Raw genomic sequence first — 259,091 nt, forward strand, 5'->3', positions numbered from 1 at the left:
ATAGAGATACCAGCAAAGGAAATGAAATTGAAAAAAAAAAACTAAACAAATTGGGAAATTTTGTGACTTCAAGATAGTGGTCTGGGCAGAAATGAGGTGCAGTGCAAAGGACCAAAAGAGGCCAAAAGTAACCTCACAGCTGTTGCAAAAGCAGGGAAAAAACCAAGGATGCAGCCACTACTTGAATGGGAAGAAATGAGGGACATGGCATGGACACTTAAAAATAAAAAGAAAAAAATTAAAAAATCTTTGCCAGAGCAAAAGCCATCAAAAGGCATGGCATGCCATCCAGTGCAGGGACTTGCACCAAAGCTTGCCCAATTGGTCCCCATTGAAATCGCAAGATTCCGTTTGCCTTCCCGAAAGGAAATGAAATTTCCTTTCGGGAAGGCAAACGGAATCTTGCGAGCCCTTCAAAGGAAGGCTTGCAAACACTTGAGAAAGGAGATATCTTCAAAAGAAATGCAGCTGAAAAAAAGGCCAAAAAAATGGAAAATCGGGAGATATAGTGACTCCAAGAAAGTGGTCTGGGCGGAAATGAGGTGCAGTGCAAAGGACCAAAAGAGGCCAAAAGTAACCTCACAGCTGTTGCAAAAGCAGGGGAAAAATCAAAGAAGTAGGCACTACTTGAATGGGAAGAAATAAGGGACAAGAAATTGAGACTACAAAAAAAGAAAAAAAAAAAAAAATTCGTGGCCAAAGCAAAAGAGATCAAAAGGCATGGAATGTCATCCAGTGCAGGGACATGCAGCACATACACCAAGGCTTGCCTAAATTGATCCTCCGCGAAGCCAGAAATACAAAAGAAGGACTTAGAACCACGCTGGAATAGAGACACCAGCAAAGGAAATGAAATTGAAGAAAAAAAAAAAGAAATTGGGAAATTTAGTGACTACAAGAAAGTGGTCTGGGCGGAAATGAGGTGCAGTGCAAAGGACCAAAAGAGGCCAAAAGTAACCTCACAGCTGTTGCAAATGCAGGGGAAAAATCAAAGAAGTAGGCACTACTTGGAGGGGAAGAAATGAGGGACATGGCATGGATACCTTATTTAAAAAATTTAAAAAGTTAAATTTGTGGCCAAAGCAAAAGCCATCAAAAGGCATGGCATGTCATCCAGTGCAGGGACATGCAGCACATACACCAAGGCTTGCTTAAATTGATCTTCCTTAGAGCCAAAAATACAAAAGAAGGACTTTGAACCATTCTGGAATAGAGATACCAGCAAAGGAAATGAAATTGAAAAAAAAAACTAAACAAATTGGGAAATTTTGTGACTTCAAGATAGTGGTCTGGGCAGAAATGAGGTGCAGTGCAAAGGACCAAAAGAGGCCAAAAGTAACCTCACAGCTGTTGCAAAAGCAGGGGAAAAATCAAAGAAGTAGGCACTACTTGAATGGGAAGAAATAAGGGACAAGAAATTGAGACTACAAAAAAAGAAAAAAAAAAAAAAATCGTGGCCAAAGCAAAATAGATCAAAAGGCATGGCATGTCATCCAGTGCAGGGACATGCAGCACATACACCAAGGCTTGCCTAAATTGATCCTCCGCGAAGCCAGAAATACAAAAGAAGGACTTAGAACCACGCTGGAATAGAGACACCAGCAAAGGAAATGAAATTGAAGAAAAAAAAAAAGAAATTGGGAAATTTTGTGACTATAAGAATGTGGTCTGGGCAGAAATGAGGTGCAGTGCAAAGGACCAAAAGAGGCCAAAAGTAACCTCACAGCTGTTGCAAACGCAGGGGAAAAATCAAAGAAGTAGGCACTACTTGGAGGGGAAGAAATGAGGGACATGGCATGGATACCTTATTTAAAAAATTTAAAAAGTTAAATTTGTGGCCAAAGCAAAAGCCATCAAAAGGCATGGCATGTCATCCAGTGCAGGGACATGCAGCACATACACCAAGGCTTGCTTAAATTGATCTTCCTTAGAGCCAAAAATACAAAAGAAGGACTTTGAACCACTCTGGAATAGAGATACCAGCAAAGGAAATGAAATTGAAAAAAAAAAACTAAACAAATTGGGAAATTTTGTGACTTCAAGATAGTGGTCTGGGCAGAAATGAGGTGCAGTGCAAAGGACCAAAAGAGGCCAAAAGTAACCTCACAGCTGTTGCAAAAGCAGGGAAAAAACCAAGGATGCAGCCACTACTTGAATGGGAAGAAATGAGGGACATGGCATGGACACTTAAAAATAAAAAGAAAAAAATTAAAAAATCTTTGCCAGAGCAAAAGCCATCAAAAGGCATGGCATGCCATCCAGTGCAGGGACTTGCACCAAAGCTTGCCCAATTGGTCCCCATTGAAATCGCAAGATTCCGTTTGCCTTCCCGAAAGGAAATGAAATTTCCTTTCGGGAAGGCAAACGGAATCTTGCGAGCCCTTCAAAGGAAGGCTTGCAAACACTTGAGAAAGGAGATATCTTCAAAAGAAATGCAGCTGAAAAAAAGGCCAAAAAAATGGAAAATCGGGAGATATAGTGACTCCAAGAAAGTGGTCTGGGCGGAAATGAGGTGCAGTGCAAAGGACCAAAAGAGGCCAAAAGTAACCTCACAGCTGTTGCAAAAGCAGGGGAAAAATCAAAGAAGTAGGCACTACTTGAATGGGAAGAAATAAGGGACAAGAAATTGAGACTACAAAAAAAGAAAAAAAAAAAAAAATTCGTGGCCAAAGCAAAAGAGATCAAAAGGCATGGAATGTCATCCAGTGCAGGGACATGCAGCACATACACCAAGGCTTGCCTAAATTGATCCTCCGCGAAGCCAGAAATACAAAAGAAGGACTTAGAACCACGCTGGAATAGAGACACCAGCAAAGGAAATGAAATTGAAGAAAAAAAAAAAGAAATTGGGAAATTTAGTGACTACAAGAAAGTGGTCTGGGCGGAAATGAGGTGCAGTGCAAAGGACCAAAAGAGGCCAAAAGTAACCTCACAGCTGTTGCAAATGCAGGGGAAAAATCAAAGAAGTAGGCACTACTTGGAGGGGAAGAAATGAGGGACATGGCATGGATACCTTATTTAAAAAATTTAAAAAGTTAAATTTGTGGCCAAAGCAAAAGCCATCAAAAGGCATGGCATGTCATCCAGTGCAGGGACATGCAGCACATACACCAAGGCTTGCTTAAATTGATCTTCCTTAGAGCCAAAAATACAAAAGAAGGACTTTGAACCATTCTGGAATAGAGATACCAGCAAAGGAAATGAAATTGAAAAAAAAAACTAAACAAATTGGGAAATTTTGTGACTTCAAGATAGTGGTCTGGGCAGAAATGTGGTGCAGTGCAAAGGACCAAAAGAGGCCAAAAGTAACCTCACAGCCGTTGCAAAAGCAGGGAAAAAACCAAGGAAGCAGGCACTACTTGAATGGGAAGAAATGAGGGACATGGCATGGACACTTAAAAATAAAAAGAAAAAAATTTTAAAATCTTTGCCAGAGCAAAAGCCATCAAAAGGCATGGCATGCCATCCAGTGCAGGGACTTGCACCAAAGCTTGCCCAATTGGTCCCCATTGAAATCGCAAGATTCCGTTTGCCTTCCCGAAAGGAAATTTCATTTCCTTTCGGGAAGGCAAACGGAATATTGCGAGCCCTTCAAAGGAAGGCTTTCAAACACTTGCGAAAGGAGATATCATCAAAAGAAATGCAGTTAAAAAAATGGCCAAAAAAATGGAAAATCGGGAGATATAGTGACTACAAGAAAGTGGTCTGGGTGGAAATGAGGTGCAGTGCAAAGGACCAAAAGAGGCCAAAAGTAACCTCACAGCTGTTGCAAAAGCAGGGGAAAAATCAAAGAAGTAGGCACTACTTGGAGGGGAAGCAATAAGGGACAAGAAATTGAGACTACATAAAAAGAAAAAAAAAAAACAAATTCGTGGCCAAAGCAAAAGAGATCAAAAGGCATGGCATGTCATCCAGTGCAGGGACATGCAGCACATACACCAAGGCTTGCCTAAATTGATCCTCCGCGAAGCCAGAAATACAAAAGAAGGACCTACAAACATTCTGGAATAGAGATACCAGCAAAGGAAATGAAATTGAAAATAAAAAACAAAACAAATTGGGAAATTTTGTGACTTCAAGGAAGTGGTCTGGGCAGAAATGAGGTGCAGTGCAAAGGACCAAAAGACGCCAAAAGTAACCTCACAGCCGTTGCAAAAGCAGGGCAAAAACCAAGGAAGCAGGCACTACTTGAATGGGAAGAAATGAGGGACATGGCATGGACACTTAAAAATAAAAAGAAAAAAATTTTAAAATCTTTGCCAGAGCAAAAGCCATCAAAAGGCATGGCATGCCATCCAGTGCAGGGACTTGCACCAAAGCTTGCCCAATTGGTCCCCATTGAAATCGCAAGATTCCGTTTGCCTTCCCGAAAGGAAATGAAATTTCCTTTCGGGAAGGCAAACGGAATCTTGCGAGCCCTTCAAAGGAAGGCTTTCAAACACTTGAGAAAGGAGATATCATCAAAAGAAATGCAGTTAAAACAAAGGCCAAAAAAATGGAAAATCGGGAGATATAGTTACTACAAGAAAGTGGTCTGGGCGGAAATGAGGTGCAGTGCAAAGGACCAAAAGAGGCCAAAAGTAACCTCACAGCTGTTGCAAAAGCAGGGGAAAAATCAAAGAAGTAGGCACTACTTGGAGGGGAAGCAATAAGGGACAAGAAATTGAGACTACATAAAAAGAAAAAAAAAAAACAAATTTGTGGCCAAAGCAAAAGAGATCAAAAGGCATGGCATGTCATCCAGTGCAGGGACATGCAGCACATACACCAAGGCTTGCCTAAATTGATCCTCCGCGAAGCCAGAAATACAAAAAAAGGACTTAGAACCACGCTGGAATAGAGACACCAGCAAAGGAAATGAAATTGAAGAAAAAAAAAAAGAAATTGGGAAATTTTGTGACTACAAGAAAGTGCTCAGGGCGGAAATGAGGTGCAGTGCAAAGGACCAAAAGAGGCCAAAAGTAACCTCACAGCTGTTGCAAAAGCAGGGGAAAAATCAAAGAAGTAGGCACTACTTGGAGGGGAAGAAATGAGGGACATGGCATGGATACCTTATTTAAAATAATTAAAAAGGTAAATTCGTGGCCAAAGCAAAAGAGATCAAAAGGCATGGCATGTCATCCAGTGCAGGGACATGCAGCACATACACCAAGGCTCGCCTAAATTGATCCTCCGCGAAGCCAGAAATACAAAAGAAGGACCTACAAACATTCTGGAATAGAGATACCAGCAAAGGAAATGAAATTGAAAATAAAAAACAAAACAAATTGGGAAATTTTGTGACTTCAAGGAAGTGGTCTTGGCAGAAATGAGGTGCAGTGCAAAGGACCAAAAGAGGCCAAAAGTAACCTCACAGCCGTTGCAAAAGCAGGGCAAAAATCAAAGAAGTAGGCACTACTTGAATGGGAAGAAATGAGGGACATGGCATGGACACTTAAAAATAAAAAGAAAAAAATTAAAAAATCTTTGCCAGAGCAAAAGCCATCAAAAGGCATGGCATGCCATCCAGTGCAGGGACTTGCACCAAAGCTTGCCCAATTGGTCCCCATTGAAATCGCAAGATTCCGTTTGCCTTCCCGAAAGGAAATGAAATTTCCTTTCGGGAAGGCAAACGGAATCTTGCGAGCCCTTCAAAGGAAGGCTTGCAAACACTTGAGAAAGGAGATATCTTCAAAAGAAATGCAGCTGAAAAAAAGGCCAAAAAAATGGAAAATCGGGAGATATAGTTACAACAAGAAAGTGGTCTGGGCGGAAATGAGGTGCAGTGCAAAGGACCAAAAGAGGCCAAAAGTAACCTCACAGCTGTTGCAAAAGCAGGGGAAAAATCAAAGAAGTAGGCACTACTTGAATGGGAAGAAATAAGGGACAAGAAATTGAGACTACAAAAAAAGAAAAAAAAAAAAAATTCGTGGCCAAAGCAAAAGAGATCAAAAGGCATGGCATGTCATCCAGTGCAGGGACATGCAGCACATACACCAAGGCTTGCCTAAATTGATTCTCCGCGAAGCCAGAAATACAAAAGAAGGACTTAGAACCACGCTGGAATAGAGACACCAGCAAAGGAAATGAAATTGAAGAAAAAAAAAAAGAAATTGGGAAATTTTGTGACTATAAGAATGTGGTCTGGGCAGAAATGAGGTGCAGTGCAAAGGACCAAAAGAGGCCAAAAGTAACCTCACAGCTGTTGCAAACGCAGGGGAAAAATCAAAGAAGTAGGCACTACTTGGAGGGGAAGAAATGAGGGACATGGCATGGATACCTTATTTAAAAAATTTAAAAAGTTAAATTTGTGGCCAAAGCAAAAGCCATCAAAAGGCATGGCATGTCATCCAGTGCAGGGACATGCAGCACATACACCAAGGCTTGCTTAAATTGATCTTCCTTAGAGCCAAAAATACAAAAGAAGGACTTTGAACCACTCTGGAATAGAGATACCAGCAAAGGAAATGAAATTGAAAAAAAAAAACTAAACAAATTGGGAAATTTTGTGACTTCAAGATAGTGGTCTGGGCAGAAATGAGGTGCAGTGCAAAGGACCAAAAGAGGCCAAAAGTAACCTCACAGCTGTTGCAAAAGCAGGGAAAAAACCAAGGATGCAGCCACTACTTGAATGGGAAGAAATGAGGGACATGGCATGGACACTTAAAAATAAAAAGAAAAAAATTAAAAAATCTTTGCCAGAGCAAAAGCCATCAAAAGGCATGGCATGCCATCCAGTGCAGGGACTTGCACCAAAGCTTGCCCAATTGGTCCCCATTGAAATCGCAAGATTCCGTTTGCCTTCCCGAAAGGAAATGAAATTTCCTTTCGGGAAGGCAAACGGAATCTTGCGAGCCCTTCAAAGGAAGGCTTGCAAACACTTGAGAAAGGAGATATCTTCAAAAGAAATGCAGCTGAAAAAAAGGCCAAAAAAATGGAAAATCGGGAGATATAGTGACTCCAAGAAAGTGGTCTGGGCGGAAATGAGGTGCAGTGCAAAGGACCAAAAGAGGCCAAAAGTAACCTCACAGCTGTTGCAAAAGCAGGGGAAAAATCAAAGAAGTAGGCACTACTTGAATGGGAAGAAATAAGGGACAAGAAATTGAGACTACAAAAAAAGAAAAAAAAAAAAAAATTCGTGGCCAAAGCAAAAGAGATCAAAAGGCATGGAATGTCATCCAGTGCAGGGACATGCAGCACATACACCAAGGCTTGCCTAAATTGATCCTCCGCGAAGCCAGAAATACAAAAGAAGGACTTAGAACCACGCTGGAATAGAGACACCAGCAAAGGAAATGAAATTGAAGAAAAAAAAAAAGAAATTGGGAAATTTAGTGACTACAAGAAAGTGGTCTGGGCGGAAATGAGGTGCAGTGCAAAGGACCAAAAGAGGCCAAAAGTAACCTCACAGCTGTTGCAAATGCAGGGGAAAAATCAAAGAAGTAGGCACTACTTGGAGGGGAAGAAATGAGGGACATGGCATGGATACCTTATTTAAAAAATTTAAAAAGTTAAATTTGTGGCCAAAGCAAAAGCCATCAAAAGGCATGGCATGTCATCCAGTGCAGGGACATGCAGCACATACACCAAGGCTTGCTTAAATTGATCTTCCTTAGAGCCAAAAATACAAAAGAAGGACTTTGAACCACTCTGGAATAGAGATACCAGCAAAGGAAATGAAATTGAAAAAAAAAAACTAAACAAATTGGGAAATTTTGTGACTTCAAGATAGTGGTCTGGGCAGAAATGAGGTGCAGTGCAAAGGACCAAAAGAGGCCAAAAGTAACCTCACAGCTGTTGCAAAAGCAGGGAAAAAACCAAGGATGCAGCCACTACTTGAATGGGAAGAAATGAGGGACATGGCATGGACACTTAAAAATAAAAAGAAAAAAATTAAAAAATCTTTGCCAGAGCAAAAGCCATCAAAAGGCATGGCATGCCATCCAGTGCAGGGACTTGCACCAAAGCTTGCCCAATTGGTCCCCATTGAAATCGCAAGATTCCGTTTGCCTTCCCGAAAGGAAATGAAATTTCCTTTCGGGAAGGCAAACGGAATCTTGCGAGCCCTTCAAAGGAAGGCTTGCAAACACTTGAGAAAGGAGATATCTTCAAAAGAAATGCAGCTGAAAAAAAGGCCAAAAAAATGGAAAATCGGGAGATATAGTGACTCCAAGAAAGTGGTCTGGGCGGAAATGAGGTGCAGTGCAAAGGACCAAAAGAGGCCAAAAGTAACCTCACAGCTGTTGCAAAAGCAGGGGAAAAATCAAAGAAGTAGGCACTACTTGAATGGGAAGAAATAAGGGACAAGAAATTGAGACTACAAAAAAAGAAAAAAAAAAAAAAATTCGTGGCCAAAGCAAAAGAGATCAAAAGGCATGGCATGTCATCCAGTGCAGGGACATGCAGCACATACACCAAGGCTTGCCTAAATTGATCCTCCGCGAAGCCAGAAATACAAAAGAAGGACTTAGAACCACGCTGGAATAGAGACACCAGCAAAGGAAATGAAATTGAAGAAAAAAAAAAAAAATTGGGAAATTTAGTGACTACAAGAAAGTGGTCTGGGCGGAAATGAGGTGCAGTGCAAAGGACCAAAAGAGGCCAAAAGTAACCTCACAGCTGTTGCAAAAGCAGGGGAAAAATCAAAGAAGTAGGCACTACTTGGAGGGGAAGAAATGAGGGACATGGCATGGATACCTTATTTAAAATAATTAAAAAGGTAAATTCGTGGCCAAAGCAAAAGAGATCAAAAGGCATGGCATGTCATCCAGTGCAGGGACATGCAGCACATACACCAAGGCTTGCCTAAATTGATCCTCCGAGAAGCCAGAAATACAAAAGAAGGACCTACAAACATTCTGGAATAGAGATACCAGCAAAGGAAATGAAATTGAAAATAAAAAACAAAACAAATTGGGAAATTTTGTGACTTCAAGGAAGTGGTCTGGGCAGAAATGAGGTGCAGTGCAAAGGACCAAAAGAGGCCAAAAGTAACCTCACAGCCGTTGCAAAAGCAGGGGAAAAATCAAAGAAGTAGGCACTACTTGAATGGGAAGAAATGAGGGACATGGCATGGACACTTAAAAATAAAAAGAAAAAAATTAAAAAATCTTTGCCAGAGCAAAAGCCATCAAAAGGCATGGCATGCCATCCAGTGCAGGGACTTGCACCAAAGCTTGCCCAATTGGTCCCCATTGAAATCGCAAGATTCCGTTTGCCTTCCCGAAAGGAAATGAAATTTCCTTTCGGGAAGGCAAACATAATCTTGCGAGCCCTTCAAAGGAAGGCTTGCAAACACTTGAGAAAGGAGATATCTTCAAAAGAAATGCAGCTGAAAAAAAGGCCAAAAAAATGGAAAATCGGGAGATATAGTTACTACAAGAAAGTGGTCTGGGCGGAAATGAGGTGCAGTGCAAAGGACCAAAAGAGGCCAAAAGTAACCTCACAGCTGTTGCAAAAGCAGGGGAAAAATCAAAGAAGTAGGCACTACTTGAATGGGAAGAAATAAGGGACAAGAAATTGAGACTACAAAAAAAGAAAAAAAAAAAAAATCCGTGGCCAAAGCAAAAGAGATCAAAAGGCATGGCATGTCATCCAGCGCAGGGACATGCAGCACATACACCAAGGCTTGCCTAAATTGATCCTCCGCGAAGCCAGAAATACAAAAGAAGGACTTAGAACCACGCTGGAATAGAGACACCAGCAAAGGAAATGAAATTGAAGAAGAAAAAAAAGAAATTGGGAAATTTTGTGACTATAAGAATGTGGTCTGGGCAGAAATGAGGTGCAGTGCAAAGGACCAAAAGAGGCCAAAAGTAACCTCACAGCTGTTGCAAACGCAGGGGAAAAATCAAAGAAGTAGGCACTACTTGGAGGGGAAGAAATGAGGGACATGGCATGGATACCTTATTTAAAAAATTTAAAAAGTTAAATTTGTGGCCAAAGCAAAAGAGATCAAAAGGCATGGCATGTCATCCAGTGCAGGGACATGCAGCACATACACCAAGGCTTGCTTAAATTGATCTTCCTTAGAGCCAAAAATACAAAAGAAGGACTTTGAACCATTCTGGAATAGAGATACCAGCAAAGGAAATGAAATTGAAAAAAAAAAACTAAACAAATTGGGAAATTTTGTGACTTCAAGATAGTGTTCTGGGCAGAAATGAGGTGCAGTGCAAAGGACCAAAAGAGGCCAAAAGTAACCTCACAGCTGTTGCAAAAGCAGGGAAAAAACCAAGGATGCAGCCACTACTTGAATGGGAAGAAATGAGGGACATGGCATGGACACTTAAAAATAAAAAGAAAAAAATTAAAAAATCTTTGCCAGAGCAAAAGCCATCAAAAGGCATGGCATGCCATCCAGTGCAGGGACTTGCACCAAAGCTTGCCCAATTGGTCCCCATTGAAATCGCAAGATTCCGTTTGCCTTCCCGAAAGGAAATGAAATTTCCTTTCGGGACGGCAAACGGAATCTTGCGAGCCCTTCAAAGGAAGGCTTTCAAACACTTGCGAAAGGAGATATCATCAAAAGAAATGCAGTTGAAAAAATGGCCAAAAAAATGGAAAATCGGGAGATATAGTGACTACAAGAAAGTGGTCTGGGCGGAAATGAGGTGCAGTGCAAAGGACCAAAAGAGGCCAAAAGTAACCTCACAGCTGTTGCAAAAGCAGGGGAAAAATCAAAGAAGTAGGCACTACTTGGAGGGGAAGCAATAAGGGACAAGAAATTGAGACTACATAAAAAGAAAAAAAAAAAACAAATTCGTGGCCAAAGCAAAAGAGATCAAAAGGCATGGCATGTCATCCAGTGCAGGGACATGCAGCACATACACCAAGGCTTGCCTAAATTGATCCTCCTTGAAATCAGAAATACAAAAGAAGGACTTAGAACCACGCTGGAATAGAGACACCAGCAAAGGAAATGAAATTGAAAATAAAAAACAAAACAAATTGAGAAATTTTGTGACTTCAAGATAGTGGTCTGGGCAGAAATGAGGTGCAGTGCAAAGGACCAAAAGAGGCCAAAAGTAACCTCACAGCCGTTGCAAAAGCAGGGTAAAAACCAAGGAAGCAGGCACTACTTGAATGGGAAGAAATGACGGACATGGCATGGGCACTTAAAAATAAAAAGAAAAACATTAAAAAATCTTTGCCAGAGCAAAAGCCATCAAAAGGCATGGCATGCCATCCAGTGCAGGGACTTGCACCAAAGCTTGCCCAATTGGTCCCCATTGAAATCGCAAGATTCCGTTTGCCTTCCCGAAAGGAAATGAAATTTCCTTTCGGGAAGGCAAACGGAATCTTGCGAGCCCTTCAAAGGAAGGCTTGCAAACACTTGAGAAAGGAGATATCATCAAAAGAAATGCAGTTGAAAAAATGGCCAAAAAAATGGAAAATCGGGAGATATAGTTACAACAAGAAAGTGGTCTGGGTGGAAATGAGGTGCAGTGCAAAGGACCAAAAGAGGCCAAAAGTAACCTCACAGCTGTTGCAAAAGCAGGGGAAAAATCAAAGAAGTAGGCACTACTTGAATGGGAAGAAATAAGGGACAAGAAATTGAGACTACAAAAAAAGAAAAAAAAAAAAAATTCGTGGCCAAAGCAAAAGAGATCAAAAGGCATGGCATGTCATCCAGTGCAGGGACATGCAGCACATACACCAAGGCTTGCCTAAATTGATCCTCCGCGAAGCCAGAAATACAAAAGAAGGACTTAGAACCACGCTGGAATAGAGACACCAGCAAAGGAAATGAAATTGAAGAAAAAAAAAAAAAAATTGGGAAATTTAGTGACTACAAGAAAGTGGTCTGGGCGGAAATGAGGTGCAGTGCAAAGGACCAAAAGAGGCCAAAAGTAACCTCACAGCTGTTGCAAAAGCAGGGGAAAAATCAAAGAAGTAGGCACTACTTGGAGGGGAAGAAATGAGGGACATGGCATGGATACCTTATTTAAAATAATTAAAAAGGTAAATTCGTGGCCAAAGCAAAAGAGATCAAAAGGCATGGCATGTCATCCAGTGCAGGGACATGCAGCACATACACCAAGGCTTGCCTAAATTGATCCTCCGAGAAGCCAGAAATACAAAAGAAGGACCTACAAACATTCTGGAATAGAGATACCAGCAAAGGAAATGAAATTGAAAATAAAAAACAAAACAAATTGGGAAATTTTGTGACTTCAAGGAAGTGGTCTGGGCAGAAATGAGGTGCAGTGCAAAGGACCAAAAGAGGCCAAAAGTAACCTCACAGCCGTTGCAAAAGCAGGGTAAAAATCAAAGAAGTAGGCACTACTTGAATGGGAAGAAATGAGGGACATGGCATGGACACTTAAAAATAAAAAGAAAAAAATTAAAAAATCTTTGCCAGAGCAAAAGCCATCAAAAGGCATGGCATGCCATCCAGTGCAGGGACTTGCACCAAAGCTTGCCCAATTGGTCCCCATTGAAATCGCAAGATTCCGTTTGCCTTCCCGAAAGGAAATGAAATTTCCTTTCGGGAAGGCAAACATAATCTTGCGAGCCCTTCAAAGGAAGGCTTGCAAACACTTGAGAAAGGAGATATCTTCAAAAGAAATGCAGCTGAAAAAAAGGCCAAAAAAATGGAAAATCGGGAGATATAGTTACTACAAGAAAGTGGTCTGGGCGGAAATGAGGTGCAGTGCAAAGGACCAAAAGAGGCCAAAAGTAACCTCACAGCTGTTGCAAAAGCAGGGGAAAAATCAAAGAAGTAGGCACTACTTGAATGGGAAGAAATAAGGGACAAGAAATTGAGACTACAAAAAAAGAAAAAAAAAAAAAATCCGTGGCCAAAGCAAAAGAGATCAAAAGGCATGGCATGTCATCCAGCGCAGGGACATGCAGCACATACACCAAGGCTTGCCTAAATTGATCCTCCGCGAAGCCAGAAATACAAAAGAAGGACTTAGAACCACGCTGGAATAGAGACACCAGCAAAGGAAATGAAATTGAAGAAGAAAAAAAAGAAATTGGGAAATTTTGTGACTATAAGAATGTGGTCTGGGCAGAAATGAGGTGCAGTGCAAAGGACCAAAAGAGGCCAAAAGTAACCTCACAGCTGTTGCAAACGCAGGGGAAAAATCAAAGAAGTAGGCACTACTTGGAGGGGAAGAAATGAGGGACATGGCATGGATACCTTATTTTAAAAATTTAAAAAGTTAAATTTGTGGCCAAAGCAAAAGAGATCAAAAGGCATGGCATGTCATCCAGTGCAGGGACATGCAGCACATACACCAAGGCTTGCTTAAATTGATCTTCCTTAGAGCCAAATATACAAAAGAAGGACTTTGAACCATTCTGGAATAGAGATACCAGCAAAGGAAATGAAATTGAAAAAAAAAAACTAAACAAATTGGGAAATTTTGTGACTTCAAGATAGTGTTCTGGGCAGAAATGAGGTGCAGTGCAAAGGACCAAAAGAGGCCAAAAGTAACCTCACAGCTGTTGCAAAAGCAGGGAAAAAACCAAGGATGCAGCCACTACTTGAATGGGAAGAAATGAGGGACATGGCATGGACACTTAAAAATAAAAAGAAAAAAATTAAAAAATCTTTGCCAGAGCAAAAGCCATCAAAAGGCATGGCATGCCATCCAGTGCAGGGACTTGCACCAAAGCTTGCCCAATTGGTCCCCATTGAAATCGCAAGATTCCGTTTGCCTTCCCGAAAGGAAATGAAATTTCCTTTCGGGAAGGCAAACGGAATCTTGCGAGCCCTTCAAAGGAAGGCTTTCAAACACTTGCGAAAGGAGATATCATCAAAAGAAATGCAGTTGAAAAAAAGGCCAAAAAAATGGAAAATCGGGAGATATAGTGACTACAAGAAAGTGGTCTGGGTGGAAATGAGGTGCAGTGCAAAGGACCAAAAGAGGCCAAAAGTAACCTCACAGCTGTTGCAAAAGCAGGGGAAAAATCAAAGAAGTAGGCACTACTTGGAGGGGAAGCAATAAGGGACAAGAAATTGAGACTACATAAAAAGAAAAAAAAAAAACAAATTCGTGGCCAAAGCAAAAGAGATCAAAAGGCATGGCATGTCATCCAGTGCACGGACATGCAGCACATACACCAAGGCTTGCCTAAATTGATCCTCCTTGAAATCAGAAATACAAAAGAAGGACTTAGAACCACGCTGGAATAGAGACACCAGCAAAGGAAATGAAATTGAAAATAAAAAAAAAACAAATTGAGAAATTTTGTGACTTCAAGATAGTGGTCTGGGCAGAAATGAGGTGCAGTGCAAAGGACCAAAAGAGGCCAAAAGTAACCTCACAGCTGTTGCAAACGCAGGGGAAAAATCAAAGAAGTAGGCACTACTTGGAGGGGAAGAAATGAGGGACATGGCATGGATACCTTATTTAAAAAATTTAAAAAGTTAAATTTGTGGCCAAAGCAAAAGCCATCAAAAGGCATGGCATGTCATCCAGTGCAGGGACATGCAGCACATACACCAAGGCTTGCTTAAATTGATCTTCCTTAGAGCCAAAAATACAAAAGAAGGACTTTGAACCACTCTGGAATAGAGACACCAGCAAAGGAAATGAAATTGAAAATAAAAAACAAAACAAATTGGGAAATTTTGTGACTTCAAGATAGTGGTCTGGGCAGAAATGAGGTGCAGTGCAAAGGACCAAAAGAGGCCAAAAGTAACCTCACAGCCGTTGCAAAAGCAGGGGAAAAACCAAGGATGCAGCCACTACTTGAATGGGAAGAAATAAGGGACATGGCATGGACACTTAAAAATAAAAAGAAAAAAATTAAAAAATCTTTGCCAGAGCAAAAGCCATCAAAAGGCATGGCATGCCATCCAGTGCAGGGACTTGCACCAAAGCTTGCCCAATTGGTCCCCATTGAAATCGCAAGATTCCGTTTGCCTTCCCGAAAGGAAATTTCATTTCCTTTCGGGAAGGCAAACGGAATCTTGCGAGCCCTTCAAAGGAAGGCTTTCAAACACTTGCGAAAGGAGATATCATCAAAAGAAATGCAGTTGAAAAAATGGCCAAAAAAATGGAAAATCGGGAGATATAGTTACAACAAGAAAGTGGTCTGGGCGCAAATGAGGTGCAGTGCAAAGGACCAAAAGAGGCCAAAAGTAACCTCACAGCTGTTGCAAAAGCAGGGGAAAAATCAAAGAACTAGGCACTACTTGGAGGGGAAGAAATGAGGGACAAGAAATTGAGACTACATAAAAAGAAAAAAAAAAAAAATTCGTGGCCAAAGCAAAAGAGATCAAAAGGCATGGCATGTCATCCAGTGCAGGGACATGCAGCACATACACCAAGGCTTGCCTAAATTGATCCTCCTTGAAATCAGAAATACAAAAGAAGGACTTAGAACCACGCTGGAATAGAGACACCAGCAAAGGAAATGAAATTGAAGAAAAAAAAAAAGAAATTGGGAAATTTGGTGACTACAAGAAAGTGGTTTGGGTGGAAATGAGGTGCAGTGCAAAGGACCAAAAGAGGCCAAAAGTAACCTCACAGCCGTTGCAAAAGTAGGGGAAAAATCAAAGTAGGCACAACATGAATGGGAAGAAATAAGGGACAAGAAATTGAGACTACAAAAAAAGAAAAAAAAAACCAAATTCGTGGCCAAAGCAAAAGAGATCAAAAGGCATGGCATGTCATCCAGTGCAGGGACATGCAGCACATACACCAAGGCTTGCCTAAATTGATCCTCCTTGAAATCAGAAATACAAAAGAAGGACTTAGAACCACTCTGGAATAGAGACACCAGCAAAGGAAATGAAATTGAAGAAAAAAAAAAAAGAAATTGGGAAATTTTGTGACTTCAAGGAAGTGGTCTGGGCAGAAATGAGGTGCAGTGCAAAGGACCAAAAGAGGCCAAAAGTAACCTCACAGCTGTTGCAAAAGCAGGGCAAAAACCAAGGGAGCAGCCACTACTTGCATGGGAAGAAATGAGAGACATGGCATGGACCCTTAATATAAAAAGAAAAAAATTAAAAAATCTTTGCCAGAGCAAAAGCCATCAAAAGGCATGGCATGCCATCCAGTGCAGGGACTTGCACCAAAGCTTGCCCAATTGGTCCCCATTGAAATCGCAAGATTCCGTTTGCCTTCCCGAAAGGAAATGAAAACGGAATCTTGCGAGCCCTTCAAAGGAAGGCTTTCAAACACTTGAGAAAGGAGATATCATCAAAAGAAATGCAGTTGAAAAAATGGCCAAAAAAATGGAAAATCGGGAGATATAGTTACAACAAGAAAGTGGTCTGGGTGGAAATGAGGTGCAGTGCAAAGGACCAAAAGAGGCCAAAAGTAACCTCACAGCTGTTGCAAAAGCAGGGGAAAAATCAAAGAAGTAGGCACTACTTGAATGGGAAGAAATAAGGGACAAGAAATTGAGACTACAAAAAAAAAAAAAAAAAAACAAATTCGTGGCCAAAGCAAAAGAGATCAAAAGGCATGGCATGTCATCCAGTGCAGGGACATGCAGCACATACACCAAGGCTTGCCTAAATTGATCCTCCTTGAAGTCAGAAATACAAAAGAAGGACTTAGAACCACGCTGGAATAGAGACACCAGCAAAGGAAATGAAATTGAAAATAAAAAACAAAACAAATTGGGAAATTTTGTGACTTCAAGAAAGTGGTCTGGGCAGAAATGAGGTGCAGTGCAAAGGACCAAAAGACGCCAAAAGTAACCTCACAGCCGTTGCAAAAGCAGGGTAAAAACCAAGGAAGCAGGCACTACTTGAATGGGAAGAAATGAGGGACATGGCATGGACACTTAAAAATAAAAAGAAAAAAATTAAAAAATCTTTGCCAGAGCAAAAGCCATCAAAAGGCATGGCATGCCATCCAGTGCAGGGACTTGCACCAAAGCTTGCCCAATTGGTCCCCATTGAAATCGCAAGATTCCGTTTGCCTTCCCGAAAGGAAATTTCATTTCCTTTCGGGAAGGCAAACGGAATCTTGCGAGCCCTTCAAAGGAAGGCTTTCAAACACTTGAGAAAGGAGATATCATCAACAGAAATGCAGTTAAAAAAAAGGCCAAAAAAATGGAAAATCGGGAGATATAGTTACAACAAGAAAGTGGTCTGGGCGGAAATGAGGTGCAGTGCAAAGGACCAATAGAGGCCAAAAGTAACCTCACAGCTGTTGCAAGAGCAGGGGAAAAATCAAAGAAGTAGGCACTACTTGGAGGGGAAGAAATGAGGGACAAGAAATTGAGACTACATAAAAAGAAAAAAAAAAAAAATTCGTGGCCAAAGCAAAAGAGATCAAAAGGCATGGCATGTCATCCAGTGCAGGGACATGCAGCACATACACCAAGGCTTGCCTAAATTGATCCTCCTTGAAATCAGAAATACAAAAGAAGGACTTAGAACCACGCTGGAATAGAGACACCAGCAAAGGAAATGAAATTGAAGAAAAAAAAAAAGAAATTGGGAAATTTGGTGACTACAAGAAAGTGGTCTGGGCAGAAATGAGGTGCAGTGCAAAGGACCAAAAGAGGCCAAAAGTAACCTCACAGCCGTTGCAAACGCAGGGGAAAAATCAAAGAAGTAGGCACTACATGAATGGGAAGAAATAAGGGACAAGAAATTGAGACTACAAAATAAATAAAAAAAAACCAAATTCGTGGCCAAAGCAAAAGAGATCAAAAGGCATGGCATGTCATCCAGTGCAGGGACATGCAGCACATACACCAAGGCTTGCCTAAATTGATCCTCCTTGAAAACAGAAATACAAAAGAAGGACTTAGAACCACGCTGGAATAGAGACACCAGCAAAGGAAATGAAATTGAAGAAAAAAAAAAAGAAATTGGGAAATTTGGTGACTACAAGAAAGTGGTCTGGGCAGAAATGAGGTGCAGTGCAAAGGACCAAAAGAGGCCAAAAGTAACCTCACAGCCGTTGCAAAAGCAGGGGAAAAACCAAGGAAGCAGCCACTACTTGAATGGGAAGAAATAAGGGACATGGCATGGACACTTAAAAATAAAAAGAAAAAAATTAAAAAATCTTTGCCAGAGCAAAAGCCATCAAAAGGCATGGCATGTCATCCAGTGCAGGAACATGCAGCACATACACCAAGGCTTGCCTAAATTGATCCTCCGCGAAGCCAGAAATACAAAAGAAGGACTTAGAACCACGCTGGAATAGAGACACCAGCAAAGGAAATGAAATTGAAGAAAAAAAAAAAGAAATTGGGAAATTTTGTGACTACAAGAAAGTGGTCTGGGCAGAAATGAGGTGCAGTGCAAAGGACCAAAAGAGGCCAAAAGTAACCTCACAGCTGTTGCAAACGCAGGGGAAAAATCAAAGAAGTAGGCACTACTTGGAGGGGAAGAAATGAGGGACATGGCATGGATACCTTATTTAAAAAATTTAAAAAGTTAAATTTGTGGCCAAAGCAAAAGCCATCAAAAGGCATGGCATGTCATCCAGTGCAGGGACATGCAGCACATACACCAAGGCTTGCTTAAATTGATCTTCCTTAAAGCCAAAAATACAAAAGAAGGACTTTGAACCACTCTGGAATAGAGATACCAGCAAAGGAAATGAAATTGAAAAAAAAAAACTAAACAAATTGGGAAATTTTGTGACTTCAAGATAGTGGTCTGGGCAGAAATGAGGTGCAGTGCAAAGGACCAAAAGAGGCCAAAAGTAACCTCACAGCTGTTGCAAAAGCAGGGAAAAAACCAAGGATGCAGCCACTACTTGAATGGGAAGAAATGAGGGACATGGCATGGACACTTAAAAATAAAAAGAAAAAAATTAAAAAATCTTTGCCAGAGCAAAAGCCATCAAAAGGCATGGCATGCCATCCAGTGCAGGGACTTGCACCAAAGCTTGCCCAATTGGTCCCCATTGAAATCGCAAGATTCCGTTTGCCTTCCCGAAAGGAAATGAAATTTCCTTTCGGGAAGGCAAACGGAATCGTGCGAGCCCTTCAAAGGAAGGCTTTCAAACACTTGAGAAAGGAGATATCATCAAAAGAAATGAAGTTAAAAAAAAGGCCAAAAAAATGGAAAATCGGGAGATATAGTTACTACAAGAAAGTGGTCTGGGCGGAAATGAGGTGCAGTGCAAAGGACCAAAAGAGGCCAAAAGAAACCTCACAGCTGTTGCAAAAGCAGGGGAAAAATCAAAGAAGTAGGCACTACTTGGAGGGGAAGAAATGAGGCACAAGAAATTGAGACTACATAAAAAGAAAAAGAAAAACAAATTCGTGGCCAAAGCAAAAGAGATCAAAAGGCATGGCATGTCATCCAGTGCAGGGACATGCAGCACATACACCAAGGCTTGCCTAAATTGATCCTCCTTGAAATCAGAAATACTCAAGAAGGACTTAGAACCATGCTGGAATAGAGAAACCAGCAAAGGAAATGAAATTGAAGAAAAAAAAAAGAAATTGGGAAATTTGGTGACTACAAGAAAGTGGTTTGGGTGGAAATGAGGTGCAGTGCAAAGGACCAAAAGAGGCCAAAAGTAACCTCACAGCTGTTGAAAAAGCAGGGGAAAAATCAAAGAAGTAGGCACTACTTGGAGGGGAAGAAATGAGGGACAAGAAATTGAGACTACAAAAAAAGAAAAAAAAAAAAAAATTCGTGGCCAAAGCAAAAGAGATCAAAAGGCATGGCATGTCATCCAGTGCAGGGACATGCAGCACATACACCAAGGCTTGCTTAAATTGATCCTCCGCGAAGCCAGAAATACAAAAGAAGGACTTAGAACCACTCTGGAATAGAGACACCAGCAAAGGAAATGAAATTGAAAATAAAAAACAAAACAAATTGGGAAATTTTGTGACTTCAAGATAGTGGTCTGGGCAGAAATGAGGTGCAGTGCAAAGGACCAAAAGAGGCCAAAAGTAACCTCACAGCCGTTGCAAAAGCAGGGGAAAAACCAAGGAAGCAGCCACTACTTGAATGGGAAGAAATAAGGGACATGGCATGGACACTTAAAAATAAAAAGAAAAAAATTAAAAAATCTTTGCCAGAGCAAAAGCCATCAAAAGGCATGGCATGCCATCCAGTGCAGGGACTTGCACCAAAGCTTGCCCAATTGGTCCCCATTGAAATCGCAAGATTCCGTTTGCCTTCCCGAAAGGAAATGAAATTTCCTTTCGGGAAGGCAAACGGAATCTTGCGAGCCCTTCAAAGGAAGGCTTTCAAACACTTGCGAAAGGAGATATCATCAAAAGAAATGCAGTTGAAAAAATGGCCAAAAAAATGGAAAATCGGGAGATATAGTGACTACAAGAAAGTGGTCTGGGCGCAAATGAGGTGCAGTGCAAAGGACCAAAAGAGGCCAAAAGTAACCTCACAGCTGTTGCAAAAGCAGGGGAAAAATCAAAGAAGTAGGCACTACTTGGAGGGGAAGAAATGAGGGACAAGAAATTGAGACTACATAAAAAGAAAAAAAAAAAAAATTCGTGGCCAAAGCAAAAGAGATCAAAAGGCATGGCATGTCATCCAGTGCAGGGACATGCAGCACATACACCAAGGCTTGCCTAAATTGATCCTCCTTGAAATCAGAAATACAAAAGAAGGACTTAGAACCACGCTGGAATAGAGACACCAGCAAAGGAAATGAAATTGAAGAAAAAAAAAAAGAAATTGGGAAATTTGGTGACTACAAGAAAGTGGTCTGGGCAGAAATGAGGTGCAGTGCAAAGGACCAAAAGAGGCCAAAAGTAACCTCACAGCCGTTGCAAAAGTAGGGGAAAAATCAAAGTAGGCACTACATGAATGGGAAGAAATAAGGGACAAGAAATTGAGACTACAAAAAAAGAAAAAAAAAACCAAATTCGTGGCCAAAGCAAAAGAGATCAAAAGGCATGGCATGTCATCCAGTGCAGGGACATGCAGCACATACACCAAGGCTTGCCTAAATTGATCCTCCTTGAAATCAGAAATACAAAAGAAGGACTTAGAACCACGCTGGAATAGAGACACCAGCAAAGGAAATGAAATTGAAGAAAAAAAAAAAAGAAATTGGGAAATTTTGTGACTTCAAGAAAGTGGTCTGGGCAGAAATGAGGTGCAGTGCAAAGGACCAAAAGAGGCCAAAAGTAACCTCACAGCTGTTGCAAAAGCAGGGGAAAAACCAAGGGAGCAGCCACTACATGGAAGGGAAGAAATGAGGGACATGGCATGGACACTTAATATCAAAAGAAAAAAATTAAAAAATCTTTGCCAGAGCAAAAGCCATCAAAAGGCATGGCATGCCATCCAGTGCAGGGACTTGCACCAAAGCTTGCCCAATTGGTCCCCATTGAAATCGCAAGATTCCGTTTGCCTTCCCGAAAGGAAATGAAATTTCCTTTCGGGAAGGCAAACGGAATCTTGCGAGCCCTTCAAAGGAAGGCTTTCAAACACTTGAGAAAGGAGATATCATCAAAAGAAATGCAGTTGAAAAAAGGCCAAAAAAATGGAAAATCGGGAGATATAGTTACAACAAGAAAGTGGTCTGGGTGGAAATGAGGTGCAGTGCAAAGGACCAAAAGAGGCCAAAAGTAACCTCACAGCTGTTGCAAAAGCAGGGGAAAAATCAAAGAAGTAGGCACTACTTGGAGGGGAAGAAATGAGGCACAAGAAATTGAGACTACATAAAAAGAAAAAGAAAAACAAATTCGTGGCCAAAGCAAAAGAGATCAAAAGGCATGGCATGTCATCCAGTGCAGGGACACGCAGCACATACACCAAGGCTTGCCTAAATTGATCCTCCTTGAAATCAGAAATACTCAAGAAGGACTTAGAACCATGCTGGAATAGAGAAACCAGCAAAGGAAATGAAATTGAAGAAAAAAAAAAGAAATTGGGAAATTTGGTGACTACAAGAAAGTGGTTTGGGTGGAAATGAGGTGCAGTGCAAAGGACCAAAAGAGGCCAAAAGTAACCTCACAGCTGTTGAAAAAGCAGGGGAAAAATCAAAGAAGTAGGCACTACTTGGAGGGGAAGAAATGAGGGACAAGAAATTGAGACTACAAAAAAAGAAAAAAAAAAAAAAATTCGTGGCCAAAGCAAAAGAGATCAAAAGGCATGGCATGTCATCCAGTGCAGGGACATGCAGCACATACACCAAGGCTTGCTTAAATTGATCCTCCGCGAAGCCAGAAATACAAAAGAAGGACTTAGAACCACTCTGGAATAGAGACACCAGCAAAGGAAATGAAATTGAAAAAAAAAAACTAAACAAATTGGGAAATTTTGTGACTTCAAGATAGTGGTCTGGGCAGAAATGAGGTGCAGTGCAAAGGACCAAAAGAGGCCAAAAGTAACCTCACAGCCGTTGCAAAAGCAGGGGAAAAACCAAGGAAGCAGCCACTACTTGAATGGGAAGAAATAAGGGACATGGCATGGACACTTAAAAATAAAAAGAAAAAAATTAAAAAATCTTTGCCAGAGCAAAAGCCATCAAAAGGCATGGCATGCCATCCAGTGCAGGGACTTGCACCAAAGCTTGCCCAATTGGTCCCCATTGAAATCGCAAGATTCCGTTTGCCTTCCCGAAAGGAAATGAAATTTCCTTTCGGGAAGGCAAACGGAATCTTGCGAGCCCTTCAAAGGAAGGCTTTCAAACACTTGAGAAAGGAGATATCTTCAAAAGAAATGCAGCTGAAAAAAAGGCCAAAAAAATGGAAAATCGGGAGATATAGTTACAACAAGAAAGTGGTCTGGGCGGAAATGAGGTGCAGTGCAAAGGACCAAAAGAGGCCAAAAGTAACCTCACAGCTGTTGCAAAAGCAGGGGAAAAATCAAAGAAGTAGGCACTACTTGGAGGGGAAGCAATAAGGGACAAGAAATAGAGACTACAAAAAAAGAAAAAAAAAAAAAATTCGTGGCCAAAGCAAAAGAGATCAAAAGGCATGGCATGTCATCCAGTGCAGGGACATGCAGCACATACACCAAGGCTTGCCTAAATTGATCCTCCGAGAAGCCAGAAATACAAAAGAAGGACTTAGAACCACGCTGGAATAGAGACACCAGCAAAGGAAATGAAATTGAAGAAAAAAAAAAAGAAATTGGGAAATTTTGTGACTACAAGAAAGTGGTCTGGGCAGAAATGAGGTGCAGTGCAAAGGACCAAAAGAGGCCAAAAGTAACCTCACAGCTGTTGCAAAAGCAGGGGAAAAATCAAAGAAGTAGGCACTACTTGGAGGGGAAGAAATGAGGGACATGGCATGGATACCTTATTTAAAAAATTTAAAAAGTTAAATTTGTGGCCAAAGCAAAAGCCATCAAAAGGCATGGCATGTCATCCAGTGCAGGGACATGCAGCACATACACCAAGGCTTGCTTAAATTGATCTTCCTTAAAGCCAAAAATAAAAAAGAAGGACTTTGAACCACTCTGGAATAGAGATACCAGCAAAGGAAATGAAATTGAAAAAAAAAAAACTAAACAAATTGGGAAAATTTGTGACTTCAAGAAAGTGGTCTGGGCAGAAATGAGGTGCAGTGCAAAGGACCAAAAGAGGCCAAAAGTAACCTCACAGCTGTTGCAAAAGCAGGGGAAAAATCAAAGAAGTAGGCACTACTTGAATGGGAAGAAATGAGGGACATGGCATGGACACTTAAAAATAAAAAGAAAAAAATTAAAAAATCTTTGCCAGAGCAAAAGCCATCAAAAGGCATGGCATGCCACCCAGTGCAGGGACTTGCACCAAAGCTTGCCCAATTGGTCCCCATTGAAATCGCAAGATTCCGTTTGCCTTCCCGAAAGGAAATTTCATTTCCTTTCGGGAAGGCAAACGGAATCTTGCGAGCCCTTCAAAGGAAGGCTTTCAAACACTTGAGAAAGGAGATATCATCAACAGAAATGCAGTTGAAAAAATGGCCAAAAAAATGGAAAATCGGGAGATATAGTGACTACAAGAAAGTGGTCTGGGCGGAAATGAGGTGCAGTGCAAAGGACCAAAAGAGGCCAAAAGTAACCTCACAGCTGTTGCAAAAGCAGGGGAAAAATCAAAGAAGTAGGCACTACTTGAATGGGAAGAAATAAGGGACAAGAAATTGAGACTACAAAAAAAGAAAAAAAAAAAAAAATCCGTGGCCAAAGCAAAAGAGATCAAAAGGCATGGCATGTCATCCAGTGCAGGGACATGCAGCACATACACCAAGGCTTGCCTAAATTGATCCTCCTTGAAATCAGAAATACAAAAGAAGGACTTAGAACCACGCTGGAATAGAGACACCAGCAAAGGAAATGAAATTGAAAATAAAAAACAAAACAAATTGGGAAATTTTGTGACTTCAAGATAGTGGTCTGGGCAGAAATGAGGTGCAGTGCAAAGGACCAAAAGACGCCAAAAGTAACCTCACAGCTGTTGCAAATGCAGGGAAAAAACCAAGGATGCAGCCACTACTTGAATGGGAAGAAATGAGGGACATGGCATGGACACTTAAAAATAAAAAGAAAAAAATTTAAAAATCTTTGCCAGAGCAAAAGCCATCAAAAGGCATGGCATGTCATCCAGTGCAGGGACATGCAGCACATACACCAAGGCTTGCTTAAATTGATCTTCCTTAAAGCCAAAAATACAAAAGAAGGACTTTGAACCACTCTGGAATAGGGATACCAGCAAAGGAAATGAAATTGAAAAAAAAAAACTAAACAAATTGGGAAAATTTGTGACTTCAAGAAAGTGGTCTGGGCAGAAATGAGGTGCAGTGCAAAGGACCAAAAGAGGCCAAAAGTAACCTCACAGCTGTTGCAAAAGCAGGGGAAAAATCAAAGAAGTAGGCACTACTTGAATGGGAAGAAATAAGGGACAAGAAATTGAGACTACAAAAAAAGAAAAAAAAAAAAAAATCCGTGGCCAAAGCAAAAGAGATCAAAAGGCATGGCATGTCATCCAGTGCAGGGACATGCAGCACATACACCAAGGCTTGCCTAAATTGATCCTCCTTGAAATCAGAAATACAAAAGAAGGACTTAGAACCACGCTGGAATAGAGACACCAGCAAAGGAAATGAAATTGAAAATAAAAAACAAAACAAATTGGGAAATTTTGTGACTTCAAGATAGTGGTCTGGGCAGAAATGAGGTGCAGTGCAAAGGACCAAAAGACGCCAAAAGTAACCTCACAGCTGTTGCAAATGCAGGGAAAAAACCAAGGATGCAGCCACTACTTGAATGGGAAGAAATGAGGGACATGGCATGGACACTTAAAAATAAAAAGAAAAAAATTAAAAAATCTTTGCCAGAGCAAAAGCCATCAAAAGGCATGGCATGTCATCCAGTGCAGGGACATGCAGCACATACACCAAGGCTTGCTTAAATTGATCTTCCTTAAAGCCAAAAATAAAAAAGAAGGACTTTGAACCACTCTGGAATAGGGATACCAGCAAAGGAAATGAAATTGAAAAAAAAAAACTAAACAAATTGGGAAAATTTGTGACTTCAAGAAAGTGGTCTGGGCAGAAATGAGGTGCAGTGCAAAGGACCAAAAGAGGCCAAAAGTAACCTCACAGCTGTTGCAAAAGCAGGGGAAAAATCAAAGAAGTAGGCACTACTTGAATGGGAAGAAATAAGGGACAAGAAATTGAGACTACAAAAAAAGAAAAAAAAAAAAAAATTCGTGGCCAAAGCAAAAGAGATCAAAAGGCATGGCATGTCATCCAGTGCAGGGACATGCAGCACATACACCAAGGCTTGCCTAAATTGATCCTCCGCGAAGCCAGAAATACAAAAGAAGGACTTAGAACCACGCTGGAATAGAGACACCAGCAAAGGAAATGAAATTGAAGAAAGAAAAAAAGAAATTGGGAAATTTTGTGACTACAAGAAAGTGGTCTGGGCAGAAATGAGGTGCAGTGCAAAGGACCAAAAGAGGCCAAAAGTAACCTCACAGCTGTTGCAAACGCAGGGGAAAAATCAAAGAAGTAGGCACTACTTGGATGGGAAGAAATGAGGGACATGGCATGGATACCTTATTTAAAAAATTTAAAAAGTTAAATTTGTGGCCAAAGCAAAAGAGATCAAAAGGCATGGCATGTCATCCAGTGCAGGGACATGCAGCACATACACCAAGGCTTGCTTAAATTGATCTTCCTTAGAGCCAAAAATACAAAAGAAGGACTTTGAACCACTCTGGAATAGAGATACCAGCAAAGGAAATGAAATTGAAAATAAAAAACAAAACAAATTGGGAAATTTTGTGACTTCAAGATAGTGGTCTGGGCAGAAATGAGGTGCAGTGCAAAGGACCAAAAGAGGCCAAAAGTAACCTCACAGCTGTTGCAAAAGCAGGGAAAAAACCAAGGATGCAGCCACTACTTGAATGGGAAAAAATGAGGGACATGGCATGGACACTTAAAAATAAAAAGAAAAAAATTAAAAAATCTTTGCCAGAGCAAAAGCCATCAAAAGGCATGGCATGCCATCCAGTGCAGGGACTTGCACCAAAGCTTGCCCAATTGGTCCCCATTGAAATCGCAAGATTCCGTTTGCCTTCCCGAAAGGAAATGAAATTTCCTTTCGGGAAGGCAAACGGAATCTTGCGAGCCCTTCAAAGGAAGGCTTTCAAACACTTGAGAAAGGAGATATCATCAAAAGAAATGCAGTTGAAAAAATGGCCAAAAAAATGGAAAATCGGGAGATATAGTTACAACAAGAAAGTGGTCTGGGTGGAAATGAGGTGCAGTGCAAAGGACCAAAAGAGGCCAAAAGTAACCTCACAGCTGTTGCAAAAGCAGGGGAAAAATCAAAGAAGTAGGCACTACTTGGAGGGGAAGCAATAAGGGACAAGAAATTGAGACTACATAAAAAGAAAAAAAAAAAACAAATTCGTGGCAAAAGCAAAAGAGATCAAAAGGCATGGCATGTCATCCAGTGCAGGGACATGCAGCACATACACCAAGGCTTGCCTAAATTGATCCTCCTTGAAATCAGAAATACAAAAGAAGGACATAGAACCACGCTGGAATAGAGACACCAGCAAAGGAAATGAAATTGAAGAAAAAAAAAAAAAAAATTGGGAAATTTAGTGACTACAAGAAAGTGGTCTGGGCAGAAATGAGGTGCAGTGCAAAGGACCAAAAGAGGCCAAAAGTAACCTCACAGCTGTTGCAAACGCAGGGGAAAAATCAAAGAAGTAGGCACTACTTGGAGGGGAAGAAATGAGGGACATGGCATGGACACTTAAAAATAGAAAGAAAAAAATTAAAAAATCTTTGCCAGAGCAAAAGCCATCAAAAGGCATGGCATGCCATCCAGTGCAGGGACTTGCACCAAAGCTTGCCCAATTGGTCCCCATTGAAATCGCAAGATTCCGTTTGCCTTCCCAAAAGGAAATGAAATTTCCTTTCGGGAAGGCAAACGGAATCTTGCGAGCCCTTCAAAGGAAGGCTTTCAAACACTTGAGAAAGGAGATATCATCAAAAGAAATGCAGTTAAAAAAAAGGCCAAAAAAATGGAAAATCGGGAGATAGAGTGACTACAAGAAAGTGGTCTGGGCAGAAATGAGGTGCAGTGCAAAGGACCAAAAGAGGCCAAAAGTAACCTCACAGCTGTTGCAAAAGCAGGGGAAAAATCAAAGAAGTAGGCACTACTTGGAGGGGAAGAAATGAGGGACAAGAAATTGAGACTACATAAAAAGAAAAAAAAAACAAATTCGTGGCCAAAGCAAAAGAGATCAAAAGGCATGGCATGTCATCCAGTGCAGGGACATGCAGCACATACACCAAGGCTTGCCTAAATTGATCCTCCTTGAAATCAGAAATACAAAAGAAGGACTTAGAACCACGCTGGAATAGAGACACCAGCAAAGGAAATGAAATTGAAGAAAAAAAAAAAGAAATTGGGAAATTTTGTGGCTTCAAGATAGTGGTCTGGGCAGAAATGAGGTGCAGTGCAAAGGACCAAAAAAGGCCAAAAGTAACCTCACAGCCATTGCAAAAGCAGGGGAAAAACCAAGGGAGCAGCCACTACTTGAATGGGAAGAAATGAGGGACATGGCATGCACCCCTAATATAAAAAGAAAAACATTAAAAAATCTTTGCCAGAGCAAAAGCCATCAAAAGGCATGGCATGCCATCCAGTGCAGGGACTTGCACCAAAGCTTGCCCAATTGGTCCCCATTGAAATCGCAAGATTCCGTTTGCCTTCCCGAAAGGAAATTTCATTTCCTTTCGGGAAGGCAAACGGAATCTTGCGAGCCCTTCAAAGGAAGGCTTTCAAACACTTGAGAAAGGAGATATCATCAAAAGAAATGCAGTTGAAAAAATGGCCAAAAAAATGGAAAATCGGGAGATATAGTTACTACAAGAAAGTGGACTGGGCGGAAATGAGGTGCAGTGCAAAGGACCAAAAGAGGCCAAAAGTAACCTCACAGCTGTTGCAAAAGCAGGGGAAAAATCAAAGAAGTAGGCACTACTTGGAGGGGAAGAAATGAGGGACAAGAAATTGAGACTACATAAAAAGAAAAAAAAAAACAAATTCGAGGCCAAAGCAAAAGAGATCAAAAGGCATGGCATGTCATCCAGTGCAGGGACATGCAGCACATACACCAAGGCTTGCTTAATTTGATCCTCCTTGAAATCAGAAATACAAAAGAAGGACTTAGAACCACGCTGGAATAGAGACACCAGCAAAGGAAATGAAATTGAAGAAAAAAAAAAAAGAAATTGGGAAATTTGGTGACTACAAGAAAGTGGTCAGGGCAGAAATGAGGTGCAGTGCAAAGGACCAAAAGAGGCCAAAAGTAACCTCACAGCTGTTGCAAAAGCAGGGGAAAAATCAAAGAAGTAGGCACTACTTGAATGGGAAGAAATGAGGGACAAGAAATTGAGACTACATAAAAAGAAAAAAAAAAACAAATTCGTGGCCAAAGCAAAAGAGATCAAAAGGCATGGCATGTCATCCAGTGCAGGGACATGCAGCACATACACCAAGGCTTGCCCAAATTGATCCTCCTTGAAATCAGAAATACAGAAGAAGGACTTAGAACCACGCTGGACTAGAGACACCAGCAAAAGACATGAAATTGAAGAAAAAAAAAAAAGAAATTGCGAAATTTAGTGACTACACGAAAGTGGTCTGGGCAGAAATGAGGTGCAGTGCAAAGGACCAAAAGAGGCCAAAAGTAACCTCACAGCTGTTGCAAAGGCAGGGGAAAAATCAAAGAAGTAGGCACTACTTGGAGGGGAAGAATTGAGGGACAAGAAATTGAGACTACAAAAAAATAAAATAAAAAAAAAAATTCGTGGCCAAAGCAAAAGAGATCAAAAGGCATGGCATGTCATCCAGTGCAGGGACATGCAGCACATACACCAAGGCTTGCCTAAATTGATCCTCCTTGAAATCAGAAATACAAAAGAAGGACCTACAAACACTCTGGAATAGAGATACCAGCAAAGGAAATGAAATTGAAAATAAAAAACAAAACAAATTGGGAAATTTTGTGACTTCAAGAATGTGGTCTGGGCAGAAATGAGGTGCAGTGCAAAGGACCAAAAGAGGCCAAAAGTAACCTCACAGCCGTTGCAAAAGCAGGGCAAAAACCAAGGATGCAGGCACTACTTGAATGGGAAGAAATGAGGGACATGGCATGGACACTTAAAAATAAAAAGAAAAAAATTAAAAAATCTTTGCCAGAGCAAAAGCCATCAAAAGGCATGGCATGCCATCCAGTGCAGGGACTTGCACCAAAGCTTGCCCAATTGGTCCCCATTGAAATCGCAAGATTCCGTTTGCCTTCCCGAAAGGAAATGAAATTTCCTTTCGGGAAGGCAAACGGAATCTTGCGAGCCCTTCAAAGGAAGGCTTTCAAACACTTGAGAAAGGAGATATCATCAAAAGAAATGCAGTTAAAAAAATGGCCAAAAAAATGGAAAATCGGGAGATATAGTTACTACAAGAAAGTGGTCTGGGCGGAAATGAGGTGCAGTGCAAAGGACCAAAAGAGGCCAAAAGTAACATCACAGCTGTTGCAAAAGCAGGGGAAAAATCAAAGAAGTAGGCACTACTTGGAGGGGAAGAAATGAGGGACAAGAAATTGAGACTACATAAAAAGAAAAAAAAAAACAAATTCGTGGCAAAAGCAAAAGAGATCAAAAGGCATGGCATGTCATCCAGTGCAGGGACATGCAGCACATACACCAAGGCTTGCCTAAATTGATCTTCCTTAGAGCCAAATATACAAAAGAAGGACGTACAAACACTCTGGAATAGAGATACCAGCAAAGGAAATGAAATTGAAGGAAAAAAAAAGAAATTGGGAAATTTTATGACTTCAAGAAAGAGGTCTGGGCAGAAATGAGGTGCAGTGCAAAGGACCAAAAGAGGCCAAAAGTAACCTCACAGCCGTTGCAAAAGCAGGGGAAAAACCAAGGATGCAGGCACTACTTGAATGGGAAGAAATGAGGGACATGGCATGGACACTTAAAAATAAAAAGAAAAAAATTAAAAAATCTTTGCCAGAGCAAAAGCCATCAAAAGGCATGGCATGCCATCCAGTGCAGGGACTTGCACCAAAGCTTGCCCAATTGGTCCCCATTGAAATCGCAAGATTCCGTTTGCCTTCCCGAAAGGAAATGAAATTTCCTTTCGGGAAGGCAAACGGAATCTTGCGAGCCCTTCAAAGGAAGGCTTTCAAACACTTGAGAAAGGAGATATCATCAAAAGAAATGCAGTTGAAAAAATGGCCATAAAAATGGAAAATCGGGAGGTATAGTTACTACAAGAAAGTGGTCTGGGCGGAAATGAGGTGCAGTGCAAAGGACCAAAAGAGGCCAAAAGTAACCTCACAGCTGTTGCAAAAGCAGGGGAAAAATCAAAGAAGTAGGCACTACTTGGAGGGGAAGAAATGAGGGACAAGAAATTGAGACTACATAAAAAGAAAAAAAAAAACAAATTCGTGGCCAAAGCAAAAGAGATCAAAAGGCATGGCATGTCATCCAGTGCAGGGACATGCAGCACATACACCAAGGCTTGCCCAAATTGATCCTCCTTGAAATCAGAAATACAAAAGAAGGACTTAGAACCACGCTGGAATAGAGACACCAGCAAAAGACATGAAATTGAAGAAAAAAAAAAAAGAAATTGGGAAATTTAGTGACTACACAAAAGTGGTCTGGGCAGAAATGAGGTGCAGTGCAAAGGACCAAAAGAGGCCAAAAGTAACCTCACAGCTGTTGCAAAAGCAGGGGAAAAATCAAAGAAGTAGGCACTACTTGGAGGGGAAGAATTGAGGGACAAGAAATTGAGACTACAAAAAAATAAAATAAAAAAAAAAATTCGTGGCCAAAGCAAAAGAGATCAAAAGGCATGGCATGTCATCCAGTGCAGGGACATGCAGCACATACACCAAGGCTTGCCTAAATTGATCTTCCTTAGAGCCAAATATACAAAAGAAGGACGTACAAACACTCTGGAATAGAGATACCAGCAAAGGAAATGAAATTGAAGGAAAAAAAAAGAAATTGGGAAATTTTATGACTTCAAGAAAGAGGTCTGGGCAGAAATGAGGTGCAGTGCAAAGGACCAAAAGAGGCCAAAAGTAACCTCACAGCCGTTGCAAAAGCAGGGGAAAAACCAAGGATGCAGGCACTACTTGAATGGGAAGAAATGAGGGACATGGCATGGACACTTAAAAATAAAAAGAAAAAAATTAAAAAATCTTTGCCAGAGCAAAAGCCATCAAAAGGCATGGCATGCCATCCAGTGCAGGGACTTGCACCAAAGCTTGCCCAATTGGTCCCCATTGAAATCGCAAGATTCCGTTTGCCTTCCCGAAAGGAAATGAAATTTCCTTTCGGGAAGGCAAACGGAATCTTGCGAGCCCTTCAAAGGAAGGCTTTCAAACACTTGAGAAAGGAGATATCATCAAAAGAAATGCAGTTGAAAAAATGGCCATAAAAATGGAAAATCGGGAGGTATAGTTACTACAAGAAAGTGGTCTGGGCGGAAATGAGGTGCAGTGCAAAGGACCAAAAGAGGCCAAAAGTAACCTCACAGCTGTTGCAAAAGCAGGGGAAAAATCAAAGAAGTAGGCACTACTTGGAGGGGAAGAAATGAGGGACAAGAAATTGAGACTACATAAAAAGAAAAAAAAAAACAAATTCGTGGCCAAAGCAAAAGAGATCAAAAGGCATGGCATGTCATCCAGTGCAGGGACATGCAGCACATACACCAAGGCTTGCCCAAATTGATCCTCCTTGAAATCAGAAATACAAAAGAAGGACTTAGAACCACGCTGGAATAGAGACACCAGCAAAAGACATGAAATTGAAGAAAAAAAAAAAAGAAATTGGGAAATTTAGTGACTACACGAAAGTGGTCTGGGCAGAAATGAGGTGCAGTGCAAAGGACCAAAAGAGGCCAAAAGTAACCTCACAGCTGTTGCAAAAGCAGGGGAAAAATCAAAGAAGTAGGCACTACTTGGAGGGGAAGAATTGAGGGACAAGAAATTGAGACTACAAAAAAATAAAATAAAAAAAAAAATTCGTGGCCAAAGCAAAAGAGATCAAAAGGCATGGCATGTCATCCAGTGCAGGGACATGCAGCACATACACCAAGGCTTGCCTAAATTGATCCTCCTTGAAATCAGAAATACAAAAGAAGGACCTACAAACACTCTGGAATAGAGATACCAGCAAAGGAAATGAAATTGAAAATAAAAAACAAAACAAATTGGGAAATTTTGTGACTTCAAGAATGTGGTCTGGGCAGAAATGAGGTGCAGTGCAAAGGACCAAAAGAGGCCAAAAGTAACCTCACAGCCGTTGCAAAAGCAGGGCAAAAACCAAGGATGCAGGCACTACTTGAATGGGAAGAAATGAGGGACATGGCATGGACACTTAAAAATAAAAAGAAAAAAATTAAAAAATCTTTGCCAGAGCAAAAGCCATCAAAAGGCACGGCATGCCATCCAGTGCAGGGACTTGCACCAAAGCTTGCCCAATTGGTCCCCATTGAAATCGCAAGATTCCGTTTGCCTTCCCGAAAGGAAATGAAATTTCCTTTCGGGAAGGCAAACGGAATCTTGCGAGCCCTTCAAAGGAAGGCTTGCAAACACTTGAGAAAGGAGATATCATCAAAAGAAATGCAGTTAAAAAAATGGCCAAAAAAATGGAAAATCGGGAGATATAGTTACTACAAGAAAGTGGTCTGGGCGGAAATGAGGTGCAGTGCAAAGGACCAAAAGAGGCCAAAAGTAACCTCACAGCTGTTGCAAAAGCAGGGGAAAAATCAAAGAAGTAGGCACTACTTGGAGGGGAAGAAATGAGGGACAAGAAATTGAGACTACATAAAAAGAAAAAAAAAACAAATTCGTGGCAAAAGCAAAAGAGATCAAAAGGCATGGCATGTCATCCAGTGCAGGGACATGCAGCACATACACCAAGGCTTGCCTAAATTGATCCTCCGCGAAGCCAGAAATACAAAAGAAGGACGTACAAACACTCTGGAATAGAGATACCAGCAAAGGAAATGAAATTGAAGGAAAAAAAAAGAAATTGGGAAATTTTGTGACTTCAAGAAAGAGGTCTGGGCAGAAATGAGGTGCAGTGCAAAGGACCAAAAGAGGCCAAAAGTAACCTCACAGCCGTTGCAAAAGCAGGGGAAAAACCAAGGATGCAGGCACTACTTGAATGGGAAGAAATGAGGGACATGGCATGGACACTTAAAAAGAAAAAGAAAAAAATTAAAATATCTTTGCCAGAGCAAAAGCCATCAAAAGGCATGGCATGCCATCCAGTGCAGGGACTTGCACCAAAGCTTGCCCAATTGGTCCCCATTGAAATCGCAAGATTCCGTTTGCCTTCCCGAAAGGAAATGAAATTTCCTTTCGGGAAGGCAAACGGAATCTTGCGAGCCCTTCAAAGGAAGGCTTTCAAACACTTGAGAAAGGAGATATCATCAAAAGAAATGCAGTTGAAAAAATGGCCATAAAAATGGAAAATCGGGAGGTATAGTTACTACAAGAAAGTGGTCTGGGCGGAAATGAGGTGCAGTGCAAAGGACCAAAAGAGGCCAAAAGTAACCTCACAGCTGTTGCAAAAGCAGGGGAAAAATCAAAGAAGTAGGCACTACTTGGAGGGGAAGAAATGAGGGACAAGAAATTGAGACTACATAAAAAGAAAAAAAAAAACAAATTCGAGGCCAAAGCAAAAGAGATCAAAAGGCATGGCATGTCATCCAGTGCAGGGACATGCAGCACATACACCAAGGCTTGCTTAATTTGATCCTCCTTGAAATCAGAAATACAAAAGAAGGACTTAGAACCACGCTGGAATAGAGACACCAGCAAAGGAAATGAAATTGAAGAAAAAAAAAAAAGAAATTGGGAAATTTGGTGACTACAAGAAAGTGGTCAGGGCAGAAATGAGGTGCAGTGCAAAGGACCAAAAGAGGCCAAAAGTAACCTCACAGCTGTTGCAAAAGCAGGGGAAAAATCAAAGAAGTAGGCACTACTTGAATGGGAAGAAATGAGGGACAAGAAATTGAGACTACATAAAAAGAAAAAAAAAAACAAATTCGTGGCCAAAGCAAAAGAGATCAAAAGGCATGGCATGTCATCCAGTGCAGGGACATGCAGCACATACACCAAGGCTTGCCCAAATTGATCCTCCTTGAAATCAGAAATACAAAAGAAGGACTTAGAACCACGCTGGAATAGAGACACCAGCAAAAGACATGAAATTGAAGAAAAAAAAAAAAGAAATTGGGAAATTTAGTGACTACACGAAAGTGGTCTGGGCAGAAATGAGGTGCAGTGCAAAGGACCAAAAGAGGCCAAAAGTAACCTCACAGCTGTTGCAAAGGCAGGGGAAAAATCAAAGAAGTAGGCACTACTTGGAGGGGAAGAATTGAGGGACAAGAAATTGAGACTACAAAAAAATAAAATAAAAAAAAAAATTCGTGGCCAAAGCAAAAGAGATCAAAAGGCATGGCATGTCATCCAGTGCAGGGACATGCAGCACATACACCAAGGCTTGCCTAAATTGATCCTCCTTGAAATCAGAAATACAAAAGAAGGACCTACAAACACTCTGGAATAGGGATACCAGCAAAGGAAATGAAATTGAAAATAAAAAACAAAACAAATTGGGAAATTTTGTGACTTCAAGAATGTGGTCTGGGCAGAAATGAGGTGCAGTGCAAAGGACCAAAAGAGGCCAAAAGTAACCTCACAGCCGTTGCAAAAGCAGGGCAAAAACCAAGGATGCAGGCACTACTTGAATGGGAAGAAATGAGGGACATGGCATGGACACTTAAAAATAAAAAGAAAAAAATTTTAAAATCTTTGCCAGAGCAAAAGCCATCAAAAGGCACGGCATGCCATCCAGTGCAGGGACTTGCACCAAAGCTTGCCCAATTGGTCCCCATTGAAATCGCAAGATTCCGTTTGCCTTCCCGAAAGGAAATGAAATTTCCTTTCGGGAAGGCAAACGGAATCTTGCGAGCCCTTCAAAGGAAGGCTTTCAAACACTTGAGAAAGGAGATATCATCAAAAGAAATGCAGTTAAAAAAATGGCCAAAAAAATGGAAAATCGGGAGATATAGTTACTACAAGAAAGTGGTCTGGGCGGAAATGAGGTGCAGTGCAAAGGACCAAAAGAGGCCAAAAGTAACATCACAGCTGTTGCAAAAGCAGGGGAAAAATCAAAGAAGTAGGCACTACTTGGAGGGGAAGAAATGAGGGACAAGAAATTGAGACTACATAAAAAGAAAAAAAAAACAAATTCGTGGCAAAAGCAAAAGAGATCAAAAGGCATGGCATGTCATCCAGTGCAGGGACATGCAGCACATACACCAAGGCTTGCCTAAATTGATCCTCCGCGAAGCCAGAAATACAAAAGAAGGACGTACAAACACTCTGGAATAGAGATACCAGCAAAGGAAATGAAATTGAAGGAAAAAAAAAGAAATTGGGAAATTTTATGACTTCAAGAAAGAGGTCTGGGCAGAAATGAGGTGCAGTGCAAAGGACCAAAAGAGGCCAAAAGTAACCTCACAGCCGTTGCAAAAGCAGGGGAAAAACCAAGGATGCAGGCACTACTTGAATGGGAAGAAATGAGGGACATGGCATGGACACTTAAAAATAAAAAGAAAAAAATTAAAAAATCTTTGCCAGAGCAAAAGCCATCAAAAGGCATGGCATGCCATCCAGTGCAGGGACTTGCACCAAAGCTTGCCCAATTGGTCCCCATTGAAATCGCAAGATTCCGTTTGCCTTCCCGAAAGGAAATGAAATTTCCTTTCGGGAAGGCAAACGGAATCTTGCGAGCCCTTCAAAGGAAGGCTTGCAAACACTTGAGAAAGGAGATATCATCAAAAGAAATGCAGTTGAAAAAATGGCCATAAAAATGGAAAATCGGGAGGTATAGTTACTACAAGAAAGTGGTCTGGGCGGAAATGAGGTGCAGTGCAAAGGACCAAAAGAGGCCAAAAGTAACCTCACAGCTGTTGCAAAAGCAGGGGAAAAATCAAAGAAGTAGGCACTACTTGGAGGGGAAGAAATGAGGGACAAGAAATTGAGACTACATAAAAAGAAAAAAAAAAACAAATTCGTGGCCAAAGCAAAAGAGATCAAAAGGCATGGCATGTCATCCAGTGCAGGGACATGCAGCACATACACCAAGGCTTGCCCAAATTGATCCTCCTTGAAATCAGAAATACAAAAGAAGGACTTAGAACCACGCTGGAATAGAGACACCAGCAAAAGACATGAAATTGAAGAAAAAAAAAAAAGAAATTGGGAAATTTAGTGACTACACGAAAGTGGTCTGGGCAGAAATGAGGTGCAGTGCAAAGGACCAAAAGAGGCCAAAAGTAACCTCACAGCTGTTGCAAAAGCAGGGGAAAAATCAAAGAAGTAGGCACTACTTGGAGGGGAAGAATTGAGGGACAAGAAATTGAGACTACAAAAAAATAAAATAAAAAAAAAAATTCGTGGCCAAAGCAAAAGAGATCAAAAGGCATGGCATGTCATCCAGTGCAGGGACATGCAGCACATACACCAAGGCTTGCCTAAATTGATCCTCCTTGAAATCAGAAATACAAAAGAAGGACCTACAAACACTCTGGAATAGAGATACCAGCAAAGGAAATGAAATTGAAAATAAAAAACAAAACAAATTGGGAAATTTTGTGACTTCAAGAATGTGGTCTGGGCAGAAATGAGGTGTAGTGCAAAGGACCAAAAGAGGCCAAAAGTAACCTCACAGCCGTTGCAAAAGCAGGGCAAAAACCAAGGATGCAGGCACTACTTGAATGGGAAGAAATGAGGGACATGGCATGGACACTTAAAAATAAAAAGAAAAAAATTAAAAAATCTTTGCCAGAGCAAAAGCCATCAAAAGGCACGGCATGCCATCCAGTGCAGGGACTTGCACCAAAGCTTGCCCAATTGGTCCCCATTGAAATCGCAAGATTCCGTTTGCCTTCCCGAAAGGAAATGAAATTTCCTTTCGGGAAGGCAAACGGAATCTTGCGAGCCCTTCAAAGGAAGGCTTTCAAACACTTGAGAAAGGAGATATCATCAAAAGAAATGCAGTTAAAAAAATGGCCAAAAAAATGGAAAATCGGGAGATATAGTTACTACAAGAAAGTGGTCTGGGCGGAAATGAGGTGCAGTGCAAAGGACCAAAAGAGGCCAAAAGTAACCTCACAGCTGTTGCAAAAGCAGGGGAAAAATCAAAGAAGTAGGCACTACTTGGAGGGGAAGAAATGAGGGACAAGAAATTGAGACTACATAAAAAGAAAAAAAAAACAAATTCGTGGCAAAAGCAAAAGAGATCAAAAGGCATGGCATGTCATCCAGTGCAGGGACATGCAGCACATACACCAAGGCTTGCCTAAATTGATCCTCCGCGAAGCCAGAAATACAAAAGAAGGACCTACAAACACTCTGGAATAGAGATACCAGCAAAGGAAATGAAATTGAAGGAAAAAAAAAAGAAATTGGGAAATTTGGTGACTACAAGAAAGTGGTCTGGGCAGAAATGAGGTGCAGTGCAAAGGACCAAAAGAGGCCAAAAGTAACCTCACAGCCGTTGCAAAAGCAGGGGAAAAATCAAAGAAGTAGGCACTACTTGGAGGGGAAGAAATGAGGGACATGGCATGGATACCTTTTTTAAAATAATTAAAAAGCTAAATTCGTGGCCAAAGCAAAAGAGATCAAAAGGCATGGCATGTCATCCAGTGCAGGGACATGCAGCACATACACCAAGGCTTGCCTAAATTGATCCTCCGCGAAGCCGGAAATACAAAAGAAGGACCTACAAACACTCTGGAATAGAGATACCAGCAAAGGAAATGAAATTGAAGGGAAAAAAAAAGAAATTGGGAAATTTTGTGACTTCAAGAAAGAGGTCTGGGCAGAAATGAGGTGCAGTGCAAAGGACCAAAAGAGGCCAAAAGTAACCTCACAGCCGTTGCAAAAGCAGGGCAAAAACCAAGGATGCAGGCACTACTTGAATGGGAAGAAATGAGGGACATGGCATGGACACTTAAAAATAAAAAGAAAAAAATTAAAAAATCTTTGCCAGAGCAAAAGCCATCAAAAGGCATGGCATGCCATCCAGTGCAGGGACTTGCACCAAAGCTTGCCCAATTGGTCCCCATTGAAATCGCAAGATTCCGTTTGCCTTCCCGAAAGGAAATGAAATTTCCTTTCGGGAAGGCAAACGGAATCTTGCGAGCCCTTCAAAGGAAGGCTTGCAAACACTTGAGAAAGGAGATATCATCAAAAGAAATGCAGTTGAAAAAATGGCCAAAAAAATGGAAAATCGGGAGATATAGTTACTACAAGAAAGTGGTCTGGGCGGAAATGAGGTGCAGTGCCAAGGACCAAAAGAGGCCAAAAGTAACCTCACAGCTGTTGCAAAAGCAGGGGAAAAATCAAAGAAGTAGGCACTACTTGAATGGGAAGAAATAAGGGACATGGCATGGACACTTAAAAATAAAAAGAAAAAAATTAAAAAATCTTTGCCAGAGCAAAAGCCATCAAAAGGCATGGCATCCCATCCAGTGCAGGGACTTGCACCAAAGCTTGCCCAATTGGTCCCTATTGAAATCGCAAGATTCCGTTTGCCTTCCCGAAAGGAAATGAAATTTCCTTTCGGGAAGGCAAACGGAATCTTGCGAGCCCTTCAAAGGAAGGCTTTCAAACACTTGCGAAAGGAGATATCATCAAAAGAAATGCAGTTGAAAAAATGGCCAAAAAAATGGAAAATCGGGAGATATAGTTACTACAAGAAAGTGGTCTGGGCGGAAATGAGGTGCAGTGCCAAGGACCAAAAGAGGCCAAAAGTAACCTCACAGCTGTTGCAAAAGCAGGGGAAAAATCAAAGAAGTAGGCACTACTTGGAGGGGAAGAAATGAGGGACATGGCATGGATACCTTATTTAAAATAATAAAAAAGCTAAATTCGTGGCCAAAGCAAAAGAGATCAAAAGGCATGGCATGTCATCCAGTGCAGGGACATGCAGCACATACACCAAGGCTTGCCCAAATTGATCCTCCTTGAAGCCAGAAATACAAAAGAAGGACCTATAAACACTCTGGAATAGAGATACCAGCAAAGGAAATGAAATTGAAAATAAAAAACAAAACAAATTGGGAAATTTTGTGACTTCAAGGAAGTGGTCTGGGCAGAAATGAGGTGCAGTGCAAAGGACCAAAATAGGCCAAAAGTAACCTCACAGCCGTTGCAAAAGCAGGGGAAAAACCAAGGAAGCAGGCACTACTTGAATGGGAAGAAATGAGGGACATGGCATGGACACTTAAAAATAAAAAGAAAAAAATTAAAAAATCTTTGCCAGAGCAAAAGCCATCAAAAGGCATGGCATGCCATCCAGTGCAGGGACTTGCACCAAAGCTTGCCCAATTGGTCCCCATTGAAATCACAAGATTCCGTTTGCCTTCCCGAAAGGAAATGAAATTTCCTTTCGGGACGGGAAACCAAATCTTGCGATTTCAATGGGAACGAAGGGGGCAAGCTTTGGTGCATGTCCCTGCATTGGATGGCATGACATGTCTTTTGATGGCTTTGACTTTGGACGAGATTTTCTTGTTTTATTCATTTTCTTCAGTATCCACGCCACGTCCCTCCTATCTTCCCCTCCAAGTTGTGTCTGCCTCCTTGATTTTTCCCCTGCTTTTGCAACAGCTGTGAGCTTAGTTCTGGCCACTCCTGGACCTTTGCACTGCACCTCATTTCCACACAGACCACTTTCTCGTAGTCCCTAAATTTCCCAAATTTTAATTTTCTTTCCTTCAATTTCATTTCCTTTGATGGTATCTCCATTTCAGAGTGCTCCTTAGTCCTTCTTATTTGTTTTGACCTACCGCGTGGATCAATTTTTACAAGACCAGGGGTATGTCGTGCCTGTCCCTGCACTGGATGGCATGCCATGCCTTTTGATGGCTGTGACTTTGGACGAGATTTTTTTTTTTTTTTTCATTTTCTTAAGTATCCATGCCACGTCCCTCATATCTTCCCCTCCAAGTTGCGTCTGCCTCCTTGATTTTTCCCCTGCTTTTGCAACAGCTGTGAGCTTAGTTCTGGCCACTCCTGGACCTTTGCACTGCACCTCATTTACACACAGACCGCTTTCTCGTAGTCCCTAAATTTCCCAAATTTTAATTTCTTTCCTTCAATTTCATTTCCTTTGATGGTATCTCCATTTCAGAGTGCTCCTTAGTCCTTCTTATTTGTTTTGAGCTACCGTGTGGATCAATTTTAACAAGCCTAGGGGTATGTCGTGCGTGTCCCTGCACTAGATGGCATATCATGCTTTTTGATGGCTTTGATTTTGCCCGAGATTTTCTTTTTTTTTTTCATTTTTTTAGGTAACCATGCCACGTCCCTCATATCTTCCCCTCCAAGTTGCGTCTGACTCCTTGATTTTTCCCCTGCTTTTGCAACAGCTGTGAGCTTACTTCTGGCCTCTTTGGGACATTTGCACTGCAATCATATCCGCCCAGACCTCTTTCCTGTAGTCATTACATCTCCCCATTTTCTGGCTTTTTGGGGATTTTTTTCAATTGCATTTCTTTTGATCATATCTTCTTTCTGGAGTATTTGTGAGCCTTTCTTTTCAAGGTCGCAAGATTTGGTTTCCCGTCCCGAAAGGAAATGAAATTTCCTTTCGGGACGGGAAACCAAATCTTGCGATTTCAATGGGAACGAAGGGGGCAAGCTTTGGTGTATGTCCCTGCACTAGATGGCATGACATGTCTTTTGATGGCTTTGACTTTGGACGAGATTTTCTTGTTTTTTTCATTTTCTTCAGTATCCACGCTACGTCCCTCATATCTTCCCCTCCAAGTTGTGTCTGCCTCCTTGATTTTTCCCCTGCTTTTGCAACAGCTGTGAGCTTAGTTCTGGCCTCTCCTGGACCTTTGCACTGCACCTCATTTCCACACAGACCACTTCCTCGTAGTCCCTAAATTTCCCAAATTTTAATTTTCTTTCCTTCAATTTCATTTCCTTTGATGGTATCTCCATTTCAGAGTGCTCCTTAGTCCTTCTTATTTGTTTTGACCTACCGCGTGGATCAATTTTTACAAGACCAGGGGTATGTCGTGCCTGTCCCTGCACTGGATGGCATATCATGCCTTTTGATGGCTGTGACTTTGGCCGAGATTTTTTTTTCATTTTTTTCATTTTCTTAATTTTCCATGCCACGTCATTCATATCTTCCCCTCCAAGTTGTGTCTGCCTCCTTGATTTTTCCCCTGCTTTTGCAACAGCTGTGAGCTTAGTTCTGGCCTCTTCTGGACCTTTGCACTGCACCTCATTTCCGCACAGACCACTTTCTCGTAGTCCCTAAATTTCCCAAATTTTAATTTTCTTTCCTTCAATTTCATTTCCTTTGATGGTATCTCCATTTCAGAGTGCTCCTTAGTCCTTCTTATTTGTTTTGACCTACCGTGTGGATCAATTTTAACAAGCCTAGGGGTATGTCGTGCGTGTTCCTGCACTTGATGGCATATCATGCTTTTTGATGGCTTTGATTTTGCCCGAGATTTTCTTTTTTTTTTAATTTTTTTAGGTAACCATGCCACGTCCCTCATATCTTCCCCTCCAAGTTGCGTCTGCCTCCTTGATTTTTCCCCTGCTTTTGCAACAGCTGTGAGCTTACTTCTGGCCTCTTTGGGACATTTGCACTGCAATCATATCCGCCCAGACCACTTTCTTGTAGTCATTACATCTCCCCATTTTCTGGCTTTTTGGGGATTTTTTTCAATTGCATTTCTTTTGATCATATCTTCTTTCTGGAGTATTTGTGAGCCTTTCTTTTCAAGGTCGCAAGATTTGGTTTCCCGTCCCGAAAGGAAATGAAATTTCCTTTCGGGACGGGAAACCAAATCTTGCGATTTCAATGGGAACGAAGGGGGCAAGCTTTGGTGTATGTCCCTGCACTAGATGGCATGACATGTCTTTTGATGGCTTTGACTTTGGACGAGATTTTCTTGTTTTTTTCATTTTCTTCAGTATCCACGCTACGTCCCTCATATCTTCCCCTCCAAGTTGTGTCTGCCTCCTTGATTTTTCCCCTGCTTTTGCAACAGCTGTGAGCTTAGTTCTGGCCTCTCCTGGACCTTTGCACTGCACCTCATTTCCACACAGACCACTTCCTCGTAGTCCCTAAATTTCCCAAATTTTAATTTTCTTTCCTTCAATTTCATTTCCTTTGATGGTATCTCCATTTCAGAGTGCTCCTTAGTCCTTCTTATTTGTTTTGACCTACCGCGTGGATCAATTTTTACAAGACCAGGGGTATGTCGTGCCTGTCCCTGCACTGGATGGCATATCATGCCTTTTGATGGCTGTGACTTTGGCCGAGATTTTTTTTTCATTTTTTTCATTTTCTTAATTTTCCATGCCACGTCATTCATATCTTCCCCTCCAAGTTGTGTCTGCCTCCTTGATTTTTCCCCTGCTTTTGCAACAGCTGTGAGCTTAGTTCTGGCCTCTTCTGGACCTTTGCACTGCACCTCATTTCCGCACTGACCACTTTCTCGTAGTCCCTAAATTTCCCAAATTTTAATTTTCTTTCCTTCAATTTCATTTCCTTTGATGGTATCTCCATTTCAGAGTGCTCCTTAGTCCCTCTTATTTGTTTTGACCTACCGCGTGGATCAATTTTTACAAGCCTAGGGGTATGTCGTGCATGTCCCTGCACTAGATGCCATATCATGCTTTTTGATGGCTTTGATTTTGGACGAGATTTTCTTGTTTTTTTTTTCATTTTCTGAAGTTTCCATGCCACATCCGTCATACCTTCCTCTCCAAGTTGCGTCTGCCTCCTTGATTTTTCCCCTGCTTTTGCAACAGCTGTGAGCTTAGTTCTGGCCTCTCCTGGACCTTTGCACTGCACCTCATTTCCACACAGACCACTTTCTCGTAGTCCCTAAATTTCCCAAATTTTAATTTTCTTTCCTTCAATTTCATTTCCTTTGATGGTATCTCCATTTCAGAGTGCTCCTTAGTCCTTCTTATTTGTTTTGACCTACCGCGTGGATCAATTTTTACAAGACCAGGGGTATGTCGTGCCTGTCCCTGCACTGGATGGCATGCCATGCCTTTTGATGGCTGTGACTTTGCCCGAGATTTTCTTTTTTTTTTAATTTTTTTAGGTAACCATGCCACGTCCCTCATATCTTCCCCTCCAAGTTGCGTCTGACTCCTTGATTTTTCCCCTGCTTTTGCAACAGCTGTGAGCTTACTTCTGGCCTCTTTGGGACATTTGCACTGCAATCATATCCGCCCAGACCACTTTCTTGTAGTCATTACATCTCCCCATTTTCTGGCTTTTTGGGGATTTTTTTCAATTGCATTTCTTTTGATCATATCTTCTTTCTGGAGTATTTGTGAGCCTTTCTTTTCAAGGTCGCAAGATTTGGTTTCCCGTCCCGAAAGGAAATGAAATTTCCTTTCGGGACGGGAAACCAAATCTTGCGATTTCAATGGGAACGAAGGGGGCAAGCTTTGGTGCATGTCCCTGCATTGGATGGCATGACATGTCTTTTGATGGTTTTGACTTTGAACGAGATTTTCTTGGTTTTTTTCATTTTCTTCAGTATCCACGCTACGTCCCTCATATCTTCCCCTCCAAGTTGTGTCTGCCTCCTTGATTTTTCCCCTGCTTTTGCAACAGCTGTGAGCTTAGTTCTTGCCTCTTCTGGACCTTTTTACACTGCACCTCATTTCCACAGACCACTTTCTCGTAGTCCCTAAATTTCCCAAATTTCAATTTTCTTTCCTTCAATTTCTTTTCCTTTGATGGTATCTCCATTTCAGAGTGCTCCTTAGTCCTTCTTATTTATTTTGAGGTACCGTGTGGATCAATTTTAACAAGCCTAGGGGTATGTCATGCCTGTCCCTGCATTGGATGGCATGACATGTCTTTTGATGGCTTTGACTTTGGACGTGATTTTCTTGTTTTTTTTCATTTTCTTAAGTATCCACGCTACGTCCCTCATATCTTCCCCTCCAAGTTGTGTCTGCCTCCTTGATTTTTCTCCTGCTTTTGCAACAGCTTTGAGATTATTTCTGGCTTTTAATGGTCCTTTGCACTGCACATCATTTCCGTCCAGACCACTTTCTGGTAGTCAGTACATCTCCCCGTTTTCTTGGTTTTGTTGTTTTGGTTCAATTGCATTTCTTGTGATCATATCTTTTTTCTGCAGTGTTTGTGAGCCTTTCTGTTCAGGGTCGCACAATTTCATTTCCCGTCCCGAAAGGAAATGAAATTTCCTTTCGGGAGAGGAAACAGAATCTTGTGTCCCGTTAAAACAAGGACTTACAAATCCTCTCGAAAGGAGATTTCATCAAAATAAATGTGATTGGAAATCCTCAAAATTAAAGAAAATCAGGAGATATAGTGACTGCAACAAAGTGGTCTGGGCAGAAATGAGGAGCAGTGCAAAGGGGCAAAAGAGGCCAAAACTAACCTCACAGCTGTTGCAAAACAGGGGAAAAATCAATGAAGCAGACAGTACTTGGATTGGAAGACATGAGGGAGATGGCATGGATAGTTAAAAAAATAGGAAAAAGATCTTCTCCAAGGCAAAAGGCATCAAAAGGCATGGCATGGCATCCAGTTCAGGGACACGCACGACATACACCAAGGCTTTCAAAAACTGATTCCCACTGAAGGCTAAAACAGAAAAGAAGGACTAATGAAGTCTCTGGAATGGAAATACCATCAATGGAACTGAAATTGAAGGGGAAAAAAAAGAAAATTGAGAAATTTAGTGACTAGAAGAAAGTGGTCTGGGCAGATATGCAGTGCAGTGCTAAGGAACAATGAGGCCAGAACTATCCTGACAGCTGTTGCAAAAGCAGGGGAAAAATCAAGGTGGCAGACACGACTTGGAAGATATGAGGGACATGGCATGGATACTAAAAAATCAAAACAAAAAAAAAATCTTCACCAAAGCAAAAGCCATCAAAAGGCATGGCATGCCATCCAGTGCAGGGACTTGCACCAAAGCTTGCCCAATTGGTCCCCATTGAAATCGCAAGATTCCGTTTGCCTTCCCGAAAGGAAAGGAAATTTCCTTTCGGGAAGGGAAACGGAATCTTGTGACCCGTTAAAAATGGATTAACAAACCCTCTGGAAAGGAGGTATCATCAAAAGAAATGCGATTGGAAAAAACCCCAAAAATACAGAAAATCAGGCGATACAGTGACTACAAAAAAGTGGTCTTGGCGGAAATGAGGAGCAGTGCAAAGGACCAAAAGATGCCAGAACCGACCTCACAGCTGTTGCAAAAACAGGAGAAAAAGCAAGGAAGCAGACACTACTTGGAGGAGATGAAATGATGGACATGGCATGGATACTTCCAGAAAAGGAAAAAAACAAAATCTTCGCCAAAGCAAAAGCCATCAAAAAGTAAGGCATGCCATACAGTGTAGGGAGATGCACCAAAGTATGCTGGAAGTGATCCCACTTGAAGCCCAAAAGAGAAAAGAAGGACTTACGAGCACTCTGTACTGGAGATATCTTTAGAGGTAATGAGATTGGAGGGAAGAAAAAAAAATTGGGAAATTTTAGTCATGACAAGAAAATGGAGTGGGATTACTTGAGGTGCAGTACAAAGGACCAAATGAGGCCAAAACTAAACTTATAGATCTTGCAAAAGCAGGGGAAATAATTAGGAATACACAACTTAGAGGGTAAATATGAGGCATGTGGCATGGATTTCTAAAATAAAAAAATAAAATGAAAAAATCCTTCACCAATGTGAAAGACATCAAAAGGCACGGCATGCCATCAGCTGCAGGGTCACGCACCAAAGCTTGCCCAATTGATCCGCATTGAAGTTGCAGGATTTCTTTTCCCTTCCCGAAAGGGGTTTGGGTTTTTTTTCAATTGCATTTCATTTGCTGATATCTCTTTTGCAGAGTGTTCCGAAGTCTTTTTTTGCTGTTCCGCAAGATTTCATTTGTATTCCTGAAAGGAAATTACATTTTGGTCCTTTGCACTGCACATCAGTTTCTTCTAGAGTGTCTTTGTAGTGACTAAATATCCAGATTTTTGGTTTTTTCTTTTTTTTTTTTTTCAATTGCATTTCATTTGATCATATATTCTTTCCTGAATCTTTGTAATTCTTTGTTTTCTCTTTCACAAATTTTTGTATCATGTGCACAGGGTTGAGATTGAAGGTCATCAGAGCCAGGCAGGTATCTGAGCACTTTTGCCTTGTGAAGAAGCCAGAAAAGGGCTAGAGAATATGCTCTTGGCACAGAGTTACTAAACCAATTTTATTCTGTTCTTTTGGACCAAAATTGAGTATTTAAATAATACGTGTTTCTGGCTCACAGAAGGGTTACTTTTCTGATGATTCCAATGGGGGAGAATAGTGGAGAGATCGTCCTTCAGCACTTTTATGATGTGTATGTGTCCCTTTCAGCTGGAACAGGCAGTTTACTAGAAGGAGAAATATTACACAGAATTTGTCTTGACTGCACACTTTGCCTTTGTGAACTTATGCCAGCATTCAAAGATCAGAGACCATCAGAAAACAAACAGTGCTGTAAAAATGAAGACTAGTATTTCAGTTGTAAAATCATTTTTTTTATTGTTACAAATATACATATGAATAAAATCCCTTCAACCTGTAATGTAAGTGGTAGCCGTGAAATTTGCATCCCCTCCCTCAAAAGCTGACAAGTTTTTACAGATGTTGAACTATGTTTCTTATAGAATTACACATTGAAATGAAGCTAATATGTAGACAGAACTAAGGAATGCCTCCAGAAAACACCAACATTAATAAAATTTCAATTTCTCTCATTCCAGTCAACTATATACATTAATATATGAATGTGGAAGCATACCATGGTTATACATAATCCAAATCCTTCTCTGTTGTGCTTTCTGACAGTACACAAATGTAAGCATTGGAGCTTTATGTACAGTAGGAGAACAGGAAGAAAGAAGCTCCCTATGGGAGAATGTAAAAACCATACCCAAGCATTTAATATATATAATCTATACAAATTATTTTATTAGTGTGCTCTTTTAATATAATTACAATGTGCAATTGCATACCGCAAGAATATATTTATAGGTAAGTCACGTGCAGATCTGACACATTTACATTCAGCAGTACAACACATTACCTGCTGTACAGTGTATTAGTGTAAGACAGTGTCCAGTTAATTTGCTTTGCTTTCTAAATGCCCCAATTCAGGGCACTCCTTGTAGCTGCTTCAGAGAAATTCAAGTAGAATACATGAAAGAATAGCTGGCTTTAGGCAAAGGCATGGAAAGGAATGCCTTGCACTGTACGCACCAGAAATTAAGGACCGAATCAATGCCAGGCGTACTGTAAGTCATGATTGGAAGATCAGGTCCTCTGCATGGAAATGTACCTGTGGTGAAAGAGCAGCTGACTAAAAGGGCTGTTGATTGCTGAATCCTGATTGTTATGAAAAGCTCTTGCGCTACAGAGCACTTGTACTGATTGCTAAATAAAAATAAAATCTTTATCTGCTTCTTCTCCAGAGTCACTGGACTTGCTTCCCTGATGGCCGTCTTTACTTAAGGACCTCTGTTTCAGTTCCTGGAACTCATGAGACTGCTGCCCAGGGCTTCTTTTTGCAGCTGCATAAAACAGAAACAGGACTTACTAATGATTGCAGAAGAGAAAGAAAGAAAAAAAAAAAACAATTAAAAAAGTCATTAATGCACATTGGAGCTGCTCCTGATACCACTGAATTAATTTGCACTAGAAGAAGTAGCATAGGCCCATTAATTCTTCATGCCAGAAAAAGGTGAGAAGAGAGAGTTTGAGCAAGTTTTATTCCATTGGTTGGTTGGCTGGCAATCAGGCAAACTTGAAACATGACACTTAGCATTTCACTGTGACACGGATAAACATTACAGTTAGAAATGGTCTGGAAATTTTCTTCTCATCACACCACTTCCAAACCAAAACAGCTTTTTTTTTTCCAGCTGGGATGGATCTCAATCAGTGCACTCCTGACTGCTCAGCCTGATGGATGTGCCTGCCCTCAGACCCGGTGAAGCACATCTCGGGCAGACCTGTCTCCCTAGCAAGATACATCTGTGTTCTTTTTGACTCAGCAGCTTTGAACAGGACAGATGTTCACCTCAGCATCCAAGTTACCCAAACTTCTTCTCCCTGCTCCACTACACTTCCAGGTCCCAATGTTCTCCCTGTCCCTTGACAAGAAGGACACCCATGGCTCTGCACCTTGCTGTGCTTGGCAATGGGGAAAGCAGGAGGCCATATTGACTTCCCACGATCTAAATGCAAACAGCACTCTGAAATCTCCATAAAGCCAGGGCTTTCTCCAAACCTATAAGCTTCAAAATAAATTGGAAAAGAAGGTTATAAAACCTTATTGACATTCCTGACCTAATCAGAGGCCTACAACTGCTATGGTAACAAGATGGTTATAGACATCAACCAGGGTGACCTTACCCAAGGACTGATAGCATTACAAATCTCATACTTGCACTTGAAGTGAAACTTCAAACACACAGTGGCCCTTAAATGTGACCTCGCTGCAAGTCACCTCACTTCACTCCCCCAAAATTAAATGTTGACATTACAAGACCTTCTTTGCTCCACCAGTTCGGGTAGGGATGGTTGGCTTTGGTTCACACTGGTCTTTGTTCCTGACCACTTTTGTGAATACCTCTCTTGACAAGGCACCAGGAGCTGCTGTGGCCATGCAGCACCACCTCTCCTTCCCCATGTACCACTCACCTGTAGCCTCACCACTGCAGGGAACAGCCTAACCAGTCCCCAGCATGCAGCTTCAGGCACAGCAGCAGCCTGCCACCGACCATCTCTACAGCCACTTCTAGGTGTGGCAGGCTGTGTCATGCACTGCCAGGAATGTGGGAAGTACAGAGAGGGATCCCAAGGCAGCCAAATAGTTCTTCTGAATCCAAAATACCTGTTTTCTCATTTGTGCTAGCCAAAATATGTGAGGAAATAAGGGCCAGCAGCTACACACACACTGCATTGTTATCCTGGTATTACAAGCTGGGAAACAGGAAGGGATTTTGAGAAAAGTGTTTAAAGCCATTTCACAGAATTGGGGAGGATTATCCTGTAAAAAAATATTCAGGCATTTCTACCTTCCAAAACACCACTGCTTTTAAAAGAAATAGGCGCCTGGAAATTTTTTGAGTCATCCTTGATACCAGTACCTCCTAATAATTACCTGGCCTTTGTCTGGCCTTCACTGACTTCAAACAAAACCCAAAACACATCCCGCAGCAGCCATTTTAGTTTATGGCCTGATAAATATAGGCAAGTAGTTTGCCTCATAAATGACTGAAAGATGTATCAGGCATTTAAGTCCACATAAAGCAAGAAGGCTTCTGCCAGAAGAGCTTAGCCTTGCCTCGATGAGACTGTATAACACAGGTGACCTGCAGCAGTCTACGGCAGGATCCCAGCTTACAAAACTTACTCTGTCAGAGAGGTATCCCAGAATGAACTAAAATATAATAATTTGATTATGATAGGGAGGAGAGATTCCCAGTTTGGATGGACTAAGTTTGATTCTATAATACAAAAAGGATAAATTTTGGCCTGAGGAAAGGTTATGTGATGTCTTAGAAAAAGTGTGGGTAGATGGAATTGCATAAGACGTTCAAACACACAATTAAAATACCTTAGAAAAAAAAAGTAATTTTGAACAACTGTTCAAACCAACCATTTAAGAGGTAAAGAAACATATAAACATGTACCATTTGAGAACAGGAGCTTTTATATTTTAAAAGCACATAAAAGAAATGAACATTTTTATAGCCTACTGAATGAGCTCACTGTGAGTCAAAGCTGCTCCTTTGACTAACAGTGCTGGGCTTGGGTTCTTTAGGTAGTATTTTTCTTTGCTTTTGCAACTGAAAGTCAAAGTAAGTATAAATAATCCGATTTACCCAGTTCTCAAATAGTTTTGTGAGTGATGCACTGAAACTGGCACTAACAGTATTCAAGCTGAAATGTTTTTTGAAACACTAAAGTACATGATCTTAGAAATGACAGGTGTGCAAGCACAGCAAGCAGCAGCCAGCCTACCTGCAGCGTGCCAGTGCTGCTGCACTGAGCAGTCACAGATAGTAGTGAGTGCTCTTCTGCAGAGGGGCTGCATGTGCTAGATGGGACTGGTCACTGGAGTTGACACATAGGAAAAATGCACAAACATGTTTTATCTGGGAATTTTTTCATGCCATATAAATCCCATGAGGGCAGAAATACTATTAGAACCCCATGAGATTTTTACCTTTCTTATAATGACAGATGACAAACCCTTCTGTGGTTTCTTTGCTATTACCATTTCTTAACAATTGTTAGTGCCAGTTATCAAGCACCACCATGATGAAAAATGAAAACTTCTAACCAGAAGTTGCCTGTGCCATCCTCTGCCCAAGCACATTAGCTTCCTCTTCTGCACTGGTAGAATACTGCCCCGGAGTGGTTCTCACGCTGCCAGATGGCTTGGCACAGTCAAGAGCTGCATCTCTTTTTTGACAATCTCCTGTTTGCTCTAGCAAGGAAAAGGATTTGTTTATACTCCTAAGCTGTTCTGTAGGCCCACATACAGAAGGTAATATGAAAATTTTCCCTTATCCAACCTACTTAATCAATTATTCAGAGAGCAGTAATCAGTATGCCAGTTGCTTGTTTAAATGTAGTCCAGATATCTTGAAGTGTTGGTAACTGCAGCCCGATCTCACAGCTGCACAGTGCAAAGAGGCGTATTTTCAGATTGTCCCATGAAGAACAGTTAAAATCATAAACATAAAGCAAATTTACAATCAAGTATCATCTAATTTGTAGCTTTATTTCACAGGAGATTTGCAGTGATTTACCAGTTGCAGAAATAAATTGAACATGCTAGCCTGAAGAGAGGCAGAAAGCAAGGACAGAGGAATGGCTAAGTGAGGAAGTAGGACAGTAATGAATAAAAAAGAAAACATGAAAAGAAATGAAAATAAAATAACCAGAATTTACTCTTTCCCAAACAACTTCATGCAAAGCCCAGCAGCTCCTTAAGAACCTGGCAAGTCTAAACTGATAAAATATGTACAGTGCCATGTAGAGTTGAATAGAAAATTTGACTGGAGAGGCTTAAGGGAGCAAGGAATAAGAAAGTACAGTGCCTGACTTCTGTTGCTTTTGGATCTGGACTTCTGGATCATCTGAATGATGACAGTGGGCGCTGTAGGCAGCACAACTTCTCAGTTTTCACAACCCAGCATTATGTAGCCACCGCAACTAATTTTTCCCCATTTTATGCTGTGAAAATCTGCTGTCAGAGTGTGAAAGGGCACCCCTTTGTTTCACAGCTTAAGTGATGGGAATTACCTTAGATGTCTTTGTTGAGGAGAGACCCGGGAAGGAAGACATCTCACCCCCAGATTTCAAACATCCATCACTTGCGCCAGCCAACACCATGGTGAGCAACATTCCTGTGACTACTTCTCCACATACCCTATGCTATCACAGGAACCTTGAGCTCTTCTAAGAATCAGCTCAGGGCATGAAAATGCATCAGCAAAAGTAGAAATCCAGTGCACACATGAAAATCAGAAAAGAGAAGGGGGCAGCCTACTGTTGTGTATTAAAGATAGCAGGTACCAAGCCTTGCCCTGGCACACAGAGACTCATTGCCCAAAGATGGGGAGGCGAACTCAGTCATGTGCAGAGACCAACAGAAAGGAAAACAAAGAGAGCAGTGGGCTAGCTGCAAGGAACAAAGTTATGGCTGCTCCCCTGGAAACACGCTGAACTGAAGAGCTGCATTTCACACTACTGTGTGAAATTTCACATTATTGGTCTGAACATCTTCGTTCAGACCAAACCAACCATAAATGTACACATGAATCCCTTAATTGTTCAGTTATGTTATTAATACCCAAGGATTAATTGTTGATTTGATTTGATCAAAGATAGGTGGACAGATGCTGAATAGGTGACCAGATACATTTTCCTTGCTTTTGCCACCTTCAAATGCATAATCTTCTTCCCTTCCACGTGAAAACAAATCAGGAGACATTGACACATCAAATTTCACTAGAAGACACCAGGTTACACAAATACCTTCTTGAGAAAATGATCTGACCGAGGGGCTGCTCTGACCATCCTTTTCTTTATCAGAAGGAACTTTCTTCAGCACTGGTGGAAGCAGGGCAACCTTTGGGGAACTGGGGCCGGAGGGAGACTCTGGAGCATCCTCTGTGGAGTACCACAAACAAAAGGGTGAGAAGGAAAAATTTTATCTACTCTAAAGCTCACAGAAACAGTTGTTTATGATGGACCAAACCGTAACACAATACACAAACAAAAAACAGCCAGAACCTGTCAGAAAAAGAAGGATTCAGGAATTTACATTACAACAAGAGAACAAATTGTATGGACAGGTGAAAGACTTTTATCAGTCAAACAGAAGATCTCAATTTCAGCATTTTTCAGGTGTGCTGCTATTGTAGTGCAAATAGAAATCTGATGTGACCATGTGATTTACCTGCAAGATATAAGTAGCAATTTGTAAAGAACAGGTGAAAAAAAATTTGATGGATTTCTGGAAATATTTGCTCTAGTTATATTTTTGTTGTTCTGAAACATAATAAACTCATCAATTTAGATGTCCTGTTTCACAATGATAAGGTCTAAAAGTGAACCAGGGGAAAAAAAATGCATAAAAAGCATTACAGAACTCTGTACTTCCATGAATAACTTCCCAGAGCGTAACACAAGGGCATCCATAAAGAGTTGCCTAAAAGGAAAAAAAAAAACTTCCATCTTCTGGACTGTGAGAAAATCTGAAACTTAAATCTATAGTTTAAAAACATCTGGCTATCTTATTTCTCTAAAAGGCTGGATATGGATCATGTAAGGCAAGCTGACTACCATCTTTACAGGAAAACCTTTTCAGTCTTACACTCCACAGGCCTCATTTGGACAGTAGGGAAGTACAGCCACAGTGGACTGTTAAACTGATTTTAAGTTTGCTTTTTAAGACATAAACAGCAGCATGTGTACATAACAGAGGAACTAGGAAGATAGGTTAGCATTGACAGAAGAACAAAAGGAAGTCAGAGTATCATCTGTATTATGTATTTGTAAAGAGTTAATTCAGTTGCATATTAGAAATTAATCAAAATTTATCTTTGCTAAGGAGACACCACAAAGAGTCAATTATTTCACTTTCAGCACAGGAAAGTCATGAGCTTCCCAAATGCAATTTGGTATGAAACAGATGATACAATAATTCTTGGACCTTCTCCATGCATTTGATATGCCTGTGAGGCCACTTGCTTGGGAAAGCTCAATATCAACACGAGGAGGAGCACAGTGACTGGCAAACATAGCTCGATATAGACTTTCAGTCTTTAACAATTTGTGGACATCTGAGCTGTGCTCCTTTGCACCCCGATTACTTAGCAAAAAATTTGCTACTATTTGCGTGGCTGCAGTGCTGGAAACAACAGTGAGAGCAGGAACACAGAAAGGATGATTGCTTGGTTTTCTTCATCACACTGCCTGGGCATCCTTAGGCAGTGGGTTACTACAAGTACTAGGACAGAAGTTAGACTGCAACAGAGCTGTGCTGCTTTTGCTATCAACCAAAGAGCTGGCTTATTATAAGTAAGTATTAATTACTCCCTTGTGTTAAATCCACAGTATGCTCTCTCTGTAGGAAATAGGAGCCGTCAGAAACAGACAGTTCAGGTCTTCCTGACTGCCTATTTCACAGACTGAGCATCACTAAATAATCCATGCCCTCCCTGTTGCATTCACCTTCACGAGCATCATACTCGACATCCCTCTCTTTGATGACCATTTCTAAAATGGTTAATAAAATAAACGTAAATCCACCTAAAATCTGAAGGTGATTTAGATTGTGAACAACATTCTGCCCACTGGAGTGCAGAGACTAAGGAAGGCTCAGGTTTCACATCAAGGGCAGGGAGGAGGCCGTAACATCCCTTTGACTTCTCACCCTTATCAGAAATTACATCATTCTAAGGTCAACAGTGATTATGGGAAAAGTCAAGAGGGCTGCAAGCTCTTACAGATGGCCATGCTCATATTTTTCACTCCCTGGCAGTTAGCGAGCTGTATTTGCTGTAGATACTTGGGACGTCTCTAACTGGCTTTTAATTCTCCTCAATTGCAGAGGCTGTACTTTGGGAAGAGGAGGTTGTGACACTGGCCTATTAAACAGCAGACAGACAAATGCATGGGAGATGTGATGAAACATTTCTCACTATTGGAAACCTTAAGATAATATCTGGGCAAAAGGCAGTCTTGCAGGGTTATAAAAGCCCAGTTACAATTATTTTCAGTCAAAAGCAATAAGGAAATAAACAAAAGCTAAACAAGGAAAAAGTAGAGACAGCTGGTTTGTACAAGTTATTAAGAAACAGGCACTTGCTTGAGTGGCCAAGAGCAGCCTGCCACAAAACCCCAAGGACTTTACCAGGTTTTTAGAGAAAACACCTTTATTTTTGTCAGTGCTACTACAATATGCCTTTGATGCTGAAGTAGCTTTCCGTGCTCACCTCTTCTGTGATATAGCAGGCTAACTCAAAACCAGCTCTGCCACTGCCACTACTGCTTCTCATACTTTACTCTTGAGGATCACAGATTAAACAATTTTAATAAGTTTATTTGAATTAGGGCAAAAGGAGGTGGAAAAGAAGGATGTGAGTCAAGAGCAAGGCAATGAAAAACCTGTCCCTCTCCTTTTAACTTCTGTTCAGGATATGGCAATGGCTGTCTCCACCACAGCTCACACAAACAGCACCCAGTGCTGGGGATAACAACTGCCCAGAGGAGTTTCTCACCAGTGCGAGAGGCAGAGCGCGGTTTCTGTGGCACTGTGGGTCGTCCTGCCAGGCTGGGCTTTGTTAACTGCAGTGGGGGCTTTGGACTAGTTGGTGTATTGGAAGAACTTCTTGCCTTTGCACCAGCTTCTGCCTTTGGTTCAGCTTTTGAATTTTTTTCTGATGATGCTGAGATGGAGTCACCTTTATTGGATGCAAACCGAGTCTCTGGAAGGGTCTGCTGTTGTTTAGGCACTGAAATAAATAGACACATAAAATAAAGTCTGCTGCAGCACAGAAGGGTCCATGCACAGCTATAATTTGTGGAAAACACCACCAGAAGCTAAAACATGCACTGCTATGTGTTAGAGGATCCCCAATGTCTTATTCAAAATCACTGCAAGCAAAGCATCTAAACCTGCTAATTTTGACATGTGCTAAGATTTGTGATTCAATTACCCAAAACAGCAATTGCATGTCCCCCTTTTTAATATATTTGAGATGATGGCTAGCTGGACCTTATTCATACCTCATATTTCTTGGAGCAGATGGCACAGCCTACCTGCTGAGAAAACAGTGATGGATCAGTGGAAAAAGCTGCTCTTGACTGTTTTGTGTCTCTACAGACAAAAGGTTGGGTTTCCAAGATCAACAGAGAAATTCTGGCCCAGAAAATAAATCCCAAGCGTGTCACCAGCAGGCTACATCTTTTTATTTGTTGCTTTTACCAAGTTCTAGAAGAGATTTTGAAACTCAGCCCAGATCAAAGTATTCTTTATATAGTATTTTGATTTGTCTAATAACACTGCACATGGCTTACAGTTTCCACACCTTAGTAGGTTTACTAACATGTTGCTTATCCCAAACAAAGACCAGAGTATTTAGAGATCAATTTACAGTGACTTGCAAGCAGTAAGTCAGTCCCACCTAGCTGTGCAAGCTAGTAGAAAGTCTGCTGGACTCCAGGTTGCTAACAAGCAAAAAGCCTGCTCTACTTTCCTACTCTGCAGCTTTCAGGAGGTAGAAGGCTTATATCTAGCAGTTTCAATGATAATCTTGGAACTTGTTTCTTAGCCTGGGACTTTCAGCAGTTTTCACATCTTTAATCTCAGAAGAGAACTTCAGACTAACTGAAATGCAGACTGGTAGCCTTGGTACTTGGCGGAACCAAGTGTGTGCTCAGAGATGCTGACTTGACCTACCTACCTGCTATTCCCACTCAGAAAGCCTACTGAACATGGAAGTGCTGAGCACAGACATTTTAATGGCAGTGGGAGGAAGGGAGGGAGGGTGTTTATACAGTTTGTTGCAAGACAATCTCCAGTATGTTTTTCCAGCCTATGTAGCCTGGTGCATAGAGATGAGTGTGAGTGCGTGACAGGGAGAGTTTGTGTCTGCACATCTGAAATACTTTCTTGCTGCAAGTCAAACAGTGGGACACCATCTGCACCTGTGCGTGTGTGCACACAAAAGAAGCAGGCAACATCCACACACAAAGCAAGGAATAAAACCCCCAAAACTTATTCTCCTTCAGAACCACTAGCTTAGTTCTCCTGTAACAATATTCAGCAATTTTCCATTAACTTTCTTTCTTTTCTTCCTGACCTCAGGCCTTCTAACATTATTAGAGCACAGTAATTTAAAATAAATTAGCCAAAGACTAACTGTAGCTGCAACAATGAAAAGGAGCCTTGGGGAGCTCTCAAGCAAGACTGGTAAGGAAACAATTGACAGCTGGAGGCCAAAAGGAAGGGGCAAGCACAGTGCAGTGTGGTGGTGGGGAAACATGTCATATACAGAAAAAACAACCAGAGACAAGTTGAGGTCAGACACCCCCAGCTACTCCAATGCCTAAAGTGCAGACTATCCTTGCTCCTCTGACTTCACTATGCTGTCTTCAGGGGACACATGCAGTTCACAAGGTCCTCCTCAAAAGACAAGCAGGCTTTAAAAGCACTGATTTACAGATTATGGCATGCTTTGAATACTCTTTTTTAAAAAAGCTTTAGAAAGACATAAAACTTCAAAGCTGGTATTTGAAGTGCTCAATCAAGATGGCCACATTTGGATTTTGATTTCAGCCCGTTTTTCCAGCCTTTTTTCTGTATGTTTTTGCAGTCTTGTGTGCCAGGCTTGCAGGATACCACCGCTGCTGAGAAATCAGACCTGGATTTCCTAGTTCAGACCACTCCTTTCATGTAGTAAACACAAACCACCAGAGCTGAATCCCTTTTGAAACCTCCACTGGCCAGTCACCAAAGTATACATGCAAACCAGACTGTCAACCCTGTCCTCGGCTGGCTGCAGTGTGCTATGTCAGGGCCCAGGACTGAGGCTTGACAAGGGCATGGAAAGATGAGGTGCAGAGGGAACTGGTGCTGGCTGAACACCATTTTGTACATGATGGAGAGCTGCTTTGTGCACATGAACAGTGTCCAGGGGCCTCCACAGCTTTGCAGACAGCCCTGGCTTCAATCAGACTGGTTAAATCCTGGGAAGAGCCAGCTACCATTGACTGTGAGTCAGGACTGCTGACAGACCAACAGCATGACAGTCAGCTGAAAGTCAGCACTACTCAAGTTAGTATGAGCAGACCCAAAGCTTGAAAACTGGTCATATTTCCATCCTCAGATATATTGAGCACTTCCACTTTTTTGTGCACAGATATTTCTGCTGGCTCTTGGGTTGAGCTTCAGCTCTGCTGATCCCATTAAAAGCCAGCCTACTTTCAAAGGCACCCCAGCCACCTGCACAAAGTGCTTTCCCTCCTGTGCAACAAGAGTAAAAAAGTGAGCCATAAACTCAGCCCTAGAGCGGACTTCATGAGAAGTGCCATCCATAGCACAAAAAGTGAGCTTGTTTCTAATGCTCTTCACATAGTGTAAACTCCTACTTTGCTTAACCAATTGCAGACATTCAGTCTGAAGAGGGAAGTGAGATTTCGGACATCAGGCATTTTGCATTTTCTAGGAAGTTTATACCAGGAAACTTCTACTGTACCTGTGCCACTTCCATCCAGTCGTTCTGAGCTCATTGTTGTGTCAAAAGACTCTCTGGGAGTTGTGTCATTCCCAAGTTTCTGAAAGAGTGAGAAAAGCCCTCAGATTAGTAACATATCTGCAATTAATACAACTCAGTGATCCTGTTAAGAAAACCCCTCTAATTTGGAAGGCACAAGGCAGAGAAATCAGTGATAACAAGAAATGGTGCGCTTTCTCTCTTTGTTTCAGATTTTGGAGAGCTAAGTGGAAAGGAAACTACTCTGATTTGCACCTAACACTGCCACATGCCTATCAGAGCTGCAATGACACACTGCCTCCTATGTCACAGGTCTCCTACCATAGCTCTGCATCTAAAAACTTCTTGTTTGAATGAAAACCTTTTTCTGAAGATCTAGATTTTGAATATGACTGCTGAATTGATCTTATGCTTTTCTACACAGAAGAATAACTTCTTATTTTAGATAAAACTGCAACTACAGAAGCAGCAGTGCTCACATATTTACAGGATTCCCCTAAAAACCTACAGACCTTATTTACTGAAAAGTTTTTAAAGCTACTCATCATCACCACTGCTAGGTCCTCAGCACCTCAAAAGAAAAGGGACTTCTGGTTTATGTGCTGATATTTTGCCTCTCTTCTATTGTAAATAATAGGTTTCCTAACATCTTGACCTCAAAAAAACCCCCAAACTCTAGAGGCTTTTGTCATTTCATAGCTAAGTGAGGTTGAAACCCGTGTATTCATCAGGAGAAGTTTGGATATGCAGCACTTGTAAGAGAACCAGCCTCCTTTTACTGCCTTACCTGCTACCAAAGCTTAGGCAGAAGGACAAATGAGAGGATTCAAAAAAAGCACAAAGACATAGGTGCAGGATATACTAAGAGAGAAAGCCTTATAAAGATAAGACTAGGGATAGAAGTGAGATTTTTTTAAAACTGTAAAAGTAGGGATAGACTTCTGCAGCCAGGCAGCTTCAATCTTGATCTTTATTTGCTATTCCAAGACAGTCAGTGTGGCAAATGACTTAAAGCAAATGATTTGTTCTGGTGAACACTGCATTTGGTTATACCCACGCATAAGTAACACTGATATGTTCAGGTCACTGCTACTGCTTCAACACCAGCTCTGACTGTCCCTCCCATAGCATTTAGAAATCTCAACCACGTGCCACACAGTGTACAAACATGATCACTGCCTTTTGGGGGTTATGGCCTGGAAGACTGCTAAGTATAGCATATAGTTTAAAATGGGACAACAGGAAACACAGGAAGGAAGAAAATGGTTACAAGTAGCCCAAGTACATGCCTACTACAGAAAAGCAGAAGTATTTAGAGTGAAATCAGTATTTCAAATACAAGCATCAAGAAACAATCTCTAAACACCCATGCTGGCCATGTGCCTTTCCCATGCATTTCAAGAGAAGATGATTTTGGGGAGTGATGCAGAAGACAGTGTAGTTGGCCTTACAGATTTTCTCATACCTCCACTTTGCTCATGTGATTTCACATCTCCTAAAACAAAGCCTTTCTTCAATACAACAAAGAGAATGGAGATGCTGAGTGTTTACCATTCCTGTATAAGACTTGGCAGAGTGATGCTAACTCCCAACCTCTCCTCTAAGAACAGGTGAACACTTAGAATGGCACACTGCATTAAGGAGGTGCTACTATTAGAAGAATCATTAAGCTTCCTGTGCTGTAAAACTACCCTGATACGATGAAGTCTTCTGGACAGATGAACTCTGGAAATGCTGTGAGTTGTAGGGCCAGAATATTTAGCTACGGTGTCCATATGGACAAAACAAAGTCACTTCCAAAGATAGAAAGACTAGGACTTTGTGCCACTGGGCAGAAACTCAGTTTTTGTTCCCATTTCTTGACTGACACTGATATTTTGGTAAATTCTCACCTGTTCACCTCCTACAGTTACATGTTTTTCTGTAAGACTTTCTTGGCTATATGTTTTTTAAGGGAATACCACTCTCCTTCTGCTGGATTTTTCTTCTGTACCTTGGAAAAACTACCTTTTTTTTTGCAACAATCTCTTCATGGAATGTAAATTCTCTTGAACTTTCACAAAGAAACTAATTTTCTTATGCAAATACTGAAGAAAGATGTATAACACTTAACTACAGTAAATGACTTAGGAGAGCTGCATGACTGTATGAAACTAATTTCATTGTAGTTCCTTCCTCCCTCTCTAGTTATGGGACAGCTGGGGAAATATGACGATGTACCAAGACAAGCAGAAAAGCCAGTGCTGGCACCTATTAGTGTAGTACTTAAAAATGCAATTGGGATGTGAGCATGTTTGGCTACCTACTGCATACACATTACAAACAACTTATGGTCCCCAGGCAACACTAAACACTGGCAGCAAAAATTTACCCTGAGAAGTCAGATCAATGCAGGTGAATTCATCATGTAGATAAATAATGCCCAGGCTGTATTTTTAAAAGGAATTCGTGCAAGGCTGGGAAACACTGCAGAGCTGGGTGTCACTGAGAGGGAATAAACAGGCTATGAATGATGGCTTCCTTGTGGGCCTTGCTCAGGTATTTAAAAATCCAGTTACACTAGATGGAGCTAAAAGATCTATTTATGTGTGCCCTGAGGCAACTCTGATCTCCAAATCCTTGATTCTACCATTAGTGCCAATTTCCCCGTTGTATTCTAAGCACAAGAAAACAAAAATGCATTTACCATCTTTCTATCTACTCTGCACCTGCTCATCACTTTTAACTGTAACAAGACTGTGGTAGAGTATGAATGAAATAGTAAATTCCTTCTGGCTTTGTTTTCATGTAAAATAGCTTAGCATATAAGCAGCCATCTGTACCTTGCAGGAAAATACAATTTTCTATCATACTGAAATTCTGATAAATTTGAAGATGTTACAGGACTTGATATCATAACCATCCTAAACAATGTAGCAGTGGGATGCTGTCTTCTGCAGCTGAGGTGTCAGGATACTGTATGATTTCCACCTTCATGAGTATCATGAATAAAAGTGCAAACCTAAATTATTTGATATTGTGATGGATGAAGTATGTGAAAAATGCTTTTGAACAGCAGTTCAAATTTGTGTCCTCTGAGAAACATTAGGGATAGATAACTCAGTACTCTGCTGTGTACAGATTCCTATTTCAGTTCAGTTTTATTGTCACTCTTTTATATAAGTATACACATAAAGATATAATTTTGCATTCCATAAATATAAAATTGTACAAAAAATAAGGTTGATAACATTATTTTCTTGTAATTTAAACCTGAAATAGGAGGACTAACCTTTTCAGCCAGTAAATAAGTTAAGTGTGGCAAAAAAACCACCCCAAAACCTTGTAACAGGCATCAACAACTTTTACTTCTGAAGAATGAAATTTAAGTTTCCAATTAATGTTATGAAAGCTCACCAATTGAAGAGGACTTTTACTTTCCCCACTTATAAAAAAAAATTACACATGCTAATATTCTACCTTAGTCATGTCCTTCCAGATTTGACTCACTGTAGATAACAAATGTTAAGAATCTAAAGAGCACGAAGCATACACAATTATGCACTTGTAAAAATTCATATAATCTGGAACAGCTTGGTATTTTATAAATTACAGGCAGGGCATAATACTCTTATTTAAAATCATAAGGCATTTTATTTGAAACCTTGGTGCTTTAGAAGTCAATGAGACTATTCATGGGCATTACTTAATACCAATGAGAAAGGAAGGAATTGGTCATTCTTTAGAAAAATCATTTCTGTACCGAGGATCCCTTTAATGATCCATAGACAACTGAATTAATTTGAATCTGCTTGTGACGAGACTCTGATGTCTGCAGGAACAGCTCACACATCATGGCAAGCACTGTAAGGCTATGAAGAAAGGTAAAAATGGACTTTGGGCAACTTGCTTGGCCACAGCAAGATAACTCTGTGCGTGTCAAAGGAAGGAAAACACAACAAAGCACCAGATGAGCTTTGTTGTAAGGTAACACCTTGTAAACGACAGGGGACAGTGATGGCAAATGGCGAACATCTGAGTGCCCTGCACATGGAAGAGGAGAGAAGTGAAAAAAGGCTGATTCTTTGGTACTTGTGAAATATGCCAATGGCAGCTGGCAGGAAGCAGAGGATAATAACGGAGAAGACCAATGGCAAATGGGCATCAGGCAAAATGGGCCAGCACGGACTGTTTCGGAGAAACACAAGGATATTCCACACTGTACATCTGCAGTGAAGCAGAGTTCCTGCCCAGGATCAGCCCTTCACAGAAGAGAAAATTACAGAGAGCAAAGGGAATCTGGACAGACAATTGGAAAAAAAATTTTTAACAGGTTATTTTCTTTCATTGTTAGTATTTGAAATCCATAAATCAAAGACATAAAAATAATTAGGTGTGGTACAAAAGGACATAAAAATCAAAAAGTGCAAAAAGAAAAGCATATGTCAAATATTGCACAGAGTGACTGGTAGCCAGATTTACTTCTCTGCATGGATACATATAATGGAATATCTAATTTAAGATACAGCAGACCTCTCCATCTGTCTACAACATTTTCTGAAAGAGAAGAGTACAGCCAGCCACCACTCTAGTTAACTCTGCCACATACCTGAGGTATTTGTGTGCAAGAGGCACACAGCAGGAAGCCTGTCCTAGTTTTACCTTTTCTGAAGCAATTCCAGTAAGCATTGTGAACAAGCCACACATCATATAGAGCGGAGATACTGAGCTGGGCTTACTAGTTGGCCTCAAGTTATTCTGTGATATGTGCAAACAATTACATGTCTGTTCTGTCCTGTGTTTGTGATGGTCTGACACCAAGTGTAAGGGCAGGTGTCACTCCTCCCCAAGGGGAGTGATAGCACAGGCTTAAGGATGCAAATCCTGCAGCACATGTGCAGCCTGTGCCTTGGCCAGGCAGTTTGTGTTCAACCACCACAGCAGAGAGCAGTCCTCTTGCAGGAACACCACAATCTCTGTTGGAAAGCAGGACTGATGTGTCCAGCCCCAGCCACCAACCCTTGCAGTCCCAAACCACCTCTCCTGAAGACACACAGTTTGGCTCTTTCTTTTAAGAACTCAAAAGAAATCAAATTGCCTTCACCTTTTGAGCAGAGGCTGCTCTCTTCTCCTGCTTGGCTTTCATTTCTGCGAGAAGTCCACTGCCCATCACTTGCACACCGTACCTCCGGCCTCCCTGGGGGCTTCCCTTGCTGTCACCCCTCTCAGCTTTTGCCACATCATCTGTCTGCACCTCCTCCAGTGAGTCTGGAGTCTTTAATTCCTCGGATCGCTCTGCGCCCCCGTTCTGCTCTGCAGGCTTTGCCTCCTTCTTGCTTGTGTCTAAAGCCGGGCTTTTTGCAGCAACCTTGGGTGAGGAGGGCTCCTCAGCCACCGACACAGTCTGGGGGCGTTCAGATTTGGAGCCTCTTGATTTGATTAAGTTAAGGAAACCACTCTTCCTCGAGTCCCTTTTCTTCTTCTCATCACCTGCTTCACTGTGCTCGCTGCTGTCTGAACTTTTAGTTGATGGTCTCCTAAAAAAGACACAGACATTTCAAACTTTTCTCCACTCTCCTTCTCCCTTTTTAAAATAGTATCAAATGACTTCTTCCAGGCAAAGCTAATCTTTCATATGACCCACATATTGCCCTAGGCCAAATCATTACCTGGTGGCTCTATATTAAAAACAGGACAACTAGCATTGATCATATTTTGAGCTATGCTGCTTTGTGCAGTTGTTTCATCTGCACTGGGCATCCAGCTGTTTCTAACACCAGACAGCTCTAACCAAGCTGTCTATGCACATAGATATTGGGTTTGCATGGCCAGGTTTTGGTAGCAGGGCGTGTACAGGAGTGGCTTCTGTGCAAGGAGTCCTGCTGAAGAGGAAGGAGCAGCAGAGAATGTGTGATGAACTGATAGCAGCCACCATTCTCTGTCCCCTGTGCCACTGGGGAAGAGAGGGTAGAGAAAAACAGGAGTGAAGTTGAGCCATGGAAAGAGGGAGTGGTGGGGAGAGATATTTTTAAGATATGGTTTATTTCTCATTATCATACTCTGATTTGATTGGTAATATATTAAATTTATTTTCCCCTAGGTTGAGTTTGTTTTGCCCATGGATGGTAACTAGCAAGACATCCCTCCCTGCCCTCATCTCAACCCAAAAGCCTCTCATCATATTTTCTCTCCTCTGTCCAGCAGGAGGGGAGTGATAGAGCAGCGATGGTGGGCACAGGGCCAACCCACCACAACATACAATTTCACTCTGCTCTGTTTCCGGAATGCACTGCCCGTGGTTTGCACCTGCCTGTTAGTAAAAGGAGAAGAACTTATCTAGGCACATGTTTAACATGGCTTTTAGGAGATATTGTTCCTTACAGGCCCTGCTTGAAAGAGGAACTAGCTGGCACAGCCACTTTCTCTCAGTAAAAAATACAGAGGTCACTTTTATAGTGCACATGCTCATCTTAAAAAATATCCAAAAAACAAACAAAAAACCCCACCAGAAAACAAGAAACCACAAAATCCAAAAGTGCAAACAAGCAAACTCAATCCCTAAAGAGCCTGCCTGCTACTAAGGTTTTCTAGAGGCAGAATATCTACACTTAAGGGCGAAGCTGAGCACATACACATTCACATAAAAGCACCCAAACTGGAAAGAGAACCACTGGTGTCCCAAATAAAGATCCTCAGCAAAGAGCATGGCCAGAGATGGGCAAACAGGGATGGTGCAAGTTCACAGGGACATCTGAAATGAGCAGCTGGCAGGCACCCAAGGGAAGCACAGGAGAATGGAGAATGCAAGCCTGTGAGCACCCTGAGCTTAACCTGCTTAGGACATTTTTCAAAGCTACCATAACTGCATGCCTCCACATGGTATATCACACATGGCTTCACATGTCACTATAGATATCTATAACTCATAGTGACTTTAGAACATTTGCTTTTCCTGGCACAGCTATCTACCAGTCACACTTACTGTTTTCCTTAATGGAAAACACAGAAAGGGTCATTCCAAGCTGCCTGGAAATCACCTTTGCTTTCTCATTTAGTTATGGAAATACTCTGTGTGTGCACGTGCACAAACATGCATGAATTCAAGAGCCTCTACATGCATGGTTCTGTAAATATACAGCCAGCTCCAAAGCAACTGCATAAGCTCTATAGCCCTTATATAAAGAAGGAGACATCTTTCAAATTAATGTTTTGCTTAAACCTGGAATACTACAAATTGGTGAAACACATCTTTAACATATTTCAAAACCAGCATAAATCTACTGTCATCTATGAAAACGCTGTACCCAACAGCACTCCTCACTAGAGAGAAACACCATGTGTACAGTGAGCACTGGGTGTTCTCACTGACTCTCAACCAATACAAAGCGCTGCTTCACCTCTAATGGGCTTCAGTGAAGGGTAAAATGAAGTCAGCTGAAATATAAAAATACACACTAGTCATTAATCCCCTCAATGTGGTATAATAAAGCAATTTATTTCAAAGTAGCCACTTTTAAGGGCAGGTAATTGAATTCACAATGTCTTGACTACTAAGGTATTTTCTGACTTTGACAACAGCAACCCTGAATATCGGGAACAGGAGTACAACACAGCTTGAAAGCACTGCTTGGCCAGTTATCAAGATGGACTTTTTAAAAAAATAACTTCTAAAAATTTTTTTAAACTTACTTTGAATCCATTTTTGTCACTTTCTTAGTGAAAAATTCATCCACACCTTCATCCACTCTCCCCATGAGGCCATTCTGATCCCCTTCTGGTGGTACTCCAGCAGACACCTGACAGAAGAAAAAACTCTCTCTGTTATATAATAATCTAAGCATGTTTGTTCCAGTGATAATTAAGAGTTAAGACATTATAAAATTATGTGTGCCAACCAGAACTCAGTGCAGACAACAGAATGACCACTGGAATTCCCCCTCTAGTCAGGCTAGCTGATGCATTACATCAAATGCAAAATAACCCAAAACAACAACAGTGACAAACTGGATGCTGCAATGCATGAGGCCAAAAATCAAATGCCTTGGGCTTGAGAGAATAGAGGTCAGTCAGACAAGCAACAAAACACACAAAAAATAATTCCTGATCAGGTGGTGACCTGAAGGGAAAGTATTTTCAACAGCCAGTTGTTTCCCTGTTTGGAGAAAAAACTATATTCTGGATTTTGGACTTAGAAATTTAGAAACAGAGCTCCAGCAGGCTAAAAGAGCCTTTTATAATTCATTCAGTCTAGCACTTCTAAAAGCAGAGACTCTAAATACAGAATCAGGTGTTCCATTTTAGGAACTAAATACAGACTTTTGCTCAATGTCTGAAAACAACAAACTTGCTCCCTGTCTTTGATTTCAATGCCCACATTTTGAATATGGGTGATCACAGGCATATAAACCAGGCTGGCTTTGAAATACCTGCCTACCACAAAGGCCCTGTGAAGATTAGCTGGTGACTCTGCAGCCTCCTGAAGATGAAACAAGCAGTCTCCTGGGAGGATTTCTCATGTGGTCTAGCTCCTGTACCTGGCTTTGATGTGGAAAAGCTCTATTACCAGTAAAGAGACTTCCTTTAATTCAAATGCCCTATGGAAACCTTTCAGATGACTACAGAGGACACCCCAAGACCCAACCCATTTGTATTCTTGGTAGTGCTAGGGACCAGGACACAAAATAACAGAGTTACTGTAAATTGAAACAATTCAAATCAAGGAATCTCCTAACTGTCACTATAACCCAAGAGTAAGTCCAGCTTCTCTTCTGATGTGGAATACAAACTTTCTAAGCTTCAATACTCTTAAAAGCTGCTTTTAATATCAAACCCAGTCTCATCAAGTCAGGAAAATGGCCTTCATATGAACCATGCTTTGACAGAGCCATGAAACTTTTAACTTTCCATTCCTGAACCCTGTTATTTTTTGTTATCAAAGATAACAGTTAATATTTTATTGACACCTGCTGCAGCAACCTAATGCTGGCCTGAAAGGAGCCCACCTGGTAATGACTGCTTTGTTGCCAGTCAAACTGGCAACAGATTTTCATGAAGAACAGTTCTATTCTAAATTAGCACAATGATTTATCAGATTTCCAACTTTGGTATGCTCTGTAGTGAGCTTGCTTGGCTGGAACACCTCACAGTAGGCAGGAGTGCACATGCCTTCATCTGGGCTGGTCTCTGTGACAAACCCCTTATCACTGGCGTCTCAAAAAACCACAGAATAAAAGCAAATTACGCATTTTAGCAGAAATGAGAAACCACTGCTTATTAATACTGTAGTCCTCCAGGTAGTAGGGATAAATATGAAAGTATCAAAAGCAAGAGGATCTCCTGAAGGGGAACTAATTCCAGGATCCAATGATCTACAGCAAAGGAGAAGATCTACCTCATAAAGAGAAAATAATTTGCATCTGAAAAGCAGCAAGTTCCTTAATAATAACAAAAGATGTACAGAAATGTTGAAGGTCTAATAAGGTCCTCAAGGCACAGGATATTCTTATAGCTGTTTATTGTAACACCTTCTGGTACCAGCATGAACTGTAAGACTGAGCTCTGGTTTATTTTGTGTTTTACCCTCCTAACTCTTAAAAAAAAAAAAAGGGTTAAGTCTTCGTTTGTCCTTTTTTATCTCTTTTCTAAGCTTAAGTTTAAAAGCAAGCATGTTTCTTTGTTAAGGAAAAAAATGACTTTGAAGCAGAAATAAATAAGATGAATCACAATCTCTTTCATACATTAGAGATTCACCTCCTTTGCTGTACTAAATCTTCACACATGAAGGAAGAACTCACGAGGTTAAGATCTCACAAAAATCTAAACTATAAACAACTGTTTTATCATTTTGCTTCAAAGTTAAAGATACTTGAGACTGGATGGCTTTGCATTTTTCTTTTTTTTCCTCTTATTTTCCCCCCTCTCTAAACACTCATTCCAATAGAAGCTCTGACAAAACTATAAATCTTTCTTCTGCCTACCCACCCAACTCAAGTTAAAAGTTTGTTTCTCTTTTTTCTCCATTTTCTCCTTTCTTGTCTTACATTTTTCAGCTTCCAAAGAACAAATCTGTTTTGCAGCAAAACCAAAGAAGTACAGCTATGATCATCTGAGATCCCTTGAATTACTAAATACAAATAATGGGAACAGCAAACAATCCAACAGAGCTGCTTTAAGTGGCAGAAAAGGTCAAGATTTTGCCTCTCACATTTCAAGTGCTTTCCCTAAGCACTGCTTTCTGTATTCTTGAAGTGGCAAAACCCGCAGCAAATAAACTCTGCAACCAATGTCACAGTCCACTCATGACTCTGACCTCCAAAATCTGGCTGTTTCATTTTCAGAAGCATCAAAACAAACATCTTAAGTCTTTCAAAAATTTGTTTGCTCTCATTTTGGGTTCAGAACTAGTAAAGAGCTAAGTGGTTCATAAAAACAAGACAGGGACAAATTGGTTTAACAAAAAAAAAAGTTCCTTTCAATTTCTGCAACTAAATAAACTCCAAATTTCTTAATTAATTCAATATGGATGAGCATTCCACAAAACTGCACTATTATGGGAAGTAAGACTTCTCTACAAGGAGTGACCTTTTTGCTGCTGTTGAAGAAGACACTGCATGCGCTAGTTCCATGCCTGGTAGTGAAGCACTTGCCCCTCCCACACCCCCATTCCTTGCACCTCCCTGTGCTGATGGCAGAGGATGTGTTGAGCTTGGAAGCCACTGGGAAAACATGTGTGTTCTGCAGCAGTGGAACTGGGAGAGTAAACACAGATGTGTTTTCACTACATGGAGACAAATCCATTCTTCTGCAACCTCTAATCTTCCCAGCAAAGCACAAGGGAATGAAAAGCTGGCTTGAATATTCCCTTTGCTTGAATGTTTCTCCCTTTCCAAGTGGTACAAAAAGCACTTCACTGCCTGATACAATCTTTCCCAACATTAGGGAAATTTTCAAGAATCTTCTCAATTGGAAATCCTCAGGAAGCAGAAGAGGCCACAGTCATCTACTGTGAGGCAGCCTAACACTGAGAGGCAACACTGCCCCTTGATGGGGCTACTTATCATATCAGCTGTGCCCTGTTGCTGTGAGATAACTCTGTAACTCCTCCAGATCTGTCCTCACATACCCCGAGGACACACCATCACAGAAATAAATCTTTACTGATGCCATGTGCCAAGGAAATCGAGCTGTGGGAACTCCACGCACGTATATTGAGTTCACACCAATGCCTTTCGTGAACAGACAGTGCTCTTCTGTTTTGCCTTTCTAAGGCAGGCTCCAGCATGAAAAGCAGATCTGTGACTATGCAGATTTGCTGGCCCAAACACCAACTTCAGTTTAGGAGCTGTGGGAAGCTGGGTGTCACAGAGCAGCTCCTCTGAGAGCTGAGAGAAAGAAGAATTCATGCCAAGTTACCACATCTTAATGCAGGCAGAAAAAAGGATTAAGACTTAACAAACCCTTGCAATATAATTGAAAAGTCTCATGATATTTTGTGCATTTCCTGTGAAAGCTCCAAGCACCTCCAGAAACTGCCTCAGTGAAAAAAAAAAAAAAGAAAGCAAAATAAAAAAGGATAAAGCATATCCTGGATTTAGGCTGTGTCAAACAAGACAAAAAGCTTGTAATAGGGATAGCACACTGGAAGACATGAATACCAGAAGAAAAATTGAATATTGCTTATGGCTTTTGTATCTTCAACCATTGTCCTCATTACACTGCAAGACCTAACTCATGGCAAAAAGCAATCAACACGTGACATTTCCAGCAATATTTTAATGTAGACTCACTGCTGCTTGGCTGGGCTGCTGCTTTTTATTCCTTTTGGGCCTTAATTTTGTAAAGTGTTCCAGTTTCCTTCCTTCTTCTGATGGCAGCTCTGAAATGAATCCAGAAGTTCGTTTGTCTGGCCTGCTGGAAGGAAATGGTGGGTCTTCTATATGGATAGGTACTTCTTCCAGTGCTTTATCTAGATCAAATTCCATTTCTAAGAGAAATCAAAACTTTCTAATTAGATTGAACATGATATTTAAAACAAAAGACAATGCCATTCCTCTTTTTTGGTGGCAAATAATGATAAGCACATTAAGGGAACTTAGCCACAACATCTCTGAGAGCAGAGAGAGCACTGTGAGCAACTATTTACTATCAAACACATTAGCAGAGTCCCAAAACAAAGCAGCCAGTGTGGGTGACAAATACAATCCAGAGGGAGGGAGAATCACCCGTGCTATTCAATCAAGAATCATCTAGAAACACCTCAGTCAAGCAAAGAAACAAAATGGTTTAAGGAATTCTCACTTACCAAAAGCTCTGGACACTGGCCGGAGCATTCTACTGTGGATGCTTTTCCTTTTTGATTTAGGAGTCATCTATCAACACAAAACAAAATAACAATTACTTTAGGGGACAAAAGAAATTATAACAAAACAGTTTTTCAAGACTATGAACCATTTAAAGATCTGATTTGATTTAACACCAAGGGAAGGGAATGGGGTTTTTCCTCCCTCTCTCATACATTCAGAACTTTTTCTAAATTTATATTTTAACTGACTTTGAACAGAACCAGGGAGGTAGTTCATTTTTCCCACTAAAACTGCAGGCTGCACATAGGATGATTACTGAAATTGTCCAAGCATTAACTCTTTGATCTTCAACTGTAAAACAAGCGAACTATTAAATTCTCACCTCTGCAGAGATCACGAGGGACTCATTTAAGACTTAATTACTTTGTCCAACACTGCAGTTAATTACAATACCAGGAATAGTCTACCCCTTGTTCTGGCTTTTATTTTTGATACAAAATACACTTCCTCAGTACACTTGTTAGTGGTATGTGACTGGGAATCTGCGCTACTGGACATCACCACACAGCTCACCGAATTTCCCTAGGAAAATGAGCCTTGGAGAATACAGCCCTCCTTCAAAAAACAAAACCACCATGTCAGTGTTGGCAGTATCTGTAGCAAACACATGACTTCCCTGGACTTAAGACACATTGAGAAGAGGTGGAAAGTACAGCATATGTTCAACACAGTTACTGAATTACTGCAATCAGCCTTCTGATCTTCATGTTGCCAAAAAAAGGAATACAATGCCTTAAGAGCACAAATATCCAGACTTAAGACTCAAGTTTGTTCTTTTTGGAAGAAAGCTCTCTCTCTGTCTTGTCTTGATTGAAGCCTTCTGAAAGTTTGCATGGTGAGAAAGAAAGTTTTGCTACAGGAAATGGATGCATCACCAATTCCAAACCTCTTAACATAGCTCAGCATTGTCAGACTTTTTGTTTAAAAGTTGAATTGCAGGTTTTCTCAAGAGTTAATTTAAAATCACTCAGGTTCTATAAAGATGGGCTCCTTTTGTGGTATAGTTGTACATGTTGGCTTTAGTGATACCCATATACTTCCATTAACCTGCAAGTCTTGAAGCCTAGCGACTTCAAATCTAGTGGCTTCAAGTTCTGTTATGGCTTACCACTCATTAACAGAATTGTTAATGAAGGTTAGGAGTATCAACTTTATATCAGCCAGAAAAAACACAGCTGGCATTAACATTTCAGACAAATCATGAACTGTTTAAGACAAACATTTGCTATTTTTTTTTGTATGGAAGGTTCAGTGCACGGACTCGCATGTGCTGAATTCATATTCCCAAAGCAGTCCCGAGGATCATTATGCCACTACTCACATGCTCAGGGTTATGACAGATTTTTTTGTGGTGGGACAGCTATTACCCATGTTCTCAAGACCAGAAAAGGACTTGAAGACTACAAAGTGGGCAGTGATAGCACTGCCTGGGCAATAAATAAATAAATAAACAAACAAACAAACCAGAGCTCTGGTTTTGTTGACATGTACATTGTTGGGGGAAAAAAAGATACCTTCAGCTGTTGCAGGTTTCCACTTCCATATTTGACAACCATCAGTAAATGACACAATTGCTTCAAGATGAGCCAGGAAGTAGCTTGCCACCTGAGCAGACTCACTCTGACACTAATGAGCAGGCAGAGTGCAGCTGCATCAAAAGGCCAGACACTACTTTCAGAGTTACCAATAAATTAAATGCAATGGATTGGATGGCGAGGGGCTGGAGAGGTGCTGAATTTTTTCAGCCACAACTGCAGGGGACTGTGCAAGAGGTAGGCAGCTGGGCAGCCTCTGAACTGCACACCTCAAGAGCTGTCCATCCATCCCCCAAACCTGAAACAACCAAAGCATTCACACCTCACGTAAGAAAGAGTTGAAGCAGCTCAGCATTTGGGGGACAGCAATCACAAGTCACTATCAGTAGTCCTGGTTTCACTTCCAGACATAGCCCATTTCTCTTGTGAAGGTACATTCTTATGCATTTTGGTCTGTTTCCTGGTTTTTTTGAGTGGTGTGACTGGAAGTTACATTTAGTGGATACAGCAACTCCTGTGCTAAAGAAGACCAGAAGGGAGGACAGAAAACACGGCTGATGGAAGAGCTCTGGTCACTCAGCAGCTGCACAGCCACGGGCAGTGCTCTGAGTGCATGAGCACCAACAAGCTGAGAGCTGCCTCAGCCCAGGGCACCAACGCAAAACAGCACGGGGCAAGTTTTGAGGTTCCTGTGCAAGGACTGGAATGCTCCACATACTTCTCCAACAGCCAGAAACAGAATGATTTCATTTTCCTTCCCAGACAAGAAAGTGCCCCCAGATGACCCTGCAGAGCTTGTGCTGATGACCATAAGCCAGTCTCTGCTGTAACTTACTGTCAGCTTGGCATGATCCAGCAGCAGCTTGGTTGCTGGGGATAAAGGCAGAGGGATAGAGATGCTTCCCATTTGCTTTAACAGCATGAATAACAGCTCCACATACACTTTTATTTGAAAACCTTCTGTTTTCTAGCCTGTTTAGGAAGTGCACAGATGAAAGGCTTCTTGCCAAGTGAACTTTCTAGATCACACGCAGAGCAAAGTGGGTCAAAGCATTAATTTAAATAGGCCAGTGTGCTCTTTTACAAAATATTAGGCTTAATCTCTGCTTAACATCTCAGCCACCACACAGTCTGCTACAGCAGCAGCGCACATGTCATTGCTGGAGGAGATATTTGAACTCCCCAGCCTGACTCCCATTTCCTATATTTCATGGAAGCTGTTCAGCTTTGGCAGAAGCACATCTTCTGCCTTCTCACCACCTCTGGCCCCACAAGCACAATGTGGCTCTCTGGCCTTATGCTTCCCTTGTGGCCTTTACAGAGGAAGAGCTGTTAGAATCACCCCTCATACACAACTTCCACAGACTTTCCATTCTAGCACACCACCTCCTGAATCCTTCCTCATTTTGCCTACTTTTCCATAAGCACATTGTAGGCTGCTTGGCAGAACAGACAGAAATATTAACTGCATCACTGGAATTTGAGAGGATCTCAGGAGATAGCTCCATGAATGTATCCTTCTGCAGTAGATGTGGGCCAGCAGATCTCTACCACACTTCCAAATAAGGGCTTGTTAACACACTGTCATGTGTCCTTGCTAACTTTAGGCTCCCAGGATCTCTTCCCATGATCACTTTTCCAGATTCCTCCCTTCTGACTGCCTTCCTCACAAAACTGTCTGAACTCTCTGGAGTTTTCTGAAATTGTATTACCAGCTGTGGAAGAACACTTGTACCTTGGGAATTAAAAACAACAACAGAAATCGTTCTGTTTTGAATGCTAGAAAACAATGTACTTTCAGAAACAAGATCTCAGATATTCTCTTTGTTTATACAGATAATTGAAATTACTCTAAGTGCCGAGGGATATGCTTATTTCCATGTTTTTCTCCTCCTACTTCAAAGTAATTTATATTCAATCCTTTTAGATACAGAGATGCTCTCTGTGACCCTCCTGTCACTTCCCTTCAGAAGATTTCAAACAAACTAATGAACAACTTGCTGCTCCCTCTTGAAATTTATCTCCCCAACCAGACTCCCTTCAACAAATGGGTTTTCAGCTTTGAGAACATGTTAAGGACTATTCCTTCATTAAGCTGTATGATGCTTGAATATAAAACCAACTCAACAGATTTTCCTTCTGAGCAGTAATATTTGTGCTTATACCTCCAACACCAGCACTCTGCTTTGGTTTGGTCTTAAAACCAAGGGATCACTTAAATTCAGATGCTACATTAGCTGAACCCTTTTGCAAATCCAACTCATTCCTGAATCACTGCCTATTTCATTTGTAGGTGCAGATGGATGGCACTACAGTCTCCCAGGAGACTCTCAAGGCAGTACAGAGGCAAATGGAGCACAAAAACATAAACAAGTAGGCCAGAAACAGCAGAGCTAAAAAAATACTTACACTTGTACAGCAGAGAGTCTCCATGCAGCAAAAAAGAAAGAAAAAAGAATATGAATGGGGAAGACAAAGCAATAGCAGTTCTCAGGAAAGGAGGCAAAACCAGGAATCACCAAAATAAAGAAAACTAAAGCCAAAACACTTGGAAGTCTTAGCAGGAAAGGTGACATGCAAGAATGAGGTAAAAATCCCTTGTATTTGGAAGTGCTATACAAATTTGTATTTTCAGAGGATAACCAGAGAAATATGTGCTCTCTTGTTTGATCTACATTGGGACAAATTAAGGTTTTATGACATTTGTTTCCAATACATGGCACTCGCCAATGGTGCCAACCTGCCACCTGCTGTCCCAATTTTTCCATTTTGCTGGCACCAGTAGCAAGAAAAAAAAATGTAATTCTCCTGCTTCCTAGGCTGAAAGAAGATTCTGAATTAAAAATTGCCAGTTTGTTGTGGTGTGCAAGCAAGCAAGGAAAATAAAACAAAGCTTCTCTTGAAGGAATGAAAAAGGATGGAAGTCTGTTCTCCTGAGGTTTAAATAAATCTAAACTAAAGGCAACAGTATATCTCCTTCCCATAAGGAGGTTTAGAGGCACAGACTTTCAAGGACTTTTGGCACATGAGAAAGATGCTGTTTCATGACTGAAGCAAAACCTTTTCTCTTCCCATCAAAAATTATAAGCAAAAAAAAGGAAGCAGCACAGCCATCACAGGAAATGAAGCAATCCCAAATGCCATATCCCATCTCTTCTATGGCTCAAGACCAACCATGCTCCTCCTGAATTTAGGGTTAGAAAAAACAATTATTAGAAGTGTGCTTTTGTTTTCAAGTTGAATGGGAACTGCTATTACAACACTGCAGGTATTAGCAGAATGTGGCAGAAGTAGGTATGGTCTGGATTAAGCATCTTGTCAAGAAAATGCTACAAGTTCTTGCACCCAGCTCCTCTCCTTTGTTTTCCTGCTGTCCTGAGGGTCAGTTGTTGGTTGGGGTTTTGCCTTGGGGTTTTGGGATTTTTTTCTTGTCTTTATCTTCTTTTACCCTCAGCAACTTTGGCTTTATGCGAGAATTCTCAGCTAGGAGTGGATCCAGCAAACCATCTCATTACTCTTGGTTTTGTATGTTATCCATGCACACATACACTCTTATTCAATTTCTCTGTCAGAATCTATGTTCTCTCTTCTCTTGCCCATCTTCTACGCTACCAATCACTACAGCTGCTCTGAGATTGCTGGAGAGACTGCAGAACCAATTGACAAACATCTCAAAAACTGATACAATCTTTAAAAAAGTGCTCCTGCACACTTCAAGAAATAAACCTGCAACACTGATTCTCTTTCAGACAGCATTTGTGGCAGCAGTCCAATGTCTTCTGTGTATCTAATGCACAGGCAGGAAAGTTGTTTGTATTATATATGCAGCTGGAAATGTGATTAGGACCAAAGTGCAAAGTAACACACATAAATGGAAGCAATCTCAGGATTTAGGGAGTTTACAGTCTATGGTCCTGATCCAACAAGGGCTTATGAAAACTCCTACCTTCCACACTTCAGTGATTCCCCCGACTACTGAGGCACTTAAAAGGTGCTAAACACCTTGTGGATGGGGAGTCAGGAGGGAGAAAGAGGCACACAGCAGGCAACAGGCTAGGCGAGGAAGCGCCATTAAGCAAAGCAAAGACCAAGGGACTTGCCTGAAGCCACCAAGGAATCTGGCTGCTTGCAGGGAACCTAATGCCAGTGTCCAGACCCCTGAAGCACTACAGACCATGAGGCTTCCCAGCCTTTCCTCCCTTTGTTTGCTGTCAGCATAACTGCAATATGAAGTGGTCTGCCTTGCAGTGTACATGGACCAACCATGTACCAGATGAAATACCAACCCACAGCCAAAAACCCCAAGAAAATTAAACCCAAACAAAATCAGAAACTGCATTGGGGCATCCTAACAATGTGCCAGTGAAGTTTGAGATGTCATAAAAATATTTCAAAGGCATTTTACAGAACATATTTATCCAGGGCTATACCATTTCAGCTGTTTGCATTTTGTGGGGTATGCCTTTTTTAAGAAAGAGGTATAAGAAAACAACGCATTTTATCACAAGTCCTGTTGTTTTCTTTTGCTGTAAGGAATTCTGACCTGTAAAGCTGCCACGACACCAGTTTAGTCAGTCAATGTTTCCCATGCTTCCTTTCGTCTCCTAACTACCTCTGACAGTGTCATACATATGTTTTCTCATTTAAAAAAAAAAAAAAAAAAAAAAAGACAAAACATTTCTTAACAAAGCAGAGCAGTAAATTGAGCAGTTCTGGGTTTCGCACATGACATCTTTGGACATGCAGGTATCTCACCATCTGTACAGAAAACCTTAGGAACTAGGAAGTTGCTATTGCTTACTTCAACTACAAAAGACTTTATGATGTGATTTCCAGGGTGAAACCCCCCATGTGGCTTCTGAAAACCAGTGATGCACTTCCCACTAGCAGTGACAGTAACCTGAGCCACTGTCCTTAGAATCTGCCCCTTGAGCGCCATCGTCCTTGGAAAGTTAAATGCAATGCTAAAATCTGTGACACCTAATGGAGTATTTTTCAGTAGACAGGAGAGCAAAGCCCCTCACAGTCCTGAATGTAGGAGCCACGCTTTTTCATATCAGCATATCAGTCCTTACCTTTGTATTTCAGAGTTCTGTACTCTATATGGAAATTTTATAGACAGACAGAGTAAATAGTGTAAATAAATATGGCATACAAATAATCCATATGTGAGTTTCAGGAGTACGTATACTTGTCTTCCCTCCCTGAAGAGCTGAATTTCTAGGGAAGGAGCTATGGGTTCAGTATTAATTCAATTAATCTCACATAAACCACCCTGACCTTTAGAATTACTTGTACAGAAATATTTTCTGAAAGGAGTAGCACTGCAATAAGATAAGCTCAGTAGATTTGCCCTTGAGCTTGTTATATTTTACTAGCCAAGAAACCTTTGCTTTTCTGCTTGCTGAGATGTGGCACATGAACTCAGATATTTCATCAAACATTTCAGTATTTTCTTTTAATTAATAATTCTACACTTACATCTTTTGAGTCATGTAAAATTCCGGCTAATAAACATCCCTGCATAAAAACAACCAAAGCTTTCACGATGAAAAGTGAAGAATCAGACACACAAATTAAACTGAGCGGTTCCTAAAATTACCAAACCAAATGTTTAATTCCATGTTCCGAACTAGTATCCTGCAAGGAATTCATGCCTGCAACTACCACCTGCAAAAGAAAAAGCAATTCTCCATAGCATCAGTTTTGCTTTCTATTTGCTTATAAAGAGGTTAACATCTTCTACAGTACCTGGGCTTCAAGATGATCCAAGAGGATGGTTCCAACTACATTACTTTTGCTTTTAGAGTTATTTTAGTTAAAAACTAAGTGCAGGGCAGAGAGCTGCTGCGGGTCAGCTAGCACAAAATATATCTTCAAGTCACCACAACCTGCTTGCTTGTCATTGTTTATTGCCTTCAGCTGGCAAAAGCTGACCCAAAAATTACTTTGTTCATGACCTAATCTTCCATACAGTAAGAATAAAAAGCTCTTAAACTTGGCAAACATGCAGGGGTGGACAGCTATTCAAGATAGCCTTAGGCAGTCCTTTAACAGCTACCATATGTATCAAGTGCCCTGGGCAAGAACATCATTAAAGCAGCTCAGAGGCAATGTACCCCTGAATGGGTGTTCAGGCCAGGAAAAATAGGGCTTAGGGCAACTTCATCTCACAAAGGGTGCTCCTGCCCACGGCAGGAACTTGGAACTAGTGAATCTTTAAAGGTCTCTTCCAACCTAAACCATTTGATGATTTTTATGAAAAGCACTGTTGTACCTGCCCTAGAGCTTCCAGCACTGAGAACCAGCACAACTTCTGCATCTCTCCTTCCATCCAACAACCTGAAGCGAACAGCTACCAAAAGGATAAGCAGTCATCCAGACAAAAAACTACCAGTCATCTTTCCACTGTTGTCAGACCCTGTGTAGGCAGAAGATGCACTGCTTGTGGTGGCATTTGATGGGGAAAAGCTACAGGGACTAGCTTTATCACAGTGAGTTTTCCCTGGAGGGGCAAGTGGACTCCATTCTCAGAATTATGATGGGAAGTTTTACTCTTGAAAACCCAGGCACACTTGAGCTGTTGTTATTTTCTCACAGAAAATATTGCTTCAGACATCTCTCCAGTATGCACAATAAATCTTCGTATCCCTCAGACATCTCAAAATATACTTTATGAACTAAAACATTAAAAAAAACCTCTCAACTTTCTGAATTTTAAGTCCTGCCTATACTTTATCAAGTTATCTTCCTATTGAAAACAGGAACTATCTTGGCAGGCAACTAGCAAATATTCTAAGACCTGGCAGGAGAAACTGAAATACTTGAGTAGAATATTTGAGTTTCTTCTATAAAACAAACTGATAGAAAAAGTCAATCATTATTTACCCAAGAGAAGATGGCAAAACTCAAAAGCTGACCTATGCAGTGATGACACTAAAGCATGACACCTGATTTAAATAATGCTGGTTGGTCAGACAGTCATGGTGCAGCACGCGAGCCTAGGAGGGACAGAAACACAATGAAAGGATTGGAAGATACCGACCCTGCAAAGCAGGACTGCTCACCACAGCATGTAATTAAGTGCTGATTGCATAGACACAAGCTTCCCAGGAGTATCTAAATACTGTGGTTTTGGAAATTACTCATAGCTAAATTCTACCAGATAAAATGAGGTTCTGATCAGCTTTGAGTGAAATCAACCTGACTTTTCTATCACTCCCTTCTTCTCTCTTGTTTCTTTTAGATTTCTTTAATATCTGCATACTTGAACGTTCTTTCACCTGTTTAAGTGCTTTTGGTTTCAGATCAGTATTCCAGTCCTGCCACTACTGACCTCAAAAGCTCACACTAACTTGACCTAAAATGAGATACAATCTCACTGCAGATACATGGACCACTTTGTAATGAGGCTTTAGCTGACCTGAATAACATCCAAAGAAAGCATCCAAAGTTTTCCTCTAAGTTCTCCTTTAGTCAAACAGAAAGATGTTTTGAGAGGCAGCCTGATAGATTTATGAATAAAGATTTGTGATGCAGCTGATGGCAGTGATGAGACTTGATGATTCAGAAGCAGCCTTCTGACCTTTTGGCAGTATGTATGCTTGATTTCTTTTATTTATTTATTTTGAAGTTCCTATTCTGGTAAGCCAGCTCATCCTGACCTACTTTTCCTTGATAAAATATAGTAAAGCCTGTACTAATAGGCTAATGGTACTCTGTAACTGCCTGTCCTAACACAGACTTTATTTCCCCTCTTCCTTGTGAGGAACTATTGTTTATCCCTTCAGTATGAAGTATCAGTGTTGCAGAGCAAAATGTGGCAAGCCTCATGTTCTTCTGGGTGAAGCGAGAACCGTGAAGCACTCTTAGTGAGACAGACTCATGCTTGTGCTATTTTCAGTAGGCTCTCCAGATTTCAGAGTAAACAAGATTTCCCCAGACAACACAGATTAAGTACCTCATGCCAAGTTGTTCATCTGAGATGCTGGAAGAATCAAAAAAGCAGCAGAAAGGACCACACAACCTATACAGAAAACTCCTCAGCCATTTGAGAAGGTCAGCTTGCAAGATGCTAATTGAATTGTGACACATCATTGCTGCAGAGAGATGTGTGCTACAGAAATAGCATTATCACAGGTTATTCTCATGCTGCTTGCTGTTGTGCCTCTGACAAAGGCTCCAGAGCAGAGATTTTGGCAAGAACTACTCCAAAGGAGCTCCTGCTGATCTACCAGGGAAATAACAAGAAGATTCTTATAAACAGAGGCTGTAGGAAAATGATTCTGTATCTGTTTGTGCTGAACATCAACTGACTCCATGGTTCTGGCAAAAGGGGTCACATAAGTGCCCCCTGACTCAACCTGTGCAAAAGGGCTTTGCCCTCATATCCTGTTAACTCTACCTGAAGCAGGTAAGTGAGTTCTGGGGTGATTCAGCTGCTGGCTGAATGGGCAAGCAAACGCAGGTAGGGACAGTCACCTCCCCACCAAGTGGTGGCTAGGTATCAATCAGCAGGCTGTGACAGCCTATGACCAGCTGGTGCCTGCTGAGATGCCTGTGCTGGCAGCCTGGGCATTCAGATTCTTGCCTGCAGAGTGGCAAATGGTTGGACTGAGCAGCCAGGAATGGCACTACCCACAGACTGCACAGCTGCAGGTTCAATACCTTTCTGTCTACCACAGACAAACTTCTTAGTAGTAACTCCCTCCTAAAATCCCTGCAGGGAAGTTCAGCTCTCAAGACCAGTGTTTCAGTGAGTGATTTGTTACTGAACTCTCCTCTCCATGTGGCTTTTTCATGACACGTGAAGTAAACCAATGGATACTCAGCATCAGTAAGACAATTGCTGCCACAAAGGATGTAAGTGCCTTCTTGTTCCCAGCTTACAACAAGTTAATTTTCTTCCTAGCATCTGGTACAGTGCTGTATTTTGGATTTAGCATGAGAACAGTGTTGATAACATGATGGTGCTTTTAAATGTTGCTGAGCAGCGCTTACACTAAATCAAGGACTTTTCAGCTTCTTATGCAGCCCTGCCAGCAAGGAGAGTCAGGGTGCACAAGAAGTTGTGAGGAGGCAAAGCCAGGAGAGCTAACCCCAGCTGACCAAAGGGACATTTCAGACCATATGGCATCATGCTCAGCTGATAAAGCTGGGGGGAATTGGCCAGGGGGTGGTGGCTGCTCCTCAGGGTCTGGCTGGGCATCAGTGAGCAGGTGCTGAACAACTGCATCATGTCTCACTTGTTTTGTACATTTTTTCATCATTATTACTATACCCCCTTCCTTTTCTGTTCTACTTGTTTTTCTTCCCAAACCATGAGTTTTTTACTTTTTTTCTGTTTCTCTCACTCATCCCCCACTGCGGGGGAGGTGAGCGTGATGTTCAGCTGCCTGCCAGATGAAATCACAACAACTACACGCCCTCCTCTCCACCCCCAGCACAAATCTGGGTCTGCTAAGGCACCAGTATTGCAGGAAGACAAGTGCCTGGTACAGGTGTCACCACCCAAACAGAATACTCAGCAGCTGCATTCCACAGTTCTTCCTATAACCTAGGCAGAAAGCAGTCTCCAAATTTATACTACATTTTTTCTTAAACATGAATGCAGCACTGTTAAGCAATTCATCACACTCTTCATTTACTTCATATTGTGCCAATAATGAACCCTAGATTATGAGAAACAGCTTTGAACGCTAAGAAATCTCAGCTGGTTTAAGAAAACAAACCTATCTATAAATTATCCATCACCTCCTTCCATTTAGAGACTCAAGAAAAGACATTGAAAGCCAGGTTTCTTTTAGAGGGTTTCAGCTGGGAACATGTAACCCCTCATAAGCCTGTACTCTGCAGCCTATACATGTATCAAGTATTGAATAAACATGGGTAAGGGCAGCGAGGATGCTGCAAAATTATATACAGAGGAAATCAGGAAAAGACAGGTAATGAATAATCACTATTAAAATTAATGTATTCATAATTCTAATGAGGATAACACATAAATTGCAAATAAATAAGACATTCTGCAAAATGATCCCACTGATTCCCTTTGTATGGCACTTTCTCCGCCACTGCACTGCAGGTGTAAGGAAAGGCTTAAGGAGAACTCTGGCACTGTGCTTTGCTCCTCCTGGTGATATTTCCATAAACTGTCCTAATTCAGGGTGAGTCAGAAATATGACTGGACTCCCACTGCAGTAGATTTGCTCACATGCCTGTTGAGCCTTTTCAGAAGCCAAGAACACTCTCACATACCATAATGCCAGTTTCTAGCTTCCCACTGAGTGCTGCATTTACTGCACATCAAAGGCCCATTTCTGCTACTGCATACAAGAGAGAAACTCAAGTGTCACAATCAATTTAATCCAGCATTCATCCAGGCTGCTGCCTTTGCCCTCATCCCTGTCTGCTTGTTTCTGCCACTCAGGATTTGTTTTGTGGACTCAACCAGGGGACTAGTTGGTCTGTAAACTAACCTGGGAAAGAAATCCTCCATGAAAAGCTGAACTGTCAGTTGAATCGATTCCCACACCCAGTTTGTTGTGAGGGTGGGCAGGAAAGTGCGAGCTGTGTACGGGGGAAAGTGGAAATGCTCATTCCAGCAAAAAGATGACTTTTTCTGGATTAAATCAGTCACAGAGCTGGAGCTTTATTTATAGCACAGGAAAACATAGAAAACATACAGTCCAACAGGAAACTGGATTTATTTGCAGTAGGTGTTCAGTCTTTCATCCAAAAAGCTGAGTCTATGCTTGAGACAATTCTGTTGCAGGTAAATAGAGAGCAGCAAGAATCAGATGTGGTAATAAGTCAGGGTATACCAGAGAATCTGTGCTTTGGTTTTCCTTCCTACAGCATCAGTGCACATGTTCCTGAGCGTGCACCATGATCTCCTCCTTCTGCCACTGAAAGCAACTGAGGAGGTTTCTGTTGTTTTAATTCAAACTTGCTGCTGATGGCAAGGGGGGCAGGGGTTGGGGGTGGGGCAGGGGAGAAAAGCTTACAGGTGGTGCTTTATGAGTTTAGGGTGGTCTTTTTTTCTTAGTTTTGTTTTGGGTTTTTTGTTTATTTATTTCTTTGTTTTCAATAATTTAATTCTTGAAGAGTGCCATTTTTTTCCTTTTCTCTGAAAACACTGAGTTCCATACACTCCTTGTCATTCAGAACACACAAGGTCATAAATTTTCATGTGAATACAGGACTCATCTGCTAAATTTCTGACAACGGCTAGCCAGGAAAAACATACACCACCAATCTACAAGTGTTCTGCTATTTCTGCAAATTTTCTTCTCTACTCTACAGGTGAAATCTATTGTTCAATAAAGAACTTTAATATATTGCTAATGAGTTTGTTTTTTTTAAAACTTTCTTCCATTGAAATCACAGAGCAATTTCTGTGGTTAAAATTAGAAATAGATGAAAAATGGCTAGCACTCAATATTCACCACAGGCAGTCCTTTCCCATTAGCCACTAGCATTTTTTCAAACACAATTTACCATCCAAGTGTTTCAATCTTACACTGAAATGCTTTAAAGAAGAGTTATATGCAAACTTCTGTATTGCAACCTACAATTGCTTTACATGTTTCAAACAACTTCCTACCATACCTCTTCATAAAATAAATAACCTCTACTTTGCTCTAAAAACAATACTGATCCTAGCTGTATGCTTATTACTACCTATAGTAATAAAGTTATATTGCTGAAAGAGGTATTGTAAAAAGATGGGTACATGGATTGTTAGTAAAAGAAAAACTGTTTCTCTCAAAACATATTTAAAGAGCATCTCGACTCTATTGAGCTCTATTTGGTAATCTACAAGTCAAAATAACATTCAAATAACTAAAAAAAAAAAAAAGACTTAAGAAAATACCTGTTAAACACAATCTAACAAAGATGCTCCACTATCTTTTGGTGGGGAATAAGCATTATTTTGTATTTCTTACTTCTGCAAAGTACTAATGCACATGACAACTAGAAGCATTACGCAAATTAAAATCAGATAGTACCTACCTACATGATCACACATACCAAGACACAGAATATTCAGTCTCAGTAAAAAAAGGGTGCATTATTTAAAGGTAGTTTTAAAATGCATGCATGAGTTGAATTTGTGTCACATTCATCATATAGACACAGGACAATTTAGACAAACCATACTATTTTATGAACTTAATTCATGATTGAGTCTAAGCTCTGAAAAGCAGGCCAGGGATTTTTCTTTCATCTGAGAAGAGCAAGTCATTTTCTGCATAAAGATTTTTCTTTCCATCTTGGTTGCACACAACTTTTATCTAATGACTCATTACCGTCAATGCAGCTCTAATCAAATGTAGACAACTAAGACAGCTGTAGATTAGGGAAGCATCAATTTACTGCAGTGCAGCTCAGGGAGATCAGAAAATCTTGGATGTGTAATGTTCCAGCAATCTCATCCTACGCTGGACCACTCAATTTCTCCCAGTGTTCTTCACAACTCATTTAACAGACTGGCAAATACTGGCATGACTGACAAGTCTTTCATATTATGGGCTCTCAGGCTGCTCTTATCTTTCTGGATAAGAAACCTACCCTAAGCTGAAGGTAATAAGCGTTAACTGCGGAGTTTAGTATTTAGGAAATCCTAATTCCCACAAGAGAAAATACTAGAAATAACATGTAAGAGTCTATTTTTCAGTGATGCATTTTGTGAACCCATTTGTGATATTTCATTCTGTCTTATCTGTGTTGTTTATATATATATCTAAATTTCTTCTCTGTCAGGGAAATCCTCCCAGCCACAGCCACTTGGCACTCAGCTTGAGAATAGGTGGGCAGGCTCTGAAATAGTGCCTGCCTGTTCCCTCTATCACCAGCAATGGAGGTTTCAGATCCCTTTGGTGCCAGTCAAAGTGTTCCAAACTTTTCTGTATTTGGCTTTCAACCCACAGGTAAAAACAAATAGCTCATAAACATTTTATTACCAATACATCCACCTCCCTCCCAGTCATTCATACAACTTCAGTGATATACAATCTACCTACAACCATAGTCAAATGTGAATCCAGATCCAGTTTTCCCCCACATTGTTGAAATTCAGCTTCAAGGGAAGCTGGTAAATAACAACATGAGGCTGTACGGTTTACCCCAGCCAAAATACTGATCATAAATAGGCTTGAAGAAGAAAACAAGAACAAAGAATTGATGGATATAACGGGGGTTTGCAAAACAAATCCCGTTTTGCAAATGGGAAACAGCTTCCCCCAAAAGGTGGTCCAAGCTCAGTGCCTCTCCTTCATGACCAAAATCTCTTCCCAAAACATCTTGAAAGCCAGCTGGAGCAAGGCTGGGCTTAGAATAGGCAAGTTTTCTCTGGCATCCCAGCAACATAATCAGCCTTATCCTACTTTCCAAATACTTCTGGCTATAGGAGATTAGGTTCCCAAACAAGCACAATACCAAGCTGCAACTCAAGGTTTAAGGTTTGAGCTTTGCCTAACACACAGCCAGGTGCATCTAATCAGAAGGCTAAGAACTGCTTAAGGATTTCCAATGAGCAAGCAAGGCAGAGTCCTGGATTAATGCTGCTTTGGAAGTAATATCTCAGTATCTATTTCACATTTAAGATTTAAAATAATCAAAATAAATTATGTTCCCAATTATAGTTCATAAAACCATATGCTTCTCTTTCTAGTAAAATCTCTCAGCAACATATCTGTGTCCTGCACTGATCAGCTCATAAAGCATTCCTTGATGCCCCTTTCAGAGGGTTCCTTGTTTCCACACAAATACCTATGTGACACTTAAAAGCTGTCACAAATAAGGTTATGTTTATCAAGAGAATATCTGAACTCTGTAGGATTTTCCCATAGCTAAAATGAATCACTTTGAAAGTGCTCTCTTTGAAGTTACCAACTCCACACAGAAGATGCATTCTTAAAGTGTTTTTAGTTGCAAGAAACTCAGTGCAAACACTAGCTCAGTAAAAATCCCTGTATTGCTCAGCCTTTTGGAGCCGTGCCAGTGTGTCAATGTTAAAGCTCAACAAAGCCAAGAGCTAAGTCCTGCACGTGGACTGGGGCAATCCTAAGCACAAACACAGGCTGGACAGAGACTGGACTGAGAGCAGCCCGAGGGAGAAGGACTCGGGGGTGTTTGTGGATGGGAAGCTCAAAAAGACCTGACAACGTGCACTCACATCCCAGAAAGCCGATTGTATCCTGGGCTGTATCAAAAGCAGAGTGGACAGCAGAGTGAGGGAGGGGATTCAGCCCCTCTACTCTTATCTTGTGAGAACCCACCAGGAGTGCCATGTTCTAGCTCAGAGACCCACACTTTAAGGATATGGACCTGCTGGAATGAGTCCAGATGAGGCCATGAGGATGCTCAGAGGGCTGGAGCATCTCTCCTATGAAGACAGGCTGAAGGAGCTGAGGTTACTCAGCCTGGAGAAGAGAAGGCTCCAGGGAGACCTTACAACAGTACCTAAAGGAGACCTGCAAAAAGGCAGGACTTTTTACAAGGGCATGTAGTGATTAAAAAAAAGGAGAAATGCCTTCAACTGAAAGAGGATGGATTTTGATAAGAATATTAGGAAAAAATTCTTTACTGTGAGGGTGATGAGGCACTGGAACGGGTTGCCCAGAGAAGTTGTGGATGCCCTGTCCCTGAAAGTGTCCAAGGCCAAACTGGATTATGCTCTGAGCAACCAGGTCTAATAGACGATGTCCCTGTTCACAGAACATGATCTTTCATGTCCCTTCCGACCCAAACTATTCTATGAATTCATCTATTTATCTGTGTATTTTTACAGCAGCAAGCAACATCATTTGCAGTCAGGATGCAAAAAGCAGCTCCAAAATATGGATTACAGTTTTTAATAAATGGATTCTTTAGCACTGACTAAGATTACTGTCTCATGTTTATTTGATGCTTCATTCTCTTCAGAAATTAGATACTGATGAGAATCTGGGTCACAAAGGTATTTGAATCTCTGTGCAAGATGAGGGTGAATGAAGAGAATGAAGACATATAAACACTTCTGAAGATAAGTACAGTTAGCATCTAATGCATTTTTTAGAGAGTGTAAGCAGCATCACATTTCCATTATTTTAATATGGCCAAAGTGAAAGATAACAGTGGAGTGATATGATGCTTTCATATAACCATGGCGACATGAGACAAAGACAGGAGCTTTTTTTTACATTTCCAGTATTACCATCCTTAACAAGCCACAAGAATAAATTTAAAGGCAGAGTGTGGGGTGTCAAAACAAGCCTTTAGTTTAGTTTTCTATATACGAAGCCAGCATGCAAAAACTCATTTACAGGTACAGTGTTCAGATGCCACATATTTTACTGGGATGTCTCTCCCATAGGAGCTAGGGCTCGAAATGATTACTGAATGTTGGCCACAGAAAGTTTCTGGAATGTGATAGTACCAGTGATGAACTAGATGATGTAATCAACACCACAAACCTCACAGGGATTTGTGATGCTCAAATATTGTCTCAAACCAGCTCTCAGTGAAACAGGAGATTTGGAAGGGAGAGGGAACCTATTTTTAACCTGGTATTTGCAATGAAGCTGTGCTTTGTTTTTACAGATAAATTAAACCAACAGATAGCTGCTGGAGATAGCAGCAGCCCTGCTGCTCCTCCTGTGCTGTCTGACTCTGCAGTACAGAGTATAGAGCTCTGCTCTATTCACAGAGCTGAATCAACAAACCTTCTACAAAAAGCTGCAATCAGTTTTTCTGCCATCTTAGCTTCTGGTGAAAGCACATGGCCAAGGAATCAGGTAGGAAGGTAGAGCAGAGAGCTCATCCCTTGCAGGAGTGACCTATTAGACTGACTAATTTGTAATAGAGAAACACTTCCCTAAAGTTCCTGTCCACAGTAGAGCTCCCCAACAGACTGAGATGGGTGAAGGGAATTTGAGATTGAGAACAGTTATATTTGCAATCATGTGGGTTCACATCTTGTAAGGATGATGATATGGCAAACAGCCATCTTTATAATAAAGTCACACATAAATCAACTTCTGTTCATGGTCAGCAACATAACTTTCAGGCAGAAATATTTTTTGTCACAGGTGAAAGAAACCTATTTAGAAGAAAGACAAAGGGAGAAAGCAGCATGTTGTCAAAGGATAGCATAGTCCAATTTATTACCTCAGCTGAAGCTCTGTGAAAATGTGCCTCATGAAAGAAGTGTTTACTGTACTAGCAGTGTATGCAAGGGAAAGGCCCTTGAACAGGCACAAGGAAAGAAGTGAAGAAAAGGGAAAAGCTTTTCTTCTGCTGAAGATGCAGTTCAGGCAAAATCTTCCAAGCTAACATTTACTTCTGCTAGAAGTTAATTCCTAACTTCAGTTTCCTGATACCACAAATTTGCTAAATGATACTCTGAAAAGCATCTTCCCTTGTTACCTGTGTGCTTAACCACACAAGCTGTGGAATGTGTCTTACCATACAAGTGTCCAGATCCTCCAAACGTTCTATCTCAGTCAACTCCTCAACCGTGATCATGGAGCGTTTAGTGGGCTTTTCTTCAGCTAACTCAATCTCCAGTGATTCTTGCTGTGGAAGTGGTTTGCCACGTCTGGTCAAATGGTCAGCCTGGAGATAAAGACAGGAACACACCAGTCAAACTTAAAAAAGACAAAGAGAACCCAACCAGAAAGTTTACAGAATTTCAGTGATCAGAAATCCTGGAAGACCAAGCACAAAAGTTATGTTGTTAGCTCAGTTATGTTGGTTAGTCCTCACACTGGGTTGGTCTTATAAAGAAAATAAAAGTGTGGAAGGGAAGCTTTTTCTTGAATTTTTTTTTAATTAACAAAGACATGTACAATATCAGCCAATATAATTTTCATAATTATTCAATGGTCAAAATGTTATAATCTGCTGTTCACAAAAAACCCACAGTTTTAAATACCTCAGTTCTGTTACACTGAAGAAATAGATAGGGATAAGTTGTAATAACAGTAAAGTCTGGTTTTAGACCTGCATAGCAAAAACTGCTATTAGGACCACAAAGAATGTTAGAGAAACCACCCTGGGCTGTATTTGGAATGGAGTGGGCTCATGATGTCATGAAAATGATGAAATATTTTCTAGTTCTTTTGATAACTGAAGAGAATATTAAACAAACATCTGCTAAAAGCAAGTATTTGAAGATCAGCTCTCCCAAATCAGTTGGTCACAGAAATCTTCAAAGAGGCAGCTAGGAAGAATTGTAGTCCACTGCTTCACATCAGCACAATGCGGCACAACCAGTGGATTGCTGTTTTGTTAACAATCAAAAAAGGTCAAGAGATGACCTGAGTTAATTATAGCTCATTTAGTCTGGTGTCTACTTAGGAAAAGCAACTGGGGAGCTGCTATGAATTTATCTTCAAGCACACTAAAATAGCTGCAATAATAATTAATGCTAATCGTCGTCTCATTAGGCAAACTGAGGTCTTGTCGAACAAGGTTTATTTTTCAAAGTTGCCTCAAACACTACTATGCCAATGCAACAAACACAGACATCTGTGGGTGGCTGAATTAGTAGAACATGACACTCCAATTTAAGGAGCTGGCTGAGAACTGCATCAGTGCATTTAATCTTTGTTGTATGAAGAACTAGCTGCCAGCCCTCAGATTGCAGCTGTCAGTTGAAGATTAACCGTGTCAAATTAGACAGGAGTTTCTCTAGCAGCATTTTTGAGATCAGTACTCCTCAAGGTTTTCATCAGTGCTACACCATCTCAAAGAACCTAGAGCTAACAGAAACACAGCAGAGTTAAATGGTGAAAGGGACATGTTAGTCATGTGGGCCAAAATGGATCACAAAGCAAATCAACCCAACCCCAAATGTACAGTCATTCCTTAGAAAGCAAGAGCAGTAGAAGCAACAATTAGCCAATTTCACAATCCTGAAAAGCAACAAGTATCCAGAAGCCTTTAGTGGGAGGGAGGTCTAGCAAACTTTGTCTTAAAAATGAGCTGCCACTGAAACTCTGACAAAAGGAAGGAATTCTTGGCTATGTAAATACAAGGAATGAGGAATATCAGGAGAAAAACTATTTCATTCCTGGGGACTGTGTTGGTTAAAACACTTAAATAGTCTGTATGGTTCTGGAAACCACAATTTTAAAAGTGACTTCTTAAACAGCTGGAAAAATTGCAGAGGATTTTCAGTGAAGTGACTCAAAAGCTGGAGACAATGAGGTACTGTGCAGGAACCTGGGCATGTCCAGGTTGTGCAATACCACTGGACAGACACAGCCCAGTCACCGCTCAATCCATCTGAGCCTCCTCCAGGACAAACTGGAGCTCATGTGGTCTTTCCCACAGCAGGCTGCTGCTGCTGCATAGCTCCAGATACCAGAGGCTGTACCTTTATACAATGCTGTTCTGTATTACAAAGATGCATGCTCAAGTAACTCAGTCTTCCCTTAAAAAAAAAAGGGGGGGGGCAGAAAGAGTGATTTGTTTTATGCATGTGACGACTTTCACAGAGAGGAAATAAAGAGAATATATAGTTCCCTTATCTTGGTGAGAAAAGCATCTAAGAAAAAATCATGAAGCCAGAGAAATTTCAATTAGAACTGAAGAGCAACTTTAATCAGAACGACCACCCACTAAGTTCTTTAAAAAGAATACTGGATTGTCCTTACAAAGCCTCCTTGCATTAGAAGCAAAAAAGATTTTCTGCGGATACACAGTTGTTTATTTCCTCTACTCTTGATGAGGCAAGTACCTCTATAATAAATATTTGTGTCTCCCAAAAGCTCAGGACCTTCAAGCAAGAGTGCCTCCCCTTCTACCTTCTGACTCATTTCTCTTCAAACTTTATACCTCCATTTCTGAGATAACTTCAAAACGTACTTATTCAGGCAACAAGGTCTCAGTAGTATCTGAAGAATTCTAAAGAATGAAATATTACCTCTCATTTCATGAGCAACCAAGCCTTATACTCTCACCTTAATACTAGGACTGCTCTTAACTAACAACTCAATACTGCATTCTGATGGCATTTTTAGTTCTAGATCTGACAACAGCTCAAAAGATAATAGGACAAGTATATAACACATCTCTTCCAAGGTTGCATCTTTCTTACAGCAAGAGCCCCAAAATTATATTTCAAAAGGTGTCAGGATGTCAATGAAAATAAGACCAATTTCAAAATAGAGCTGTCAAAGGAGAAACTGAACAAGATATGAATATAAATGGCATTGTTGAGATCTGACATATTAGATATCAACCAAGAAAAAACTCACCAGTTTGTGGTGGCAATGGGAAAGTGCATCCAGGATTTCATCTACAACTCGGTCAGACAGGAAAGAAGCCACTGTCAGCTTTACTTCACTGTGTGAGGATTAAAAATGAGAGAACTTCTTAATTCACGCAGGAGATTTTCGTCTTTATTACACATTCAACAGTGTGACGATTATCCACTGTGCTGTCATTTTATTTGAAGTAAAACATTAGAGGGTGTCAGGATACATGACTGCAGGTTTCAGAAATAAACTCATGAATCACACAATAAACACAGGAGCCTCTGTACCATATTTAACCTGCTTCTCACAGTTTTCCATGAGATGAAATGAAAACATCTGGGTAAGAGAGCTGAATAAAAATAAGAAGTGAAACTCAGAGAAGAATAGTTCACCACTAAAATCAGACAAACACACATCCCAGAAGAATGGGATTAGGACAGGTTGCCTATAGAACACTACTCCACTGAACAACTACAATCCATTCATTTCCTCAGTTCTGGTAAGGACAAGTGTACAATGCTGTTTCTTCAGCCAATGCCATCACAACTTTGCTTCCTCTTTTGCTCTAGGTAACCATTTTCTGTCTCAAGAACTTCTCGTCAGCCCTTTTTCCACTGCACATATGGGGAACACCAGCTGCACACTGAGCTTAGGTTGCCCCAGTAACTCCCTCTCAAGGAAATATGTACCTTGAATTGCTCCCTTGGGGTCCCATCGTTGGTGACAGCACCAAATGCTCTGGCTGTGGAGCCAACAAGCACGACTGCCTGAGCTGCAGCCCAAAGTTCCACCTCTGCTGCCTCTGCTCTCAGCACCAACTCTTTGAACTGTTATTTCCCAGCAAGTGACACGATTTTGGTTTATGGTTTTTATATGTGGCCTGAGCTGTAGTGGATTAACAAAGCTATTTCTATCTGGGGCTAGCATTACTGCTGCAGAGAGCCTGGAGAAAAAGGTAAGGAATTCATTGGAAAGGCAATGCAGTTTATAGGGAGGTGGAATGGTGGCCAAACCATAGTGGGAAGAGAATGGGAGTGAAGGAATCTCCCTCAGCTACCAAAATTAATTTCAAACAATATGAGGCAGGAAAGATCACAGTGTGGCACCCTCACCTCACTGACAGTTCCAGGTTCTACAAGTAGAAGAGGCAGTATTATTGTCCAAGATTTATTTGATGGGACTGAAGTGAAGGAAACTTACTCCCTGAACCATTTTAAACACTTTGAAGGTATAGCTAAAGACTTCAACACCTTTTCCTGCCTATTTTGCTGTACTCTGCAAAACTGTTTCCTTCCTCCTCAAAGATTTTTAGCATCTCAATGCAAAATGTCATGCTTTTCAAGCACCAGGCAGAAAGGAACTGAAAAGGTTTAAGTACAGGTTAACCACATTATACTGTGTAAATATATTCTCTGGTATGCATTCAATATGGAAAAAAAAAAGCAGTGAAAGGTCAGGTAAAAGCCTCTTTTTTTTTTTTTTTTTTCCTTTTTACAGGACAAACTAAGAGTTATTTAGGGTAATGGTTTCTGCCCCAGGTTTGCGGTTTGAATATCCAAGTTTCCATTTTTTAAGTACTTTTTTTTCAGTACATTTTTTCAGTACATTTTTAAAGTCTGCTGTGCACAGCTCCCACACAAAGTCTTAAGGTGATTGCTACAGCTATAGGACAAGACCAAATGCTACAATAGACAAAGCACTGCTACCACTCAAAGCAAATAGTGTAATTTCCTTCTATTACATTAATCCAGTGTAATTTCCTTCTATTACATTAATCCAGTGTTACATGAGAAAATAAAGCTTTTTTAAAAAAGGATCAGTCATGAAAATGTTATTTGCATACCACAAACCAAATTTTTCACTAAATAAGACAGCACATGCATTCATGATCTTAGCTAATATCCCTAGAGATTCCAAATATATGAATCTAAGTTCCCAGACCTGTAGGACAATTTCCTGCTCTTTGAATGCCAATATAGTTTCTTGTGAGTCACAAAAGCATTCCAAAATTCTTCTACTACACAAACACACATACACACAACCCAAAATCCAAATTCCAATTTTGCTAGATTAGCCTCCTAAAGTACCTAATTTTATTGAGGATATCAATTCCAGATTGCTCCAAGAGGACATTTTTTACAAAAGTGCGTGGTATGGAAATCTTCTCAGTGCTGGCCTCAATGAGGTCCTCACGGATGCGAGCTTTCTTCATTACGTTTGGGCAAAGGTTTTCTGCTGCATCCACCATAGACTCAAGGAGTGTCTGCAGCACAGTAAGCAAAAAATAACATTAGATACTGGCATTCACTTTAGCTGGGGGGTGACAGCATTATTCTGTCAAATACAACACTTTTAGACTTGCAGTTTTTACAATTCTTCTTCCTGCTTGCCAATCTATTTTGCATCCAGCTGCAATATAAGACATTTTACAAAATATAGCTTTGAGAATCAAAACACTTGTTCTGAAAATGACCCACGACTGTACTTGTTTGCCTTTTCAAATATGAAACATTTACATCTCTGTGTGTTGAACTGTCAGAACAAATTAGCTTCCCTTGAGCACCCACCACTGCAGTGGATGCTCTGCTGCAGCTGCCTTCCCTCTAAACTGTGCCCTGAATCATCAATTTTCATCAGTGCTTCAGACCTGCCAATTTGTAAGAAGCATCAGTAAATGAGGAAGAGAGATCCTGAGAATTCAGCAGGCTGTAGATGGCTGTAATATACCAGCTGAATATTAAGAAGTAGCTACAAGCATGACCTGCAGTTGGCATGCAAACCTTTATATGGCTCTCATTTATATAAATGTAAATCTACAGCAAACATTAGATAGAGCCAACAATTTTTATTCACACAGAACCACAGAATGGCTGAAAGGTTGGGAGGGACCACTGAAGGTCACCTAGTCCAACCTCCCTGCTCCAGGCTTCCCTAGAGCACACGGCACAGATTTGTGTGCAGACAGTTTTTGAGTCACTCCAGTGAGGGAGACTCCCCACCCTCTTCAGGCAGCCTGTTGCAGTGCATGGCCACCCGCACAGGAAAAATCCAAAGGAGATGGAAAAAAAAAAAAAAAAGAACAGGTCAGAGCCCAGTTTACTGAAATAGGCCAGTTTGTCTCCGATAAGAGTGAGGGTTGATAACCAGACAGAAAAAGGTATTTACAAATAATAAAATAAAACAAACAACATTTCCTTGGAATGGTAATCCTAGATCTTACCTAGGCATTTGTAAATTGTACAAAAATAAGAACTGCACCGCTTGAAAATGCTATTGATTTCCTTTTTCTTCTCAATCCCATACTACAGGTGAGTGACTGCAAATTCAACTCCATTGTATCAGAGCTTTTTTCTCTTTGCACAGCCCTACCATAAACAGTAATTTCCTTATGCAGACAATGAGCAAGAAAAAACCACCACTGCTGCATAAAAATTTCAGTGATTCAAAGCAGCATCTTTCAGTCTGTAGCTATTACAGTCTGGAAAAAAACAACAAGGCAACATGAAGCAGCCACAGCATGCAGGAAAATCCAATTTTTGCAACATTTTATTTAGAGTTATAAGGGACAACTGCCATTACAGCTAATAATATATCTTGTTGTTGGGTTCTCAAGATGCCCTTTAAGAACTCTTCCCACACTCCCTCCTTCAGTCCTTGAGCAGATTCTGGGGCAGCATGACTAATGAAGAGACTTTCAAGCCTCTGTGGCCATATCCCCATGGGGGATGAAGAACTTGAATGTTAGAGAACACTGAGCCAAGTAAACTACTAATGAGAGTTCCTGACACATCCATTTTTTCCATAGCATCTATTCATTGGTGCAGTTGTGTAGTTTATTGTGAAAAAATTCCCTGGCCTCTCAAGAGTTACTGATGAATCACAATCATAAAAGTGATAGGCTTGCTATGCTGAATTACAATTGCAGTCTAAGCAGGGTCTTTCAAAACGGATCATGTGAAAAAATGCTCTGAGAAGGCATCACTGGGAAGTAGCAGGAAAAACTAGACCTTTTCTGAAATTTCCAAAATTAATTTTTACTCAAAAAACCTGAGAGAATGTGCAATTTAAGTCAAAGAGAGTTTGGATCTATCTTTAACTGCACAGCTCAACATAATTTCTTTACTGGTGGATTTTAGCTGTTGACTTCACATGACCATTATCTATAGAAGGCATCTACAGAAACCTTTCCTCACCTCCTAATTCCATGCCCAAATCTTTCACTGATGGAAAGCCATAGTTACCAATACTGACTGTGAAATGTGCACATTTCAGTCACAGGGCTGCAGGTACCAGCCACTAGGTGAAAGAAAAGAACAAAATACTACCCACAGTTAAAAGAATCTTAACATTCAGGAGAAAGATACAGTGAGGAAAAGGACTGAAAAATGATGATATCAAAATAAAGAATGGAACAGGTGATGGAGCCAACAAACCCTTTGCTCCAGGACAAAATTTAGGAAGAATATTTTGAGCACTTCTGTCATTGCAAAACAATCGTGTTTGTACAGGTTCCACTTGTCTTGCTTATTTTTCCTGGGGCCTTTGCTGACTGAATAATGCATCTCCAGGTTCTGTGTGTCCACAGTGACACCAGCAGGAGAAGAAAAAGGCAAGGGTCTTGCTATAATTTCTCCTCTTGTAAACTCAACTCATTCCAATATATTTTTCCTTACTCTAACTCCTTTCTTCACCTCTCTTCCTTTCCTTCAGTTAAAAAAAAAAAAAGGAGAAAAAAATCTCTTATTTACTTAAAATATGTTCATTGCCTTTAACCAATTTCCAAACTTTTCAGAATCACACTCTGGTTGCTATGGAAACAAAAAATCAAAACTCTTCTAACAGCACAGAGGATTTTTTTCCCCCCAACAATTACAAAAAGAATTGTCCTTATGTGAGCTCCCTTATCTATATTTACAAATAATAAATTGCTTATGATGTTTTGAAGTGACCTAAACAACTGGGGGGAAAAAAATAATTCTAATCCATATTCAACAGTTCTTCCTCCATGCACGGAACTTAAAAGAAAACCCTTCCACGTTAAGTGAAATTAATAAAAATGAGTGTTGGAGTATACAAAGAGCATTATGACTTTATAGTTTTTTGTAAGCCACTTAAACGTGAATGCCAGACAGATCGAAAGTAAATGTAAGAGTTAGAATGGTTGAGCTAAAGTGCCTTTTGTTGTAAATGCGTGAAAGTGTAAATGGAAAACATATCAATTCAGGAACACTCCAAATGCTAAAGAGGTGCTTTTTTTTCACCCTCTATAAGACTCTCCAAGATGACCTTGTTTAAGTGCATAAGCCCAGCACGAAGGGCTGACCTGGCTACTATTGTCCCAATAATAACCCAGAGATTCTACTGGGAAGAATCTTATGGATAAATCATGTCTGCAGAAATCTTCACCTTATTTCATATAATGGGGAAAGGGAGAAACACACTAAAAATAGAGCTCCATTTTCCTCCTCATTAACTTTTTAATTTCAAAAAAGTAATTAGTAATATGGCATTATTATTGTTCTTCATTATATTCCCAGTGACTGAAGCATTTCAGTGTTTCAATTGAAAGATCAAAGACTCTGAAGATGAAGGTTGTAAAGTGTTTAAATACTGCAGAACACAGATGAAGCAGCTTAGTCACAAACAGAAGTTGATCTGAGCTGCCTCAGAGCCATATTTATAACTTCATCAGCTTCCATACAGATCCCTACTGTTGTTAAAATTTCTCCACCTTGTCTTCTTCCTGGACTGATACCTTTGCACATGCTGTATGGATGGCTCTTTGCTTGTTACACAGGAAGAACAAACGTAACTGAAGGTGCAAGTTTCTGAGCAGGTGCTGGCTGAGCACGCAGGTGAACACTGACAGATCAATGACATCTATTTCAAGAGCAGGGGTTTGGCAGGCAACTTGTAAGAAGATTTCCTGTAAAGCTGCCTGTACCAGTTTTTTGGGCACCCTCAATACCTACAAGTTAACAGTAAAGTGGAAATCCTCCATCAGGTTCGAAAGTGACCACTGAGAAAAAAAATCTGCCACAGAGCCTATAAAAACGCAGCTTTCACTCTACTAGGACTCCTTAACTACTGAGCACTTTCTTCCAGGGCATGAAGCTTCCTAGGGTGCTTGAGAACAAAAGGCTGAAGGAGCAATTGATCAGTCTCCCCCTTCTAGCAGATGAGAAAAGATGATAATAAACAGTATATGATCCTTCTGCCCACTGAAAACATTAAAGCAACTTTTTATTTTATTCCAACTGGGAAAAAAATCCAAATTACACAGCCCGAAGTTATAAGAAACTAACAATGGAAAGATAGCTAGCTTACATACAAATCTACTGAGAAGAAAATTGAAGTGTAGTACATTTGCATTTAGCAACAGAAAACCTCAGATTTAGTTATTTCTGCATGTGAGAGATGGTAACACATCTATCCACAGACCTTAAGTTGCTCATCCACTACCCTTGTGACTTCTCCAGCCATGGATTCAAGTGTCTCTTGGATTGGATTGGAGAGTGAACCATTTGCACCCGCCCAAGAAGCTCCACCGAGGTGATACAGATTTGGTAAGAGCTGTAAGACAGAAGAGTACCTTCAGAAAATAGGCTCATCACTGTCTTCAAACCAGGACAAACAGCAGGAAATGTCTTTGGCTAAATCAAAGTCTTCATAAATTAGAATTATCTTATCACTTTAAATACTAACTATAGTTGGTCATCTGAAGAAAATACTCTCTTGTGACACATATTATTATTTTCACTGCCCAAAAAGAGAAAAGCTGCAAGCACTCACAGAACTGCTCTCAGCACTGCCAGAGTGCTGGGAAAGGCTTACTGTTTTGGAGTTCTTAGCATCCCGCATCAGCCGTTCCGCACATTTGACATCCTCCTGTACAGCATCCACACCACAGTTTCTTAAAGAGTTGAGATGATCTTGCACTTTTACACATATTCTGTCAATCATCTACTTGAACAAAAGAAATACAAAAGATAAAACATCAGAATGTTGGTCAAACACAACCTTAATCCAGTCCAGGTAGAAAATCAATAGTAGCATGATGAGATTTGCAGTGACAATATAACAACCTGGAAAGGCATGATAAGACCTTGGCAGTATGTCAATACTATTGAAGGAAAGAACTACATCTCATAAGACACCCCTAAGCATTGCAAAATAAATAAAACTTTACCATCAGGAAAAATAAAAGCTGTGGAATATTTCCTCCACAGAAACCTCCAGGATAACTACAAGTAATCAACAAGTTATCCTATTTAAGTGTTACTCTGGTTTTTGGATCAAATTTATGGCTGAAAATGTTTTTGATATACCTAAGACTATAGTCTCAAGGTCTCTGAATTGTTAAGAAGTTCAGACAGTAAAAGAAAGCTCTATTCAGTCAACAAATACTAACAGCGATTTCTCCAGTCTAAGTAAAACACAACTGCGCAGGCTTCTGCAGTTTTCTTTTAAAATGTAAATATTCCTAGTTGCAAGAGAATTAAAACTATCAAAGCAGAAGTTTCCATCAGACATTTCACAGTGGGATAAATTGAACTTAATCTGTACCCGCAAGACAGCTCATTCAACACACGCTGCAAATGCATGGCAGGTGGTATATCTGTATCTTACAAGACAAACCACTAAGAATGCCTGACACATCGTCAGCTTTGATTAAGATATATGAGGCAGGGAGATATAATAGTTAAAAGTCTTTATCAGCCCACTTAGCATACATCAGAACCGGCTATTTGACATTTTGAAGCAACATCTGAGTGCACGCACCATCATATAAAGCCTACAGTTCCAGCATCTTATATCATTAGCAATGAGAACTGAAATAATTTCACAGCATGCTCCTTTTCAGATCCACATGAATCTTTCTCTTCAAAGAGTTTTGGGTGGGTATTTTTTTTACAAGTACAAAAAGCTAATTAATTATTAGACAGTAGAAAGTCTCATTGGGACATCTGGACAGAAAAAGAAATACACTCTGGGAATAATAATGCAATTCTATCATACTAGAGAGTCTTTTTCAGCTCTCTTTTAAAACTGTTTTTAAAATCCATCCCCTATTGTACAAAATTTAGTACAGAAATGAGTAACTTTATTTCAAAATAACAATAAATTACATTTCCTGAAACTTGATGTGTATGTGGTGTTAGAGAAAAGCACAACTAAAACAAACAACCTATAAAAATTATAAACTTATTTCATATAGAGATTATTTATCTGGGGGGAAAAAGTGGAATCAGAACAGAAAAAATATTAGAGCAACTGCTCTTGCAGTTTTTAGTGCCAGTATCTCTCCATATACCATTTTCTCTCTCAACAGGTTAGAGTACAATTTCACTTTCCAGTAACAAAACACTGTCCCATTAAATTTTAATAACACAGGCAAACCAAACTGTTCCTGGTTTTAACAGTAGTTTATTTGGCAGTATAATCCAACGAGGTACATCTTAAAAGTACTCAGAATGAGGGAGAACATCCTCCCCCAGCAGATTTTAGGCACTGAGGTGCTCATGAAGTAACACATTCTCACCTGCTGAGTGGTGCTAGTGACAATGCCTTGCTGCAGCCGATATGCTTGCTCCTGTAGGTACTTCCTGGTCTCATGGTTACGAAGCAAGTAGTTTTCTATCTATAAAAAAAAAAGGCAAAAAAAAGGCAAAAAAAAGTCAGATTAGGAAACTGATTTGAGTCTTCACATTGTAATTTGTTTTCACTTTTGTATTTTCAATTTTTCAATTCTGCTGTGTCAGAATTGAGGACTGACAAGAAAAGCTGCCTAATTATTTGTTTATCATCTGCAAACTTTATTTTGTGTGCCTCAGTGCTTAATAACCACATCAGCAGTTATAAATTCACTCACAAACTAGTGAAACATGGTTTTGCCAATATTTTCTGAAAGAGTATGCTATTTTGAACAATTTAGCAAGTTATGCCGACAAAGGATTAAATCTTTGTTTGAGAAATATTTGAAGGGACTCTTAACTGTTAGGTGTTGTAGAGATCATGATGACTCATGATATTTGATTCATTTCTTTTAGATGTTTTTGGCCCGCTGCAAAGACATAGATTTGAATAGCAGTATGTCTGAAGAGAAAAATCAACTATCTAAAAGTGCCTAAGTGATAGTGCAGCCTCGGTTCACCTGTTGGCTAATTAAAGCTAAGCAGTGCAGATTGCCCTTTAGAGACAAGCGATTGCTGCTGACAGGCCACCACAGTTGTCACCAGCAGCACGTACCATCAGCCAGCTTCATGGCACACAGAATAACCCCCAACCCTGCTCTATCAAACTTGGTGAAGCCAAAAACACCCAAGCCAAGCGTGCTGCAGAGACACCAGAGCTCGGGAGGGTGGTGGCTGTGTCCATCAGTCAGTCAGTGCAGTTGTCCAGGCACCAGGGTCAGTCCATGCAGGGAGGCTTGCATCCCCACCTGCAGGGAATCACCTGTGTGGTGTTCACAGCACCACTCCTGACACTGATACCTTTTCTAGGATGTAACTTCCTCATGTTGTGTGAGGAAAGCCTAAACCACACGTTAAAACAAACTCAGGGTCTAACAGTTTTAGCAACCTCAATATGAATAAAAGGAAATGCTCTTTGCACATAGTGCCTAATTAACGCACAGAATTTAAATCCCCATGGCCAGAAGCTTCCCAGTATTTTTCTCAGAAATGCACTTACCAGTCTAGATGTGAACCAGGCCAATTATATTAAATGAGATGTAAGAAATATGTCCATCCCCCATGAATCAGATTTTTAAAAGCAGAATTGAGAGAATTTTCATGCATCAAAGAAAAAGATACTAACTACCAGCACTTCTCCCTGTGATAGTCAAATTACTGAAAACAAGGATCACAGACATTTGCTTTTTAATCACAGTTATCTGTAAGAACTATTTATAACATTTTTATGGCCCTACCCTGGCTGAAGGAAACCTGCTCATTAAAGAGATGTGAAATGTATGCTTCCTGATTGAGCAGGAGGCTTGTTTGGAGCTCACAAGATTTATCATATTAAAACTCAGCTGGGAGTTTTATAACTCAGGCAAGTGGAACACTACAGATACTGTCAACACCTTTTCATCCAAAAGAACATGCTGGTGCAGTTGCTTACTTAGGGCAACACAGTGTGTGAATTTTATATGTACAATATAAAACACAGGCAGTAAATGTTTTCATCCTCCCTCAAATTGAAGAGCACCCTTTGTCTTGTACAGAGCTGACTGCACTTTTTATGCCAATATAAAAAGCACACACCATTAATTCTAAACATTTGGTAATACTCACAGGCACATATGTAACAAACATGCAGTTTCTAACTCTCTCTTTCATAGTCAGGCACACAGTAATACCAGGTCTAGTTTGTTTTTTTTTAGTTATGATATTCTGACACACCACCACTGCATTCCATCAGCCTTCAGTCAAAGCATTCTGTGGAATAAAAAGCTCTTGCAGCACTTGATTACCACATATATGTCTATGCAAACCAAACAATCCTTGAATCCAGCATAGAATTCTTATTCAGCCAAGCATGAAGTCTCAGTCTTAAAATTACTATATTTTTGCTGGTTTTATTTCTGTTCATTGGTGGCATATGCAATACCTTTTGCAGTGCCTCTTCTGTTTTCTCAGGGTTTGTTTTGAGTGCTTGGGAGGCATCATTCATCGGTATAGGCATGAATCTCAATGTATAATTCCTGAAGAAAAAAAATTTGATGGTGAAAGTTAATCCAATTACTGTATCTCTTTATAATCACTGCACTTTTTTATGAAAAATAACCTAGAAGGAAGCATCCAGCTTGTCCATGGAAAGTACTAAGAATGTATTTTTCACATTTTTAGGTGGAATAGCTGGAAGTATACATGCTCTTTTTTGCTGCTAATTCTTCTTTACTACTAGACAAAGGGGTAGATTTTGAAAAACACTTACATGGTTGATGTCCAGTGGCTGCTGATTAAAAGCCTAGCTGCCCTCTGTACCTCTGCGCACAAAGATTATTTTTGTGTATCTAAACACAACAGGGAGAATCAGCACCTGCTGGCAACTGTATCAGATCTAAGACTAAATGGAAATATTCAGTAATAGACAGATAGCAACTAAGAGACTGAGTTTTAGAAATTTACTATTTAATAACTTCTCATGTTTACAACAATTTGAAGACACTTGCTGAATTTTTAATAAAAAGCTGACAAAACAAGCACAGCATCTCCACATTGCTTTACACAAACAATTGCTCCCTGCATTTTCCTTATTTGCTTGCAAAATATTTCTGCAGCATTGTCCATCTGCTGCAATTAGAAATTAAAGACAGGAATTTGGTCCTGAGTCAAAATTACATTTAAACTCTGAGAACATATACTGACTATCATGACACAGTTATACTTAAACTGCTACCTACAGTGGTATGTCCACACAACTTCAGACTTGAATAAATGGGGGGAAAAAAAAAAAGACCAGGAAGTTTTTAAAACCTGAAAAGGAAATTATTCTTTCTATTTTCAATTAATCCTTTATTTCCTGCAAACATTTCTTTCTCCTCCTTCTGCAAACATCCCACTAACCGTCTGTTCCTATTCCGTCCAGAGGTACACAAATATATTTGGAACCCTCTATTCTTGAGCACTTTGAAGTTGGCAATTTCAATTGAGTCACCACCACTGATGACAGCAGACCACGCTAGTCCCAACAGCAGACACCTTAAATAGTGTGAAACTCCAAGCTTCTTTCCCTTCTTCTCCCACCAGGTGCTTGGACACGTGCAACACCATTCTCTGAAGGGCAGTGTCCCGCAAACGCACCAATTCCTCATTGATACCACCCAATATTTTACTTTAAATGATAATGGAAGGCTTTCATGTTTCTTCCCCAATGCAAACGTGATGATGTATAGCTGTCAGTGGCAGGCAAAGTCCCTGTCCTTCCACAGTGTCCAACCGTCTACTGCATCAGTCAGAAAATTAACTCTTCTTTCCAGCTGTCTTGTCCTTCAAAAGAACATTGCAAACTATACAGACCCTGCTATGCGTCCCCATGTAATACTAACCAGTGTCCACCACCACGGAGAGAACTTTTAAATGTCAAAGATGCTGAGCTCAAAGACAGATAATTACAGAACTTGCTGATTACCTGACAGGTGGAGTATTTATTTGGCTTAAAAAAAAAGAAGGTAGATTTCTAAGGATCTCTGCAGCTGTTTGACATTTAACACATCCCATTCATTGAAATCTGCAATTGCCAGCTCTCATGCTAGCAGTTATATGCTAAATTCAATTTAGTCAAAGGCTTAGTGCACCCTCCCTCACACATATGGATGCACAGAGCTGGAGGAGGGCAAATGAAAGGTAAGGAGATTTTCATAGACACACAATCACAGAGGCAAAACTTTAGAAGACCACTACCCTAAGGGAGGAAGGAAATCCTCTGTACTTGAGTTGCTTTCAGACACAAAGTATTATCTTCATCTAAGAATTTACCAGCCCTCAGGGGAAAATATCAAGAATTTAAAGCTCACCTTTTCAACTTTATCATTATGCTTTGTTTTATTCTGTTTCCTTGAAGCCTAAAATATTCCCCCATTTTTCTTTTTATTAACACTCCACTTGTCTCTTGTAAAGGAGTACATTTTGCCACAAACTCAATAATCCAGTAATTTCCTAAGACATCAATATACTCGGCAAAATACCTATATTTAAAGGATGTTAAATTTCAGCGAGGCGCTCAAAGGCTGTTGAGGATGTCCCAAAAGAGGTACCAAAAACCCCTTCTTCTAGATACAACATGTGTGACAACAGTCCTACATTTCATCACATTATTTCCCCTGTAGGAACTTCTGATCCACACACTACATATGCTCTGTGCTGCAGTGGAGATTTTACTTACAGGAATAAGATTATCTGTTTTTCAGGTCAGGGTGTGTGAATTTCACATCACTGCTAAGGGAAGAATTCATAGCCCTCTAACAAAACTCCAGCATTTCTTCTCAGATATTAGAACTTCAGCTATTTCTTCAGTCAGTCCATAGAGACAATGCTGAAGAGTCCTCTGACAGAGGGGCCTCTAGGCTGCAAATCACATGTTTATCTTCATATTAAAATTACAGAGATACGAGACCCTGCTTAATGGCCAAGCCGAATAGGATGCCCACTGTTCTCAAATGCCCTCCTGAACTGACACCTGCAAGGGACTCTGCAGAAAATCTTCCCAGGACTTCACACCACCTGTCTGGGACACCCCTGGGGCAAAATCTGTCAACAGCCATGCTCCTGGAATTCCCTTGCAGAAATAAAATTTTCAAACCGCAACAAGCAGATGAAGAAAAGCAGGAAGAAGTGGAAAGAAAAAACCTTCCAATTACTTCAGCCTGTTTTAAAGTCTGCTACAGACTCCTGCCCATACAACTAAAGTCTACCTTTCTTCTTGTTCCGTGGTTTGGTAGATGAATATTCTCAAACATCTTCAGTATATTTCATTCCATTTTGAGCAATGGTTCTTTTCTACACAATATTGATGGCTTCAGGTATTTTTAGGAAACATATGGTGAAGAATGTTCTCAAAATGTCTTCAGGATGGATTGTTTACAGCCTAATTGTTTTCAGCCAGTATTGACAGTTCCTCTCTTCATGTTTAAAACTTTGTTGCTCGTGGCTTAGTTTGTGATGTTATCAATGTTTTTGACAATTTAAAAATGTTTAAGGCAACATAAAATGACCTCAGCTTCCAAGTTAAATAAATGAGATGTCACCCAGAAAAAGTACAGTGTCACATAATTAACTGTGGCATTCCGGGGGTGTTTTTGTTTAGATTACTTGCTTTTGCCTCAGGATTTCCACCCCTTCTCTATTTACTCATCCAAACACTTCGGCACAGAGAAATAAAACTGATGCTAACCAGAAAATAAATGTATTTCTTTTTCTGACAGACTTCCCCATGTTATTGCCCTTTAACAAAGAAATGTCTGCAAGCTGACAAATAACCTTTGCAAATTATTATTCACTACTATCAATGGAATCACTGCAAGATGATTTGCTTAATTATACATAATTTATCTAATTTCCCACATCAGTACAACTGAATTCATTCCAAAACCGAGTATATAAACTACAATAGTTTCCCATACCAAGTAACTTTATAAGCTCTAGCCTCATGACCTCTACAAGGGTTAAGGTGCTCCCTTAAGTAGTTATACAGTTTTACAAGATACCTTGTCTAGGACCTAGCAATTGTAGATTACATTCACTTTCTAAAGAGAGCCTTTGCTCCTGCCTGAGGGATTTCATGATGTGAAAACTTCAACAGCTGCTTAATTTAAATCTGTAATTCTTCTCTCTTAAGAGAAGTAATAATAACATATAAAGAAATGTGATGGATGTGGAGGGAAACGAAAGCAATTTAACATCTATCAATGGTAATGGCTGCATCTGTGAGTAAACTCATGGAATCAAAATGACCCAGAGCACAGCAATCACAAAGAAAAACTGCAGTTCCCGAGATCATCACTATTAGTTTCAACTTGCTAGGGAAAAGAAAAAAGTCAGACTGCAAACGCCCGCTTCAGTAATTTTCTGTTATTATGTACAGCTTCATTCACTAGAAAAGAATTTCTGCACACTATCAACACAAGAGAATGAAGCAAAGGGAAAATATTACCAAATTCAGAATTTTACCGCTAAGAGCAGAACTCAAGGACCTTAATGCTGATAGCAGAGTATGGATGAAAGAGCCACAAAGCCTCTTCCCATCCTTTTGAAGGATGTGAAGTCATGAATTTTCCTTTAGATTAAACATCCTGATGCTTAAAATTGAGAGCACTCAGCATCTTCAAGATCATATTGACTGTGGTGAGAACTGCAGCTGCTCAGATCATCCAGGATCTTTGGCCTCTTCATCAGACATTCAATTACTTGAGACTTACTTTTCCAGTGCCACAGCTATGTCCTGGAAGCCCTGTGCAGTGATATTATTCTTGTCCCATATTACAGTTCTGAGAGGTGGTGGGAAGAGGAAAGAAAAATATGAGTTAAACAAGAGCCACCAAATAAATCCATAATGAAGCTTTGCATATTGAAATAACACTCTGCTGAATATTCAAAATTGCAGAAGGCAGCACTTTAAAAACTTGTCTTTACTTAGGCAGTAAATCCTTGAAATGACAGAAAATATGGACAAGTACCCAAAATTCAGTTTCCCTTACTTTAAAGGGGACTCTACTGTATCTTCTATCACTAACGTAAGTACCTTACTTTTCTAAAACATAATTAATAGAAATATTTGGACATATATTCCTGCTTTTTTGAGGAACAGCATCAAAACCTAAGTTCAAATGTCTGCTTTGCAAGGCCATACTGAAAAAAACAGAAAATTGCAGTAACTGGTCAATCTCTGTTCCACATAGGCTACGTGTATTTTAAAAATTCATTCTGATCAGAGGTCAAAATTTGCAGGCTATTACACACTCAGCACTGCAATAAGCTCATCACACTGTTCACATGATTCCCCATGCAACACAAGTAGCTGCCAAAATAAACCATTAGGTTAGGTGCATAAATGGTAGCTCTTTTGAATACACAGTAATGATAAGAGTGATCAAGCCTTCCCCTCCTCCCCCAGTTCAGACCACTCAAGCAGATTGCTTGGCAATTTGCAAACACATGTTCAAAGATCTCATTAGTAGGCAGAAGAGACAGACAAGCAGATAAATCTTGCTTCTGCTAGAGCACTAGTTGTAGCTGTTCTTAAAAAAAAAAAAAAAGAAAAAGGCACAAACAAAGATTTCTGGTGTTTAAAAGAGGGGGGAAAAAAAAAGATAGATGGCATGCTTTCACAAGTATTGACATCCTTCTGTTGTTGCAGAATTATCCCTCTGGTTTTTTGATGAAAGGTAAGGAAGAGAGGAAGAGAGATTCTACACTCACTCTGCAAACATCAGATATGCTAAGGGTCAAATCTTGAATATTTTTGCCACTGGAAAGTGTGTTTATATTTCTACCTGGGTGTCATAACATTTTGGCAGAACCAGTTACCATTGCATTATTCAGTCTGTAATCACACTCCAGACTGTGGTGACATTATGTCAACTGTGACATTCAGCATACCATGAAATGTTTCAGTCTGCCACCCTGAAATGTATCAAGACTTTATTTCTTCAGATATTGTGGTCATTTCAGGTTAATGCATTCAATAAACCTAAGCCATCCCTCCAGTGCTTTCTTGACATTTTTAATATTCAGTTTGGGCATAGCAACACAAAGGCCAGAGGATCCCTGGCTCTTGAACAAAATAGCCAAGACTGTTTGGGGGAATTTCTTATCCTCCAGGGAACAAATACTTGGAGACCAAGTAAAAAGTGGTCATTTTACACAGACAATACACTGAAGAAGGTTCATCTGCACAGTCTGACGAGGAGGAGGGAGGATTATCTTTCCTGATGAGGGTGACATATTTTGAGGTCCCCATCCAGATTTACGCCGATTGAAGGTTTTACTCTTTGTGAAACACAAGCTGGATAGAAAAAAAGTGATACTCTCAAGCCATCAGTGCCAGACATGCTAAAAAGCAGTGAAGTTGTTGGGCAGATGAAGCTGCAAAGAAGATATGCCAAGGTCCATCAACACAGTAGGAAGGGGAGAAAGGAAAGATGGAAGGTCCATGCTGCTCCCCATTCTGAATTCCACATGCTCTTATTTCTACAAACTGACACTTCAGAAGACAAAGAATAATTCACTTCAGAATCTTCAGTGCTGGGAAAGCCTCCAGTAAGAAAGAAAGAGCAGAACACAAGAGAGTGGCTAAGCACTAGAGTTTCCAGGGACACTGTGGAATCTTGGTACTTACAGATCTTCAAAACCTGCATGGGCAAGTCCCTGAGCAACCTCACATAGCTTTAAGTTGGCCCAGCTTTGAGAAGAACATGGGGTTTAATTACTAGAAGCTCCATAACAATGTAATTTTTTTCTGTCATTCTAGAAATCTGAAAAGTCTTTTGATTCCAACAAGAGGCCTTTCTGTTCAAATGTAGGAAATTTTCCCCAGTTTCAGTTAAGGAAATGTTTTTGATGGAACAACTTGCTTCTCTTGTTTTTCTGTTGTTATTTTCCTTTCTCTTAAGAAAAAGAAGGATGGGAATCCTTCCAAATAAAGACACTCTTAAGTGGCTGTAGGTAGAAAGATTCTGAAGAGAAATAGATTGAGAATAAGCCAACAACTTCAGTATTATTAAGCCATTCTACTGTTTACTGCAAATATAATTCCCTTACCTGAGTTTGGTGTTTATCTGTAGGGCTTTTGCCAGCATCTTTGCTCCCATATCTCCCATGGCATTTCCACTAATATCCACTTTTGTGAGAGAAGTATTGCTGCCCAAGGCATTAATAATGATGGTGACCTCAGTCTTCAGTTTGGAATCTGCGAGGGACAGTGACTGTAGAGGCTGTGGATCATAGAGAATGCACTGATAACAGAAGCTGATAATGCACTCATTCCTCAAACACCAACTAAAAGAAGTTACAAGTTTCCCAAACTTTTGGGGACAGCAGTAAACATCGAAGAGTTATTTCTGTGTTAGCTGCAGATCCTACAACACATGATATATTGGGAGTCAATAACTTACAGCACAGGTGTTGAACACATGCACACAAGCAGATTAAGTTGTAACACCCTGTGAAAAAATAATTTTCAAGAGGCAGGGCCCCCGACTTCCTGAGTTCTACTAAATACAGAATACAGTGTAAACCTCAAAAAAGGCAAGATAACAACAACCATCTTCACAAGATATCTTCCAGTGTCCAGTGGGTTATGCTTAACCAGCATTCACATTTTCAGTGAGAAATAAAACTATCTACCATTCCCCTTCTCTCCCTCAGGCTGAGATGTTTGCCCAAAAGCAAATTACAGTCCAAGGCATTGTTAAAACATAAACAGTTTCCATAAAGTGATTTATTATTGTTACTTCAAATTTATGAGTGATTTTGCACATCTGTTCCTTCAACAAAGGGCATGGGCTTTTGGAGAAAAGATAAAACTGTAGCAGGTCTGAAATTCAAAGCAGTACTAAGAACTTATAAAAGTGACTAAGTCTACTCATTGTAATAGATACTACAATACCTTTCAGTAACTTTACTTTTTTATTAAGCATATTAAGCTGAAACTACCTTATTTGGCTCCAGAAAGTCACAGTCCAAGCCTCAAAAAAACCTTTTCTAAAAATGTCCATATTTCCTCCACTCTCAATGCGCCCAACACTCAATATCAGGAGCTCCAGAACCACAGTCACTCTATCCCCATGCCTTACATAGATTTTACAGCTCCTAAAAGTGCAATTTGTCTTTGGTGATGAATGAGGACTCCACAAAACATTTCCCTTGCTCAAGTGTGAGTCCATACAGAGGAGTGTATCGTCATTATACACCCACTTAGGCACGTGTTGGAGGATGAAATATTAGAGCCTAAAATCCTCAAACAGCCCGCACAAGAAAATCAACATCTCACAGCAATGAGCCACAGCACTTATGTTAGATCCTGAAGTTTTGATTAATGAAAATAAACCAGCCAAACTGTGCACACCTTCCAGGGTCCAAGGTCCTTGCATCATACCTGCTATACAATGGGATCTGACCCTCCAGACACCACTGGATTACAGTGATAACCAAAAAACTTGCAACAATGCAAGAAATGCACTTACTAATGAGGAAAAGCACAAAAATTTGGAGGCACAGCAGGTTGATAATTATAAAGTCTAATAATAGCAGAAGCCACATGCTGGTTTTATTTTAAATGGAAGTTATTAAATTACTATGCTAAAACCCTTAATCTGTTTTTGAATTTTACTGCACTACATGAAGAAGAATGTAAAGAATTATTAAGAATTTAAAAGCAATATTAACATAAAAATGTTAACATCACATTGAGAATGGCACTCAGGAGCTCTTGGCAGAAGTCTGAGAAGCCCTTTTGCTGACAGATTCACAGTAAAGCAGCACCATGCAGCACTAGGAGAAATCAGCAATAAACTTGTGAATGTGAGATTATTTCTGTTTTTCATGTGTCACTGTAGAAATGGGCATTGGACTAACTGAGCTGCACATGATCCCTCCCACATAATTTTTCTAAATCTCAAATATCCTCCCAGGAGGCTTCTTGCATTCCAACACTGACAAAACAATATATGATTGAAAACACTTCTGTACTGTGTTCTGTGGGGACTGACAGCTATTCACCATCTAAATATTCATTAAATTATCTGATTATTACATTAAAAATCCCAAATGAAACAACAACAAACAAAAAAAGGAATCAAAACCAAATCCCCCACAAATACGGGCAATAGTCTACAAACACTTACTTCTTTTAACAACTTAATAGTTTTAGCTAGATATTGAGAAAACAGAAGTCTAAGGAGCACTTTCAGTGTCCCTGCTACAGAAAACAGGTACTTTGCCAATACAGAGAAGTTGCCTTACCACAATCTTTTTAAGGAAGAGGAATTCTCAAAGTACAAATACAGTTAGAAATTGTATGATTTTATTCATTGATTCAGTCATACTTCTACTGGAAAAAAACCTGAAGAATTAAATCAAGCTAAATTTGTTTTTCCTAGAACAAAAATGCTGCAAAAACCCTCAAAAAGCCAATTCTGCACCAAGCACTGAACTAACAACTAAAGATAATCATCACTAGAAATTCACTGCACCTATGCAGGAGTGATTACCATTCTCAGTAATAACACTGCATACCTGCAGTGTAACATCCATTTTTGCAACAAGGAATGGCACACTAAGAACACATTATAATAGTCTGCACATTATAGCACCTATTTATATATAAATGACATTAAAAGAACCCAAAAAATGAAACTAAATATTACATTCTTGATAATATAAAACACCTGTGAAGTTTTGCCATGTAGGTTACTAGTACTGCTTTTAAATGATGCAGAACTACATTTGGATATCACTCTATTTTAACAGTCATAGAACCAAGCCACTGATTGTTTAAATCATTTTATTCATGACTCACATTAACACAGCAACAGAGCTATTTAAAGTGTGCATAATCATATGAAGAAGCATTTAGAGATTTTTATTTTAGGTTAGAGCCACTTGCTTCAGCTTTCCATGCAGACAATGTGCAGTCCCTAAACCATGCAGTGTGCTCTGGGCAACATCACACCCTGGTCTCTACAACTGCATCTTAAATTTTTCATGTCCTGTGGCAGTAAATGCATACTATTGTTAGAATGAGTACCACCTCATTCAGGATTCAAATTGAAATAGCTGGAGACTTAAAATAATTTTCTAGCATCGAGATACAGTGAGGACAATCCTAGGCAGCTTTCTGCAACACATTTTTCCCACAGTGCTACAGTATCTGTCCTCAACTCTTCTGCTGCTAGGAGATGGTTCACGCTGGTTTTAGTGCTTGATGAGACAGAAAGAAAACAAGATTCCTTCACTAAAGAGGATTAACAAGAGAAAAGAACATGGGGAAAGAAGAGGCAGGGTAACCCCAAAAGGATCATATGCTATATCCCAAATGATAATGAAGTGACATGAAGGAGAGACAGTTATTCTAAGTAGACAAATAAAACAACTTTTTGGTGAATTACTTCATTATAACACTGTCTGAAAACAGGATGACAATACATTGTGTATTGTTAGGTTAGGTCAGGAAAACGTGGTGGGTAAGAATTACAGGAGCACATCTGACCCATGTAAAAGGCAGAAAGTGGAACAACAAATGAGGTTTAGAAAAGAAAAGGAATGCAAGAAGTGGAAGCTAATGATGCAAAGGAGAGAGAACTTCAAGAATGATACACTCAAAATTTAGCAGCTACTCTTTCCTATAACCTGGAAGTTTCAAAAACAGAAGCCAGGGAAGATAAACAGAAGGTTGTAACACTTAAAGTAGAAATAATACAGCGAAAGTTGAAAATTTTTGTTCTTAAGAAATGATAGTAAAGAAAGGAGTCATAAAACAGGGGGAAAATTCTACAGCATGTTTAAGAAGATGGTTTGGGCACTGAAAGGACACAGAGTGCACTGACAAGGTGTTTTAAAGAATGGTCTGAGTGGGAAGAAATGTTCACCTGAAACACAACAAAGGAATAATGGAAATAGAAAACATACTAGATTACATGTGCTTGTGATTCAGTTCTTCAGGACAGCTGTGAAAGGATAAGCATGAGAAACAGGGCAGGACAAAGACAAATGCCCACACAGAAGCAGCAGGTGCTATCTAATGAAATGAAACCCCTCAGTACAGGATCAAAAGGAAAAGGAAAGAAGAGGAAGGCAGTCCTGCAGCATTCCCTTTAGAGCCAGAGTAGAAGGAGACAGTCACACAGCACAAAACAAAAAGGCCAGCTTGGTACAAGAGCTAACACAGAGTTCCACCAATACATTACTTAGCACAACCCTACATCTAACTTGTGCAAACAAGGATTTTCATTAAGGTGCTTTCATTACAGATGTTATCTCAATTAGAATCACTTTTGGTATCTGTATGCAGAACTTCACCACATCACACTGATATCCCATGTTTTAGAGAATAAAATGTGGAGGAAGGCACAGAATCAAGAAATACCAGAACCACTAATCCCATTTAAGAGGACAGAAAGAGCATAGAGGACTAGTTTAATAAGTCACTTCAAACACAATTGAGAACTAAGAAAAAGGGAACACGGAATATGAGTCTAATGACCTTTCAAGGAAAGAGACATTGGAAATCCTGGTTAAAACTGCCAGGATACAGACAGAGATGGGAGGAGAAGACAGCCAAGCAGTTAATATGGAGAGCATGAACTTGCAGGTGAGACAACAAAGACAACAGGAAGTAGCAGGTGTTCAGACAACCTGAATCCACAGTCGGCTGTCTCTGGAGAATGAGGAAAGCTTGCTTGGTACTTGCACAGGAAATTAAGGAGAAAGAAAGGACTAAGATAGATAAATAAAAATTGACAAGCATGAGAGTAACTTAAGATCCTCCTCTAACCAAAACTAGGATGCCAAGAACAGACAAGAACACAAATCCAACCACAAAAGTCTTTCAGAATAACAAAAGAGTGTAGAAATTAAGGAAGTGGGCAAGCATCCCAGCAAGGTACCCTGAAAAGGTTTTATGAAATTGCTCCCATGACTAAGAAAGGTAAAAAACAGCACAGTGAATGGTTTAATTGCATCTTTTGAAGAAGGAAGGAGTTCTGAAAGATCACTGCAGTGACCCTGCATTTTGCCAAGGGAAAAAAAAAAAAGTTAATACACAAGAACAGCTATGAGGAAATAATGTGTTCAATGAATAAAAAAAACCATTGTTATTGAAACCACTAGCATTGTAATCTCTTATCAGGACACAAAAGTTCTGAGAATTTGTGCCTCAAAGGCTATATAATTTAGACTTAAATAACTAGGTTACACACATCCAACTATTTAAAATGAGTATTTTTCAACAACCACAGATCCTAAGACTATCCTCAGAAAATGTTCACCTGCATGCCACAAGTTAATCCAAATTACTACCTGAAAAAAAACCAAATCCAAAATGTTGGATGTATCTGTGCAGGGTTGTGATCAAATCTTATGCAGCAAATTAACACAGTGAAGAAAATTATCAGAAATAGACTGTGAGGGTACAAATACACATGATCATAGTAGGCAGAAAGATACTCACTGAATCCTCGTCTTGAATCATCTGAACTAAATTATCAAGTACTGGAGTGAGATTTCTGAGGGAAGAAAAGTTAGGAAGATGATGAAATCAGCAGTTTCTCCTCCTCCATTCTCTTGCTATTTAGAAGAAAGAAAATCCTTACTTGGATTTCATGTTGTTAAAGTTTTTGCCTAATGCCAAGTGTCTTATCGATCGGTTTTTACTAAGCCAGACTACAAGGGTTGAGAGGTCAGATTCTAGGCCTGTAAAGAATCAGATTAGATTAGGAATTAAAACACATTTCCACAAAAGACCCAGATCAGGTCCAATTACTGATGCTATATTCAAGTAATTATATCAGTGTACTAATTTCCAAAATGTGCAGAAAAATTTCCATTCTTTTATCTTGAAATTTTTTTCTCATTAGTGCCTCTGCTTTTCTAGGAGAATAAATGCTTTCTCTAAAATAAACCCTTTAAATCTCCATGCTAATCAGCTATTAAAGGCACCTCTCAGAAATACAGAAGAGAATTCAGTCCCTTATATCCACAGTCCAACCACCCAAGGGTAGCTCCTTGCACTGCCAGGCAGAGTTTGAAGTTCCTTGGAGAATTCTGAAATAATGCTAATCACTATCTAGTCTTAGTAGAGCCGTGTGCCAACAATATTTCAAAGCCTTCAAAAGTCTGCAAAAAAGGCTAACATAATACACTACAAATAAAATTACCTGAAAAACAAGACAATTTTTTTTATACAGCATAATTTAGATTTCAAATATCTATCTTTTTTTAAAAAAATAATTTTTTTTGCCTAACTGGGCTGAATCAATAGCTCTCACAGCTTTCCACTTGTCCATCCACCCTTCTTGGGCATTCCACTGTACTGGGAATCTGTTTCTGAAATACTTCTGCACTTGGCTGATAGAGGGGCAAACACGGCAGGTGAATTCTTCCAGTTCATACATCTACACCTTGAATCTGCAAGGTGAGAAGCCAGCTCATATTTCCAGGAATACCTGTGCTAGGAAGCGCAGAGACTCCAAAGAAGAAATATTCAAAGACTTTTCCAAAGACTCAAGCAGGCCTTTTCTTACCTGAAGCTCTTGGCTCTTTGCTCCAAATTTTCCCCCTCAGCTTCATTCTGCACCAGACCTTTCCCTTTGTTCTTTCACTACACTTCCAATTCTCATTCAGCTTCTCATCCTCTTGTACTTAACCCCAATTTACTCTGGATCTAATACGAGCTTGGTGCCATTATTTTATTCTGCTGTGTTACACTGATCTCAAACAACAAACTTTTGAGGGTACAGTTAGTCTTCCAACATTTCTTAATAAGAGGTCTTGGTCTGAGACATTTCCATAGCCAGCATGGCCAATAATCACAAAGCAAGAGCAACCACCCTTGGTTACACTGAGAGCTGAAACAAAAAGCATTTCTTGACTTGCATAACCCTCCTTTCCTGTTCTGTGTACTTACCATTGTCTGAAATATCTAGGCTGGTGATATTGTGTATTTCTGCTATGCATCCTTCCAAGACTTGTGCACCTCCAGATCTTAACTAGAGACAAAACATCATCCATTTTTGCAAACTAGTTATGGTTTCAAGACCACACAGAAGACAGTGGTAGGAGCTTTGTGAATACAGAAGGCACTAGCAGCAGCAAAAACAACAGCAACAGAAGAAGTTATAGACATCAAAATGACAGCCTGTACACACATTCCTACTGTCCTCATCCTTACTCTCAGTATTTGCATACAAATGAGAAAAGGGACTCTCTTTCCTTTCTCTAGAAACTACCTCTCAGCCTTTAAATCAGGAAAATACTTAAATGGTTAAACACAGCAAATCCTTTAGCACTTGTGCTGGGCAGTGCCTGAATGACTGGTGTGAGTATTATCTACATCAATGGCCCAGGACATTTCTAGTGTCTGGTGATAAAAAAAAATAAACTTAGACCAGCCTATCCGCTTGCAACCCTGGCACCCCTGAACTCCACTACAGTCAGGGCTTACAGAGAGCATCTTCTTCCAGCTCTTAGCACAATGCTACAGTGCCCAAAAGATAAGTGGGGGGCATACAAAAAAATCTCAATTATGCCTCCCTGTCGCTGAAAAGAAAATTCAAATAATCCAATTGTAAAGCAGCCATAAAAGACAATAAACAAGAGAAAACAGTAATATAGTAATTCTTAAGAAATAACAGTAAAAGAAAAAAATTGCAACAATAACAAAAATGCCTGGCTGCAAAGTATCAATTATGATATTATTAATCTGAAATATTACATGACTGTAAAAGAAATGTCAGGATTTAATGAAAAAACAATGAAATGTTCTAGAAGAAAACATCAACATTAAGAATTAAAGTAATGAAATCTTACACACTTATTTACTAATGCTACTGAACTAACACCTTCTTTTCCAAAGGAGCAAAGGCATTTTCTTTTTTTTTTTTTTTGCATCTATGCACTTTTATATAAGGTGCATTTAACTTTAGCTAAAATCTTTTATGGGGAGATGTTTATAAAGTAGGAAAAAGTTCTATGGAAATTTTATTTTTACATTTTCTATCTTAAAGTTATTTGCTTCAAAAAGAATGGAAAGCTTTTTCAAACCTCTTCAAAGTTTTTTCACCTCCTGTGCATAAAAGCTGTGTAATATTTTACTTAGTTCAGTTACTTGGGTAAATATCCTGAATCTACCTGCTGATATTTCTGTGGACCATCAGCTTTTATCCATGCTATAATTAGAGAGTCCCAAATGCCTTCTAGAAGCATTTTTCAATAAAGACTTGATTTAGCACCTTTTTTGAACATTTGAGGTATGTGATGGGTTAACAAGCAGCTGGATAACTTGACCTGAGTATTTGGAGAATGGCCTTCGGTGGCCAATGATCTTTGGCGGCCAAAGATACCACCTAAATCATAAATCACATCCGGAGTGTGAGAAGTACAGAACAAAAGGCACCTTTCCCCCTCTCCATAAATCAAAGCCTGCCTATCCTTCACCTCATCCTCTCAATAACTAGTCATATTACAGGCTGTATTCAGGCCAGAAGTGCTGCAGATTTAACTCAACTTTATTTTAGTAAGAGCATTTATAGCACTTGCTGTATGAAAGCCAAAATCATTCAGTTTTGCTTTGTGCTGCTCTCTCAGTGTGGCCCACCACAAGACAAACATTTCACACAGAGTGTCACATCTACTACTGCAGAATCTATGGCAGATCATACATGGAACTGGATTGGTTGTTGGTAGGGTTAAGTTCTGTACACTAAAATTATGCTCACAATAGAATCCAAATGCTTTGGCTATATATACTTTGAGGGCTGAAGTGGACAATTTTTCAGGAGTAGCTTTCAATCTTGTACTAGATAACTCTACATTCAAAACTTTAAATATATAAACAATTCATGAGCACAAATGGTGGTATCTATTTGATCTGAAAGTGATGACAAAAACTCCATTTTTAGGATCACAATTTGCTGCAACTATGTTAAAATATTATGCACATAAAAAAAAAATATATATATATATAATCAGAGATGAATTGAAGTGCTGCTAGTTAATGTGGACTGGGATACTGACAAAAAGACTCTCTGCAACACTTTCTATATGACATGCTTCTGAGACTACAAAGAAAAGCTCTTACCAGAAAACGAAGAAAAACCCTTCTACAATTAAAAATTCCAAGTGTGTTCAAAGCTATGAGGTACTAATATGGGAAGGGCAAACAAAGCTGCTTACTGATTTAACAATTAAGGTAAAGCATGGAGGGTACTTACACAGTGACCAAGCTAAGGGAAGCAGAAGGGAAAAGAGTGAAATACATCAGTGCTGAGCAGGTAGAAATAAAAATGTAATTTTCATAGTAAAAAATAATTTAAAAAAACAACCAAACAAGCAATAGAAAATGATTAAGCTTGGAGATAATATACCAGAAAATTATGGGAGCAAATTAAAAATGGTGGAAGAGGGAAGGAACACAGATTTATCCTTCCATACTTGAGTACAGCTTGCCTGATTCAGGAAAGAAGAGGGCAAAGCTGAAACATCAGCTTTATAGCCCCCTAGGAGTGTGTGCCTGCAGGAACTGGGAGTAGTGGTGACTGGCTCCAAGCTTCCCACCACTCTCTTTCCAGGTGTATACCCTGCCCAGATCCCAGAGGGTTGGGGAGAGGGGGAGCAGGATCCTGAGTTGCTGGGCCCATTGAGAGCACTCCCAGCTGCTGGCACATCAACTTCCCTGCTGGTGGAAGCATCACTTCTTTCCAAAGCACATGAGAATGGATAAAGCTCAGTGATGGGGGAAAAAAAATGTTAAGGGAAGGATCTAAGGAAGTGCTGTCAACTTGGAGGGACCAGCTACAGGAAGGAAACACTGAGTTGGGCAGGATTCCTTCCTTTCTGTCACAAGAGTCAGCCATGACCACAAGTGCTTTGGTGTCCAATAAATCTCATTGCTCCTTGAAGAGTTCTTTCACATTCCATCCTGGGTGTTATTTCCTGAAAGGGTAATATTTTCTCTCCTGTCAGCCCTTCTTTATTTACATGCTAATTTATACTCTCATTACTTATATTTGTGTTTTATTGATTTATTCATTTAAGGCTATGATCACAGGAGTTAATTTTTATTACATTAATTACTCCTCCTTTTTCCTTCTTTCCTCTGAAATATAAATTATCATCCATCTGATCCCTCTACTCAGAAGTCAGAAGCATATGTACTGGACTTGAAAGCTTTTCTATTTGGAATTTACATGAAGTGCTCTTCAAAGTAATAATATTTTTCAAAAAGTCTAAAATATCAGAAACTATGACATGCATTCACAATTATTTGTTTTTTTCTTTATAAGGAAATCTGTGCACATTTCAAAAGCAATTGACCACAAACCTAAAGGCAAGGATTACTGCACTTCAACATGGTTATCAATATTGCATATTTTCTACTTGAAGGGAAACCACTGTATCTGCAGGCACTTCTAGAACAGTTAATACTCAGATGGCCTTGGAAGTATCTAACAAATGGCAGGCTTTCTTTGCAGCTTAAAAACTGGGAAGTGAGAGAAGGCCTGAGCCTAAACTGGCTCATGTTGGTTTCGGCAAGAGTCCACCACACAGTTCTCTACAAAATGGCTTTGCCTCAAGTGGCTTCTCAGGGTTGTGTCTGATCTTTTCAAATTCTGCCTTAACCACGCAGGAGTCACCCTGCAAGAGTATGGGCAATCCTGGGAAACAGAGTGCACAGCAAAGCACAGGGAAACAAGAGGAAACAAGATAAGGCAAACCAGTTGCCGCAATTGTTCTTACTTATTCTTGAGGCCACTTTTACAGTGCTTCTTATCTTAATAACTTTTACCAAAGTTCCTTATTGGCTTAAATTGATTAATTGATTAGAAAAATAGAATTTCTCCCAAGGTTAAAAAGCAAACCTGCAGAAGAGGAAGCATGCCTTCGGTTCTGAAGGAAGACAATTGATGCACAGACGTGCCTTCAGGGCATGCAGGTTCCTTAGAGCCATTCAGATCTGGGCACCTTAGAAAATCCTGCTGCTAATCATGCCACCAGAGAGCAGAACCTGCCAAGCATCCAACAGGCTGGCTCAGTGTGTAGTACAGCTGCACTGCAAGGAGGCTTTGGCTAATCAGGTGCTTTGAACCTCTGTGCTCATTATTTAGGATGCTGTAACACACATCCTAACTTTTATCATAACTGCTTCTCTGAGTTCTCTGCTTCTCACCTTTCCCACAACTTTTGACTACAGAGGAAGAATATCTTGCCCAGTGGATTTCACAGGAACTCTAAAACCTCATCAATGCACATTTTGAACACATCCTGATAAATATTCCTTACCTCACAGCTACTGAGGTCTAAAGACACCTCCTTCAGATTGTGATTGCAAGCCAGGCCTAATAAAAGCGCTCTGAAAAAGATCAATTTTAGAACCGTTTTAAAAAGATAAAGGGCAGCTTGACATCATCATCTAAGTGATCACAGGTTAATACATCTATAATGCAAAGATTCATTTCAAAACAACACCAGCTGAGCAGTTATTTCTTAAATGATAATGGCAGTGGAAGCTTGCCACACTCAGAACACTCCAGGAGCTTCAAAAACCGCAGGGATGCAAGGCTAATGAAGAAACTCTAAAGCTAATGCACCATCAACATTTAATAACATTCATCAGAGATGAATTTTCTTCAACATTTGCTTTCAAAGAGCACCAAATGGTTAGAACTGGAGTGTTCTGTCATACAACCATAGAAACGCTCAGAGTTTCCAAAAATCCAGGAAAGAGTAAAGTTTTTCAAATACGCAAGATGCCATGCAGCCATCCATTTTAGTCAGGCACAATGCCTGTAACACTCAAAGGCTGGAGCACGTGCCAGTATCACAAAATTCTCCATGTCCACAACCCAACAAGTATTTACAGATTTCAAAATTATATTCCTATGCCATGGTATCCTTTGCCTTTAGGCACGTGAAGTAACGACTAATTATGGTTTTCATAAATCCACTTTTAAAGTCTCACAGAAGTTTGTTTCCACATCTAAAAGTTAGTGTTAATATCACACATATCAATACTGTCAAATCAGAAAGCACAACAGTATGTGTAATAGAGAAGGAACAAACAAAATCTGTGTATACCTTCTAATATCTTAAGAATAGATGCAGCTTTGAATTAATAATTCAACAGAGAAACAGAAGGACGTCCTTCTCCAACTTCATTTCAGCCAAAAGGAGCTAACCAAGTGACTGATGCATGGAGATAAAAACCGACCCCTTCTGATGAGCCATTTGTCTACACACTTGCTATACAAGTAGTATGTCAAAGCTACATTTGAAATCTGTGTGCCTTGGGCAGGTTTTCATTTAAACCTATTTATGTCTTCTGTCCTGCAGGTATAATCAGACCTTCCCTATTAACAAAGGCAGATTATTTTATTATTATTATTATCTGCTTATTTACTTAAGCTATTAATATATGAGGGGGGACAAGGGGGTGGGGAGAGAAGTGAAAGTTCTGCAGCAGTTCTCACAAATTTTTAGCTGATCTTGTCTATCTTACGCAGACATGTTTTTTATTCAGTCAGTCTGGCTGATGGTAAGTTTGCAAAGAGCTTCCAAAGCATTTCCAGGAAATAAAAAAATACAGTGCAAGCACAAAAGAAGCGCAGTTTAAAAAAAGACACATAGTGCTGCTTCAGTTGTACACTTTTCACAGGAAGGAAAAAAAAGGTTTTTTTCCCTAATCTCTTCCATATAAATTAACCTAAAAAATCTCCTTATTTCTCAATTCTTTGTCATGAAAAAATCACCAGCCTTCAAAGGGCCTGAAGCCAGTCATCTTATACTTACACTTGGCCACTATGTTTAAATCACACACATGGCAACACATGGAGAGGTCTTATCAACTGTGCATGATGCAGAATGCAAGAATCGGCCTTGCAATTAGCATTTGCATGAGAAGCATATCAGAAACTTGTCTTGTTACAGCACTGACAGATCAAAAAACAGTTTTTGGCAATGTCTGTAAAATTCAACAAAAATGCCAACTTACACTTCAACAAGGACAAGAGTACAAACTGCCTCCGTTAAAAAATGGTGAAAAAAGAGTGAGCTGCAAATGGAACATTAACTACATTACCTATGTACAAGGTGTATACCCTCTCACCACCCACCACATGGCATCCTCATAGTACAGCTTTATCAGCAAACCTACGCCCTGAAAGGCTTGATTTACACTGTCCAAGCAAGTTCATGTCCTTCACAGACTGCACCGATTAACCAATATCTTTAAACTCACTGAGCTAGCACACAATTAAACACACCACAGCTGTAGAGCTAAAGGAAGCCTAAGCCTACAAAGAAATCAAATAACAATTAATTAGGGGAATTTGGAACTCAGAATGTCAGGTACCTGCATTTTATCTATCTCTTTTTTCTCTAGGCAGGATTGATCTTGAATCACACATTCAATCTGGCGACCTCTGGTTCACGGACACAAACCAGGAACTTCTCTTTTGCCACTGGACAGCTCCAGCTCCAAAAGCTTTTTGACATATGCTGATGAATGATGCCAGGAAACTACTATTATGATACACCATAGTTTTTAAATTTTTTCTTCCTGGAGCCATCTCTCATGTGCTCTTGCAGTCTTGGCAATGACAATTCCCTGCCTGAAAAAAGTGTTTCTATCTTCTCGTGTTTAACCACCACTGTGATCTTGATGGTTCCAGAGAAGGTTTGTAATTCTTGCAGTTAAGAACAAAAGGCCAAGCAGCTGTCCCACAAGACACATCCTCAGTCCTTTTAACACCAGATTAACTTCCAGGGGACATTTTTGAAGTGGATTAGTCAAGCCATGTAGGGTTTGAGAGGTAAAGCAAGGTGTCCTGCAGATCAAAGTCCTCGGCAGTGTTGTGATACACTCAGCTCAAACTGAATGAAAAATTTAGGTCAGAGAAAAAGCACATCACAGAACTTGCCAAAAAGTACTAACAGTTTCTGTCCTACCTCCTAGGCAGAGGTGAATGCTGTCACCAGAACAAAAGCAGACCAGGCCAAAATACCAGACTGCTGAGAGTGGTATGGATGCTCTGAGACCATTCATGTCCTGCTGGACTTTGCAAAAATGGCCCTCCTTGGAGCTTTCTGAGCTAGTGAGAGAGCTTTCTGCTCTCAGCTCGTCCTATGCTCCCCATCACTGCCTCTTTACTTCCACCAACACCAGTCAGGCAAGTAACTCCCTCCAACCCAATGCAGTCAAATTGAGCCAGATTATCTTAAATGTTACCAGAAGCAGCTTTTTGCTAATGATTATTTTGACTGAAAAGGACTATGAAGATACCATTTGCTGCCCAGCTGGCAGGCAAAGGGTCCCAAGTTTTTGGGATAAATTAATATAATAATATCTTTCAAGAGCACAGTCAATTGGACAGCACTCACCTGCTCACATTCCTCATACCATTAAAGATACTCAAAATGACAAGAAGAGAATCTTAATGAACCTTAATGTTTGGTGCTTCTCACCGTCCCTGATCTCTGGGGATATATTCAATGTCTCATAGTATTCTCTTTTTCCTGTCAAACCAATACTGTCTTCTGTAGTAGTCATATCCATCCTTGTTTTTCTTCCCTGCCACCCTCCACCATAGGATCAATAGCTCTAACTTAATCAGAATCAACTGTGTTTCAAAAAAATCACCTTCTGTTTGAAAACACATCTGTACCACACCTCCCTAATACTTGCAAAGTCTGAGCAAGCACTACAGCAACCAAAGCATCACACAGAACAAAGTGAAAGATCAGAGATAAAAAGGCTCCGGCAGCTGAATATGGATTTCAATCCAGTGCATCTGACTTAACCATCAAGCTCTTCTCGGAAGTGCCAGGCAACGAGACAAGAGGCCACAGGCAAAAACGGAGGCATAGGAAGTTCCACCGGAACATGAGGAAGAACTTTACTGTGCAGATGATTGTGCACTGGAACAGGCTGCCCAGAGATCTTGTGGAGTCTTCCCCACTGGAGATATTCAAGAACTATCTGGATGCAATTCTGTGCCATGTTCTCCAGGATGAACTCTCTATTTAAGCAGGGAGGCTGGACCAAATGACCCACAGTGGTCCCTCCCAACCTGACCCATTCTGTGATTATGTACTGCCCTCTTGAATACTGAATTGCCTTAAGAAAAAATACTCCAAAATGACATACACTCATCTTTCTGCTGTTGCACTTGTCACTCTTCCCTCCATTAGCTTCTTCCAGAGTGTATCAAAAGCTTTCCATCTCATTTTCACTAACTACTCTTTAACTCCTACATCTCCAATTTTGCCGTCAACTCCTGTCCATTAGACACTCCCCATTACCCTTCCCCTCAGAAGGCAGGCTCCCAAAAATACAAGGATACATCCATGCACCTATATCCATATTAAGATTGCAAAATAAGTAGTGAATGTGTCTAGGTGTCTGCTGCAGATAAGGTTATGTGTATTTTAATGCATATTAGTTAGGAAGATGACACTTTGAAAAGAGCCCTTTCTTTAATTAAGCCAAGTAAACACCAGTATTCTGCCAGAATCACAGAATAGCCTATCAAGGCCTCTCTTGACTTTAAAACACACTTTAAAAATTTCATGTCTGAAAATTTCAACACAGTTCAAATCAAGACACATCACAAGGAGGGGGACAGTGCTTCACAATTTCCCTTAGCCTGCAGAACCTGTTAGTCACAGGCTGGATGACATACAACAAAAAGACTCACTTCACTTAGCACTCCTGGAAACAGCTGCCATTGTCTCCTCTCCCGAAAGGAGAACACAGCTCAGTGCAATAGGTTTCTCCTCCCAAACACTGCAACAGGTTCTGTTTCATTATGGCTGTTGCAATAATGCAGTCCCAAAGGAATGGTGCTCACACAAGCCTATAATCCCATTTCACTGTGGAGCAGTTTTGTTTGTAAGCCACAAAGAAAGAAATCCATCCCAAAAAATGCTGACAGAAGCTAAACAACTGTGACATTACCAGAGCAAAAAATATGATTAATAGCCTCAACTGTGAGATGGAAAGCACATTTTATGAATGTGTGATGACCACAAAACTCATTCTTCTAATATCAGTAGTGTACAATGGGGAAAAAAAAAAAGAAAGCAAAATTCTTTCCCCTTCCTTTTAAATATGAGGCACTCATATAACAAAAATGCAAACTAGGATTTAGGCACAGGAGAAAATGAAATTAAATTCTTACTTTAGAGGCTCAGGAGGGAGTTTAGTTCCAGAAAGGTTAATCTGCATCAAAGCAAGTGAGCTGCTGAAAAACTGTTTGAAGGAGGGAGGGACTTCTTTTCCTTTTCTGTAAATAAAGAAATTCATTAAGAAGTAGCATTTAGACACTCCTCATTCCAATAAATAGTGAACGCAAGCCATCAGAAATGTAATGATCTTTTACAGTTTAATTGCTCTACCTTCGGCAGTTCTGTAATCAGTGGCTCTCAATTAGCTTAGAATTATAATGTCATTAAAATGTTGATTCAACAAACAATCCTCACAACTGCACTGCTGCACAGTAGACATTACTATCTACCTCCTGTTTGGGGAACTACAAAGAATGATCATTTAGATCTGGTTAACAGTGAGTATACTTACATCTCACAAGCAGAACATGAACAGGACATGAACAAAACCCTGAAATTGCTTTTTCACCACTAGAAATAATTACTCAATGCTAGGATATCTTAGCATCAATTAGGTGTCATCTCTGATAAGGACCCAAATCTTCAATCTGAAGAAAATGGAACCTAATATTTCCTACAATGCAAGTACTCTAAAAAGTAAATGTTCAATCTCAGACTTTCGAAGGGAGTTCCTCCCAGAAGAAGACAAAACAGGAAAAAAGCATTTGTACCCATCATCAAATCATAAAAAATACAAACTTTAAAAATCATATATAAAGTGGAATCAAGTCAGCCAGACTTCAAAGTGTGATGCTTTGTCCTTTAGAGACAAAAGACATATACAGAGTTTCTGTTGCATCAGTATCATACAAACACCTATTAGACAAAGTAGCTTACTTTACCAGACCTTTAGCAAAGAGCAGAAAGGTAAAGAAAATATTTTGCTTAGAATAAGTAGTACCTACTTCATCAAGCACTAAGACTTCTAAGGCTTTATAAAAAAAAGTCTTAGATTTATTCTTAAAAAGAAAGGTGCTACATAAGTGCAAAAAATTATAAGCCAAAATACTGCAGGAGTTGAGGGTAGTGACATTTAAATTGTACCTGTGAGAAAACAGAGTCCTTGAGAGGCTAAGGACAGCTAGATGCTGAAGACATCCACGAAGGAGGGCTCCACACACCTGGTTCAAAATAAGGGCAAATCATCTTAATTTATATTAACCCAAAAAAGTACTTAGGGATAGAAGGTGGGGAATGTTCCCTTGGTATTGAAATAGCAACAAAAATGGTCTTTACCATATCTAGTGCACACTCCGTGTTGGATAAATCCAGATGAACAAGGGCATTTGGCTGGGCCAAAAAATTGTACAGGCTCTATAATTATTTGACAGAAAGAAATACAGATGTTAATTTTTATATTATGACAACTGTTACTGGATCACTACCTGTCATTGCATTTTTGGCTTTTACTATAAAGTCACCTGAAACTTCACCTAATCATATGTAGTTTGCTTGTTTTTTTTTTAATAGTGGGGAAATGGAGCTCAGACTACACTTACCCAACATTTCTCTTAAAGCATAGGTCTTGAGTTACTGCATTTAGCTTTTGCAGCAGATGATAATTAATTAAGATGATAATTAAACAAAGATTTGTGATGTCACTCAGATTGCTGTTACATTTCAGAAAGGCTAATTGGTTCCTAAGTTAAAGCCAGACTCCTTAAGCATGAGGGAAGCAACTAATTTGCACCTGAAGTCCATGGTTAGTTCTTATTATCAGCTGCACATTACAGGTTTAAGGGAGAATATAGAACCAGTAACAAGATTTTAACATTGATGGCTTCAGTACTGCCTAGAATATATCATGTCAATGTTAGCATATGTAAAACTTTTTACTATACACTGTTTCCTTTTGGGCTCTTTTTAGTCTCAGAGAGCAACACAGAAAGATAAAAGTGTGACCTAATTCAGAGGAAAGTGGAAAGCTCCACTCCGCATGAAATCCAGCCAAACAGTGTGCACTTAACATTTCGAAAATAGATCCATCTTCCCAAAAATTAGGTCATTTAGCCCCTATAACTACAATGCAAGAGAGGTCCTCACTTTGAAAATTTCTGTGCTTTCCTAGGGTTTATTTTAATTGCTAAATAACAGGATTTCCTTGCTCCTGTTAGAAAACTGATGCCACAGATTAAGAGATCTCAGTATTAATAATCTTTATCTTTGAACCATCCCTCTGACAGGCTAAGAAAAGCCCAACTTCCTGCATTCATCTCTTAAAATCCTGTAGGTAGACTTTAGGTTTTTTAAACACTGCCTGCCAAAGATTTATTTATTACATTTTATTTTACCTTTTGTTTTTACATTATTTACTATGTTATTCTCTCAGAGTAATTCACTGTGTGTCTTTACTTACAATTAACTATTTATTTGCTACCTTTAAAACCCTGCTGTCCCTCTGACCCTTTCACCTCATGTCTGAAAAGGCTAGTCCTCTGAATATGCTGATGAATCTGCAAATAAGATATGTGAAAAAGCCATAAAGTCATATCTGACTGCACTTTAAATTATGAGATTGGTGGACTGTAGTTTTGAATCTTCTAAATGTTCAATACTTAGAATTCAAAACCCGACAGTTACATGCACATAACTTCTGATGTGAAAGAGAAATGCAAATGTAACAGTCAAAAAGGGAATATATACAAATTGAGAAGTAAATGGATTTCTTTATGGAGGAAATAGAGCTCCACCTTCGTGGCAATTGATAAACTGAACAAAGGAGTTTAAAAAATAATTACATTCTTCAAAGAATCATGGGTTTCAAAAGCACATGTCAAGGAGGTGCACAAATTTATTTATACAAACAAAAATATTGAAAAGCAGAAATTAATTCTTTACAAGTCAAAAGAAATTATTTGCTTCCAACCCTCCAATGAAAAATTTGTAATACTCTTATCATTAAAAAGATGATGAGGGCTTTTTAATGGCATTTTGTCACTTTCAAACAGAACTCAAAGAGAATGGTAAGTCCACTGAAAAAAAAGTTATATCCTTGCACTTTGCTCATGTATGAGCAGAAATCAAAGTCTAAAGGCATAAACTAAAATTATGTGGATTTTTTTTTAGTTGTGTGGGGCAGTTCTCTGACTTTATACCAAAGAGTAGAAATAAAACTGTTACTTTCTATCCCTACTAAAACTGCACAGAGATAAAGGCCAAAAAAGATCAGAACCAAAAGGTTATTGCCTGTCTCTCAACCGTTAATTAACACACATTCATTATCTCGCGGGGAGAGGAGAGCGCTTACTGAGAGATCATCTCCGCGGAGCGCGTTCCCTGAGAGGTCGAGATAGACGAGCGTGCTGGCGATCAGCGAGTTGGCACTCAGTGACTGGGAAAGGCTGTTCACCCCTGCCAAAAAAGAGGTCACAACTCAGCTGAGCCAGCTCCGCACAAAACTGGCCCAGAGCCTGCAAGTGCACAATTTCAGTGAACGCAGACACGCGCCAACGACCTCCTACTGCCATCACTGTACTGCAGCTGAGGAACACAGATCACCAGGCAGGTATGAGACCTTTCCCTGGCACAGCATGCCCAGTTCCCCCTGGACCACACTCTCCCAACTTCCCTGATGGAGCCACAGTGTGTTATCCATCCCAGATCCAGGATGTATCCAGATCCATTTTCAAACCGATTTTAAAGCACAGTTTACTCCATAACGTTAAGCCAGTGTCTTCCTACAAACAATTATATTTAGATAAAACTATCTGTGGAAGTAGATGCAAGCATCTGTGGAAGACCAAGTACATTAACAATTATAATTGCTGGAACTTCAAAAGCAACTGACGAGACCTAAAAATTAAACATATTTCAATTCATGTATTTGCCTGTAATTCCATAAAAATAAAATAATAAAATAATTAAAAGTACCAAGAGACGCATAAAGACTCTCGGTTGCTTATCAGAACCAACACATATTTTTCACATTAAAATTAAAAAGCTCACATTGGGAACAAACCAGTCAGGGCTTTCTTCCATTGAAACTTTTCAGCTTTTCAAAATACAAATTAGGACATGGCTATTTCTGATTCCTTCAAATCTAAATTCCATCTGAGGGCTCTGCAGCTTATAATCAACTTATCAATTTATTGTAGATGGTCTTTGCTGCCTTTCAAGCACTACATGCATGTTTTTTCTTACATGTATAAGCATCACTGTATCCTTTAGTTGATACAGCAGGTTTTTTTAAAGTGCCTGGCCAAAGCTATACAGAAGACAAGTGATCTACTACACGACATTCAACAATTTCTCAAAGTTAATCAGTGAAATTGGATGGGCATTTAATGGATGAAACACATCCAGTCTTCACTTAAAAACTTACGAAACTGTTTTGCCAGTGAGGATGTGGAAGAAACAGCTAGCAAGCTACTGAAGACAAAAATACCAATGTCAGTGCTTTAATTTTCTGAGCTTTCAAATATTAACAAAGTCTCCCATATTAGTAGTATGGCTCCTGGTTTCAGGAGGCTTTTGAAACTGGAAAGTATCAAAGCACAACAACGCCTTTGTCAAGTCCCAAATCTTTTCTGCTTAGCATCATTTTTCTTTTAGCCTGAGAGGGTGCTGTTGAATCTACACCCTGTTGCTAAAGGTAAACTGCAAACTAATACTTTCTGAAACTTCAAAAGATCTAAAAGCCCTTTTTAAATATGTGACATTACAGCTTTGGATTCACTCTAGTGAGCCTTCTCAACAACGTTTGCAAGCAACACCAAAAAGAAGGAACAAATGCAATTTTGTCCTGGTTGCTCAAAGGTAACTAATTATCAGCTGGGGTTCCAGCTGGGTTCAACTAGCAGCAATTCAGCTGTACAACCAGGAACCAATTCTGGGAATTCAGAAGCAGTGTCTGAGTTTGAGGGAGAAGAAGAGCCAGCAAACAATTAATAATATTGCTGCTTGTTTCATGCTTTAAAAGGGCCAACTGCTCAAAATCAGCCACATCGGTGAAGGCAAACAATGTGGATGAGGGATTTTTTTAATTAGCCACTGGCTTGGACTCAGAAAAGCAAGCTTTACCTTTGAATGACTATACTAGAATTTTCCATTTAACCAGAATCTTCAAATCAATAAATTTATGTTTGAACTTCACACTACCTCATGCTATACTCTAACAGTAATCTCACTTTCATTTGCAGACAATCTTTTATGCTCTTTTACCACTCTCAGGAGGCTCAGACTGTTAACAGCTCTCAGGAACTTTGAGATACAATATTTGAAGAAAGATCAGCTGGGAAGTTGCCACCTGAACCTCACTTGTCAATCTTAGAAACTTATCTCAAATAGAAAGCACTTTTAAAATAAGGTCAAAACCTGTGAGGGTTTGTTCTGAATTTATGAAAAGCTTTGAAAAAAATTTTAAAAAGATAAAAGAAAAAAAAAAAAGGTTGGAGGAAAAAATACATGCACTTTGGAGTCTACTGAAACCAAGATCCAGGGACTCTTTTAGACTTTCTCCACAGAAAGTATTACAAGTTCAAAAATAGTTTCCCAAGTTAAAACCAAATCATTACTGTCTTCTTAGGTTAGAGAGGAACTGACAGCTTTGCAGCAACCTGAGTTGCTTCAGGTCCTGAGGGTTGTAAGAATTCCCATTTTAAGACATGGCATATACTATTTTTAAGAAATACTGAGGAGCTTCCATGGGACAACATTAATGGTAACATGTTAATCTGAAGGTCATCAGTATTGGTCATACTGGAAAATATTTTCAGCTTTTGCTTAAAGATTATCTTTTAAAAGGATGTTAAAAACCTTCAGATTCTTTTAATAACCTCAGAATTCACTTTCACTGACAAGAGATGTGTGGGTGAACTTCATCAAGCTGGCATTTATTCTTTATGAAGAAGGAAATGTTGCTAGAATGTTCTCTCAACTCAAACTTCACAATCGCTTGCTGAAATAATTCAGCTCATGTGAAGAAAAGTAGAGAATGAATGAACACACCAGAACTGCATAAATTTCTGTTAAATTCACAAGTATCTCAGTTCAAGAGTACAAGTTACATTAGTCAAGAGTCTTAACCAACTGTCACCAAAAATTGAGTTAGCAGTAGAAAACAACAACCCCAGAGTTCAATAAAAGTATTTTTAGTGAAAATCATTATTGAATAAATTCACGTTAGGATTTATTGTTAACGTAAGCATAATAAGAGCCACAGGCACAATAAAACAACAAAAAGTCCTTTACCCCACCCATATTTCCCCAGGCTAATCCTTGAAGCTAAGTAAAACACAGACTTTGCACTTCACAGAGCAATAATAAACAGGATAAAAATGCATGGTTCCTATCTGTTATCAACTGATGTCCTTCATACTGTTAACTCAAACATCCTTTCCAGGTCATAAACATCTCCAAAAAAGCAGCCATAATGTCAGAGTGGTTTTTCTATTTTTAACACCCATTACCTATACAGGAGACCCTGGGTTTGTGCCTTTTACTGTGTGAGAGGTCACTGCTCCTGTTATTTGTAAAATAAAAACGTAAAAAATCCTGAAAGGTTCTGGCTTCTGTTTCACTGCAGTAATTGCTTTTAAAATATACAACCATTTCAATTACAATACCAAATCAGAAATTTGTAAATTTCTGACCAAGTCACTCACCAACTATTGTCACAATGCTTGGTTTCATAAAATAACTATGTACAAAACATTTGGAAATTTCCCTACATATTTTTGCTTCAGACAATTTTTGAAGTGCATATGAAACATATCTTTCATGTCACTCCTCATTTCAGTCTTCCTTTATAATACAGGTTTAAACTTAACCCTTAGAGAAGCAAGTCTGATTTTATCAAAGTGCTGAAGGGTACTCAGAACCTAGCCCAGGGTTCAGCAACCCATGACCGCAAAAAAGGCAGCTGCACCGTTGAGAAAATACATGTAAATAATGGACAAAATTAATCATTTTATAACCTGTTAAGAAAAAGTATTCTTTGTATGTACGTCTGAAAGTTTTAGAGGAGAAAAAGAGGCATACTTATAAAACCTACCTTTAGGTGACAAGGAGGTTTTAGATAAATTTAAATGCTTCAGTCCCTTTGGAAGTTTGGCAAACTGGATGCTCAAAGATGACACACCTGTTGGGAGAGCAAAGACAAAACAGATGTCTTCAGGTGAGCTTTGTGACCTCAGGTTTTCCCAGCAAATCTCAGCAGGGGCAAACTGCACCACTGACACTTGAGGAGGAACTGCACTCACTGTGCAGGTGGGCCCTGTCATTTTAGAAACCTTTTACTGATGTAATCAAGATCCCTGCTTTGCTAACCACCGAACAGATAGGAAACTTTGTTTTTAACCATCAGCAATATTCCTTAATTAGTTTTAAAACTTCGTAATACACAAATACTTTTGGGAAGGAGTCAAAGTGAAGCTATAACACACACCTAGCAGTCAGCACTTGGAAAATCTGCAAGCTTTATGTTTCAAGAAAAAAAAAAATTAAAAATCCAAGTGTGAACTAAAACCCAGCAATGCTGTTTCACACGAAACTTCAAACTATTTTTATTTTCTTTTAAAAGGAATGGTTATCAAGGCAAGTAGGGCACTCACATTAGCCAACATCACCCTCTTTTTCTGAGGTAAACCCTAAGAGCCTGAAACCTTTATCAAGTCATAATGACCACTTAATTCCCTTACAGCAGCCTGCAGGCTACCAGCCAGGAAACAGGCTTGGAAATGCCACAACTGCTTGCAATCCTAAAGAGTAAAAACCTATTAAGATGCTGAGACTGGACTACCTCAGCACAAATTCAACAAAAGAAGAAAACCATAAGAAGGCACTTTTCATTAAAGCCTTTACCCAGTGTGTCCAAGTTCCCAACTCCACAAATTTAACGGTCCATTTCAAGCAAAAGATTGAAATTTGATTAAGAGGGTACATCCTAAATAACAATGCAACTAAGCTGTGAAATATTTATTAGAGTAATAAATCAACATAGAAACTCCAGGCTTAACCTGAGGTGTGAAATACAGTTGTCTACAGCAATTCATTTGGAGAGAAAAGGGCACAGAGAAAGAGGGTAAAACCTTTTACTTGATTGAAAACATAGTAAATGAAAAAGTTGATACCCTTTGCACATACAAAGACATGAAACAGTCTGTGAAACTGTAGGTCACATACCTACATTCACTCTGTTTTTATTCTGTTCTACTTATCATTGATAATGGAGGAGTCAGCTACCTGGCAGATAGTGTGGTAGGGTCTTTTTTTAATGCTCTTTGTAAAAGTGCTGCGTGCAACACCCATGCAGCTCAAAACAATACACACTTTTTTATTTACATTGCTAAAGTATTAGATCCATGAGACCTTGGAATCATTTATTGTAAAGCACAATGGTAACCATATACCTTCACCAATTTTCAGCAGGAATGAATCAAATCACACTAACAGGATTTCCTTCCATAGCTCTATAAGGACAATCACTATCACTAAGGATACAACAAATATAACTTTTGCTGTTAAGCATTTTTACTAAGATCTGCAGTAAATAGTTTTACCTCTCCCTCTTTGTATTTAACTAACAATCTGCAGACTAATTATTGTTCTAGCCAAACTAAATAATTTTCACATCTGACTAGCATAGGGGCTAAGTTATATTTATATGATACAGAAATCAGGTACAGAAAAGAAAAACTGCTTCTGGTTACTCTGGCCCTCAAACACCCTTTAGGTCACTCATTTTTGCTAATGGCATAAGAGAGATGAGAGGTAACATGGCAGAAATGGAGTTAGCTGCATCCAGGCACACAGTTTGGAATTTGAGTACTACTAGGCTTCAGAATGTTTGTTTTGCATTATTTTTAACAAAATATGAGAATAAATTCTGATCCTAGTAGAGCCAAAAGTAAAACCACCATCACTTCAGTGTGGCTAGATTTTTACAGAAAAGATTGATAACAAACTTTCCAGGTGTTAGTCTCACAAATATTGAAAGTACCATAAAGGACAGCCAAACACAAATCAAGAGACTGGTCTCAGTAAAAAAATCACTGCATATAAACACTGCACTGTATTTGAACTGAAGACAGGTCCTATGCTTTAGGTAAACTGAACCCACTTCCCATGCTGTTGGAATACAGACACTTGCATTAATATGTAATAATATCATGCCTTCAGTTATTGGTACTCAGCAATATAAAATAGCTTAGTGCATGTTTATGTTCATACAAGGTCCAATATGCTCTTCTCCAAAAGAAAAACAACTCTGTGATTTCCCTTATAACTGCAAAATAATCTAGTTCCAGTTCCTGCAGGTGATTTTTCAAAAGGTATTTTCCAAAATCCATACGTTTATATGAATCTCCACTTTAACTTGTGAAATCCTTCCTACCACCCCAGTTTACCAAAGTCAAATCTACCTTGCAGCCAGGGAATTTTCTTGAACTGAAAAGCTGCAGTATTTGCACATTACAACTGTAATTAATTTCTAAGTACTCTATAACCTACCTTGTTCTAATGAAAAGGTCAAATCTTAATTGCATATTTGATAGGAGAGGCTGAGATAATGAAAAAACCCTACTAATTTCTCCAAGTTGTAGTTTCTGCATTCCATTTCTGTTTTATATGTGGATACTGCGGAATGGCTTCAATCTATAGGTTTGTTGCAAAGAAAGCACCCCCATGGATATGTTAAAAAAATGAAAAAAGATCCCCTACACTGCAGAGTACCCAATGTTTGGTCAATTGTTTTGCTTCCAGGATAAAAATGAGTTCCTTAGGAAAAAAAAAAAAAAAAACAAACAAAACCTTTCAAATAACACAACCTAAATACACTTCTTCAAAAGCAGAATCAACAATGTAGCAGCCTTTTTTCCAGCTTACAGCAGAAATTTCTGTTAAATGCAGTAGGCCTGCGGCACATTGTAACAATAACAGTTCTTCAGTGAAGCACTGGCTTTCATGTGATGAGAATTCTTAACGAGGACAAGCAATAATCAGCAGGCAAGAGGTACTCAGAAGACTTAAAGCAATTCAGGTGAACAATTTCAAATAAAAAACTACTCGGAATAGGTTAAAAACAAAAACATTATCATACTTGTTCTAGTCAAAAGAAAAGTGATACAGATGTAGAAAGGGAAAAAAAACCCTTCCCAGCTATTTTTCTCCTCACTGAACCACCAAAAGAGACACCTACAAAATTCTGTGGTAACAACACTCTGAGTCCATCAGGTTGTAATCAGAATGAACAGCTTTTCTATTTTGAATCATGACAGCAAAGAGAATAGAACATTTACCCCAGACAAACCAAATAAAACAAGAAAAGGTTCACTGTGTAAAATTCTTATTTTTCTTCTGGCCCAACAGGAGCACAAGATAGTCTGATCCCAGAACACTGTGTGCCTGGAATGCATTAAGTGAAGCAAATGGAAATCTCACATGGGCAACGCTGAAGGGTCAACTCCAGACTGAAAGAATGTAACCTTATTTTAAAAATAAATGCCTCTTGGGTGAAAAAAGAGTAGACAAGGGAGAGGAATGACTTGATATGTACTGAAATCATGCCTAGCAGTGCCTAGTCTGAGAAAAGCTGAGCTGTTCAGCTTGATTTTCCATCTTGCAGAGTTAACAGCACTTTGCTCCATAGGAATGCCAGTATTATTGAACCTCACAACAGGGCAGGCCACCACAGAACTGAGAAAAAGAGATAATTTTCATACTGAAAAAAAATATGGCATTACAGCTGAAATAAAAATACAAAACCATCAGAAAAATGCAACCAAAAAACAAAGTTGCCTTATGCTTCATCTTTCTAGTGATTACACTGCTTTTAAAAATGTACACCTCTTAAAAGCTAGAGTTTTTTTTTAAACAATCACTGTGTTTTGTCTTCCTTTAAAATCCTGGGTTGGTTTAGACATTTAAATATTTCTCAACACACCAAAGGATATGCATAAATCAAAAAGAATGGCAATTCTCAGTCATTCGTGAACAACAGAAATTTACAGCAGCATTAGCACAAAACAATAACCTATTCTTCAGGCAAAGAATAATCCTCCTATTACATTTCTAGAAAGGGAAAAATACAAATGTTACAGTACCTCTATCTTCAAGTGGATTGCTAGCAAGGTTGATCGTATGGAGTCCTGAGTTGGGATTATGGGCTAGGGCACTGGCTAGTTTCTGTGCAAAATCCCTGCAACAAAAAAGAGGGAGAAGGAATCCTGTTATCTCCTCTGCTGACAGCACATACAAAGGCTTAAAAGCATCAAGGGATTACTAGACACAAGTGGCCTTTGCTAGTGCAGAGCACTAACTGATTCCTCGTGGTTCTAAACAATGCTTATCTGGTTAATTTGCTATATTTCACAGGGAGTTACTTTGTTATTTATTTATTCTGTGACCTAAGAGAAGAGTATACAATCAAAGACTAAAATGCTTTTGACAGAGATCTGAAGGTATAAAACAGGATTTACACAGAATAACTCAAAACTTGACCACATCTTCCATCTCTCTGCCTGAGAGACAGGATTTGGAGATACACATCAACCTGCACACCACCACCTCCTTCACTCAGAAGCTATCCTGCTCACTTGCAGCAGCTTTCTGCCAATAGTCACTCAAACAGATGGGCTTTGCAGCACATCCTGAAGTATTTCTAACCTTATAAAACAGCAGGAATAGCTCTCTCAAAGAGCAGCAGCACACTGATGAGCTGGTCTTCTGCTTTTTTTTACATGAGAAGCATCAAAGGGCACAACTGGCTGATCACAGTCCCAGCAACAGATCCAAAAGAGGTGCAGAGTATCAGTTCTGTAACACTGACCATCAGCCAGGCCAGGCAGCACAGAGAGCTTTGAAGCAACTTCAACCAATTGTGGCAGGTAGATGCAGAAGCATGACCTCAGCTCCAAAGCCACCTGAGAGGCAAGGGAGCACTGCCCCACCTGCAAGTGCTTTGCGGCAGCTGGACTGCCACCACCCACAGCACTAAGCTGAAAGCTAGCCTGGGTTTTGCTGCACACCACACTGTCACACTCTGGTGGAGACACATCCTTGCATGAAGTCAGCTCTAAGACAAATCCTCAAACCTGTTCTCGTACCAACTTAGAAGTTATGATGTGATAAGGGACTAGACCTACTGTGGGCTTTTGATAAAGTGAGGCTGTAACTTCAGTGCTCTTACTTCACCTAAGTTAGACACCAAGACAGAAAGCAAAATTATGTCTTCAGTTTCCTTCTTTCTCTCTGCCTTGAAGTACATTATTTCTCCTCCTGTAGGCCAGTGGTGGAGAACTACCAAAATGCTAACACTGCCCTCCTTCTTTGGAACAGATCCTGCCTACCATCAAAATCTGGGCTGAGAACCACAGTGGAGGCAGCATCCTCTTCTAGTATTTGGAAAAGAAAGGAGGCTCAACATCAACAGCCTCAACAGCTTTTGGTTATCTGAAGTTGCAAAGTTTACTGGAGTACAGTGAAGCTCCAGGGAAGTTTAATTTCTTTTTGAAACCCTATGTCCTTCTGGGGCTAGAACTGGTTCCAGCACTGCAGATGCATGATGAAGGGCTGCCTTTAGGAAAAACATATTCTCTTCCTAAAATACAAGCAGCATGTGAATACAAACACGCAACAAAAAGAACTTCTGGACTTGAAACCTTGCCACCTGACAGGCTCCAGGGTCTCCTGCTTTGCTACCAGCTGCTGCTGCAGAAGACTATGAATCTCCTGTAGGTCCTCAGTGACATTTGCCAACACTCTGGAAATCCTCCAGCATTTCAGATGGTGCTAGATGCCTGCCCTTAGGCATCTGAATCAAACTCCTTATGTCCAGCCAAGAAAAATGAGGTTTTGAATTAAAAAGCAACAAACCTTTTCCTCTGGAGGAGCTTCCTCCTCTTCCTCTATCTCTAACAGATTCTTGTCATTACAATACTTTGCCTATAACTCCAGGCTTGTTTACAAACTCTGCCCCAGCTTTTGCCAACAATATAGGCAGGGTTACCAGAGTGTTTTGGAAACTAGAGTGTGTGTGAACTACTTAGCAAAGGCACAGCAAAGCGACTCCCACCAGAAAGCACTGGATTATCTATAGTGGGCTCACAGGGCTCATTTTGGAAAAAATAATACAACAAATAACACACACTCCCTGTGCAACCTCTGCCATAAACAAAGGCACCTTGGCTCTGCTCATGGGGGAGCATCTCCTCCTTTGTTCACTATTTGTTTCAAGTCATAAAATTTGTTACTTCTTTTGGTTGCACACTTAGGAACAGAGCATGTGGTCTAAGCCTGAAACTTTCTAAAAAGCATGAAGCTTGATCTGTATGCATTACACAGCCATGCTTGGCTGAAACAAGCTTATTCAGGCTTGGAAGTAAAGTCCCAAAAAGATTCAATTCAACTATACATATGACAGACTAAGGACATTTCATCAAGGAAAAGAATACTACCAATCTGGAAATCTCAAACAAAACAATTCCTTGAGATCTGTCTAGACAACATCCCTGTAACAGAAAAAAAAAGAGGATGTGTGGGAGGAAGCAACACTGTTAGGTCTAAGGACATTGTCAAGAAGGGAAAGATAAGACTCTACTTTACTGTCAAAGGCCCTCTAGGCCCTCACAACAGGCACTTCTGTAGTTCCCCATGTGGCAGCTGGCCACTCCCATTGGAAAAAGGCTGCACAGGACAGTGTGAAAGGAGGCAGGGACATTCTGCCTGACAGCTTTCAGAGAGCACGGAAGGGCAACAAATAAATCACTTGCACCAGCTCCTGCAAACAGGCCTTTGCAGACTGGGAAGTCTGTCTTGCAGTTCCATGGAAATCACAGAATATCCTGAGTTGGAAGGGACTCCCAAGGATCTAGTCTGACTCCTGGTGCTGAACAGGACACCCCAACAACCCCATGTGCCTGAAACTGTTGTCCAAATGCTCCTTGAGCTCCGGCAGGGTTGGGACCATGACCAGTGTCCTGGGAAGCCTGTTTCAGAACCCAACGACTCTCTGGAGGAAGAACCCTTTCCTAATATCCAAGTCCTTGCCATCAGCATCTTCCAACAGCGCAGGCCAAAGGCAGCTCCCACCATACACAGCCTGTGCCTGTCAGACCAAGCCTCAAAGCCTGGTAGACACCAAAGCCCAGCCTAATCAATAGGCTGAGCTGCCCACTCAGAAACGAGTATTTTGGGTATCACATACTGTCTCATTCCTCTAAAATACCTCAGAGATTACCACTCTTTTCAAGCTTATTTTTTTGGGCCAGCCTGAATGACTCTACTCTCCCTGAAACCTGGACATCAGATATGTTAATTAAAACACTTACCAAAACATTAGTGATTGCTATATGCATTGAAGCCTTCCAGTGTAATCTAAAATGCATCCTTTATGTGTAGCTAAAGCAATAGGAATGGGGATAAAATTTCCAAGAGCATCTAAACTGGAAAGCACAAATCTTATCAGACAGGGGCTTTCATTTGACATCCTGTTTTTCGCAACAGGAAGTTCACACTTCCCTAGTTCTGGGTTCTTATTACTGCTACGGCACAATAGTTTGCTGTTTCATCATTTGGGAGGATGACAAGTGTTTATGAGGCTGTGGCCCAAACCAAATCACAGAAATGAGTGGCTGGAGATAGAAAAGAACAGAGTCATCCTTAACTGACTCTGATGCAGGAAGAAATATGCTCTTGCAGCTGCTCAGGTTATTTCCTACAGCTTTACTCTTGGTAGCTCTTGCTTAACCCTGGTTTGGCATTCTATTACAGCTCATTAAAAATGACTGGTCTGTAAGCCATGGGAAGAAAGATAGCCAGCAACAACAGGGTCTCCTAGCAAACAGATATGAAAAATGGCAAAACTGACAAATGCATCCTTGGCAAAAACAGACAGTGTTGATCAGAACAGATACACACCAAGGCACAGTGCCAAACACTCTGCATGTAGATGGAGACATGAAAACCAAAGTCAAAGGCTGATTATCTGTCAGGTCCTGTTAAAACTGAAAGCAGTTAATCCAACTGTGATAAATTAAGGTAGGCAACGTGCAAAGGTATTCAACATATCCTTTAATATTAATGATTATCACTAGATTTCAAGGCACATACTGGAAAACAAGATTAAAATCAGGGGCTTATGTTTGAATGACAGCTATTAAAGACAGTGCACTAGTGATCAGAAAGTTCCCATATTATTCCAAACTCGACCTCAAATTTCTTATGTCAGGCAGCCAATTTTCTTTTACAGGCATTTCAATGCAAAGTGCACTTTAAAAAGGAGAAAAAGACTCCAACGATGCAAGAGGAGACAATGTTAGGCACACCAAATATCTCTCCTGTGCTTGTTTCCCTTTATTTGTAATTTTGCATAGTGTTCTGCTTCTCCCACATTTACATTGTTTTTTTTAATTTAAAAAAAAAATTCATTAGCTCTAGAGTTTATCTTGTCTACACTGTCTTGGACACTACCCTAACACTAAAACAAGCACTACAAGTATAAACTATCACAGCTGGACGTAACTTGAACTTTGCTTCTATTTCCTGGGGGTGGGGGGAAGCATATACTTAGTAACTAGAACTTACTGTATTTAAAACATATGCAAGGATTTAATAGTACGGCTTATTTCTGTGTGTCTTCCTTCTAAGTCTATGACAAGCCATTAAACTTACTGATCTACTTTCTTCAAAAGAGTTGTTAATGTCAAAGTCCTGTTATGTTTGAGCAGACAGCAATCTGCATTTAGATAACACCAGCTCATTTGGAAATGAAACAGAAACAAGGTGTTATGCAATATGGCATAGTATGCTTTTTTTAACAAAACCTAAACCATTGTTTCCTAAATGATAAAAAGGCATTGATACTTCTATTGGACCCATGTCTGGGAGAGGAACAGTAGGAGCCAGTTTAAGGTTTATGCTCTCTTTCAGTCACTTTGCTCCACTTAGCCCAACTCTCCAGGCAGAATCCTAAAAAACACCAGTTTAAAGGGACTTCCTGGACATACAGACCCTCTGGAAAATCTGCTAAAAAGCTTGTGACTAGAGGCTCCTCAGAACTAGACAAACATTGAGCACAGATTTTTTTAATGCTTATTCTGGCTAACAAACACCACACATCCCTTTCAGTGGGAGTAAGCAGCACCTAAAGCAACATTGTGAAGGAATTACTTACGTTCTAAGCCCGGCATTCTCTAATACCAGTTCTTCCAAGCGACTGGACCTACTCACCACCCGCAGTATCTGCTCACAGAGATCAGTGGACTGCCACAGAAAAGACAGAACAGAGTTAAAGAACACAAACACGGAACAGACAGTTATTGAGTTAAGCTGTACATTGTAATGGGATCCAGGCCACAATCATCTTCTTGTTATACATAAATAGGAAGTAAAAATACCAGAAACATTCAGGAGAGTGAACAGAAGACTTCTGGAAAAGACTTAAGAGAAACAGGAGGCAGACTAAAAGCAAGTAACTAATGAATGAGACTGCCTAACCAAAAGGGGCAGAATTTTTATAATGACAGTGAAACCAATCTAAATCATGTACTCCAGGAAAAACTCTCACTCAATTTTAAAAGAAATCTTATTCAAATGAACACTACTCCTGCAGAAAAAAAGTGGTAACTAGTGCAAAGGAGAATAAAGCCTGACCAGGAATGACAACTGAACACAAAGAAATATGTTAGAAGGCAAAGAAACAAACAAACAAAAAAATCCCAGAAAACCTCAGGAGCAAAAATATCCTAGCAAGAGAAGTCCTCCAAAGACTCCCAAGGACTAGTGCTTAAAGGCCAATATATCTGAGTATGAATTCTTCCAGCCTATGGAGAAGCAAATCCCATCTCATGTTCTTACTGTGGTTGAATTCTAGAATTTACATGGATATTTGCAAGTGCCATGAAAAAAACATGACAGCAAAAAAGTTTGCTCTGCTCATTCAGATAGAGAGATAAAACTGTAATCATTCAAAAGCCGTGCAATGAACTCTGTACCTCATCATCTTTTATTATAAACTTTTATTTTGCTTCTGGATTTGACTTTTTCCCCCTACAGGTCACACTAACCAGCATTCATGTGATATCCAAAGCTGAATTTCAGTTCATGAACATGAAGTGCTGAAACTATTCTGTTATCTGCCTTTAAAGACAACAATGTGACATTCATACCTGGGATATCTTTGTCTCTAATGATCATCTGACATCTCCTAATTTGTTTTTTTTCAGGGTTTGGGTTTTTTTACTTAAACTAATTGAATGTCCAAAAAAACCAACCTTAAACAAAATAAATCTGCTCTACCAAACATGTAAAATCTTATTAATCCTTTACACAGTAAAGGTTGACAATTTTTGGTGAAGACTGTCTACTCAGTCTTCCCAATACTTTCTTTACCATCCATGTTTTAATAATTCAGAATAGTATCACAACCTTTCCACAGTACTGTGACTGCAGGTGGAAAGTTTCATGCCTGTTCTGTAAAACCAGTGTGGGTACTGTGTGTCAAACACAATGCCAGAGTGGGACTCATGAAACACAAAGCACTCGATGGCCTCCGGATATGTCTGACCTCATAGTGACCCTTGGCAGTGTTCTTATGGCATGGATTTACTGCCCAACGATCTACGTTTTCCTCAGTTTTGACTTAAAATTTGAATCTGTGGAAGATAAGAGGCTGTGTTTTATTAAGTAACTGATGCATTTTCTAGACTGACTAGGATTATTTATTTTCCACAGGAAAGCTACTAAGAAAAAACCCCAAAACATTCACATAAATGTATCTCGGATAGATAATAGGGCCAGGTTTTGTTCTAAGCAAACTACACCAGCCAGTCTTCTAACTAAGCAAACTATCTCATTTCACTGAAGCAGAAACTGATTAATTGCATTGTACCCTTTAACAATGTTGATTTTAACAGCAAACTACAACAGCACTAAAAATACCACCACCTTCATTCCATGCATAACTTTGAGAGAGATCTCCCAGCAGGAAAGAAGTTTTTTGCCTACTCTTTTGCCAAGAAACACATAAGTTCCTATTGAATTTTCATTGGAAATGATAGCTTAGGAATATAATGAGAGCTTTACAGATCAATAAAATGGCATCAATTTAAACAAGAGGAAATTTAATATTAATTTTTAAAGGCAAAAGCTTGTGGAGACAAGCATAAAAGCAGTTTCTCAAGCAAACCACTAACTCCACCTGTGACTATAAACTTTAGGAGAAAAAGCATATTTGGATATATTTAAATTGTCACTGAATTACTGCTTTTCTTGGCCCTTTTTTTCAGTAGTCCAACTTGTTTAGACATGCCCTCTTTTTGTTTTTAGCAATGAAAACTGATATGGAAAAATACCGCTGCCACACATCAGTGTTTTGGAAAACTGGGAGAGAAAATCGTCAAATTGCAATGAAAATTACACAGAAAAAAAGTGCTTTATGCAAGAAAACAATCCTCAGAATCTTGGCCTCTTCACCTTCAAAAAGCAACTAAGATTTCTAGCTGCTTTGAAGTTACTTTCCAATCAATCACATAATATTGCTTGGGGGAGTCAGCAATGCCTAATAAAGTTTTATGGGCTACTACTATCAACCAATGAAGTTTTCAAATGATATCATTTGAAATTTTGACAAGACCTGATTCTCAGCAGTGTTTTTATGGTGCTAACTGACTATCCAACAGTTTACACTTTCCTGATATGATTCCAGGAAAAAAAAAATTGGCAATAGATTGCCCAGTTGTACTTGCCAAAAATATTTCACTTTAAAAAATGTAACAGCATCCTTTAAAACACAGCACAGCCTGGTAGAAGCAGATATATTGTTTCAATTTATTACTTACTAATTTCAGATCCTTGGAGGACAGCTTTGTAAACCACTGATTATACTCCAGAGCAGCAACTATAGGTATTAAGTCTCTAGAAAAAGAAAAACACTTTTACACACATTTCATATAACTGACATTTGAAACAATCTCTTAAGTGTTCTTCCATGTGTCATTCCCCATGGTTTTGCAATGCTAATTGCCTACCATCCCCATTATAGAAAGCTCTTCATTCTAAAAAACAGCAGCTGCAGCTGCACGTCTTCCTCTTATTTTAATAAATCTTCTGACTGGACAACTGGCATCCATTCTAGCATGAATTTTTAAATCAGGAATTTGTCTGGGCTGCCATTCCTACTTTTAGCATAACTTTTTCTTCAGCCTGTGACATGTTTAAGCTTCTTAATCACCTCTAATTATAATTTAGCATGACGCTAAAAAGCTTTTTGGCAGTCTGATGATTTAATATAATTCCATGACTGAATGCTTCTAGAGAACACCTCCTTGTCTCATCTCTATAGTTAAATTCCCCCAGGAAACAGGAGACCTGCAACAGGATAATGCGACATTCAGCACAAACCCTCCTTAATTGTGAAAGGGATTTCACAAATGAAATTCTAAATTATTCCCATTTTCTCCATTCCAAGCCTCTTAACATGATCTGCTCTCCCTGTGTTAAGTTTCTCTAGCAGCAGACGTTGATGAATGTCACGTCTGTACGCTACCCCCCAGCAGATTCATTCATCAAGCACTATCACACCATTGAGCAGTGCAGCACTCTGATCACTTTGGTGCTGCATATTAAACACTTACACCTACACAGAGGCTTAACAGCTCCTTAGAAAGTCCTTGTCTTCATAATGAAATAAAGACCTGTAACCTACACAAACTAACTTATCAAACCAGCAAACCAGTGCCATTCAAGCCTGTTTTTCTAGGGAGAATTTTTAAAGTATTGGCTTTTAGAAGCTAGTCCAACCCCGCCCAACCCTTCATTCAGGACATATGCAGGTAGGCACAGGTCTCCACTTAACATGCAGCACCCTTCTCCCATCTTCTTTTTATTCTTCCCCTCCTCCAGTTTTCCTCTGCAAACACGCAGACACTTCGGCGTGGTTGTTAAACACACAGGAAAGCCAGGAGACAAGGCGACGTCACGTGGATAAGCAATCCACAGGCTATATTGGGAACTGCAGTCGCTAGATTTGGAAGTACAAGCATCACTAAGGTAACAGATCGAAGGTGCAGCATTTTGCAGCAAAAGACTGTAGCTCACCAACTGAGAAGCTCATGCAAATAGACATTTTCACACTCCTGCAAAGGAACTAGTGTGGGGTGCCCTTCAAGGATTTAAGCCATCTTTCCATCTTGTTCACAGCACACATCACGTTGTGTGGTGAATTCGTTTCCACAGGCACAGCAGAGACCTAGCAGCTTCGTGGAGTGTATAGATTTATTTCTGTCCACCACGTTGTTTTTGCTCCTACACATACACGCTTCATTTCCATGTAAAGCAATAACTAACTGCAGAAACATTAGGTGAGAAAAAATAACAACCCAGAGGTACTTCCCCCTTAGGCTGGGCACACAGGAATCTTTCCGTGGAGTATGGAATGCCCACAAACAGAGAGATTTTCTTCTCCTCTATGGTTCCCTGGTAAAATCAGTAAGGTGGTAATGGATTTGCCGCTTTGATGCCTCTCTTGCCACTGCCTTTGCCTTGGAAGTGGAATGAATGTAAGAGCAATTTTTCAGGTGAAATTTTGGTTTGTTCATGCAGCAGTAACCAGGCAGCACAGCTGGGCACACAGTGGACAGGCTGTCACTGGAGGAGCAGAGCTGGTCATGCTGTGGAACACCACCTCCAAAAGCAGCAGAAGGTACCACGAGCATTTGTAGGTCAGCTGCCAGCAGAGGCCAGTTCCTTCAAAGGAACAGAGGGACGATGATTGGGGATCACCAACTGCAAGTGTTCACACTGCCAGGGAGCTGGTAAGGCAGCTTGGAGGGCTGGCAAGAGCTCAGGAACTTCTGGGCAGGAGAGTGGCTGCAGACAGAGCTTGCCCGAGGCTGTGCCTTTCTCCCTTCTCCTTCTCTGGCTCGGGAGAGAAATAGCTGAATGACAAGGGGGGCTGCTCAGTCTCGGGGGCAGAGCTATGACACTTTCAAGAAATACTTAAAGATGAGAACTTGCAAATCAGCTGGGCTGATTTGTTTTAAAATATTCCTGCCCAGCTGCAGCAATGTTTCTGGAACAGTTTAATCTTCTGCAGTATCCAAGGCCTGTTTGTTCAGACCCCAGTCACACAGATCCTGCCTAGGACCTTCACAAACACCAAATGCTCCCCTCCACACATCTCTTTCCCTACTCCCAACATTCCTGTGGACAGTGGAGTCCCTGCCTGTTCTGCAAGCAGATGTACTTACTGTCCACAAACTTTGCTCTATCAAATTCTACCATCTGATTTTAAGGGAAGACTTTTTTTTTTTTTTTCCCATTTTCGTTCCAATTTTTGAAGGTGCTTCTGACAGTGGGTCAGAAGGGTCCCCTTCAGGAATTTACACTTCAGGAATTTACTTCTACTCCTTCTTCTCTTGCTTTAAGCTCATTTAACCTCAATATTCTTGTTATTGAGTTTTTCTTTTCCAAATTATATATTGTTTTATTCATTTTATCCTATTGCAGTCTAGGCATGGCTTTAACAATAACCTGAATTGTTTTCCAATATGGTATGAAAGAAAGCTAAGAACCAGTTACAAAAGCAGGGCCTCCTCATAACTTTCCCTCACTGAGTTACATGGAGATGTTCACATTAATTAAAATTAATATTATATTAAAATAAAGTAATATTTATAAAAGATAAATCTGTGCCATCTTAAAATAAAACCAGATTCTGTACTTCTGGAATGCAGACAATCTCTCCGAGCCTCAACAAGATTCCAGCTTATCTAATGCCTTCACATTTTTTCACCATCCCTGTCCCCCTGTGTATTTCAGATGGCAAGAAATCACAACAGCACAATGAAAAAAAATCTGAACAATTACATTTTTCTTAAAAATTTTTGACAGTCCAAATCAGCTAAAACATATGCTACACAGATGAAGATCATGCAACCATATCAAATATGCCCTTTTTCACTTTTCACTATGAGTCTTTTTTTTTTTTTAATAATTTTATGGTTCACAACACAACATAACTTCAGATAAAACCTCAGAAGTCATGTTCCCATACAGCAAGCCATGCTGTGATGCTCTGGGAACTTAAATTCATCTATAATTCATGCCATCTTCTGTTGACCTTTAACAGAAATGTTTTACTTGGAAAAACACAAATTGTTTATTTTTGCAGTGCACAGCCCCTGTATTTAGAGAACTGAGGCACCTGTCCTACCTTGCTTCAGAGCTACTACACAACATAAACTATATAGGTTCAGCAATCTCAAAAATTAGGTGAATGAGACATACAACAGTGTCTCAGAATCCAAAGTATAATGGCCTACTGTGAATTTACAGCAGTTCCACTGTCTTAAATATATTGGAAAATGCTTACAAACATTCTTGAATTGACTGGGATTTCAATTCCTAATATGTATTTTTAATGAATAATGAGGGTTTGGCTTTCTTAAAATTTTTGACTTCTTGAAATTTCAATCCAAAATGTTCTTTAGTTCATTCCTCAACATGTAGATGTTCTCATCACAAGATGGATTCCACAGCATGTAAATGGCTCCAAAATAGATTAGAATCTTGGACTTAGACAGTCTTGAAGCACTTAAAAAAGGTTTTGCTCAACAGCTGAAATACATTTCTTCAGCAATTTTGTAAGGTATATTTAATAAAAGATTTTCTAAAACAACAAACCCATTATTTCATTTTCTGGAAGCCAAACTCATTTGCACTCCCTGAGATATTCTAAATATTTAAAACTATTCTATCTACTCTTTCCTAATGAATTGTTCAAACATTTAATATCTATTGAGGATGGGTATCTGTAGGTATGCCCCACAGTCTTCCCACCACTTCCTCTTGCAAAAAATGTTTAAAGCATCGTTAAGCTCTTGCCCCAAATTTGCTTGTGCTTAATAGTATTCCTCCCCTTATCCTCTTTCAGCAAGGCTTAACCAAGAAAAGAGTCTTTGGCTACATCTGCCATGCACCAGTTGCAGCCCTGTAGTCTTGAGTTACCTCTGAACTGGTCAACACAGATAGTGCTTGGTAACTTTGCCAAGGGATTCACTGCGGACTGTGAAAATGTGGCACAGAAAATGAGTTAAATCTTTAAATGGGGTGTTCTGCAAGTTCACACACCAGATAGCTTAAACCTGCAAAGAATGCTACGGCAAAATACTCTTATTTACCTACTACCAGGTCCAGTCTTTCTGTTATGATATTCTAACATTGCATCTGTGATAGATTCTTAATACTTTCACTGGGTTCTCCCAAAGAAACAAATGCTTTCTCAATCTTATTTACACTTTCTTAAATTTGCAGTTTCCTTTGTATAATGACAAATTTTAGTTAAGCTTCTCTCCCATCTTCTCCTTCTTGTAATATCTCCAGATTCAACTTTCTCAGAATCCCATTTTCTCAGCCAGCTAAATTCAGTAAACTAAATACAACACTTAGCTAGGTTTCACCATCTCACAGCAAAATTACCCTAACTAGTTCCTTTCTGGAAGTACATATTTTTGATAGCATCTATTATAAGTGAAGAGACAACTGGCTGGAATTCAGTTGAACATCTTAAACCTTCTACTGACTTGCTGACAAAAATTATTTTCCTTTACTGTGTATACCATGAGAAAAAGATTCTGCAGAAGTAAAGACTTCATAATTTCATTTTTTGCTTTGCCCACCAGATGTAGATGCATGTTTTATCTACTGAATTTGAGCTCTTATATCTGTCATTACAGGAAAAGTAGCTATCAGCTAACTTTTTGGATTGCTTCCAATAAGAAAATATATTTATCTTCTCCAGCTCCTGAATGAAATGAGGTTTCCGTGGGGCTTTTGTGCAAAAACAGCAGCTTTGTGCTGAAAACCAAAAATGCTACAGATGGTAATTTCACAGTAACAGCTATGGGGCCATCCCACTTCATCAATATTAACATGACAACTGCACATGGTTTACCTGTGGTCAAGGTGGCTGAAGTCTTGCAAATTCAGCTCTCTGGTATCTTGTGTCAGATAAATCGTATCAACGTCCTGTTAAAAATACATAACCAAATACAGCTTTACAGAACTGTAGTGGGGTGGGTTTTTTTTGTCAAGCACTATGTATTTACCTGTTTTCATCATTAGTACAGGTAGCTGAAAAGAGCTCCAGAACAAGACAAGCACTTACCCACTGTACTTCCTCTCTGTAGGGAAATCCAAGCCAGTCACAAACACAAGCATACATCTGCGAAAAGCCTCCTACAAACGACCCAAGAGACTATTTAACACAGCAGTCACACAAGCAAACAAATGTACATCTAAAAGGACACTTTAATACTTAAAGATCCAGTTTATAAAACTCACTCTCTTTTTCTCTCAGAAGACTGTGCATTGTGCTTATGAAAGGAACTGAGACTATCCTATCTCCACGTGGTAAGTTGCAAGAAAGCTTAATATAGTGCCTTCACCTACCAATCAGAAGTCTGCCTCATACTAATTACACCTTAAAACTAATTACACCTTTACAAGCTTCTGCTCGAAATAGAATTAAACTTCCTGACACTGCAATTCCAACCCTCTTTTATATTTGAGCATTTGAATTCATTCTCACCACAAGGTCCAAGTTCTGCCACAGTCTGACTGTCCCACAGGGCCTGGAGATTAGCCAGTCTTTCTGAAGGCTCCATAGTTACTTTTTTCATAATCCTCCTAGATGGAAAAGAGGGGGAAAACATCATTCATGGCTTTAAAAGTATTTTTAAACACATAAACCTTTTTTATTTTAAGAGCATTTTTAAATGAGTGTATAGGAAGAATTACCATGTTTAATACAACCCACTTTCCGACCTAAAAGGCACACATACCATTATGCAGCACAGCAGGAGTAACATTTATTCATTCTTTCTTTCTCTCTTTATTTTGATTAACCCTGTGACTACTGGGGCAATTAAATCCTTGTGTATTGCAAGATCACTCCATCTAAGGAGGCTTGTGGCCCCCATCTGACACCAGGATGCCCAAAATAGGGAGGAGACATGGTATTAATGGTTACCCTGAGACTACTGCTGTATATACACTGCTTTTATGCAGAAATAGCACCATGGTGCAAAGACCTGAGCAGCTCCATGTGGCCTTTAGGCTGTACTCTTGACATCCAGCTCCAATCTTTGTAATTTGGTAGCAGTTTCCTTCCCTAGACAGGCAAGGAACACAAAACCTTCCTGCCTTTTAAGAAATAAAATTATCTGTTTTCCTGAATGACAAGACTGCCTCATAAACTACAGAATTTATGAGGGGTCTAAGGGGGTGGGAGGTAGAGCAGAAGAGAATTAATAAGCAATAATAACTGGAGAAACTTCATCCCCTGTTTGTTGCCTGATCTGGTCCTCTATCATCCATACAACTCCAATTCCTTCATTTTGGAAAACTCTGCCATCTGAGAGGAGAGCAAGAAATTTGATTCCTTTTCTGGGAAGCAAGCACTTCATGCAGCAACCCAACCTGCTCCAGCAATGTTCTCAAGAAAACCCACAGAAAACATATAGTGAGTTCAAGGCTTTCATAAACAACCAGAGAAACAAACAAACAGTCTCACAACTCTCTTTATTCTTTTTGTCTGCATTTCTCACACTACTACTGAGGTTGTAGAGCAACCTTCCTCACAAATATTCAGTTGTATTCATGTTCTTTGAAGGGAGACCTCAATCTCCCCTAAGGCACTTAACTACACTGCCTAAGAGGAAAATTGGAAGTGGGGAAAAAAAATGAAAACAAGAAAAGAAAAGAAACTGCCATCTAGAGTTTATGAACTTGATTTCCTACTCCACCTACAGGAAAGGTGAATAATAAAGACATGCACCCAAAATAAAACATGTAAGTTTAGCCTAACCATTCACATCTAGGGTCTGTTACTAAAGTTCACATATAAAAATCAACATGTCTGGGAAAACTCTTTTCCATAGCCCATTTTTCAAATAATACCGAAAACCAGGACCTGAAGAGAATACAGCAGAGCTGCATGACTTGGTTGAGAGTGATGAAGATGAGGCAATGACTGAGAACAAGGAAAATAAAATGAAGAGAGAAAGCAAAGGCACAAGTAAGGCAATGAAAAGAAAAGCCAGACAAGGAGACAAATAATTCAAGGAGTCAGTTAAACCATGGGAAGTATATGACAAGACTGCCCAGGGCTTAGTTTTGAAGAACAAGGCTCACAATCATGTGCATTGTTTCACAAACACTGAAAGTAAGTGGAACTTTTCCCTCCTCTCCCAACTCAGATTTTACTTCTGGTGGGGAAAACAGAACATGGAGCCAATTAGAACAAAAAATACAGAACCTAAGCTGTACCTGAGGCTGGAGAGGCAACAAGGTAAAATAAAAACTTCAGACCTCAAATAACTGCACCCCTCTTCAACCCAAAAGCTCTTATGACCCTACAGGATGACACACAGTCTACCTATGCTCTACACCGTGTCCTGGTTCTGCCATACACCTGGACAAAAGCTTAGTGCTTAGGGGTATGATTCTTATATCCTCAGTGTATTTCTGAGATCAGGGTGGGGAGACCAGCAGACAAAAAGGGGTGGCTTGTCACTGCTTCCATACAATCTGTTCCCACTAGAGGTGCCCTAAAGGATACTTACACTGGTGAGAGTCCAGGGAATATCTTTCTGAGGCAGGTCCCGATGTGTGCCAGCACCTCGTTCACATCCTCTGAGGATGCCATCTTCATGGAGATGCTGCATTTCTCGGTTTCCATAATCAACTATAAACAAAAGTGCAAGAGGCTGAGAAGGGTATCATATAATTCATGTTGATGAATTAAACAGGAAAACATTTGAAATGCCAGTTGAATGCTCATAGGAATCTGTTATTCTTTAAAACATGACACAGCAATGCTCCAGGTAAAGTTTCTGAAAGTTGTTCTTGAACGTACAAAGACCCCCGTATTCAAACTCTGCTTTTTCTAACAGTGCCCTGCTTCCCACGGGAATACAATTTTCAAAGGATCTTGACCTCAGCTGACACTTTGAAAACCAAGAACTTTTCACAGCATTGTCCTCTTTTGAAACATGTCCCAGAACACCAGGAGAAGCAAGCACAGCCTGACAGGAAACTATTGAATGAGCAGGGTGCCTGTTTCCTCCGGCAAAAAGTAAAAGTCTTTAATGGCTGTGATCCTCTGGAAAAGCTCTAATGCTTTGTTCTGTGCTGCTTAAGAAAATGCTGTGGTGCTGTGCTGTCTGTCTGTGCAGATGAAGCAGTAACTCAGCCAGCATGATTGTCCCGCTGTCTGGGGGACATGTGCTTCAGAGAGGGGGATAAATAAAGCCTTTTGCAACGTGCCTCTCTTAGATATTGAGTGTTCAGAACCAAATCAGATTAGGGTATGAGTGACACATCAGCTCTGCTGCTGCTTTTGGCTGCATCACAGGAAGCAATGTAATGTTTCTGCTGACTCCAGTGTGAATAGTTAGCACAGCCCAAGTCATCACCTCTTTTAGATAGGAAGCTGTGCACGCACAGTGAGAAGGTAACATGAGGAATAAATAAGTGAAGACAGACAGGAGGAGAGGGGACTCTATGCAGTATGATACAGGGGATTGCTTCTTATTGAAGCTGGCTCCCAGGGCTCTCTTGATTCCCAAATTATTCCTAGGGTCACCACCATGATAATCCTAGAAGAGGCTGTATTACCCCTAAAGCACACTGAGACTATTCACACCTTTTACCATCAATTCAACTCCTTTCTGAGCCTGTTGCCACCACTCCCTGATGATGAACGAGTGGGCAACTTACCACAGTTTTTCATTATCACCAATATTAGCACAACATTTCCTTATTTTCCTCTGTCCATTTGTTCACTTATCTTACAGTAGGAAGCTCTTCATGGCTCTCTGCAAGATGCCTATCATAAAACTATACCCTTCTGATATCACAGCTATACTATGCTGTTTGCAGGAAAACTGCAACAAAGCCATTTGCTCCACAAGAAATAAGCTAGGATTCTCTCTGCCTTCAGTTAGAAGTCTCACACAACTAAAACACAAATAAATGTAAACATGGAAAACCTTGAGAAATATTTTAGGAAAAGTGTATGCTCATTAGGGCTGCTGAAAATCTCTAGTAAATACTGCTACAACAATGACTGTCTATGCTTCCAGGAATAATTAGAAATGGTTACCTGGCATTTTAGTACCTTTATTTTAAAAAAAAGCCACAAAACCTTAGAATTTAGTAAATGTCTCCCCATTAAAACACCTGGACCTTTTTATTTTCCCTCCTATAAGGAAAGCTTCAAAAGACAGGTTAAAAAGACCAGATGTTAATACAATGAGAGCTTTTCAGAGTTCAAAGTAGCTTAGGCACTCCTATTCCTTAAAAGCTCTTTAAAAGCCAAACACACATGAAACACATGAAGACTTTGATACAATTGAACTGTCAAATCTTGTCAACATGCTCATCTTATGAATTAAAAACGTTCTAAAGGCATTCTTCTTTTCAGCACCTTCCCTTTGACATTTACTTTTTTGGGCACATAACTTGCTGTCAAATATATTTTGTGTTGTACACAGTAAAGGCACAAAGAAAAGTTGAAAGCAAAGCATTCCTGCCTGCAATGTAAGCAGCAGCTTTTGGCTTCCCCATAAAGGTATTCACCACAAAGCCACTGCAGCTTCTGTGGTGATGATTGCATACCAGCCACCACTGCTTTACCAGCTCTGAGAAAAAGATCCACTTAGGATACAAATGGAAACTTGTACCATACTGAACTAGAGAAAACCCCGATCTATTTCTTATCATTATTCCAAGTGCACAAACATTCCTAAAAATGACTCTTTAAATTCTTGCTGTTATTTTTAAGACTTCAGACCAGCAAGAATACAAATGCACAGTGTGCTCAGTGGAAGGAGACACCTGCATGCTAGAGCCTTACCTCCGTGACTGGCACAGATTTAGCAATGAGTAAACAAGTATCTTTTATCTAGAATACACTCACCTGGCCTGGTTTATTGGAAGTTACTCCTTGGATTTCCAAGTAGCTGAAAGTTAGTTCTAACTGTAGTTAGAAAAGAAAACACCACATTAGTGCAAACATCATCTTATTTTAAAGAGCACTTACACTTCTCAATGAGGTTAAGAAAACCTTGAGCAGGCTACTGATATTTAATATCAGTTTCTGTAATTGACACTAAGTATTTTTTAATACCTGGATGCATTTTTCATTTAAAAATACTTACATTTGTTTGTTAGAGGTTTAAATGGTTATTTGAGGTTATAGGAATACCACACTGGATATTTTACTGCAAGCAATAAGCACATAAAGCTTATAATCAATTTTATGAAAAAAATTTACTATAAAAAGTGTCATTAATACAATACCCTACTGATGTGTACTCTTGTGACTGATTAATCATTTATTACAATTTTTACAGCTTCACAATTATTCTTTCATTAGTTACATTGATCACAGATGTGAAAAATTTTACTGCACAGAGGCTGAAGGGACATGTACATACACACTATATATATATATATATGAATAAAAATAACATACATAAATAAGTAAATAAAGATATGAACATAAATGTCCAAGGACTATCTAAAAGTATGAGAGGAAGTGATACATAAGCTTTGTCTGAATGGTTTATTTGGATGGCAGTCAGACGAGGCAGGGAAGAACAATCTGACTCCAAAAGGAAGCTTAAAAGAAGGCAGGGAATTCTTCTCCAAGGACAAATCTAGGGCTACAGAGAGTGTGCTAAGATCCGAATTCACAATTATGTTGACAATCATCTTGACAGCTGAGATATACAGAAAGAAACAAACCTCTTGGACTGAATCGTGACGACAGGGCAAGACATTAGCTCATTTCCTTTTAGTTATCATTGAAACCACTGCAACTGAGCAGTCTGTCTGAATTGCACAAAGTTTCCTGCACTTTATCTTATCCTAGGTTCACAGTCAGGGTGTTCCAGGCTAACTGGCAAGCACCATATCATTCTATTCCTGTATTTGTCAAAAAATGTCAACCCTGAAGGACTGCTGGGGTGCACAGAACCCAGACACAGCTAACAAGACTCCCTCCCTGTAAAGGCTGGAACAGCACATTGGAAAGTCAGGAACAGAGGTACCAGCTTGCAACCATCAAAAATCTTTCCAGAAAACTTTTGTTATTACTGTCTCGTTGTTCTTTGTTGCCTATTTTCTGAATCCTTATCTCTTCAGTTGCCCTCATGATTTGGCAGGATCAGAAGATACAAACACCCCTCCCAGTTCTGTGCAAAGTTCACCTTCTGCCAAAGGCCTTTCTTGGTGAAAGCACTATACTCTGAAGTTTTGGGGACTTCATGTGCTTCATCTCACACAATTCTGCTGCAGGGGCAGCACCCACAGCAAACAGGCAGTATCAGGGGTGCCATCACATCTGGTTATGAAGCAAGTGAGTGCAGGGAACTGAGGCAGGAGAGGCAGAACCAGCACAAGCCTCTTCTCAGGGCTCACACCAACATTTCCCCAAGGGCAAGGCATTAATTTCTCTTCAGTGCTTTATTTCTAAGCTAGGCCTGGCAATCTTTTGTGATGACACAGCCCTGTGCAGTTGACTCAGGGCAGAAAGAAGAAAAAAGGAAAAAAAACAAACCCACCAAAAAATCCAAAACCAAAAAATCTATAGCAGCTATTGCTGGCTACTGGATTAAGCAGGACTACACACACAGAAGGGAAAAGCTCTTTTTTTCCAGTACTAATTAAATATTTCTTTACCTAAATCACAATGAAATTTTAGGGGGGGAAGTTTATGTAATTGAAATCCTTCATATTTTGAAAATTATTTACCTATCAACTTGAGGGTTCTTTTTTTTTTTTTGCTAAAGTATGTCCAAACACACATATACATATATGGATACACAATCAAAAATATTTGAAAAGTTCACACAGATCCAGTCTCAAGAATTTAGTCTGCAAATCCTCTTGCCTAGAATTACACAAATATCAGGAAACATGGCACTATCTCTACAGCTAATCTTTGGTTCAGTTTTTCTAGTTAAAAATATGAATTTATAGTCCTTGTTTTGCAGCAAAAATATAAAACACGTTCTAAACATCATCTACTTCAAACTAAGAAATAATTTTTACAAGGTTTTAAAAGGCATAATCTCATTCATTGCCCAAAATGTCATGTTTTTAAAATCCTCTTAAAAAGTTATGTTTGCCTCTCATTTAGGAACCTTTCAGTTAACCAGACAGCTAATTTCACAGTTTTCTATTTTTTCAACCAAAACTTACTGAAAGTTGTAATAGAAATGCATTCAGAGATCTGAATTGCATTCCTACAAATATTTTATATGCTTATTTGTGGGTGTGATGACACATTCAACATTACTAATGTTGCAATTACTTTTTATATGGACTGTAGCAAAAATTAGCAAGCTTTAAGTACTGTCCTTCCCTCCCAATCAGTCCATGTTAATTAGTGGGAATGAACTGATTGGGTACGAGTGTGAAGTTTAGAGGTGGCCATTGTAAAATCTTCGCTCTAAGGATAATAGTGAGAGTTGGTATTGGAGTTAAACAAGATTAATTCTTTTTAACTTTGATCCTTGTTTAGTAGATAAATCTCAACAGCATTGTTTAAGCAAAAGTAAAGTCTGGAATGGAATGCAGCAGGACAGTTACTCAGCACTGGCCATCTCTAGGGACACTCAATTTTGTTAGAGGTCCCCAGGGAAATAATGTGTCTTTGCTGAATGTTCTCACCTGTCTTTCGAGGAGCCACTGCCTGACAAGTACATGGAGTTACTTGGGCTCAGAAAGCTTCTCAGCAGCTATTGGAAATACTACAGACATTAGAAAATTTACTAAGTTTCACTAACCCTGCTAGAAATCCATTTTCAACCATACTAATAATTGTTCAGACATAAAAAGCTTAATTTTTTACTTAAGTCATAAGCACAGCTTCTCATCATCTTCCTTCTATTTGCTACCACGAAAATTACATTTCTACTAGTACAGAATACATATTTTAGACTTTAATGAAAACAAAACCAAATTTTTCAACTATGTAAATCTATTTAATGAGTGCTTAGAATTGTCTGAAACACTCAACTAAATGGAGTTATCACTAAGTACTCCAAGCCTCAGCCTTCAAGAGCTTTGCTATTGTTTAACAAAATCATGATTACCACCTATCTATCACATTGCCGTTGCACTGATGTCTGAGCTGTTCATCAACTGGATCTATCTTTCCAAGGAAGCAGTCACCAAACCCTGCCTTAAAAAGCCCTGGCTGAAAAATGCAGTGATTCAAATACCAACAGACAACCAACTGGAGACATCTGCGCTGCAGGGACAGGGTGACCGACTGAGGAAAATGAGTATCAGCAGAAATACAAGCTGCAGTTCATCCTACCTGTCAGTCAGCATCTTCAAATTATAGCTACCAATGGTGACATTTACCAGTGACCATAACTGAAAATTTGGCATCAACAGTTCCATTTATAGATTCTGGTATTTCTACAAAGTGTGTGTGTATGTATACATATATATATATGTATGTATACACACACACACACTTAGACACCCACATGTCAAATACAAAAAAAAAAAAAAAAATAGGATATGTGCCAAATTCCTATTCACTGATTCCAAGATGGACAAGAGATGTTCTTTCACATCAGTCATTTTTATTCATGTGGAAATCATCTTTCTCTTCTATAACAATCATTATGAATTGTCACAGGCACAGAAAAAATAATTCACTGGCATTGGTGAGGCAAGTTGCCAAACTGCTTTTCAAAATGAACAGCAAAAATTATTAAAAAACAGCAGAATTTAATAAAACCCAACAGAGTTTATGTAAACCTATTTGACACAACAAATACTAGAGGGAATAACACCATCAGCTTGTTTGCACATAAACTGTCCTTGAATAAAATTCATCAGGCTCCTCTCACAATTCTTCAGGTTGGAGTTTACAATGCAACTCTTCAGCCACCTGCATTTCTAGAAATTAAAATTCCTCAGGAAAAGGAGTCTGTGGATATACATATATATATATATATATATATATATATATATATATAATTCATTTAAGGCATATACTAATAGAAACACCATTCTAACTCAAAACCATGCAACATACCATTCCTCAGTTTTCCTGTTTTTTTAACAGATGTACATAACTAAAATATGCTAATTTTTGCTACTTAGTTTATGTAACTTTCATTTGTTGCCCCAGAGTATTTATAGGAACACAGTGATTTTACCTTGGTGGGAATCCGAGACGTTAAAAGAAACGCCCGACATGATGCCAACACCTATTGAAAAAATAAAAAAGAACAGAATTTGTAAGAAACATTTAATATTATAAAAGATTCTTTTCCAGGAAAATCCTGAAAGCAGAGGGAAAAAGCCTCTAGTGTGAGTGTAGATTCCCTTTGCTGTCATACACTAAAGGAAGCAAAACTGGGATCAGATCCAGCAGAACACACTGAAGAGACTGCTGCAATCTGATCAGCTATAAGCTAGTTAGCACAGCAGTGAACTGAAGAAATCTATTCAACCAATCTCTCAAGATCATATAACAGAAATCTTAGTGACAGTTTAAAAAGAACCAAGGATGAGAAGTCCAGGAACACAGGATGTATTTAATGTAAAAAAAAAAAAAAAAAGAAGATTATCACGATGTCACGATGTTATTAGCAGTATGAGAAACTGTAAGCAAATGGGGGAATTTTGGATACGTTTGGGGCATTTCTTGAGTAAGAACGCAAAGATTTCTCATTCATAGCATCTGAATTTCTTCTCCAGCAAAGGCAATGGAAAAATGCAGTGAGACTAGTGAAACCAGTCACTCTGGGGAGAAAGCACAACAAAACAAATATTTTGGAAGCTACTGCCAATCAAAATATAATGATTCTATATCATAACACTCCAATCTCCGGTAGCACATCCCACTCATAGATCTTATTCTTTGCAAAAGGAATTACTCATCTTGCAAAACTACAGTACTCTTTGTTGATTTACCCACAGAAATAACTGCTGTTTGCTACATCTTTTCCCAGATTGAAAAAAAAAGAAAAAAAGATGTAGCAAATTCTACTCAAACACCTGCATCAAAACCCCACAGCACATACAGAGCTTTTCCGTCAGCTAGGACCTCGTGAACTCAGCCCTTCCCTGTATCCATGATCAAGTGATCAAGGTTGACACAAAACGCGTTCCTCACTTGGAGAGGAAGAAGCAGGCTGAGAATGCAACCCAGCATCCATTTTTGAACACTTCAAGGACTGGATTCAGCTTCAGTTCCTCAGCTGAATAACATCTTGCTAAGTCCTAGGAGCACCAGTGCTGCACCAGTGTTGAATATTAGCAGATTGTTTAGGGGTTGACATGATTAGAGCCAGTGCTCTGGTTACCACTGGCATGGAGCCAAACTGCTGCAGAATAACCCATGCCTTCTGTAAGGCTCAACCCTTCCCTGAAGCCCTCTTATGACAGCCTGGACCTGTCACACAAAGCTGCTTCATTTCCTTGCTCATGCATAGAGGACAGCCACTCGTGCTCCCCTCCCAGCTACGCCTATCCCAAGTGTCTCTTCCACAGTCTGGGACCAAGAGAAAGGGGAAGGGCCTACCCAAGGGGTTTTTCCACTGCTCAGCCACAGTTTCCCCAGCAGCTCTCTCTCACAGTAATAGGACCTTGATCCTTTCCCTGCCTCACCCACCTCCTCAGGGCAGTAGGTGCACACCACTCTCCCGGGAGCCTCTGGCTAAGATCACACCCCTGCTCACAAAATAGACTGACTATCAGCAAGAGTGCCACTCTAAGTCGTGAAGCCATCCACAAGCTGCCCATGTGTCAAGAGGGGTAGGTGATCAGGAATCCCCCCTGCGCGGGCACCACCAAAAAATCCTCTCCAGTGTCACAGGCAGAGCAGCTTCTGGTCACTACACCTGAGATGCCCAAGTGAGACAGGGGAAAGGAAACTTTTTGAAGAACTGCTTTCCATATTTACCTGCTAGGTAGTGGCCAACAACATTAGAGCTATAAGTGCTCCGTGTATGTCACCACAGTGGGACAGCTCATTACAGAAGAATCACGTCACAGTCTTGCTTTAAAATATTTGCTGGCATATAAGGGTTCAAGCTACTTTATGGGCCTAGAAGGGGTCGATTTAACATGACTACATTACACATGAGCAGTCCAAACAACAAAGTTAAATGTAAACCAAGTAACTAGAAGGCCCTAACAAAATTTTGTTGGAAAAGAAAGTTCCAATAGAGCACACGGCAGTGTGTATTCTTGTGGCAGACATACCAATGATCCCAAAGTGATCTTTCTAAAACCAGCAGAGCTGAAAAACCCACTGACCTTAAGATGCATTTATGTACAAAGCAGAGGCCTACTGTAAGATGATACTCCCCACTCAGCAGGTAAAGGGCTACTCTTGAGCAATAGGATGGTACCCAAAAAGAAAAAAAAGCCTGAAGTTTCTAATCACAAATTAGAACACAAATTTCTATAGTTTTCACAGTTAAAACTTTCACAAACAAGAGTTTGATTCTTATGTAAAATCACTTGAAGAGAAGGTCAGTTATTACTGCAAAATTAATGGCCCATGTTGACAACAGCAGGACAAGATTTATTATTTTTTTTAACTTTTTTTACAATGCCAGAATTAGCTAAGATGAGGCTTGCCATTTATCACAATTCTAGCTGTTAAAATCTGTGAGTATAGCTTTGAAAGGATCCACTTTGGTTTACTGCTTTCAGATTATTTTTTTCCTCATATTTTCAAAATTTTACTGCGACATCTTCATTTTAACATCACCGTTTTTGCTCACATTTAGCAACAGGGTAGCCTGTACCCCAGTTCAACCCCAGACTTGCTGGATGAGCTGTGAAACATGAATGGTTTGTTTTCAATGACTTCCTTCTCCTCGATAAGGCTGCAGCGCATAAACAAATAATGGCTCTTGGGATGTGGTTCACCCAGGTCTCTGACAATAGGATTCTGCATGGTTGTTAGTACTTGCAAGGGCAACAGAACATGTATTGCAGGCTACTCAAAAACACACACCACTCTGAGCCTTCCCTTGAGAAATGTGATGCTGGTGCCAAAGGCAGAGGCACTGGAGGTGTTTTCACATGACAGTTCAAGCCCCCTCTTGAGAAACAAGTTATTTTTGTGCAGGAAAACCCAGGTCTCTGTGCATTCCTCTGACAAGAATGAGTATGTGCGTGATTGCACAATTGTCTAGGGCTTTCAGAAGCATCCAGTGCTGTTTTTCATGAACAGGCAGATTCTAGGTTTCCTGGGGTTTTTGATTTCTTCATACAAAGAAACTAAAAAGCAGAAGCAGTCACCCTTATTCTCAAGCAATCCTCAGGCATCTTACCAAGAAGGTTCTGTCGCTGTTATACTCATTTTGCACCCAAGGAACCTTGAGCACAAAGTCACTTGGAAGTCCAGAGGCTCAGAGCAGCAGACACCCTAACTCCAGGGATAACCTGGAATAAAGAGCTCCCTGGCTCACAACCCATCAGGAATGTCAGTTGGGCATGGTGTACAATCCACCTTATCATCTGATAACAACATGATCTCACCTGTTCAGCTTAATGCGTCACAATCCCACTCCTCCATAACCTTTTTGTTTGGGCACCAAACAAAAGTACTCAATCATTAATGAAGTTAAAAGGTCCCATCAAAAGACAAACATATGCAGGGTAAAGAAAGAGGCTCAGGAGTTAATTCATGCTTTAACACACCTGTAGGCCAAAAGGTTTGTGAGTGACTGATGTGAAGGCAGCAAGCACATCCAGGCAAATTTTATACAGGATACACAACCTGCCTGTTGCTCCATGGAAAGAACAATAAAAGAGAATGATATTTAGTTAACAGCAGCTTTGGTCCACCTTCCCACTCTGCCTTTTTTTAAGCATAAAATAGGATTATTATTTGAATTTTAAATGACTCCTACTCACACACACATACCCAAGTTGATGATTTCTTAATGTTTTTATCACTCCAAATTCTGTAACGCTCCCTATGCTGCTCGGAATGTACATGAAACAAAACTGGGAAGCATTCACCAAAAACATATCCTGCAAATTATTATCTCCAGAGATTCATGGCCTACAAGGTCATCCTCTATTTACCAGAAACATAATATATTTCAGTAAATAACACAGATCCTCTGTGAGCATATCAATATAACAAATACACAGATGCATTTTGTCATTTATTGTCAAATCCTAGCCTTATTACCCATTTTAGCACTCTAAGTTAAATTAACAGGGCTGCACTGGCTTAACCCAGCCACCCTACCTGGCAGTCACTCTTGGGAAAGTCACTAGAGAAACACAGCTCTGTGCTAATTGCATCTATTTTGCCAGACAAACCACAGCAACTAAAACTACCTCATCTATATTTAAAGCAGTTTCAAATCCATAAGGAAATGCAAATCTTCTGAAAAACACCATTACCCTTTTTAAAATGCTGCGGAATGAAGAGTTCTGGAAAACACAGTGAGCATACTTGGGCTTCGTGACTAGACATGAAACGAAATCAAACCTCCTCAGCACTTCATGGGCCTGGGAAGTTGCATGATGCTCCCACCACTCACTACCACAGATGTTTTGAAACTTCCTTCTGCTGAAATCTCAAAATAAAGATGATTAACCAAATATTTTTCCCTTGCTGGGAACTGATGAACACAGATACTTTTATAAATCCAAAATCGAAAACAGCAACCAACTTTGTACTTTTTTTTGATCAACTGTTGCAATTTTACTCCTTAAAATGTACTCTCAGTACCTTTCCTTCCACTGTAGTTTCTTTAGCCCCTGGCATCCACCATTTTGTCATCCTCAAAATTGATTCAGTCTCTCCCACTATCAATGTACTTGTGGATAGATGCATTTGTAACAGGTTTTCCTATTTCTTATCACATTCTTATGACAGCCATCATCTTGAGAATGCCTTGAATCCTGAAGACAGTCACTTTTCCGTATTTATCTTAGTTATAGTATCCCCATTTTTCTCATTATTCATCTTTTAGCATTATTATCCAAAACATCACCATTTTAAAGTTTCCACCTCTATTAGTTCCTTTATGATTTCTCTCATAAGCTTTCCACTGCTACTGCTGACTCAATATCTAATGTACACACAATAATGCGAGGTAAAGCAGCAGCACTAATACAGTTTTTGTTTGGTTAAAACACTGATGAATCAATACATGTTAGAGCCTCCAGCCTCCCTCAGTCCCTACAGGATCGACCGTTCCCTTCCCGGGTTGCATGCCTGATGCTGTAAATGCTTCATCCTGAAGCAACTGGAGTTCGATTAGATAAAAGGCTCCTTTCAGCACCATGTTAGAGATATTAGAGCTGGGTTTGAGAGAGGCACTTCCTGCTAAAAGCACTGAGCCTCCCTGCACAAAGAGGCTAGCTGACATCCTGGAGGGCTTTTTGGAGGGCTGATTAGCTCCAGCTAACACGTATGCAGCATCATGTGAAATGGTGGCATTGCTTGGCATAGGGTCGTTTCTCTGCAGAGAGCTGACACCAGTGAAAAATCCCCAATGTGAGGGCTTGCAGCAGCACCACCTTCACCCACACAGCCCTCACCACTGATTTTGACTCTGATCATTTGGTCTCGACTACTTTTGAAGCACCATCTGTGATAAAACCACTGACGGACCTTATTCACTCCTACTCCAAACGTCCCCTTATTTATACACCAATACTAAAGCAGTCTTTTGCTGCTGAAGAAGTAATGTTAGGGAAGGGTTAGTCCATTTCAGCTCGCACACAAAAAACAGAGTTTCTCCCTCACTGAAAGGACCCTTAGCCAAGTTGAACACATTCCCAGGCTCGCCTAAATCACTGGTGCCTGTGTGGCCAGCCAAAGACCAAAACACAGTAAGGGGAGCTGCTACCTGCATCAGTACAATTCTCTCCTGCCCAAGACATGGGTAAGCTCTGCAGCACAAGTAACTACCTCAGCCATCCCCAAGAAGGGCTGCTCTGCTGCATGTTTCTCTATTATCATTCCTCAAGTCAACCACTGCTTCCTCAACAAGGCTCCCTGACTGGAGCCATGGACAGAACGTGAGCCTGCCTGCCACGGGAATGCTTTGCAGATCCACAGCTTTCACTGCTCCTTATTGCCACTACACTACTTAAAAAATTCAAGCCTGCTCTGTTAAGGGCCACCGATTTCTGTATTTTCTGGATGGCAGAGGACGGAATGGGGAACAGTTTTTAGTAGGTCTTTTTTGTTGTTGTTGTTTTGCTTTGGGGGGGTTTTTAATATTTTTTAACGTGTGCTCAAATATCAGAAGAGATGCCAATAGATCTGCTGTGTTTAGAGAAGAGAAGCACCTTTCACATTACTGCAGGGAACATGACAGGGGACACCACAAGATGGCATAACGGAGTGCTTCACACACATTTCCCTTTCAGTCCGAGTCAGAGGACCCATTAACAGAAATGCTTATTTAGCTCCTGGAAAGCTGTTCAAATCTGCAGGGCAATTTCTGCTTGAGGCATCAATGAACAAATCCTGCCTAGAAGACAGGTAAGAGAAAAGTATCCTTGTTTTAGAATTAATAACAACTAAGGCATGGACGCTGAAAGATTTGCCTAGAACAAAAAGGCAAGATGAAGTGGTAAAGCTTGAAAGAGAAGCTTGGAGTAAAAGGGTCCTAATTCTGATGTTTGAGAAGAAACAAAGAAGCTTGGAGGTTTATCAGCAAATTAAGACAAAATTTCCAGACATAACTAAATTTGTTCCAACAGCTCTAGCAACACTGTCACCACCACTTACAGGCAGTGTCCTAGCCCTGTGAACTGTTTCTAAAAAACACGTGAATCAAATTGTGCTTCTTTAACACCTGTGAAGCACAAAGAAACATGAACACTTGTACAACCCTGTCTGCAACAAGCAAACTATGCAGCTGTTTTAGTAAAGGTGGGGTTTCAGAAGAAACTGAGATGTGCTCACCTTTGGCCAGACATCACCTATGGCAGCAACAGGACCCATGGACACTCCAACTGCCCAGCCCTCTCACTGAAGTGGTTTGGGATGTGGTCACCAGTGGTGCAGACCTGGACTGTCCTGATGTACAGATTTTACGTTCAAAAGTTTTGTATCTTAGGCTATTAACCACAGAGATGCTTGAGGAGGGGCAGCCACCTACTGCCTGTGTGCACAGGGCTCCCTTGTTCTAGCAAACAATCAGACATGAACAGTTTCATGGCATTGTGAGAGATGTCCAGCACTGAGCACTAAACACAATCCCCTGCAGGCTGCAAAGATTCCTTGTCACCCTGCTCACCACCACACAATTCCCAACAACAAAAAACCATAATGCTGTAAAACACTAAATACCAGAAGACCCACCTAGAGTGTTATTTAAGCCTGCTCTGAGCCATAAAAATGGGAATCAGCAGCTGCATTTCAACAATTTGAAGTCGTCTCCATGGCACTGGACACAGCCAGGGCTGATCCCAGCCAAGGTAGAGGAAGGGAGCAGGCTCAACCACATACCTTCACTTGTCCACTCATCAAGGAGGGGTAACACCCCAAAGGGGGCTTTCCTTCTCTGAACCTAATACAAAAATAGGTCCCTAGCACATTAGTGTTAATATACCTTTATTTCACTTTTTTTCCTACTTTTGCTCTTATCTGTATACAGCCATTACACAGATTCAGTGCTGAAATTCAGGAGAATAAGTGCTTCAGCAGGATACCTTCCCCAAGTACTCGCCTTTCACAATGTTCTAGACCCCCAAACCTTGGTTAAAAAGTGGGTTGAAAACATTTTGTTGACTAGTAACTCAAAACAGCCTGGGCTCCAGCATTTTCTGTGCAATAATTTTTTACACTCTTGTACTACTTCTCTCCATCACAGAAAGATTGTACAGGCACGCTTTAGAAAAAACCCTCCCATTACCTGTCCATGGTGTTAATAATAGGAAATGTCCATAGCCCTTCCCCCTTCCTGCACATCTTCTCTCTGTGTTTACACACTGCAGTTAAAATGGAAGCATTCTGGTGTGCTGCAAATGACGCTGTTTCCATGCAGAAGTAGCTGGAAATAGATTTTGCTATTATAGTGATTTTATTCTTATCTTCTTTAATTTCATCACTTAGAAATGACAGATTAAACATTTTGCAGTGATCCTTAGTGAGAGGATTGCTCTCTTTCTAAGTGTGTCACAGCAACCATAATGAAGAACTTTAAAGACCAGGAAACAAAACAAAAACTTCAGGTTCAGAGGAAATGCAATTTGATCCACAGTGCAAGCATTTTATAAGAAACTCTTCTACAGACATTCCTATTTGCTTTTAGCTACCAGCAATTAAATAAAGATTTAATTATTGAAGTGCAATGTGCTTAGCTACAATGATTATTGAAATAAATAAAATTAGCACAGCAGAACAGTTTTGCTCAATAGCCACAGCTATAAACCACAGTTTCTTGGGACAGCCCCAAGAGCTAAGGGCCAGGGAAAGATATCAGCTTAATAAATCTGTAGAATTACGTCTTTTGTGTACTCTCCACGGCATACATAAACTGAAACACAAACCAATGGGCAGAGTATCATTAAAAACCTCCAAGCCAAAGCAGTTCTTTCCCAATGAAACCATTGCTGTGGGTGCAAGACAAAACCCTCTTCATGACTAGGTCCAGAGGGGATGCAAGGTCTTCTCCTCTACACTGCTATAGGAGTCTCACTGCTGTCCTCAGATGCACTCTTGATTTCCTTTTCTTCCTCTTGCTTCCCCACAGTACCCTTTTTCCATCCCTATCATCTGTAAAATACGATGTACCCACTGGAACTAACACAACTGTGACAGCCACTTCATCCCTAATCACCTGAGCTACACTGCAAGACTTCATCTTTATATACTTTGATATCTTAAGACCATCAATCTTTCAAGAGAGGGATGGTGCTTGAGTGCTGAAATCAGCTCCTTGGCCATTTAAAATCCTTAAAAGCCACCACTATATGCAGGGCCCTCAAACTCAGATATTTTGTAAGAGTGTTTTACATTTTATATGATCCCTTTTACAGCTATTTTATTTCTAATGTATCACATTTCACCTCTGCTAAAGAAATCTTTTCTTTCAGAGTTTAAAATACCTTCCAGAAATGGCAAAAAGGGAGCAAACTACTCCCCTGTCCCTGCTCAAGAAAGCAAGGCTGAAAGGGACTTCCCCTTGCCCACTGCTATCCCTGCATGAAAAGAGCAGTGAAAGGGAGGCCACTTCCAACATGGAGTTTTCCTACAGCTCTCACCCTTCGTTATTTAAGTGGTGGGAGTTGAAGATGGCTGGGACATCCCCTGATGATTTACCCAGGGCCAGCCACCCACTCACACCCTCAGCTGATGAGTAGCTACCATCTCCTGGAGAAAACTCACAACAGGTTCCCTGTCATGCACTTCACTCTTACAGCCAGGGCAGCTAAATAACTGAGGTGTGAACAGTGTTTCCACTTTCTTGTCATGCAGGTGCATGGCGCTGGATGCATTTCTTTCCTAGGAAATCCTGCACCAAAAAAAGTCCCCTCCCTGCTCCCACTCTGTATCTAACAGGCAGGAAACCCAGCAACCAAGCCAGCTTTAGGCAGTGACACAGCTGATTGCATCTGGCTTCCCCTTAAACAGAAATTCAGGAATTACCACATTCCAGAGAAGCAATTTTGCCTCCAACATGCTGCAAAAAAATACTCATCTGTCTCCCCCACTCTCCAAATGAACACGACCTTGTCTATCTAAGAAGTACAGGCTGCATGAGCTGGGCAAAAACCACTAAGTAACCATTGATGGAGGGCTATTTTTCTTTCCCCTGATTTTTAAATATGATTATGTAATGATGTTTAAAATGAAGATTCATTATTATTATATTCATTATTAAAAATGGATATGCTCCTATTCAATAAAAAAAGCAATTTTCAGAATTTCTGTTTTTGCAAAGATTCTTGAGTATTTCACACTATTACTACCTATGTGTTACTTATGCAGCTTCTTATACAATATATTAACCTGGACAAATGCATGTAATAACAAAACAACCCCATTTATCTGAGAACAACTTCCATTCCTAACAGCCAAATGGAAAAATAAAACAAAAAAAAAGTCAAAACCCATGCTCAAAAAGAAGGAAATAACAAATCACTGACTGCAAAAACCACTAAATTATTCTGCTCTTCAAATTTAGGAGTTAAGTATTACAATTGCTGCAACTTGGTACCCAACACTCAAAAGATTTCAGTAGTTTTTAAACTACCTATGCCTCTGAAAACTTGGAAAAAATTTCTTGCTTCCCCAGAAAGCCTTCACAAGGTTCTGCAAATGGTGCAAAAGTCTTCTAAATCAAACTCTTTTTCAGAACACTTTTGTGTGTGGATTTTGCTTTTATAAGCACAGATCCACGTGATGGATGCTGCTTGACTATTGCTCATTTCAGAACACAAGAGTCTTAGGGAAAGGAAGAGAGCTTTTAAAAGGTTACTTCACTACTTTACTACTTCTAAATTGTGAACTTACAACTCACTCTGCTTGTCAAAGCAAGCTACAGAAGTGCAGAGTGAACTAGATCCTCCTGGGCTTTATCATTTTATCTAGAGTAATGAGTTACAAGCTCTTCAATTTATGGACTGTCTTACTTTTCTCTTTTGGCACAGTCTGCCAAAAAGGAAAGTAAACCTGAGAATGATGGCCTTTGCTCTTTTAAGATGGTAGGTTTTAATCCACCACAGTCCATATAAGATTAGTTTGTAAGAACAAGGCCTGCAAGTGCAATTTTAAGTTTACATCAGTTATAAAGTATGGCATTCATATACACACACCAGTTTAGCTAAATTTGCTTCTAATGTGACTATCATACTTAGCCTAAATTCACAGTAACATGGATTAACTATCACTGGAGTTATACATCAACCATCAACCACTTCAATAAACTCACCTGGATTCAGTCAATTTGCTGGTATTCTCACAGACATCAGAAAGAAAAATGTCATTCAACTGTGCTACCTAAATAGCTGATTAATGTGTGTCATCACCATTTTTTACCCACTTCTTGTTTGTCATCTCTTATCTTTCATTGCTTGAAGTTCTAAATGTTTGCTTCTCCTTTTGTTGAGCTTTGATGCTTATATGAACAGAGGAGTTTTGTACAACTAAAATTAGAAGTTTTAAAGAAATCACTATAAAGATTTTGAATTACATGGCTAAGTTCCTAAACATGCCATAAATAAATGATCAGAGTCTTGGTAGCAGGTTTGCACAAAATTTTACCCAGCAGACTATCAGATATATGGAAGATTTGAACCCTGCCCACACACAAACACTTGTATTACTGAATAATTAATTTCATTATTCAGATGAGAATATTAATGATGTCAGTAAAGCACAGCCATTAAAACGCAAAACCTCCCACGCACAACTGCAATACTGGAAAAAACCCCCAGCTTTATCTTCCACGTCTCTGTGTCAGGATCCTGTAATCACTCAATTTGTCTACATCACCATTTTTCATTTTCTTGCAGGCTAATTACAGATGTCTTCTCTTTCCCTTCCTTAAATCCCAGCATTTCTCACTCAAGCGCACCAAGAAATGAAGACAAGGAGCAGAAAGCATCCACGTCAATGTGTCTGTGATGGAATGACTTTTCAAATTCAGTTGCATGGCAGAGCTCACACCAGTTCTGAAATGGCCACTACCTCCCCCTTGCTCATAAATTAGATGGGAACTTAAGAGATCTTCTGTCTTCAGGTATAGATATCTCCTAAAGTAGAGGTCAAGGAGGTGGAAACAATGGGACACTCTATTGACATCTACTCCAGGCTGCATAAAGAAGCCCCAGGAGACACTGCTTTGCTCAAGCTAAAGAAGCAAATGTGCTCACTTGTTAAACAGAAAAAACTAAATCTGGCTGTTTGCCTCAAACAATCACGTCATCATGATCATGAAGTACATTTTTAATGAGGCCACTCCTACCCTAGAAGCTGTTAACATACAGAGACACATAGTTAAGGCCCTAATCTAAAAATGCAGGTGACAGAAGCAAGTAGATATAACCCTTTCAAGAAGAGATACCAAATACCAGTGTTTTAAAACCATGTATCTATGCCCACTCTTTGCATGATAAAGACCACAGCGTTTCATCCAATAATATCAGAATCGAGCCTGTAACCTCAGCTCCTCTCAATCTGATGCCTCAGAGCAGTTTCAGAAGCTAAGCATCTGTTGTGGTTGCTAATAAAAAGTCTGAAGAATTCTGCTTTCAAATATGCAAAAGTGGGTGGGGGAGAGGGGGCAGTTTCACTTTGCTGCAGCCACATGCAGATACATAACAGCTTTCAAAGTACATCATTGACTCACTCATGGTAAAAATCAATCAATTCTATGAAGTTTATGGAGCCTGGTAAATTAGCTAGAAAAAACACAAGCTTCTTTGGCTCCTCAGGGCTCACAATATGTGATCTGACCCTGGCTGTAACAATCATGTCACTATAAACAAATGATGAAGGAACCACAGCTGTCTGAAAACCCTGGTACTCAATAACGCTCCTTCCAAGAGAGTCAAAGCCTACAGAGCACAGGCTTCAAGGAGCCCTGCACTGAGCCATGCAGCAACAGCTAAAAAAAAAGTGAGGTCACCAAATGCAGATGTGAGGTAAGACACAACCACACAGGGAGAAGCATCAGCTCTCATAATTGGGTATCCTTCCTGGGGAGGGCACATCATACTTCCCTGCAATCAAACCAGAAAGAAGATTTAATACAAAGGAAAAACACTACAGAAGTGACAAATGGCAAGGTAATTCAGTTTAAGGACTAACACAATAATTTTTCCTCTTCACTCAATTTCTAGTCTTTGCCACGTTTCTGCTTCCAGCAGGCTGTGTAATCCATCCAAAGACTTCAATATCACACAAAAACCTTCATTGCTAGGGACAGTGATTTTTATTTATACTGTCTCAAGTTGCTACTTGCTGGCAACATGCCAACATTCTGGGGACGAACTGGTAAGAAGAAAAACTAGGCTGAGCAACCTCTTCTTCAGCTGTGATTCTGTAAGATTTGTTCTCTGTAGAAACAAAGAGATTGCACTAACACACAGCAAGCTGGATGCATGTGGAAAGCCTGGGCTGCTCTGCTGACAGCAGCTCTGCTCATGCTCAGTCAACATGCTTGAGACACACTACACTTCCTGACGTGCAGCTCATGAAAGACATGCTGGATTTTGGCTGTTGAGTTCAGGTAAACTTAAAGGAGTGGCTGTGATCTCCAGATATCCAGCATGCATGGTTTCTCCTGGATCACCAAAGGCTTGGAAATTCAGGAGAAGTGCACCATACCTACCTTCAATATTCTACCAAGTTCTAGTTTCCCTCCACCCCAAGTGCAATCAGACAACATAACCAGAGAAACTCAAATGCATGGGGGTTGCCAAGATCAGGGATAGAGGCTGACAAAAGGGTTAATCTGTGCCAAGACAAGCAGTCCTGATTTAAAAGCTCTGAACACCTGACACTAACACTGAGCCCTCTCCCAAAGGCAAGTTTACCCTGGGCTAAATTTGTCACCTTTCATATGCCTATGTTGCAATTCTAGTACACTGAATTCTTGCTTATCAAATGCACGGCCTGCCCTTTTGTCTGCAGCTGCTTCAGTGCTATTTGCACCATGTTTCTGCCTGGAGGTTTGTCCCTCTGCTCCTGTGCCCATAGCTTGAGAAGCTCATAATTGGCAGATCTGGGACACTAAATAATTCTTAGTGAAAGCCAGGAAGCTTCTGAAACCAACAAACAAGACAAAAAAACATCTCAGTCGGGGATGTGTGTATGTGTAATGAATGAAAAACAGTGGTAACATAGAACTGTGTGAAAATATTTCTTTCCAGGTCACTTTTACCATGGAACATGTTTTGATTCTCTAAATTCACTCTGTTGATGTTATAAACCCACCCCTTTTCATTAGGAAATGCATAGATAACTGCAGAACACTTTAAATGAGGCAGTACTATGTTCTATTCCACATTATCAAATACCATCACTTGCAGTGTATTTACTCCTGTGTACATACAGCTAGTACTGCTTTTGTAAAGGAGCAGTGATTTAAGTATTTTCTGGCTCATTCTAACAAACTGACACAGACTACAAATACAAGGTAACCAACAGTTTCAGAGAAGGAAAAAAACCGTACTGATTGGAGTTTAATTTGCTGATTCCTGCAGAAGAGAGAAACCTTTTGAACCTACAAACAAATGAAGCAATCTGAGAACTATGAAGGAAAGGATAAGACTTAAAAGCTAATGTATTTAAACAAACTAACTAACTAAAAATTATAAAGAGTGCTATCTCCACAACCCATAAAACCGGTACCTTTCTGGCACAGCTTCATAAATCAATTTTGTTATCAAAATACAGTCAGCAAATCTATAAAACACACACACACACAAAAGGAAGTCTAGAGTTCAACAATCATCTCTGTCTTACCCTTGTTATTAATTGAAACAGATGGCAGTGGGGGTGGTAATAGCTACACACAATTTGGGACACTAAAGAGGAAGACATCAAGCTTTATAGCAGTCACACAAATACATGGTGCCTTTTATTCTAACCATATTCACACAGAAATATTTGAGGATGTTCCAGCATTAGAAACAGAATCTACCTTCTCTTTTATGCATATAAACTGCTCTCTTCCAAGACCCAACTACATCCCACTCTGTCATTGGTAAGCAGCAGGAAATTTAAATAATTCAATCCAAGATGAAAAATCTCCTAATTTTTTTTAAAAGGGAACAAAATTAATACCCCAGAATAATATATAAAACTGCTTGCAAAGCAAGGAGCACTGCATCAGACTTGGCACTTCACATTCTAGGTCACACTTGCACAAAGCAGGCAAGAAAGTGAAGGAAATCAATTAGAAGTGAAAAGCTCCGTGCAGTCTTAGGATGCAGCTGTGTAACCCATCTAATCCAGCCTAACACAGCTAACCCAGAGAGGCTGAGCCCAGTCCCCGCAATTCCACCACGCTGCAGGGCACTTCCAAAGCCACCCAGCTGCTCAGGTGGCTCAGCCAGGAAGGGGCTCCCACCACGTGCACACACGCCAAATCAGTTCTGCGTAGATGTCTCTCGCCATGTCTATGCCACCAACCCCGACAGGGGGCTGTAACCTCTGCCAGAGGGGCAGGTGGCAAACAGAAATGGAAACTTCCCAGAATGGGTGCAGCTGGCTCAGCCAGAGCTTGCTAGCCATCCTGTATTGGAAGGAGGGCCTTCCTTGAGAGATGGACAGCTTCCATGGTTTTAATTACCACTCTTTTGCTTTTCCCCAAGAGGACAAACCACCAAAGAGAAAAGAGAAGAGAATCCTAGCCTAATTTTTCTTTAGAAAGGACCAGCCATGAGATGGGTATCACTATTGCAGGAAAGAGCACAAAAGAAAGGGCAATGTAATTAAGCACCTAGTGATGCACCACAGCTGCATGACTTTGAGTCATCCAGTGATCCAGATATACAGACCTAGCCGTGGCAGCCCTGTGCTGGCAGCTCACCCCCAGCATCCTACCAGACACAGACAACTCCTTTGGAGATGCATCTGCTGATAAATCTGGCAAAGCTGCTCCCTGTTGAAAGGGCAGCACAGCCAAGGTGGTGGTCCCTAAAGGAAAAGCAAACGCTGGAGGCCAGTAAGACAGATCACTGGGGCACTTAAGTGGCAGAGTAACAAGCCCACACAAGGCTTTATGTATTTGTTTAACCCCTACACTAGAACAATCAGTACCATTTGGGCTGATTAACCTCAAATAAATGAAATGTCACTGCTTCCTACAATGGATGAAAAACAAAAAATGCTACATGAACTTGTACTCACCTTTTCAGAGCAACCAGAACAAACTCTAGCTCTCCTGACACTATGCTAGCACTCATCCTTTCTTTAATAGCTGTAACCTCTCATCTTTATTAATCAAGGACTTGTTCAAAATACCCACAGCAGGAGCTCCAAATTTCAGTTTAAGAGTTAACTTGTACAAAGAAGGCAATACTTGTTCTGTCAGTCCTTGCTCACTCTTGGGAAAAAGGAAGCAACTCAGACATGTTGCATAACTGCTCATCTGCACCGTCAAAGAGCTTGAGCAGTAATTGGAAAAATAATATCACTGCTTCAAATAGGTGCAAAAATACACAGTGCAAGGCCCATTAAGAGGATAGATGAGGAGACAGACATTCAACTCCTCTCACTGTCAGGGTCTCTTCAGAATAATTTAATACAGGATCCAAAGAAAATGTCCTCCCACATGTATTGATGCTAATTCACAGAATTAAAAAGAGAACCTAAGAACGCTGAAGCAAAGAAATTAGTTGACTGTACAATCAGCTTCCAGTTTGGGCAAATTAACTTGGTAGCTTGCTTCATTCATATGCCCTAACATACACAAAGTATGTCAGTTTGGTCAAGTGGTCTGTAAATCTGGCACTCCTGCTATCCACAGATACACAGGTGCTTTCCAAACAGTTCTTTCAGCTCCTCTTTAGCTATTACATCAGCCAAGACAAGTACATTCATATTCAAGACAGTTTTCTAAAAGGTTCACTCTGCTTTTTTTAAAAAAGTAAACCATAATCAGAAAACAAATGCATGCTTGTATGGTCACACAAAGTTTGTTTTGCTATCAAATTAAAAAGCAGAGGTCACCTATGTGGTCAACTTCACAGCACCACAGGAGAAGACATTGTGGCTACTTGGAGTAGAAGAGTAAAAAGCCTCTATCTAATACAAAGGAAAATACAGATCAGCTATGCTGCTGGTTAAATAGAAAGGGAAAAACCTGAAAACATAAGACCTGATAGTTCTCTTACTTTTAAAGCCATCAGCAATTGAATAGAGGAAAACAAAATAAACATGTTTTTCAGATTGGGTATTGTCTTCCATCAGTCCCCCTCCCCATACATGTATATAGTGGAGGGAGAAAACACACAAGAAGGATACAGAGACTTATTTTCACAGGACTTCTCTGGTACTAAAGGAGCAGAAGACTTCATCAAGAATTTCTTACAATTTTCTTCACATTACTGCAAGAAGCAATCCATTTGTCATGTACACTTAGCAACCCCTTGCAGATTACTAATATAAAATTGTAGTAAACATTATTTCAGTGAAAGATAACATGCTTGGCTGCATAAAATCTTAAACAGAATGTAAAAGAGTATGTTAGGTTAGTCACAGCATTTAACACTGCTGTAACTATATCTATGTTTGCTTTCCAATGAGAACAACATGACAACATAGAGCTTCTGTCCCAGAACTCTACACAGCAATGACATTCCATTTTATAAAAGAATCTTTTCTTTCAAAGTACAAAATAAACAAAAAACACCTGAAAAAAAAAAAATGAGTCTCATCTTCAGAAAAAATGCTCTAATAAATTACAGCCTAAAATTAGACATTTCAAATGACATTTTCCAGGGTCTCCTTTTTATAAATTCACAGAGCACCACAATTTTATTAAAAATAGCAAAGGTGGCCACAGAGTCATTGTTTGGAGTTGGCACATTTGGGCTACACTCCAGCCCTTGCCAGAGCACCTCTCTGAGATCCCAAGCTTATCAGTGGGTCCTTGCCTGCTCCTGCTCAGACCTGGTCCCAGCCTGGGGTGCCTTCAGCTCCCTGGCCCTCTCCCAGGACTCTGTACCCCGAGTGTTCTCCCTCCTGACAAGTTATGGCCATGCTAAATTAGTAGCCAAGATGCCTTTTCCAACCACTAATGAATCTTATCAGTAGAAAAACAAAATAGAGGAGCTTGGATTTGAAACAACAAATACATATCCCAAACCCCACTTACCTAAGTGACTCAAACTTCTGTGACGGATACCTGGGAAAAACCCTACCTTTTTCATATAATCTCAACAGCTTTTCCAAAACAAGGGCCCAAACTCTGTGAGAAAGGATTTTTCTAACTGTCCATAACCCTTTGACTCACTGATCCACACAACTGCCAGACAAAACATGTTTTGTAACTTGGCTGGAGCTCTGAGCAGACTTTTAACAACTAAAAGCTCAGGAATTGTCTATTAACCACCCTTGAGAGGCCTCCAGAAAGTATTTTATTTCAGGCTATTGTTTTGCTACCATCTTTTCCAACAGCCTGTTGTTACCACGGCACATTCACAGCATAAATACCTCAACAGGTAACTGAAAGCCACAATACAAGGTAGGCAAACCCTACCGAATAAAAAGAGCATTTTCTTATTTAATTACAGAGCAGCTGTCCATCAACACATGCATTTAAAGAGCCAACTCCAGAGTCTGCAATCATGAGAGAGCAGCCTTGTGTAAATACACCAGAAATACAGAAATATCCTACCCACTGTTGCCCTGAACAACTGTAGATAAATAATATGAATGGTAATCTACCTGATGAAGAGCAAAGATGGAAAACTGCACAGTTTTCATGGTTGGTTAATGAGATAAGCCACAGCCCAAGGTAACAGGTTCTACCAAATAGAGTAAGACAGCATTTCCAGCTTATTTTAACTACCTGCATTTTTTTCTTGAGAGAGATAAACAGCATAGTTGCTGTGTTATCTAGGATGCTAAGCATACATGAAACAAACACTGCAGATAATTCTACTACTATTCGTTCCTGTGAAGGAGTTTCGACATTCAGTAGTGAACATCCACCTAGGTAAATGAAATAGTTAAGGAAGAAGTTCAGGAATTAATTCTACTCTGCTCTCTAGGCAGCTGTCAGACTGCAATGATGAGCAATTTATCTTCCATCTACAACACTATCAGCAGACAAGCAGAGTCACTGGGGAAGCCAGCTGCAGTCTACACCCTTCACGATATAAAATCTGTACCTCTGAAGAAGCAGACACCAGGGAACTCAGTCATTTGCCCAGCTGCCCCATCAACTGTGAAATACTTGCACTTCCATGCTTTTCCTTGTCTGGTGCCTGCTGCCTGAGCAAAGAGGTGCCCCATGAGGGAGCAGTTCCAAAGACATGCCAACCATCCTCCACGCTTTTCTCCCCCTGACTTGGAATCAGCCATGCAAATCCCGACACCTTTGCATCGCAGTGCTACCACAACCTGAGAAACCCGCCATGTGGAAGCTTAGGAAGCTTAGGAGCCACTTACCTCTGGTCTGGAGGGTGCCACAGAGAGGCAGTCACACGTGTGCAGCCAGAATACTTATCCCAGAGCACAAAGTTCCCTCCCACACAGGAAGAAACAACTTCAGACCTGCAGGCAGGCAGCTTAAATCGATGGCTGCTGCTGCCAACTATGTGCAGGCACAAGTGTTTCATTGCAAGAGCAGGTGAGAACCAGATTTCTCTTCCAGATCCACAGTTACTGTACTACAGGAAGTGCTGACACCCCATCCTTCCTACCAGAGGTTTCCCAAAACACCTGTAAATTTCATGAGGCTGAGTGTTTATCAGCTGAGCTTGTAGTGATGGCAAGGCACTTTTATTTTACCTTAAATGCAATGAGAAGTCAGAAACCACACAGACACAAACTCGATGGCACAGATGCTGAACTAGTCTGATGGAGAGGCTGGACACCCCACACCACCACAGGACACAGCACTGGCGACCTGGCTGACCAGGCAGGTGTAACTTGCACATTTTGCAAGTCCTGGTAGATGCATAAGGAAAAGACGAGCTGAACCAGGCCAGGCTTACCAGCTCATTTCATAATCCCATGAGTTACCTGCAATGAGATCAAAACCATCAACAGTCTTATCTGTCTGTAACCAGTATCAAACTGTGGGAACTCACAGCTCTTTGCCACCAGTGACTCCAGAGTAGGTCAAACACACCAGCAAAATAAACCTTATGAACCACTTAGTCATCTTTCATGAGTAAACTCACAACATCAAACCAGAGTCCATCCCCACAGATGGCTAAGTGTGCATGAACTCCATCCATTGACCAGCAAATCACTGTTACCCAATTTACCTTTAGAAGCACTACTGACTACTGCTTAGAAGCACTACTGCTTTTCAGTCATGACTCACTGCCCAAAACAGAAAAGAAATTGCTTTGTACCCTTAGGAACAACAAAACACTTCTAGCTGGGGGCTAGGAGTCATGCATTTGAAGTTTGGTCTGACTCGAGGTATCTGCCAAAACTGAAAACTTCAGGAATGGGCTTGTTCAAAGTTGTTTGCCTTGGGTCATGCAAGTATTAACTTCCCAATTTTCATCAGCAACAATTAAATTTCCTGAGCAAAGATATTAAATAATGTTCTTTATGAACTACCAAATGTTATCATCAGAATAGTTTATCTCTGCTTTTTGCCACTGTGCATTACAAAACACAAAATATATTGCAAAACATTGAGAACATTCAGAAAAACAGGGCAGCAAGAAAATCTCCTTTGTACAAGACAAGTATTCCAGGCAACACCATCTCTCCTTTCTGCACGGGCTTCCGGTGTTCTTACATCAAATGCACATTTCAAGATTTTCATACATTCATTTTTGCTGAACTGCCATGATTTCTCTCTCAGTTCTATGGGGAAACTTTTAAACAGCAGTCAAGATTTGTGAGGCCAAATGTGATCAGGGGTATCAGAAAAAAAAAACAAAACAAAAAACAAACAAACAAAAAACCCAAACAACCAAACACAAAAATTAAATAACAAAGCAGTTATTTTCTAGTTGGCGTGTTCTCTGCCTTTGATTAGTCTATCCAACATTAAAGATACTCCTATACTCCTGTCCATTCTTATTGTCTCTAAGCAAAAAAAAAAAAAAGTCATGCTTTCTTTAAATAAACACATTAAACTGAAAACTCAAACTCATTACTGATTGTAGGTGTTTTCAGTAACATCACTTTAAAGTAATTCTGTGCTGATTCCTACAATCATTTCTCTCCCCACAAACCTAACTTGTTATAAAGACAGAACCATTAATAAACAGGTGTTGATTTATAAGAAATAGCTTGTTATTTTACACAACATCTTTTCTTTTAAGTCGAAAAGGGCTCTTGCCCACTCTGAGAAACCCCTTTTAGGAACAGAAATGTCACACTGGTGCAGCATGAGACCTTGCTGACTTCTGAGTTTATAGATACAATTACTGATACCATACTGATTTCCCATCCTTGCCATACTCCAGAGAAGTGGCTTTGGTTACCAACACAGTGTACAGGTGGAGAAACTCTTCCCTGTGGGGCTGAGCAGCAAGTAGGACAACAAGAAAGCCAACAGTAGGACTGCAGAGAGATGGCTGCACCACATACTGTAAGATGGAAGGAAGACAGGAAGAAGGGAAGAGCACAAATTAACCCAAGCAACGTCAAAAAAAGAGCTGCCAACCAAACCAAATGCAAACACTAATTGAAGTTTGCTCTGTAATTCATGGAAAGTGGTTGTGGATTATAAGCCAATACCATTTTTCATAGAGAGACCTGTCACCAGCTGTTTTATGTGCTCAGACTGCTCACAAAGCACTTCTAGCCATGTCAAGTAGTAGCATTTCCTATTTCTAGATTTACGTGTTCATGCTTTCCAATTCTTAGGTTCAGTCAGAGAGCCCCACTGGCCTTCCTCCAGCAAATCTGTAGCCACCAAGAACCTGGCTTATCAAGGATTCTTTTTTTGAAATTGTGAACACATTCAATTTAATTTCGTTCCATCAGTGTTGAAAAAATCTGCGCGTGTGGAAGAGCAACAGCTGCAGGTATGAAGCGGAACAAAACCAGCCTGCAATGCTCTTCAAAACAACTCCCTGTCTCATGCTAAACAGGCAGGGCAGACATAACTGATGCTGTGAAAACAAACCATTATTTTTGTGAATGATCCACCTGCAATAGCTTAACCAGACTGAGTAACTCTTTAGCCAGAAGTCTGGTCAGCTTTCTGCTATTCATTTCCCAGAGACAATTACCTGGGAACATGCACACAGTTACCCTCAAATGCTGTCCCTCCATAGCAGATCACAGAGCCTCCTTAATTGCATCCTCCACACAGACCATACTTGGCTCTCCCTCTCTGGCCCCCATCAATGACTGCACTTAATGAGCCCTGTTCACCAAAATGCAAGTTCAAGCATGTATCACACCAGGCTGCATAAGCTTCCTCAACTGCTGGGAGAGGTGGGGAGTCAGTGTACAAAAGTCCCGTGTAACAAACAACTGGTTCTCTCTCAGAGCACATGGAGAACTAAGCAAGCCACTTCAAGCACACTCCAAATGCAGATATCCAAAATATACTCCTTTTTGTCATTTTGACTGAGATTAAGATGTACTTTTATGTCTTTTACTTCTGGACATATAAATATGGATACAGTGCTTTGAACTATAGCAAACAGGATCAAAAAGATACACTGTAAGACACCCTTTGTGCTGTCTTGTAAGTATGAAACAGCAAAACCTAAAAAGCTTCATATTTTCATAACCAGGTAAAAACAAGCACTAAGCTCATATTGCAGAACAAACATAAAGTTAGCCTCACCTTCTGCTGTTTGTGCTCCGTTCTCATCTTCCTTGTCTTGGAGGAATCTTTTCACTTACTCAAAGCACTGAAACCCCTGACGGCTGCACATGCCCTAGTGCAGCTCTTGATTTCCAGAAAATGAGGTAGGTACACTCAAGAAGGCAAATGAAGTCTTCCCCAAGGTTTTCATGTGAGCCATGTCTTTCCCAGAGGACACCACCTCTCTCAGCAGGAAGGGCTGCCCAAGCAGCTGAGGGCTTCTCTCTGTACCACACACACAGGCCTGACAAGGAGCTGTGGATGCTCTATGGAAGCATTTGGAAGCTGAACTCTCCTCACACTCACCTGCAACCCAGCAGATTTACCTGGAAGCTGCTGCTTGCTGTCAGCAGCACCAGCATGATTTTTTTTTTCAAAAGAGAACTTCTCACCTGGCTCCACGAGATGGTAGTTTGGATAATGTCATCACAAAAAGCAGGACCTACTGTCACTAGGCTAAGTCTGTTCATTTTGAACAGGGCAGCGTGGTGCTGAACATCTTAGTCACTCGCACTCTGAAGATGTAGCTTGGGCACACTATCACAAAAAGCAGCACCTACTATCAGTGTTAACAACCCCAACTATTTTGAAGGGAAAACAGCACTACTATGGATCTTAGCCATCCTCGGTGTGGAATGCTGTCCAGGTATGCCAGTGCTCAGGAGGAGGTGAAATCCAGTAGCATTCACTTAATCTGAGCTCCGCCAGAACAGCTAAAGCCTTTATTCCCTCCCACAGATCACACCTGCAGAGGAGTTATGCTGGCAGGTTGGGAAGCCAGCAGCTGGGGGAGAAAGAGAGGGAAGGCTGAGCAACACAACTTGCTGGCTGTGGCTTGTAGTCAGAATTGCAAGCTGGACTCTGGCATGGGTGCTGAAGCACAAAGCCTCTCCTCTAAAGCGCTTCACACTGCACACGCCAAGTATGCAGGCTTCTGTCTCCACAGAAAAATTCCTACAGCAGGAACTGTGAACAGATATGGCATTTCATTCTGTAACACATGTGCAGAAATGTTTTTAATGAAGGTTTCCATCATCCTAAAAAAGAAAGTGGAAATACCAACATCTGAGAGCAAAATGAGGTAGGAGAACAATCCAGTATAAACAACTATAATGAAAAATATATTAATTCTACAGCTAGGCTATAGGTCTTTAAGAAAGGAAGTACAAATCATATTTTGCTTTTATACTTATTCACTAAAAACACTTGGGTAACTACAGTTCAGCTAAGCAAGTTTACAAATAAATTTAGGCAGAAAATGTGTGAAGAAAATGCAAGGCACAGAACATCATGGCCTCTCCTCTGTGTCCTCTTTTTGCACCCGTACCATTTAACATCTTCTCTGTAGGATGCACTGCTAGCAAAGAAACCCACAAATCCACTGTCCCTCATCTCTGACAGTACTTCTATGTAAACAAAAATTTTTGTATCAAGTTCTTTAGTGTACCAGGCATACAGAAGTAAAACATCCAGAACCAATCATAATTTTTTTAATGCATATTTTAAGTTTGACTAGATCAAGACCCCACCACCGACAGCTATGTCTGCAGTGTAAACTTCAAATGACAAAGAGAGAAAATTTGTCTTTTCTTTCGCAAGGTGTGCAGATTTGCCACTTGTGATATTCACTGGGGTAAAGGACAAGTGGGTTTCTGGTGCCCAGGAACTGTCCCTTCAACTCAACCATGCTTGGTCACAATTCAGCCTCTTCAGGTGCCTTGAGTCTGAAAAGCTGGAAAGACCCCAGATACACATGCTCACTTCTAACCACTCTAAATTTAGCACCTCAGTGAACTTGCTCTTCCCTCCTTCCCCTTCCCCACGATAAAGGCAGCACCAAAAAGGAACGCACAAAACCCAACCAATCTGGCCCATGAAACATGAGCTACATTCATAAGACAAAAATAGAAAGCTTTCATGTTTCATTATCAGACACTCAACTGCACAGCACAGGAAGCTAAAGCTTGAGGCAACAGTAGGTTTCAAACTCCTCAAAATGGGAGCAAGGCTTACCTTTCCTGCTCTGTGAAAGGCTAAAAGAAGTTGGCTTGGCAATGACAAAAAACATTAGAGTCCAACAAGCCTCTGCAGCAGCAATCCAAGCAGGCAGTTTTTTAAGCAATAGCATCGTCCTCACTTCATAAATTGTCCTGTCCAGAAGGACAATCATTGCCTCCTCACTTCTTCTGATTCAAAACTCTACATTCTAAAATACTGAAATAATTTTAGATCTTTAAAAGTTAAAGATTTAAAAAAATTTTTTTGTAAAGTTTTTAAGATTTAGACCTAGCCTCCAGAGGAATTCAGGAGAAAAAAAGAATAGAAAAACGCAATTTCTAGGGAGTTTACACTTCATGAACTCCAAAACTTGCGCTTGCTTACAGCCCTCCAGCTTCCCTCTGTTAAGAGCAGCCAGAATTTAATGGGGTTTGTGTCTGCTCCCTAGGGTTTGGGAAGGCCATATGGAAGGAAAGGAAAGACCTGAGGAAAGCAGAAACACTGTACCGCTCCTCGATCACCGTGTATCATGTTCTTCCAGAAGTCCCCTCAGCCTCCATCTTTACAGTCTCAACAACAGATTATGTAGCCATCTGCTGAGCTTCAGTTTTTTAAAATGTTTTTATTTTAAGAGAACTTGTCACCATGTAAAGTCACAACTCTTCCTCAAATACGCTTTTTTTGTGGTGGCTTGATCTTTCTTATCTATTCTTATCCACTCTGTACTTCCCCAGGGAAACCAGAAATGAACAGGTTTCACTCACCTCACTAGCTGGGAAAATGATGTTTATGAATCTGAATGGACTTTAACACAGTGTGAACTAGAAACTACACAAGTAATTTAAATTTGTCTGAGTGAGTCAGCCTGGCGCTCTTCATCATTCACATCCAACCCATTCCTAGCCTTACTACACACATTCAGAGAACATCTTTTGGGGTTTATCATCTGTTGAGAAATAGCACATTTCAATACCCAGACGTGAGGCTTTGCCTCTTTTGTCCTGGCAAAATCCTGAGACATAGCAGATAAATTGCTGCCTGTTTTGATTTTTTTATTTAAAGAGCTCAGCACAGCAGCAGCACAAGCACATCTTCCCTTCTGGGCAAAAGGACAAGGTGGCCTGGTGGATGGTACATCACTGAGGGGTGGAGTGAGCACTGGGAAGAGGAATTATTGCCACTTGTGCTTAGCATGAATGAGCACACAGAACCATGTAGGGGAGGAGCAGGAGAAATGTTCCATGAGGGTGAAAAGGGAAATGAGGACATGGTTTTATATTCCCCATGGCATCGCTATGCTTACTTTTAAACAATGAAATGAAAATTTCACTTAGGCATCCCACAACACTTGTGCAGAGCATCCAACATCAAGATGCCCTACAGCCCACTTTCAGTAGTCTCAAAATTGAATTAACTTTCTTATTCTACAGCCTGGGAAATTCAAGATGCCTGTAAGGCAAAGAACATGAAAACAGCAGCAAAACTCAAAAAGCTTAAACAAGAAAAAAACCAGTAACCATCATGAGTGGATTCTTAAAGAACTGACAATTGCAGGACTAGGTGCAAGGGCTTTAATAAAACTATTAAGTATAGGATAGTATATAATCTGAAAATATTCCATAAACACAGTAACTAGATTTGAAAAACTACATCACAGAGGAAGTGCCAAACAAAGCCAAGTCATCCAGGTAACTACTGCACACATAAAACACCTCAGCAGAAGCACAGGGTGTTAGAACACATTGTAAAGGCAGGCATCATTAAAGAAAGTCTAAAGGAAAGCAGAATAAGACACAACATCAGCTTGCCAACACCAATGAGAAAAATCAGATCAACACGACTTTATTTCTAAATGTTGTCGCTCATTTTCTAGATGAGGGAAATATTAGCTTCGGGTGAAAGAAAAGTTAGCTTTAACAGAGCTGAGCACTCTAAAACATGCAAAAGTGTTGTTGAGCATGCTGGAGGTGGAAATTAATAATTTTAATGTGGGTAGGAAACTTGTTATGAGGGACAAAATGAAGGTTAGATAGAGATCAGACTATTACATCAGTCAATATTTCACCCAAGACACTGATACAAAAGTCCTCAGCATTAAGTCTAAAGGCCTCACCAGCAAGTGATTGAAGGGAGAGGCAACTCCTCGTGTGACAGAACACCAGAAAAAGCTCAGTGTATTTGCATTCTGAGGGGGCTGTAAATGTCTCTCTTACTGATTCAGTAAATCTTGAAAAAGACAAGAACTACTTAAATTTTCAATTATTTTAACTGGGACTAGAACGAAGTATGGTTAAACTACCAACAACACATGTCAGAAACTGAAACGCTCCTTACCACCAGGAAAGAAAGACATAGGATGGGTACAATAGAGGCAAGAACCTCACAGACAGAGTTTGGTTAACATATGACCACTAGATTGTGATGTGATATGCCTGTAACAGCAGGAACTGGAGTCAATGAACCAATCCTCTCCTCCCTTTTCTCAATTAAAAAAGGGGTTTTTTTCATTGATCAGTATTTTGTCAGATTTTTGATGCAGGTGCCTCTTTCCTCTTCCATTAGAGCTTACTCAAACAGGTGGTCATACAGTCAAAGTTGTCAGAAGACTTTAAGCCTGCAGTAACTTTTCAGTTAAATATTCCTACAGTGTGACAATACCAGAAGAACTTCATTTTGGGGGAGGGGAAGGAGAGCTGATTTCTTTGTTTTAAATTATATTAAGCTTCCTTGCTCGGATCAAGTCTCGAAGGCATCAAGAATCTCTGCAGGAACAAGTTCTGGGACTGGGTTCAGGGCAGCAACATCCAGCACACCTTCTCCTCAAAGTGGCTGAAGATAAAGGAGAAGTAGCACTAGTCTAGCTAATGCATTACCCAGCTGAAATGCAACAATGACCTCACTGAGGAAAAGACAGATCTAATAAGAATTAGAGAATGTGAATTTTAATAATGGCACTGTAAGATCTTGATTTTCATGTAAGACATACCCTACATATCTAAATTCTACTTCAATGCCCAGATTTCTTGCTCCCCACAGACTAGCCTTTCCTATTACTATCTGTCTGTCTTTGGTGGAAGTCTAGTGGAATTTTTATTAAATTCTTGTGCAGTCCTACCAGACACCTGGGACTCTGATGGTCTGTAGGTGTAGCTAGACCCAGCTCTATGCAGGTAGGTCCAGAAGCACATTCAGTTCTCACAGACTGATCTCCTGGACCTACAGAATTGATGTCAGATAAACACACAAAGCAAAATTCTGTATCCCAATTCAGTTACAGAAGAACGTTCCCACTGATGTATCTCTTTAGAAAGCTGGAGAATGGTAGATGTAGTGATAGGGAAAAGATTTAACAGGAGTCTTGAAAAAATGGCTAGCAAAAACCACCCACCCACATGCATGGATCCAGAACAGCATGGTATGTAAGGTGGACAGAAATAGCTGCCAAGGATGATGTGAGCAGTAATAGAATATAATCAACAACAACAAAAACCCCAGAACAGTTGCTCAACTTATAAAACCAATCAAAATATCCTTAAAATGAGTCAGTAAATCTGATCTTATTTATTCCAGTAAATTGCAGTAACAGGAACAATAACATTCCCAAAATGGAAGTTATTGTTTACATTATATGAACACTAAGCCCAGAAATTTACATTGAGATAACATGCACTTTAAAGTGACCAATTTTTATTTATTTATTCATTACCAGTATTTAAAACAAAAACCCACTACACTTCTAGTTCCACTATTGCAGAAAAAAAAAATGCTGTGTAATATAATGAAATGAATACCTACAAATCCATAACTGCTCACATCCCCTAAAAATAGTTCACATTTACTAGCAGAGGAAGTAAAATGGCAAGATGTTGAAGAAGCAGAAAATCAAGTCATTCACATAGTAAGCAGGAGGCAGATTTCTATTTCTTATCAGTCCATCTCGTATTAGTTCTGCTAAAGAAAGATTACCCTGGAGTTTCAAACAGCACACAACTGCCAGATAGAAATGGTTCAGCATTCATAGAAATACTACGAATTTAGCCATAAAGATACATACTGCACTTCCCTACAGGCTGCCACAGTAATTGTAAAGCAGAGTTTAAACAGTTTTTGGCTGCATTTGAGATCTCACAGAGAAATCTGTTCTTTCCAAAGTCTATGACTTGTAACACTCCCGAAAAACCAAGAGCACAAAGGAAACTTGCTCGCCATTCCCTGAATTTACTATACACACCCCTCTGTCAAGAGGCATATAGTTTTTTGAATTCCTTTACTTACTGCCATGTTTTTCATCTACTGAATGATTAGGGAACCGGCTCCAAAAGGGCTGTATCTAACAGATCAGAGCCTGATGGAGACGTACAAAACCTCAATTTGTTCAGGACCTTGCCACCAAATCCAAACAAGTCCCTATACTTCAGAGAATCCTGATAATCCTTCCTTACTTTGTCTATTTTAGGGCTTTGGGGAGGGACAGCACCTTGGGCAATGTATTAGCTGTGTCGAGATGGCATGAACTGCAAGCATACAGAAAAACATGAACTAGCTGGTAAAGCAGCCCAGCTATACCACTATGAAGCTGCTGTTCATAGCTTCACCTCCTCCTTTCTGTACTATACAGTTTCTAGTATCCAAGCTAGTGAGGTTTAGGCTTACCCAAGAATCCCTAGCCATTACATTTAACACTGTGGAAAATTGCTTTTGGATTTCTAGACCCCAATAAAATGAAAAATAACAGAGGAACAGATCACACTGAAAACTCATGGTTTTTTCAGACCAGGACAGAACACAGCTTGCTCAAATACCCTGCTCTTATTTACCCAGGAAACACTCAAGCAGTGCACATGATCTCTGCCAATTCCACCCAGCAATTCCAGCAGCTGCCTCAGTTTATCACTCTGGCTCACCTGCTTTGAGGGACCAGCAGCAGGTCCTACTTGAGGTCAAAGGATAATACAGCACAAACCCATGGGGTGGCTTCTATTAAACCAGACACTCCCCACAGATAAGGCTCCTTCAATGTGTCAGCATTAACACACGTTAGAGATCATACACATTGGGAAGAACTGCTTTTATGAATATGAGAGAAAGTTTAACAGGCAGTTTGGATGTGTTTAGTGCATTTGTTTGAAATTTCTTTTCCTTAATTCAACTTCAGATTTTTAAAGGCAGTCCAAACATATATCTGTCTTGAAATCCTTACTCAGGGGATATACAGCTCATAGAAGTACATGAGTATACTGTGCATGTGGAATCTGATTAAAAAGCAGAAACATTTGTTTTATAACCATATTACTTAATATTCCATGAATTTGGCTGATTTATTATTCAGCTGAAATACTGAGACAGTTTGGAGAAATGCTGATTCTGATGAAGGCTCAAAGCACCTCCCATGTTCATAAAGGAGCCATTTCACAAATGACATCATATTCCTTAACATGTTTATCCTGAAGAGCATTCAAGTCCTAATTAGGAACAGAGCCACACTCTGTTAAAACCGAGAAAAAGTATATTTAGTTATCATCTATCCCCAGTGATCTTGCAGAAAGACACATAGCATATGGCACATGAGAAAATCAAAGAAGGGGAGGAGGCAGAAGAGAGAAAGATACTAACTGTTAAAAATATTTCAAATGAATACTTCAGTGAAAAAAAGTTTAGAAATGAGAAAAACCACAAACAAACACCACCACCAAAATGCTTTGTCAAGAGCTCAGCATTTCATAGAAAGATAGGGAGATTTATAGGCATTTTAAACTAAAATGACACTGATATTTCTATGTCAATTGCTTTGCCCTTTATCTTTGTATTCACAAGAGTAGACACATGTCCTAGTTCTATTTAGTACCTTAAACAATTATTTTCTTAAAATTTAACACCATTACTGAAATTCAACATTTAAACACACACACACCCCAATGGTATTTCAGAATTCTCATTTTGTGAATATTTCCCAAAAGTGTGTTTTGGTTTGTTTTTTTTTTTTAATTTTAGATAAGAAAACATGAATCTCCTGTTGCAATGCTAGAAATTTCAAAAACACAAAATATGAACAAACTGCAGTATTACCAAAAGGCAAGGATTCCTACTGCAAGCTAGTGACCTTTTCGAGGTAACTGAGAATTTCCATGAGCTTACTTCAGGCAGAATTTTGAAAGGATGTTAACCTACCTTTCACCATTTTACTGCCAAGTCTCATAAAATCCAGCGGTTTTCATAAATCCCACATCCTGGTGTTAGTATCAGAGTTATAGAAGAACACATTTTATTCTCCAAAATCACCTGAACACAGACTTCAGTTTTGCAAGATACTTGGCTATACCACCATAGTTCACTCCGAAAGCTATAAAATCAGAACACAAATAAAACCAAGCCACTGCTTTAAGAACAACCACAAATATTGCAAACTTTTCATCTCCTAACCCATTAAAAGGTCAAGTGGAAAAAAATAATTCAGGAGGTGTTGCTGCAAAAGTTTGAAATCTTTTTCAAAAAAGATTCAATACTGAGAGAACTCTTTTTGAAATCACAGAGAAAGGAGGCTCCTAGCACAGTTTCCTGCACTCTGTCCAGGGACATGCCCAAAGAAGCGACGAAATGTACTCGATTTGTAACATGCTGTCCTGTCACTTGATTGCTACAGCCCTTGGCAGGCTGTCTTAGAGCATGGCCCTGTACAGAAACACTCAAGCAATGCTGAAGCACCCAAGCAGCACACAAAAACATTTAGTGCAGGTCTTGGAAGTCGCCTACTGGCCTGCCACAGACCCCATGCCAAGTCAGCATCCCAAGGAGTAAGCTGAGCCACACAAAATTCTTACTTCCCACGATTCATGTTGGAAACAACTTGGCCAAGTCTTGATATTGGGTTATTTCATTGCATGACCACTCAGCCTCGGTGTATGCAAAGACAGGGAAGGTAGATGGAGGAGTCCAACAGTGAAGAAGCAGCAAGGAGGCTCCCTGACATGAGACGCAGCACAGCAGCAGCAAGTATGGCTGTGGAGAACCTTCACCTCTATTTGGGACACTGGCCAGGATTAACACCTGGTCTGACTCAAGTTGCACAGCCACATCTATGAATGTGGACTGGTCACAATCTCTCTGTGAGACTAGAAACCAAAATCATCAGCCTTGGCATCTAGTCACTGCCTGTCACCCAGTATCTGTGGTGAAGGAAGCTGTTAAAATGAACGTGGTAGTGGCCTCCAATAAATGTCTCCACGTAGACTGCAAACTACGTGCAGCTGCCAAGGAAGTAAACACAGAAGTGGAGCCAAGCATATGCTCTGTGACTCCCTCTGACAGGTGAGGGGGCTGCAGTGCAACTGCAGAGAGCAGCAGCAAGGGCAAGGCCAGGCACATGGGAGGCTCCCTCATCAACAGGATGAGCTAGGAGCCAGCACCATGTCCTGACTGCAGATGACCCTTGAGGTGCTTCTCCCTCTCACTCTGTCCGAGGGGGGCAGACAGGACTTCATTTACACACTTTTTGACTGAAGTCATATTAGATTTTCAGAGAGTTGATTACAATCAGATCATAGAAAACAAGGCTGCAGTGGCCCTGGTGGCAGGGTAGCAGCCAGGTCTGCCCTCAGAATTATGCCACCATCCTTGGCTGCTTCCATCCTAAAAGTGGTGGGACACATGACTTCAGGTAATGGATGTTCTCCCCATGCACCCCAGTGTATTCCAAGCAGCCACTGCCACATGAGGAGCCACCACCACAAGGAGACACCAGCTGAGCACACACCTGGCCACCGTGGGGACATCTTCATCAACAGATGTCATTCACCTACAGAGGAATCACTTCCACGAGGGGAAAAAATCAAGATCCAGGTGACCAAGCAGCAGAATTTGCTCTCACCTTTTTGGCCTTTCCTTGCCTGTTTGACAGGTCTTTTAGATTTGTGCAATGACCACTTGGAACCTGCCAGCCTGGGTCTCCACCCTCCCCTTGTTGTTTATCTGCATTTCACTACGGCAACTTATTCAGCAAGCTGTTACACTAAGCATAAAAACAAGCAGATTATACAGTAGATAAAATGCCAAGCTCATCTTGCATTGCCAGCTCCATTTGGGGGGAAAAAAAAGTGATGAAGTCTGCATGCATATAATCACAATAATTAGACACTTGTAACCAGCTGAACATCAGCATGCATGCTGAAATTAAAATTGCCCAGTTTGAAAAAATAAGAGGGCAGGGTCTGTGCAGGCCTATCTTGTAGAAGAGGGAGGAAGTATTTTTTTGGCTGATTCAGCTCCTTCTCAACAAAAACCCTACAGCATTTACCATTTATCACTCACTAGAGAAGGGCTGTTGAGTTTGTTGTACATTAACATGCTCATCAGAAGTAATTTCTTAAGTTGAAGAATTTAAAACTTGGCAGTGGGTGTCCAGATGTACATTTGAAGAATTAAATAGTGCTGTGCAGTTTCAGTTTGGGTTCTTAACATTTGATTCTCCTGCTAGCATTAAAAATACCTCATTTCTTAGCCCACTGCCAGTGGTAGTCTTTTTTAAACACATATTGTGTAGCTACTCACTAAGAAAGCCACTTCACAAAAGTCTTTGTGAGTTTAAATGAAAGCCCTACTAATTCCTTCGTGTTTGTTTTAAGAGTTCTCAGAATTACTAGGTCAACAAATGTGTAAATCCAGCATAGAATCAATCTTCAATATTGGTACTTGTCACATAAGATAATCCCCTTAAAACCAGCCTGCTCATCCTGGAGACACTATTGCTAACTTCAAACATCAAAGTAACTCCCAATCAAAGGATTTAATAAAGTTCAAAACTGTCAACCCACGCGTTTCATAATTTCTATCTTTTATTGTATTTTCAAACTGTATGTCTTAATCTTCCCTTTTACCCACTAAAGCAATGACTTAATTTTAAGAATATTACTTATTTACTGCAAAGACAAAATAGTAGACAAAAATTTGTTCTGTTAGGACAAGCCTGTCACTAATTTTCTGTGGACACATCAGCCAAGTTTTCCTGCAGTGGGAACTAGAAGTAAAGCTAAGAGTAATATCTACTCACTTTTTTTTTCATCTCATATTATCACAATGTCTTGAACCTACGTATTTTTAAACCCACAGACTATAAATGTCATTAATTTTACATAACCTATAGGGAGCCCACTTCCCCATTCACTGAGATTTTCCAAGATATCTATTTGAAGTCATTTATTTCCTACTGAAATCTGTAATAGTGAATGAGCAAAAGGCACAGAATAATAAGAAGAGATTACGGGGATATAATTTTATTTTGGAACTGTATATTTCACATTGCCATACTTCACTGGGTAAACACAGAACAAATTAAGTCTTCATGAAGGAGACTAAAAAAGGCAGGGATTCTGTTGCATGAGTAGCACTGAGTTTAAAAGTAATAAGAAGTGATTAGAATTATTCTAGTTGTTCTTGCTCTACTGTAATCAACTCGAGTACATAATTGGTGTAACAAGAAACAAAAACCTATTATGAGAATAAGAGAATCACAACATTTTTAGAATGTAATTAGTGCCTTGTTTGAAGAAGCAAAATGAAAATGATAACTCATTATTACCCATGATAGGTATTAATCATTTTATCCTCTGATGACTTTTCTCCATACTTCTGTTAAGTTCAGCATTGGTAAGACAGAGATAGAACAAAAAGCTCTTCACATGTTATTAGATCATTTTGAGATATGTTTGTGGTGTGACAATGTGGCTTCCTCCAAACATTCACCATTTAAATTTCTTTGTAAGCATCAGGGATTTTCCTAAGGTATTTTAAAGAAACTTCTTCCACAGCCAAAATTTTATTCTCAAGAAGTTCTTGATACACATCTTCATTCAGATACTGTTTTGTATTCTTCCAGAAGTCATTTACTTCATATTTTGTTGCACTGTTTCTACAAGAATTTGCAAGCAAGCAGTTTGTGAGACCAGATTCTTTCTTACTGTGTACACAGAGTACTTCCATGTACAGAGATGTTAAGTCAAGCTCAATACTCAAAATGCAATTTAAAAAAATAATTATTAAGAATCATTTAATAAATCCTGGAGGTCTTCCATTTGCTGGAAAGCAAGAAGTAAAGCAAAGAATTCCCTGGCTAAGAAACTGGACTACCTTGCATATTTGCTAACAGACAAGCCTGCAGCTCTTCTTGTTAGGATCCACACAGCACTTCTAAAGGCTTGGCCACCAAAAGAGACATATGCAGGAGATACATCTGTTCAAGAGATCCTAACCAACTCACTGAGGGTAAAGGCAACTGGTTTTGAAATTAAAGAGGTTAATATAAAACAGCTGTTGGCAGTCTTGGCCAGCCAAGAAATGGGTGAATATGGGTGTGTAGGTCACGAGCAGTTGCTTTACTGAAGGATGTGAGATCCGGGGCCTCACAGCACGTGTCATGGCCAGGATAGAGCCATTAGGAGCCACAGTTACCTTTCCCACCCTTGCAGCACTTCCCCATCAGGCTGTTGTTCCTGCTGCACACATCTCGCTAAGACAGCAGCTCTCACCAAGCTTCCCTCCTTCATCCAGCTTGTTTACACAGTGAGATACTAACATGTCAGGAAAAAAATGTGCAAAGCCAATGGCTACACACATGCAGCTAACAAAATCTTCATGCTAGTGAAGCAGCTGTGTGACACCCAGGCATTTAGGGTGCAACGCAGCTCCATCAGACCTGCTGCTCAGACATCCAGCAAACGGGATGAGGACAGACATCACATTAGCTCTAAGTTTGTCAACAGCTTCAGTAGCCCTGTGAAACTACTCCAGACTCAAATGTTCAAAACAAACCAGAAAATATCCATCAGTATACCCCAGGCTATGACAGCTCTTTCTTTTCTGAGAGTTTCTTTTCCAGGTTTGTCAAAAGTCACCTCAAGCTGTCTGACCCCTGCCAGAGCGTAAAGCAAACAGGCAAAGTCCTCTGGAGTTTGCTTCTTTAGAAGTCACCTGGGGAAACCCCAGAACACTCACTTTTCTCTGGGTTTATGTTATGCCTCAGAAACAGTTTTGCTGAGACAAAGCAGTTTCGTGCAAATTCACAGCTCTGAAAACCACCAAAATCCTCTGAAACAGTCAGGGGAAAAAAAAAAACCCCAAACCTTTTATTATATCCTATTATATGCTTTTTCTCACCATCAATAACCCAGAATACAGGAGAACACACTTAAGCAAAATTTAGGCAATGTTTGATGCTTCCTAGCATCAGGCAATCCTTGGAGGAACCCCACTGCCAGATCAGCTGACACACCTTTATTAGCCATTCAACAGTAACTAAACAGACATGTCCAAACATTTCTATCACTTCAGAGAACAAATGGTTTCTTTCCAACCTTCCTCCTTGCCCTGGAAAAGGTTTGCTCAATGACAGATTATCAATTATTAACTAAGACTTAAGAGTGATAATGTTCAGATAATAACTGCCTAGGAAGAAAAAATTACCCCAAGCAAACATTACTTGCAAAGACATCAAGAATAAACCTGAAACAATTAATACAAAACAAAATCTAACACAACTAAGTCTCTAGCCATAAATATTTTTTCAATTAAAAAAAAAAATCAAGAAAAAAAACCCCTGTAAATTCTTTAACTTTTGCCTGAGAAGCCCCTTGAACACATAACCCTATGCTGAAATACAGATATTGCTTAAATAGCTGGATTTCAGCATGTACTAACCTACTTTGCTAAAAAAATGCCCAGATAACTTATAAAAATTTTATACTGTATTATATAAACAACTGTCTAACATAAAAGTTTTGTACTTCACTAGACACCCAGGCTTCCTATGTTTAGACCTAAAAGAGATACCTGCATCTGTTTAAGACACATTAGCATACATTGAACTTGTCAGTGATTTACAAAGTCTGCAAGTTATTTGTACCCCATGTGGCCACATATTTTTAGTCTGAGATTTAAGGAAAAGAAACAAGGAGGGACACATAGCACAATGTAAACTTGTTCAGGACCCTTCTCTTATATCTCTACAGAAAACAGTCAAAAACAACCTTCAAAGAAATGGAAGAGGTCAACTACAGGCCATTTTACCATTGGCAGGAATAACAGGCAGCAGGCCTGAAAACCAAAGAAATATCTTAAAAGTCCTGAGCAATTTTCTATTCAGCCAGTTCACTTGGTTTTCAAGCTCCCATAAATCATTCCTCAACACTACTGCTTGCTTAAAAAACCCCAGAAATTAAAAGTTAACCTAGGCCATGTGGGAAAGTGTACCATCAATCAGTGAAAAAGCACTTTGATCCAATGCCACCATTCCCAAGAAAAGCCTGCAACACTTGGCAGAAAAGCTACATTAGATGTATGCTTTGAATGCCAAGCCTGAATAAGCAGGAATCTTGCCTCAAAAAGGCACTTACAGAGTAGTAAAATAAGTTAAAGAATTACTGATTTAATTAATAATTTCTGTTTAAATAAACTACTATTTCAATAAACTCCCAATGCACTTAGCAACATACTCCCTGATTATTTTTAACTGGCCAGCATGGTTACTTCATGAGCTCTAACAGCTTGCCACCAAGTGTTCAAAACTGTTATATGGGGAGGCAAGCAAGGTCAGGTGCAGCCAGGGAGATTATGTAGCTCTTGCTACTCACCACCTGCTTTAAAAAGAAGTATCCTTCTTGATTAGCTTCTTTATCACTGCATTACCAAGGGCTTCCTCTTGCTTTAACTCCTCCCTGTAAGACCTCTCTAATAAAGGTGCAATGCAGAAGACTATGGCCTCTCCACAAAATATGTCCGCACAAAGTCAGGCAGTTCACCCCAGGTCAGATGAGTGGCAGGCAAGAAGATACACTATCCAAACTTGAACAAATAAAAGTCAATCATCATTTCTTCTTCGGGATGCAACATGAAGACTTTCTGGAGGTATGGCCATCCTCAGTAAATACAGCTGTCACTTAGATGTACTTGAAAGGGCTGATTTCACTCTGAGGGAATCAAATGCAAGTCATTTGCTCTTATTACTACAGTGAGCAATTTGCTAGGAACTAGAAGCACGGTAGACATTTGCAATAAAATCAACTTGGCTGAAATTCTACTTGGTGTGCTTCTTTTAGCACTCTGGCTACTTGGTTGGGCAAATTAAAGATTTAAACAATATGGCACATATAAGGAAAACTTACTTATGAGTCTAGAATGGCTATACAGGAACATGTAAGAGACATATCTTTTCCAAAATCAACTGTACACTGAAGCTCTTCCTGGCAGCTCCCTACTTTACTTAGCTTTGTACTATGTCTTCTGTATGGGCATATGCAGTAGGATTTTGCCATTTGTTAGCCTACATCTGCACCCATTTCTCTCTTCAAAACAAATGAAAACAGGGGTCCAGAGTAGAATGCCTGTGCCCAGTGCAGCACCCAGGAGCTGCAGAAATGAGAAGCCTGCTGTCCCAGCAGCCAATCCTTCCCCTGCCAGCTCTCCATCTCTCCCTGACACCCCAAAGCCCACCATGAAAATGTTCTCAGCCCTACTTGTCTCACTCTGTTCTTGCAGCATTCAAATAGCAGACACTGGGTGCAACTGTAAAGAGCATGAAAAATAACAATAACAGGAGGAAGGATAGAAAGAAAAAAAAAAGACTTTTTCTCAGTATTGAAGTTTTTTGAACTGAATTAAAACATGTAAATTAGGTCTTCACTAAAAGAGCCACCAAAAACTTCTCTCTAAAATAAACTGTGTTACAAAAAGGGGAAAGGGCTGTAAGGAACTAATTAATTCAGAAAATAATCATAATTATACAATACTTACCCAGATCAGTGCTTTTATTGCCACACACTCAGTAACCTAAACTTACAAGAAATAAACATTTAAAAAAACACGTTGGACAGCCAACATATGATCTTCTTCCTCCACAGAAATCACAAAGCTACTAATTCATTAATTCAACTAAGTCCACGAGTGCAGTAGCAGAACATCTAAAAATCAGGCATTTCCCTGCTGATACATCAGCTTTAGGTGGAAGGTGAGGCTGCTGGAAGGCAGTCCTAGCCTGGGATCTGCTGCAGATAGAGCCACACAGCTCACAGGTGTCAAAGAACTTTGGATAGAAACCTTTATTGCAGATTAAACATGTTCAGTGTAGCTGCATTAGAAAGACTGCACCTTAAAAGAAGAAGGAGTAAGGGGAAACATCCACAATTGCTGTGGATTCTTTCTGGGTTTTTTTAACTACTGATGGTAATTAATTTAATTTAAACTAATATCATTTAATTACTAAGTATTATAATAATAGAATCATTTACATTGGAAAAGACCTTTAAAATCATCCAATCCAACTGTGAACCCAGCACTGCCAAGTCCACCACTAAACCAAGTCTCCAGGTGTCATATTCACACCTCTCTTCAAGGGCTCCAGGGATGGTGACTCCGCCACTTTCCTGGGCAGCCTGTTCCAACACCTGACCCATTTTTCAGTGAAGAAATTTTTCCCAATATTCCATTCAAACCTCCCCTGACACAACTTGAGGTCATTTTCTCTCATCCCATCACTTGTTAATTGGGAGAAGAGACACTCCCATCTTGACACAGCCTCCTTTCAGACAGTACTAGAGAGTGATGAGCTCCCTGCTAAGCCTTGTTTTCTCTAGGATAAACATCCTCAGCTCCCTCAGCTGCTCCTCATCAGACTTGTGCTCCTTCCCCACCTCCACTGGAGGACCTTCTCTGGACATGCTCCAGCATCTCAATGTCCTTCTTACGTTCAGTTTTGGGCCACTCACCACAGCATTTGTGGTGTGGCCTCACCAGTGCCAAGTACAGGGGGATGATGATCACTGTCCCAGTCCTGCAAGTTGTGACAGAGATGGTTTGCCAAGGAAGGCTGGATCATACCGTAATCAGCTTGCTGGGTTTAAGAGGAGCCTTGTTCTTTGGTGCGCAAGAAAAGTGACTGGTCCATTACAAAATATTCTTTCCTCACAAAACAATCCAATAATGTTTATGAGGAACTTCCTTCATAAATAGAATAGAAATTAACAGAAAGGTTTATATCTTTATCCGAAAGGGTAGAAGAAAAATCACCAGCATAGTAAATTACAAAAGGAAAAAAGTATTCCAGGGTAACCACAGATTTGGAATGAATGCTATTTCAGAGCCAAGGAATAGGAATTATCTAACACAGATGGACGTCAACTACTGCACAAGCCTGACACTTCCAAGAAAACTTGTCTGTCAAGAAAAGCCTTGGATAGGCTCTGAAAATTTAAGCAACAAAATCACTTTATTTTCTCAGCAAATAGCACATAATTTTAGAAAGAATAAAAAAAAAAACCAAACTGAACACCCCTCCCAACCACAAAACCAAAAAGCCACCTATTAAATACAGCATCATTTGCTGACCCCCTAATATGTCAATCAACATTTTCCAGAACAATTTTTAAAACCAATGATTAGTTGCTAAAACTAATAATATTGGAATAATATTGAAAGGAATAAGATGAATGTATTTTTACAAACAGACCATGAAAATCTGCTTGTATATAGGGCCAGGAACTTACAGATAGGGAAGTAACTTAAACTATCACTTCTAGAAAATGTTACTAATTGACACAGACCATTGCTCAGCCAAGGCCACGTGAAATTCCTGAACTTAGAGAAAAACAACAAGACTTAATAGAATCATGAATAGGTTTTTCTCTTTCTCTTATATAACAAAAGGGGGGGGTACATATTAGAGGGGGGCATATTGTAGGCCATTTAGGAAATCTGTTTCTTCTGAGTACCTCAGCCAATGGGGAAAGGAAGAGGGTGATGCAGCTGGGAACTTAGGATAGAAAGGGGGCTGCATCCCCCAGTAATTTGAGAAATGCCAGGGAAATGCCCCATGGCCTCTCCCTTTTTTTTGAATAAAGTTACTGGACTCCTCTGTCTCCTGTCTGGACATGCATGTCTGGCATTGTGAACTTTTCCACACAGTAAATTCTCTCTTTATCTTACAAATAATTTTATCCCATCCTTCTCTCTTATCTTTTATTGCTGGTTGCCTATTTCATTTGAATGTTATCAAATTAATGCAAATTCTATTTTGAATTCCAATAAATTCTTTAATTGTGACTTATATAAACACTTTATGCCAATTAAAATTTTAAAATTTTATGGTACACTAACACTTAAAGTCACTAATATAATTGTGTCTTCTGTATGGCATAAATTCACTGAAACTTTGAGAAAAGGGTTCTACTATAAAAAATATTCATGTGATATTTTAAAGACTTAAAGTAATGGCTAAAAATGTAGCAACAACTATGAAAGACAATAGAGCATTTAACATAGATGTCTTTCCCATATAGCTCAGAAATACTTTACTGAATTTAAGTTTGGCTTTTTAAGGAATGCTAAGTGTCACTGGATTTATTATGTATAAATGAGGAGTTCTCAAAACTAACAACTTGATGTCAGATTTGTGAATGAACTGTTATAGACAAGAAAAAGTAGATGATGAATGGCAGTACTCTAAGCAGCAAACCTCACTATGAGGAACATCCACAGCAAACCACCCAAAGCTCATCTCTCTGCCATTCACAGCCTTCAGCTTGTACCAGTGAACATGAGAGACACCAGAGGGTTTGCTGGAGAGATAACTAGCAATAAGGGTTTGGGGTTTCACACTGCACATCTTTACAAGGTTTATTTTACTCATTCAGAAAACACGAGTGGAGGAGTTACTAAGTGAATTTCAGCTCATTAGGGAACGCTCATCTTGGCTTTGTTTAGAGAGGTATTCAAAGACTTTGCTGAAGCCAGTAAAATGCCTGATGGCCACCTCAGAGGCCAGCCCTTCCCCACTGAACTGAGTAAGGGTGTTTGTTGGGATGAGGCAGGAGAGCTGAGCTAAACAGAACAGAGAATGCCTTGAGACCAGCTCAAAGGAGATCTCCAACTCCAGGCAGCAGGGAGGGGGCAAAGCACAAAGCAGCAGTGAGTCCAGCAGGCCTGAACAGGCTGCCTGCAAGGCACAGTCCTTGCTGCCCAGTCTCCTCTGATCCAGAGGGACACAATCAGTCACATAGCACAGGGAGAGGATGCTAAGCATCTTGATTTTGTGTTCTGCAAAACCACAATGCTGTGTACCTTCACCAAGTGCTTTACAAACCGATTAACTACTTAAGACCAAATCCTAGAAGACATTGAATTGCAGGCTTTATTTTACATATAGAACATACACATAAATACATGGACAAAATTCTGAGCTCAATGTATTCTTAGTCCAGGCTGTCATGTCTGCAAACATTTGGGACCCATACATGTAAAAGTGTGCCTTTTCACGCAGTCTTCTGTGGAAACACAGCACTTTTCATAGCAGCTCATCACCAGAGCCAAGGACAGGAAGCGAGCATTGCTGCTCCAGCAAAAACTACCAACCAGCCTGTGAAGCTGGGATGGCCATGAACAGCCACAGTGGGAGAGCAGAAATTCCTTGTGTTAGGAGTGGGCAGCCACACTCATTTTGTTCAAACACGTCATGTTTTCTGCATTCATCTTTACCTCTCTCCCTGCAGGGCTGAACAAGCCAGCCCTGCCATAGAACACAACTAACCTCCCATTCTCTCAAGAGCTCTGACAGTTTAAGCACACTGTAAATAATTTATGCCATAGATAGTTGCTGCCCATAAGCAATCAGCTCTTCCTATTGCTTTGGAGTCAACAGCATTTCTACTGAAGCATTCTAAGCAGCTATTACAATCCAGCCTCTCAACTGAATAAATATGAGTTGATTATGTCAATAATAAAGAAGTGTAGTCCTCCTTAGGAAAGCTTTCCCTAAAGAGCTCATGCAAGGTTAAAGATGGGTTTTGGCTGAGCCCAGAGCACTGGAGAACACACAGCTGGGAGGAGACAGGGGATCTGCAGGAAGGTGGCTGCAGCCCAGCCCAGGCACTTGGAACACTTGGGGAGCAGAAACCCAAACCCTGGCAGCAGAGACAGGCTGGCTGTTGACACTTTAGAGGGAGGCTTGCCACTCATCAGATCCATGGAAACAGGAGAGTCCTCAGCCCATCTCAGAATCTGGTTGCTACTACAGTTTCTTTCTTCCAGTAACTAACAGGACCCTCTCTTCCTGCTACAACAGCCAGTATTATCAAGCAGTTATGGTACTGGTTTCTGTGCCTGCAATTCTTGCCAGTAAATAGTACCCCAACAGTTGAAAACAGAGGGAAAAGATCTTAAAAAAAAAAAATCAGGTAAATCAGGTAAACCCCAGACTATTTTATGGAACCAGATAAGGAGCTCCAGATACCGGGACTGACATCAAAATATGGAACTGCCTCAGACATCCTCTTCTGTAAGTGCACACAAATAATTTACGTCTGTGCCACAAGTCTCACCTATGGCACAGACACTCACATTTCCGCATCTCTCAATGGTTTATGCAGTCCAAAGGCACAACTGATGTTTTCCAGTCCCATCTCCTACTGTCAGCCAGGCCCTGATGCCTGAATTCTCCCCTGCCAGCACATTCCTGAGCAAGTCATTCAACCTTTGTGTCTTTGTTTACCTCCCAACAATGCCCTGCACTGACTGATTTGATAGGAAGTAGCAGCAGCCTTATCACTCACTGTATGGGTGGGATTCCTCTGCAAAATGGGGCAGGGAAATCACCTATCAAAGGTAAAAAGGGGTAGATCACACTACTTTGGATAATGCCATTTTATCACAACTTGGAGCTGACACTACAGAATTCATGAACACATTACTTTCGCTTTACAAATGTATTGTCCAACCACTAAAGCATCTTGAAACCAGAGCAATGCTACCACTTTCAGTCCTGCTGTTTTAATATTATATAAAAACTGTCCTATTACTGACAAAATGAAGTACAAATGGACTGCTCAGTGTGAGCCACATTTTAAATGTGAAGAGAGATCATTATAAAGCAAATACAAGTTTATTTTCATTTGTTGAATTTTACAAGCATTCCAAAAGAAACATTTAACAGTGAGACATCTGCAAAGATACAAAGTGAAAAGCTGTACAAATACACTTTTTTTTTCCTAACCCTCCCCGGAGTATCTACTGATGAACAGGAGCTGCAAAAAAGCAAGTAGTGATTTTCACTACAAAGCTAAGAATGGAGAAATCCATCTTTGAAATAGGGTTTTTCTAAGAGCACTACCAACATTCCATGTTGGAAAGTGATGGAAAAGAGGGAGTTAACTGCCAAACAAAGAGTATATTCACTTGGCTTAACATGCCAGCAAGTGAAAGGTAGAAAATCAGGAGCCAAACCAGCAATATGAAAACAAAGCATAAACAGAGACTTGCTTTCAGCTCAGTTCCTTGACAGTGAGTACATTATCACTGTCCACCTCACTGACACATTTTGCACCCTTGTTGGGGAAAAATTCCTCACATTAACAAACATGTTTAGATTCCTCATCGTTACGAAATTATTACTTGTTTCTTTGTTTTGAAGCTACAATCACAGAACTCACATTCCTCTAGGAAAATGACACTGGCTAAGAAAGCAGCAGGTCAGTTTTAAACAATAGCAGATTAAAAAAAAATAATAATAATTAAAAAAAAAAAGTAGGAAAGTTCATGTTCCTAAGTGATCGGAACGTCCTGTTCTTGCTGCCTGGTGTTAATCACCGACACACGTCACTTCCTTGTCATCCACCCGCTGCCGCAACGTGGGCACTGTTTCTGCACCCCGCTGCCAGCAGAGGTGGGACAAACCAGGAGCAGATAGGATCCCAGGAGACAGGGGACAATCCCAGACAGGATTTGGGGGATTATTTCATCCTGCACGTAACCACAAATACCCGACACTGGCTGCTCTCTGGGACCCAGATGCACAGTATTAACACACCCCACACAAACTTTTGAGCAAACGTCTTCATCCAGTCAAACCAATGTAGTGCAAAAACACCACACACACACCCCGTAAGTACAAGGCAGTAACTCTACAAAATGCAATCTTATAAGAGAAATGGCACATGAAACACCCCCATTTTGTGGGATGGCTGTCATGTGCAAGTGTCTGGTATTCAGCATCAGTGTTGGCCTTCAAATCCAGTGAAAACTCATACAATTCTTAGCTTGGCCTTATAATCATGAGGATATGAAATTGCTTTTGTACAATGACAATTCTTCTGAAAACCTGTGATAAACAAAGCCTTAAAATCTTTATTACTTCACTGCAGTAAACTATGAAAAATGCTATTAAAAGCAAGAGATACAGAACACCAGGTCCATCAGGAAAAGGTGGCTGGTTATTCATATGAATATCTGTCATCAGATATTCATATGAATTAGAAAAGGCAAAGCCTTAGGAAACAGTTGCAACTGCATCATATTCTTTTCAGAGAGCATCATCTAATCCTTATCCAAGTCAGATAAATGCACATTTCAATGGTAAAAAAAATATCTGAACAAGCACTGTGCTGCTTGTCCCTTTGCAGATTAAACAGTTGTGGGCATAGACAACACAATGTGTTCTGGAAAACTTTGCTTTGCCTGTTTCTATACATGGTACACCTGGTTGCCTTTCTAATATCCTCCTGTCCCTCTCTGGAAGCCGGTGAGAGGATTTCCGAGTGTCCGTCAACACACAATCCTTTTGGATAACTGCAATCATCCTTCCTATTTTTAACTCTGCCGAAAAGGAAACTACCCGCTGCTATCTCCCAGACATTACAGAGAACCTCCTCCATCTTCTAAAAGCATTTTGTTGTTGTTACGTTGTTGTTATTATGTTTGTCCCATCTTTAAGTTTTCTTCTCTAGAAGCATTCACTGTTTCAAGACCTACATGTAACTAAATGTGGGGGGAAAAAGAAACCTTCAAAACATCGTGCTTCAACAAGCTGCAAACCCTTCAGTTCCAGAAAGCCTTTATCAGATGTAAACAACAGCTACCACACCTAAAGAAAAACAAACATTTCAGCTGCATATTTCCCCACCATGTCCACTGAGGCAACTCAGTATGATGCTTTCCTGGGCAAAGCCTGGGAAAGTAGAGGAAGCCTGCGGCACACTCCATGAGTCATAGAGTCCAGCTGCAAGTTTCAGATTTTGGGATATGCACCACCTTATCACGATACTGCTTGATGGGTCATCATTAAGTCAGCTTCCCTGCCTACACAAAGCAGGGAGCATTACCAGTTTTTTACAGCCAAAGAGAATCTGCTTCTGCTGATTTCATCAGCCATGAAATAGTAACTAATCTTTCATGTGATACAGTTTGAGGCTGAAGATGCATGACATGCTTAGCTGTAAGGATAAAAATACATAATTAAATATAATCACAAGTCCCAGGGTAAAAAAAAAAAAAAAAAAAAAAAGCACCTCTTCGGATGCTTCAACAGCTTCATCTTATTTCCTAGAAAACACCATACTAGGAATACTAAACAAGGACCTATCTAGCTATTAATTTTTTTTCATTATGTATGCACTGAGCCAGTCAATGCAATTTACATTTTTTATCACTAGAAAAATAAGAAGAAAAAAGGAGGGGGAATAAACAACATTTATTATACTAGGAAGAAATGTCATATGCTCTACAATATTTGGAAACTACTACTTCAATTCTTGATACAGAAAACATGCAAAGGGGACATTGGCCTAGTCCTGTTCTCTTCAGTTCTGAAATCCCCATACTTCTGCAACTGCTGGTTAGTGAACATCCTTCCCCCACCCCTGCGGTGGCATTCCTGCCTGATGTGGTCAACCAGCCATATACTGACAAGTCACCATTGTCCACTGAGAGTGCAACCAGTGCCAAAAATCAAGCACATATACCCCCTCACAATATTTCCTATAGGGGACAAACACTGCAGCAAAAATTTCGAATGATACCTTTTGGAAGCAACATGGAATGATATGCAAAAGACAATTTCTAGGAGGACTTGATAGGCAGGTTAACACAGAACCACTGAGCAATTTCAGAAATCGAGAACTGCACTTACCAACGCAGAACATTTAAATCACACTGATAGGTTTTTATTCTAACAATTATAAATGGAGTCTTCATTGTCCATGCAGACATTATACTGCTGTGTCTGGGTTTGTGCCAAAACTGGAGCAATAAAACTAATGAACTGTCAAGGCAAAACTTTTCAAGGGAAGTTTAAAGTCCCTGCACTTGGCACTGTCAGACATCCTTTTTTTTCCTTCTCACTTAACATATACTGAGAGTCTGAACTTTTGTAGTACTCCCTTTTTTTTATTCCCTCCCAACCGACCTCACCCTTTCCAAATCATGTTCTCCTCAGGAGCATGGCAGCAGAGGATATTCATACTGCTTAACTGGAGACAAGTAACTAATTTCTTGAGTTCAAAGCTAAATAACAATCAACAGAAAGATACAGCAGTCTCCACAAAGAGATTCAGAGGAAGAGTTTAGCCTGGATTCTCTTAATTACTGTCTGGAGAAGGCCCTGGATCTATAGACTGATAGCAGAAGAATGCTCGCTGACCAAAACAGAGTGGCTTCACTTACACATCCGGCTCTAGCCTTCTATCACATACACATTCATTTTCTTTTCTGCTTTTTAATTATTCCAGTCATATGAACCTTGCCAGAAATATGTACAAGTTTTCTAAAATATCTCAGAAGCCAAAGAAACAATAAACAAATAACTGGCAATAAGAAGTGTTGGTTTGCAAGATTTGATTCCACTGTGTTGGCTACAGAAAATCTTTCATGCTGCTTCCATACGATGCTCCACAGTAAAAATAATTCAGAAAATTTTATTTCCCTACAGAATCTTTCATTTTGTTGATCCTCACAAAGAATGCAAATTAATGGAATTTATTCCCTAATTTTCCATCAGTTACCAGTTATAAAGCAGGTTTTCAGAGGTGCTCTTGGAAGGGATGCTTATAAATGCAGCCATGAAACAAGCTGGATTTTCATAAGGTCTAGACAGGTTAGCTGGAGAATGCCCTTTAACAGAAAATTCTATCCTTACATTCAAAAAAAAAAAAAAAAAAAAAAAAAAAAAAAAAAAAAAACAAGAAACATGTGGAATTGCTATCAAAATTCTATCCACACATGTTGCCACACCTAGCTAATATTGCTACTTAATTAGTGGCTCTTTGTCTTCTACAGGAAACAGTTTAACAGAAAACGTGAACCCCTCTGTTTGCTCCACTAGGGTGCAGAGTAAATTTAATGTGTTTATCTCTCAAAAAAAAAAAAAAGACAATAAATTAGAAAAAGCAGGACTTAGCCAGCATTCAGAAAGGTGAAGTGACAAACAAGAAAACATTCTAAAGTCTTCCTGTGGGCTGGATATTGATAAATTAATGGAATATAGGTCATTGAACCATTTGTCCATCATTCACTCATTCATTCATTACTAAATACATCTTTTTGAGGACACAGATGCACTCTCTTCCTGACAGTTTTCCTCCTTTGAGATATTCCAGATTTAAAACAAAATGGGAGACATGTACCACCTTCCTAAGTAAGATTTAAAACCAGCACCTTTGTTCACAGCTTTAAAAGATGAACTTTTCCATCACAGAAAACAGGGTGCTGTCAGTAATGTTAGTGGAACTATAGAACACTGGACACTAGAACAGATATGAGGCCTACCACCACTGCATAGATGCTCTCTTATTTGAATGGTTTGGGTGGTTTTTTTAACTTAGTATTGTGTGACAGCCTCAATCCAGGTTCTCATTTCCACTCCCATGCCAATAAATCCTAAATTGATCAGGCCACGTTAGGCCTGGCTGTAATGGAGCCACTGGACACTCAATTTTTCTGGTGGAATTTTTAGCAACCCTCCCATTGTTATCCCAGTTTGCTGTGATGAGCAACACTTCTGTTTCATCCATGCCTGCCAGGCTGGCCTCTTGCCCCAACATTAATCTGCAGTCCTGGTATGGGGCAGCACCAGGCAGGCTTAGCTAAGCTCCCTCCAGTTCTGCTTTTGTGCTGCAGCTCACCTGGCAGCTCTTTCCCTGGAGACCTGGCAGCATCCTGGTACTCTGCAGCTCCAGCATGCCCCTTCAGAGAGCATCACTGCAGAGCACGAGCCAGGAGCCATGCAGCAGCAGTGCAAGACAGAAGGAGCAAGTTTCCTGGTTTCATTTTCACCTTCCACATCATCCACAGAATCAAAGCGGTTAAAATAAAAGCCACGTCTCTTGTCCTGCCATAACCACAAAGAGGCAGGTACACCTGCAGGCACACTGAGGGGACATACCTCAGGAATCATTCCTATAGAGTTAATTTTCTTAGATATGGTTACACTCAGAGGGTGAAATAAAGTTTGCATTACTTCAGTTTGGAACTGACTACCATTTCTACCGAACTGCATCAAGCACGACTCGCAGCTTGCACCTCTTTAAACAATGTAAGACAGTCAAGAAATACTGAGAAAGACAACAAATGTTTTTTTCTCACAGTTAAAATTGGCATCTAAAGATCAAATCACCCTAGGAGGCTTCAAGAGAAGGAATGCACAGGCCATTCCAAATCTACTCTCAGAAAGTCACTCTCCAAAACAAAGGAAGGAAAACAAGCCACAGCTTCTCCATTGGACTGCAGTCCTGTAAAGGCACAGGCCAGGAAAAAGTAGACAAGAATCTTGCATACAAATCACTGCATGCTCTTTTTTCAGCAAGGGTTTAGAGGGTTCATGGGTGTTAGAAGGATTTTGGCGTTTTTCAATATCTGCTTATTGTAACCCAAATCCTCTGGAAAGTGGGATGAGGTACTGGGACATCATTTGCTGAGACGCCATATTTGAGACATAAGTAAAATTGCTGAGAAAGAAAATGACATCTGGCACTCGGGTGCAAAGGAAAAATAAACAAAAATCTTAGCAGCCTATTAATACGGTGTTAATTCTTTTTCTGTGACTGGGACATATATATAAGATAGAACTTCTGCAAAGCTGCTTGTAGTCCTTCCATAGGAGCCAACACCTACTTGAAGAGACAATCAATAGCTACATAAATGGCCTCTGTATGCAGCACCCTGGTAGGTCACACTCAGTCACAGAAAGAAATATCTTTGCTGAGATGCCTCTCGTATCCTGTATGCAGAACCCTGAACCAACACACTCTCTCCATTTCTTCCCCATCACCGTGATCATCCTTGGCAACCTGCACATTCAGAACAGGCTGGCTCACTTGGCTTAGCAGAGACAATGAGTTACCCAGACACGCTGATCATCTGAAACACCCACAGTTGCCCCAGAAGACTGTGAAGTTCACCACAAGACTGTGACACTGTGGTTGTCAGTGTCGAGCCTACCAGCCACCTTAGGCAGCAGCAAAGCTCAAGGAACATGCTTTGTTGCTGATGACATCAGCCAGAAAAGTTCGTACAAGGAAAAAATGCTTTGGATTCCAGACAATGAGTTTTTCCAAGAGTAGCTTTGGCCATTTTAATAGCTCGTCATTAAACTTGTCTCTCTTTTATTTCATGAGCCAAAGAGCACCACAAGCAGTTCACGTTTCATTATTATCTCCACTCAAGCAACACCTACAAACTGTTTTAGAAGTGAGAGACCACTCTCCTGCTTGAATACAGATATTGCCTCATCCCAGAAAACTTTCAACATTTTAGACCAGACATCACAGTGCAGCAAACAGCAGTAGGAAAGAAGGGAGGGAAGACAGAAATAAATCTATGTATTAAAAGAGAACTGCGTCAAGAGGCTAGAAAAATAATTAAGAGTTCTTGGGGGAAGGGAGAAAGACTAGGAGCTCCATGAAATAAGGCATTCAGGGGCTATATCATATTTACCATGGATTATTACCCTTCCCAGGATATTGTCTTTAAGCAAACATTCTGCGAATACAAAATAGGATCCCATGCTTAATACAATAAAGTAGGCTCACAGCTGGACTTTCAAAAACTGCCAAGATAATATTAAATGAGAGCAAAGCAAGTCACCAGTTCAGAGGCTGCTTTTTGAGAGACCTGTTACCAGCACTGTAACAAGAAATTCCTGTGTGAGGAGAGGAAGACAAGCTTATGTTATTTCCTGAACTGTCTTCACAGCTCCTGTGATACACTCCCCAGTTGCTACCTAGTTCATCTGGGTTTTGGTGATGGATTAGACAACACTTTATTCTGTATATATGTAAGAGCATTTGCCTCCGGTCTTTTAAATTAATTGATTTAATTTAAAGTAATTCTGATGTTTGGTCTTTGGAGGAACTGTTTTCAAAAACAAAGGAAAAATTTCTGGTATTGTGGTGTCTGGTATCCAAAGCCATTGGAAGACAGCTGATGAGGGGCATTTATCTCAAAGGGAAAAGCAAACCTCTTTCCTCCAGCACTTTGTGGGACTCCAGCCATGCCTGGATCACAGAAGAGGCACCCATACTGGACACAGGAAGGGGACTGCTAAAGCACTTGGGGCATTCCCCAAAGTTACTGCAGCAGGATAGTATCAAAGGTCTCCATTCAGGATGGTCAAGGAGAACCTTGCGACTCAAGAGACCTGTAACTTAAGTAACCTGCTCTTGACCAAATCCACAGTCATTCAGGGTTGCTCTACAACACCTCTGAACATTTCTCCCAACATCATCTTTTCCTGACAGAAGAGCAGCAGCACTGGACAAGGAGGTAGAAAAGGCGCCTAGCAGATGCCACCAAACATCTGCTAAATGCACGGCCACAGCCCACAGCAGGCAACCCCACAAACCACTACATGCTTCAGAATACAACCAGAAGCTACAATAACAGCATGCCACAGCTGCACAGATGGAGAGATCAACAGCACTACCAAGTACCACACACACTACACACACTTGTGGAAACTCATGACAGTAAGAACACCCTGCATGCCAGCAGGATACACCACTCAGGGAAAAAAATGGTAATTACCTGAGGCAGCACCAAGCCACTCTTCCATTCCACAAACATGAGAGCAAAGTGCAAAGAAGCAAGGTGAAAATAATTTTGTGTAGTGTGAGCCATCTAAAAGACTTAGGCATTTAGCCTAAGCTGAAGCCTAGGTGACCCCTTTGGTCCTTCTCTAGTCACAGACGGAGTTCACCCCCCAATTCCTCAGTTGTTCTTCAGTTACTTAACTAGCTAAAATAATGAACCCTTTGCTTTTAGCCAGCTAATTGTGCAGCAGATTCTGTCTTGCCCCTTCGGGGATGAACTGAGCTGTGGTCTCTTATTTAAGATGGAGATGTAAGGTTAAAACACCATCTGAAGAACCTGGATCCAGAGCTCTTTCCTCATTTGGTATCACATCTCAGCAGTTTGGCAGTCACAAGTGACAAGGTGACCACCACACAAGACCAGGTGGGTTACCCGGGATTCGTCACAGCTTAAGAGCAGGCATGCAGGCAAACAGCAGCTGTAACAAGTATGTCAGATATTGGAACTCCAGCAATTCAGGCAATTGTTTGTGTAACCCCAGCTAACATTTTTAACCTCTTTAGCTATGCCTGCTTTGATGTAGTGGGTACTTCTGAAAGGTGAAGGATTTTTAAAGCATCACATCCAGGAGACAGCTGTTCAAGACCCCTGTAACAAAAGGAAGAAAAACACAGGTCCATCTTTAAAACCAGACTTGTAATTGGAATTTTAGCCAATACCAAGCTGTCACTGAAACTGCTGATGTGATGCAATTACCCAGGCAACAGCCCTCCTTCTCCTTCCATGCTAAATAAAATTTACATCAGACCAAACTACTCCAGCTTAAATCTAACATAATCAATGCAGAAATCTGAGTTTAGCATAAAGATAAACCTCAGCACAGCTACTCTTATAGCTCACCACTGATGTCTGTGAATTGAAACAACTCCACAGCTGTGGATACAGTCTAGATTTTCGTATCTGTATCCTTTCAAACACTCTCTGAAAGTACACTCTTCCTGAGTTGCTAGTGTCACTCATTTTAACCTCAATAACCCTAACCACTATCACTGCACATGTTCTGCAGAATTCTGCCATACAATGTTTATTCCTTGGAGAGGGAAAAGAAAAAAAAAGCCACAAATGAGTTCCTGGCCTCTTCAGGTTGCTTCTCCCTTTGCTGGGGCCTGATCCTTACAAGCACAGCAGGACTTCCCCAGCATGGACTCATTTCTATTCTCTTCAGCAGGCAAGGCAGACACACAGCTCTGGCTGAGGCTGGGGTTCACAGAATGATGCTGGGCAATTGTTTTCCTTGGCTCTGCAGCCTCTGATCTCCTAGTTTAAAAACCTTCCATTCCCTATAACCTCATTTTTAATTGCAAATTGCACAACGGTTTATTTGTGCGTTCTTCATACACATAGAAAAGCCTCTGCCAAAACAAGAACTCCTAAAAAAAGCAGCTGGGTTAACTGAGGCAGACTGCAAGATCTTTGAGAAATGAGGCTCATTAAGTACTTAACACTAGCACAGTGTAAGCCCTTCATTCAAAACTCAGACCACAGATTTCCATTACTGACTGAAATAAAAGATCCAAGAGACAGGAAAGGGGAGGGAGGAAATGCATTTGAGCGTTTCCATCTGCTTTTTCCTTCTTGGCACCATGAAGCCCGCTAGCTGCAGCTAACAAGCTATTACACCACACTTTGATTTGATACCTGGCTTCTGTCTGCACTAACAGGTATAACTGCCCTGCAGCAGCCCGAGTCTGCTCAGCTTACTCACTGGCTGTCATTCTGCTCATCACAGCAGTTCACTCAGGAAAACACACCAGACCACAGTAATGGACAGTAGATCTCTACCTGGAAAGCCTTTTGCCCTCCTCTACTCCAGGGAAACATGAAAACCCACCACAAAGAGCTTGGTTTCTCGCCTATGGCCAGCATAATAAATGATAAAGGAAATTCCAGGGTAGAGAGAAGGTTTAAAGTTATTGCTATGGGTTTATTCCTTCAAAACATCCATAGGTTGTTGCTGCTCTCTCTCTATTAAGGGTGAGGCATTACAAAGATATCAGCTGTGGCAGTTATTTTTCTAAAGAAAGGTAAGAGAGAAGCTGCAAAAGCCAAGCGTGCCAAAAATATTAGGTCTCTCCTTAGCAATCAAACAACTATCCACATTTACATAAAATGCTTTATCAAAGGAAAGATGCTTTAACAAAGGGAACATAAACGTGACTGTAATGCCTTGCTTGAAGGGACAAAACACTCAGAAAATGAAGAGCAGAAAGGGAATAGTTCTTTAGAGAAGGAAACTTAACAACTGTGATATCAAGTTTTCAAGGGATCAGTGGACTTCTCTACAAAGGAAAACAAACCGAGTGAAGCATTTCCTACACTGAAAAAAATGAAACTATCACAGAGCCCAGGGAATTTGGTTTAACTCACTTAGCTTAGCAGTAAAATTCTGACAGTATTCTGACTTCTCAAAGTTCCTGGAAAATTTTTCAAATACATTTTAAACACTAATGACCTTCTAAATGCAAACTAATTGACTTCTAGAGAAAGGATTATACTACATATCCCTCTGTATAAGGAAAGTTTCCAGAGTGAGTCAAAATTTGATCCTGTCTTACATCTGGCAAGTCCTAACTAGACAACCTTTTCGTACAAGATCAAAAAGAATCCATGTCATTCAGTTTATTCACTACACACCCAGACAATTGAGAAGTGCAAAGAAATTAATCACCTGAAGACCACTCAGTGTGGTCTTCCATTGCTGTCATTTGACATGGTCATTCAACATTCTCACTCCACAGCAAAGACCATCCTGACCATGTAAATAGTGTTATTTTCTTTCTGCTGGGCTACGCAGAGAACTGGTCTCTATCCTAGACCTCTTGTGTTACAGGAATCAATCCCAAAATCAAACTGGGCCTAAAAAGTTTAAAAGCCTCCAGTTTCTCTGGCAATTTGTACCACTCATATCCACTATTTAACTATTAAAGAGCAACAGCTCTTCTTTAAAAGCTACAACATTGTTTATAAGCTGGTTTCTTAGCAAAGATATCTGTTTTTCAGCCTCATCAATCAAAACTAGATAAATATTTAGGGATGGTTCCCAAATCCTAACACACCTTCCTAAAGTCTACCTCAAATCTCTACACAACTCCATCAAACCAGACACTAATGTCACCAGTCAATATTTCAAGACTTTTAGTTGCAAGGATCTGACTCACCCCCTACAAGAGCCACATTTTCCTTTCACATTACAAGAGCTGTACTTGTGTATTTTCAAGGTCATTTGAAAAATTAGCAGACCTGTAATACTGTAAATATTTTCTCATGCCCTTGAATATTGTGTACTTACTAAATCTGTAAAATACTTTTTCTGCCTCATGATATGTTTTTCCCTATTTGCAATAAATCTGCCTGCATAGGGTTTTCCTTCAGAGAAGAGCTTTACCTCTCAGTTACAGGTGATATTATCTAGAGTCAATTCCCTTCTGGTAGGTTTTCCCTTTGATAATATATTGCAATAGTTTGCTACAATGTGCAAGCAAAATATATATATCTCATAAAAAATAAGCATTTGAAAGCAGAAGGGTAGCCTATATTAGTGTAAGAGAGAAATTTTTAACTACAGATTTATTTGTCTAAGTCAGTGGCCATGTCTGCCCCAAAGTTCCCAGACTGCCACAGCTTACTAGTGTTCAAGGACAATTATTTGCCCTGCAAAGAAAACACTTGTCCAGGAGAGCTTGTCACATGGAATTCACTGGAAAGCACAAACTGGAAAGCATCAAAACTACATCACAATAACTTAAATGATCAGAAGACAGACAAGATGTTGGAAAAAAACAATTTATTTTTTTTAAGATTTGGTTTGTTAAGCCCAATTCAAACTGTATTTTTGCTCGATGTGTGTTTTCCCAGCTGCAAAGGGGAACCTTTCCAGAAGGGCACCTTTCCAAAACAGGGCCTGCCTTCTTATGAAAACAGACAGCTGCTGAAACCTGACTTTTTAAGTCCAGGATTCAAGACCTTATTCACCTGTCATTACAACATTCCCCTCACTCCATGCAAATAATCACCTTTTTAATTTGGTGGGGGAAAATAAACAACATTGATTTGATTTGGCTTGGTCTGGGGCAGTGGGGGGAGGACCCAAGGTACAGACTCAGCATGAATGGGTGTAAGATGATTTATGTGATGGCTGTAATAGGTGACAGCTCCACTCAATTACTGGATGCTGCTGCCTAGAGGTTTTTATACATCCGCACCTCAGTATTTAATGCTATTAAATAACCATATTTAACATTCACTCAGTTATCAATATACTGCTTCGAGCTGCTGTTCAGGTTTTTATTACCAGCTAATCTAAAGAAATGAGTGTGGCAGCAGACATGACTGTCAACAGGACCTGAGGTAACAGATTTTCCTTCTGGCTTTCTGTCACTAGAAGCTGCCAGATCCCAACTTTCTAACTCTGTACCAGTAAACACAGCAGCTAAAATGCAGTGCAATTCAGAGTTAACGCCATCCTTTTGTACTCTGATACAATATTATCTTGTCAGATACCAGAAGCGCCAAAAAGACAAAAAAAAGGGGGCAGGAGACTATTTCCAAGTTTATATTTGTTCACAATCATTCCCAAAAAAATTACAAAAGGCAGAGAGAACAAAAGCAGTAGATATCTCAGTAAAGCACTGTTTTTAGAGGGCAAGGCTTGGCCAACAACCACACACTGCTCTCAGCAAGCACACACAGCTATAGGTTACCATTTTCACACAAGTGCTAACTCCTTCCAAAAGTGTTTGAGAAACAAAGTTTACTGGAAAAGCACCCACAGAAATGATAGTGGGGCTTTGCCCCATGAATATTCACAGAAGACAAACACTAACATTCACAACAGAAATGTTTCTAAGCATCTGCAAGTTTGGGTGTGGAAAAAACGTTCAAATACCCAGTAAGGCAGACTCAGGCCTCTGAACAGCAAGTGCTGAAAGAGCTCTGCAAATGTGCCTGAGATTTTCAAGGAATGGCGTTAAATCCACTTAAAAACAAACACCATGGCATTTTTGTAAACACATGACCACACCGAGGAGGTAAGGATACAAATTTATCCAATTACTCATTCATTGCAGATGACACACTTGGTTCCAATTAGTGCTCCTATAACTTACACACTTTTTGGGGCTCTAAAAAGAAAGGAAAGTTTGACGCTATGCCTTGGAAACTTAAGCATTTCAGCAGATCCAGTGTTACTGAAAAGAAGAGCCTTCACCTAATAACCAGCACTCCTTAGCAAAAAGGGGTAGTGGTACATCTGGAGCTAAACCAAACCACTACTGACTGCAGGTCTATCAAAGGCCATGACCATCAGCAGCACACTGATCCTGGGATCCAGCATCTCTCCTCTGAGGAGATGCTATGACCCAGAGGGAACTATCCTACCATTTCAACACTGGGTGGGAGACCAAGAGCCTACGAGTCAGAAGGAACTGGTTTCTGGTAGCCAGCATTTTGAGGAGCCTTGCACACCACCTGCCATGCTCGTGGCTACCTGGCAGCTATGTCAGCAGCTGTAGGGCTTGGAGCAGATGTACAGCTGCCCCTTGGCCAGGTAAGAGTGGGGAAGCTGTGGGACTGCTAAGATGATCACAGTTGAGACTAGATAAAACCCACAAGTCTGAGGTGTGGGAAGGCTCAATTTCTTTCATTTCTTTACTAATAATGGTCTTATAAAACATTCAGCATGTAGACAGAGTTCCCAAAGCCTCCTTTGCCTTCTTCTCAGCTTCTCTTTACCCAGTTAGATAAACCCTAATTGACCTGTGCTCTGAGAAAAAAAAAATGTGCCTTTGCTTACAGGTCTTCTGCTGCTCGGAGGAGGACAAGGTTCACAGCTGTGGTTTGTCAAGTACAGAGAGCAAAAGGAAGGCTCACTCAGCAGTCTGAGTAATTCCTCTGGCCTTGATCTCACTCTCCCTGGCCTTGCTTTCAAATATCCTTTAGAAAGTCTCCCATCTGCTTCTTTGTTCTTTTCTAGGGGAAGAGTCAGCTCTCCCACTGCTGGTTATCTTGGATGGCAAAACTGCTGTCCCAGGTCACTGCTGGTGTTACATCCAACTGCAGGAGAAATCCTGAGGCTACCTCTCTGATTCATCAAGAGATTAATCAGACACAAAAGGAATCTTATAGTCCCAAATGGATTCTTTTCAAAGCAAACAAGTAAATACACACAGGTGAAAGCTGAGGCCATGGCTATATTTTCTGAGAAGAATCAGAAGCAAAAGGCCTGTATTTGGAAAGACACCTTCTTATCAAACCAAGACCAAGAGGTTAACTCTGTTGTTCTCCCTTTGGAGGAAAACCTGGTGTCCTGGATTAGTATCTATGGCTCCTAAATACTGGAATGCTCATATAAGAAAGGATAAATAAAATATAATGTAATAAAAACAAGTCAGAACATGCCTAATAAGAATTGAAAGACAATACAGTGCTTACATATGATACAGCTTAGAAAGGAAATGCAAAGCCCTAATTCATCTGTTGTTCTCAAATAATCATAAAACTTCAAATAACCTAAAAAACTTCAACACTGCATGTCTACACTCAATTTATAAGTACAGCTTCAGAAATCTAGAGCTCTTGTGGCCCATGTTTGAATAGCATAACTTCCAGTTTTATGCTGTGTGTTCTTAATGGGGGCTGCATACCAGCTACATCAATACAGAAGAATGTAATAACAGCAAACAAACTACACAGTATGAACATTAATTTTCATTCAGAAATAATATATTATCAGACCTCCAGAAACATTTTTCCAACACACAAGACATTCTTGTTTCTGTTTCCAGTAGCAATCTGGAAATTTCTAGCATTTATCTTTTCACGACTACAGGGCTTAAAGAGAAGGACAGAGAGTATCTACCAGCCTGTTAAGGAGTCTGGCCTGAAGAGCACTTCAGCAGAAAGTAAGAATGCATATATTTGCAGTAAAAAAAAAATTATAACCCTTCTAGACTCTCAGCAGAGGTTCTTAGGTTCAGCTACAGTGAAAGGGATTTTATAGCACTTGTCAAGCAGAAAGCATGCATTTAATAATGAATAAACGAAAAGGATAAAGCTACAAGAACTCGGCAGCACAGAAGGTGAACCAGGCTCTGGTATTTCACAGCAAGTGTCAACAGAGGACTGTGCTCAGGCTGAAACAAATGGGCCCTGCAGAATCTGCAGATGCACTCCCTGTCTGGGGAAAAACACATTCAGCAACCAAACACCATCTTGATGCAAGAGGCAGCATGCTGGGCTCCGAAGATTTGATTTTATTGCCTGTTGTTTCAATTACTCTACTAACCTTAAAGTAAGAGTATAACATTACAATCTTTGAAATTTATATAATCTATGTGTGATCTATTAGGCAATATATAACAAAGTAGCTCTTTACATCACAAACCCATTTAAAGCATCAACTTGTGCCTCATTATAGGCATTGGTATACACTCCTGGGAGGGGTGATTACTATGCATACCTAAATGCTCAACGTTCATTTTACGCCTGAACGCTACCAACAGGAATGGAAAAACATCAATATTTCCATTTCAGATGCTTGAAAGCAACCTTATCACTCCATGGCACAGTGATAACTGCAAACCACTACGAATCTTTACCTCCACATAATGCTAAAATCAGCTCAGGACAGATTTTCCCTCATAGGGGGAATTAAAGAAAAAATTAGAAAAGGAGTATTTTTCTTACAGTAGCATCAACTAAATATTACAGCCAGAGGCTACTGTAACCCAGATACTAAATTTCCTCATGTCAATGTATCCAAAATGCCCCAAGCATTAACCTAATGCCTCGTCCAACTGGCCTGGCTCCATCACACACCAAAAGATCCACTTATCCTTGGACTGTGCAAGAAACACTGGACAGGGCAATCCAATCCACTCTTCACCTTGCCAAGCCTGTGGGGTCTAAAAGCCACCTGAGAGTGCTCTTACACCACAAGACATTACAGCAAAGAAACCAAAATCAGATTTTGGTCGCATCTTAAGTAGCTACAGTTCAACATAAGTGAACAGATGGATTATTCAGAAAGCCAAAAATGTAACAGATTGGTGTTTAATGGATTTTCACCACCAAAGTTCAAATGATATGGCAAGACCAATTCCACCTGACCATGTATTTTTCTTTTGTCTCTTAAGACAATGCCATCAGATTATCCAAAGGTCAATTATGAAAACTCCTGTACTCCCCAAGGGAGGGTCATCCAATACCCATGAACGTAAAGTCAATTACCCAACTTACTCAGTGTCTTTCAAGATACTAAGTGGCAAGAACCGCACTGTACTAAACAACTCAACTTTGCAAAAATGCATCTGGACCCTAGATGTTTATGGATTTTTTCAGCCTACTTTGTTATATCAGACATTAAGCCAGAGAACTGAACCTAAAGACTAATGTAAGACACCTTGAAACAGTTTTGGGGGAGAGAGAAGCGATGTCTGTGCACTGTTTTAAATCTCTTCTGCAATCCTCTGTCCATTTGCTAAATTTCCCAAGAGGGTACTCCTACAGAAATAAGACCTATTCAAAAGTTGTGAAACCACAACAACTTTTCTTACAAAGGTAACTACAATGGCAGAAGAAAATAAATAAACATATGAAAATAACATCTTTTCCCAAAGGTTCTCAAATTACTTTACCAATAACTAATGCCCAGTGAGATCAACGCAGTATTTTTGCTGGGTCCATGGAAAGTACACTTGAAGAGAACACAAAAATACAAGAGCAACTAAGGAAGCCTGCTTAATTCCTGCCAGGCTTCTGACAAGAGCCTCATGTCCCTGCCAGCTCTTCCCCTTTATGTTCCAGGAAAAGCTGCTATTACCACTTCAAAAACAGTGACGCATGGGAGGTGGAGAAAGTTATTCCTTTTCCTTTTGGTAGTTCTGTCACACTGTATATTCCCTTTTGCACAAGCTGAGGTTTTTCAGAAGTACTATCAATAAAGAAAAAAAAAAAAGAGGTGAAGATGACGTGGGAAAACATTTCTGAGGCTGGCCTTTCATAGAACATGAATGGTAAAATGGCTGGTGAGAGCAAGTAGTATTTCTGATAGGCTCCCTTACTCTCAATTCTTCAATGCTCTGAGAGCAGTGAAACCACTGAATCCCTTCCTCCCATCACATTCTGGAGCCCAGCAGCGCCATGCAGATTCCTGCATTTGGCAAGAGAGAGGTCTAGCATTACCAAAGAAGCTGTGCAAGCAGAGACACCTCCTCCCCCAGTACAGTCCAGCCTCCTCCAGCTCCCATCCAGCTCCCCTGCACAAAGTTACTCAAGGAACAGCCACGTTGTGGACTTGAAACAGAGAGGCTACAGCACAGGAAAGCTTTCTTTGCAGCACATCCCAAAGTACACACATGAGGGCATTCCTCCTCCCAGGCACCACCCTGCCTTTGCTCTGAGGCACAGAGCACCAGCCCCAGGCAGCTCTGGCTCCCAGGGAAGGCAGAGGAAAGTTGGTTCTCAGTGCTCTGTGTCAAGCACAATTCCCTGACCCTTTCCACGGAAGGCTCATGGTGCTCCAAGCTGAAGGAAGAGGCACCATGGACATCACAGGAATCCCAACCCAGAGAGCAGTGGGAGACTGGGGCAGTTTAAGAGGTGAAAGGGGAGGCTCAGAAGCTGACCTGCCAATGTTTCCTTCAATGATAAGTATGTCCTTAAGGCCAGTCTTGATATCAAAGAACTGTCTGCAATGGCCTTTATGGTGAGAGGAAACAGACACTCCAAACAGAAAAGCAACATAAGGAATATTCTAAAATGAACAATGGAAGATAAAAATAGAAAAATAAGACAGAAAAAACATGGAAAATAAAATAGAAGAATAATGTATTTGGGGCAGATTTAAGCCCTCAGGCTGAACAAAAACCTACTAAAATTGCATTAAGGATACATTGTGATACACTAATACCGTATAAAAACCTGCAGAATTTTAATTTCACACAATTTCACGCACATATAAACAATAGCAGGACCATCTAATAACATTACAGGAAATACATTAAAAGGATTGCACCACACTGGAAATATCACATGAAATTAGTATTTTCAGGTTTTCTACTTTTGGCTAAATGTTTTCAAAATATTTAACATGGAGGAATATATTTCCAAAGCTTACAATAGGCATTTGTTCAGTTTCAGAAACCTTTGTCAGCTGGAAAGTGTGTTAGTTTAACAATGAGGAGGCAAAAAGGCAATTTATTTTCAGTATCACCATTAAACCTGCAACCATCTATAATCTTTCTAATTTGAATATGCAACTTCTAAGAGTTGAGAGCTGCACCTCTTAGCTTTTTTAAGTAGTAGTCAGTGCAAAAACAAGCAACAGTTTAAATTTGAAAAAAAAACCCAAACAAACAAAAAAAACCCCACCAAAAAACCTAAATCCCTGCAGTATTAGGTCACTCCTGAAGAATTTTCTTGGCATTTTGGCTAAAGACTGACCACACACTCTTCTGCAGATAAGCAGCTTTTCCAAACTTCAGCTGACATGCCTACATAGAGCCCCAAGAGGATCAGCATGCAGCTTCTCCTGCAGTTTGCCAGCATGGTGCAGCTAAGCAAGTAAATGGTAGAAAACTGGCTTTGAAATCACATGCGAAGGAAATAGTACAGATTACATAAAATACAGTTAAATTCCATCAGCAGAGTCATGTTTTCCCAAGGTAAAGATAGAACTATAAAACTTGGGAAACAAAGCATTGCATTCACAGATGAAACCCTTTTAAAGCTAGTTTACAATCTTTTACACTGCCCTGGCACCACCCACATCAGCTAATTACATTTAAATTGCTGTGTTATACTACAGTTCTTTACTTGTTTTCTTTTAACTTCCCCCCTTTTCTCAGCCCAGCTCTTCTTGTACCTAGAGATGTGGAGACAGCAATGCAGCTGAGTTGTGCCCATTGTACTGCCTTGCCTCCCCTCAGGACAAGCAGAATTTGCACAGCACTTTGTTGAGATGCTAGCAGTCGGTTTGGGGTTTAATGATGAGTTTTTGCTTGTTTGGTTTTGCGTTTGGTTTGGGTTTGGTTTGGGGTTTTTTGGGGTTTTTTTTTTTTTTTGTTTGGTTGGTTTTTTTTATTACATTGGAGTTTTTTTAACCAAAGAGAGCTGCTTTGAGAAAGGTGGAAAGAACTTAAAGCCAAATTACACGAAGAACATTGTAATGTCCAGCCCAAACCAAACTGCCACCATGACACAAATAACAGAGACCTAGCATAGACGTTGATTCAACTGTACAAGGAAGCAGACAACCTGGCTTGCAAGACAAGAGAAAAATGAATACAGAGTAAGTTTATGGCAGCCTACAATACTTTTTAGCATAGCAGCATCATGTTCAGTCCATCATTCCTGTACTTGCAGGGATACTGAGGAATTTGGGGATATTTATCTTATCTCCGTAAGGAAAGGGAACAGAAGTGGGGGAATATGAGCTGTTAGAAAAACAGGCACATTAGAGTGAGAAGGGGTAAACTAAAAAGCAAACTCCAGTCCTGACAGCAATCTGCACTCAGGAAAGCTTCCAGGAACTTTTTGAAGCAGATGATATGTAAGGACAGTAAAAAGGAAGAGCATTAAGATACCCATAGTGTATGCAACAACTGAACACAGAATACATCAATATGCTTTACCAAAAATGCAGGGATTTTAGCACCTTTTTGAGATGAAAAAAGAAAAAGGCCAAAGTCTGTGCTTTTCTGCCACTTGAAAAGTGCAGATGTGAAGAGCAGCACAGTCAAGAAAGCTGCTTGTTATATTTAAAATTCATTTTCCATGCTATGACAATAAATGCATCATTTATTTTTGAGACATTAATAAACCTACCAAGGTGGCAGAAATTATTCTTCAACAAAGCAACAGTACCTAAAGCTAGTATTTCTTCAAATATCAACTTGCAACGTTGTAAATACCAAAAGAAGAGATTGCCATCTAAAGCCAGCTGCACTATAAATCCAAACATCTGCTTAGACCTACCTTCACTGCTCCCTTCCTAAGGCTCCTCAGCTCCACACTGGAGTAGAGGATCACATAGATGGCTGTAAAAGGTATAAAAACCGGCAGCATCAGCCTGTAGTGTTTGTTAAGCGATGAGCCTCTGAAAGGCTTTCCCTTTATCAAGTTTTGTGTGAATAGCTTCAGTCTTGCTAATGGTCTTCAAGGCAGAGAGGGAGAAGCCTTTTCATTCAAAGGCTGACCCTGAACAAACACAGCAGTGCCCTGTCTCCCAATTCAGACTGGGGTCAACAGCCATTCACCTCCTCTCATCAAATCTGAGAAGAAGCTGCCCTGCAGCAGCTATCTCACCCTCTTGCTTTGCTCCCTGGCCCCAAGAAGTAGGTATCTATAACTTCACTCAAATCCTCAACATTTCACGGAGTTGACAAAAGCAGTGGTTTGACCAAGTCTCAGGTACAAGGGAATGACTGCAGTTCAAGTGATGTGCGCCTTAAGTGGCTACTCCATAAAGACGTGCCTCTGGCAAGCATCTTTGAGGCACAAAGTGGAAATGGCTTTCTCCAAAGGACCTCAGCTTCCTAAGCCCTGGCTAAGAGAGCACTTCCAGACATCCCAAACAGACTGTCTACCTCAAAGGCAGCATGCTGCTAACCACTGCTTCAGCTGTGGAAAGAGGGAAAAATTAGTTATTGACCCATCTAAAAAGCATAGAAACAAGCACCACTTGAAAAGGCAATGCAGGATAAAAATCTTAAGGGGAATATAGACCCAGCATCTCCTCTTCTGTTTTCCATCTCCACATGCACACTTTGAGGCCCACCTTGCTGTCACACAGGCCTTCTACTGTGTGCAGGGATAAAAACATCACTTGTCAGCCAAGGGGATAAGCTGCACAACATCCACACTGACAGGCCCAGACCACAATTCTTGTATTTATTTTTTTTATAAAGGTCACTTTGCAAGAAAGATCCAGAAACGTAACCTGTTCAAATAAGAGCTACTTCTCACTTGACAACAGTTTCTGCCTGTGAACAGGTTTCCAGTAGCCTCACAGGACCCACAAACCATTTTAATATGTATCAACATCAACAATGTGCCTCCTTCTCTGAGCTTCACAGCAGAAACTTATTTTGTTGTGCTAGCCTTAAATTTCACATGCCACAGCTGTTCAGATCTTATTCTGCACCCCCAACTCCCTGAGCCAGGGTCTCTCTCCCCTCATCCAGCAGGCCAATTAATTTGGTTAAATCTGTTTCAGGAGTGTAGGGTTACAAGAATCTGGCTCTTATAATTACATTTGGCATCCTAACAGTTTGTCATCTGAAATAATCAAATTAGGGAAGCTATCACTTAAGACAAAGATATCACTCATGAGTTGACACAGAGTGGATGTTTCAGAAATGGGGAGAGATGAGATAGGACCAAGGGCAGAAATCAGCCTGGGGACTCAGGTAGCTGTACAGAGCACCACTAGCAGCAGCTAAATTTAAAGGATAATTTTATATCCTGGGCCTGTAATTACTTTACAAAGAATTAAATTACTACCACCATGAGAAAAAAAAAAAAAGAATTCTAGGTGAGCTAAAGTAAATATTCTAATAAACAAACAAATCAGTGGCATTCACCAATTTTTCCACCACAAGAATGGCTGAAGAGTGAGACTGAGCAACGAGAAGCATTTTTCACAGTACACTGCACTATCTTTTCACCTGGGAGCCCTTGAAGCCATTCTCAAGTTTACTGTGTCCTCCTTCACACTACTTACACCAAACTAAACCACATTCTCTGCATGAGAAGTCTTCTCTTAAAGTAAGTCAGGCAGATGAAACAAGCTGTAAGAGGAAAAAAGAAAAAAAAAAAAAAAAGAAACTCCACACAAATATATGTCTACCAAATAACACATTCTGGTCCCCTCCGAGTCTTCTCTTTCTTGGGGAAAAAAGCCACCAATGGCAAAGAGTGAGTCAGACAAGAAGTTGACCCTAATAATCATTTTCTATTTTTTACTTTCAGCTTTAGAGAAATTATATGTAATAATCAGTCTTCTGCCTGTTTTATATATAGATTTCAGTGAAAATCCTTGCTTTCAGTGAAGGCTCCATTTCATAAATAATGGTGGCAACCAGTCAGGCCCTCTCAAAGCAAAAGCACATTAGCAAACCATTTTGGTACATTATACATTCAGCAAGAGAAGTAGAAAGAGTGCAGCAGTTTAAAAAGGAAATACCTTCCAACTGGGTTACCAAAAAATTGACAGGAGGAAAAATTCCATGATCAATTCAGAGCCACAGTGGATTCCTCCCTCCCACCACTTTTTTTTTACTCCAATAACTGTTAGAGCTGTGTACAGAAAACCAGAATGTGCTAAGAGTGAGATCATGTCCACATTTCCTCCTTCCAGAACACTGCAGGTGAGTGTACAAATGCAAAGCACATGAGCCAGGACAAGGGCAGGTGCTTTAAGGGCACTGAAAAAGGAGTCCCTTTTTCTCTCCTTTCCCTGCCAGTACCAGCTGCCCAGAACTAAAGAAAGGGAGAACAAACATTATTTCTGTCCTCTCAAGAGCACGGGAAGGACACACTAGGTGCAAGAGATCTTCTTGAATTTCTACACTTTCATGCACTATCTCCAGCAATTCATTGAACCACTGAATCATTGAACCATTGAACAGTTTGGGCTGGAAGAAATATCAAAGATCCTCTCATTCCAACCCCCTGCAAGGAGGGGGGACCCTTTCTACCAGACCAAGTTGCTCAAAGCTTCATCCAACCTGGCCTTGAACACATGCAGGGACGGGGCATCCACAACTTCTCTGGGCAACCTGTTCTAGTGCCTCACCACCCACACCATAAAAAATTTCTTCCTTGCACCTAGACTAAACTAACCCTCTTTTAGGTCAAAACCATTCCCCCTTTTCCTATCACAACAAGTTCTGTTAAAAATTTTTACTTTTTCTTATAAGCCCACTTTAAGTATTGGAAGGCTGCAATTGGGTCTCCCTCAAGCCTTTTCTTCTCCAGGCTTAAAAACCCCAATTCTCTCAGCTTGTCTTCATAAGAGGTACTCCAGTCCTCTGATCATCTTCATGGGACTCGTCTGCACTCACTCCAGGTCCATGTCCTTACACTGAGGGCCCCAGAGCTGGACACAGCACTTCAATGAGGTCTCACAAACATGGAGTAGAGGGGCAGAATCCCTGGGGAGACTCACTCCAATAGGTACGTCCGTGTCCTTCTTATGTTGGGGTCCCAGAGCTGGACACAGCACTCCAGAATGCTAGGTTTGTAAATCTGCCCACCAGTTTAAAGTAACCTTCTGGATCCATGTATAACATAAATGTAAATTTCAGTGAAACTTGCACTTGTGTATTTTCAAAAAATATTTCCTATTTTGGAAACAAATGCAACTGCCTGACTGAATCAATAAATTCTATTTCCTGCAGTTCTCTTCTTATTTCAATTTTTTGTAGCAATCTTATAGGCCACAGTTCAGTTGTTTTCTAAGAGACACCTTGTAAATGTATTAAAATACATTTTCACATCTAAGTATTTTTTGATTACCCTACCTCACTTCACTTAGATTTCCTGACATGAGGGATGTACCAACACCTACCTCCTTTCATCTTCATAAAGACACACTTAAGATATATGTCATAACAGTCAATATTCTGGGCAGGGAAGAGGAAACACCATTATTTTTAAAGAATGTCCCTATTTAACATCATTATCACACACCAGCTGTCATGATATAACGTGTGAGATTGCACACATTTTATGTAAAACCAACCTTAGACAACCCTGTGAGCTTCATGCTCTTAGTGGTTTAAGAGGAGTGCATATTTTTTAAGGCAGGATGCAAAATTCATCTCCATTCAAACGGAATATCATGGATGGATCAAGACAAAAGATGAGCAATGGAAAACAAGCACCAGAGCTTTTAATCCCAAAATAGTTTTGGCAGTGCAAAATACTCCTGCCTCCATCCAGAGACTGCCATCCTGATAACTGAACAGGCACAGGAGCTCAGGCTTTTCTCTGTTGCTTCACAAGAGTCAACCACATTGTTTAAGCAGTGTTCAGAAGCCACATGGAGAGCACACAAAATGGCCATAATTGCTCCTTTGAAAGTAAACACAGATAGATTTTATTTTCTAAATAGAATTACAGTCTTTATAAGAGAGTCTTTATAAGCAGAACATGAAATCTCAGACCATGTGCACAGAAAAAAATATAAACTTCTTTGACAGGAGTCAACTCAGTTTTTTGTTTTAAAAGCCCATGGAAACATATGTCCCAGAGAAAGTGACAAGGACATATGAATTGCTCCCAGTGAATTTATGTTAGGCATACAGTACATTTTAGGGAGAGCCACCTGCCAAAGCAACTGTCTCAATTTCAGAAGTAACACTGTGATATTTTAACAAAGAGAATGTAAATGACTGAGAGCAGAAGCATAACAGAGACTCCTCAATGGGACTTCCTAATAAAGTGCTTTTGGTCACTACATCACATCACACTATTCTATAGCCTTAAGATTAGGAAGAAAACAACAATAGAAATATCAAAATAAACCCAGCAACAAAGCAAAGAAACCTGACCAAACATATAGACAGCATGGCCACTTGCAATATTTCCTTATCTTTTATGTCTAAAATAGTACTACTTTGGAAAGGAAAACTAATCTCAAAGGCAACTAGAGCAGGAATATTCTCTTTTTCTAATAGTAAAGACAAAAAATTAAGATTAATCCTAAATTCTGGCCTGTCATGAACCACTCTTAAAAACATCAATATTTCATAAGGAGTTGGTCACATTTATTTCATATATTGGCTTTAGCTCACATTTTAACTTCTCAGTGTATGCTGCTAATTACAACAAATCTGAGAGGAAGAAAAGGCAGTAGGAAATAATCAACAAAATTATATACAGATATCTTAGCTATTTTGAAGGGGGAAAAGCAGCACCACGAACACCAAAGCTAAGAAGAAGCCCAGTCCCTAAAAGCATTTGTCTGCATGTGATAACCTGATAATCACTGAGTCCTCTGGATAAAAAAAAAACAAGAAGAAAATACTGAAATATCTCACAGACATCAACAGGGCATTCTGCCTGATCCCTTAAGGTGGCAAAAGGTGGAGGCCTCAGAAGAGGGAGTAGGTGTAAAGTTTCTCTTCTTTTTCTGGCTGTCTCCCCCCACTCCCCTCTTATCATCACAACAGAGACCTCCCCATACCCATCAGCTTAAGCTGAAAACCTTAAGAGAAGGTCAGAAGTTATCAGTGTGAGGAAAAACACCACAGGCACTCAGCATGATGCCTTCAACCTTGTCCTCATAAAAAAACCGAGGTTTGAACAAAACAATCACACAAAACCAAAGCAATCCTCTGCTGATTAGAGAACAGTGACGTCTCTATCTATTTTAACCCAATAAAAAAACTGTGGTGAGGATCCCATTGAAGCCAAACACAGCTGGGTCCACTCCAGGAGTACTCTGCCTTTTGCTGAGGGCCACCTGGAACCACCTGGGGCAACCTGCTCAAGGGCTCTGCCACAGCTGGGCTGCCTGCAGCCAACACAGCACAGGTATGTCACCCCAGCAGTGGGAACAAGCCTTGCCCAGGGCTCCCCACCTTGCTTCACAGCTCTGGCACTCAACTCTGGCCTGAGAACACCACAGCTACACCTGCACTCAGTCACTTTCCCAGCTGAGGCCACCCCACAGAGCTGGCTGCCTGCCCAGCCGCAGGTCACCGCGGTGCTGTCACCACTGGAGCTCAGCTGCCACCCCAGCCCTGCTGAGTGTCTCCCCGGCCCACAGTGGGACTGTGCCCCACTGGGGAGCCCAAGATGTCAGTTCTGCACACCCCGTGGGACACCTTGTCACCTTTCAAGGTCTCCATTTGCCTGCAAGTTTCCCCATTTTCCCCAATGCAGCTTGGCTCTGCCAGAGTACCCAGAAAGGACTGGGTTTAGCCCTAATCACTTGAGGACTGATTTTTCTGCCTGATCAAGCTGGTTATTGCCTTTTCAGGTCTGGATACCTGTTTGCTGCCTGAACACATGAGATTTGGTGCCAGCAGACCAGAGGCAGCTCAGCAGCTCATGCTGTTTACTGTTTTGCATCATTATGACTGACTGAAAAACTAAGTAACTGCAGATTGAGATCACTGAGGCAGCAAACTCCTTGTGCAGACTGAAAAAATCTGGTTTACATCAAAATTCCTAGACACAATTTCCAAACTCTGGCACCCAAATCTGGGATCCCAAAGCATCTTAAGGCAAACATGGTCTTTATCCTCCAACTTAACCAGTTTAATACTGGGATCCTATTGCAAGCAACACCAGGGGGTTTGCACTGTTTTTTCTGTTGTCTCAGATTCTAATTTCCATCTTAATTATCAGAGGAACTTCCTATAACAGAGTGATTTAAGCAGATGGTTACAGCCATATTCTAGTACTCTGTACCTTGAATACACTGTGAACAACAGAGCCAGCAGTCAAGTGTTCTTATAGTTACCTGCCAAGTGCAGTCATTTTTAAATAATCTCCCTTGCTCAAAGTGGTACTGATTTTGCTGAATTTCCCTAGGAAGAAAGGATGAGAGATCATTTAATTAAAGCACAGTTTTGGGTGTCAGGGCTCAGCACCAGCCTCTGTGATCAACCTCCTCTAAAGCCATGAGCACATTTCACAACAGCTCTGGGGTTACCTAGATGAGGGCAACTGCTATTTTCTCCCTATTAAGTGCTAGACCCAAAGCATGGCACCTAATTTGCTTATAAACACCCAACTATTAATAAAATTCAACCCAAAATCTCAAAACAATCCATTGCCACACGTGCACTCAAGAGACAGTACTCAGAAGATTAATGTTTCAAAACCATGCTCTCAGGAGTGGAGGAGTGCTGGCATGAAGGTTGCCCATGCAACCACATTTGAGCCCTCTGGTGTGTTCACTTAAGGATACAGTCTTTAATTACTGAACTGCTTTTGCTGCCAACACTTCATTCAGCATTCCATTTGATAGGCTCACCCAAGGCACAGCAACTTGGTTTTACCTGCTCCAGTCAGAACACGGCCATATGCATTATTTACTGAAAACCTTTCAGTTCCAGCTCAGAGTACAAAAATTCTTAGTTTTGCAGGCATATTTCCTGCAGCATTTAGTACTAAGCACTCATTTCTGAAGCAAGGTTATTTATTTTCAGTGTCACTCTTTTGATGAGAGAAGGGTATATGTCCTCTACTACGCAGGTAAGAAGTGAGATTGTGCTGACACAGTAAGGCCAAAAAGCCTCCATTAATTTGAGGTACCAAACTTGAAGTGTTTCTGGTGAAATTATTTTCAGAGCATTCTGTATTTCATAGAACTTTGTATCCCCAAAGTGAACCACAATCTCTACAGGCCTTTGCCACAGCGGACAACATTCAGCACCTCTGCAAAAAAGAAAACTCCCCAAAACTACAAAAACACAAAAACCCAAACAAACAATCCCACAGTCAGAGAAACATTGTAAAAATTACAGTCAGAAAAACATTGTAAAAAAAAAAGCATCTTTAGTGATTTGTGCAGCTTCACAAAAGGCAGTTTTCTTCTACAGCAAAGGAAAACATAAAATCCAATTCCAGCAATCAATAATCAATTTCTCTAAGAATAAAAACTTTTTTTCCCCCACCAGTATAAATCCCCTGCATTTCTGCATCAAAGAACAGTGGTTATACCACACAACACCCAGTAAATCATTCCCCTGAAACACTTATCTTGTGCAGTGAAACCCACATGTATGTACACAAGTAGTGCTCAGTAACTCATGAACCTCTGAAATGTTCTCTCCCTTTCAGTACCTCCTCAGTCATGGAAGGTGAAAGCTTAGGAGATTAAAGAGAACAAAAACCACCCAAGTCATCACCATTAAGCATTTTACTGCCAAGTAGTACATCCCTCAGAAACCTCACTGATGATTCAAAGCTTGACATTCTCTTGATCCCATCAGTTCAGAACAGTATTGCAGTATTTCCACAATATATTTCACTATAGATAATAGTTATGATTCCATGTAAGTCCAAAAGTCAATCAAGTGTAACCACTCCAGTGAAACCTGTCAGCCTTCCCAATAAACATGGCTTTCAAATAAATAGAGACAATCAATCACCATTCACATATTCAATCCATTTCCAGTACAGAAACTGTAAATCGAGGAACTAGATATAACATGGGTAGATATTAAGCAGAAAATATTTCAAGTTCCTTTAAGTAGTGGCTCTCACAGAAAAGTGAGCCATTATCTACAGTATTAATGCCCAGGGGTAGCAATATGGACTTTCAGAAGATAATTCAGAAGTGATTAAAAAGTTGTGGTTTTGAAAGACAAAACAGCATATCTGCATGGAGAATGTACCTAATATCTGTAACAACGGCTTTGGCAACAAAACTTTAAAATATGGAACAGCACGAACACAAGACCCTAAATCTCAAATATCTTGCAAAATATTATGGCAGCATTGTACTTATTTATGCTTGTTACTCTAAGAGTTCTCCTAATAGAAATGTATCAAAAGAGCAAGGAAATACAGTTCCATGTCTTTTTGCGTGTTCAAGATAGTATGCAAATGTAGCAGCTCATTACCACAGCTTTCTTCCTATCAAGAGAGACCAGCAAAACTTCTTGAGAAAACAGGAAAGCATACTTAAGTGAGATTAATTTGACACTTTCCTCCACTGCAGTTTTAAGAACAATTTATAATCCCACACATTAAGCATTTATTTTAAAATGCAGATGTAAGACTTAACAGAGAATACCAAAAAACACAAACAGTCATTTGAGTTCAAAAAGCCCAACAGTTTTACTGTTGTTCTTCACTGCATAACAGCTTCAGATTCTCAAAATTAATTCTACACACTTCATTTTGCATTTCTTGACTGCTTAAAACTCTTATGGATATAAACAGGAAACTAAAAAAGCAAAGGCAGCAAAATATTTTAGAACAGGTTCTGATAATAGTTTGCTTTATCATCAGTCCACAACACAATATCCAAAACTCTGAACAATAACTCAGTGATAAACAAGAGTGTGTACACATACACAGCTGCACACCAACCCTATGCAGGCTATCATGAGAGCAAGAAAAAGTAAGAAAATAAATCACATGGACATCTAATAGCACACACAAAGTTCAAAGATTACTTCCAGACGGGGAATTAATGCCTTCTGAAAAGATACTGGCTTTTCCTTTGCATATGTAATCAGAGTCATTCTATTGTACTTACCAATATTTTGTTATCCACTTTGTCTCCCTTGGTTTCCAGCTTTACTTTCTTCTTGACAGAAATTTTGATTTTCCTCCCAATAACATCCCTGACACTTTCTGAAACAAAAGAAAATATCTTCATTAAATACCTTCAGTGTCAACACAAGAAGGAAACAGATGCCACTGTTGCATTTTCAGAAAAACTCAGAGCTATGGTGTCCAACTGCTTGCACTCATGGAAGTCTCATGCACATGCACCAGTACGAAACACAACCTAACACAAGCACAGTTTTCTAAGTATGCCATCTACACAATTATTTGTGTCTACTATGATAGCATTATTGATGTCATATGCCTGGATTCTAAACACAATTTGATTTTTTTTTCCAGCACTACTTACATATCAAAAGCATTCCCAAGACAAGCCACAGCACTGCTTAGCTCCATTCTGGGAAAATAAAACAAATTCCTCACTGCTATTATTTGTACCTGAAAAGCTTACTAAAGCAAATTAACTCCTTGCATTGCACAAATTTCAATCTCTTGTTAATATCAAGGAGGCTAAATGGGTCAGGCAATGGAGGAGCAACTGTTCACACATTTTGCACTCTGTGTATTGAAGTAGCGAAGCAAACCAAGCAGACTTCCAGATAGTAACACCTGGCAGCTATGCAGAGGATGCTGTGGAGGCAACATTGGTCTTGGTCCAAATCCCAGCAACAACATAGCCACTGCATGGTGCCAGCACCAAAGTTACATCAGTTGCCATAATGTTTTAATATGTACATGCACACACATGTATTCACAGTCTCCGTCAATTATGACAGGAACCAGCTTTTCCCCTGAACATTTGCACCCTGGCCTGAAGGGAACACACACACAGGGAACTGTGTCTAGAAAGCTTATACAACTACTGACACTGATGTAATTGAGAGATAAACAGAGGAGTTCATCTAGAAGAGCCAATTTGGCACCTTCCGTAAGTTTCACTCCCCAGCCCCCACTGAAAGGGAATGTGAAAGAAATCTTTTAAACACATTAACCTATTTCCAGCCCAACAACAGGCATCTGTAAAAGGAAAGTCTCCACCCTTTCCAGACACATACACTTTGCCCTCGGGCACGCTTAATTTTAAAAGCAAAAATGAAAGATAATAGGCTATTCCTAAGGCTTTTAATTATAGTGCTCTGTATAGCGCTTTTCTGCACAATTTTCATCCGGTAGTCAGAAGACGTTAGCACAAACAACACACCATTTATTAAGCCTAGATGTTTAACCCAGGCCACTGTGTTCTGCCTGGAGGGCAGAAGGGTGTGCAAGTCAGAAACGTGGCTGGTCAGAGAGACTCTTCACCCGAAAGAGTTCTTTCTGCAGAATCGGCATGTTTTCCCCAGGAATTTTAATTTTCCTATCAGGACACAAAAGCTCCTCGGGAGCAGCGGCTTGCCCAGCGAGCAGCCTGTCCCAAGCCGCGGCAGCCCCGGTGGCTCCCGGAGCAACCGCTTGGTCCGGAGCCAGGCTGCGAGGTCCCGGAGCAGCCAGGTAAGCGGAACCCGGGGGAAAGTCCAGCCCGATGTGATCTGCTCTCCCAAGGCTTCCTCTCCCATGGGTAATGCCCAATTCCGGCCTTTCTACCCCTGCTGTGGAACCCAGAAGCAAGCTGACCATAGAGTCTTTTTCATCAAGTCCTGTCTCCTTGCAGAAGGTCTTGCTGCTGTCTCAGCTACTTTACCTCCACATGCAGCTTGTGCTTTTTGGCTTGTCCTCTCCCACAAACAGCTCCAAGTGCCTACATCTAGCAGGGGACTTCCTCCTGACACACCTGCATGAAGAGATGCGCCTCTCTTTGCTGTCCCACGGGTCCCACACAGCAGAAATGGGAATGACTGGAAGCCCTCAGCTCCAGCATTCTTACTCCAAAAAGCCATAGGGAGAGAAGGGGCCTGGGAGCCCAGACTGCACAAACCATCATCAGGATGTCAGTTCCTCACAAGGCTCTCTCTGCCTGAAAGGGCTAAAAACACTACTTCAAAGAGCTAAGGTAGAGATTTCATAGATACTCTCCATAGGACTGAAGATAATTCCCTCCACATTGGGTGGCAAGTGGACTCACAAAGTAAATTTTCAGACTGAGAGATGGAAACATAACATTAAGGTTCACTTTTCTAATGCTGGAGGCTTCAGACATCCACACCTGGGAGGAGTGGATCCAGGTAAGCCAATAGTAAGAGAGGGTTTCTTTGAAGACTGTGACCTACGAGACCTGACAAAGGTCACACGGGAAGTGAGTAACAGAACAAAAACTGCAGCTCAAACACTCCTACCCCCAGTTTAATCTCCACACTCCTATCACTCCATCTTAAAGCATATCCTTTCATCCTGCTCTCAAAATATGGTTATTACAAAGAGCCTATTTAGAGGTTAAATTTTAACATGCAGACACCAAAATATTGCTAGAAATTAAACCAAGTTACACGAACAGATCCCCATACCTCAGAATAGCCCTTGTCAAATCAAACTGAGTGGGTGCAAGGCACCAGGGCTGGAAGGGTAATTCTTAAGATTGCTCAAAGTTCCCAGAGGAGGGGATGTGTGAAGATGCTCACCTTATTCTTCCCTGTAGTATGCAGTGCACACCTCACCTACAACACTAGAGTGCAGACCCATGGTGAGTAAGAAATACTGTATTAGCACCACAAACATGCCTGGCCACTTTAAAATAGGAAAACTGCATGGTTTTAACCATAGCTACTCCTAGAATTCTTCCCAACTCATCATTTCTTAGCAGCAAGCTATAGACTACAGTCTCTCTGTACGACACATTGTTCAGAGACCAAAAGGACTGCAAAATAGAGCTATTTTGACTCCACAGAAAAAATATCTGCAGCAGCTGCAAATGTCCACCCAGACTTTACCAATATTTGATAAATGCTAAAACCACTTGCTGAGGAAACTGAAGGAAATGCAACAATGTAAATTACCTAAGTAAGGTTTGAAGGATTATATTCAATGCCACATATACCTTGCTGCTTGACAAATTTCTGTTTCCATCTGTCCTTAAGACAACACTTTAAAGCATTACAATGCTGGTGAGATCTTTAGATAGCTCTTTGACAGGCAAAACCAAAGGAAATTCGGCCTGAACAAGAAGGTAGCTGAGGGCCTGGAGCATCAGACCTCTTATCCCCAAATGACACTGGTTACACACACGCCGCGTGTGTAACGATCCACTTATTGGAAGCTCCCCAAAAGAGGTGACAGCATTTTCAGGGTCCTCGCCATCACCTGTGACTGAGTTCCTAAGCGTAAACCATATAGGATGGAGGCTCGTGTGTACGGGGCCATAAAACTTTAATTACAAATACCCTCACCCCCTCCTGCATCCAAAGGAAAACGAGTCAAACTACGCAAAACCCGGGAGGATAAATAAAAAAGCACCGAGTGGAGCTGCAGCCCGTGCCGCCAGGCTGAGGCGCACCGAGGACGTGCCCCGGGCGGGCGCCGGTGCGGGGGGCCGGGGCAGCTTCCCAGCGCGTCCGCCAGCTCTCGCAGCCTGCCGGCACCCTGGACAGACCGCTCCGGAGGAGGGGGACACACACCGTGCCCCGCCGCGGCTCCCGAGGGCTCAGTCCCTGCCCGCGGCCGCCTCCCCGCTGCCCGCCGCAGCCCCCGCCCGCCCATTGCCCGCACGCAGCAACGCGGCCTCGCCGCCCCTCAGAGTCCCTCCAGCTCTGCGCGGAGTCCCCCGGGCCCCCGGCCAGCTCCCGCGGCGCTTCCCCGGCTCCGGAGACCCATCCCCGGATTCCCTCTAGCCCAGTCTCCGGCAGCGCTGCATCCCGCGCACGGCGGCCTCCAAACTTGCCCCCGCAGCACCTTCGCCCGGGACCCCGCAGCCCCCATCCCCGCCGCCATGCCCCGTCCCTTACCGATCAACTCTTTGGGGACGTCGGAGCTCTCCTCGGCCATGGCGGCGGCGCTGCCCGGCGCCCGGGGGTGCCCGGCGGCGGGGCTGCTTCAGCGGCGCGCCGTCCCTGCGCCGGGCGAGGCGGGCATGCACCCAGCGGGCGGGGGAGGAGGAGGGCCGGCCGTGCGCCTCGCTGCGGAGCACGGGGTGTGTACGCGGCTGCGAGCGCGGGCGGAGGGAAGGGGCTTCTCCCGCCCCCGCGGAGCCCGCTCCCCCCGCGCTACATGCCGCCCCCGGCTGCCGGCGCGGCCAGGAGGGGCATTTCCCGGGAGGGATGGATGGTCCGCAGGCGGCCCTCAGGCGCGGCGCTGCGGGCTCACGGCGGCCCCCGCACCGGCTCCCCCGTTCCCGCCTGCGCGCCGCCCGGCTCCCCCGCCCGGCTCCCCCGCCCGGCACCGGCGGGAGGCGGCGGCTGCCCCCGCCCCGGGAGGGCTGGCGCCCGCGCCCCAGCCCGGCCCCCGAATCGCGCGGGAGCCGCCCGCTCGACCGCGCCGACCGAGCACCCGGCGACAGAGCGGGGAGGCGGTGGCGGCCGGGAGCATCGCCCTTAGGAAGCCATCGCGGCGAGGGAGGAGGAGGAGGGCAGCGGGCTCGGAGATTTAGCGCGGCGACGCCGGCCCCTCCTTCGGGCGATCTCGCCGATCGGCGCTGCGGCGGGGGCCATCTGCCGGCGGCCGCGGCGGCTAACACCGGCCTGGGCCGGCCCCCGCCGCCGAGGTACCACCTGAGGCGGCAGCAGCGCCGGACCTCCCCAACAGACCGTGCCTTCCTCAGTTGCACCCTCAGCCTTTACCCTGCGGGAATTCTCCTCTGGGTTCATTAAAATGGGTTTGTGTGACGAAGGGGGTGGTTGTCATCGTCAGAGCACTCCTGGCCTCCTGGGAAAGGGATTGCCCAATTCCTTTCCAGAAAAGCTGGGTCACTTCGAGACCTAGAAGAGGCTAACCTTTGGTCCAGAACTCATCTGCCTCTCCCTGGCTCCGTCACCTTATCTCCATGGGGACGGCGATTGCCTCGGCACCTGTTGTGAGATAACGCCATGGTTAGGGACGGCTTAGCAAACTCCTTGTGCAGGGAGCCTCGGTGTTGCTGTGCTACATTGAAGGGATACATGCCTCCTTTCTCAGGACCAAATTAAAATCCGCAAGTTGCAGCAATTTTGCTTGTTGCACTTTGCCATCGAGGGTTTTTGTCATGCGTTAACAGCCACATTATAGAAACACAGCACGCAAGCTGCCTAATTGCGCTCATAAATATAAGCACATAAGAAAGATGCTTATTGGCTGAGAGCAGAGGAAGAGGCTCGGCAGCCCTGGAAATCCTATGGCTTGCTTCTGGTAGTGATGCATGGTTTCAGTGAAAGGATCATTTTCACTGCAGCAGGACCATGACTGGTCACCCTCCATCCTAAAGGGGTGGATTACTGCATAAACCTCATATTTCAAGCATTCTACAAGTGTGTGGTGGATCTGGGAGATCAAAGTCATTTATGTCTAATTTAAAAATCTGCATTCAGTGAGAGCAACAATGCGAGTCCAATAAGAGTTACTGTAGCACAGTACAATACACAGTACAGTACCACACTGCTGCACTCCTGTGTGTCATGGACTACTGTATACCATGGCCTTCAGAGGAAACATGACCACTTTGAAATTGGTGTCACTTGTCAAATAAATGTATCATGTTTTTTCTTGACAACCAACCAGATCTCTCAATTTTTGGAGGTGATTTTACCAACACAGATACCATTACTACTGAGATGGATATGATTTGCAGTCTTTACAGTTTGCTGTTTACATGTAAAGAATAAACATAACCTTTAAAGAAAATAAACAAAAATTAATATATTAGTAAAAGAATAAAATAAGCTGTGTGCTTTTAATATACAGCAATGTCAACCAGTCTTATCTGGATATGAATATGTATCTCTCAATAAAATGCACTGTATTCCTTTTCTCCTTTGCCCTCTTTTCCTTACTGTAACTGCATCCTTTTATGATGGACATAGAATACCTGCTGACCTCTTCCTTCCTTTTCTGCCAATTTTTCGTCATGGCTCAGCAGAAAACTGCATTTCTTGCTCACTGGATACACATAGGCTTACTTCCACCAATGAACCTGGGCCTTTGTTGAACCTGGGTTCTTCGTTGTGGCAGGAAGCAAAAAACAAGAATTGAGAATTTCATATCTTTTCTAAGACCCAGGAGGGAAAAGTTAGACCATCAAGTCTGCATAAGAAAGGCCATAAAATTTCATATAGTTACTTATGTACTGAGTCTAATTCTCTATCAGCTAAAACTTCTAGAAAGATAACTTTTATTCCATCACTATTCACATGCTCTACAAAAAAAAAAAAAACTTTTGGATCTATGACCTCTTAAGCATGACAGTTACTCATGCTACTACCCCACTTTCTTGTCTCTGGCACAGTATTTGAAGCATGAACCTTGCCTCTTTGGCTGCTGCCAGACATCCACAGGTCTCTTAGCTGCAAAAATGATGAGCTCTTTGCATGCCTTCCTGCCTGTAGCATTCTGCTGGAATACTGCTACCACCTCCTCCACCCCAGTTTCCTACCATGAGTTGACACATACGGTGAGCCCAGGTCGTGTAAAGAAAAAAAGAAAAAAAAAGTGAATGATGGCAGCAGGCAGGGCTTTTTTTGTTTTGATTTGTGTTTTTTAATTAGCAGCACTACAGGTTAATGTAGTGTTAATGTAATGTACAGGTTAATACATGCCAAGGCTACTGTGTAATTCCTGCTTTGGTGCTTAGGAGACTGGACCTGGTTCGAGGTAGGGAAGGTACAAACTAAACTCAGGTAGATTAGTGCTTCCAAGACTAGGTTCAAACAGCAAAATGCATGGTTTCCCATTCCTTGCTCCCTAGTCAGGAGGTAGAACATGATTGCCCAGGCAGGCTGCTGCTCCTGCTCCTCCAACTACAGTAATGCCTATCACAGTGTCAATTGACAGTCTGGCCAGTCAATACAAGGATGTTTCTAATCCCAAGGGTCCATGTCCCAGTGCAGAGAGGACTGGACCACCATTGCAGAGATCCCAAACACTTAACTCCCAGAGTCTCCAGAGACTCTTCTCCACAGTTTACAGGCAACGCCTCACCATGGAGAGTTTGCTGGCTTTGTAAGGTCTGTTTTTCATCCTTTCCTGTTGACCCTTACCCTCCCTAGTCAGTTCAGCAGGGATGCAGGCATCACTGGCATCTTTCCTAGTGGCAGGCATGCTTGAAGAAGTTCAGCCCCCTATGGCAAGTCATCCATATCCACTTGTGATGATTTTACCACTTTCCATGTTGTGCCAGTGTGAGAAATTGTTTTACTGTCTCATAACCTGAATTAGTGAAAGGGGGCAGAAAGGGAATTTGTGTCATTTCAGTAACTGAATCCCTTTTATCCCTCCTTGCCCACCAATAGAGGCACATTGGCCTATCTGAGGAGGTGCCCAATTTAAACTGCAACAACAGAAGCAGATGCAGATGGGTTTCCTGTCTGATCTCAGTGGCATTCCCCTAACTCTCAGGTGCACTTCATACCCTGGCTGCTCCCAGGCAGTCCTGGCTATGTTTGCAGGGCCTCACTTTAGGGGCACTGATGCAAATGATCATAACGTAGGTGCCCTAGTGAGAATCACACTCCAGCAGAATCATAGAATCATCAGGGTAGGAAGAGACATTTAAGATCATCAAGTCCACCTGTCAGCCCAGCACTACCATTGAAACCCCTAAACCACGAAACCACATCACCCAGCACCAGATCCAGACGCCTCTTAAACACCTCCAGGGATGGTGACTCCACCATCCCTGGCCAACCTATTCTGAAGTCTGACCATCTTAACTATGAAAATTTTGTTCTAATATCTAATCTGAATCACCCCTGTCTCAGCTTAAGACTATTTCCTTTAGACCTTTCCACTTACTGTAGGCATAGTAGAAGAGACTGGCTCCCAGCTCAACACAATCTCCTTAAAGGTAGTTGGAGCAGTGCAGTAGCACTGCAACGTTGCATATCACATATGCAGCAGGCGCATGGAGATGGAAAGAGGCTACATGGTCTTCAGCCAGAGCAGAAGATCTTTGAAGTCATTTTAAAAGTTAACTGATTTGTCTGCCAAAAGAATGGGATGTGTGTGGCTTTGTTGAAGATACTTTTTCTCTAAAGGCTGCTCAAGTTGTTGTAGTTCCTGGCATGACAGAAATGCTGACAAGAGTAGTGGGTTGGATTGTGTGTGGGTTAGATGGCTGCAGGGGATGTTGCAGCATTCCGAGTTTGTATTTAACTGACAGTAATAGAGCAGGGAGGGAGGCACCAAGAGCTTCGGAAGACATTGATCAGCAAGACATTGACACAGAAAGGGCTGTGGAGGGGAAATGTCCTCAAAACTGCAGCCTTTATGCATCAGATTAACCATTAATTGCACAAAGTAACTTTTGATGGACTTTTGACTACACCTTTTGCAGGTCTATATTATCATGGCACCTCACAAGCTGCACTTGACATACAGTATAACAAATTCCTGTTTCCCTGCCTGTCTGCTGCCCTTGTCCTCCTTCTCAGCCTAAATCCTGTCATCTCCTGCAGATAAGGCAGGTGTCAATATGAGTTGTTGCCAAGCCGTGTACACTGTCATAAGGCAGGGTATTTATAGTCTCAAGTGTTGCATGTCCTCCCTGGCAACTTCTCTGGCCCTTGTATAATGGCTTCAGCACTGAAGAATTTAATTTTTTTTTTCTTGAGAAGCTGTAGAATGATACTATCAACATTGGGAAATGATCAATTGAATGATCCTCCTGAAAACAGTGAAAAGATTTCAGATGCCAAGAGCAGGTGTCAGACTGACATTCAGGTTACACCCTGGAGTCATCCTGCTGCGTCAAGGTGGGAGAAACCAAGTGATCCAACCTGATTTGCAAAGCTGCCTTGCAGCATGGAGTATAAGCTTGGAACATCCTGTAAAAGACAGAATGTCTCATAAAAAATAATTGTAGGTATAAACTACTCAGGTTTGCCAGTTGCATTTCTAAGAGATTTGAAGGGCTGAACTCTTTCCCAGCTAAGCCTGTGCAATCCCATAGATTCTATTTCCTGTCCCGGTTGGAGGCAGCCAGAACAGGGCCATATTGTCTCATATGCCACAGTACTAGCCAGCCAGGCATTTCCTAGAGTAGTATCATTTAAGGAAGTGTTTCTTTTCAATCACTGTAATTATTATGGGCATTTTGAAAACCAAAAGGCAGCTAATCTGCCATTCTATGGAAATACATGAAGCACAATTAAGACACATGCTTCCAATTATTTCGGAGCCCAATTGTTCATGAAATCTACATGTTCATGCTGGCTTTATTTCCATTAAGCCTGAAAATAATTTATAGCACTTCCAGTTTTGGGATCTCTCCAGTTGTTTGTTTGTTAAATTTTTTACCCAGTATATATCTTTCTCTTCGTTTTTTATGTGTGGTGATAAAATTAAATGTGATATTTTAGGCTTCTCACACTGATCATGTATATTTGGAAACCTGCAGATATTCCAGGACTTAGGGATCTTTTGACACAAACCTTTAGTTAGGAAAAGAGCAGAAAACAAGTAGCTAGCTAATTGCACAATGATAAATATGTCTTGTATTGCTGGATGATTGGATGCTTTCTTTCTTTGCATTTCACCAGTTGAGACAAAATTCATAGGGAGAAATGTGTGTCCTACATCAGTCCTAGTTTGGTAAAAGAAATTACAGACTTTGTAAGTAGTCTCCTGTTGTTATCTGTGACTGAGTCTTTTCAAACCCTTTCCTCTGTATGCTCCTATGATTATTTCAGTACCTTGCACTCAAAAAAAAAGTATTTTGTCTTGATTTTAAATAGGGTGAATATAAATGCAGCAGCAAAGATGTATGTTTTAATAAGGCATACTTTGATAGTAGCATTCAGAAGAGAATTATGAAGAGCAGTTGAGGCTTCGTGAAACTCTTAAAATTAAAAAAACTATTCAGAAAAAATCTGGTTACTCCACTGTGTTTGGAGGGGGAAAGGAATAAAATCAGGCTCACTGGAGATAAGTCTGGGAGGAGCATGCCAGTGTTTGAGGGACAGAGCACTAGCAAGGTCCTTGCCTGCTGTCTCAGTGGAGAGAGAAGATGGAGATCCATGCAAGGGGGGTCATTGATATGTCAGAAATCACAAAAGTGCCTGCAATGGTCAGGTAGAAAATAGGGCTTCTCCTTCCAGGAAGGTGGCAGGGCCAATAACCCAGCTGAGGTGCGCCTACACCAGTGCATGCAGCACAGGCAATAAACTGGAGGAACTGGAATCCACAGTGCAGCAAGAAAACTATGACAAATTTCCAACACAGAAACATGGTGGGATGACTTGCACAACTAGGGCACTGCAATGGAAGGCTACAAACTCTTCAGAAGGAGTAGGCAAGGAAGGAGAGGTGGTGGGGTAGCCCTGTATGTTGGTGAGTGTTTTGATTGGAGCTTAGTGATGGTGATGATAGGGTTGAGTATTTATGGGTAAGAATCAGGGGGAAGATCAACTAGGCAGATATCCTGATGGGATAGCCTGGTTGTATGTATAGACCATACAACCAGGATGAAAAGGCAGATGAAATAAGTAAGTAGCTGGGAGAAGTCTCACAACCACTGGACCTTGTAATTGTGGCAGACTTCTACTTACCAGATGTCTGCTGGAAATACAGCTAAGAGAAAATAGTCTAGGAGGGTCCTGGAGTGTGTGGAAGACAAGGCTGGCAAGGATGGCAACTAGAGAATGTAACTGCTGGTTGGATTGTTTTTAAGCAGAGGAGGAATTAGTGGATGATGTGATAGCTGGAGCCTGTCTTGGGCAGAGAGGAGGTTTAGATTGAAAATTAGGTATAATTCCTTCACTGAAAGGGTTGTCAAGCATTGGAACAGACTGCCCAGGGAAGTGATGGAGTCACCTCCTTGGAGGTATTTAAGACATGTAGTTGTGGCATTTAGGGACACAGTTTAGTGGTAGACTGGGCAGTACTGTGTTAACAGTTGGACTTGATGATCTTGGAGGTCTTTGCCAACCTAAATGATTCTATGATTATTTTATCATCTATTTCCATATTCCTCTTGCTTCTAACATTTTTAGCTGGCATATTTGTGTAAAACGAGGATCTTTGTTGCTAAAGAGCTCATTTGCTTGTGCTACTTAGCTCTCTCTCATGAAAGCATAATCCTTTGCATATCCCATCACACTTAGACACTTAGAATTTGTTTAACTTGAGATGCTGAACTAAGGGCAAAAGCAGATCATTCATAAATGAGCTCTCTATACTGGCATCCTGTTTTTCTCTGTTCTGTACAGGGCATTACTAACAACATGTGGAATACACTGAGCAAGATACTGAATGGAAATGTGACATTTTAAAGCATTTAAAACAGGTATGTGAGCATTGCAGCTACTTGGGTCACCTGTCCCTAAGGCAAGCTCCATCATCTTTAGGGTATGTGAAATCTCATCTCTCCTCTACTGGAGATGTCAGATGTCTTGGCAAGCCTCTTTTTCTTACCATTGACTCCAACTTAATCAATCAACACTCCCTGATTGGTTTCCAGCCCTGTGATATTAACTAGTACCTGTAATCGAGGTGGTAAAACTCCACAGACATTATTTTTACTGGCTGAGGTAACTGAAGAAGACAGATTTTCTTTGTAGCAGTGAAGTGGATGAAATGAACCTGTATAAAAATAAATCTGAAGTAGTTCTGACCTAAATTTCAAACTGAGCATGATTCTCTCTCCTTTTTAGTAGTTTGAGCTTGTCTCTCAGCCTTTATTATTCTTACTTCTTCCCCTGCAGAAACTACTAGCAGTCCTTCCATCAATACCAATACCTTCCATTCAACCTAGCAACCTCTGCTGCAAAAAAATATGTTCTTTAAATCTCCAAAAGCATTCTCAGAAGCATCAGATTCTGGAGAGGTCATTGACCATATGGTGTGTCAAGAGCCTTTAAGAGAGCATGCTAAGCCTAAATGGTGAGACATAACTCTCCATCTCACACTGTGATAGCCTGAGAGACAGAGGGGAAAGGGTGAGAAATGAGTAGGAAAAGTTATCTTGGACTGTACTGCTTTGGGACCAGAAAAGGTGGAATATATAGTGACTAAAGAGAACACCAGCAGCAATTACATGTGAATTTTAAGTGCAAAACAAACCTTCTAGGTACACTGAGCTGTCAACCTTTTGAATTGCAGCCACTTTTAGGAAAAGTTTGGGATGTGGCTAGAACATGCAGTAGTCTCCTTTCACACACTAGACCTGAACTCTGATGTGTCCTGTAGCAGTAATATTTGGTATGGTACTTCTCCCTTTGCACAAGCTTCTTCCCATGGAGGAGCTTGCACAGTGTAGTCTGAGAACCTCTGCACACTTATGTTGGTAAACCATTTACAGAACTCTTGCAGAATGGTGTTCTAAACTAAAATTGTGTTGGCCTTTTTTTACAGACTGGAAAATTGCTCAGCTTGGTGCAGTACTATATGGGGGGACTTTTTTTTTTTTTTTTTTTGCACTCATCTTTGCACCTACCTTGAAAATCCACAGTTATCTCTAGATTCATGAGAACTCCCTGTGAGGATGAGATCTTTCTAGAGCTCTCCTTGCCATTTCCAGAGTGCTCAAGTTGTCCTAGATGTTCTGTAAAATAAAACAAGGAACACCAGTCATCTCTGGACAGTTTATGGCTTATGAAAATTTTACAAATAAAATACAGAAGAATTAGCAAGCAGGGAAAGCAATGTTGTGAACAAACTGCAAGAATGTCCTAGCTGCATGTTTCTAATATAAAACAGCATCAGATGTGGTATTGCAATGTAATAGGAATTTACTGGCAAAATGAGATTTCCATTTCCGGGTCTGGCCGTAACAGGATATTAACATAAGAGTTGACTAACACAGTAAAGTTGAGGTCACATCAGGTTTTCTGGATGGATATACTTCACAATGACTTGGAGAAAATTATTTTTTAAAGTGCTATTTTTTCATATTCAAATCATCACTCTTCAAGCCTGAAGAAAAATCCTGTGCAATAGGATTATCACCAACACACACAACCTCCTTTCATCAGCATACACGCATATGTTCCTCTGAGTAGGTTTGCTTCCACATATGGCCATTTCAGTCTCAGTGAAAAATGGTATCTTTAGGCTATTAATTCCAAGCCCTATTTTTAATTCCTAAGAGGGCTGGTATTTAGGGACTAATGCCACTACTGAATCAAATGTTTTGAGAGGTTTTGCAAGGAAGTCTACCAATGACTGAGGGTATTACTTCACATCCCAGTTAGGTGTTCTGTCTACCAGCAAAAAAAACCAGGTAAAATTTACATCAGTAGCTTTAAAAAAGCAGGAGAAACATGGCCACAGCCCATGTGAGAAGAGAAAGGCTGTTTTTCTGTTAATAACTTGAATGGCCCAGTGATGAGTACTGCGACCAGCTCTGGGATCCCCAACACAGAAAAGGTGTGGACCTGTTGGAGTGAGTCCAGAGGAGGACCATGAAGATTATTAGATTGCTAGAGCATCTCTGCTATGAAGACAGGCTGAGAAATTTGGGCTGTTCATCCTGGAGAAGAGAAGACTCATTTTCTTTCCCATTTCCTCCAGGGTATAGCAGCCTTTTGGTACCTAAAGGGTGCTTACAGGAAAGCTACAGAGGGAGGGACCTTTACAAAGGCATGTCGTAGACATGTAGTGGGATAAGGGGCAGTGGTTTTAAACATTTAGAGGGTAGGTTTAGATCAGATATTAGGAAGAAATTCTTTACTGTGAAGGTGGCAAGGCACTGAAACAGCTTGCCCAGAGAAGTTGTGGATGCCCCATCCCTGGAAGTGTCCAAGGCCAGACTGGATGAGGCTTTGAGGAACTTGGTTGAGTGGGTGGCATCTCTGCCCATTTAGAACTAGATGATCTTTAAGGTCTCTTCCAACCCGAACCTGGGTTACTGAGTGATAAGGATGATGAGCATGTGGGGGCTTGTGTCTGTGCTAATGAGCTCCCTTAGCCTTCAAAGGGCCTGTAGAGCACCACAGTTACTATGCAGTGATGGAGAGTTGTTTGCTAGCTGGCACTTGGCAGCTCAAATCCAGGAGCAGCTTTTTAATGCAATGTTTGCTTTCCAGGGCTGAGAGGGGTTCCTGGCACAGTTTATTTCTGGAATTTACACTAAGCCTAAGCATGCTCAGTCTCTCCTCCCCTGCATGGTGAAGGGTGCTCAGAGAATTTCTCCAGTTACTGTAAAATTGCTGGACATTTTGCCGCAGAGGCAGTGACCTGAAGCCAGCAGCACCAAGGGAACACTTTGAGAACAGTAGAAGGAAAAACACTTGTAAAATTCTTGAGATAAGCCACAAATATGAGGAGGTTGTGGAAGGAAAGCCTGCCTTGAAGTTCCATGGAATGCCATCAGCAAAAACAGCCTAAGACGTTTTTGCTCACCCTATTACCACATATCATAGTCACTTGACTGGTTTGTACTGGTTTTGGCTGGGGCAGAGTTAATTTTCTTGGCAGCAGCCTATATGGTGCTATCTTTTAGGGTTTTTATGAAAATTGTGTTGATAATAGCATGGGTATGTGTTAGCTACTGCTGAGCAATGCTTACACAGTGTCAAAGCTCCTTTTACTTCTCACATTGATGCACCAATGAGTGGGCTGGGGGTGGGCAGGAGGTTTGGAGGGGACAGATAATGGGGCAGAGCTGACCTCTGTGACAAAAGGGACATCCTATACCATACAACATAATGATCAGCAATAAAAGCTGGGGACTGGCCAGGCACTAGCTGGCTCAAGGACAGCAGTTGCTATTTCTTGCATCAGTTGTCTTTCTTGTGTGGTTTTTTTGTTATTGCTTTTGTGTGTTTGTGGTGGATTTTTGTTTGTTTCTTTTTTAGTATCCTTCCCTTTTTACTTATTAAACAGTGTTTATCTCAACTCATACAGTTTCTCACTTCGCCCCTCCTATTCTCTCCCCAGCCCATGGTAGGAGTGAGCAAGCAGCTGTGTGGGGCTGGGCTGCCCACCAGGGCTGACACACAAACCAGGCTGTTACAACTCTTTGCAGGGCTGTACTGAAATCCAGGTGAGAAGATCCACATCAAAAACAAGTCAGTATAGCATGATATTGAGATCACATTCATAAACAGCAGATGCTCCAGAAAAATCATAGATCATCTTTTAACTTGCTGTGGATGCTTTAGACCACTCTGCCATTTCTCTGATCTCAAATCACCAATGGAAAGACCACACACTAACTGAATGTATTTGCTAGGAAAGAATTATCCACATAGGTCTTCAGAATGTAATCAGTGATCTGCAAAGCACAAGTTCATGAGTAACTATCTGCAGTTTCTAATCTCCAGCCCACATTTTGATCTCAATTACAGATGCCTCCCAGTCAGGGGAGCAGAAACAAGACCACATTATTAAAGGCAGGACATAAAGATTATAAACAGAAAACTGTATGACTGACTGTAATATTCACAGTTTACAAACTGTGTTTTTCTGTCAGCAGTATAGGTCAAATGGTATTATTACTGTTCCCCCTCTGGACAATTTACATAGCAAACTAGTACAACAAGAACAACTTATTTCACAATCAGCCTGAAGTTTGCTTTTGGCATAGGAGCACCAGTTCGCATCAAGTTCAAGTGCTCAAATGATCTCTGAAAACAATTACTGGTTACCTCCACAGGGGAATAAGGAATTTCATTAAAGATTTTTGGAGGCATTTTTCTCAGTCATCAACCTTGGCTATAATTTTCTGTAACACCATTTCTCAAAACAAAAAATATATTGGATTATTATGATTATGTGCAGTAAAACAAAGCAGTGTCAGGGACAAGCTCTTCTTCATTCCAACAGAAAGGATCCATTTAGCAGCCTTCAGTCTGCCCCTAAGTGGTTAATGTGGTGTTCAGAACAGGTTTTTATTACCCTTTCTTCCTTCCCTGCCTCACTGCACACATGCTCTTTTTTTTTTCCCTGCAACTTGATGCTTTTGGTTCCTTTCACTGTGTATTATCTGCTGCTGGCAGTAATCTTAGCTCTTCAACTGACAGCAAAATTATGAGGTGCTCAGCACAAGATGACAATTTTCCTTCCCTCATTCTAATTCATTCGTGCCTCCATCAAGGAATCAGCGTCATCTTTTCAACACATTAACAGCTCTCTGCTGATAGAAAGCATTAGTCCCCCATTCTTCAGCAAGAGGTCAAAAATTATTTTTGTTTTGTAACAACCCATTAAATTTTGTGCTTTGGAAAATTCCATTGCTCTCTGATTTCAAACAGCTAGGCTGCTGTCTCAGTTGGCACAGAGGGAAGAGAAGGTTTGCTTGGTGAGACACCAAGTGACACAGGCAGCTAAAATTCTTTCACAGATAGGATCGTAGTCCACCACCAGCCTGGTTGATTACTTTGATTACTTGCTTGCTTCTTTTTTTTTGGCCTACTCTTAAGAAAGGCTCTTCATTTTGATATTCACACAGAGGCTCCTGGCATTGTTTTTCCACCTTTAAAATAGTTTTTAACTAAATTTGCCATAGGCTTTTTGAAAGTTACAAGAATCTGGGTTTATATATAACCAGAGAAGATATAATCTATTTCTGTGTACATGGCATGGTGTTATTCAGTCTCCCATACACCTGAACTTGTCTGGGTAGACAACTGAGTTCTCTTATTCACAGGTAGCTTCATAACAGGAAACCTTGGTCAGTGTTACACATACTCATTTGCATTCAGTGTGGCAGAAGCTGAAAATCTTTGTCAGAAAACTTGCATTAAATTGTTCAGTGAGCATGGTTGTATTTCTGATGGGTGATAGGACCTGAAATGAGCCTGGCAGCAGACAAAGTGGTCTGTAGATACTGAGAGGCGGTGCTGGCCCTGCCAATGTCCCCAGGCACTGGAGCAGAGCCCAGCTGACCAGCTCAGTTCAAGGACACATGAAGCTGGCAGTGACACTCCTTGTGCTGCAAACAGACATATGGATCTAGGGGTTTTCCTACCTCTCTTTTAATTGTAGCACCTGGGAGAAGTTTAAACCAAAATAAGGAGAATGAGAGATGGAAACAACCTGGTTAAAAATATCCTATATAGTGAGTATGCAGTAAAATATGCATACTGCAATATTTGAAGATAGGGCTAGGAGGAAGCTGAGGTAGAAAACTGTGGGTTTGGGTGAAAATAGAAGTTGAAGAGCTAATTCAGCATCCACCTCAGCACTGTCAGAGCCCTGGCAGAGAAGTCAGCAGGACTCCTGAGATCTGGAGCAGCAACAGCAGGACACCCAAAGGACAGGGTTTGAGAAAGAGAAACCTGTTCTTTTGGGGCAGAGGTGGACAACAGAAAAAAAACCCACTAATATTTTGAAACTGTTGAGGAGATCCAGCTTTCTTCTAATCCATGTGCCAGCCACAAATGCTTCATGCTTCTCCAAGGAGTTTTGAGGGGTTCCTGATGAGGAGTATAGCCCTTCCGCCCCTTGCTGAGCACAAACAGTCTGACACAAATCAGGTTGACTGCTCCTTTCCAAGGGCAGTGTTGTGGGCACATTGCCCAGGAAACTAGGAGCTCTGTGAACCTTTATTACTGTTACCTTGGGAGTAACTGTATCTATTTCCAGTTTTACATCAGACAGCATCTGAAATTAATGTTCTTTAATAAACAGCAAAATGTGTATTGTCATAATCTCAGGGTGAACACACGTAGTTATACCTCTGGCAGACCTTTTTTGTGCTCTACCTGCCCCTAAGAGTGATCTTCAGATTTTGTCCCATGCTGTCCTATATTGTTGGATTTAAGTATTCAGCCGTGATTCAGCAAAAAGAGGGAAAAAACTGCCACAAACACAAAGACTTCACTCCTCCTCACTCTTCCCAGCTGCACACACCCAATCGACTCATTTCCTTTCCCAGCAAAGGAATTAGGCACCCGCAATGCTGTTATTTCCAAAACAAGGATGTTCAGCCATAAAACTTTTGGGTTTTTTGTTAGGGAAAATGTGCCAGATGTCCTTGCTGCACAAGGGACGAGCCTGGAGATGAGCACAGTACACCAGATAATTTGGGGAGATGCAATATCTGCCAATGCATTTAATGCAACACATGCCAGCGCTCTGAGGGCAGAATGTGCCAAAGCTGCTGAGCTGCGAGACAGCAGGAGATGCTCACCCCAGGGGATGGAAGCTGCCCAGTGAAGTCTTTTGAGTTCCCTGTAGTACTTACACAAAGTAATCTCTCCTGAAGGAACTTCCTGCTTCACCAGATTAGGATCCTCCTTCCCTTTTTTTCCAAGGGCATTAAATTATCATTTGCTTCTAACTCCCTTGGATAACCCACCTAGTTTATGCTAATTCCCTTGTGAAGTGCAGCTTCTCCCTAGAGACATTTCACAGAGCTTGCAATGTTTTCCTGTGTAACGATGATTTCCCCATGAAAAAGGCTTGATTTGAAAGAGAAAGTGTTTCCTTGAGCTGCCAGCTCAGTCAAGTCTCCAGCAGCTGAGCTGGCTTTCTTCCACCTTAAGCCGGAATGACGCTGGTAATCAAGGGTCGTGCTGACAAGCTCCAGGCTCCGGCTGCGCCTGTGTGACCGAGTGGCCACCAGCTGACGCTCTAAGTGACAGCTTGCTCTGTCTGGTGGCTCTGTCACATGGGGGAACCCGTGGCAATGAAGCCAGCAGAGTTGATGGCGGCCAGTGCTGCAGAGGGGTGCTAAGAGGCATGAAAAGCACTTAAGACTAACCAAGATTTGGAGATACCTACTCAAGTGAAAACACACCGTCTTGAATTAATTTTCAGAGTGTGAGTGCACTAAAAGACTATTTTGCTGAGGACTGGACAGAAAAAAATTTTCTTCCCTTTACAGCTTTTTCCAAATGTATAAGAAATCCCTAAAGGAAGACCAAAATGCTTTCCTCCTCCCTAATATGACGCCATGGAACGTAAATTCATGCATATTCAGACACAATCTTACTCACAGGGGAAAAAATACAGCAGCACTGAAAGAGACAGTTCAGAAATGCCACTAAATTACACGTGCCATGTAATTTGTATTTTTCCTCTTTGGCAAATCAGTGCTATTCTCTCCTGCTAGCACTCAGTGTTGGTACTTGAATGCTGAACTGCCACTCAGAGCACATGGAGTTCACCCGGGGAGCCCAGAGGGAATTCAATGTCCATTAGCTAGGGTAAAAGGGAAAAATGTCTTTGCTATGTTTCAGCTGGACTGCTGAATTTCTGCTAGGACTTCTGAGGACAGAAATGCTGTTTATCAAGCATCAGTTGGCAAGAAGGTGTTTCATTACTGAAGCACAGTTGAAAACTCTGGCTATTTAAGAGACGTGTAAATGTTGAGCTTTCTGAAAGCCTGACTTTTCATTTTTTGTCACTGTTTTTTTCTTCTGTCACTTGTTATTCTGAAGTGTTAAGTGTTTCTGGATGTGTCTCTAAAGCTTTCTTGTTTTTTGCTGATCTTTTTCACATCTTCATTAAATAGAAACATGTTGAGGAGAGTGCAACTTTTTAATATATCTCATAAAAACTGAAATACTGAAGAAAAATAACAATGGCATTCAGTTTTTATTTCATCCATTAGCTAGTCGGGAGAGCTGTGTATCTAATATTACAAAGCATGTCTGTGATCCCCTCACAAGGTGAAAGAGAAGATTTTGCTGTTGAGTTTTATGCTTGTCCTTTGCATTTACTGGCTTTTCATTCTCTTTTTCCCTGACTGCTCTTGCTCCTGGAAGAGCCATAAACTTTGCTTCAGCTCTGCTTGAGAGCAGTATAGCAGCCACTAGTACTTCTCGTGAGTAAGGAACGACACCTTGTGGCTCTAAAGTGCCAAAATAAAAATAATTCTATTACATTTTGAATCATCTGTCCATTGCCCATAGGGCGAAGTTTTCTTTAACTGTAATTTCTTTGAGGAGCCAAAGAAATAGCATAAATATGGCTTTAGGGTTTTTCATTTATTTTTTTATATGGTTAAGAACAATTAAACTTCCTGTCTCCCAGGGAGAGAAAATAGCTTTGGAGGCTTTGCTCACCAAGCAGCAAGACACAGTTTTTTTACTCCAGCCAGACTGTCCTTCAGGACAAGTTAGCTCAAAGATCATCTCAATGGGAGACTTCACTCCTAGTCCTTTGCAGGAATTTGAGGAACAATTTTTTTCCATAAAACCATTTGCAAGAACTGGCCAAGCAGGAGTAGGATGATCTCCCAGCAGACTTATCTGAGACTATTAGCCCTGGTCCCCTAGCCCCTTGTCAGACCTTTGCATGGCAGACCTTGACCTAGGGAGCAGAAAAAATGTGTGAGAGTGCCATTCTGATCTGAGGACAGGATGAGTTTTGGCTTCAGGGTATTGTTTCTGCTTCCACCATAAAGTTTAACAAATAACATTTGAGATTCTGTTTAAATCACTGGTTTCTTAATTGTCCTCCTACTAGCAAAAAACATGGCTCAAAACCTTTTTAGCTCAAGGAAATGGAATGAAACACCCCTCACTCCAGCCTGGCATTTCTTCCTATGTGGTTATTTATTTTTTATTGTTTGAATTGCATCAACTCCTAGGAACTCGGTGTGCTGGGCTTTGTACTAACAAAATAAGGTAATTAGACATAAATTCATGCCCTCTGTGTCTACATAGTGGACAAGAAGTATCAGGTAGGCAAAATGGGCTACAGCTGATGATGTGTGCTGGGAAGACAAGAGTGAAAGAGGGAAAAACTGGCATTTCTGCTCATCCATTGAGTTTAGCTGATGTCAGATGAGAATGATTTATACTTCAGCATGGGAAAAGTGAATTTAAGCAGAGATGCCAGAGAGGTTATGTCTAATTTCTTCAGGTATTGGCTGAGATTAAAAAAAAGAGAGTGAGGAAGACAATGCTAATCATCTTCCTGCTCTTGAAAGTTCACTGGGCTAGTCTAGAGGCTGGAAATAAAAGTGTTACCTGACTCAAGCTCAGTCTGTTTTGCCCATGCAGAAGGCATAACTTCTCCCGAAGTACAACAGTCATCTCTTAAAGATGCCCAGGGGAAAGAAATCACTGACTTTTCCATGTGTGACCATTATAATGATATAAATGGTCACTTGTCCAAAATATCAGATACTTTAACCCATGCAACAAATTAAGTCAGAGTAACCCAGATTTTTGAGCTCTGTTCCGTTTTGGGCTTTAACATCACCTTTTAATGAACCTTTATGAACTTAAGAGCTGAAAGACTCATCCAAACCTCTTTCTTAAGCAAAGGGCAATGTTTGTTCTGGACTTCCCAGTTTGGATGAATATGCTTTGAATGAATATTTAGTTTGTGGCAGGAGGCCTTTTGGACGTCACATATTGTTCCAAGATACACAAACCTTTCAAAGCACAGTTGGAAAGGGGCCTGAGGAATGTCATTTGAACTCATCTGAATGTGGAGTTAGGTGAAATGCCCTACAGAAGCCCCTTTAAATCCTGATTTTTCTATCATTCTCTGAGCAAGCTGTGTGACATGACAAACCAAGTCTCAGACCAGAAAGCTGTAAATAAAGCTGTGATCGGGGCCTTCATTTTGAAGAGAAACTCAAACCTAACTCACAGTTTATTTACATCATGATGTAAGTTCTATCACTCTGCTGGAGACATGGGATGCCTCTTTTTGTAATTTTATTACAAATATTTGAAACACGATTTTCAAGTTTCAGCTTTTGAAGCCTGAAGGTTTCAGAATTTCCGAAGGAAAAGAATGTGCCTGTGGATTGAGGCAAACTACTTTTGAAACATGATTTTTCAGACTCAATGATTTGCTTGTATTTTCTGGATGACCACTCATGTGCTTTCACAGCAGTTCACCGAGTTCAAGTCTTTGATTCTCTGCAATAAGCCTAAAAGATTATTTTTATACAGCCATTTGTTTCAGAGGGGAGCAAGGTGGGGCAGAAACAATGCCCAGAAATGTTTAATCAGACATGCTTTTCTAAGGCAGTCAGTTAGTAGAAGCATCTGGGTCATGAGCCAGTGGAAGGAAAAGTTTCTGTCAAAATATAGAGAAATTTGAACCCCTTTGCCTGCTACCTGGTCTCTTGTGCAACCTCGGTTTAACAATACAATAGGTTAGAGTAAAAGTTTAGATTTTCTTTAGCTTTGAGTCATGCCATTAGGGTCTCCATCAGATTTATAAAGTCAGAAATCATGAAGGCAAATGACTGCACTGGGACTCCATATAGTATTAGCCACAAGAGGTGGTGATTCTTAGTTTATGTCCATTCCAAGAGGTGAGCAGCACCTTCTGACAGGATTATTAAAACAGACAAATTATCTTAAGGGATAATGAGAGGTAAATAATAACTCATCTTTAAAAATATTAGACTAAGTGCCACCTCTTTCTCTGGTTTAAGGTAACCAAGTATGTTATAATTATAGGAGATAATTAACCACTTCTTAATCTATGGAATATTATTAAAAATTCTGGAAGCACAGTAATAATCACCATTATATAAATATATATAGATTTCATATTTATGACGCCCGCCGCATAAATATGAAATCTGAATCCGAGGAAATAAATTTACTTATAGAAAGTCAATTGTGAAGACTGAAATGAAAACAGGGTGTGAGCTACCCTCATAGTCCCTGATATAGGACTATACACCATGGTATATATATATATGCTTGCAAGAGCATAACTTTGAAAAAGAAAGACATAAATTTCTGGCCTGTGAAGTTCCTGTAGCGCTGTGTTTGGTACTGGAGTCATAATTGCCAAAAAGTAACTTTAAAGAGAAAAATGCACAATAATAAAATATAGTCAGGGCTGGAAAAAACAGCAACGTGTAAGCAATCAGCATATATTTAAAAGGAATAAGAAGAGAAGAAATAGTTACAAGAATAAAGTGTATAACTAAACCCAGGAAATTTGAAATGAAATTAACAGGTGAGTTGATTAACAAGACTATCAAAAATGATACTTTAAAAGAGTAAATAAGGGAGCAGGTTTCAAAGGAAAAGACCGAAAGCAGCTCAATAAATTTGGGAATAGATATCACTTAAAACCATACTTATTCTTAATTAAGAGGCCTTTAGAGTGAGATCTACTTATCTAATAAAAGCATTCTAATAAAGTGTTCCAAAGGTTCTTAATAGACACAAATTTGCCATGTACTTTCTGGTGTTCTGTTTGGGTGCAGATTTTCAAGGAGGAAGACTACAGTAAAGTCATACTGGGAGCTTCCATTTGAACCCCACTCTCACAGCAACTCCTATTTTAGGCCTCCTCCGCAGTCCTATACACTGTGGGTTTATCCATCTGGAAGGGTTTTGCGGCTGGTTTAGCTCTCACACCTGTGAAAGGACGGATAGCCAGAAAACCTGGCTTAATGGACTGGTTTCACTGCACTGGGTAACTTTCTGCAAGTGGAAAAAAAGGAAGTTTAGGAAAAGATTAAGGAAGCAACAGAATTTTGCCTGAAGACTTTGCCCCATAAGTGGGGCAGCTGTATTTTCAATGTTTGATGAGAAAAAGCTAAGATAAATATTTCAAGAGGTATGACTGTCACATCTCCCACCTTTATTCTGGGCCAGCAACCTAGTTTGAAAGCTTTTTTTTCTTTTCAGAGGTGAGCTTCCTGCAGTGTTGCTGATTCAAATCTGTGTATGCACATGGGAAGCATTAGATGACTTCTAAATCCTACATGTTTGATGCTTCGTGGCAGGTCCTGCAGGATAGTTGAGCACAGAACAGGAAATCTCTCATAGCTACCGAAAAAAACTTCTCTGTGTACAGTGGTGTGCCAAGTTTATTGGCAACAAAATCCAAATGCTTGCCAATCTTTGAAGTTGTTTCTAAAAATATTTAATATATATGTGATCATCCAGTTGAGATTTCTGGAGTGGTTAATCCAATTAATTTTAGAAGAAATTGCCTGCAGGCCAACAAGCAAAATGAAAGAAGAAAGCATTAATTAAGATCACATCCTGAGCTTTAAATAATTAGAAAGAAAATATTGTGTCCCCAAATACAAAATTTATCCGTGGTCTCTCTGTCTACCATGGTTTACCCTTTAAAGAGTATATGAAATTTACATCATGCTTTTATTATACGGTGAATAAGCCTGCCATATCTTCTCATTTAATACAGAGCTGCAAGAGGCAGCCAGCCCATTTAGCAACAAAGAAAATGGAAAGCTTATTTTCCACATATTTTTTAAAATACACATTGATGTCATGGCCCCACTGAAATGTGCAGCTGGAGGAGAGCACAAGTGGGAGGAAATAACTGCAGCTGGAAGCAATTTCTCCAGCATCACGCCTTGGCCTGGTCAAGGCTTCTTCGGCCCCAGAGCAAAGTGGTCATTTAAAATATGTAGAAAAAAAGTGTCATTCTGACCCCACTTTTCCTTGTGAGAAGCTCTAGAACAACAACCACCTGCTCTGATGGGGCAAATACTACAGCCTGCACAGTCCTCTGATGGTACTATTGTGGAGAAATTACTTATGGATGCCACAGTCATACAAGATTCCCGATCTCAGCCTTGTCCTATCAATGTGCTACTCCTTACAGGTTTCAGTCAGCTCTTGATGAGGGCTGGAATCACTCTTTTCTACCTGAAGCCTTCAAAAAGTTAACTGCCACAGCCAGAGTGAGGAAGACAGTGGCTATCACAAACATTTGCATTTTTAATAAAAAATCGTTGAAAGTATTATCTTAATTCTGCAGGGTAGCTCCAAATTTCAGAGGGTTGGAGAGCCAAAAGAAAAGTGATTATTAACACAGAGCATGGGTGAGGACCTGAAGGCTGCATTTCAATATCACTCCCTGATACGGGAATGAGTTCAACCCCTTGTCATAGCTCAGTATCTATGGACAGAGGGCAAACTCTCCAGGTAGCTTCTGATTTTGAACATCTGGGCAGTTGTAATGATTTCAGCAAGGCATTACATATTTCAAGAGAGAAAGCACTGTTGGACCTGACATGGTGGATAACACAGACCATCCCATCCCATCCCATCCCATCCCATCCCATCCCATCCCATCCCATCCCATCCCATCCCATCCCATCCCATCCCATCCCATCCCATCCCATCCCATCCCATCCCATCATCTTCCTTGCACTGAGCCAGCCAGTGCAGGACTGGGTGGCTCAGCTCTAAATTAGAGGATGTTATCAAGGCATGAAGACTGACTGTATTCACAAGCCTTTAATTGCTTGGGCAAAATCCAACATCAAATACTTGAATTCAAAAATAAACTGGAAAATGTTCAGTTTCCGAATTGAAAGCCAGGAGGAACTGGTCAGTAGGTGGCACAACAAGAGCACAGCACTGCACTGCAGTATGGGATCTGAGCGGCCAGGGTTGTATCCCGAGCCAGCAATCCTGCCTTCCCCCGGCTCTCCCCTTGCACTATTTATAAACCCTGTTAGCCAGTGATTTAGCTAACTGAATCATTGCACTGAAGCACAAGGAGTGAGGGGCTTAAGTGGAAGGTTTCTCTGAAATGCTCCTTACTCCATCCCAGAGTGCATTGTTTACTCTTGACATCCACTAACATCACTACATGCAACTGCTTTCAAGTGCTAAACAAGATTGAAAACCACTGCACAACAAAACAGAAGTTTGACATGCCAAAGTAAAATGCTCAAAACATTTAGCAGGGTTATTTATGGTTTGCTATCTTGAAAAGTTCATGCTTACGTTGCAATCAGAGCACCTCAAAGCCTTTCAGAGTGTGGGAGGAGTATAGCCACACAACAGATCCCTTCTGCTGAGGAAAAGGTTTCATGAACTGTGTTTACCAGCATGTAAGGAAGAAAATAGTAGAGCCACATGTCAGGGGTTGAGGCAGCAGTTTATGGTCACTATGATCCGCAGGAGGTCCCTGTCTTTCCAGAGGAACAGCAGCAGCTGCTAGACAACCACACTGCACTGGGAGGTCAATGGCAAGCATCAGATTGAGCAGTTATATTTAACCTTAGGAACTCTGGGATGACTAAAAGATGCTGCCTTTGTTGGCTGATGCCTTCATTAGCTGTTGCCAAGGTTTTTGTTGTAGGTTGGAGTTACAGGAGCACCATGACTGGGTGTGAACCAGCTCAACAGTTCCTTCTTCTTCCATGCAACTTCATGTCTCCTCCTCTCCATCAAGGTTTTAAAAGAAAATGAAGAAAGACACACATGCTGAGTGCCCTGCCTTGTGACTCTGACATGTCATCGTTCATTTACAGGAGGAAAATTGAAGGGGTGGTGGTGTCAAAAATGATGTGCATAATTAAGCTTTTCTGAATCTCTCCTTTGCACTCTGGTGCCAGAGGACTGCACTCAAATCACACAGAATGTTATGAAAAAATAATACTGATTTGGAACAAACCAAGTGTAAAAATTAGGACTTCTGCCTACGCTAAGGTAAAAATACGTCTACAAATACCCAGTTCTAAGCTTAGGTGTGTTTGTGTTTAAAAAAAAAAAAAAGAGGAAGACAAACATCAAATACTGAAGAAAACAAGCTATCATCAGCACAAATATACTTGTCATTGTAATGTATTTTCCTTAAACAGGCAAAATTGAATCCTACCTAGCCCATCTCTTACCTTATTCTATTTGTCTGTACAGTTCTAAAAGGACAATTATAAGCACTATTAAAGCATAAAATACACCAAAGCTTTCTCATTTCAGGTCTTTCATACCTTTCTCATTTCAGGTCTAATTTCTATTTCCAGCCCACACATACCTGCTGTTATATCTCATTTACTGCTATAAATTACGTGCATCAGCATCAGTGCTTGTAACTGATGACACTGAGATCACAGCTGTGCTGAATTCTAATCAAGAAGTGAATTTTCACCACCCAAAGTCCCCTGCACTCCTATTTCCTTCTTCCTCAAGTAAAAGAAGACAGGAAGCCTAATTCTGAGATATAATTTATTAAAGAACCGGAAATATGCTGGGATTATCAAAGCAGCTGAAGCTGGACATGGTGACCCAGAAATCCCTTTCACTCTGGTACAGCCATGATTTCAGCTCACTCAAGCATCATAGGATGAGTCTTTCTTGATAGAAATAGGTGATGGTGCCCATTGAAATACTGGAAAACAAGTCAGTGGGGAACATAACCTGGGTCAGCTGCTCCCTGTTATGCCAGCAGTGCTGCCCACTACAGTATGTGACCAATTCACTCTGACCAGTCTCCAAATGCCCAGTGACACAAGACTCAGTGTGGATTCTTTGTATTTTTCAGTGTTTCTGCACCATCCATTAGTTTCATTTCTGATCAGCTCCAAATGAATAGTCTGACGTGACTGTTGCTTGGCAAAATGTAATGAATGTCTGTGGAATTTCATGTCTTGATTTGACAGTGATTTGTGGGTTTGGCTGTAAATCTCTAGGCTGCTTGGGGTTGCCATGCAGAATCTGGTGTGAATTCCCAGTGTGGATGAGCTATGGGCTCGTGCCTGGGGTTTAATGTAATTTTCAGGGGCAAATAACACTGAGTTTTTCATATTCCCAATAGGGACTCAAAATGCTACATTTAGTCCGGATCAGGATTAATCCAAAGAGCTTTAAAACGAAGCTCAAATGCATCTGCTGGGTTTTACTTATCATTACAATGAGAGCACAAGATTTACCGGCCTATGTCAAGAGAAAAAATCAACGATGGCCCTTTGGATGACCCTGCTGTGAGATTCAAATGGCAAGGAAACCTGAAACGTGGCCATCCACCACTCTCCAGTTACACTGGCGCATGTGGCAGGCCTTGCTGTCCTCAAGTCAAACCTTCAGTGGTCTCAGCTGCATGTGGCAAGAGAAAAGCTTCTGGAATCCTGGCTAGGATACAGCCTACACATTTACAACATAGCCTATGTACTCCAGACCCACATCTTAGATTTGCTCTTGCCTGGTAAAAGGTGTGCAGTATGTGTGTGGGGGAGGGGGTAACCTCTTTCTTGTGATATAGGGAACATTTAAAATAAACCCTACAAATGTATTTGTTGAGGCAAAGCTTAAAGGTGTGAGAGCAGAGCCTAAATTGCCAAATGTATGTAGAGGCTGGGGAGTGAGATTTGGAAAGCAGTGCTGGGGAAAGGGACCTGGGGGTTCTGGTCAATGGCAAGTTGAACCTGAGTCGGCAGTGGCCTGGCAGCCAGGAGGGCCAAGCCTGTCCTGGGGGCCATCAGCCCCAGCATCGCCAGCCAGGCGAGGGAGGGGATTGTCCTGCTCTGCTCTGCTCTGCACTGGGGCAGCCTCACCTCGAGTGCTGGGGGCAGTTTTGGGTGCCACAATATAAAATATTAAACTATTAGAGAGCGTCCAAAGGAGCGAAATGGAGATGGTAAAAAGTCTTGAGGGGAAGTCGTATGAAGACGAGCAGAGGTCACTTGGTCTGTTCAGCCTGAAGAGGGGATTCAGGACAGACCTCATTGCAGTGTATGGCTTCCTCATGAGGGGAAGAGGAGCAGCAGGCACTGATCTCTTCTCTGTGACAGGACAGGGGGAATGGCCTAAAGCTGTGTCAGTGGAGGTTTAGGCAGGATATTGAGGAAAGATTTTTCCCCCAGATGGTGGCTGGGCACTGGAATGGGCTCCCCAGGGAAGTAGTCACAGCACGAAGCCGGACAAGAGTTCAAGAAGTGCTTAGGCAATACTCTCAGGCACCTTGTGTGACTCTTGGGAATGGTCCTGTGCAAGGCCAGGCGTTGGACTTTATGGTCCTCGTGGATCCATTCTGACTCAGATTATTCTGTGAAATTGTGAGGTGGCGTGAACTCATCAGAGAAAGGAGCCTTTTAGTTATGTTACTAAACAAGTGC

At 40.6% G+C, this 259,091-nt stretch overlaps 1 protein-coding gene across 3 annotated transcripts; it reads right to left on the minus strand.

The window, feature by feature from the left end:
- Positions 1-46,970: 46,970 nt before the first annotated feature.
- Positions 46,971-234,575, minus strand: CARMIL1 (capping protein regulator and myosin 1 linker 1). Of its 3 annotated transcripts, XM_059856922.1 has the most exons (38): positions 234,217-234,574; positions 230,310-230,407; positions 157,940-157,990; positions 153,673-153,732; positions 151,316-151,437; positions 149,281-149,378; positions 148,858-148,928; positions 148,645-148,718; positions 143,531-143,606; positions 140,866-140,954; positions 135,797-135,891; positions 131,749-131,835; positions 128,005-128,108; positions 125,994-126,071; positions 125,802-125,878; positions 124,772-124,876; positions 119,877-119,946; positions 115,504-115,585; positions 114,191-114,290; positions 114,049-114,103; positions 108,642-108,814; positions 106,301-106,369; positions 101,992-102,085; positions 99,920-100,018; positions 98,212-98,340; positions 97,819-97,950; positions 93,465-93,640; positions 91,378-91,465; positions 88,580-88,729; positions 70,535-70,601; positions 70,020-70,216; positions 65,923-66,029; positions 63,338-63,770; positions 58,237-58,315; positions 55,258-55,491; positions 52,508-52,642; positions 50,805-50,951; positions 46,971-48,024 (listed from the first exon to the last, which is right to left on the minus strand). In XM_059856922.1, the coding sequence occupies exons 1-38, from the start codon at positions 234,254-234,256 to the stop codon at positions 47,888-47,890; spliced, it is 4,278 nt and encodes a 1,425-aa protein (XP_059712905.1). In that variant the 5' UTR covers positions 234,257-234,574; the 3' UTR covers positions 46,971-47,887. The 3 variants fall into 3 exon arrangements, with proteins under 3 accessions (XP_059712905.1, XP_059712910.1, XP_059712911.1); XM_059856927.1 differs by lacking the exon at positions 50,805-50,951 and having other exon boundaries at positions 234,217-234,575; XM_059856928.1 differs by lacking the exons at positions 230,310-230,407; positions 234,217-234,574 and adding an exon at positions 176,854-176,956.
- Between the last annotated feature and the right edge of the window lie 24,516 nt (positions 234,576-259,091).

The sequence above is a fragment of the Haemorhous mexicanus genome, chromosome 1, assembly GCF_027477595.1.
Source record: "Haemorhous mexicanus isolate bHaeMex1 chromosome 1, bHaeMex1.pri, whole genome shotgun sequence".
NCBI classification, from domain to species: Eukaryota; Metazoa; Chordata; class Aves; order Passeriformes; family Fringillidae; genus Haemorhous; species Haemorhous mexicanus.

What these genes read in the sequence shown, in the direction of transcription:
- CARMIL1 (XM_059856922.1), bottom strand. Translation starts at nt 234,256, where the DNA reads ATGGCCGAGGAGAGCTCCGACGTCCCCAAAGAGTTGATCG. An exon ending in TCCGCGGAGATGATCTCTCA is followed by an intron (nt 126,072 to 128,004) that starts GTAAGCGCTCTC and finishes AAATAATTATAG; the next exon opens with AGCCTGTACAATTTTTTGGC. An exon ending in ATGCTAAGAACTCCAAAACA is followed by an intron (nt 97,951 to 98,211) that starts GTAAGCCTTTCC and finishes TCTGTCTTACAG; the next exon opens with CTCTTACCAAATCTGTATCA.